The sequence below is a fragment of the Loxodonta africana genome, chromosome 5 (genome assembly GCF_030014295.1).
Source record: "Loxodonta africana isolate mLoxAfr1 chromosome 5, mLoxAfr1.hap2, whole genome shotgun sequence".
Classification (NCBI taxonomy): domain Eukaryota; kingdom Metazoa; phylum Chordata; class Mammalia; order Proboscidea; family Elephantidae; genus Loxodonta; species Loxodonta africana.
In genome coordinates, this window is record NC_087346.1 from 149,182,541 (window position 1) to 149,470,898 (window position 288,358).

Below are 288,358 nucleotides of genomic sequence, written 5' to 3' on the forward strand. Positions count from 1 at the left end.
TTTTTTTTTTTGTCGTCGTTGTAAATATTATCTCTCATGCAATTTTTGCCAATTCAAATTTTAACTTATTGACAGCTTATTGACAGCAATTACATTAATTGGCTGTGCAACCTTACCCTTAGTGCAATTTTTCCATCATTGTACACTGAAATTCAATACTCCATAAGCAATAATCATTCCGTTCCCCCTCCCTCCTGCCACTAGTAAGCACTAAGAAACTTCGGTCTCTATATGCTTGCCTGTTCTTGTCTTTTTACATAAGAAAGGTCATACAATGAATCTACTCCTCACTAATCGACATAGTTAGGTTCTAAAGACCAGGTCATTATGTGAAAATCGGCATTATGCAAAAATGGGAGATGACCACATCGGATTACAAAATGAAGGATGACTACATCGTTATATGACGGCCAAAATTACATCATTACATAACTGCCAAACCTCTGAGTATCATGGCCCAGCCAAGTTGACACATAACCTTAACCATTATAGCCAGTGTTACTCCAGCCTCACTCTTGGTGTTTGTTACTTCCATACATATGTTGTTAATGTGCAAAATATGCAGAGAGTAGATTTTTTACTAGTGTCATAAATGTGAAATGTCGGATAACAAGATAGTCAATAAGTGAGGAGTAGGTGTATTTGTCCTTTGTGATTGACTTATTTCATTCAGCATAATGTCTTCAAGTTCCAGCCATATTGTAGTATGTATCAAGACTTCATTTCTCTTACTGGCTGAGTAGTATTCCATTGTATGTATGTACCACGTTTTGTTTATCCATTTATCTCTTGGTGGGCATTTAGGTAGTTTCCACTTTTTGGCTATTGTGAATAGTGCTGCAATGAACATTGGTGTATAAGTCTCTGTTTGAGTGTCCGATTTCAACTCTTTTGCATATATACATAGAAGTAGAATTGCTGGATCATATGGTAGTTCTATTTCTAGTTTTTTTGAGGAACCACCACACAGTTTTTCACAATGGTTTCACACTTTGCATTCCCACCAGCAATGGATAAGTGTTCCAATCAATTTTCCCACATCCTGCCATCTGACCTGCTGATCTTGGGTTTGTCATCCCCTGCAGCTGTGTGAGTCAGGAGAAGCCTCCAGCCTGACGTCTGACCCATGGACTTGGGACTTGACAGCCTCTACAACCATGTAAGCCATTTCCTTGATATAAATCAATCTCTCCCTTTCTCTCCCTCCTTCTCTGTCTCTCTGTATACACACACACACACACACTCACACACAAACATATATATATATATGCTTCACTGATTTTGCTTCTGTAGAGAACCCAGCTTAAGACTCCAGAATTTTGTGTTTATGAGTCCTTAGTTTTGTTTGGGAGACCTTTATAGAGTTTCTAGTTTGCAGAGCTGTTAGAAGCAGAAATTTCCTCTTTTCGAGTCTATCTCTGCTATAATAAGTGACCTGTAGGAAAAAAGAAAATGTAATAGCTAGAAAGCTCAAATAAAAAACAACCACAACAAATACTTGCATATCCTTGAAGAGTTGAGGAGCAGAATTGCTGGATCATATAGTAACTCACAATGGATCAAGGACCTAAATGTAAGAACTGAAACTATAAAACTTTTAGAAGAAAACACGGGGATACTGTTTCAGGACCTAGTTTTTGACAATGGATTCTTAGATAGCAACCAAAAGCATGAGCAAAGAAGACAAAGTAGATAAATTGGATTTCATCAAAATTAAAAAACAAAAACTTTTGTTCATCAATCTACTGATTGGACGAAAAGTTTTGGGAAACGTATCTGATAAGGGTCTAATATTCACAGTATATAAAAAACTCCTATAACTTAATGACAAAAAGACACATAACTCATTAAAAAAAATGGGTAAATAACTTGAAAAGGCATTTCATCAAAGAAGTACAAATTGCCACAAGCATATAGAAAGATGCTCAATGTCATTAGTCATTAAGAGAAGTACAAATCAACCACAAAGAGATATCACTTCACTCCCACTAAGATGGTTGTGATAAAAAAATGGAAAACAACAGGTGTTGGTGAGGACATGGAGAAATTAGGACCCTCATTCATTGCTCATAGGATTGTAAAATGGTACAGCTGCTGTGGAAAATAATTTGGCGGTTCCTCAGAAAGTTAAACATAGAATTACCATATAATCTCTATTCTATAGATGAGGAAATTGAAGCTCCAAGAATTTGAATTATGTCTCCAGGATAATAAATGTGGCAAAGAATCCAGATCAAACCTATTTAAATCTAAGATCCTGCTTTAACCACTATACTTAAGCTCTCTACATTTCTTATGATGCAAATATATTTTGAGAAATAATGACTGAGGCACTGAGAAATCTTTGAAAGCATCATGAATCTAATATTTTTATATAAGATTTATTTCCCATGTGTGTAAGGAGAAATTGAGGCTTTTTATATATGAACCTTTTTATAATGAGGACGTAAGTACTAGAAAGAGTTTTTTTTTTAAACTACTTATGAGAATTCTTTCTATCCTAGTATTTTTTAGTTAAAAAGTTTAAAAAAACTAATATTTATAGAATATTAGCTCTATATGCTGTTAGTGAATATTATTTGGGAAAAGGGTTCTGTGGTCAAATAAGTTTGACAAACTTTGGGTTAAAAAAAAGTCCAAAGGATTGTTTATCGTAGTATTTCTCAGAGTATAATACGCTCAAGAGCACTATCACTTTCCAAAATGGAGTGAGTAGCTGTTTTCAAGTGTTATTGGAACAGTAACTTACAGAACTGATGTCCCAAAGAACTTACTTTTGGGAAATGCTACCCCAAGATTATTTAAGATAACACTTTATAATTGTATCTCACTCATCTGGAGGTCTTAAATCTAAATTTAACAATACAGATAAACTGGAAACCAAGATGACACAAGCAAAGGTCATCACAGGTAAAGTAGTTATGCTGTAGAAGAGAGCTGTTTAAAACAAGGTTTCAGAAGACAGTAAAGAGCCTTATGTCTTAGAGAATATTTGTGCCACTGCCATTCAATGGAATCTGGAAATTAAGAGTTTACTTAAAATCACTGAATTCTCTATGCTGGTTCTTAATAGTCAGGGAAGTTCTCATCCCAAATGCTTCCACAAGCAAGCCTCATATAATATTTTGCATTTGTACCACAACTCCTATTTTTCAAAGCACTTTCACACATATTACCTTATTTAACCATGTCAGACTTGCTGGAAAGCTGTGAGAGGTCTAGTTTTCACAGCTGTGGAGGTGATTTGGGAACTCTCCTGTTCTACAGATTTTTGGTTTTGTCTGGGGCTATGCTTTAGGAATCAACGAAGCACATCCCCAACCAATGAGGCAGAACTGTGGACAGCTGGGAAATTGCAGCTTACAAGCCAGCCTGGGTTCTGCTACAGGGAAGTGTTGCTTTTTCCTTTTCAAACAAAGGCTTTTAGATGATTACGAAACCAACAAACTTTCCATGTGATTAGTAGAATTTACTAATCACATGAGAAAGCTCTCATCTGTCCCCTGTGAAAAGGACTGTAGGTAACTATTAGCTGCTTTTGTTCACCTATTTTTTCATATTTCTTTCTGATTACAAAATAGATCATGCTCATTGTAAAAAATTTGTATAATACAGAAATGTCTAACATAGAAAATGATAGTTTTGCTGTCATCTAAATTACAATCAGCCCTCCATATCCGTGGGTTCCACATCTGCAGATTTCACCAAACGCTGTAGGAAATATTGGGGGATGGGGAGAAAAAGCTCAAGAGCCTGTGGGCAACTCCGAGGGCACCACTTGGCAAGAAAGGGTTTGGCCCCCAGGAACGGTATTGGCTGTGAAGGAAGAGGATCCCAGAAGGACGGTGGCAGCTGACCCTGACACAATCTGGACAAGTGAGGACACTAGGAATGGGGTTGCATACTCATAGGCTGGTGCTTCTTGGCCTGACCCAGGATCTGGCAGAGCACGTTTGCGGCCTGGTCCCGAAGGAGAGAACCAAGTTGGCAGTTCCAGGACCTGGCACTCTGCACTGTGTAGGTGCCGACATCCAAAGTCACCAAGGACCACCTGCCTGAAGAACCCTGGTTCAGAGTACAGCCTGCATCAGGAGGGCCCGGACGCGGCTATTCTTTAAAGTGCCTGCTTTGACCCTGTGCCTCAGTGTCCCCCCCTTACCCGGCCTACCATCACTATTCCACTTCAACGTGAAATACTATTCATTCCTGTGGTGTGTAAAACAAACAAAAACAAACAAACAAATAAATCTACGCCATTTCATACAAGGGACTGGAGCATCGGTGGATTTTGGTATCTATGGGGGTCCTACAACCAATCCCGCACAGATATCGAGGGATGACTAATATTAATGGCTATTAGAAATTTTGCTTATATTTTTCTAGATTTATTTTACTATGCATTTATTACCAAACATATTTGTATACATTTATAATTTTAATTTATGAATAACATACTGAAAACTTCACAAAACTTAAGCCTATACTCCAATGCATTATAAGAAAGTGGAGTCACCCGCACAACCCCCACCTGGATAAAGAACCAGAACATTACCAGTACCCCCAAGAGCTTCTCTTCTGAGCCATTCTCCAAATAACTTCACTCTTCCTTTTCTCTAAATGTGACTGTTATTTTGACTTCTAACACCAGAGGTTACTTTTTGAGCTTTATGTAAATGGAATCATGGACTATGTACTCCTTTCTGACTGGCTTCTTTCTTTCAATATTATGTTGGCCAGATTCTTTCTTATTGTAACAAGTAGCAATTCATTCATTCTCATTGCTGCATAATGTTTTGTTGTTAGGTGCCCTGGAGTTGGTTCTCACTCATAGTGACCCTATGTATAACAGAACAAAACACTAAACCTTTCTGCGCCATCCTCACAATCATTGCTATGTTTTTTGAGCCCATTGTTGCAGCCACTTTGTCAATCCTTCTCCTTGAGGGTCTTCCTCTTTTTCACTGACTCTCTACCAGGCATGATGTCATTCTCCAGGGACTGTCCCTCCTGAAAATATGCCCAAAGTATGTGAGATGAGGTCTTGCCATCCTCATCTCTAAGGAGCATTATGGCTGTATTTCTTCCAAAACAGATTTGTTCGTTCTTCTGGCAGTCCATGGTATATTCAATATTCTTCACCAACGCCATAATTCAAAGGCATCAATTCTTCTTTGGTCTTCTTTATTCATTGTCCAGCTTTTGCATGCATATGAGGCGGTTGAAAATATCCTGACATGGTTCAGGTGCACCTTAGTCCTCAGAGTGACATCTTTGCTTTTTAACACTTTAAAGAGGTCTTTTGCAGCAGATTTGCTCAAAGCAATATGTTTGATTTCTTGATTGCTGCTTCCATGGGCATTGACTGCGGATCCAAGTAAAGTGAACTCTTTGACAATATAAATATTTTCTTCTTTTAGCATTATGTTGCTTATTGGTACAGTTGTGAGGGTATTTTTCTTTATGTTGAGGTGTAATCCATACTGAAGGCTGTGGTCTTTGATCTTTATCAGTAAGTGCTTCAAGTCCTCTTGACTTTCAGGAAGCACGTTTGTATTACCTGCATATCACAGATTGTTAACGAGTCTTCCTCCAATCTTGATGCTGCATTCTTCTTCATATAGTCCAGCTTCTCGAATTTTTTGCTCAGCATACAGACTGAATAAACATGAAAGTACACAGCCCTGATGCACACCATTCTTGACTTTAAACCACGCAGTATCCCCTTGTTCTGTTCAAATGACTGCCTCTTTGTCTATATACAGGTTCCTCAAGAGCACAATTAAGTGTTCTGGAATTCCTATTCGTCACAATGTTATCCACAATTTGTTTGATTCACACAGTTCAACACCTTTGCGTAGTCCATAAAACACAGGTAAACATACTTCTGGTATTCTCTGTTTTCAGGATCCACCTGACATCAGCAATGATATCCTTGGTTTCACATCCTCTTCTGAATCTGGCTTCAGTTTTTGGCACTGCTACAACTGCTTTTGAATGATCTTCAGTAAAATTTTACTTGTGTGTGATATTAATGATATCGTTCGATAATTTTTCCATTCTGTTGGATCACCTTTCTTTGGAATGGGCTCGAATATGGAACTCTTCCAGCGTGTTGGCCAGGTAGCTGTCTTCCAAATTTCTTGGCATAGACAAGTGAGCACTTCCAGCATTGTATCGATTTTTGAAATATCTCAGCTGGTATTCTGTCAATTCCTGGAGTCTTGTTTTTCACCATTCCCTTCAGTGAAGCCTGAACTTCTTCCTTTAGTACCAACCCATCGGTTCTTGATCATATGCTACCTTCTGAAATGGTTGAGCATCGACCAATTGTTTTTGATACAGTGACTGTGTATTCTCTCCATTTTCTTTTGATGCTTCCTGCATCATTCAATATTTTGATACATTCAAAATCTATCCATTCTTTCTCTTGAAGGACCTTTGGTTATTTCTCTAATGAAAATGAGTCTATGAAAATTCTTGCATATGTCTCCTGGTGCATTTATGCATGAGATTTCCTAGAGTATGCATACCTAGGAGTTGAATTGCTGGGTTATAGGGTATGCAAACCTTGAACTTTACAAGATTAATGCCAAATTGTTTTCTAAAATGGTTCTATGTACCCTCTAAAAGCATGTAGAAGAGTTCCAGTTGATCCACAGCCTCTCCAACAACTGGTAGTGTGCTGGTTCTGCCAATGGGGGGACCCTAGCAGGAGTTTGGAAGGTAGGAGTAATCAGAGGGAGCTTGATCTTTCCTGTTTACTGGATATCTCTGTCCATGTTTGTTTAACAAGGGCACTTCACCTTAGAAGCAGTAGCTGGTTCTGGTAGTAGTTATTATGTGATCATATATCAAAGTTCTGTATGTATGAGAACCTATTTTTTTTGCTCTTCATTTTGTTCTAATACTCATGACTCTTCTAAGCATACCAAAACAGAAGCTTTGAATGTGAATGTGGAGTTTTTCTTTTTAATTTAAATATGGATCCAGGTTTTCAAATTCTTATTTGAAACCTGGAATCTTGCCATAAATATGTAAAATATGGTCATGAAAATACCGCAATGGGCTTTTTGTTTCATATTGGAATGACAGCCTAGGGATGCATTCATATCTAAATCAATGTTGTCTCTCCACCAGTTCAGCAGTCATCCTGGAAAGTGATGATTTGAAATTGGGAAATTTTCTTCTAGATTTCTCTTCAGATGAAATTGCACATGAAAATTAGTCCCATGACTTCAGCAAAATCCAGCTTTTGGCCAAAAGTAGTTGTGCCAGCTGGGATGTTTTTGTCTGCAAGTAATGGAATACCTCACTAGAATGTCTTTGTATTATTTCCCATAATAGCAAGCTGAAAAGATAGGCTGAAGAAGCATGTTCTCACTCAATGATAGCAACGGAAGGGGAGGTTGTGTGTGTGTTGCTCTCCTTTTTTTCTTTTTCTTATTATCGGGAAGGAAAGTCTTTCCCAGAAGTACCCTAAAGGATACCCTCTTCCGTCTCATTGGTCAAAAGTGGGTCTCACATCCATCTCCAGTGAAGAAGAGTGGAAAAGCAAATTTCTAGCATACTTAACTTCCCTCATATAAAAGGAGAAGATTAAATCTATCCTTACTAGAAGCATATTTCTCAAACTAACAAAAACAAAGAAATTTACAAAGCCCTTTCATGTACCCTTTTTCTCTGACATACCCTTTTCTTTCTAATTCTCATTAGCAAAACCAGGGATGTAGAAGGTTGTTGTTGCTCGGGGGAATGGGGAGAGAACTGGGAACTAATACTAATTTGGTACCTCTTATTGCAGGCCAGCCCTTTCTACAGATGACCAGACTGAGACACTACAGAAGCAACCTGCCTAAGGTAATATGGCTTGAAAATGGTAATGCTCCAAAATAGATCAGCTCCCGTCATTCTAATGATGATGATGATGATGAGGGTAATAATTATAATGGTTAATACTGAGTGCTTAGGATATGTTAGACATTGTGCTATCTATGGTACTCTATGTCAATTATTTCACTTAATTCTCAGCTCTGTGAAGCAGGTGGTGATGTTGTTAGGTGGTGTCGAGTCAGTGGTCCTATGAACAAGAGAACGAAAAGCTGCATGGTCTTGTGCCATCCCCATAGTCATTGCTATGCTTAAGCTCATTGTTGTAGCTACTGTGTCAATCCGTATCACAGAGGAGGTAATACCTCTATTTTACAGATGAGGAATCTGTAGCTGAAGGACACGTGCAACGGGTGCAGGGCTGTGATTACAACTCCTGTGCTGCCTCCAGGGCTGGGCACTTCTTTATACAGTATTCTTTTCCGTTTCTATTTCCCATATTCTTTCCAGGACTATTGCATCTGAGCTAAGCTTTTTGTGACTTAAACTTTCTCATCTGTAAAAAGGAGATAATTCTAGTATCCACCTTATTGGGTTGCTATGAGTAGTGAACATGATAATTCATGTAAAGTTACTGATTAATGAGACAAACACTGTTATATCAGCATTCTTTTTTTATTTATCTCACTATAATTTTCAGTTATGTTGAGCTGACATCATTCAGCACTTCAGTTCTCGAACTTTTTGTACTCAGAGCCTCTCTACACCCTTGAGAATTATTATGAATCTCAAAGAACTTTTGTTTATATGGGTTATAGCTATTGTTGCTGTTAGCTGCTGTCAGTTGGCCCCCACTCATGGTAACGCTGTGCACTCATGTCCAGCCATGCCACATCCCCATGGTGGATTGCAGATTGAATTGTGATGCACAGGGTTTTCACTGGCTGATTTTCAGAAGATCACCAGGCCTTTCTTCCTAGTCTATCTTGGTCTGGAAGCTCCGGTGAAACTTGTTTAGCATCATAGCAACACACAAGCCTCCACATACTGGCTGTATATGAGGGTCATTGGCAGGGAATAGAACCCATGGCTCCTGCGAGAAGGCAAGAATCTTACCCACTGAACTACCTTTGCCTCGCATAGCTATCATTAACCAAACCGAACCCGTTGCGGTAGATTCGATTCGGATTCATAGCGACCCTATAGGAGGCTATCATCACTACATTGAAATTAATATGAAAAATGTCTAAACGGAATTCGCAGGCACACATTCCCTTAGCTGCCCGAGTGATGACGTCATACAGTCATGCACCCTCTGGAAAATTTCTCTGTATGTATACTTGAGAATGAACGTAGAAAAAGGCAAACAACGTGTTTGTGTGATTATGAAAATCATTTTGACTTCCTTGGGACTCCCGTCAGACTTCACTTTGAGAACTGTTGCTCTCTGGTAAAGATCCTGTGCTAGAAGGCTGGCGTACAGTGCATGCCTGATGAATGAATCATCGGGCTCTGCCGTTGATCGGACAGGAAACCAAGGATTGGAAAGGACGAAATCAGAGGCAGCGCCAGGTTGAACGCTCATACAGCCCTCATTACACTCGCGGCCGCTGCTGCAGCTTCTTCGCTCCGCAGCGCAGCCCTTACCAATGGCCGGCTCCTCCAAGCCCCGCCGCCGCCGCCGCAGCTCTTGGATCGCCCTCTTCCCAGGCGCGACCTCGATGAGCCTACACCAGCCCGGTGACCCCGCTCCTCCGGGCAACAGGCGCCCTGAGTGCTCAGAGACAGGCCCCGCCCCGACACCGCCCCGCCTACTCCTGGCATCCATGGCAACCGCGGCGCGCTGTCCAGGCGTCATCCCCGCCCCTCCAACCTAGGGCTGAACCATTCGCCTCAGCGACAGTGGTTGGGGGGGGAGGGAAACATTGGACTTTCATATAACCGCTGAGAGATACTTTCGTCCCATATTTCTGCCTGGTTTTAACTATCTACTTTCAATTTTCTTCTTGTCAATTGTCACTGTCAGGGCAGCGGCGCGTCTAGCCTTTTCGCCTGCAGAGTCTGACCAAGGCCGGGCCCGCTAGTGGTCCGGCTACCCGGGGAGGCTCGCGGTCGGCGCGGGTTGGAGCAGAGGCGGGGGCGCGCGCACGACGCGGCGGGCAGGGGGCGGGGACTCGCGCAGGGGGAGGGGAGGCGGGCAAGATGGCGCCCAGCGAGTGATTGGACCCGGATTCCACCAGCGGCAGCCGAGACCCCGGGGCGGGGGGTCCTCCCTCCCGTGTCGCCCTACCTCCTCTCCCCCGCCCCCGGAGGCCCCTTCCCTCCACTCACTCCTCCACCTTGAGGGGCGGGCCTGGTTCCCGGGACAGCATGTCGGACTCTGAGGAGGAGAGCCAGGACCGGCAACTGAAAATCGTCGTATTGGGGGACGGCACCTCCGGGAAGGTCAGTCCTCGCACCGGCCCACCGTCCCAGGCCTGCAGGAACCCCGGCGCGGCCTGGAGCCCCCAGCCTCCTCCCCGCCGCCGGGCGTCGCCTCATTACCCCAAGCCCGGGACTTCTAGGCCCGGGCCCTCCCAGCGGTGCCCGGGAGCAGGACACGAAGGAGGCGCCCGGTGAAGGCGGACGAGAGCTGTCCAACTCCCCCTTAAAAAAAAAAAAAGGCAAAAAAATCACTTTCCAACCCCTTGCCTGGATCGCAAACTCCTACTTATCCTTCAAAAGACACGGGCCAGCATCGCCTCCCTGGGAAGGTTTCCAGCTTCTCGCCTCTCAGGACTGGCAAGGATCTGCCAAGGCAATTTCCTTTGACTTTAGTCCAGGTCACATTCCCAGCATTGAACCCCTTTACCGTTTCTGATGCCTCCACGGCACTGTGAGTTCCCAAGAGCTTGGCTCTGGAATTGGATTCCCTGGGTGAGAATTAGGGCTCCATCACTCGCTGGTCTGGTCATTGGAGGGCAGTTGGTAACCTAATTGTGTCCCGTCTGCAAAATGGATATGGAGAGGGCTTGCCTCAAAGCGTTGTTGTGAGGCTTAACTGTGCAAACACACATAAAGCTTTTAGAACGTGGCGTGCACTCAGTAAACGTTAGTGGTTCGTCTCCATTCCCAGCACAGCACCTGACAGTACAAGCATTTATTCAACAAATACTCACTGAGCTCTTAATGGGCTGAGTGCTAGCATGACAGAAGGAATCCCCGCCTTCAAGTCTAACCCTTGGTGACAGTTGGTTGAAGGAATGAATGGATGTTAGAATATCCATGCCAGACAGTCAGACTCTTTGCCTTCTAGGCAGGGATTCTTAACCCAAGGTTTGTGGAACTCCTGAAAGGGAATAACTTTGCCTGGTACTTGCTCGGGGAGAGGGCCCATAGTATCTCAAAGAAGTCTGTGAACCATCCCCCAAGTGAAGTGAAGATCCTGTGCAGGGTGCCTTCACACCTCTCCCTTGTCTCGAAGGGGCCTACAGCCCTGGAAATACTGCTAAAGTTTGTCTCCCTTCTGCTCTCCAACTAGGGTCTTAAGAAACGCAGGTTCTAATTGCTACCAGTTTCCTGTTCTGCGCTTTACGTTTTCATGTTACTGCTGTCCTTTGGACCCTGGTTTCCGTAGTGACGACATCTCTTTGCATCCTCCCTGCAGTTGGCAGTGCACTGCTGCTCAGGCCTGCAGTCCTGAGATTTGAGTTTTTAGGGCCCCTGGGAAAGGTGTCATTCCTATGTTAAGTTTAGAGAATTCTGTTAACTCTTTCTTGCCTTTCTCGTTACTTTGTTATTGATTTTTATTGCCAGGGAAAGCAACTTAATATGCTCTGATTACCTTTAAACATTTGGGGAAGAAAAGAATTTGGGATCACTTTTGTTTATGCAGTATTGTATGAATTTTTGTACACCGAAAAGCCTTTTTGAATGAGTGAATTGTTATAATTCAGCATTATTTCTAACACCTTTATTAATTTCAATAAAAATCTTGTTATACTTTCATAATTTTCCTCAGCATTTAGATTTTCTTTTGAAGGCCTTCTAATTTTTCATCAATTCACGAATGAGTTTATTTCCTATTTAAGATTTAGAATGACAATCTATAACACAAATGCACATGTAAAAAGATCCCCAAATTGACCATCATCCTACATTCAATCATAATTCTTTAAATTTTATTCATTTTTCTCCCAGTATTTATCTGTTATACATGTATTGTTCATAATTTTCTACCTAGTTTTTCATTTAGTCTACCATACATATTTTTCCCTGGTTGCTAATTTAGCCCGAACAAGTGTTTTTTAATCTCTGTCTAAAATTCTGTCCAGTGTAGGACAAATCATAATTTTTCATTTCTGTATTGTGGAATTAGGACTACCTGCATCAAACAATAATAGTAGTGATATTCTGGTGCTCTGACTTAATCTTCATCATTTTGACTAAATTGTCTATTTTCAAACCATGATAGCTTTTTCTGCGAGAAATTTCCTGACACAAGTGCTGAACCTTTCTTTCATTATTCATCTTACATCAAGCGTTTTTTCCCTCTATACCATTCAGTTCTCCAGTTATTGGCAGCCACCAGTATTCCATTTCTATCTCCTTACTGGCCATTCCTTTTATGACTCCAACCTTTCTTTCATCCATATTTGTATGCTGATGTAACTCCCAGCCGCTTACTTCTAGCATTAATTTTTCCTGCTAATTCTAACTCTGGGCATTTTTATATATACTGACAGAAGCACTAGAATGCTGAGATGACCACTAGTTTCTCCAAGGGAAATTTAGCTCCTCCCCCTACTAACAAGTGTTTCTGTTTCTCTCCTGTTCAGATTCATACTTTTGGTTTTATTACTTATTAATGCTTTTTTTGAGTAAAATACTCTGTCTTTATGGTGTCCTTTTAGTGTTAGTAAATATAGTATGATTAACAGTTGTTAGCACAGTTTCTCTGAACAAAAAATATAGAGAATCAGATAAAAATGTTTTAGATATGATGGATGGTTGTTCACTTTGTAATTGTTTAAGAAGGGGATTTATACAATGATTTGTAAGAAGTTATCGAATGCGAGGAGGACCTGGTGGCCCAGTGAGAGAGGGCGGAAAGTCCAGATATTTGAAGGGAAAGGTACACCCCAGCAATATGTCAGGAGATAAGAACCCATTTTAATATTCGGTGTTGCCAATAACCTGTACTTTTGATACTTTATTCCAACTGAGAGTGCTAGCTTTATGTTTACCTCAAAAGCGTGAGGGTGTGGTTTTTAAAAATCTAGAAAGGTTTCAGAAAAACAATTCACTTAGAATTTTTCTGAATACTCATTAGTATAAAAATATTGAATTGAGAATCTTAAATGAAAGTGAAAAATTACCTTAAATGACATGCTGATGTTACATGTGCCTTGAGATTGTTTTTGACTTTTGAAAGCATTTCAGCTATCCACGTAGTAAACATTTTGAAATATCTGTAATATGAATGGTGACAGTTATTTTTCTCTAGAATTCTGAGCCTCTTCACAGATGATTTTGTGGTCTCTTAAACAAGCTCCATGGCCTAATTACGGCTACATGAAAAACAAAAGGCTTTAAAAAGGAATGCTCGCCTTTTTTATTCTGGTCTTAGTTTTGGTATTATTGTTAACATGCTTCAAGAAAGCCAAATATATTTTCATTTTGATGTAGTGCATTTATTTGTTAATGTCTAGCAGAACACCTTTAAGGTGGTAGTGCTTAATGAATATTTGTCCAAATATTTTAGAAATTAATTACTAATGCCAAGTATTTAGATATTTAAAATTTTGGAGTTAGGGTGCACAGATTACCATTTGTGTGAAAAATATGGTCTTTACACCAAAAGGAATTTTAGGTCTTGTTTAAAGGAATTGAAATTTGGCCAAGGTTTCTTTTGCATTGTTGTAGTTATATCATAATTATAATAAGCTATCTTAGAAATTTTATTTTACTTTTCATTATTTAAAGACCTGACATCTAATTTTAGTTTTTAGAATTAAAAAAAAAAAAAAGGCTACTTTCCCCTAACTCTGAGAGTCTGTCTGGATGAACATAAAAACTTAGTAAAGCTGCTTTTTCTTTTTGGGGAAGTTTTCAAATAACATTTAAACATTTAGAATGTTTAAAGAGCCTTTGAGTTATTGAGTTATTTCAGTTGTTATTTGAATGATTATTTTGTTTTGATAAGAAGTACTCTCAAAGGAAGCACCAGAGGTTTTGAACAAAACTTTTCCAGTTTTTATTTTAAAAAGTAGATGTATATCTCTTCAGGTTATAATATTCATGTTACTTTTTAGCTTTATGGTTCTTGGGCTGGAAAATATTTATTTTATCTGCTTTACATTAATCTTAAAATTCTAACGTCTTTATTTAAAAAATGCATATTAGAGTATTTCTGTAGAATCATTTTTTATTTAATATTTTTAATATAGACAAAAATTAGATACTTTAAGGTACTTTTTGTGGGGGGAAAAAAAAAGAATAGAAGTTTTGTAAGTGGGTTTTCCTTAATTAGTATTTCTTATTATTAACCGAGAGCACAGAATACCCTTAGACTATTTAACCTCAGAAATGAAACTTAGAGTTCTTTGAGATTTTTATTAAACTGATATATATGGATATATAAGATTCTAGATCTTTAATCATGCTGTTTTGCTTTGTCCCGTTGATAAATCTCAAATTATGTTTTGCAGCAAGGAGAAGGAGTTGACAATCAGGATTTAAAGAGATCTAACGGATTAGTTTAGTCAGTTGTCCCCACTGATAACAGTTGGCAAGCGAAATTTACCTGGTGGAGTGTTAAGTTTCTCCTCCCTTTGTAACTGATTAGAACTGCTTAAAGTTGCTTCTTGGATTAATGGGTGTATAAATGTTAAAATTCTTAATGAGATTTAGTAGTGTTTTTATGTCCATATTTCTAAAACAGATAAATTAATTTTGATATTCTGTGCGTCAATTTTTTAGACTTCCTTAGCTACGTGTTTTGCTCAAGAAACTTTTGGGAAACAGTACAAACAAACTATAGGACTGGATTTCTTTTTGAGAAGGATAACATTGCCAGGTAAGAGACTAAAAAATTTTAATGTTGAAGATTGTACAAATCTTACAATAGGAGACATAAGGCAGAGTTATGTAAAATAAATTTTGTGGCTGCATGAAGATATGTGTAATCAGTATATATAGCTTAGGGAGATTAACTTTTCTCAGCATCTGCCCTGAAGTCATACTGGCCATGGGTGTGAGAAAAAGGTTCATGCACACCCTATCTCTACCTTTTTTTTTTTGGCCACTATACATTTTTCAATGATAAACAGTAATTGCTTATAAAATTCTAAAAAGTTTTTAAAAAATCCAATGCTATGCAGTTATCAACAGATATTGTATTAACTATATGTGAAAGGATTGGGAAGGATTATTTTTAAAATATTATTTTGATTAGCCTCTGCTTGAGTTTTTTGTTTGAGAGAAAGTTGGAACAGAAGTATAATGTAGCTATGGAACTTCTGTGCTCTAATATGTGAATGCTGTTTTATGCAAGGCAGCATGAAATTGCTGGCATTTAATAGACCACTAAAATTTAGGGTCCCTAGGCACTCATAAAAATACAGTTTGAGCATTCAAGATGTTTCAGTTCGCCATGCAAAGAAACTATTTAGATGCCAGTTGCAGCACATTTTGTGGGAAATACTGGGAAATAATAACAAAAAAAAGTGGTTTCTGTTTTAAGTTAGCTTCTGAACAATTGGGGCTTTAAAATGCTCTGTCCATTCACTTGCAATGGTTAGATTATATGCTTAAAGTATTTTATTAAAAGCAGTTTATCTTCATTGACTTTATAAATCAGTCCATCCTTCTCTCTCCTCTCTGAGGAAACACATTTGAATAAAACAGTTGCAAGTGTAATGTCAGATCCATGTACTAGAACATGAGTGATAGTGGGAAGGGGTGTCATGAATTTTAATATTATTGAAATATGTTAATCTCTCAAACACCCTATCTATCAGACAACTCCCATGAAAGTTTTCAAGCAGCTAATGAAAACTCTTGGTAATTGCAGGTATTCTAGATATATCTTTAGTAATACGATATACTTTGATATATTTTGTGATGGTCCATATTCTGCTACCAGTGAAAAATAGATTAGAAACTACAGGATTAGAAAAGAATCCTAATTTTTCCACTACTAAGTTATTGTTCAGCAAGAGGTTTAATGAGAAATGTAAGTGTATCTTGTTTCATTTGCATTTTCTTTTAATGTATTTGAAGCTGAATATCTCATTTTATTTTTATTATTCTCACCCTTATGGACAGGTAAATGCTATGTTCCGAATACCTATAGCTATCATTAGCAGAATGTGTGCACAAATTACATAATATACATGTTGAAAACTTAGTTTTCAAGTTTTCTTTTTAGGAATACCAGCTGTACATAATACACATATTCTAAATATAGTTTAATTTTAGCTATTTTGTTTAGATTCTGAATTAGCAAAAGCAACAACTTTCTGTCACAGAATATTGTTTAATTTTTCTGGTTTTTTAGTTGAAAGGTTTAAATAAGGAGCAAACACCTACTCTGTCAAACATTCAAACTAAAACTGATTTTGGACGTTTTATATATGTTATGTATTTAATTTTATACTGATTTCTGATCTGTGGCACATTACTATCAATTTTTAAATTTTGATTACCTTGTAAAAAATACTTGATATTTCTGGAATCCAAATTTATAGCATAATATTTTAAATTTTAGAATAAGAAAGTACTTAAAGAAGTGACGTTAGGAGATGTATACTGTTAATGAATGTGTATTTTCATTTTCCTCATTAAGTTTTTATTTTGATGGGCAAAGGTCCAGAAATAAATTTTAATTTTTTTAAAGGCAGTGGTTTTGTGCTACCTAATGGACTTAAAATTATAGTAGAAATTTCAGTAGGAAACATTGTTTTAATGTATCTTAATTTTGTGTAATTAATAGGTAGTGAAGAAATGAGTGAATAAATTACAAGACACTTAGTATATCTTGTCTGTAGTTTAACACTAATTTTAATTCATTGTAAGTGTCAAATGGAGGATGATGAATGCTTGTGTCATTTGCTGAAACATAACAGGCAGCCTTCTTGAATTTATAGTAAAGCAGTATAGTAAGGGAATCTAACATTTGTTAGTATTCTGGTAAGTCTTTCGACCAATCAGATCGTTAGGGTTGTAATACCTTCTGTCCATCTATTCACATTCTCTTCATGCAAGTTTTCAAGGTCATTACTTTGCAAATACTCATCCATTTCAGTATATTTCATGATCTGGTATGCTGTATAGTCTGGATGCAACCACTGTGCAGATTTTACTGCTTAAAATAGTGTATCTGTTAGTCAGAGATTCTGCTGATAGAGCTTCTTAAGAGCCTTAGTCAAAATACTTTCAGGAAGCTTGTGGGTACAGTCCAGTAAACAGCGTTCTACTGTGAAAAGGATTTCTAAGTCTTTAGTACAAGAAGTGGGCAGACTGGTGTTTTTAGTTCCATCTTGACTATGCAGCACTTTAAGTAAGGTTAACCAAGGCACCAAGTGTGCTTTTACAAGGTCACTATCGAGTCCTCTTGGTGGCTTTGATTCATACCAAAAGCAACTTACCTGTATTTTGTCACCTCATTTGTTTTATTTTTCACCCTAGTTACATGTTATTTTCTTACAGAAGAGCAGGAGTTCTGTAGCATTTTGCATCTGGGATTAGATTTCCGACAATTCCCCTTTAAGTTCTTTATTAGTTAGACATTTATATTAGATGGATTCTTGATTTTTTAAATTCTGTAGTATTGATTATTTGAATACTCTTATAAAGCTTTATAGATGTGTCATTTTGAAAACAGATTGGGAGACTACATATGTTTATGTCTGCAAAAACAAAAATAAGTACTGATTTGAATCAAAACTTCATGTGATTTTGTTGCTCAAATAAGGAATCCCCATTTTATTTTTTATGTGTTAATAAACCTAACATTTGGATGTGGAAATGAAAAGTATATTTCTGGATATGTGAAATAACCATGAAGTTAAAATCATTTGTTGAAGCTATAACTGTAAAAGTTCTTTTTTTTTTTTGCTAGCATGGTGTTTTAGTAGGCTATCAGTAATGCATAGCTGTTTTTATCTCTGAGCCACTAGAATCTGTATGTAAAGAAAACAAAACAATAACAATGAAAAACAAGGTTTATTTGGAAAGGTATGGATTTAAAAAAGAAACACAGGAATACAAACCTCTCAGATGGGAGACAATTGAATAGAAGATTTAGAATCTTAAAATGATTGTGGTCAGAATTTGGAAACGTGTAATGAAGACCATATTCCTAAAGTTGTAATCGAAGTGTTGACAGTGCTTAATTCAGTCAGATAGGATCTAAAATCAGAACTTGAAGAAAGAACAGAAAGGAAGAAAAAAGCTTCACATTTCTTGATGTGAGGTTAAGCAATAGGGATTATTGGCCGTGAAGAAAATGGGAATATTCAGTGTCTTTTATTGATTATTAAGTGTTGCCTAAAATACTACTGTATGAAAGTTAATGTTGTGAAACATTGGTTTTTGAAGTAAACGAATGACTATAAAGGGTTTTGCAAGTAAACCAAATAAAGCGATGTCTGCTTACCTAGTGCCATCTGAAACCGTATTATGTACTTCTAGTAATGCGTCAGAATCAACTCCACAACAACTAAGCTTAGCCCTTTCTCACCTGTTTAATTTGAGGCGGTGTTATGAGAGAATGAACCTCGAAAAATTTAGATCTTAAAGAAGTTGTGTTCATACACGCTGTTGACAAATCTTAGCTTTTGACATCTTAACTTTTGTATTTAAGCGGTTTAAGAACATCGTGGTCCTTACTTGTGAATGTTGAAAGTTTGTGTATTTGGGAATGACGATGGGAGGGGTAGTGGGGGGAACTCCAGCAGCTCTCATTAATGCTTCTGGAAGTTCCTCACATAAATCCTCTATAGGTTGGCAGGTAGAACAGACTACCTCCAGATAATGGAAAGATTGTAATGCAAACCCAATAAAATTCAGAGTTAAGGGTAAAACTCTGCTGGTCAACCCAGTGTCCTACCTTCTTTGCAGTTGCTAACTTTTTCCAATTTTAGTGTTTTACATTGGCACTTTTTTTTATTTTAACATTATGTCTTTCATGTTTTGATAATCTCTTTTGAAACAAAAATTTTGAAATGAGCCTACTTTAGATAAAATGGCATAAGTTTATGAGGAGAAATAGTTTGAAGTGTTAAAGAAGGATATGTGACATGGTCTTTGTCTTTTGCACTTCAGTCACTAGTTGCACTAATAAAAGAGAATAGCTTTCTCATAAACTTTTGTATCAACTAAATATATGCAAAATGCATACAAGAATTTTAAAGATTACCTTTTAGTATTTTAGAATGCTTTTGTAAGGCTTGTATGGGAAAGATTTGTAACACTATTTATGAAGGCTTTGGGGCATGGAATTATAATTTATTTCAGTAGAAATACTTTGAACAGGTATGGATGCAGCATGATAGTGATATTTCGTGTATGTATCCTATATCACTTCTGAAGAGGGCTGTCAAATGTGTTTATATTTTATAGGTTAAAATTGAGGCTATGTAATTTTTAAAAATTATGTTTACCATTACATAGAGCCCTGGTGGCACAGTGGTTAAGAGCTATGGCTGCTAACCAAGAGGTCCCTGGTTCGAATCCACCAGATGCTCCGTGGAAACCCTATGGGGCAGTTCTACTCTGCCCTATAGGATTGCTATGAGTTGTCATCTACTCGATGGCAACGGGTTTGGTTTGGTTTTACCGTTACATATAAAAACTGACATCCAAATTTAAAAAGATTCATTCAGGTTGAAACTGTGGGTACATTTCTGTAGTCTCTTATTTCTCATTGAGTTGTAGAACTTACAGAGATTAGAACTTACAGCAAAATTCTTTAGAACCTATACAAAAATTCATTTGTGCAGTTGAGTAGGTTAATATATAGAGAGTTTCATTTTTTATTTTTGAAGCATATTTCTTCCCTCACTACACATGAGCTTTGTTTTATTCCCTTTTTAAGAAAATTTTCTTTCTTTTTTTTTTAAGGTTTAAGAAGTTTATGAATTAAAGCTTAGTTTATTTTGTTTTGAAGATGATTGTGAATGTGTTTCCACGGAATTGGGGTAAGGGATATCTAGATCCCAACTATGAATTTTTTTGTAACATTATTTTACAGTTCCAAGTATCTGACCATATGGGCCTGCAGAATAAAAGGCAAATTGGGCTCAGAGCTTATCTTTGTGACTTAGTGTTCTGTGAAAATGTGTTCAGCTGTTATATGGTTATTTAATATTTAATGTATTGACATTCTTATTTTTTATATTCTAGGAAACTTGAATGTTACTCTTCAAGTTTGGGATATAGGGGGACAGACGATAGGAGGCAAGATGTTGGATAAATATATCTATGGAGCACAGGTATGTCATGATTTCTATGATTATTCTAAAAAAAAAACCCAGTGCCGTTGAGTCGATTCCAACTCATAGCGACCCTATAGGACAGAGTAGAACTGCCTGATAGGGCTCCCAAGGACTGCCTGGCAGATTTGAACTGCCGACCCGTTGGTTAGCAGCCATAGCACTTAACCACTACGCCACCAGGGTTTCCTTATGATTATTCTAATACTAAAAATGCACACCTCTACATACGTTCTTTCCACACTTGATTTTTATCTGATATGTAGAGAGACTGATTTTGCCTTGTGTTAATCCTTTCCTTCTGGCCTCTTGAAATTACAGTTGGAATGATTTGGGTGAGGGAACTGGCATGACTCTAATAACTTTCATATGCTACTTATATTACTAGATATTGTTCTCAGCAGTTGAATAAAAACAGTGATAAATGATATGTTGATATTTATTAGCTGATTTGATTATAGCAACTACTATCAGAACATGTAAACTCAATGAAAAATAGAGAGAGGGAAAATTTAAGTTCATTTTAAGTTGCGAGGACAAAAAACATATCTGTATGTCTGTATAGTTTGGTGCTATAAATTAGTCTACTAAACATAGTTCTTCTATTATAATAGATACATTGATATTTTGTACCAGATAACTAAGTACAGCTAATTATATGTATGAAGTACATACAGTAATTTAACATGATAATGATGTATTTTCAGAAGAAAATATATGTAGAGCAAGAAAAAGCAATTGAATAATTTCATAACAGAAAATCTTTGGCAACAGGAGTTTATATAGATGTAATTTATAAGTTTTATAATGAATTATACAAATAGAAAACATGCATGGTAGGAATATACTTTAAAAAGTTAATTACTCCTTTCATCTGGACATGTTCAGTGAAGAATCATTGCCTTTTGAATGCTTTGGCAGATTACTTTTGATTTAATGACAGAGACTTTAGCAAAATATGGTAATGCCCTTGAATACAGTAGTCTCTCTGGTGAAGTAGAGTGTATGGTATACAACAGAATAGGAAGTGCACGTTGCTTACTCAACTCTGTAGGTAATACCTGCTAACACGCTATCTCTTTATTCTTTTTCTTCTTCTAGTTTTAATTAGTGTATCTTCCACATCATCATGAGACATGAGAGGGATAATACTCATACTCTTTATTTTGTTCTTTATCGGAGTTTGGTTTTTTAAGTGGAGGAATCACAATTTGGTTATGTGAAAACTCAGTTTGATTAGGCAGCCCACAATAATTTAGAAACAGTTATTAGTATGTTGCTTATAAGAAATGAAACTATAAAAGTCTTTGAGACAGAGAATATTTAGTAGTCTGCTGTAATAGTTTGGTTCTTGACAAATGAAAAACAGATTCTGAATTGTTTTCTCTGATACTCAGAGAAGGATAAACCCAAAAAAAAAAACAAAACCCATTGCCGTCTGGCCAATTCCAACTCGTAGCGACTCTATAGGACAGAGTAGAACTGCCCCACAGAGTTTCCAAGGAGCATGTGGTGGATTCCAACTGCTGACCTTTTGGTCAGCAGCCGTAGCTCTTAACCAATATGCTGCCAGGGTTTCCAGAGAAGGATAAGTAAGGTCTAATATAATTCTGATTCATGTTATTATAAAGGCCCTAGAGTTTTGTTTTTTGCTTTACTGATACTTAAATTTGGCTCTTAGAACTTTCTTCTTTGGCATCTACATTGCTCCTTGTCTACTGGAAAATGTTTCTGCTATGTTTAACATTTTTACATGGGACCATATGACTCTGACTCATAGTGACCATATGTACAACAGAACGAGACACTGCCTGGTCCTGCACCATCCTCACAATCTTTTATTCTTGAGCCCGTTGTTGCAGCTACTGTGTCCATCCATCTCATTGAGAGTCTTCCTCTTTTTCACTGACCCTCTATTTTACCAAGCATCATGTCCTTCTCCAGGGACTGAACCCTCCTGATAACATGTCCAAAGTATGTAAGTCTTGCCGTCCTTGCTTCTAAGGAGCATTCTGTCTGTACTTCTTCCAAGACAGATTTGTTTGTTCTTCTGGCAGTCCATGGTATATTCAGTATTCTTTGCCAACACCATAATTCAAAGGCATCAATTTTTCTTCTGTCTTCTTTACTCATTGTCCAGCTTTCACATGCATATGAGGCAATTGAAAACACCATGGCTTGGATTAGGCTCATCTTAGTCCTCAAAGTGACATCTTTGCTTTTTAACACTTTAAAGAGGTCTTTTGCAACAGATTTGTCCAAAGCAATGCATCTTTTGATTTCATGACTGCTACTTCCTTGGATGTTGATTGTAGATCCAAGTAAAATGAAATCCTTGACAACTTCAGTATTTTCTCTGTTTATCACAATGTTGTTCATCCATCTAGTTATGAGGATTTTTGTTTTATGTTGAGGTGCAATCCATACTGAAGGCTGTAGTCTTTGATCTTTATAAGTAAGTGCTTCAAGTCCTCTTCACTTTGAGCAAGCAAAGTGGTATCATCTGCATATTGCAGGTTGTTAATGAGTCTTCCTCCAGTCCTTATGCCGTGTTCTTCTTTGTATAGTCTAGCTTCTCGGATTATTTGTTCAGCATACAGATTGAATAAGTATGGTGAAAGGATACAACCCTAATGCACACCCTTCCTAACATCAAACCATACAGTATCCCCTTGTTCTGTTCGAACAACTGCCTCTTAGTCTATGTACAGGTTCTACATGAGCACAATTAAGTGTTATGAATTTTCATTCTTCCCAGTGTTATCCATAATTTGTTCTGATCCACAGAGTGGAATACCTTTGCATAGTCAATAAAACACAGGTAAACATCTTTCTGGTATTCTCAGCTTTCAGCCAAGATCCATCTGACATCAGCAATGATATCCCTTGTTCCACATCCTCTTCTGAATCTGGCTTGACTTTCTGGCAGTTCTGTCAATGTACTGCTGTAACCACTTTTGAATGTTCTTTAGCAGATTTTACTTGCATGTGACATTAACGATATTGTCTGATAATTTCTGTGTTCTGTTGGATCACCTTTCTTTGGAATGGGCACAAATATGGATCTCTTCCAGTAGGTTGGCCAGGTAGCTGTCTTCCATATTTCTTGGCATAGATGAGTGAGCACTTCCAGCACTGCATTCCTTTGATGAAACATAACAGTTGGTATTCCGTCAATTCCTGGAGACTTGTTTTTGCCAATGCCTCCAGTGCAGCTTAGACATCTTCCTTCGGTACCATTGGTTCCTGATCATATGCTACCTCCTGAGATGGTTGAATGTTTACCAGTTCTTTTGGGTACAGTGGCTGTTTGTATTCCTTCCATCTTCTTTTGATGCTTCTTGTGTTGTTCATTATTTCCCCCGTAGAATCCTTCAGTACTGTAACATGAAGCTTGAAATTTTTTTCTTCCGTTCTTTCAGCTTGAGATATGTTGAGCGTGTTCTTCCCTTTTGGTTTTCTAACTGCAGGTCTTTGCAGATTTCATTATAATTCTTTACTTTGTCTTCTTGGGCCACCCTTTGAAATTTTCTGCTCAATTCTTTTATTTCATCATTTCTTCCTTTCTCTTTAGCTATTCTATGTTCAAGAACAGGTTTCAGAGTCTCTTCTGACATCCTTTTTGGTCTTTTCTTTCTCTCTTGTCTAATTAATGACCTTTTTCTTTCCTCATGTATGATGTCCTTGATGTCATCCTACAACTCGTTAGGTATTCAGTCATTAGTGTCAAATCTATTCTCGAGATGGTCTCTAAATTCAGATGGGATATGTTGTTGTTAGGTGCCGTCCAGTTGGCTCCGACTCATAGTGACCCTGTGCACAACAGAAGGAAACACTGCCTGGTCCTGCGCCATCCTTACAATCATTGTTATGCTTGAGCCCATTGTTGCAGCCACTGTGTCAGTCCACCTCGTTGAGGGTCTTCCTCTTTTCCACTGACCCTGTACTTTGCCAAGCGTGATGTCCTTCTCCAGAGACTGATCCCTCCTGACAACGTGTCCAAAGTATGTAAGACGCAGTCTCGCCATCCTTGCTTCTATGGAGCATTCTGGTTGTACTTCTTCCCAGACAGATTTGTTCGTTCTTCCGGCAGTCCATGGTATATTCAGTATTCTTCACCAACAAGATGAGATATAGTCAAGGGCATACTTTGGCTCTCGTGAACTTGCTCCAGTTTTCTTCAGCTTCAACTTGAAGTTGCACATGAGCAGTTATAGTCTGTTCTGTAGGTAACCCCTAGCCTTGTTGTGACTGATAATACTGAACTTCTTCATCCTCTCTTTCTATGTACGTAGTCAGTTTTATTCCTGCTTATTCCATCTGGCAAGAGCCATGTGTATAGTCTCCATTTATGTTGTTGAAAAAAGGTATTTGCATTGAAGAAGTCATTGGTCCTGCAAAATTCTATCATGTAGTCTCCGCTGTTGTTTCTATCACCAAGGCCACATTTTCCAACTACTGATTCTTCTTGTTTCCAACTTTCGAGTTCCAAGCAACAGTAATTATTAATTCATCTTGATTGCACCATTCCGCTTCAATTAGTCATTCTTGGCATAGTAGATCAGTGGTACCAACATTTGCATTTTGTTGATTTTTTTCTATGAAACATTTTTCATTCCCTTCTCCTGTCCTTTTCGTGTGCATTTTTTAGTTAATTTCTCTCTTTTTTTTTTTACTATGATGAGTACATTTTACATCTTACGTTTTACAACAACCTGGTTTACATTGATACCAACTTAATTTCAGTAACATTCAAAAAGTCTATTCCTATACTGCTTCTTCCCATCCCTGTTCATGTTGTTGTTATCATAATTACATCTTTATATATGATGTGTCCTGTAACATATTTTACTTATTTTTCATGTATTTGTCATTGTAAAGCATGGACATAACCACTGGAATACCAAGCAAAAATACCTTAAAATTTGCCCTTTTATTTGCCCCTGCAATTACCTTTAATGGAGATCTTTTTTTCCTTTCTTTTTCGGTGTACAGCTTTGAGTTATTGTCTAGAATCTTTTTTTTCTATCCGAATGATTTTCTTTAGCATTTTTTTGTAGGGCAGTTCTAGTGATAATGCACTCCCTCAGCTCTTGTTTATCCAGGAATGTTTTAATTTTGTTCTCATTCTTAAAGGACAGTTTGCCTGATAACATATTCTTGATTGACAGTTATTTCCTTTCTATGCTTTATGTCATTCCACTGCCTTCTGGCTTCCAAGGTTTTTGAGCTGAAATCAGCATTTAATCTTAGTGATGATCCTTTGATGTGACAATTCACTTCTCTCTTGTTGCTTTCATGATTACCTCTTTAGCTTTACTTTTTGAGAGCTTGATTATAATCTATCTTGGTGTGGTTCTGTTTAGGTTTTTCCTACTTAGGGTTCGTTGAGCCTCTTGGATTTGTGGATTCATTTCCTTTGTCAGATTTGGAAGTTTCTGCAATTAATTCTTTGAAAAATCTTTTTGTGCCTTTCTCTCTCTCTCTTTCTGGGATCCCATGATGCATATGCTAGTTTGCTTGATAGTGTCCCATGTTTTCATTTGATCCTTCTTTCTTCTTGTCTTCGTATTTCTTCTTGTTGCTCTTTGTATTTCATAATTTTGATTACTTTATCCTTGGATCACCAATTCTTTCTTCTGCCAGCTCAGATCTTCTATTAAAACCTTTCAGTGAGTTTTTATTTCAATTATTGTATATTTAATTCCCATATTTCTTTTTTAATTTCTTTTTATACTGTCTCTTTATATTCTTCTTTTGGTCATACATGATTTTTTTAACTACCTTTAGTTCTTTATTCATGTTTTTGTTTAGCTTTTTGAGCATGTTTAATATTGTTATATTCTATAATCTGTTCATTACCTGGGCTTTTATAGAGATGATTTCACTTTATCTCATTCTTTTGAATGGGCCATCATTTCTAGTTTCTTTGTATGATTTTTGTGTTGAAATCGGGAATTTAAAATATTACAATGTGTTTGATTTCTTAATTCCCCTGCATACCCAGTGCTTTACAAAGCACTAGCTTCTGCAAAAAACTTTTGTATAGGCACAGCCTTCAGTCTCTGCTTACTGTTCCCTCTTCCATCCTGTGAGAGCGTCAATTCAGTGCAGAATGGAGTTTCAGTCCTTTTGACAGCTTGGAGAAGACACCAGATCATTTCACCCTCAGGGTGCACAGCCTTCAGTCTTTGCTCATTCCTTCCTCCTCTGTTCTGTTAGAGCTCTGATTCGGACCAGATGGAGGTTTCAGTCTTTCAGGCCACTCCCATACTAGTTAGAAAATACACCCTGAACAATCTGCCAACAAGATCTGTTTTATTTACTTTGGAGCCAGAGATCAGGGCCCTTCCTAGTGCACAGGAGAGCTTTGGGTCCTCTGGGGTCCTCTGCAGCTATATGGCTGCGGCACCAGGAGGCAAGGGTCAGGGACAGTAGATAAAGTGATCTTACCATTTAATTTTCATTGTTATCTTGTTTTAGTTTGTGGTTCCATGTTGCTGTCCTTTGGCTGCTTTTTGAGAGTTCTTCAGGATTTAGCGGAGTCTCTGGGTGATGCAAACGGTTAATTTGCCTGGCTGCTAAGCAAAAGATTGGAGGCTCGCCTCCACCCAGAAGCACCTTAGTAGAAAGGCCTGGTGATCTCCTTCCAAAAAACCAGCCATTGAAAACCCTGTGGAGCACAGTTCTACTCTGGCACATGGGTTCACCATGAGTTGGAGTCACGTGATAGCAACTGGTACTGGCACAGGTTTTAGTACAGATTTCTAGTGGCTTTTCTTGGTGTTTGTATGGGGAAGATTGGCATTTTAGACCTGTTCAGGTCACCATCTTCCCAGAAGTTCTCTAGTAGTATTTTAATAACTTTATATTATATGATCCTTTTATATCATATTATTCTTTAAAATGAGTCTATACTGCTTGTAGAGTTGTTGTAGATACTTTATATTGCTCATCTCATGAATACTTTGGATTTTGACACACGTGCTACGGGTTAGTAATCTTTCACAAATAATGTCTTGACAAGCTGTTTTGAGGAAGTCAGTTTAATGTGTTATTTATGATTTTACTTTGTTTTTTTAACTTCTCTATTATGTACAGAAAGAATGATCTTATACAAAACTGTACTATTGAACAGTGAATTAAAAAAATTTTTTTTTTTTAAAAAGCATTTCTTACATCAGGAAGAAGCTTACTTGTAGGCTGGGAGTTAACTTGGATCCAAAATAAAAACTGATTACTTTATCCTTTTCACTCCCCTCTTCCCCCCGTAACATTAAGCTTCAGTCTATTGAGTAGTTTTGGTTGAAACCAAATTGAATTGACACCCAAGAAAAAATTAGTGAGGTACTTTGACAAGAACTAGTTCTAAGAATTGAAATATATCCCAGCTAAACTCCCAGATTTTAAATTAACTTAAAATTTTCTAGGAGTCTTTAGAAAGACATTATAGGCTTTTTTTCATAGTGGTTAGGAGCAAACACACAGTACATAGTGTTTAGTGCCCTGTAACCTGTGGCTAACAGAAGCTAATAACAAACCTCAGAGAAGGACTGCATGTTTCATTTTTGTAGCTCTTTCCGTCCTGGAATCTAAGTGGTTAGCAAACACTGCCCCACTGAGCATAAACTCAATGAAGTGTAGTCATTTGTGAGGGGGAACATAACTACTATTGTGTGCCAGCGCCCCACACAGGTGAACCTGCTTTTTAACTACCAACAGAATGATTTGGTGTCTGTATGGTAACTGGGGAGAGAACACATCTCAAAATATGGACTCCTTGAGACCTCTGCCCTCTTTCTACTATGAATTTTTTAGTTGGATATTTGCCGACTTATAACTGATTCTATTTACAGACTTCTCTTGTGTTAGTGTTTCTTCTTGTGGTTTGTACTTATATAGCAAAGTATATGTTTTATATGTTATTATAGCTATTGTATAATTTGTATACTTTTATTTCTGTATATAATTGAAAACTAAAGTAGATTACTTGTCCTGCAGATCTGGGAGAAAAAATTCCTGCATTTTGGGAAGGGGAAACCTTTCATTTTTAGGAAGGTTAAATTGTGTGTGTACCGTTTCCAAAAAACCAAACCCATTGCCGTGGAGTTGATCCGACTCTTAACGACCCTGTAAGACAGGGTAGAACTGCCCCATAAGGTTTCCAAGGCTGTAAATCTTTATGGAAGCAGACCGCCACATCTTTCCCCCGTGGAGCAGCTGGTAAATTTGAACCACCAACCTTTTGATTAGCAGCCGAGTGCTTAACCGTTGTACCACCAAGGCTCCTTGTGAACTGTTTAGCACCTGTTAAATTTTAGAATGAAATCTATGACATATCTTACAAGACTGTTAAGTGTTGCTCTTAGGTTTTGTTCTTCAAAACTGCTATCGATTATTTCTTTGAAAATGGTATCCATTTGATTTATTGCCTCATTATGCTTGTTAGATATGGTGACAAGTGAAATAGATGAAAACAAAATATTATATAAGGTAATCTTGTGTAATATTTACTAAAAGTCTTGGAACTTACAAAGAGAAACTTTTTGCTCTTTTAAGTAGGAGCAGATTATAATTAAAGCCATATGACTAATGGAAACGTCATTGAGCTGGGACTAAAAAAGCCTGGTTTTGTGCCCATGTACTAGAATGACAATAGCTCCTTGTCAAAACTTTGATTTCTGTGAGCATCACTGTTCTCATTAATATTTTTTGGTTCTAGTTTCTGAGATTCTTTGTGATATTGCAATTCTGTGTTACCTCAATTGGGAATGACTTAGCCAGTTTACCTAATTTGATCTCTTCATTAGAAAAGCCTCTCAATATTTTATGCTTATTTGCTATCTCTTGTAGAGAATTAAAAAGGTAGTTTTAAAATTTATTTTTAGTGTTTAATGAGGAAAAAGTTGCACAATCAAGAACTAAGCCAGTAGTAGACACAGATGTATAGGATGATTGATTCAATGATAACTGGCCTGGGAGTAATAAATATTAGAGAAAATAGAAGAAATAGGAATTTAAAAAACGTTATTGAAAAACTGTGCTGTGAGAGCTGTGTACCAGCCCTGGTGCTAGTGCCTGGGGATATAGCAGACCTTGACTTTTCTTGTTTATATTTGGGGGTATAGTAGTGAATGAAAACATACCATCTAGTAGATAGCCTAGTATAACTGCATGTAAATGTATTATCTCCTATACTAAAGTGGGAATGAAAGAGGTGTACATATTTGAGTAGTTTGGAAATTTTGCTGTTATAAGACACGATAAAGCTGTAAAAAGATAGTAATGTTGCATTTGGATACAACAGCTTTATATGATATAGACCAGTGCTTTGTAATTTTTTTTCGGTCACAGCACACATGGCAGATATGTACATAAAAAACACACTCCCACTTTTGTGCTCAAGCTTGAAAGAAATCCAAAAACATTTTTCTGGAGGGAAAGTGAAAGCATTTTGTAAGTATGTGAGTAATAAAGTTAACCACTCAAATGTCGTTAAAAATGATCTTTTTGTGACAAAATAATTATGGCTAATCTAATTTTAATAAAGAATTTGAGTTTACTTTTAATAAGTATTTTGATTTTTTTAGACCTCCATGCCACAGTTTATACTAATAAGCAAAACAATCATGTACATTTGAAGAATAAGTATGAACAATATTTACTTTATTAAAATTGTAATATTTAGTTTTCATAGATTAAAAAAAGTATTATTAAGATTTAGTTAATATTTTGAGTGCCTGCTATGTAATTGCCAAGAATATCAGGCACTGAGCTGGGTCATGGGGATATAGTAGTGAAGAAAAGCACACTGTCGTGAAGGAGCTGATAGTCTACTAGAAAAGGGAGACCTTGAACAAGTAAACATAATGTGATCATTGTTAAGAAAAGAGAACTGCATGGTGCTCTGGGAAAGGACATCCTAGCCTGGGAGGTCAGGGAGTATCTCTCTGAGGAAGCGACATTTAAGCTGAAACTTAAAGGATAAAAAGGTTGGAAAACCAAGGAGAACAACATGTATAGAGGGCCAAAGGTGAGCAAGAGTTTAGCATTTTCCAGAAACTGTGAAACAAGACAAATGTGATAAGACTGGAAGGAGGGATAAAAGAATGGTGTGAAATGGGACTGGAGGGGTAGGCAGTGGCCAGGTTATGGAAGGGTTGTTCCAAGGGTGGTGTTTGTACACTTTCGAGTCAACTCCAATTCATAGCAACCGTACGGGACAGAGTAGAACTGCCCCATAGGGTTTCCTAGGCTGAAGTCTTTATGGGAGTAGATTGCTGGGTCTCCCCCCCCGCCCCCCTCCCCCGCCCCGTGGGGCCATTGTGTGAGTTCAAACTGCCAACGTTTCAGTTAGCAGCCACATGCTTAACCATTACGCCACCAGGGCTCCTTTATTCCAAGAGTAATGAGAAGAAAGGGTTTTAAGCACAGGGAATGATAGGATTATATATGCATTTTAAAAGGATTGCTTGGTTGGTCTGTGGACAGTGGATTTTAGGAGTCTGGAGTAGATGTAAAGGGACCAGAAAGAGTTCACTTCATTAATCTAGGTGAGGAATGGTGCTGGCTTGTGCTAGTATAGCTTTATTGGACATTTAATTCATTTCATTATTTTGCCTTTCAGAAGTTCTAGTAATTATGGCAGTTGTGTTACTACTAACAAATATGCATGACATCATAGTTGCTCACTTGACCAATCACAGTTTCTTTATCCCTGCTGTTTTCTCTTTCAAAAAGATAGATATCTTTGTGTAAAACTAGAAAGAAAATTGAACTTACAATAAAATTACAAGTTGTAAAGCACTGATAATGGTAGGTCAGTAGTGATGGCTCACTAGGGGCACACCTGAATCTTTACCTTTTGAGGGAGGTTATAATGCTGAACTTGAGTTTGCCCGAATTCCATCCATTTATTCAAGTAGTGCAGTTCAGGTCCACCAGCTGCTCCTTGGAAACCTATGGGGCAGTTCTACTCTGTCCTGTAGGGTTGCTATAAGTCAGAATTGACTGGACAGCAACGGGTTTGTTTTGTTTTTTGGTTTGGTTAGATGTTAGTGTTAAAATGCTAATGAACAGATGAGACTTCCACTCCCAGGAACTTATTTTGTGTGATAAATTTGTGTGGAGGAAGCATATAATGCCATAGGAATACTTAGCAGTAATCTAGATGAGTCTATAAGATTCAAGGATGACATCTTAGAGGATATAACATTTATATTAACACTTGAAAGGTAGAAGGAGTTAGGTACCAAAGGCTGGGGAAGAGTGGCACAAAAAGTTTAGATTTATGTTTTAGAAAAGATTATTCTGGCTGCTATGTGGAGAATGATGTGGAGGAAGAGAAGGGGGAAGCCAGTTAGATGGCTGTTGCTCTAATCTAGGTGAGGTATTATGGTGGCTAATTCTAGGTTAGTGTACAGGGGATAGAGAGAAGCTGTTAATTTGAAAGACTATAAAAAAAAAAAAAAAAACCAAACCCACTGCCATCGAGCCGATTTCGACTCAGCGACCCTATAAGGAGGCGGAATTAACAGGATCTGTGATCAGTTAGAGAATGAGGGAGATGGAGCAATCAAAGAGGAGGTGCAGGCTTCTGCATAGGTAACTATATAGATTGAGGGTACTATTCACTGAATTAGAGTGTCAGGAGCAGGAGCTGGTTTCTGAAGAAAGGCAATGATTTAAGTTTTGAACATGTTGAGCTTATTGAACACACATGTGGAGATCACTGGAAGTCAAGACATTTAGAGATTGGGATATTTAGTAAGCTTCTATGTAGATACCGATTTCACTCAGAATCTTGGCAAGGCTTAAGGTAGAGAGAAATGCTGTGAGCCAGTTGCTGTAAAGATTGCCTCAGTGAACAATGGGAAGTGACAGGAGAGTGAGAGGTGGACGTACGTAGGAAGATGATTTGAGGGCTCTAGAATGGCATGAAGAATTGAGAAGCATGCATTTTTTTTTTTTTTTGGATTGAACTTTTTAATCCAGATATATCATGCACTCAGGAAAGTACACAAATTCTAAGTGTACAGCTTAATAAATTTTTACAAAGTGAAGGTACCTGGATAACCACTATGTAGATCAAGATACAGAATATATCTAATCTCCAGAAACATTCTTCCTTACTCTTTTTAATCATCCCCCCGCTCCCAACAAAAGTAACCACTGTTCTGATTTCTGTCACCACGGATCAGTTTTGCATATTTTTGAACTTTATGTTTAAGGAACCTGACAGTAGATACTCTTTTATGTCTGGCTTCATTAATTCACCATTATCTTTGTGAGATTCATCTGGATTGTTGCACATAGCAGTTGTTTGTTCATTTTTTTGTCTTATAGTATTCCATTATATGAGTAAACTTCAGTTTAGTGGTTCTTTCTGGTAGTCTTTGCACTGTTACGAGTAGGGCTGGTACAAATATTCACATACCTACCTTTTGGTATGTTGTTGTTAGGTGCTGTAGAGTCAGTTCTGTCTCATGATGACCATGTGTACAACAGTAGGAAACGCTGCCCAGTCCTGCACCATCCCCACACTTGTTGCTATGTCTGAGCCCATTGTTGCAGCCACTGTGTCAATTGATCTTGTTGAGGGTCTTCTTTTTTTGCTGACCCTCTACTTTACCAAGCATGATGTCTTTCTCCAGAGACTGTTCCTTTTGGTATGTATGTATACACACATACACACATGCTTATGTATCTATGAAAAAAAAAAGTATATATTTCTTTGTCCGTCCGTCCGTCCATCCATTTATCTATATTTCCTTTGGATATACCTTGGAATGAAATTACTAGGCCATAGGATAGATATAGCTAAGCATTGTCAATTCGCATTTCTACTAGCAGTGACTGAGAATTACACTTTCAAAAGCATAGGTTTCTACCTGAAGGATATGACTTGTGACAGAATGAGTAGCTTTCATTTGAGAGCATAGAGGAGTGGTAGTGTTTTCTTGGAATTGCAGGGTTTAGTTAAAGCATAGAAAATGAAAGAAATTGTTATGGAAGAATTTGAAGATATATTGTTGTTAGGCACCATTGAGTTGGTTCCGACTCATAGTGACCCTATGTAGAAAAATTTATTAAACTTGAAATCTGATTTCCAAAGGGCATGGTAAAAAGGTTTGTAAAGAGGAACAGTGGGCCAAAAAAATTAGTTCTAGCAGTGCCCGAGTAGGTTGTTCTCATACTTCAATTATTGTCAAGATAGATGTATTGCATTTCTGAGGGAGTTGTACTTTCTTGTAGATGGGAAGGTTCTGATAGTTTTCTGGAAGGAGTTAGAAGATTTCTGGGTTGACTGATGTGGTAAGAGACTCAAAGCTTTGAGGATGCTTCGGCTATAGGCTCCTGAATAGGTGAATAGTTAGAGGTTTAGCTTTTTTGTGTACTGAGGCTGGTGGGTAGAGGACCTGGGAGTTAATAACTAGTCTCTAGAAATTTGAGACAGGCTCTATATAATCTACATGATCCTTTATCCATATGTGTGTCTAAAGTGGCATGAGGCTTTTGTTAGTAATAAATCATTTACTGTACACTTCGTCATTGATCAGAAAACAAATGACACTCCAATTGAGAAATTCTGGGTGGATGTCTATTTCTCTTTCAATTATGTAAGTGTACTTTGAAAATATTTTAGAATTCTTTTTATAGATGTTCTGTATTTAGTTTATTTAGTTGAGGAAGTTCTCTATTACTAGTTTGCTGAGAGTTTTTATAATGAATATTAGATTTTGTTGAATTTTTTTCTGCATCAATTGATATGATCATATAAGTTTTCTTCTTTAGCGTATTGATACAGTAGGTTACATTGATTTTCATTTGTTGAACTAGCTTCGCATACATGGAATGAATCCCACTGGGTCATGGTGTATAATTTTTTATACATTGTGGGATCCTATTTGCTAATATTTTGTTGTAGATTTTTTACATCTATGTTCATGAGATTTATTGGGCTATAGATTTTCTTTCTTGTAAGGTCTTTATCTGGTTTTGGTATTAGGTAATGCTGGCCACATGGGATGAGATTGGAAGTGCTCCTTTTTTTTTTTTTTAAAATTGAAAGTGATTTTGGGGAATTGGTATCATTTCCCCCTTAAATGTTTGGTAGAATTCACCAATGAAACCATCTGGGCCTGGTGCTTCCTATTTTGGAAGGTTATTAATTACTGATTAAATTTCTTTGCTACGTATAGGCCTTCGGACATACATATGAGTGGAATTACTAGATCATAGGGTAAACCTTCAATGAGATGGGTTGAAACGCTGGCTGCAATGATGGACTCAAGCATAGCAATGTTTGGGAGGATGGCGCATGACCCGGCATTTTCGTTGTGGGAACTGACTCAGAGGCACCTAACAAGGACAATAGGGTCAAAACCTAACCTGTTGCCATTCAGTTGATTCTGACTCATAGCAACCCTATAGGACAGAGTAGAACTGCCACATAGGGTTTCCAAGGAGCAGCTGGTGTATTCGAACTGCCAACCTTGTGGTTAGCAGATGAGCTCTTAACCACTGTGCCACCAGGGCTCCAACAACACAGTAGATATAGCTAAACATTGTCAATTTGACTAACAAAAGCATTTGACTGTTTGAATCATAAGAAGTTATGGATAACATTGTGAAGAATGGGAATTCCAGAACACTTAATTGTGCTCATGTGCCAAGAGGCAGTTGTTTGAATAGAACAAAGGGATACCGCATGGTTTAAAATCAGGAAAGGTACGTGTCAGGGTCGGATCTTTTCACCATTCTAATTCAGTCTGTGTGCTGAGCAAATAATCTGAGAAGGTGGACTATATGAAGAATTTGGCACCACTGACAACTTGTAATATGCAGATGACACACCCTTGCTTGCCAAAAGCAAAGAGGACTTAAAGCACTTACTGATGAAGATCAAAGACTACAGCCCTTAGGTATGGATTACATCTCACCATAAAGAATACAAAAATCCTCACAACCAGACCAATAAACAACATCATGATAAATGGAGAAAAGATTGAAGTTGTCAAGGATTTCATTTTATTTGGACCCACAGTCAATGCCCACGGAAGCAGCGGCAGAGAAATAAGTGACGTATTGCATTGGGCAAATCTGCTGTAAAAGACCTCTTTAAAGTGCTGAAAAATCAAAGATGTCACTTTGAAGACTAAAGTCTGTCTCACCTAAGCTATGCTTTTCCAGCCTGGGTTCTGTAGAGGAGCAAAAACCAGTGAAACATATATAAATATATAGACAGATTTACTTAGGGAATGGCTCATGCAGTTGTAAGGAAGTGGCTTACACAGTTGTAGGGGCTGGCAAATCCCAAATCCGTGGGTCAGACGACAGGTTGAAGACCTCTGTGGGCTCACGTGGTTGCGGGGCTTGACGAATCCAAAATCTGCAGGTCAGGCAGCAGGCCAGAGACTTCTGCGGGCATATGTCCCAAGAGCTAGAGGTCAGGTGATGAGAAGAGTGCAGGATGAAGAAAGAGAGTGAGCTTTGGCAGAATATCCATTCATATGCTAGAGGCAGGCCATACCCCCAAGGAAACTCCCCTTTCAACTGATTGGCTGCTCACATCACATCACATCACAGAATAGAAGGTGATTGCATAGTGTCTGCCAAATCACTGGGAATCATAGCCTAGCCAAGTTGACAAGTAACATTAACCATCGCAGTATGCCTTGTCATTTTTTGTTGAAAGTTGGACATGATGTATTGAGTAATAAGAATTGACGTAAATAGGCCTTTAGTGTGATGTTTTATGTTAATTTGGCTAGGAGTTGCACTGTGTTTAATGTTTGCCATAGTTATAGGTGTCACATTATTCAAATTCCTCTAATGTCCTTGTGTTTAATCTCCCCTATCTGTGTCTTAACAGCTCTTTCAGCTGTAATCCAGTATTATTTTACTGGAATTCTATTGATGCGGTGGTAAGGTTTGGGAGATGAGCGATAATCTTTAATCTTATGATTAATTCTCAGTGTTTTAGTGGACCTGTGTCCCTTGGCTGTGACCTTGACAAGTGTTTCTTATCTCTCCTAATGTAGATAAGACAAGAAGCCCAGACAGGGCTGGAGCTGGCAACGGCTCTTCCTCCGTGTGGTATAAAGCTCCAGTTGAGCCTTTTCCCCTAGAGAGTAGACCTTTGTTATGAAGAACACTTTGGGCATATTTCACAAGGGATCCTTCTTGGCTCCTCACTAAGATAACTTGGTGGGGTTCCTGGAGGGAAAACCTAAGAAAGTGTAGGGGTACCCCTAAGACTGAGGCCTCTAGGAACTTCTCACTCTAAAGCTAGCCCACAGTCAGCCTCCAACAATTCATTAAAATTACTGTTTAATTGAACACTAATGACTGAAAACCAGAGGAGTGGTGGAATGACATCAAGGACATCACACATGAAGAAAGCAAAAAGTCATTAAAAAGGCAGGAAAGAAAGAAAAGACCAAAACAGATGTCAGATGAGACTCTGAAACTTTCTCTTGAATGTACAGTACCTAAAGCTAATGGAAGAAATGATGAAACAAAAGAGTTGAAGAGAAGATTTTAATGGGCAGCTCAAGAAGACAGAGTATTGTAATGAAATGTGCAAAGACCTGGAGTTAGAAAACCAAAAGAGAAGAACACACTCGACATTTCTTCAGCTGAAAGAACAGAATAAAGAATTCAAGCCTCTAGTTGCAACATTGAAGGATTCTGTGGGGGAAAATATTGAATGATGCAGGAAGCATTAAAAAAAGAAGGAAGAAATACACAATCACTGTACCAAAAAGAATTGGTTGATGTTCAACCATTTCGGGAGGGAGCACATAATCAAGAACCCATGTACTCAAGGAAGAAGTCCAGGCTACACTGTAGGCATTGGCAAAAAACAAGGCTCCAGGAATTGATGGAATGTCAGTTGAGATGTTTCAACAAATGGACGCAGCACTGGAGATGCTCACTTGTCTATGTCAAGAAATTTGGAAGACAGCTTCCTGGCCAACCGACTGGAAGAGATCCGTATATATGCCCATTCCAAAAAAAGGTGATCCAGCAGAATGCAGAATTATCAGATAATATCATTAATATCACACACAAGTAAGATTTTGCTGAAGATCATTCAAAAGTGATTACAGCATTACATCAACAGGAAACTTGCCAGAAGTTCAAGCTGGATTCAGAAGAGGACGTGGAACGAAGGATATCATTACTGATGTCAGATGGATCTTGGCTAAAAGCAGAGAATATCAGAAAGATGTTTGCCTGTGTTTTATTGACTATGCAAAGACATTTGACTGTGGAGTCATAACAAATTATGGATAGCATTGCAAAAAATGAGAATTCCAGAACACTTAATTGTGCTCATGAGGCACATGTACACAGACCAATAGGCAGTCATTCCAGCAGAACAAGGGGATACTGTGTGGTTTAAAGTCAGGAAAGGTATGTTAGGATTGTGTCCTTTCACCATACTTATTCAATCTGTATGCTGAACAAGTAATCTGAGAAGCTGGGCTATATGAAGAAGAATGGGACATCAGGATTGGAGGTAGTCTCATTAACAACCTTTGATATACAGATGACACAAACTTGCTTGCTGAAAGTGAAGAAGACTTGAAGCACTTACTGTTGAAGATCAAAGACTACAGCCTTCATATGGATTGCACCTCAACATAAAGAAAACAGAAATCCTCACAACTGGACCAATAAGCAACATCATGATAAATGGTGAAAAGATTGAAGTTGTCAAGGATTTCATTTTACTTGGATCCACAATCAACAGCCATGGAAGCAGCAGTCAAGGAATCAAAAGATGCACTGCATTGGGCAAATCTGCTGCAAAGGACCTCTTGAAAGTGTTGAAGAGCAAAGATATCACCTTGAAGACTAAGGTGCACCTGACCCAAGCCACGGTATTTTCAATCGCATCATTTGCATGTGAAAGCTGGACAATGAATAAGGAAGACTGAAGAAGAATTGATGCCTTTTAATTGCGGTGTTGGCGAAGAATATTGAATATACCATGGATTGCCAGAAGAACGAATAAACCTGTCTTGGAAGAAGTACAACCAGAATGCTCCTTAGAGGCAAGGATGGTGAGACTGTGCCTTACATACTTCGGACATGTTGTCAGGAGGGATCAGTCTCTGGAGAAGGACATCATGCTTTGCAAAGTACAGGGTCAGTGGAAAAGAGGAAGACCCTCAACGAGGTGGGTTGACACAGTGGCTGCAACAATGGGCTCAAGCATAACAACGATTGTAAGGATGGCGCAGGACCGGGCAGTGTTTCGTTGTGTTGTGCATAGGGTCGCTATGAGTCGGAACCGACTCGAATGTACCTAACAACAACAGTGTTAAAAAGCAAAGATGTCACTTTGAGGACTAAGGTGCGTGTGAACCAAACCATGACATTTTCAGTTGCCCCATAAGCATGCAAAAGCTGGACAATGAATAAGGAAGATAGAAGAATCGACACCTTTGAATTATGGTATTGGTGAGAAATATTGAATATTCTATGACTGCCACAAGAGCAAACAAATCTGTCCAGGTAAAAGTATAGCCAGAATGCTCTTTAGAAGCAAGGATGGCGAGACTTCGTCTCACATACTTTGGACATGTTATCAGGAGGGATCAGTCCCTGGAGAAGGACATCATGCTTGGTTAAAGTAGAGGGTCAGTGAAAAAGAGGAAGGCCCTCAGCAAGATGGATTGACACAATGGCTGCAACAATGGGCTCAAGCACAGTAACAATTGTGAGGATGGCGCAGGACCAGGTAGTGTTTTGTTCTGTTGTACATAGGGTCATTGTGAGTGGGATGTGACTCAACAGCACCTAACAACAACAACCACCACCACTACCACAACTGCAACCATTTAATTGATACTGGCTACAGCAGCCCTGCCCTAGGTAAGTAGATCTCAGCTCTAACTCTCTGAATTTGCTGTCTTTCCAGATTTTTGTGTAGCAGACTGCCCTGTGTCCTTAGTTCTCTGATGTATCTGAGAAAAGCTGAATATTTTTTCTTGTTTTAAGGACAAGAGTAATGACTTCTAAGCTGTTTAGATCTTGGAGCTGAAATTAAAAGTCCTAGAATTCCTTGTATATTTTAGTATCTTTCGTTTTCTCATTTTTCCTTCTCAGAATTTCACTACAGTGGTGAAGGTCAAGACTGGTACTAAATGTGATGCTAAGAGCAAGAACAAAGACATAGTTTTTACATTAAGAATGGGGTATCTGAACAAATAGGTGTTTGGCTTGGTAGGTGCCAGATTAATAAAAAGAAGCCTATCCTTTTATCTGTCTTATTAGTTCTAGAAGATTCACAGGTATCACTGATTGAAAAATATGGGAACACATTGGTTTAAATCAGTGATTGGCAAACTTGTGAAGAGTACAGAGTAAATATTTTAGGCTTGCAGGCCCTCTGTCTCTGTTGCAGCTATTCAGCTGTTGCATTGTGCAAAGTGACCATTGATGATATTTTAATGAATGATTTTGGCTATGTTTCAGTAAAAGTTTATTTACAAAAATTGGCTGTGTGCTGGATGTGACCTGTGTGCTGTAGTTTACTGACTCCTGGTTTTGACTCAGTGGTATTTTCCACATCTCTTGTCTATCACTGATTATCGATAGATGGTAGCCGTGTTTTGTGTATATTCTGTCATGCCCAGGTATTGTCCCAAGTTGGGATGAAGTTTTTCATATACTAATCAGAAAACTTCAAGGTTTAGTCATCAAAGGTCTAGGCTGTATTTATGAATGTAAAACCTATCTCAAAGTTTCCCTAAGAATGTGAGTCTACTTCACTCAGAATAATAACAAAAATTCCCTGCAATTATGTAATAAGTTAGTTTTGCTCAAAATAAAATCCTGTATTAATTCAAAAGAATAACACTATTTGGTTGCTTTATGATTTAATAAACTATTTGTAAATTGGGGCAATATTCTTATGCAAGAGAAATCTACTTCCGTATAATGGAGATTTCACAGCAACTTGCATAATTTTTGCTTAATAAATACAAGTTTCCATGGCAATGAAGTATTTAATGGTTACTGAATTAGCATTAGAAAATAACTCCTGAAAATTTGGCTCTTTACCCATTTGTAGTTGTGAGACTTCATGAAATTAAAATTAAATCAGTAGGTAATGGGTTTGTTATTGACTGCTCTTTTTGAGCTGAAAAAAAGTAACAATGCTGCAAAGTCAGTTAGCAACTGTGATCGTTAATGTTATGCATAAACTTGTCTAGGCAGTGATTCTCAGTATTATATAATTATCTTCTATTTGGTAACATGATGTGATTATCCTCAGTTTTGTGATCTAATGTAATTATCCTCCATCTTATGATCTCCCATAAGTAATATAATGTAATCACTTCCATGATATGATCTGATGTGATCAGCCCATCTGTTCTAAAGGGAGTTTCCTCGGAGGTGTGGCCTGCACCCAATGTATATATATACATATTTTTTTATATGGACATTCTGTCAAAGCTCACTTGCTTGCTGTGCATCCTGTTTCTGGCTCGTCATTATCTGACCTCTGGTTCTTGGAACTTGAGCCAGCCGCTTGTCATCCGACCTGCCGACTTTGGGACTTGCCAGCTCCGCAGCCTTGTGAGCCAGGAGCCTGCTGCCTGACCAGCTGATTCTGGGCTTGTCAGCCCCTGCAACCACTTGAGTCACAAAAAGCCTCAGGCTGACGCCTGACCCACAGACTTTGGGACTTGCCAGCCTCCACAACCTCATTAGCCATTTCCTTGAGATAAATTTTTATCTCTGTATACTGACTTCACTAGTTTTGCTTCTTTAGAGAACCCAGCCTAGGACAGCAATGTTGTGTGACTAAAACAGGTCAGTGAAGCTGCAGGCAAGATCAGTTTTGGGTCAGATATTTTTAGGTTTGTGAGTAAGAAAAGCCCCTTGAAATAAAAGTAAAATATTTGTTTTAAATAAAAATGTTTTCCATTGTAGTTAAATTAGTTTATCACTTAATCACTCAGGCATGGCAGATATTTTAAAGGTAGGATAACAGAAGTATTGCTTAAGGCCACTAGATGTGGGGCTAGGACAGGACCCCACAGGGATCTGATGTACAGGACAGTGCTCTTTCCAAACAATATGTAGTATCACCTATGTCAGCCTTCTGTAGAGATCATTTCTGGGGTGTTATTTCTAAAAGGGAAAATGAGATTATGCCCATTGTTTCAGGTAATTCTGTATTGGGCATTATTTGAAAGTATCTTGGTAAAGAGTCAGAAATAGATATCTGAATTTGCAAAATGAATTGAGCAAGTGATTTTATATAAAAATTATAGAATGTTTAAGATGAGAGGGATCTTAGAGACTGTCTGACTTAACCATCTAATTTTCGAGACAAGAAACCTGTGACCCAGAGAAGCTAGTGACTTGGGAACCAGCATGGTTTAATAAAATTACATACTACTGGAAGATCGTAATGGTAGTACGCTAAAGGCGGCTTGTTCTGGCTTATGAGAGTCAATTGTTAAATTTTTAGGAATTTTTGTGAACCAGTTGTTAAATGCAAACAGGATTTAAAATTAAATGACATAGATTAAAAACCATAGTGCATTAAAAACGAAGATTATGTGTTCAAAATGTATCACATACTAATTATTTTACTGTATATATTTCTGTTATTTATGTTCTTGAGGTTATTTCTGTCTCTTGTATGGTGGAAATGATGTGCTACTCAACTCTATATTCAGTGATACCACATTGGTAGCTTGAAAGCAGTAACAGGGAAGTGTTTACCCCATGGAAATTGACAAACACTACAAATAATACCCCTCCCCCACACACCCTGCCACCTCCTGAGCCAGCTAATGAATGTTTACCAGCATTACATTGGCCATGACTGCTGTTTTGTTTGTTTATGTGAGGGCTTTCCTGGAAGACTGTGAGTTCCTGGAGGGCTGGAACTTATATCCCTCGCACCCAGCACAATGCTTGGTACATAGTAGATAAATATTTGTAAAATGAATGAATGGACTTTATAATCCTTCAGTCCTTAATTCTGATTCTGGCTCCATCACCTACCTAGCTGTGTGACTTTGGTTATTTTAACCTCTGCTAGTAAAATGGGTATTGCCCATTTTGAATCGGACAATTATGTAGTCTTCTGTGCTGGGAATGACAAATTGAAGAGGAATGGTGTTGCATTCACTGTGAAAAAGAACATTTCAAGATCCATCCTGAAGTGCAACGCTGTCAATGATAGGATGATATCCATGTGCCTACAAGGAAGACCAGTTAATACGAGTATTATTCAAATTTACGCACCAACCACTAGGGCCAAAGATGAAGAAACAGAAGATTTTTATCAGCTGCTACAGTCTGAAATGGACCGAACAAACAGTCAAGAAGCATTGATAATTACTGGCGATTGGAATGTGAAAGTTGGAAACGAAGAAGGATCGGTAGTTGAAAAATATTGCCTTGGTGATGGAAACAATGCTGGAGATCGAATGATAGCATTTTGCAAGACCAACGACTTCTTCATTGCAAATACCTTCTTTTACCAACATAAATGGTGACCGTACACATGGACTTCACCAGGTGGAACACACAGAAATCAAATTGACTACATCTGTGGAAAGAGACAATGGAAAACCTCAGTATGATCAGTCAGAACAAGGCCAGGGGCCGAGTGTGGAACAGACCATCAATTGCTCATATGCAAGTTCAAGCTGAACCTGAAGAAAGTCAGAACAAGTCCACGGGAGCCAAAATATGACCTTGAGTACATCCCACCTGAATTTAGATACCATCTGAAGAATAGATTTGACGCACTGAACACTAGTGACCGAAGAGCAAACGAGTTGTGGAATGACATCAAGGACATCATACATGAAGAAAGCAAGAGGTTATTGAAAACACCGGAAAGAAAGAAAAGACCAAGATGAATGTCAGAGGAAACTCTGAAACTTGCTCTAGAATGTCAAGCAGCTAAAGCAAAAGGAAGAATTGATGAGGTAAAAGAACTGAACAGAAGATTTCAAAGGGTGTCTCTAGAAGACAGAGTATTTTAATGACATGTGCAAAGAGCTGGAGATGGAAATCCAAAAGGGAAGAACACACTCGGCGTTTCTCAAACTGAAAGAACTGAAGAAAAAATTCAAGCCTTGAGTTGCAACAGTGAAGGATTCCATGGGGAAAATATTAAACGACGCAGGAAGCATCAAAAGAAGATGGAAGGAATACACCGAGTCATTATACCAAAAAGAATTAGTTGGTATTCAACCATTTCAAGAGGTGGCGTTTGATCAGGAACCGATGGTACTGAAGGAAGAAGTCCAAGCTGCTCTGAAGGCATTGGTGAAAAACAAGGCTCCAGGAATTGATGGAATATCAATTGAGATATTTCAACAAACAGATGCAGCACTGGAGGTGCTCGCTCGTCTATGCCAAGAAATATGGAAGACAGCCTCCTGGCCAACTGACTGGAAGAGATCCATATTTATGCCTATTCCCAAGAAAGGTGATCCCACCAAATGTGGAAATTTTAGAACAATATCATTAGTATCACACCAAGCAAAATTCTGCTGAAGATTGTTCAGAAACAGCTGCAGCAGTGTATCGACAGGGAATTGCCAGAAATTCAGGCCAGTTACAGAAGAGGACCGGGAACCAGGGATATCATTGCTGATGTCAGATGGATCCTGGCTGAAAGCAGAGAATACCAGAAGGATGTTTACCTGTGCTTTATTAATTATGCAAAGGCATTCAGCTGTGTGGATCATAACAAATTACGGATAACATTGTGAAGAATGGGAATTCCAGAACACTTAATTGTGCTCATGAGGAACCTTTACAAAGATCATGAGGCAGCTGTTTGGACAGAACAAGGGGCTACTGATTGGTTTAAAGTCAGGAAAGGTGTGCGTCAGGGTTGTATTCTTTCACCATACTTGTTTAATCTGTACGCTGTGCAGATAATATGAGAAGCTGGACTATATGAAGAAGACCAGGACATCAGGATTGGAGGAAGACTCATTAATAACCTGTGTTATGGAGATGACACAACCTTACTTCCTGAAAGTGAAGAGGACTTGAAGCACTTGCTAAAGAAGATGAAAGACCACAGCCCTCAGTATGGGTTGCACCTCAACATAAAGAAGATAGAAATCCTCACAACTGGACCAATGAGCAACATCATGATAAATGGAGGAGAGATTGAAGTTGTCAAGGATTTCATTTTACTTGGATCCACAATCAACAGCCATGGAAGCAGCAGTCAAGAAATCAGGAGACGCATTGCATTGGGTAAATCTGCTGCAAAGGACTTTTTTAAAGTGTTGAAGAGCAAAGATGTCACCTTGAAGACTAAGGTGCGCCTGACCCAAGCCATAGTATTTTCAATCACATCATATGCATGTGAAAGCTGGACAGTGAATAAGGAAGACCGAAAAAGAATTGATGCCTTTGAATTGTGGTGTTGGTGAAGAATATTGAATATACCATGGACTGCCAAAAGAATGAACAAATCTGTCTTAGAAGTACAGCCAGAATGCTCCTTAGAGGCAAGGATAGCGAGACTGTGTCTTGCATACTTTGAACATGTCAGGAGGGATCAGTCCCTGGAGAAGGGCATCATGCTTGGCAGAGTACAGGGTCAGCGGAAAAGAGGAAGACCCTCAATGAGGTGGATTGACACGGTGGCTGCAACAGTGAGCCCAAGCGTAACAACGATTGTAAGGATGGCTCAGGACCGGGCAGCTTTTCATTGTGTTGTCCATAGGGTCGCTATGAGTTGGAACCGACTCGATGGCACCTAACAACAACAACAACAGTAAAATGGGGATGATAATACCAACCTTGCATGACCACTGTGAGGATTAGTGCAAAGACCTAGATACGTGTCTTATGCATAAGAAGAAGAAAAAAACAAAACAAAACAAAAGCATTGCTGTCAAGTTGATTCTGACCCACAGCAAGCTACAGGGCGGAGTAAAACTGTCCTGTAGGATTCCCAAGGAGTAGCTGATGGGTTCGAACTGCTGACCTTTTGGTTAGTAGCCAAGCTCTTAACCACTGCACCACCAGGGCTCCATCTGTTACATGCCCTCATTGCCGTCAAGTCAATTCTGACTCACAGTGACCCTATAGGACAGAGTAGAACTGCACCACAGGGTTTCTAAGGAGTGACTGGTAGATTCGAACTGCCAACCTTTTGGTTAGCAGCCAACCTCTTAACCACTGCTCTACCAGGGCTCTGTCTGGTACATAGTAGGTGCAAAAAAATCTAGTTGATCTTTATCATTATTACCTAAGAAATTGATTTAGATGTTGTTAGGGGCCAATGACTTTTAACTTATTTAGACTTGTATGCAGAATTTTGTATTAAGTGTTTGACCACAAACTGGATGAGAACCAAGAATGTGCTGTTGTTTTTTTGTGTGTATATACTTCTCCTCCTTCCCACACAAAATAATAGGATCTATTAAAAGGAATATGGTATATAAGAGGCAAGAAGCAATCCCTCTGTTATATTTGGCTTTGCTCAGGCTCTTATTACAGTATCATGTCCAGTGTTACATTGCTTGTTTTAAAGAGGATGTGAAAAAACTATATGTAGTATGTTCCGGGAAGAAGCAACAACTGTGATTAAAGGGGTAGAAAATAGGTCCTTTGAGGGAAGCTTAAGGAATTGAGTTTGTTTACTCTGGAAAGGAGACTGTAAAGGAGTTTCTTAACTATCTTCAAGTGTATGAAGGGTTATTATAAGAAGGATACTCTTAAGTTGTTCTCCAAATGCACAGAGGACCAAAAGAGGAAATTGGCTTATATCATTTGAGGAAAGTTGTGCTAAACACTGGAATTGGCTATCAAGGAATGTCATGAAGTCTTCATTTTTGAAAATATTTGAGAAGAGCCGCAGCAGATGGTTATTTATTGAAAAGTGTAAATGTTTGACTTTATGAAGGCAAGAGGGAGGAATATATATAGACCTTACAGTCTTTTCTTCTTCTAGGATATGATATTCTTATATTTGTTGTTGTTTATTAAGCATATCTCAGATATTTTATTACGTTGGGAAACCACTCACAGTTTTGATAAAATTAACCTTTAGCTTAATTTGCATCTTGATTGAATGAAATAATTCACTGTTATCTCTCTGCTGGTAATGAATTTAAATTGAAGTCAATTTATGTATAAAACAGTTCACATTTGTATTTTTACACTCTGCCTGACATAACTGAAGGATTATTCAGACCTAATCAGTATTAATGTATTTTTTCAAGTAGTGCATTACAAATGTTCTGTAACTCTTTTGTGACAGGGAATCCTCTTGGTATACGATATTACAAATTACCAAAGCTTTGAGAATTTAGAAGATTGGTATTCTGTGGTGAAGAAGGTGAGCGAGGAGTCAGAAACTCAGCCACTGGTTGCCTTGGTGGGCAATAAAAGTAAGTTATTAGTGCTTATTTATGTATAGTAAAGTTTATTTGGCTAGCTTGTAGTTTTTATTCCTGAAAAAAACATTTGATATTTAGAAGCATAAATAGATAACAGCTTTCCTTGAGTAAAAAATTCCTTGAGCAAATTGCTTGAGTAGAAAGTTCCTAGGGGTGCGTACAATCTTTTCAATGACGATTTTGATGCTTGGTCTGTCATAACTGCTCTGCTGCTTTGGCCAGTTCCTGTTAAGGTAAGTTCAGTTCTGACAGTGTGTGTTTTGGCTTCCTGTGCAGTCTAAGGAGGCCGCGTGGACTATGAAGAACAGCAGCACAGCTGCAGATTTTATGACCTTGTACTCAGCTTCAGCTCTGCCCCAGAGGTTTCGAGAGATACAGTTTATTAAATGATCCCCTATTAAGCAGTTTCAGTGTAGAGTTTTGTATGCGTTGGTCCTTGCTCCCATCTCTCATAAACTTCTTTTTCTGAATTTTTGGGATTTGTTCTGAAATACAGATCCTTTTTTTTTTTTTTTCTTTTGAGAATGTATTAGGAGGTGGAACAGTTCTTGGTCAAAAATGATGGATAAATAATTTTTGAGAACTGTCTCTTGGGCTGTGATACATAGCATATAAAAATCATAGGACTAAATTCAGTATAGGACTATTATTTAGTCCTGGAAAAGAAGACCTTAATAAGGGCTTTCAAACATATGAAATATTATGATATAACCTGATCTTCTCCACCTTGTTTGAGGTCAGGAAAAGAGAAAATGAATTCAAATTGTGCCATAGAGGATTTAGGTCAGGAAGCGTTTCCTGACGACAAGGATTGTTACATCAATACCCAGGCATACTATCCAGGGAATTATCTTTGCCAAAGGTCTTTAAAAGCATGATACTCTTTTTTTCCTCTGTAAATGTTTAGGAAATAGTCCTTCCTGAAGGACCAAACCAAGCTTTCTGCATTATGTGATTTTGCACACTTAGACGAACATTTGATAAATCCATGCCTTACTTTAAAATCATTGCAAAACAGGTGTGAATGCCATTTCCTAGAAGAGTTGAAAATACAAATATTATCATACTTTGTAGAAAACAGAATTACATATCACAAAATGGTTAAACTTGAGTAGAAGGCATAGTTTTTTTTAGGCTTTAGTTTAATTTTTTTCATGTTTTGAAAATTCTTTTTAATTGAGTATATCAGATGCTTTTCAGTTTATTAAAATTCCCCTATTCAAATCATAACTTTTGATGAGCTTAGGCTCTGCTTCTGAGCATAGCTTTTCATTTTAGGAGACCATCCCTCAGTCAGTTCTATGTTACATAATAAAGCATTGGCTTATATTATGGTAAAATTTGTGCTTCATTGGAGGCTTTTCCGTCACTTTTTGGAAATTATAGAGTAGGGGAGGGATGGGGGCTAGAATTTGTTTTCATTTCTTTCAGGATCTAATCTAACCACCATCTGGGGTAATGGTGCAGTGGCACATAATTATATACATTATGTTATGTGTTTATGCTATCCTGTGAGACATCCAACATTGGTCACTGTCAAAGACAGGATATCAGACTAGATGGGCTATTGGACTGCTCTGGTGGTGCCATTCCCAGGTTTTAAAGGCAAATATTTATATAAGTTATATGAATTTATGCAAAAAATTAATGCAGTGTTATGTTTGAGAATTTAATAGCATAAAAAAAATCAGGAGTTTTTTTTTCACTTTGGGCTTAGCTGTAACCCCTTTCTTGTATGTATTTATAATACTCTCTTTCAGAACAGGATCGTATAACAGAGTATGCAGTCACACGGAATGTTATATGTGTAAAATGAAGAGATTATAGACGTACATTTCCCTGGATATTATTTACTGCATAATCTGGCCCTGGCCCAATTTCATATGATCGTGTAATGAGAGACCCTGCCGCAGTTAAGGCTATTAGGGCTTTACCTCTGAGTCTCCTGAATATTTTACAACTTGTGTTTCCAAATTCATGTTCCCTTAGTATAGTATAGGAGTATGTACTCAATTTTTGTTTTAAGGATACAATCATATTAAAAAGCAATGGAATTAACAAAGACTTTACACATTTGTCAGAGGCAAAGCAGGAGAACCGTGATGGAAAAACGTCTGAAGCTGGATTATTTTGTCTAAACATAGCTATATTATGCCTAAGTGTGCTTTTTGTCATCATTGTGTTCTATTCTTGGCAACTTGAATAGAAAGCATATGTCTAAAAGAAATAGGCATAGGCTGTGAAAATATCGGTAGCCTTACTTAACTTTTGTCCAAAGCTTAGTTGAAGGAGAAGAGAGAAAGAGAATACACATTTCCATACAGTTCTGTGTATGTGAATCTGTTCCATACTCAGAGCTTATAATTAGCAGCTTATAAGGTCGTTAGCTTCTTAATAAAATATAGTAAATTCTTACAAATTTGGGCAGATGATAGAGGCTAGTCTCATGTAAGGAGCAATTAGGGGTTTATATTTGTAAAAAATAGAGTTTTATTATATTTCAGTATAAATAGTAACTAGATTAGGTTAATGACACGGCCAGCAGAGGAAGGGACTTGCTTTAATGAAATAGAATAATTCGTAATAGTAAATTATTTCAGTGCGTAATACTTGAAAGTATATGATACTTAAAATAAATTATTTTATTCCATATTTTTATTTTGAAAGGTTATAAGGCACTAATTAGTGTTCTTTCTTTGTACTATTTAGGATTTCTAAATGAAGTTTTGAATAGTGGTTAAGGTCCAGGGACTTTGGATTTAGACATACTTTGCTTTAAAGGAAACCCTGGTGGCGTAGTGGTTAAGTGCTACGGCTGATAACCAAAGGGTCGGCAGTTCAAATCCGCCAGGTGCTCCTTGGACACTCTATGGGGCAGTTCTACTCTGTCCTATAGGGTCGCTATGAGTCAGAATCGACTTGATGGCACTGGATTTGGTTTTAGGTTTTGGTTGCTTTAAAAGCCCTGTTTCTTCGCTTAACCACAGCATGATCTCAGGCAAGTTACTTTACATCTTTAAGCCTCTATTTCCTCATCCAGAAATGAGAACAATAATTTCTGTCTGATAATGTTAGTTTAAAGATTAAATGAGCTATTGCATGAAAAGCACTTAGCATGTGGTCAGAAGAGTTCAATAAGTATTAGCTATTACCATGAATCATCATAGTCTTTTCAAACTACTAAGTATAGATTCAACTTGAATTATCATATATTACCAATTACCAAAAACAAGAAAAGCACTTTCATTAAGTCATTCCAACTCATGGTGACCCACAAAGTTTTCAATGGCTGATTTTTTTCAGTAGGTTGCCAGGCCTTTCTTTTGAGGTGTCTCTGGATGAACTTTTCTGTTAGCAGCTGAGCACGTTAATGGTTTGTACCGCAAAGGGACTCCAAAGTACAAATTTGTTCTTGTTGTTGTTAGGTGCTGTTGAGTTGACTGTATCTCATAGCGACCCTACGTACTACGCAATGAAACACTGCCCAGTCCTGAGCCATCCTGACAATCGTTGCTATGTTTGAGCCCATTGCTGCAGCTACTGTGTCAGTCCATCTCCTTAAGAGTCTTCCTCTTTTTTGCTGACCACCTCCCTTACCGAGCATGATGTCCTTTTCCAGGGACTGGTCCCTCCTGATAGCATGTCCAAAGTACCTGAGACGAAGTCTCGCCATCCTTGCTTCTAAGGAGCATTCTGGCTGTACTTCTTGCAAGACAGATTAGTTTGTTCTTCTGGAAGTCCATGGTATATTCAGTATTCTTCACGAACACCATAATTTAAATGCATCAGTTTTTATTCTGTCTGTCTTATTCAATGTCTAGCTTTCACATGCAAATGAGGCTATTGAAAATACCACTGCTTGGGTCAGGTGACGTCTTTGCTTTTTAACACTCCGAAGAGGTCTTTTGCAGCAGATTTGCCCAATGCAATACGTTATTTGATTTCTTGACCGCCGCTTCCAAGGTGTTGATTGTGGATCCAAGTAAAATGAAATCCTTGACAACTTCAATTCCATTTGTGGTGGTGTTGCTTATTGGTCCAGTTGTGAGGATTTTTGTTTTCTTTATGTTGAGGTGTAATCCATACTTAAGGCTGTAGTCTTTGATCTTCATCAATAAGTGCTTCACGTTCTCTTCACATTCTGTAAGCAAGGTTGTGTTATCTGCATATTGCAGGTTGTTAATGAATCTTCCTCCAATCCTGATGCCCTGTTCTTCTTCATATAGTCCAGTTTCTTGGATTATTTGGTCAGCATACAGATTGAATAAGTATGGTAGAAGGACACAGTGCTGACAGACCTTTCCTGATTTTAAACCACACAGTAACGCCTTGTACTGTTGGAATGACTCCTCTTGGCCCATGTACAAGTTCCACATGAGCACAGTGAAGTGTTCTGGAATTCCCACCCTTTACACCGTTATCCATAATTTGTTATGATCCGCATAGTCAAATGCTTTTGCATAGTCAATATAATGCAGATAAACATCTTTCTGGTATTTTCTGCTTTCAGCCAAGATCCATCTGATATCAGCAGTGATTTCCCTTGTTCCACATCCTCTTCTGAATCCATCTTGAAATTCTGGCAGTTTCCTGTTGATGTACTGCTGCTGTAGCTATTTTTGAATGATCTTCAGTAAAATTTTACTTGCCTGTAATACTAATGATATTGTTTGATAATTTCCACATTCTTTTGGATCACCTTCCTTTGGAATGGGCACAAATGTGAATTTTTTCTAGTCAGTTGGTCAGGTAGCTGTCTTCCAGATTTCTTGGCATAGACAAGTGAGTGCTTACAGCATTGCATCCGTTTGTTGAAACATCTTAATTGGTATTCCATCAATTTCTGGAGCCTTGTTTTTTGCCAGTGCCTTCAGTGCAGCTTGGACTTCTTCCTTCAGTACCATTGGTTCCTGAACATATACTATATCCTGAAATGGTTGAACCAGTTCTTTTGGGAATAGTGACCCTGTGTATTTCTTCTATATTCCCTTGACGCTTCCTGCGTTGTTCAGTATCTTGCCCATAGAGTCTTTCGCTATTGCAAGTCAAGATTTGCATTTTTTCTTTAGTTTTTTCAGTTTGAGAAATGCCAAGTGTGTACTTCCCTTGGGGTTTTCTAACTCCAGACCTTTGCATATTTCATTGTAATACTTCACTTTGTCTCCCAGAGCTGCCCTTTGAAATCTTCTGTTCAGCTCTTTTACGTCAGCATTTTTTCTATTTACTTTAGCTACTCTTCATTCAAGAGCAAGTTTCAGAGTCTCTTCTGACATCCATTTTGGTCTTTTCTTTCTTTCCTGTCTTTTTAATGACCTTTTGCTTTTTTCATGTATAATGTTCTCCCTCAACTCATCTGACCTTCTGTCATTAGTGTTCAGTGCATCCAATCTATTCTTGAGATGGCCTCTAAAATTCAGGTTGGATATACTCAAGCTCCTACTTTGACTCTCGTGGACCTGTTTTAATTTTCTTTAGCTTCAACTTTTACTTATGAGCAATTGATGGTCTGTCCCGTAGTTGGCCCCTGGTCTTGTTCTGATGACATTGAGCTTCTCTGTCATCTCTTTCCACAGAGGTAGTTGATTTGAGTCCTGTGTATGCCATCCAGTGAAGAGGTATAGTTGTTGTTTTACGTAGTTGCTGTTCATGTTGTTGCAGAAGGTATTTGCAATGAATAATTCATTGGTCTTGCAAAATCCTGTCATGTGATCTCTGGCATTGTTTCAATCACCAAGACCATGTTTTCTAAGTACTGATCCTTCTTCTGTGTTTCCAGCTTTCACATTCCATTCACCAGTAATTATCAATGCATCTTGATTGCATATTTGATCAATTTCAGACTGCAGAAGTTGGTAAAAATCTTCAGTTTCTTCATCTTCGGCATTAGTGATTGGTGTGTAAATTTGAATAAGAGTTGAATTAACTCTTTTCATTGTAGGCGTATAGATATTATCCTATCACTGACAGGGTTGTACTTTAGGATAGATCTTGAAATGTTGTTTTCAATGATGAATGTGTTGCTATTCCTCTTCAATTTTTCATTCCTGGCTTTGTAGACCTTATGATTGTTTGATTCAAAATGGCCAATACCACTCCATTTCAGCTCACTAATGCCTAGGATATGAAACTTTATGCATTACATTTCATTTTTGATGACTTCCGATTTTCCTAGATTCATACGTCATACATTCCACATTCTGATTATTAATGGATGTTTACAGCTATTTCTTCTCATTTTGAGTTGTGCCACTTCAGCAAATGAAGGTCCTGGAAGCTTTATTTCATCCATGTCCTTGCATCCATGTCCCTACTCATATTGTGAGTCCCTTCTAACCTGAGGGACTACCTTGTGGCACTATATCAGAAAGAGTTCCACTGTTATTCATAAGGATTTCACTAGCTAATTTTTTAGAAGTAGATTGCCAAGCCCTTCTTCCTAATATGTATTAGTCTGGAAGCTCTGCTGAAACTGTCTACTGTGTGCGACCCTGCTGGTATTTGAGGTACCGTTGGCATCGCTTCCAGGATCACAGCAACACGTAGGCCACTGCAGTACAACAAAGTGATAGAAGAGTGGTAGAAAATTACCAATTCGTAGGACTGAAATAGATTTTTAACAAAAGTGGCCTGGACAAAATAGTTCTTGGAGAATTCCCTCTCACCATCTTATTCCTTGTTTTCTTCCAGATTGATTGTTTTCATACCATGTGTTGGGCAGTTCCATTCATTCAGTGCCATCTGTGTGTATTCAGCTCTCATTGTTGTTGAGTCGATTTAATTTGCTCAAAGGTTGAGCCAAAGGGGTGTGTAAGTAGGGATTGGGACCTGTCAACCTGTGGCTTAATTTTATTTTTTTCAGTTTGAACTTCAAATTTTCTGAAAAATTTGACTGCCTTTCTTTTGCTCTGCTTGGGTTTTGAAATTAATAAATAAAATTATGTTCAAATCTTCATGGAAAGTCTTAGCTCTTGAGGTAAAAATAAATTCCTGGTAGGTAACTTTCAAAGTGGGATAGAGGAGGAAGTTATTTACTTATTCCGTATGCATCACAGAGGTTCACCAGGAGTTTGATGATCTCTACAGCCCCATGTGGAGTCAGATGCCTGACAGGCTACAGATCCAGCTATGTAAGCATCCGGAAACAATTATTTTACCATATAAGGCAAATGCTGTAAGTAAGGGAGCCAAATCCACCAGGCCTAAAACGGTGAAACCTGTGAGAGCCAGAACTCGATGCGACTGCCTTGTTTTTCTGGGCCTCACAAGTTTTCTGTGACAGCATGCAGTCTTGCTATTTTTATTGCTTGTCTTAGTGGAAAATATTTCAGTTTTCCTTCTCTGATAGGTTTCTCTGCCTTATACACGTTCCAGCTTTCGCAGGTTTTACTGTATCTGGTTTCTTGGCCTTGAAAGGCCTGTTTTTCCAGAATTGGGGCATTCTCACTTATCAGAGCTTACGCTGTAGAGCCCAGGGCTTTTCAATTTATGTCTGTTTAAGGGCTTATTATGGATAGACCTGGTCATTGCCTAACACACGAACTATTATAATAGTTGTCTAACCTATATTCCTGTTCCTGGCTTTGCTCCCCTAGAATCCAGTACCCAAATAGCAAATCTTATTTTATGGCTCTTCCACTTAAAACCCTATAGTATTTCTCTTGACATGTAGAATGAAATCGAAACTGATAAGCCAGACTTACAAAGCTCAGTATGATATAGCTCTTATCTACCTCATAGACCTTATCTTCTGCTAGACTTCCTCTTGCCTACTATAAGTAAGGCACATTTGTCATTTTTTCTGTTCCTAAAACATTCCAAGTTCATTTCTGTCTCTGTGTTTCAAATGCTTTTCCCTCTCGTCTTTGCTTGGCTAGCTCCATTTCGTCATTCAGTTCTCATCTTAAATATTATCTTCTTAGGTTCTTTCTCGACCACTCAGTCTAAGCTAGCCATTCAGTCCCTTTCAGTCCTGTGATTCTGTTTCAGTTATCTGCCATTGCCACCTGATATTGTTTCTTGTCTTTTCTCACTAAAATGTAAGCTCCATGAAAGCTAAGGACCTCATCACTTAGAACAGTGCCAGAATGAATGAAAATGCTGAATGAATGAATAAAAGTCTTTTCATGAAGAGTCTGTTGAAATTAGAAGTGTTTATGGCCTGGGATGTGTTATTCAGGGGAAATGCCTTTCTTAATGAGGAAAAGAACATATGTAGGTATAGTGAATCCTATTAGGTGGACTTCAGGGCCAACTGGCCTCATGAATTCAACCCTGGTGATTAATGTCAGAGTGAGTTTCTTAGGAAATACATCAAAGTTATATGACGCTGTATCGTGTTTGTAATAAAATGTCATAGATTTTATGTCATGAGTTTTGGTTAGCTAAATATAAAAGATTTAGGAAGTTTGTTGCTTTTTTTCTTACTACTTTTACGTAATGTTAGAAACCTATACTTTTGACTTTTTATTTACGGTTTTTGTGTTTAATTTAAAAAATCAGAAATTTGCACTGAAGTACAGTTTTTTCTTTCAATGTTTTAGGCAAGGTTGAAGCTAAAATGAAAAGGATATTCAGGAATAATTTTTTTTAAAGATTAAAATTCAGTTCATGTTTTATATCCACATGGCATTTTAATTTGTCATTTTGTTTATTTTCTATCTTTAATCTGTTATGTTTTCCCACTATCTGCTCCATCAGCTAGTCTCTCCCCTGACAAGCTAACATTCTCAGTTGGATAGATGTAAACAGAAATTAACAGGGGTTGCATAGGAGCTGCCCTCTTCCTGATTTATAGTTTCTTAGTTAGTGGAGGGGTGGTGGTTATCACTAACTTGTATTGGGGGTAGGAATTACCATGCTCCAGTATAGAGTGGTTGGATGAATGATTTCTACTCTTAAAGATATTAACCAGATCCTTTCCCAAATAAAGACTAATAACTCAGATTTTTAAACAATCTTCATGACAGATGAGGGCATAGAGAAGAGTGCATCAACACTAATTAACAATGTTGACTGTATATTCTTCTTAACAGTGATTGATAGTTCTTGGAGTACTATCTTTGCCCAGGAAGTGATGTTTTACACTGGGAGGTTTAAAGGTTACGTTTTAATGTACCCCGTAAGTTGTGTTCCGTGAACTCAGTGGAAATGTATTAGTAAAACAAGTAAATTGCAAGTTGAATATTTTCCTGATACTTTCAATAAAATTAGCACAAGGCTTTTTAAAAGATTTCTTTATTCTTAGCAATAGAGGAATATAAGAGTGGTTATATGTCCAGCTTGAAAAACTTCATGAGAATTTACATGACTGTACTTGTCTATACTGTAACTCTGTTGAGTCTTCAGAAATTCCTATTTTGGCTGGAAAGTAGAAAGGTTGAAGTATGAAGTAGGCAACATTTATTTTGATTCTTATCCTGAAAGATTCTTACCAATTTCTATAAAATTCATCATCTATAACATTATACCAAAGTGAATATTATACCATTGTACTCAGATTGTTTAAAAGATCTTATAATTTATAAAGCATAAGGTAAAGATCTTTGAGAATTTGAAAAGTTCATTGTGTTTATACATTCTAAACTAAAGCATTTTTTAAAAATACTTGTGACTCTTTTTTGTTCCACATATAGTAATCTCAAAATATCTGATCCAAGTGTCTTTTTCAGATGTACCTAATATTTCTGTTTCTATTGCTTATTTTTTACCCTCTCTCTATACGTAATTTTAAAAATAGGGTTCTGGATATTCCTAGAAGATGCTTATAGTATTTCTGTGTATCTGAGTGAGAGAATGTCTTCGTTATCCAGTGGTGCTATAACAGAAATACCACTAGTGCATGGCTTTAACAAAGAGAAATTTATTCTCTCACGATCTAGTAGGCTACAAGTCCAAATTCAGGGTATCAGCTCCAGGGGAAGGCTTTCTCTATCTGTGGGCTCTGGAGGAAGGCCCTTGTCAGTCTTCCCCTGATCAAGGAGCTTCTCAGTGCAGAGACGCTGTGTCCAAAACAAAAAACCCAGCACCGTCGAGTTGATTCCGACTCATAACGACCCCATGGGACAGGGTAGATCTGCCCCGTAGAGATTCCAAGGAGTGCCTGGTGGATTCAAACTGCTGACCCTTTGGTTATCAGCCATAGCACTTAACCACTATGCCACCAGGGTTTCCAAAGGACACACTATTCTCCTGGCTCTTGTTTCTTGGTGGTATGACGTCCCCATGTCTCTATGTTCACTTCTCTCTTTTATATCTCAAAAGAGATTGGCTCCAGACACAATCCAGTCTTGTGTATTAAGTCCTGCCTCATTAACATAACTACTGCTAATCCTATCTCATCAATATATAGATAGGATGTACAACACATAGGAAAATCACATCAGATGATGAAAATGGTAGACAGTCACACAATGCTTGGAATCATGGCCCAGGCAAGTTGACAGAGATTTTTTGGGGGACGCAATTCAACCGATGAGAGAGTATTTTACAGCACTCAAAGTTGTTCTCTTATGTGATACTTTACATTCCTACTGTAGTTTCAGGATGTGTTGATGGTATTTCACATTTAATTGGTTGGGTTGTTGTTGCTAATTGCCGTCAAGTCAGCTTCAACTCATGGCAGCCCTATGTATCCAAAAACCAAACCAAAACCATGGCCTTGGAGTAGATTCCGATTTATAGCAACCCTATAGGACAGAGTAGAACTGCCCCATAGGGTTTCCAAGGCTGTAAATATATGTATTTTTAAACATTTTTTTGTGGTTTGAGTAAACTTTTACAGAGCAAATTAGTTTCCCATTCAACAATTTATACATATTTTGTTTCATGACATCAGTTGCAATCCCCTCAATCCATTCAGTACCCGCTTTCTTCCTGGGTTTCCCATTTCCATTAGCCCATCTTTCCTGCCTTCTGAATTTCGTTCTGGGGAAAATGCTGCCCTTTTGGACTTGTGTGCTTGATTGTTCTGAGGAGCATGTTCCTCAAGGGTGTTATGCACTTTACATACCTGTCTATTGTTTGGCTGAAAGGTGATCTCCTGGAGTGGGTTCAGTTCCAGGTTTGTAGAAGTCTAAATGCCATAGTTTCAGGGGTTCCACCAGTCACTATCAGACCAGTAAATCTGATTGTTTTTATGAATTCGAATTAAAATTTTACTGTGCTTTAAGTGAAAGTTTACACGTCAAGTCAGTCTCTCATACAAAACCTTATATATATATATATATATATATAAAACCTTATATGAACCTTGCTATATACTCCTAGTTGCTCTCGCCCTAATAACATAGTACATACCTTCTCTCCACCCTGTATTTCCATGTCCATCCAGCCAGCTTCTGTCCCCCTCGACCTTCACATCTCCCCTCCAGATAGGAGGTGCTTAGATAGTCTCATGTGTCTACTTGATCCAAGAAGCCCACTCCTCACTAGTATCATTTTCTGTCTTGTAGTCCAGTCCAATCCGTATCTGAAGAGTTGGCTTTGAGAATGGTTCCTGTCTTGGGTTTCTGTTAGCCCATGACCTCTGGGATCCCTGTGGTCTCTGTCAGATCATTAAGTCTGGTCTTTTTACTAGAATTTGGGGTCTGCATCCCACTGCTGGCCTGCTCCTTCAGGGATTCTCTGTTATGCTCCATCATGGCAGTCATCAGTTATAGTTGGGCACCGTCTAGTTCTTCTGGTCTCAGGCTGATGTAGTGTTTGATTTATGTGGCCCATTCTGACTCTTGGGCTCATACTTACCTTGTGTCTTTGGTATTCTTCATTCTCCTTTGCTCCAGGTGGGTTGAGACAAATTGTTGCATCTTAGATGGCTGCTTGCTAGCGTTTGAGACCCCAGAAGCCACTGTCCAAAATGGGATGCAGGATGTTTTCTCAATAGTTTTTATTATGCTGATTGACCTAGGTGTCCCCTGAAACCATGGTCCCCAAACCCCACCCCTGCTACTCTGGCCTTCGAAGCATTCAGTTTATTCAGGAGACTGCTTTTGGTATAGTCCAGTTGTGCTGACTTCTCCTGTATTGTGTGTTATCCATCCCTTCACCTAAAATAGTTCTTGTCTACTGTCTAATTAGTGAGTCCCCCTTTCCCTCCCTCTCTCCCTACCTCCTCTCGTAACCATCAAAGAATATTTTCTTCTCTGTTTAGACTGTTTCTTGAGTTCTTATAATAGTGGTCTCATACAATATTTGTCCTTTTGCATCTGACTAATTTCACTCAGCATAATGCCTTCCAGGTTCCTTCATGTTATGAAATGTTTCACGGATTCATTGTTGTTCTTTATCGATGCATAGTATTCCATTATGTGAATATACCATAATTTATTTATCCATTCATCCGTTGATAGGTACCTTGGTTGCTTCCATCTTTTTGCTATTGTAAACAGTGCTGCAGTGAACATGGGTGTGCATATATCTGTTTGTGTGCCAGCTTTTACTTTTCTAGGATATATTCTAAGGAGTGGGATTGCTGGATCGTATGTATGGTAGTTCTATTTCTAGCCTTTTGAGGAGGTGCCAAATCAATTTCCAAAGTGGCTGTACCATTTTACATTCCTACCAGCAGTGTATAAATGTCCCAGTCTCTCCACAACCTCTCCAACATTTATTATTCTGTGTTTTTTGGATTAATGCCAGCTTTGTTGGAGTGAGATGGAATCTCATTGTAGTTTTGACCTGCATTTCTCCAATGGCTAATGAACGTAAGCATTTCCTCATGTATCTGTTAGCTACCTGAATGTCATCTTTAGTGAAGTGCCTGTTCATATCCTTTGCCCATTTTTTAACTGGTTATTTGTCTTTTTGTTGTTGAGTTTTTGCAGTAACATGTAGATTTTAGAGATCAGCCGCTGATCAGAGATGTCAAAGCTAAAAACTTTTTCCCAATCTATAGGTAATCTTTTTACTCTTTTGTTGAAGTCTTTGGATGAGCATAGGTGTTTGACTTTTAGGAGCTCCCAGTCATCCAATTTATCTTTTGCTGTTTTTGCAGTTCTAGTAATGTTTTGTGTACTGTTTATGCCATGTATTGGGGCTTCTAGCGTTATTCCTGTTTTTTTTTCCACGAACTTTATCGTTTTAGATTTTGTATTTAGGTCTCTGATCCGTTTTGAGTTGGTTTTTGTGCATGGTATGAGGTATGGGTCTTGTTTCATTTTTTTACAGATGGATATCCAGTTATGCCAGCACCATTTGTGAAAGATACTGTCTTTTCCCCATTTAACAGACTTTGGGCCTTTGTCAAATATCAATTGCTCACATGTAAAGGCTGTAAATCTTAGGAAGTAGACTGCCACATCTTTCTCACCCAGAGCAACTGGGGGGTTCAAACTGCCAACCTTTGGGTTAGCAGCCAAGTGCTTAACCATTGCACCACCATGTATAAGAGAACAAAATGCTGCTCGGTACTGTGCCATCTTCATGATCATTGGTATCTTTGAGTCCACTGTTGTGGCTGTTGTGTCAGTCCATCTCATTGAGGGTTTCCCTCATTTTCGCTGACCCTCTACTTTACCAAACATGACGTCCTTTTCTAGCGATTAGACTTTCCTAATGACGTGTCCAAAGTAAATGAGCCAAAGTCTCACCATCCTTGCTCTGAGAAACATTCTGGTTGTATTTCCTCTAAGACTGATTTGTTGATTTTTTTTGGCAGTCCATGATATATTGGTCGTGTGAGCGTTGGTGGCACAGTAGTGAAAAGATTGGCTGCTAACCAAAAGGCTGACAGTTTGAATCTACCAGCAACTCCTTGGAAATCCTATGGGGCAGTTCTACTCTGTCCTATAGGGTTGTTATGAGTTGGAATCCACTGGACCATGATGGGTTTGGGTTTTTGGTAGTATCGTCAAGTTAAAATTTGCATTCAGATTGGTATTGTAACTGATTACTGTTGGGGAAGGAAATGTCAAATCAGTGCTTCTTTATAATACTAATCAAAAACCATTCATCACCTGAAAGTTATTGCATTGATAATTATTTTATTTCATGTTTACTTTTTTTAAGACAGCCTACCTCAAACCACTTAAAATACTTTACGATTTACTTAGCCCAAGAAGTATCTGGTTTATTTGTTTTGGGGGAGTTATATAAGGATTTTGGTCAGAGCAATGTTTATATGCTTCCTACCCATCTTCTCTGTTCTGATAGAGATTTATTAAATGCCACAAAAAGCATGTCGTTGTTGTGTGGCAAGTCAATTCTGACTCATAGCGACCCCTATAGAATAGAGTAGAACTGTCCCACAGGTTTTTCTAGGCTGTAACCTTTACGGAAACAGATGACCAGGTGTTTTTTCCTATGGAGCAGCTGGTGGGTTTGAATTGCCAAACTTTCAGTTAGCAGTAGAGTATTTAACCATTGTGCCACAAGAGCTCTTTAAAGGAAGTATAATCCCCCTTATATTTGTTTCTTTTATGATGAATCTGAATTTAAATTTTAGAAGAAATTAATTATTAAATATCAAATTAATATTAAAGAACACAGAGTAATAAAATATATTTCTTTGTGAAAAAGGAGTTTGAAATTTTCGTTAATGTAATTTATGGTGTACCTAAAAAAAAAAAAGGTACACCTGTGTGCCATACCTCCCCCACACATCTGCCAGTTTGTTGTACTGTGGGGGCTTGTGTGTTTCTGTGGTGCTGCTGAAAGCTATGCCACCAGTGTTCAAATACCAGCAGTGTCACCCATGGTGGACAGGTTTCAGCTGAGCTTTTAGACTGAGACAGACTAAGAAGAAGGATCCAGTTAAAACTGAAGAAAATTAGGACAAGTCCATAAGAGCCAAAGTATGACCTTGGGTATATCCCACCTGAATTTAGAGACCATCTCAAGAATAGATTCGATATGTTGAACACTAACGATCGAAGACCAGACGAGTTGTAGAATGACATCATACATGAATAAAGCAAGATGCCATTAAAAAGACAGGAAAGAAAGAAAAGACTAAAATGGATGTCAGAAAAAACTCTGAAACTTGTTCTTGAATGTCAGGTAGCTAAAGCAAAAGGAAGAAATGATTAAGTAAAAGAGCGGAGCAGAAGATTTCAAAGGGTGGCTTGAGATGACAAAGTAAAGTGTTATAATGACATGTGCAAAGACCTGGAGATAGAAAACCAAAAGGAAAGAACACACTCAGCATTTCTGAAGCTGAAAGAACTGAAGAAAAAATTCAAGCCTTGAATTGCAATATTGTAGGATTCTATGGGGAAAATACTGAATGATGTAGGAAGCATCAAAAGAAGATAGAAGGAATACAGAGTCATAGTACCAATAAGAACTGGTTGACGTTCATCCATTTCAGGAGGTAGCATATAATCAGGAACCAATGATACTGCAGGAAATGGTCCAACCTGCACTGAGGGCACTGGCAAAAAACAAGGCTCCAGGAATTGATGGAATACCGACTGAGATGTTTCAGCAAACAGATGTAGTGCTAGAAGTGCTCAGTTGTCTCTGCCAAGAAATTTGGAAGGCAGCTACCTGGCCAACGACTGGAAGAGATCCATATTTATGCCTATTCTAAAGAAAGGTGATCCAACTGAATGGAGATACTATCAAACAATTCCATTAGTGTCACACAAGTACAGTTTTGCTAGAGGTCATTCAAAAGCTGTTGTGGCAGTACATTGACAGGGAACCGCTGGAAATTCAAGCTGTATTCAGAAGAGAACGTGGGATGCGGGATATCATTGCTGATGTTAGATGGATCCTGTCTGAAAGCAGAGAATACCAGAAAGATGTTTACCTGTGTTTTATTGACTATGCAAAGGCATCCGACTGTGTGGTTCACACCAAATTATGGATAACATTGAGAAGAATGGGAATTCCAGAACAGTTAATCGTGCTCATGAGAAACCTGTACATAGACCAAGAGGCAGTTGTTCAAACAGAATAAGGGGGCACTGTGTGGTTTAAAGTCAGGAATTGTATGCATCAGGGTTGTATCCTTTCACCATACTTATTCAATCTTTATGCTGAGTAAATAATCCAAGAAGCCGGACTATATGAAGAAAAATCTGATACCCAGATTGGAAGAAGACTCATTAACAACCTGGGTTATGCAGATGACACAACCTTTCTTGCTGAAAGTGAACTTGAAGCACTTACTGATTAAGATTAAAGACCACAGCCTTCAGTATGGATTACACCTCAGCATAAAGAAAACAAAGATCTTCTCAAGTAGACCAATAAGGAATATCAAGATAAGTGGAGAAAATATTGAGGTTGTCCAGGATTTCATATTTTTGGATCAACAGTCCACATCCATGGAACAGCAATCAAGAAATCAAAGGACGTGTTGAATTGGGCAAATCTGCTGCAAAAGACCTCTTTAAAGTGTTAAAAAGCAAAGATATCACCTTGAAGACTGAGGTGTGTCTGATCCAAGCCATAATATTTTCAGTCACATCATATGCATGTGAAAGCTGGACAATGAATAAGAAAGACTGAAAAAGAATTGATGCATTTGAATTATGGTGTTGGTGAATAATATTGAGTATACCATGGACTGCCAAAAGAATGAACAAATCTGTCTTGGAAGAAGTACAGCCAGAATGCCCCTTATAAGGAAGGATGGTGATTCTTTATCTCAAATACTTTGGATTCTTATCAGGAAGGATCAGTCCTTGGAGAAGGACATCATGCTTGGTAAAGTAGCGGGTCAGCAAAAGAGAGGAAAACCCTCAATGAGATGGATTGACACAGTGGTTGCAACAGCGGGCTGAAGCATAAAAATGATTGTGTGAATGGTGCAGGGCCCAGCAATGTTTCATTCCATTGTACAAAGGTCACTATGAGTCAGAACCAACTCGATGGCACCTGGCAAAAATGGTCAAGGGAAACCTGAGAAGATGACATTTGAGCAAAGACATAAATGAGGAGAGAGGGTGAGCCACGTAGGTATCTGGGAGAAGAGTTATCCAAGCAGAGGACAAGAGAAGGTGCAAAGGCTTTCAGGTGATATTTTGGCTGTTTTTTTCTGGGAACTACAAGGAGGTGTGTGTGTGTGTGTGTGTGTGTGTGTAGCTATGTGTAGGGAATAGTGTAGGAGATATAGTCAAAGATAGAAAAAGGGACAGTTTTATAACTCAGCACAGAAAATTAAGTGGAACAAAGAAACTGTCAACAACAAACAAAAAAGGACGTCAGAATGACAGCACTAAACTCATACCTATCAATAATTATGTTGGACGTAGATGGACTAACTGCACCAATAAAGGGACAGATAGTGGCAGAATAGATAAGAAAAAAAAAAAAAAAAAAACACAATCCAGCTATATGCTGCCTACAAGAGAGTCACACCTTAGATTTAAAGACACAAACAAACTAAAACTCAGAGGATGGGAAAAAAAATACAAAGCAAACAATCAAAAAAGAGCAGGATGGCAATATTAATTTCTGACAAAATGGACTTTAAAGTAAAATCCACCACAAAGGATAAGTAAGGACACTATATAATGATTAAAGGGTCAGTACACCAGGAGGACATAACCATATTAAATATTCACACACCCAGTGACAGGGCTCCAGAATACATAAAACAATCTCTAACAGCATTGAAAAGAGAGATAACTCCACAATAATAGTAGGAGACTTCAACACAATATTTTCGGTGAAGGACAGGACATCCAGAAAGAAGCTCAGTAAAGACATGGAAGATCTAAATGCCACAATCAACCAACTTCGTAGACATATACAGAACGATCTAGCCGACAGCAACCAAGTATACTTTCTTTTCCAACGCACGTGGAACATTCTCCGAAATAGACCACATATCAGGCCATAATAAGGCAAGCCTTAACAGAATCCAAAGCATCAAAATGTTACTAAGTATCTTTTCTGACCATAAAGCCATAAAAGTAGAAATCAATAACAGAAAAAGCAAGGGAAAAAAAAAAAAATCAAACAGATGGAAACTGAACAACACCTTGCTCATAAACTACTGGGTTATAGAAGAAATTAAGGATGGAATAAAAAATGCACAGAATCAAATAAGAATGAAAACGCATCCTACCAGAACCTTTGGGACACAGCGAAAGCAGTGCTCAGAGGTCAATATACAGCAATAAATGCGAACATCCAAAAAGAAGGGGGAGAATCAAAGAATTATCCCTACAACTTGAACAGATAGAGAGTAGCAAAAGAAGCCTTCGGGTACCAGAAGAAAGCAAGCAAATAACAAAAAATTAGAGCAGAATTATTTGAAATAGAGAATAGAAAAACAATTGAAAGAGTTAACAAGACCAAAAGCTGGTTCCTTGAAAAGATCAACAAAATTAATAAAGCACTGACCAAACTGACCAAAGAAAAATAGCAGAGGAAGCAAATTAAACCAAATAAGAGATGAGATGGGTGATATCACAACAGACACAACTGAAATTAAAAGAATATGAAAAATTGTACTCTTAACAAATTTGAAAACCCAGAGGAAATAGATTTGTAGAAACACACTACCTACCTAAACTAACACAAACAGAGGTAGAACAACTAAATAAACCTATAACAAAAGAAGAGATTGAAAAGGTCATTAAAAAACTCCCAACCAAAAAAAAGCCCTGGCCGTGATGGCTTCACTGGAGAATTCTACCAAACGTTCAGAGAAGAGTTAACACCACTACTACTAAAGGTATTTCAGAGCATAGAAAAAGATGGAATACTCCCAAACTCATTCTGTGAAGCCAGCATAACCCTGATAGCAAAACCAGGTAAAAACACCAGAAAAAAGGAAATTTATAAACCAATATCCCCTATGAACTGAGACACAAAAATTCTCAACAAATTTCTAGCCAATAGAATTCAACAACATACCAAAAAAAAAAAAAAAAAAAATGCAGGGGTGGTTTATTAGAAAAAAAATAAGTGTAATCCATCACATAAATAAAACAAAAGACAGGAACCATATGATCTTATCAATTGATGCAGAAAAGGCATTTGACAAAGTCCAACACCCATTCATGATAAAAACTCTCAGCAAAATAGGAATATAAGGAAAATTCCTCAACATAATAAAGGGCATTTATACAAAGCCAAAAGCCAACATCATCCTAAATGGAGAGAGTCTGGAAGCATTACCCGTGAGAACAGGAACCAGACAAGGATGTCCTTTATCATCACTCTTACTGAATATTGTGCTGGAGATCCTAGCCAGAGTAATTAGGCTAGAAAAAGAAGTAAAGGGCATCCAGATTGGTAAGGAAGAAGTAAAAATATCTCTACGTGCAGATGATATGATCCTGTACACAGAAAACCCTAAAAAATCCACAAGAAAACTACTGGAACCAATAGAAGAAAAAAAAAAATAGAAGAGTTTAGCAAAATATCAGGATGCAAGATAAACATACAAAAATCAGTTGGATTCCTCTACACCAACAAAGGGAACGTCAAAGAAGAAATTACCAAAATCAATACCATTTACAATAGCCCCCAAGAAGATAAATACTTAGGAATAAATCTAACCAGAGACGTAAAAGACCTATACAAAGAAAACTACAAGACACCATCGCAAGAAATCGAAAGAGACCTACATAAGTGGAAAAACATACCTTGCTCATGGATAGGAAGACTCAACATTGGGAAAATGTCTGTTCTATCCAAAGCGATCTACAGATACAGTACAATTCCGATTCAATGGCGTTTTTTAATGAGATGGAGAAACAAACCACCAACTTCATATGGAAGAGGAAGAGGCCCTGGATAAGTAAAGCATTACTGAAGAAGAAGAACAACAAAGTGGAAGGCTTCACACTACCTGATTTTAGAACGTATTATACCACCGCGGTAGTCAAACAGCTTGGTACTGGTATAAAAACACATACATAGACCAGTGGAACAGAATTGAGAATCCAGATGTAAATTCATCCACCTATGAGTAGCTGATATTTGACAAAGGCCCAAAATCTGTTAAATGGGGAACAGACATTCTTTTTAACAAATGGTGCTGGCGTAACTGGATATCCATCTGCAAAAAAATGAAACAAGACCCATACACACCATGCACAAAGACTAACTCAAAATGGATCAAAGACCTAAATATAAAATCTAAAACGATAATGGAAGAAAAAGTAGGAACAATGCTAGAAGTCCTAATACATGTCATAAACAGAATACAAAACATTACTAGCAGTGCACAAACATCAGAAGTGAAACTAGATAACTGGGAGCTTCTAAAAATCAAACACTTATGCTCATCCAAAGGCTTCACCAAAAGAGTAAAAGAAAACCTACGGACTAGGAAAAAAATTTTGACTGCAACAGATCTTATCATTGTCTACTTTCTAATGTTTACAAGATACTGCAAAATCTCAATAACAAAAAGACAAATAACCTAATTAAAAAATGGGCAAAGGATATGAACAGGCACTTCACCAAAGAAGACATTCAGGTGGCTAACAGATACATGAGGAAATGCTCACGATCATTAGCCATTAGAGAAATGCGAATCAAAAGTCCAGTGAGATACCATCTCACCACAACAAGGCTAGCATTAATTCAAAAAACACAAAATAATAAATGTTAAAGAGGTTGTGGAGAGACTGGAACACTTATGCGTTACTGGTGGGAATGTAATATCGATTTGGTGCTTCCTTAAAAATCTAGAAATAGAAGTACCATAGGATCTAATAATCCCACTCCTTGCAATGTATCCTAGAGAAATAAGCCCTCACATGAATAGATACATGCACACCCATGTTCATTGCAGCACTATTCACGATAGCAACAAATCGAAAGCAACCTAGGTGCCATCAACGGATGAATGGATAAACAAATTATGGTATATTCACACAATGGAATACTACATAACGATAAAGAACAATGATGAATCTGTGAAACATCTCATAACATGGATGAATCTGGAAGGCATTATGCTGAGTGAAATTAGTCACAAATGAATAAATATTTTATGAGATTACTATTATAAGAACTCAAGTAAAAGTTTAAACACAGAAGAAAACATTCTTTGATGTTAGGAGGGTAAGGAAGGAGGGAGAGTGGTATTCACTAACTGGAGAGTAGACAAGAATTATTTTAGGTGAAAGAAAGACAGCACACAATACAGGGGAAGTCAGCACAACTAGGCTAAACCAAAAGCTAGGACATTTCCGGAATACATCCAAACACTTCGAGGGACAGAGTAGCAGGGGCAGAGGTCTGGGGACCATGGTTTCAGGGGACATCTATGTCAGTTGGCATAACAGAATTTATTAAGAAAATTTCTACATCCCACTTTGGTAAGTAGCTTCTGGGGTATTAAAAGGTAGCCAGTGTCCATCTAAAATTGCATCAAGTGTTTCCAACCCATCTGGAGCAAAGGAGAAATAACACCAAAGACATAAGGAAAACAGGAACCCAAGAGGCAAAAAGAGCCACATAAACCAGAGACTTCATCAGCCTGAGACTGGAAGTAGTAGATGGTGCCTGGCTACCCGCAATGACTGCCCTGATAGGGAACACAACAGAGAGTCCCTAATGGAGTGGGAGAAAAGTGGGGTGCAGAACTCAAATTCTAGTAAAAATACCAGACTTGATGGTCTGACTGAGACTGGAGGGACCCCAGAAGACATGGCTCCTGGGCTTTCTGTTAGCCTAGAACTAAAACCATTCCTGAAGCCAACTCTTCAGACAAAGGTTAGAATGGACTATAATACATAAAATGATACCGGTGAAGAGTGTGCCTCTTGGCTTAAGTAGATACATGAGACTAAATGGGAAGCTCATATCTAGAGGCGAGGTGAGAAGGCAGAAGGGGACAGGAGATGGTTGAATGGACATGGGAAATACAGGGTTGAGTGTACTGTCACACTGTAGGGAGAGCAACGAGGGTCACATAACAAGTGTGTATAAGTTTTTGAGTGAGAAACTGACTTGAATTGTAACCTTTTACTTAAAGCACAGTAAATGAATGAATGAGTGAATGAATGAATGAATGGCAAGGTTTTAGGAAAAGGATAGACCAAGATAGACTTTTTAGGCCATTGGCTTTTGCTCTGAGTGAGAAGGAAAGCAGAGAAGTGGTGATTTCCCTTGTTTTTGGAAGGAATCACTGTAGTGTTTGTTTTGAAAATACGCTGTAGTGGGTAAGAGTGAAAACAGAGAAACAAGTTATGGGCTTTTGATATAATTCAGTTGAAAAACAATGGTGATATGGACCAGGGTCACAGCAGTGGAAGTGGTTGGGTCCTGGATATATTTTGAAGTTAGGGCTAAAGGATTTGCTTATAGATTGAATGTGGACTGTTGGGATGGTACACCAAGATACTCCAAGATAACACCATGATTTTGGGCCTAAGTTCTTGGAAAACTGAAGTTCCATTTATTGAGATGAAGACGACTGCAAGAGGAGTAGGTTTTGGTTGAGGATCTAAGTTTGGTATTGAGCATATTAAGTTTGAAGCATACAAAGCATCTAATCAGTTTTAGAGGAGCTACAACCAAAATGCTCCCGAGAAGCAAGGATGGCGAGACTTTGACTTAGTCACTTTGGACATGTTATCAGGAAAGATCAGTCACTACTAAAGGACATCATATTGGTAAAGTAGAAGGTCAGTGAAAATGAGGGAAATCTTCAATGAGATACATTGACACAATAGCTACAATAAGCTAATAAGATTCAAACGTACCAATGATCATGAAGATGGTGCGGGACTGGGCAGCATTTTGTTCTGTTATACATAGTTGCTATAAGTTGGAGCTGACTCAATGGCAACTAAAAACAACAACAACGAAAGCATCTATGTAGATGTATTTAGTAGGGAGTTGGTTATCTGAGTTTGGAGTTGAAGGGCACGATGTGATCTAGAGATACAAATCTGGGAATCAACAATGTATTGATGATATTTAGAGCTATGAGACTGGATAAGCTTTATCAAGGGAGTGAATATAAAAAAAGAAGGGTTCTAAAGATTGAATCTTGTTGTTGTTATGTGCTGTTCAGTTGGTTCTGACTCCTAGGCACCCTATGTACAAGAGAACAAAACACTGTTGTGTCCGGCACCATCCTTTGGATGCAGCCACTGTTGCAGCCACTGTGTCAGTCCATCTCATTGAGGATCTTCCTCTTTTTCGATGGCCCTCTACTTTACCAATCATGATGTCCTTCTCCAGGGATTGGTCCCTCTTTATAACATGTCCAAAGTGCATGAGACGAAACCTTGCCATCCTTACTTTTAAGGAGCATTCTGGCTGTACTTCTTCCAAGACAGATTTATTCGTTCTTCTGGCAGTCTATGGCATATTGTTTTCTTCTCCAGCACTGTAATTCAAATGTATCAATTCTTCTTTGGTTTTCTGTGTTCATTGTCCAGCTTTTGCATGTATATAAGGTGATCAAAAATACCATGACTTGGTCAGGTGCACCTTAGTCTTCAAAGTGACCTCTTTGCTTTTCAACACTTTAAAGAGGTCTTTTGCAGCAGATTTGCCCAATGAAATACATCATTTGATTTCTCGACTGCTGTTTCCAGGGGCAAATGTTTTAGAATTTGGGGGAATGAAGAGGGACCAGTAAAAGAATTCAAATATAGCAAGAGGAGATAGAGGAAAATCAGGAGTATGAAGTGTCTTTGAAGCCAAATGTAAAAATGTTTCAAAGAGGAGGGAGTGATTTACAGATGAGGACTGAGAATGGTCATTGGTGGTGACCTTGGCAAGCAGGTTCATCGGAGTGGTGGGGTCAAAAGCTGATTAGAGTGGATTCAGTGGAGAAGAGAAGGAAATATATTGGAGACAGTAAGTAGAGACAACATGCATATGTAATGCTGCAGTAAAAGGGTATAGATAAACGGGGTAGCCACTGGAGGTAATGTCAGTCAGAACTCTTGTTTATTAAGGGAAGGGAGATATTACAGCACATTTTATACTGATGGTGTAATTGAGTGAGGGTTCTTGTTTTGTCTTATAAAAAACCCAACACAGTGCTGTCGTGTCGATTCCGACTCATAGCAACTCTAAGACGGATGCTACACCACCAGTTGCAAGGGAAACAGAAAGTGGAAATTTATTGTTTGCGCAAACAAGGAGCGACATGGGGCCTAGCAGCCAAAGACCATGTGCTCCCAGCCCCAGGGGAGCTTGGAGCTTTTATGCCCTCCAGTCCCTAAAGGGCAAGATTGGTGTCCAAAATCCGACACCCCGATCCCTCCCAAGTCCATATTTGGAGATCCAGGTGCTGAGTCATTTAGCAAAGGAAGGGACATGTCATTCTGCAAATGGCCTCGGGTGCAGTTATGTGCCAGAGAACATCTTCCTCTCCAGCAAAGTTCAGATCCGGGGTCAAGTTCGGGGCCATGGCTCTTCAGGTCCTAGCGCATGCACCGAGATCTTGGTTTGTGTACGCATGGGATTTCGCACCAAGTTCAAACCACAGTTAGCGCCCGTTGCGTGGTGGGCCAGGCTGCAATTAGAGACGGGCTTGGCGGGCTATGAGGGAGTGGGGAACTGCTGCGGAGGGGGGGAATCGCAGCGGAGTGGGGGAAGCCTCACTGGTGGCTTCAGTGGGAATAATCAGAAAGGTAGAATACCTGATGATATAAAATGCATGTCTTTTTAAATGTATTTGTTCCATTTTTAGATATAATTTTAAATGAGTCTTCTCCATTTCTTACTCTGCAGTTTACTACATTGATTCTGATTAAGTAATAAAGTAGACCATGAGGGGTCTGTGAAAACTTCCCAGTTCCTAAACTCTTTATAGAGGGTGTGAGGGAAATGAACAAATAGAAAAGGACTGAAACAGAGTACTAGCTTTGTTTTTGCTTTTGAGAAAGTATCCTTTTTCAGAAGTTTTTTTCTTCCTTTGGAATTATACAGATGTTTTGTAATTAAAACTCCATGAAGGCAGGGACTGTCTGCCTTTAGTGTTGTTTCTCTAGTTTTTAGCTCAGTCTCTGGCACACAGAAAGTGCTTAATAAATATTTGTTACACGATTGACAAACATTTTCATTCTCTAACTCAGTAAAAGATGGAACTACAGACCTTTTGAGGTGATACAATGAAGATAATACTGTTTTTTTCCTGACTTTTTATAATTGTTGAATCTGCTTTCACAGAATGTTACCTTTGTCTTTTCCTCATTTATAATATAATGTTTCAATGATGCCTCAGCATACTTTCATTTTGCAATGGTGTGCTCTTTTCTTTGTGCCTCTGTGGTACCTTTCTTCCTCTCTCATTTGGAGGATTTATCGCATTGTATTGTATTGGGTCTTTTTGCTTGTTTTTCTCCTAAAGGCTGTGAGCTCCTTCAGAATAGGGCATGTATCTTATTCATTTTTGCATTCCCAGCTCATTATCTGTGCTAGGGTGCTAGATACACATTCACTAAATGAATATTGAATCGATAAATGCCTATCACCAATTGCTGTTGAAGCACCAGCATTTTTAGTGTGATACTTGTAATGTTTCTTCTTTCCTACAGTTATCTTCCAACAGGGTGAATTTGGAAAAAAGCTTTCTTTGATTAATGTTCTGACTCTGTTTTCAGAGGTGATTTGAAATACTCTCATTTAGCTTGTGGATTCTTAACATTCCCTATTATGAGGATTTTACTACCTTTGGGCAGCAACTCTCTTTGATATTGTGAAAACCTTTCATCCCACATGGAACCTCTGTTTATTTGCAACATGTACAAATTTGAAAAAATTATAGTCACATTGAGTGACTTGTGTTTTTTTTCTGGAATTTTGTAGAAGGCCTTTCCGGCCAGTTTAAAATAATTATTTTTAAGCTTCATTAATGTTACATTCAGTGTTACTTTGTAACTAGTGAAATTAGAGGTAGTAAAGTACAGAGTAGAACTGCCCCATAGGGCTTCCAAGGAGTGCCTGGTGGATTTGAACCAGGGTTTCCTGTAAAGTATATGCCACAGTGATAAAATATTCCTTATGGAAAGGAAGAAGACAAATGAAATTAAATGAAGTTTGAATATCAATTAAATCCTCAAACTGAGATAGTAAAGCACTTCTATCCTCTCTCCTTAATCACTAGGACTTTGTTAGCAAACAGCAGATGGCAAAATTACTAGACTTTCAGATTTTACTTCCTTTTATTTTCTTTTTCACCTTGTATAGGATTATTAATGCGACAGTAAAATAATCAAAGGAAAAGTAACTGAAGGGTGAAGTGTAATTATTCTTTTTATAACCTAAAGTTGAGTATATCCTATGACTTTGGTGCCTCTAGAACATCAAGTAGTACATTAAGAGGCAGTTTAAGGCAAGAGTAAGTCTGCCTTGAATAACTATAATCGAGAGTCTGCATAAAGAGAAAAAAAGCAATCTAATTATTTCAGATCTTGGAAAAAAATAAGTCGACCATGACAGTTCTTTATTCTGAAATAGCACTGGGCCACCCAGATTAAAAATCACCAAAGCACCATTTTTGATGGCTTAGTTGGTATGGTTATTTTAAGATTCTTGTGTTCACTTACTTGCATTCTGTTTCACTCTTTGATGATTCTCATCAGTATATAAAAATTATACAGATGTCTGGTCACCAGCTCAGCCTCTAGGTTGATGAATAGGTGAGGACATTCATCTATTTGTTCAATTAAAATTAATTAAGGCTTCTTCGAACCATCACTGTGCTAGGCAATGGGCATACAAAGTTAAAAATAGTACAATTTTGCCTAAAGAAGAAAAGCAACACAAATGATAATGCAGCATTGTAAGTGCTGTAATAGGTATGAAAAATGTGCTGTGGGAAAAAAATGCTTTTCAGAATTTGGAAATGTGAGCACATTTTTAAGGAGCCAGGAGTTGATAGGCATAGTGGGTAGTTAGGCAACCTGCTTCCATTAAGATTGCTGTTGTTAGGTGCCATCAGGTTGGTTCTGACTCGTAGTGACCTTACGCATAACAGAATGAAGCACTACCCGGTCCTACACCATCCTCACAATTGTTGCTCTGTTTGAGCCCATCGTTGCAGCCACTGTGTCAATTCATCTCATTGAGGTCCTTCCTCTTTTTCGCTGACCCTCTACTTTACGAAGCACGATGTCCTTCTCCAGAGACTGGTCCCTCCTAATAACACGTTTGAAGTGTGTGAGACGAAGTCTTGACATCCTCCTTTCCAAGGAGCACTCTGACTGTACTTCTTCCAAAACAGACTTGTTCTGGTAGTCTGTCGTATATTCATTATTCATAAGCCAAAGACATCAAGTCTTCTTCAACCTTCCTTATTCATTGTCCACCTTTCGCATGCATATGAGATGATTGAAAACATCATCATGGCTTGGGTCAGGTGCACCTTAGTGTTCACAGTGTTGTCTTTGCTTTTCAACACTTTAGAGGTCTTTTGCAGCAGATTTGCCCAATGCAGTATGTCGTTTGATTTCTTGACTCCTGCTTCCATGGACATTGTGTATTCAAGTAAAATGAAATCCTTGACAACTTCAATCTTTTTTCTGTTTATCAAGATGTGGCTTATTGGTCCAGTTGTGAGAATTTCTGTTTTCTTTTTGTTGAGATGTAATACGTACTGAAGTCTTTGATCTTGATCTGTAAGAGCTTCAAGTCTTCTCTGCTTTCAGCAAGCAGAGTTGTATCAGCCATGTATCACATGTTGTTAATGGGTCTTCCACCAATCCTGATGCCATAATTCTTCTTCATATAGTCCAGCTTCTCAGATTATTAGCTCAGGATACGGATGGAATAAGTATGATGAATATGATGAACACCTTTCCTGATTTTAAACCACACAGTATCCCCTTGTTCTGTTTGAATGACTGCCTCTTGGTCTATGTACAGGTTTCGAATGAGCATAATTAAGTGTCCTGGAATTCCTGTTCTTCGCAATGTTGCCCATAATTTGTCATGATCCACACAGTTGAATGCCTTTATATAGTCAGGAAAACATTTTTCTGGTATTCTCTACTTTCAGCCAATATCCGTCTGACATCAACAATAATATCTTTAGTTCAACACCCTCTTCTGAATCTGCTTGAATTTCTGGCAGCTCTCTGTTGATGTACTACTGCAACCATTTTTGAGTTATTTTCAGCAAAATTTTCCTTGTGTGTGATATTAATGATATTATTTGATAATTTCCACATTCTGTTGGATTACGTTTGAAAAGGGCACAGATATGGATCTCTTCTAGTCGGTTGGCCAGGTAGCTGACTTCCAAATTTCTTGGCATAGATGACTGAGCACCTTCAGTGCTGAATCTGTGTTGAAACATCTCGATTGATATTCTGTCAGTTCCTGGAATCTTGTTTTTCACCAATGCCTTCAGTGCAGCTTGGACTTCTTCGTTCAATACCATAGGTTCTTGATTATTTACTATCTCCTGAAATGGTTGAACATCGACCAGTTCTTTTTGGTATGGTGACTCTGTGTGTTCCTTCTTTCTTCTTTTGGATGCATCAGGAATTGTTCAGTATTTTGCCCATGGAATCCTTCAGATTTACAGCTTGAGGCTTGAATTTTTTCTTCAGTTCTTGCTGAGCTTGTTCTTCCCTTTCGGTTTTCTAACTCCAGGTTACAGCCAAGAAAACTCTATGGAGCAGTTCTACTCGGTAACACGTGGAGTCGCCATGAGTCGGAATCAGCTCGACAGCAGTTAAGAATAAGAACAGTCCTGCTGTATGTAAAAGAGAGGAGAGTTTGGGTACATAACGTAGAGTGTGTGCTTGGTTCTTAGCCACATTGCTACATTGTTAGCTACCTTGTCAACGTATTGACAGTAAATTTTTGAATTCTAACGTGAAACACTAGACATTTTGTCTTTCATTATTATTCTTTTAGGTCAATGGCTTATGGGATCTACCTAGAAATCGGAGGTAACAAGGTCAACACATTAGAAAGTATTTGGAAACATTGAAGTAAAGCAAAAAGAACATGATTCTAGATTTTAATTCTTACTCTCTTGGACAAACTAGTCAAATTAACTAGTCAAAACTTGGTGAAATTAGTCACCCTTTTACTATTAGTTTGATTAAGTGACATATGTAAAACCATTTAAGAGTTTTAATATACAATATGCTTGAGCAGTTTTATACTGCTTATATTTGATTTATCTTAATTTGCAACTACAAATGCTGGGGCTGACATTTGTTAGGGCTGGTTAATGGGAATTTTCTTCCTAATTCAATTGGTATTAGTACATTTTGGGATTGAAAATTAAAATAGATTTTATTCACTTAATTCCTTATTTTGTTCTTTCATCAATTTAGCTAACATATTAAATACTGTATTTGCTATATTTCCCAAAGTATGTTTTGAGGAACACTACTTCCTGCAGATGTTAATGGTTTTGAAATTAAGAAAAAATTTATTCTAATAAATTTGGGAAATTCTGGGTTAAAGTTACACTGTTTCTTATTATGTATGTCAAAATGCACTTACTATGCATTCAGTTGGGTGGATCATAACAAATTATGGATAGCACTTTGAAGGATGGGAATTCCAGAACATTTAATTATGCTCATGTGGGACCTGTACATAGACCAAGAGGCAGTCGTTTGAACAAAATAAGGGGATACTGTATGGTTTAAAATTAGGAAAGGTGTGCATCAGGCTTGTATCCTTTCACCATACTTATTCAATCTGTATCCTGAGCAAATAGTCCAAGAAGCTGAACTATATGAAGAAGAATGTGGCATCTGGATTTGAGGAAGACTCATTAAACTCGTTATGCAGATGACACAACCTTGCTTGCTAAAAGTGAAGATCAAAGGCTACAACCTTCAGTGTGGATTACACCTCAACATAAAGAAAACAAACATCCTCACAACTGAACCAATAGGCAACATCATGATAAACGGAGAAAATATTGAAGTAGTGAAAGATTTCATTTTGCTTGGATCTACAGTCAAACCTATGGAAGCAGCAGTCAAGAAATCAAAGGGCACATTACACTGGATAAATCTGCTGCTCAAGGCCTCTTTAAAGTTTTAAAAAGTAAAGATGTCACTTTGCATCCTAATGTGTACCTTACCCAACCCGTGGTGTTTACAATTGCATCTTATGCTTGTGAATGGACAACGAATAAGGAAGACCAAAGAAAAATTGATGCCTTTGAATTACGGTGTTGGGAAGAATATTGAACATACCATGGGCTGCCAGAAGAATGAACAAGTCTGTCTTGGAGGAAGTACAGCCAGAGAGCTCCTTGGAAGCAAGGATGGTGAGATTTTGTCTCAATGACTTTGGACATGTTATCAGGAGGGACCAGTCCCTAGAGAAGAACATCGTGCTTGGTAAGGTACAGGGGAATTGGACATTGTTTCTTTCTGTTGTATATAGGGTTAATGTGAGTTGAAACTGACTGGACAGTGCCTAACGACAACAATAATGTCACAGAATATTTAGTATACTAATGTACATTGTAAATCTCCAAGAAGTTCTTGCCATTTCCCAATCTTTATCAGGAAACTCCTTTTTTGGGATCAATGGTTGGAATAGAGTTTTGTGGAATTGGTAGGTGCAGAGGGAATAAAATTTAGTTCATGCATCAAACAAGTAAAACTTGACTGACTAATTTCTATTCTAACTTATAGGAAGTATTTCCCTAAAATTTTACTGATTGCTCAATTCAAGACTAAAATACTAGCAGAAATATTAATCGTTGTAACTGGAGTATATTGAAGTAATATAACTTTAAGATATGGGTTTGTCATTTACTAGCAAGTAAGCTTTTTTTTTTTTTCCCTCTTTTTCATTGTACTCTAGGTGAAAGTTTACAGCTCATGGTAATCTCTGATACAAAATTTTATACACATATTGTCATGTGACACTAGATGTAATCCTAACAATGTGACAGCACACTCCCCCTTTCCAACCCAGGTTTTCTGTGTCCATACATTCGGCTCCTGTCCCTTCTGCCATCTCATCCTGCCTCGGAGAGGAGCCACCTATTTGGTGTCATGTATCTGCTTGAACTAAGCAGCACATTCTTCGTGAGTAGTATTTTATAGTCCAGTCTAATCTTTGTCTGAAGAGTGGTCTTTGGGAATGGTTTTAGTTCTGGGTTAACATAGTGTCCGGGGGCCATGGCTTCAGGGGTTCCTCCAGTCTCAGTCAGACCATTAAGTCTGGACTTTTTATGTGAGTTTGAGTTCTGTTCCACACTTTTTTCCTGCTCCGCCAGGGACACTCTGTTGTGTTCCCTGTCAGGGTGGTCATTGGTGATAGTCGGGCACCATCTGATTCTCCTGGTCTCAGGATAATGGAGTCTCTGGTTTATGTGGCCCTTTTGTCTCTTGGGCTAATATTTTCCTGTGTCTTTGGTGTTCTTCATTCTCCTTTGTTCCAAGTGGGTTGAGACCAATTGATGCATCTTAGATGGCTGCTTGCAAGCTTTTAAGACCCTGGACGCCACTCACCAAAGTAGAATGCAGAACATTTTCTTAATAAACTTTGTTATGCCAGTTGACCTAGATGTCTCCCAAAACCATGGACCCCAGACCCCAGCCCCAGCTACTCTGTCCCTTGAAGTGTTTGGTTATATTCAGGAAACTTCTTAGGTTTTGGTGTAGCCCAGTTGTGCTGACTTCCCCTGTATTGTGTGTTGTCCTTTCCTTCACCTAAGATGATTCCTGTGTACTTTCTGTTGAGTGAATTCTCCCTCCCTCCCCATCCTTGTAACCATCAAAGAATGCATTCTTCTGTGTTTAAACCTTTTCTTGAGTTCTTAAAATAGTGGGCTCATATAATATTTGTCCTTTTGTGACTGACTAATTTCACTCAGCACAGTGCCCTCCAGATTCATCCAGGTTGTGAGATGTTTCGTGGATTCCTTGTTGTTCTTTATTTTTGGGTAGTATTCCATTGTATGTATGTACCATAATTTGTTTATTCATTGGTCTGTTGATGGGTACCTAGGTTGTTTCCATCATTTTGCTATTGTGAGCACTGCTGCAATGAATATGGGTGTGCATATATCTGTTTGTGTGCCTGCTCATATTTCTCTAGGATATGTTCCAAGGAGTGGGCTTGCTGGATCATGTGGTACTTCTATTTCTAGCTTTTTAAGGAAGCGCCAAATCGATTTCCAAAGTGGTTGTACCATTTTATATTCCCACTGGCAGTGCGTAAGTGTTCCAGTCTTTCTACAACCTTTCCAACATTTATTATTTTGTGTTTTTTGGATTAGTGCCAGCTTTGTTGGGGTGAAATGGTGTCTCATTGTAGTTTTGATTTGCATTTTTCTAATGGCTAATGATCATGAGCATTTTCTCATGTATCTGTTAGCCACCTGAATGTCTTCTTTTGTGAAGTGTCTGTTCATATAGCCTTTGTCCATTTTTCAATTGGTTTGTCTTTTTGTTGTCGAGATTTTACAGTATCTTACAGATTGTAGTATCTTGTCAGATACGTTGTATCAAAATTTTTTTCTCAGTCTGTAGGAAATCTTTTTACTTTTTTGATGAACTCTTTTGATGAGCATAAGTGTTTAATTTTTAGGAGCTCCCAGATGTCAAGTTTCTCTTCTGGCATTTGTGCATTGTTAGTTATGGTTTGTATTCTGTTTATACCAGGTATTAGGGCTCCTAGTATTGTCTCTATTTTTTCTTCCATGATCTTTATCGTTTTAGATTCTATGTTTAGGTCTTTGATCCATTTTTGAGTTAGTTTTTGTACATGGTCTGAGGTATGGGTCTTGTTTCATTTTTTGCAGATGGATACCCAGTTGTGCCAGCACCATTTGTTTGTTAAAGAGACTGTCTTTTCCCTGTTTAACAAACCGTGGGCCTTTGTCAAGTATCAGCTGCTCTCAGGTAGATGAATTTACATCTGGATTCTCATTTCTGTTCCATTGGTCTATGTATGTGTTTTTGTACCAGTACCAGGCTGTTTTGACTACTGTAGTGGTATAATAGGTTCTAAACTCAGGTAGTGTAAGGACCCCCACTTTGTTCTTCTTCTTCAGTAATGTTTTACTTATCTGAGGCTGCTTCCCTTTCCATATGAAGTTGGTGATTTGTCTCTCTATCTTGTTAAAAAAAAATCATTGTAATTTGGATTGGGATTGCATTGTATCTGTAGATCGCTTTGGGTAGAATAGACATTTCCACAATGTTGAATCTTCCTATCCATGAGCATGGTATGTTTTTCCACCTGTGTAGTCTCTTTTGGTTTCTTGCAGTAGTGTCTTATAGTTTTCATTTTATAAGTCTTTTACATCTGTTTAGATTTATTCCTAAGTATTTTATTTTCTTGGGGGGCTATTGTAAATGGTATTGATTTGGTGATTTCTGTTTTGAAGTTCTCTTTGTTGGTGTAGAGGAATCCAACTGATTTTTGTGTATTTATCTTGTACCCTGATACTTTTACTAGCAGTTAATCTTTGGGAGGTAAGTCAGTTTCTCGGAGCCCAGGATTTTCATCTGTAAAGGGGTTTAATAATAACAGCCTTACAGGGTGCTTATGCATTTATACCACATAACCAAAACCAAACCAAACAAAAAAACCCAACAAACGCATTACTTTTGAGTCTATCCTAATTCATAGCAACCCTATAGGAAAGAGTAAAACTGCTACCTATGAGTGGCTGGTGGATTCAAACTGCCAGTTTTTTGGTTAGCAGCCGTAGTTCTTAACCACTGCACCACCAGGGCTCCATAGTACCACAGAAGTTAATGTAAAAGTATTTTACCTAACACGCAGTTTTTTTTTTTTTTTTTAATAATTGAACCCTTAATCCTAATGGATCTCTTAATTTTCACTTAAAACTTAAGTTTTTTAAAAGATTGGAAATTCCATTTTCCCTTGTGGATTTTTTTTTATAGCATTTTATTATCTATAACATAGACAGTATGAGTAGTGGATAAGGGCACAGACTTCCAAGTAAGACACTTAAGTTCAGATATGGGTTCACTTACTAACTGTACAATTGTGGGTAAGTTACCCATTGTCTTTCTACCTCAGTTTTCTCATGTTTAAAGTGGAATAATAATAGCACCTACCTCATACTGTGTTTGTGGGAAGATTTAAATATATGTAAAGCTCCTGGAATCATGCTTGATGTGTAATAGGTACTATCCCATAAAGAATACGACCTAGGCAACCCTATGGGCCAGTTCTGATCTGTCATATGGGTCGATGTGAGTCAGAATTGATTCAGCTGCACACAACAACAGCAGCGTATGAGTTAGTGGGGACAGTGGTGGTTCCATAGTAGAATTCTCACCTTTTTTTTTTTTTTTATGTGGGAGACCCAGGTTTGATTACTGGCCAGTGTACCTCAAGCACAGCCATCACTCTTCTGTCAGTGTAGTCTTTCATGTTCCTGTGATGCTGAGCCGGTTTCAGCAGCGCTTCCAGACTAACACGAACTAGGAAGAAAGGCCTGGTAATCGACTTCTGAAAAAAATTATCCAATGAAAACACTACGGATCAAAATGTACAAGGGGTGGTCATGAGTTAGGGCTGACTTGATGGCAGCTCATAGCAACAACAGTTTGAGTTAGTGGAGCCCCCAGATGGTGCAAATGGTTAATGTGCTTGGCTGCTAATTGAAAGGTTGAGAGTTGGAGTCTAACCAGGGCACCTCAGAAGAAAGACCTGGTGATCCACTTCCAAAAAATCAGCCATCGAAAACCCTATGGACACAGTTCTACTCTGACACATATTGTGTCACTGTGAGTTCGAATCAACTTGATGGTAACTGGTTTTATATGAGTTAGGTGTTATTAGCTTTTCCCTGTATTAGTCTGCTCCCATAAAGATTACAGCTTTGGAAACCCTGTGAGGCAGTTCTCCTGGGTCCTGCGGGGTCACTATGAGTTGGAATTGACTCGATAGCAACAGGTTTGGCCTTTCCCAATTTATATATTTTTTAATTTAAGAATTTGAAAATCAGAAATATGAAAAAAATACATTTAAGAAATACATAAATAATGATTAAAGTTTTTGTTATAATTAATGTTTGAAAGTCAAATCTTCATTTTACTTACAATTTAGAAGTATAATTTTATTTAAAATCGTTTAAATGTGTTTGATGGAGGTGATCTGATTTTGACATCCAGTTTGAATAGTGAAAGCTGTTGTACTGCTGCCATGAAATTTTTATCTCAAGTTTATTTTGCTGTGTAGACATGTGTCTAATAGAGAAAAAAGATGCTGCAGAAACCATCATTTGAGTTTGAATGTGCTTCTGTTTTTGGTTGAGGTATAAATGTTATTTCTGGCTGTGTCCTTCATACTTTGCTCTTCTTACAACAAATGGAAAGTCCTTAATTGTACCTAAGGGAATAGTTAACCCACAGTGGACATATGGTGGACAAAAGCTGAGTCTAGTAAATGAAATAAAATTATAACTGGTCAAAGTGTGAATACCTACAAAGCCTGGCAGCTATGAAAAATAGTGTAATGTTTGAGAATAGCAAATTTCGTGTTCAGCATAATTCTTTTCTCTTGGCATAGTGTGTTGTGTATGTATATATAAATTTGATTACAAGGCATACTCTATATAAAGCATATTTGTCCTTTTTACTGTCCATTAAGGTTTGTGACGTGACTTTGATGTCAGCAATAGATGCTGATGATCACACATCTTTTGGAAAGTTACTGCTCTTTTGATTGGGGGCAGTTAATTAGCATTAACCCAGAACAGCTCTTGAGCTTTATGGATTTGAGCGTTATATGTGGTTGCACTGCTCCAGCGAAAGGTTAAGTATTAATGGAAAATGGTCACAGCCCTTTTACTTAAAGAAAACATGTTACTTGTAAGTTTTCTTTTGATTTTACTTTTACAGTTGCATTGAATGTCTTCATTCATTTAGCCATCCATAAAGCAAATATTGTTGCACATGCCGTGGATAATGAGTCTTTTTAGGACTACTTGTGTGGTATGTTACAGATCATTAACTGCAAGTAACCACCTGACTTGAGAGAAGCCTGGAAGCATCATTATAGTGAAATAAGCTTTTATTTAGGTATCACTGCAGCACATTGATTTATAGAATGTCACCAATTGCTACTGTGAAAATATATTCTCATTATCATTTAGAGAATGATAGAGATTAACCACAGTAGACTGTAAATGGGAAGGAAGTGTAACAATGGGAAAAATAAAAATAAATGTTATTATGGCCTATATTTTATCTAATAATTACTTTTTAATTAATTAGGTAGTTAATTAGGTTAAATTAGCTGATCCTCTAGGATGCTTTCAGTTCTGTGATTATATGTATATATTAAAGACATGTTCTGAATTTTTCCAAATTTAAAATACTTTTAAATTAAATAGCATAGTAAGGCAGTAGCAAACTTAATGTAACTATTTAACACAGTCAATGCATAAAATAATAAATTCTTTCCGTGATCAAATGCCTGCTTACTAGACACATATGCTATGATTCCTGCCTTCAGGGAACTTAAAATCTTGTTGTCGAGGTAAGATTAACATAATGGAGAAAATGTGCAAATGAAATTTAGTAGTATTAAATCAAAGCAAGGGAAAAATTGTTAGCTAAGGCTTAAGAGGCATTAGGGGCTTAAGGTGGATCTTTGCAAAATTAGTAGAGTTGGGATATATGAATAGAAAAACCGAATTTCTGGCAAAATGTAACATTTTAAAATAAGACATAACTAGAGAGAAGTTGTCAGAAATCTTTAGTCCTACTTAAACATTTGATCCATTAAATAAAGCCCGTGCCAGAGTTTTACTATTTTCTTAAATGAGTATAAACTATTTTAATTTTGATTTTATTTGTACCTTAAGCTATATTTTGGTATAATTAGGTAATATCACTTGGGCACATTGGTGTTTTTTTTTTTTTAACTCCAATAGTGCCTAGGTTTATAGCTTCAACACTTTGAACATGTCATCCCACAGCCTTCTGACCTCCATGGTTTCTGATGAGAAATCAGCTGTTAATCTTATAGAGAATCCCTTGCACATGATGAGTTGCTTCTCTCTATTTTCAAGATTCTGTCTTTATATTTTCCCAATTTGATTATGATATGTTGGTGGGTTTAGGTGTAGTTCTGGAGCCCTGGTGTCACAGTAGTTAAGCGCTCAGCTGCTAACCAAAACGTTGGTGGTTTGAACCCACTAGCTGCTCTACAGGAGAAAGATGTGGAAGTCTGCTTCTATAAAGATTACAGCCTTGGAAACCCTATGGGGCAGTTCTACTGTGTCCTTGACAGGAATGGATTTTACCCTCTGGGTTAAATTTTATTTTATTTTTAACAAAACTATACATGTTATAAATGTATCTGTTTTTTCATTTTCTATTTTATTGATTTCTGTTTTGGTCTTTATTTCTTTCTTCTGCATACTTGCAGTTTAATTTGATCTTTATTGAAATCTAAGGTCACTGATATGAGAGCATTTTTCTTTCCTAGTATTTGTGTTTAGTGCTCCAGACTTCTACCTATGTAAATACTACATTTGTGATACACCAAAAATTCTAGTATCTTTTGTTTTTATTTTTCTTTACATTCAAAATGCTTTCTAATTTCCCTTTTTTTAATTTATTTTTGTGATCCATGGATTATTTAGAAATGTGTTGTTTTGTTTTCAAATATTTGAGAATTTTTCAGAGATCTTTCTATTATTGATTTCTAGTTCAATTAATTTCCAGTTTCTATTGTTAGCAAAAATCATTTGTATAAATTTATTCTGTGGCATTAGAACATATTCGGTTTTGTTTAATGTTACATTTTTTACTTGAAAATAATGTGTAGTATGCTGATGGGAAGAATGTTCTATAAATATTAATGAGGTCATGTTGGTTTTAAGTGTTGTTCATTGGTTTTATACGCTTACTGATTTTCCATATACTTGCTCTACCAGTTACTGAGAAAGAGGTGTTAAAGTCTCTGATTATAATTTTGGAATTATTTCCTTTAAGTTTTGTCAGATTTTGCTTAATATGTTTCGAAGGTCTCTTATTAGCTTCGTGTATATTTAGGATTGTTTTGTGCAGTTAATTATATACACCATTTTATTATGTTGAAATGGCTTTCTTTATTTCCAGTAATATTCCTTGTCCTGTCTTATATAGCACTCCATTTTTGCTTCAGTTAGTGGTTAACATTTTGTTGTTGTTACGTGCCATCGAGTTGGTTCTGACTCATAGGGACCCGTGTACAACAGAATGAAACACTGCATGGTCCTGTGCCGTCCTCACAATCATTGCTATGTTTGAGCCCGTTGTTCCAGCTGCTGTGTCATTTCATCTTGTTGAGGGTCTTCTTCTTTTATGCTGATCCTCTACTTTATCAAGGATGATGTCCTTCTCCAGGGACTGGTCCCTCCTGATAACATGTCCAAAGTATGTGAGATGAAGTCTCACCATCCTTGCTTCTAAGGAGCATTCTGGCTGCACTTCTTCCCAGACAGATACGTTCAGTCTTCTGGGAGTCCATGATATATTCACTACTGGTTGCTAGTACCATAATTCAAATGCATCAGTTCTTCAGTTTTCTTTATTCATTGTTCAGCTTTCACATGCATATGAGGTACTTGAAAATACTGTGGCTTGGGTCAGGCACACCCTAGTCCTCAAAGTGACATCTTTGCTTTTAAACACTTTAAAGAGGTATTTTGCAGCAGATTTGCCCAGTTCAGTAAGTTGTTTTATTTTTTGACTGCTGCTTCCGTGGCCATTGAATGTGGATCCAAGTAAAATACAATCCTTGACAACTTCAAGTGACTAATATAGTGTATCTTTTCTATACTTTTATTTTTAACCTATTTCTGTCTTTATAAAGTATTTCTTTTGTAGGCAGCATGTAGTTACTCTTGCTTTTATGTGTAATATTGTATAATTTAATGTTAATATTAAAATTTAAATTTACTTAATATTCAATTCAATATTAAATTCAGTATTTAATCTACTATCTCTCTGACACTGTAAACAGTATCTATTACCTTCTACTCAAATAACATAATGTAATACTTTTGCTTTCTCTGTTTTACTTCTTTACCTTTGTATGTATTGCTTAATATTAAATTTTAGTGTCAAATTATTATTAATTTTATATTGTTTTTACAGCTTTATTTCACAGCCATATTATCACTATGCTTTCCTGGCTTCATTTTTCATCATCTCTCTGTATACAATGTCTTCTTCCGTGGATTAACTTTTTGTTTTTCTTAAATAGATCAATTAGTCATTTATTCAGAAAAGTTTTATTGGGTAGTGTACCTTGCATCTTTGTAGCTGAAAATTTGTTACTTTATCTCAGACTTGAACAATAGTTTGGTTTGGTTTTTGTTCAAAATCCATGTCCCTCTTATAACCTTGTAGTCGTTGTTTCACTGTGCTTTGATATTTAATAGTGCAAATGAGAAATCTGTTGCTGATTACCGTTTCTTTCTATATTTATTCCCTCTTGTTACACGTACAGGATTTTCTGTGTTTGTTTGTAGTCTTGTAAATTTACTGTACTGTATAGGTTTTTTTAAAAAATTAATACTCCTTGGTACTTGGTGAGTTCTACTAGTCTTTAAAACTTATGTCTTTATTCAGTCCAGGAAAACCTAGATGTATTTGTTTTATTATTTCTTCCCTTTTCTCTTTTCCTAGGGCCTTTATTAGATAGATATTAGAGTTCCCTTATATATTCTTTATAGCTCTTAAGTTCTTTTTCATGACTTCTGTCTATTTAGGGTTTATTTTTCTTTATGTCTAAGAGAATGTCTCAGTTTTTTCTTCTGGATCACTTAATAAGATGTCTTCCATATCCATTCTGTTTTTCAGCCTTTCTTTTACCTATTCTAGGAATTATCCTGAAAGTTATATTCTGAACTTCTAAACCCATATTCTTTTCGTTAACTAGCCTGTTTTTGCTTTATTTTTTCAATATTGTCCTGACCCTGAGGTTACCTATCATGTAGAGTTGCATATTTTTTGCATTGTCCTTCATTTTTTTTATTGACTGTTTCCTTAAGGGTCAATAGCTTTGCAGCCTCTCATTCATGTTATTGATTCCTTAAAATCTGTAGACTCTTGCTTATTTCTATTTAAGTATGAAGACAGAATTGGATAATATCGTGTCAGAATTAACTTGACAGCAATAAACAACAATAACAAAAGTAGGTGATTTGGGTTTTGAAATTTATTATGAAGGTCATTGTTGAATTTTCTTACCAGTTCTTACCTTGAATATGAGGACACACTCCAGGGCTTGCAATATACTTCATCCTGACCACAGAATACTAGTGGCATACTGACAATCAGGCTTCTAATTTGGGTTTGTAGGCAGGCAATAGATTGGCAAACTGAGGCCCCTTTTCCGTGGTTGAAGGAAGGAAGGAAGTATCTTGGACTGATTTAGAGCATTTCACCACTGTGTCCATTTGTCCTTCCTTTCTCTCTTTGTACCTTTGTAACTTCTTGAGGCTACTTGGGGGCACTCACCTGTTTCTCCCTATGGTGGCATTGTGCGAGGTCAACTTAGCAAAACCAGAAATACATTTCCCAGGATTGCCTTCCCTGTGTTCTTCTGGTTAGCATTGGTCCCAAGGGACATTTTGCTTAAGATGTATAGTAGAAGTGAAGTGGCAGGCATACTTTTTGATTCTCTGAGGGTTAGTGTTAGGTTCCAGGCACTACGGTAGCTTTCACACCATGTCACTGATTTGCTAGCTTATAAGTTTGGCGTAGCACCTGAACCAGTAGTTACTCCAGTTCCTGTCAGATCACCCCCTAAAACTTCTATGAGTACTTGCCTGCATGTGTAGATCCCTAGTGAAAGATGCAGGCTTCTCCCATAGGTCACCCTTGGCATTAAGGTTGGCGTTGGTGAGAGACAGATGTGAGTTCCAGTTTGTTATCCTCCAGTTTGTTCTTGTGGATTTCAGCTGTATTTACTGGTTCCAGTTCATCCTCCCAGGTTCCAATATGATCTTACTCTTCTGTTTATCCATTTACCTTCCTTACTGCCGGCCTGGCTGACATCCAGTGTCTTTAGGCTCAAGACTACTCACAGAGGCAATAGCCTATGCCAACTGTTCCTCTAGCCCTCACAGTAATATAAGACCTAACCCCTATAATACTTCTTTATTCTTTATCACTCAGTTCTCCTTCTTTGATCAAACCCTGATTGATACACTCTACCTACTTCCAGACTTTATAAAAAACCAAAGCAAAACTGTTGCTGTGGAGCCAATTCCGATGCACAGCAACCCTATAGGACAGGGAGTTGCCCCGTAGGGTTTCCAAGGAGCAGCTGGTAGATTCAAACTACCGACCTTTTGGTTAGTAGCCGAGCTCTTAACCACTGTGCCACCAGGACTCCACCCAGGCTTTATACTAGATTTGTATTAAATCCCTGTATTTAGAACTATTTTTATTAGCTCCTTTTATCTTCCAGAAATTGTTCTGTGTTTCTCTTCTACTCTTGGTGACTTTTCCTTTTCTTAGTACTGCTATATATTTTCATTTTAAGTATTTCATCTGATGCATCAGTGATATTTTGAACCTTAACAGTTTGGATTAAAATATTTCTTACTGTGCTTGAATATTACTTAAAAAAAAAAAAATACTTCAGCAGATCTTCTAAACACGGTTGAAGTCTTTCTACCCTAAAAGCTCATTTAACAAAACCAAGAGCTGGATTGTATAAAAAGAAACTCAAAGAAAGTTTTACATATAAATGGCCTAGAGTAAGGACAGAGGAGCCATTTTAAATCAGCACTATGGTAAAGGTTAGGAGCCCTGGTAGTGCAATGGTTAAGTGCTTGGCTGCTAACCAAGAGGTGGGCGGTTTGAATTCACCAGCCTCTCTATAGGAGAAAGAAGTGGCAGTTTGCTTCCTTAAAGATTACATACTTGGAAACACTATGGGGCTGTTTTACTCTAACCTATAGGGTCCCTGTGAGTCAGAATCGACTGGATGGCAACTAAACAACAACAACATGGTAAAGGTATAGTAGGAAGCATTTGATAGCCAACATTCAGATATATTTTCACATTATACAATAGACACATAATGTAATGTGATCAATTAAAAAGTTAATATGTACAACTTTCCTTTTTGGCAACTTTTAAGTTTGAATTCCGGTTATAGTGACGTGTGATTCTTTGTTGCAGTTGCTTTCTGTATCTTGTTTTCGGTATGATTTTTAATATCCAAGGCAGTAGATTTTTGTGCTTTGATTTGTTGGAAATAACCAAAATTATAACATACAAGTTAATAAATGCCACTCTTATCCCCAAATGAGACTGTATTATAATGCTTTATTTGATTTTTGAAGCACTTTTTTTTTTTATATGTAAAAGACAATATAATAATAGTTGAATGAATTAATCCTAAATGGGGAGGTCCAGCACTATTTTAGCTATTAATGGAGTAACTTCATAACTTCTGGAAACCCTGGTGGCATAGAGGTTAAGAGCTATGGCTGCCTACCAAAAGGTCAGCAGTTCAAATCTACCAGATGCTCCTTGGAAACCTTATGGGGCAGTTCAACTCTGTCCTGTAGGGTCACTATAAGTTGAAATTGACTTGACAGCAGTGGGTTTTTTTTTTTTTTGTAACTTCTTAGAGTGCAAAATACCATTGATATACTTGTTTTTAAAATAACCAGCTTTATTTCTGTATATTTATATCTCGTATTAAAGTGTTAAACCCCCCCGCCAAAAAAAAGTTTTAAATGATATCACTAATGTAGTGTACTCACTATTCTTTAAATGGTGAATGGAATCAGGGTTCAGTAGTTCCTCTTTCATTGCTCTGCATGATTACAGTATTCATTATGAAATCTAAGAATTTTATCCATAAATACTGATTGTATTCTGACCTGTAATAGGAAGGAAGCTTTTCAGCTTTTCTGATTACAGGTGTGTGTGTGTGTTTTAGGAGTAGTTAGTGAAAGGAGTCTATTTTATGACAGTCTTGGTTAGAGCCAGAAGATTCCTTAAATGATGCATGAGAACAGCATCTACCCTAAGAATTGTGGTTTTCAAATGGATTTTCTGTAGTCTCTTTAACTTACAATATATTTCATATAGGCTGACAGCTCTCTTGTGCTTCTTTTGATGTAAACTCATGTTTATTGCTTTAGGTTTATGAACATATTGCACCCATGAGATATGCTTCTGGGGTTTAATTAGAAGCACTGTGTGCCGTTTGAATATATTTTGAAGTTAAAGCATATCATTTAGTAACACACTCCAGTTGAAAAAAAGAGTGTAAGTTTTAATTCAAATATTCTTAAATTGGGATTTTTGGTCATGTGTATTTGTCTCCTCCCAAGCCAGAAAATTTTCAGTTAATCAGTACAAGGCATTTACTTCTCGAATATGGGTTTAAGTTCTCAATGGAAGACAGAGATATTCTAAACAAAAATGCTGAATCTTTTCAAAATGAATACCTGAATGTGGAGTTTTAAAAAACTTCAGGAGTGATTTTAAGTCCTATTTTAGAATTTTCTATAATTTGGGATTAACCAGAAAGTACAGAGTGGCCAGCTTAATCTTCACGCAAACAAAACAGGCAAAGAACAGGCTAGTGTTGTTAAAACTTATCAGCTGAATTTGTCTATTTTAGTTTCTATAAAAAGTATTTTTCAGTTTAAAACTGGACACCAAAGTTGATTGCTATAATCTTGTTCCGTCCTTGCTCCAGCTTCTTGCCCACCGCTGCCATTTATATCTGTGCAGTTATAATCTGATGTGTTAATGTATTCAGACCATGCACTGAATTCTTTGTTACTGGAGATGGTGTTTTCTAGGCTTGAAACTAGGCTCTCTTTCTTTAAGATCTTTTCTTTTTTTGAGCACTAAAGCTTATTGACCAGTGTTTTGTATTTCGATAAGAATTGGTAAAAATTGATTCAGTTCTTATATTTAGTCTTAGGTTTAGAGATGGATTTTTCCCCTTTCAAAAGAAATTTTCTATTAGGAATTTTCTGTACTCATGTCTTTTTCTTAACTAGATCCATTATTTTTTTAGAGGAAAGATTTTTTGGCAGTTGTCTTATTAATTATTTATTTCTTGGCTTATTGACACATTGGGCTAGCACCATCTTCTGAAAGTTTGTTACATTACAGTTTAATATTAAAGTCTAAAGGACATTTTATAATTGAGAAAGTGGTTTTAACCTTTTATGAGAGTTTTTTTATTTTTCAAAAATCTGTGGGATTAAAATACATTTTGGTGATCATCAGTACATAACTACATGTAGAATTTGACTTTATTCTTATGTATTGTGAATATCTGCACAGTTTCCTCTTGTATTTTAAAATATTCATTCATTCATTCAGTGCCTTTTATGTACAATGGTAGGAGAGACAGTGGGATAGTGTCCCAGAGTCAATTACTTGGTACACGGGGTGGGGGGGAGGGGGGCGGGACTTTGCAGGAAGAAGTAGTCAGGGAAGACTTTACAGCAGAGACAACACTTAAACACAATCTAAACAGATACACAAGAGTTTGCCATATAGAGAAGGGTGAGAAAGGGCAAAGCAGGAAGGATTTACAACATTTTTGTCACAGCTGGAACATAGGGTGCAAGGTTGGAACAGGTGAGAGACAAAAACAAAATGTTTTAAACAAAATTTCAGGAGTTTGGTTTTTATCATAAGGTCTTTAGAAAGCCATTAAAGGTTTTTAAGCAGAGGAGTGATTTTAGCAATAATGTAGAGCAAGGGCAGTTCTACTGTGTACTATAGGGTCGCTATGAGTCGGAATCGACAACAGCAGGTTTGCTTTTTTTGTAGAGCAAATGTTGGCAAACTATGACCTACTGCCTATTTTTGTATGGCCCCTATCTAAGCATGGTTTTTATGTCTTTAAATGATTGGAAAAATCAAAGAAGGATAATATTTTATGACACCTGAAAATTATGTGAAATGCAAATTTTAGTGTATATAAATAGCTTTATTGGAACAGAGCCACACTGTTTATAGCTTGCCTATTTTTTTTTTTTTTATGGCTGCTTTGTCACTATGGTGGCAGAGTTGAGTATAGGCAGTCCTCAGGTTATGAACAAAATCCATTCCTAAGTCTGTGAGTCAGAATCGACTTGATGGCATGGGGTTTGGTTTTGGTTTTAAGTCTGTCTTTAAGCGAATTTGTAGGTCAGTTCGGACAGGTGCCTATGGTTCTTATTTAGCATTACTTTAGTGCTGTGAAAGTGATTGTGAGGCAGAATTTTTTGTGCAAGTAGGGATTGGTTCATTGGTTTCAAAGTGAGGGCAAATTTACATAACAGTAAAGGGCAAGTAGGAGTCATCCCTAAGTCAGACTTTTCTAACCCTGGGACTGCCTGTAGTTGCCACAGAGAAAGTGTGACCCGCAAAGCCTAAGATGTATGCTGTCTGGCCCCTTATAGAAAAAGATTACCAATACCTGGTTGAACACCAAATAGGTAGAAAAGCAAGCCCCAGCTATATAAAAAAAAAACTAAAAAAATATGCTGTCTCTAAAAAAACTGCTTTAAATATGAAGACATAGGTAGGTTAAAAGTAAAAAGATGGAATAAGGTATATTATGCAAACACTAATCAGAGGAAAGTTGGAGTAGCAGAAGCAAGGAATTTATCAGGGATAAAGAAAGACATCACATAATGATGCAAAGGCCAATTCACAAAAAAGGCATTAACAATTTTAAATATGTAGAAACCTACCAACGGAGCTTCAAAATACGTGAAGCAAAAACTAATAGAAAGGAGAAGTAGATAAATCCACCACTGCAGTTGAGACGTCAGCATTCCTCTCTCGGTAGCTGATAGAACATGTGGACAAATGATCAGTAAGGACATAAAAGACATGAGCAACATCAACCAGCTCGACCTAACCAGCAATTAGAATATTTCCTCTGGTAACTTTTAAGTGAGTATGGAACATTTACTAAGATAGACCATGTTCTGCTCCATAAAAAAAAAAAACCTTAACAAATTTAAAATGATTAAATACATTCTCTGATAATAATAGAGTTAATTAGAGCCCAATAATAGGATTAAATTAGAGTCCAAATATTCCCAAATATTTGGAAACTAAACAGCACACTCCTGCATAACCCATGGATGAAAAAGGAAGTCACAAAAAATTTTAAAGTACTTTGAACAATGAAAACACAGCGTTTCAAAATTTTTGGGATGTAGCTGAAGCGGTGTTTAGAGGGAAATGTGTAGTGTTATTAAATGCTTATATTTGAAAAGAAAAAAGGTCTCAAAATCAATGATCTAAGCTTCCACTGTAAGATGATAGGAAGAGAAGAGCAAGTTAAATCCAAAGCAAGCAGAAAAAAAGTAAAGGTCAAAGTAGAAATCAATGAAGTGTGAAACAGAAAAAGCAATAGAGAAAACCAGTGAAAGTGAAAGCAGGTTTTTTGAGAGGATCAGTAAAACTGATAAAAGCTAGCCAAACTGACCATGAAAAAAAAGGAGTGAAGATACAAATTACAGTATCAGGAATGAAAGAGAAAATCATTACAAATCCTGCAGGCATTAAAAGGAGTATAAGGAAACATTATGAAAAATTTTACATTAATAAATGTTCTAATTTAGAGGTAATAAACAAATTCTTTTAAAGGCACAAACTACCAAAATTTACTCAAGAAGAAATAGGAAACCTGAATACTCTTATATTTATGAAAAATAAGTTGAGTACATATTTTAAAATGTTTCCTTAAAGAAACCTACACACACAGGCAGTTTTATTGGTAAATTCTACCAAAAATGTATGGAAAAATAATACCAATTGTATACAAGTTCTTCCAGAATGCCAGAGGATGGAATATTTCCCAAGTCATTTTGTGGGACCTGCATTACTCTGATACCAAAGTCAGATCAAAACATTACAAGTCTAATACTAAAGTCAGATCATGACATTACAAGTAAAGAAAACTACAGGCCAGTATCTACCATGAAGATAGATTAAAAAAAAAAAATCCGTAACAAGATATTAGCATATTGAATCTAGCAGTATATAAAAAGAATGTTAATACGTGACCAAGTGGGGTTTATTCTGGAAATGCAAGGCTGATTCAATATTCAAAATTAATTAATGCAGTTTGTCATATCAGTAGGCTAAAGAAAAAAAGCATAATCGCAATAGATGCATAAAAAGCATTTGATAAAATTTATCATCTTTTCATGATAAAAAATTCACAGCTAATTAGGAATGAGAAGGAACTTCTTCAACCTGATAAATAGCATCTATGAAAAGCCTACAGTTAACATCACTTAATAGTTAAAGAGTGAATACTTTTCCTCCTAAGTAAGGTAGGAATGTCCACTCTTACCACTCCCATTCAGCATTCATTATTCGCTGTATTCTAGCTATTGCAATATGGCAAGAGAAAGGTGTATAAGACATACAGATTGAAAATAAGAAATAGGCACAGATGATACGATTAGCTACACAGAAAATACCTGTGTTGAGAAAATTATACAGGCACAAAATAAAAGCTTAAATAAAGACAAATACTATATTCAAGGATACAAAGGCTCATTTTATAATAAGATGTCCAAAACCAAAACCTGTTGTCATCGAGTCAATTCGGATTCATAGCGACCCTATCAGAGAGAATAGAACTGCCCCGTATGGTTTCTAAGGAACGTCTGGTGGATTTGAACTGCTTTACTTTAGGTTAGCAGCCAAACGCTTAAGTACTGTACAACCAGGGCTCCATAGAGATGCCAGTTCTTCTCAAACTGATATATTGATTCAGTGCAATTTCAGTCAGAAATCAAATGGTATTTGAGATGTATCTAAATCTATATGGAAGAGTAAAGGGCCAAGAATAGTCAGGATGCTCCTGAAGCACAAGGTGAGGAACATTTACCATCACAGTTATCAAGACTTAATAGCTTGTAATAAAGACAATGTGGAATTCACCCAAGGAAACAGAATACAGATAACAGAAACTAACCCTCACGTAAATGGAATTTTGACATTATAATAGAGGTGGCATTGAAGATCTTTGGGAAAGAAGAGAATACGTGATTAGTAGTCCTGGCACAATTTTTTATATTGATGGAAAAAGGAATTGGATCCCTATATTAAACCACGCACAACAAAATCAGTCCTAAATGTATTAAAGGTTAGAATGTTAAAGGCACAACTTTTTAGAAGAAAAAATAAAAGATGATCTTTCCTACTTTGGGATGCAGAAGGATTTCTTCAGCAAGATGTAATAATTGTTGTACATGAGGCAAAGCCTCTCTATCCTTGCTTCCAAAGAGTATTCTGGCTGTACTTCTTCCAAGACAGATTTGTTCGTTCTTCTGGCAGTCCATGATACATTCAGTGTTCTTTGCCACCACCGTAATGCATCAGTTCTTCTTCAGTCCTCTTTATTCATTGTACAACTTTCACATGCGTATGAGGTGACTGAAAATACCATGACTTGGGTCAGGTATACCTTAGTCCTCAAAGTGACATCTTTACTGTTTAACATTTTAAAGGGGTCTTTTGCAGCGAATTTACCCACAATGTAATATGTCACTTGATTTCTTGCCTGCTGTTTCCATGGGCGCTGATTGTGGATTCAAGTAAAATGAAATCCTAGACAACTTCAATGTGTGTGTGTATATATGTGTGTATATATATATGTATATATTGTTGTTGTTGTTATGTGTTTTGCTGTTTTTTTAGTCTACTTAATAACTGATAGCTTTACAACAGGATTTATTTTGTTTAAAAAACACTCATTAAATCACTACCCCGATGAATGATGTTTGGAAACAGAGGTAACCGTAGTAAGGAAAATGTGCACGTACTGCTTTTATTATAATTATAGTTATTTGCTGAATAAAAACAATATCTAAAAAAGTGTTAAATGATAGAAAAACATATTTGGGTAAGTTATGACACAATTTTTTGAGTCAGACAATAAAAATGGTATTCTATTTTTGCACCTATTACCAATGCAGTTAAATAATGAATGAAATAAGGCACCTTAAGGTCACAAAAGGCCTCAAACATATTCACTATCTTTAATTTTTAGACAAAGAAACTGAGAATAGAAAAAAAACCCAACTTATACACCGTGATAATAGCCTTTCTCTCTCTCTCTCTCTTTTTTAATGACTTTCAACTTTTTTCTAAAAGAAATAAGGGCATCGAGACCCTTATTGTAGTTTATGTATCATCTCCTCTTTGGCTATGAGATGTATAGTTTTGTTAACTAGAGACATCAATGAGTTCAGTTTCTGAGACCAGTCATTTGATAAATTATTTGGATCCAGAGGTATCTGGAAGTTGATAGATAATTCCTGCCCACCTGTCTACTTTAGTAAAGATGGTCTTGTTAACTACTAGATTTGAGAGAAATCCTCTGATTCGTCGATGGATAGATCTAGAAACTGTGCCATCCTCTTTGCCATTATCCTCATATAATATTTGGCCATTACTCTAATACTATGTCCAACAACTCTTGTTCGTCATGTCTTTCCACCTTTTTTCATCTTCCTCTGTATAGCCCAAAACATCAGTTTCTGGACTGTCCTGAGAACCTTTTCTTAATTCCATTCCGTAGTCCTCAACAAGTGTGGACCAACCCATCAACTCCCTTGTGGCAAAAAGCTTTAAAATATCCTCGCACTTGGGAATTTCTTCTAACTTCTTATCACCACTTACTCGGTGAACCAAATCTGACTGTTCATTGTCAAAAGGAGCCAGGATAGCATAAAGAACAACACTTTTTAGATCCTGTTTTCATGTTTCACTTTCTGCCCATATAGAGGAAGTGTCATATATTGTTCTGTAGTGCTTACAAATAGACAAATAATATCCCTCATGTTTATCCAGCTGAATCATTAAGTTATAATATTTCACCTTTAGTTTCTCTGTATTTTCTTCCTGGAAAAACTTAGTATTAATTTTCTTGCTGATTATTTGTGTACTAATGTAATCCTTCACAGCTAGGCAGAGCCTCATTTGTTCCAAAATAAACTCCACTGGCTTGCTCTTTCTTTTCCATTGATCTCTAGGTTTTCACCTGTAACTCTTGTGAAATGGAGGCTGCCTCTTTCACATTGCATTTTGTTCTTTCATAGTTGCTAATGTTTTAGTCAGTCGAGCTCAGTTTCAACATGAATCTTTCCTTCTGTAGCCATTTGTTGAGTATCAATTAATTGACGTTTGGTTGGGAGGTCTGTGATTTCCTCAGTGTAAGTATAGCACTGTTGAACCATTTTTGCAACAGCTTGTTTTAACTGACTCTGCCTTTTTGACAAAAGCATAATATTTTCCTTTAGTAAATCCCATTCTTTAGCCTCATAGAACATCTTCACTGCTGCAACTAAGATATGGGATGTAGATACCATATCAGAAGCAATACGGGTTTGTTTTTAAAGAGACAAGAGTTTCAGTGACTTCTTGAAGTCTTCTTCCATGGCCAACTTCTCGTACTCCAGCGGGTGCTGAATCATGGTAGTGCTGTAGTCCACCTCCATCTTGAGGATGTGCCCATGAGCCCACTCCGAGCCATCGTTTGCCATGGTTTCTGCCTAAGTGTCCCTCGATGTCCCCGTTTCAGCCACTGCTTGTCACCCACCGACAACTTCAGTATTCTTTCCACTTATCACGATGTCGCTTGTTTGTCCAGTTGTGAGGATTTTTGTTTTCTTTATGTTGAGATATAATCCATACTGAAGGCTGTGGTCTTTGATCTTCATAATAAGTGCTTCAAGTCCTCTTCATTTGTGAGCAAGCAAGGTTGTGTCATCTGCATAATACAAGTTGTTAATGAGTCTTCCTCTAACCCTGATGCCCATTTTTCTCCATATAGTCCAGCTTCTCAGATTATTTGTTCCACGTACGGATTGAATAAGTATGGTGAAAGAATGCAACCCTGATGGACACTTTTCCTGATTTTAAACCATGCAGTATACCCTTGTTCTGTTCGAACAGCTGCCTCTTGGTCTGTGTACAGGTTCCATATGAGTGTTGTGGAATTTCCATTCTTTGCAGTGTTATCCATAATTTGTTATGATCCACACAGTTGAATCCCTTTGCATAGGCAATAAAACACAGGTAAACATCTTTCTGGTATTCTCTGCTTTCAGCCAAGATCCCTCTGATGTCAGCAATGATATCCCTGGTTCTGCATCCTCTTCTGAATCTGGCTTGAATTTCTGGTAGTTTCCTGTATATGTACTGTTGCAACTGTTTTTGAATTATCTTAAGCAAACTTTACTTGCATGTGATATTAATGATACTGTTTGCTAATTGGCACATTCTGTTGGATCACTTTTCTTTGGAATGGACACATAAATGGATCTCTTCCAGTCGCTTGGCAAGGTAACTCTCTTCCAAATTTCTTGGCATAGACGAGTGAGCGCAAGCGCTTCCAGTGTTGCATCCATGTGTTGAAACATCTCAATTGGCATTGTGTCAATTTTTGGAGCCTTGTTTTTCACTAATGCCTTCAGTGCAGCTTGGACTTCTTCCTTCAGTACCATCGGTTCTTGATCATGTGCTACATCCTGAAATGGTGGAACGTTGACCAATTCTTTTTGGTACAGTGACTGTGTAATTCTTCCATCTTCTCTTGATGCTTCCTGCGTAGTTCAGTATCTTGCCTGTGAAATGTTTCAGTGTTGCAGCTTGAGGCTTGAGCATTTTCTTCAGTTCTTTTAACTTGAGAAATGCCAAGTGTGCCCTTCCTTTTTGGCTTTCTAACTCCAAGTATTTCCGTATTTCATTATAATATTTACTTTGTCTTATTGAGCTGCCCTTTGAAATCTTCTGTTCAGCTCTTTTACTTCATCGTTTCTTCCGTTTGCTTTAGCTACTTTATGTTCAAGAGCAAGTTTCAGAGACTCTTCTGACATCCATTTTGGCCTTTTCTTTCTTTCCCGTCTTCTTAATGACCTGCTTTTTTCACTTATGATGTCCTTGATGTTGTCCCACAACTCATCTGGTCTTTGGTAACTAGTGTTCAGTGTGTCAAATCTATTCTTGAGATGGTCTCTGAATTCAGGTGGGATATACTCAGGGTTATACTTTGACTCTCATGGACTTGTTTTAATTTTCTTCAGATTCAGCTTGAACTTGCATATGAGCAACTGATGGTCTGTTCCTCAGTTGGCCCCTGGCCTTGTTCTGACTGATGATATTGAGCTTCTCCATCATCTCTTTCCACAGATGTATTCTGTTTAATTCCTATGTATTCCATCTGGTGAGATCCATGTGCGTAGTAGCCGTTCAAGTTGTTGAAAAAAGGTATTTTCAATGAATAAATAAGTCATTGGTCGTACAGAATTCTTTTGTGCTATGTAGATATGCATTATTCATGAATAGTGTTGTTGTTGTTGTTGTTGTGTGCCGTCGAGTCTGTTCTGACTCACAGCGACCCCATGCACAACAGAATGAAACACTGCCCGGTCCTGAGCCATCCTTACAATCATTGTTATACTTGAGCTCATTGTTGCAGCCACTGTGTCAATTCACCTTGTTGAGGGTCTTCCTCTTTTCCGCCGACCCTGTACTCTGCCAAGCGTGATGTCCTTCTCCAGGGACTGATCCCTCCTGACAACATGTCCAAAGTATGTAAGACGCAGTCTCGCCATCCTTTCCTCTAAGGAGCATTCTGGCCGCACTTCTTCCAAGACAGATTTGTTCTTTTAGCAGTCCATGGTATATTCAATATTCTTCGCCAACACCACAATTCAAAGGCGTCAACTCCTTTTTGGTCTTCCTTATTCATTGTCCAGCTTTCACATGCTTATTATGATGCCATTGAAAATACCATGGCTTGGGTCAGGCACGCTTTAGTCTTCAGAGTGACATCTTTGCTCTTCAACACTTTGAAGAGGTCCTTTGCAGCAGATTTGCCCAATGCAGTGTGTCTTTTGATTTCTTGACTGCTGCTTCCATGGCTGTTGATTGTGGATCCAAGTAAAATGAAATCCTTGACAATTTCAATCTTTTCTCCCTTTATCATGATGTTGCTCATTGGTCCAGTTGTGAGGATTTTTGTTTTCTTTATGTTGAGGTGTAATCCATACTGAAGGCTGTGGTCTTTGATCTTCATTAGTAAGTGCTTCAGGTCTTCTTAACTTTCAGCAAGCAAGGTTGTGTTATCTGCATAACGCAGGTTGTTAACGAGCCTTCCTCCAATTCTGATGCCCTGTTCTTCTTCATACAGTCCAGCTTCTCGTATTATTTGTTCAGCATACCGATTAAATAGGTATGGTGAAAGAATACAACCCTGACGGACACCTTTCGTGACTTTAAACCAATCAGTATCCCCTTGTTCTGTCCGAACAACTGCCTCTCGATCTGTGTAAAGGTTCCTCATGAGCACAATTAAGTGTTCTGGAATTCCCATTCTTCACAGTGTTATCCATAGTTTGTTATGATCTTCACAGTCGAGTGCCTTTACATAGTCAATACAACACAGGTAAACATCCTTCTGGTATTCTCTGCTTTTAGCCAGGATCCATCTGACATCAGCACTGATATCCCTGTTTCCACATCCTCTTCTGAAACTAGCCTGAATTTCTGGCAGTTCCCTGTCGATACACTGCTCCAGCCGTTTTTGAATGATCTTCAGGAAAATTTTGCTTGCATGTGATATTAATGATATTGTCCTGTGATTTCCACATTCAGTTGGATCACCTTTCTTGGGAATAGGCATAAATATGCATCTCTTCCAGTCAGTTGGCCAGGAAGCTGTTTTCCATATTTTTTTGGCATAGACGAGTGAGCACCTCCAGCACTGCATCTGTTTGTTGAAACATCTTAGTTGATATTCCATTGATTCCTGGAGCCTTGTTTTTCACCAGTGCCTTCAGAGCAGCTTGGACTTCTTCCTTCAGTACCATTGGTTCCTGATCATATGATACCCCTTGAAATGGTTGAATATCGACTAACTCTTTTTGGTGTAATGACTCTGTGTATTCCTTCCATCTTCTTTTGATGCTTCCTGCGTCGTTTAATATTTTCCCCATGGAATCCTTCACTATTGCAAATCGAGGCTTGAATTTTTTCTTCAGTTCTTTCAGCTTGAGAAACGCCGAGTGTGTTCTTCCCTTTTGATTTTCCATCTCCAGCTCTTTGCACATGTCGTTATAATACTTTACTTTATCTTCTCAAGAAGCCCTTTGAAAACTTCTATGCAGTTCTTTTACTTCATCAATTCTTCCTTTTGCTTTAGCTGCTCGATGCTCAAGAGCAAGTTTCAGAGTTTCCTCTGACATCCACCTTGGTCTTTTCTTTCTCTCCTGTCTTTTCAGTGACCTCTTGTTTTCTTCATGGATGATGTCCTTGATGGCATTCCACAACTTGTCTGGTCTCTGATCACTAGTGTTCAATGCGTGAAATCTATTCTTCAGATGGTCTCTAAATTCAGGTGGGATATACTCAAGGTCATATTTTGGTTCTCGTGGACTTGCTCTGATTTTCTTCAGTTTCAACTTGAACTTGCATATGAGCAATTGATGGTCTGTTCCACAGTCGGCCCCTGGCCTTGTTCTGACTGATGATATTGAGCTTTTCCATCGTCTTTTTCCACAGATGTAGTCAATTTGATTTCCGTGTGTTCCGTTTTGCGAGGTCCATGTGTGTAGTCGCCATTTATATTGGTGAAAGAAGGTATTTACAATGAAGAAGTTGTTGGTCTTGCAAAATTCTATCATTCGATCTCCAGCATCGTTTCGGTCACAAAGGCCATATTTTCCAACTACTGATCCTCCTTCTTTGTTTACAGCTTTCGCATTCCAATCACCAGTGATTATCAGTGCATCTTGATTGCATGTTTGATCAGTTTCAGACTGCAGCAGCTGATAAAAATCTTCTATTTCTTTATCTTTGGCCCTAGGGGTTGGTGCGTAAATTTGAATAATGTTCGTATTAAGTGGTCATCCTTGTAGGCGTATGGATGTTATCCTATCACTGACAGTGTTGTACTTCAGGATAGATCTTGAAATGTTCTTTTTGGCGATGAATGCAACACCATTCCTCTTCAAGTTGTTATTCCCAGCATAGTAGACTATATGTCCGATTCAAAATGGCCAATTCCTGTCCATTTCAGTTCAGTAATGCCTAGGATATCGATGTTTATGCATTCCATTTCTTTTTTTGATGATTTCCGGTTATCCTAGATTCATACTTCGTACATTCCAGGTTTTGATTATTAATGGATGTTTGCAGCTGTTTCTTCTCATTTTGAGTTGTGCCACATCAGGAAATGAAGGTCCCGAAAGCTTTACTCCATCCACATCATTAAGGTCAACTCTACTTTGAGTAGGCAGTTCTTCCCCAGTCATCTCTTGAGTGCCTTCCAACCTGGGGGGCTCATCTTCCAGCACTGTATTAGACAGTGTTCTGCTGCTATTCATAAAGTTTTCACTGGCTAATGCTTTTCAGAGGTAGACTGCTGGGTCCTTCTTCCTAGTTTGTCTTAGTCTGGAAGCTCAGATGAAACGTTTTCTCCATGGGTGACCCTGCTGGTATCTGAATACCAGTGGCATAGCTTTCAGCAACACACAAGCCCCCACAGTACGACAGACTGTCAGACACGTGGGGGTCATGAATAGTAGTTACGCATTATTTATTACCAGAAGGAATTTAGGTAATCTAATTAATTATACTTTGGACATATTGTCAGGAGGGATCAGTCCCTGGAGAAGGACATCATGCTTGGCAGAGTACAGGGTCAGCGTAAAATAGGAATACCCTCAACAAGGTGAATTCACACAGTGGCCGCAACGATGAGCTCGAGCATAACAATGATTGTAAGGATGACTTGGGACTGGGCAGTGTTTCGTTCTGTTGTGCATAGGGTCGCTGTGAGTCAGAACCAAATGGATGGCACCTAACAACAACACAATGATAGGGACACCCTGGCGGTGTAGTGGTTAAGAGCTACGGCTGCTAACCAAAAGGTTGGCGGTTCAAATCCACCAGTCGTTCCTTGGAATTAATGGTACCATATAAGTTAAGGAAATGATATGAATTCTTATCTATTCCCTTCCCTGTCTCCTTGATACTGGCTGCCGTTGGTGTTGGTTTGGTGACTGTATAGGTAGGATCCACATTTTAAAGTATTTGTTATTGTCCCCTCAGAATCCTTGTGTTTGGTCTATGGATTTTTACGTGATTGTGCACTATAAGCACAGCGCAGATTCACTAGGGAAATCTCACAGTATATGTGGAATCTATGAAAATCTTGGGAAATGTGCTAGAAGCCAAGTAATTTACAAATGAGATGTTGGCAGAGTCAGGCAGTAAATAATTGAAAAGAAAATTCACAAGGTTCATGATGTATATAGGTAGGTCAGAAGAGTATGATTTGATGATTAAAGGTTAATAGAAGTTATTGGGAAAAATTATGAAAACCATGAATTTTTTTGCAGTAGTCACCCTTCTTTATGGTTATATGAAAAATTAGATTCGGTGATACAAATGGTATGTTATCACTGTGCTTTTGATAGAAATTTTTAATGTAGGAGATACGTGTACATAAAACATTTATAACTTAAAGGATAACTATTCCCAGACCAGGAAATAAAGCATTGACAGCACCCTTGCGACCTATCAAGTGCCTATATCAATCCCCTATCTGCCTTCAGAGGTAGCTGTTATCCTGATTTTGTTTTGATCTTTTTCTTGCTTTTCATTTTACTTTTGTCATCTGTGAATGTGTTGCTAAATAATATTTAATTTTGCCATTTTTGAACTTCAAATAAATGCAATCATTTATAACATATATCCCTTTGTGTCTTGCTTCTTTTGCTCAACACATGTTTGTGAGATATATTCTTATTGTGGAATAAGACTCTAGTTCATTAATTTTCAGTCCCGTATTATATTCCTGTAAAATAAAGGAGTAAATATTATTTCAGATACAGTTTTTATTTTGTGTTAATTTTAAGAGGCTGTCTTAGTTATCTAGTGCTATTATAACAGAAATACCACAAGTGGATGGCTTTAACAAAGAGAAGTTTATTCTGTCACAGTCTCGGAGGCTAGAAGTCCCAATTCAGGGTGCCAGCTCCAGGGTAGGGCTTTCTCTCTCTGTCAGCTCTGGGGAAAGATCCTTGTCACCAGCCTTCCCAGGCTGAGGAGCATTTCAGTGCAGGGATCCTGGGTCCAAATGATGCGCTGTTCTCCTGGCTCTTGTTTCTTGGTGGTAGGAGGTCCCCATGTCTCTAATCTTGTAGATTGAGTCTTGTCTCATTAACATAACTGCTGCTAATCCCATCTCACCAACATCATAGAGAGGATTTACAACAAATAGGAAAATCATGTCAGATGACAGAATGGTGGACACTCATGCAGTACTGGGAATCATGGCCTAGCTAAGTTGACACATATTTTGGGGGGACACAATTTAATCCATGATAGAACTGAATAATATTTTTTTGTCATTCATCAAAGATTTAGTGAGTGGCTTATTGCACTGTATGTTTTTTTGTTTTGTTTTTAACTACATGTAACAAAAGAAATAAATAAGCCTAGCTTAATTATGTACTGCTGTAACTGTTTCACTGTGCAGGGACATTCAACCGTGTGGATAATTATTGATAAAATTGTGAAGAATGAGAATTCCAGAACAATTAACTGGTGATCATGTGGAACCTGTACATAGACCAGGAGTCAGTTGTTGGAACAGAACAAGGGTTTAAAATCAGTAAAAGTATATGTCAGCATTGTATCCTTTCACTGTCCTTATTCAATGTGTATGCTGACCAAATAATCTGAGAAGCTGGACTATATGAAGAAGAATGGGGCATCAGGATTAGAGGAAGACTCATTAAGTCCTGTGATATGCAGATGACACAGTCTTGCTTGCTGAAAGTGAAGAGGGCTTGAAGCATTTACTGATGAAGATCAAAGACTATTATAGCCTTCAGTATGGGTTACATTTCAACATAAAGAAAATAATAATCCTCACAACTAGACCAATAAGCAACATCATGATAAAAGGAGAAACGACTGAAGTTGTCAAGAATTTCATTTTATTTGGATCAATGCCCATGGAAGCAGCAGTCAAGAATTCAAACGGCATATTGCATTGGGCACATCTGCTGCAAAAGACCTCTTTAAAGTGTTAAAAAGGGAAGATGTCACTTTGAGTACTAAAGTGCTCCTGACCCAAGCCATGGTATTTTCAGTTGCCTCATATGCATGTGAAAGCTGGACAGTGAATAAGGAAGACTGAAGAAGAGTTGATGCCTTTGAATTATGGTGGTGGTGAAGAATATTGAATGTACCTTGGACTCCCAGAAGAACAAACAAATCTGTCTTGGAAGAAGCACAACCAGAATGCTCCTTAGAAGCAAAGATGGGGAGACTTTGTCTGAAGTTCTTTGAACATATTATCAGGAGGGACCAGTCCCTGGAGAAGGACATCATGCTTAGTAAAATAGAGGGTCAGTTTAAAAGGGGAAGACCTTCAGTGAGGTGGATTGACACAGTGGCTGCAGCAGTGGGCTCAAGCATAGCCATGATTGTGAGGATGGCGCAGGACCAGGAAGTGTTTCGTTCTGTTTTACATCGTGTTGCTATGAGTCAGATCCGACACCTAACAAGTACAATAAAGCTTAAACAATAAGGATTTATTATCTTAGTGTATTTGATTTCATAAAAACTTAATATCTCTTTCTCAAAAGCATGAAATGTTTAAAAGGAAAGTCCTAACCTGGGGGAGGGGGGTTGTTTAGAACAAATATGGCAAATGTTCTTATTATAAAAAGCTGTTTTACAAATTCAATAGAAAACTTGAAAAGGAAGGAAGAGACATCTCACAAAGAAATATAAAAAGCAGTAAAACAGGAAGAATGTTAAACTGCATTGAGGTTTTAAAATTTATACTAGAAATTAAAATATTTCCTCAATGACACTTTTTTTTTTTTTAATCTGTTTTTAACCCAGTAATTTTGAGGCAGTTAATATTTTGTTAGAAGGTTGGTTTAAGACTCTAAAGGCAAAATCAAGTTCTGGTAATTTTTAATATTCTTGCATTAACAATTCTTTTAATACAGTATGATTTACTATGTCATCATAGAAAGACAGCATTAGAGAGTGTACATGGCAGGGTAAAATTAAACACATGCTCACAATCAAATTAATGTATTTCATCTGTCTTCAACTAATAACAATCTGTCATGTTATCTATCTGAGTAGGGGCATAAACAGTTTATTTTGTGTTTGGAGTAACTTCCTGGAGGTAGTTAATGTGACAAGTAGTTTGTTTGAATTGAGTATAACCAGATCAACACTCTAGATGTTTCCTTGATAACCTAAAAATTACTGTGAAAATCTGTACAAGTACTATATTTATATTTTGCTTTTGCTTCTTTAAGTTAGACAGTGACATTTTTTACAGCCATTTCACTGAGAATATTATGTTCCTGGCATCATATATGGACTGAGGAGCAAAAATAGTTTGTACTTTTAATGTTTGTTTCCATTGACAGGGTGTAGACATTAATAATATAATAATTAATTAGGATCATATACTACTTTCTCTCTTTTATTAAACATGAGGTAACATTCTGGTTTGAATGTAAAAAGTCATATTCATTATAGGATATTTTCTTACAGCATGTTGAAATATAAATATTTTGAAAATATGAATATCGTAATCTCAAATTGGGTAATGTAAAAAAATAAGACAATTGTACTGTGTTTAAGAATTTTAAACTTTTAGTTTAAAGTTCTACATCATCAGTCTGCTCAGTAACCCTGTTTATAACATATTAAATACGTCTAGTTTTTAACTTGTTTATTACATCTAATACTTTACGTTTGAAGATTATTCTATCCAGTGTTATCAATAATCTTATAGGCAGATGCAGTGGATATCCTGAGTAAGGTTACCTGAATGCCAGTAAAGAAACAGGGCTTCTAAAGAGAAATTGTTGTATACTTGGCTTATTAGCATTAGTGTGTGTGTGTGCTAGAAGTCAAAACACATATATAGTTTTAAGCAAATGCAAATAAAATTTAAGAAATTTTAAGGATATTTTACTTGTTATGTTTGGACTAATCATGATAGATCATTTTAAAACATTTAATTTCACAACTTGTATGTACAGCTGCAAGTACTTTGTGAGGACTTTACATAATCAAGTACTAAGGCAAAGAGTTATCTTCTTTTATAATGCTGATAAGCTCAGTTTTGTAATTCATTATTATTAATACTAGTAAAGTACTAACAAGTAATAGCCAGTTATATAAAAGTTCATTTTCTTAGAATAGTGTTTTAGTTACCTAGTGCCATCATAACAGAAATACCACAAATGGGTAGCTTTAAAGAACAAGAATTTATTTTTTCATAGTTCAAGAGGCTAGAAATCTGAAATCAGGGCATGCCTCTAGAGGAAGGTTCTTCCTTGTCTGTATCAGCTTCTAGTAGCTATCAGCAATCTTTTGTATTCCTGGACTCGTAGATACATCCCTTGCCTTCTGTCTTTCTCTCCCCCTTCGTAGCTCTGTATCTATTCTGCTTTTTTATCACTCAGAAGTAATTAGGCTTAGGACCCTCCTTCTGTGATATGACCTAATTAATATAACATTTACCCAAACTCTAAAATATTTGTTTATGGAAGCTTAGTCAAGAAGTCAAATGATGTATTGCATTGGACAAATCTTCTGCAAAAGACCTCTTTAACATTGTAAAAAGTGACAGCGTCACCTTGAGGACTAATATGCACCTGACCCAAGCTGTAATATTTTCAGTCACCTCATATGCATATGAAAGGTAGACAATGAGTAAGGAAGACCGAAGAATTGATGGATTTGAATTATGGTGTTGGCGAATAATAGTGACTATACCATGGACTGCCAGAAGAATGAGCAAATCTGTTTGGGAGGAAGCATAGCCAGAATGCTCCTTAGAAATGAGAATGATGAGACTTCTTCTCATGTGCTTTGGCCTTGCTGTCAGGAGGGGCCGGTTCCTGGAGAAGGGCTTCATGCTTGATAAAGTAGAGGCTCAGCGAAAAAGAGGAGGACCCTCAATGAGATGGATTGACCCAGTGAATGTGATGAATTGACACAGTGGCTGCAAAAATGGGCTCAAACATAGCGATGATTGTGAGGATGGTGCAGGACTGGGCAGTGTTTTATTTTGTTGTATATAGGGTCGGTATGAGTCGGAATCAACTCGGCGGCACCTAAGAACGGCAATATGTTGTCGAGTCGCTGTGCAGTACAAACAATTAATGTGATTGGCTGCTAATCGAAAGGTTGGTAGTTAGAGTCCACCCAGACCTGCCTTGTAAGATAGGCCTGGCCATTGCTCCCAAAAAAGTAGCCATTGAAAACCCAGTGGACAGTTCTACTCTGACACACATGGGGTTGCCATGAAAGAGAATTGACACTACGGCAATTGGTTTTTATGCTATCTACACAGGAAAACCCAGGACATTTCTGAATTCTTATTTTATATGGCTTTTAAGTCCCAGTTTCTATTCTTTGAACTTTTGAGATCCTTCCACTGAACCTTCAGGAGCTTACAAGGTAAAATCCCTAAATTTTTAATGTCTTCCTCTATCAAATTTTTTGAAATTCTTGCTTTCTCATCTGACTCTCCAATAAGGACAGTGCTGCCTTTTCTACAGCTCTTTTCACTAGAACTGAATGACCTTCTTGTTCCATATTGCTTTTTTCGGATTATTCTCCTTCATTTTCCCTAAAAACTTCTAACTTTGAATATTAAGCTATCAGATTTTACCTCCTGCTGCTTATATTTGTTGGAGTTATCAACCAGCCTCTGAATAACTGCTTTGAATTTCTTATAAATTTTGGCTCCAGGTTCACAGTTGCTCCACCACTGCTACTGGTGTCATGATTCTTTGTGATTCCAGTATCCAGATAGATCATCTTTCTAATACTCTAGCCTCTGAGTTCCTAATACTTTGGAACTCTTTCCCTCCAGACATCTTGTCCCCCTACTGCCACTAACATAGTTATTCCCACGACCTAGTCAATACCAGCTTTTGAACCCTCTCCATGACTTCAGGAAACCCTGGTGGCGTAGTGGTTAAGTGCTACGGCTGCTAACCAAGAGGTCGGCAGTTCAAATGCACCAGGCGTGCTCCTTGGAAACTCTATGGGGCAGTTGCACTCTCTCCTATAGGGTCACTATGAGTTGGAATCTACTCGATGGCAGTGGGTTTGGGTGGCCATGACTTCAGTTTCAAACATCCAGATCTCTATTTTAATCTCGTATTTCCAGCTCACTTCCTCTAGTACCTCAACTTTAGTAGTTTTTAAACCTACGTAAGACCTTAAAATCAGTTGATTGGCCATCTTCTTATTTTCCTCAGCACCCTCCTTATTAGCTTAGATTCCATGTTCTGTCATTGTAATGACTCCTTTGCATTTAACTGCCTTCACTTTACCTGCCCCTCTTTTTTATGTGGTTGGCAAACCCTGACTCTATTTACGTGCAGATCTTTACCTACTCAGCACCCCTACCTGTGCAGCTGAATACGGCTGGAACAAAACCTGCAACACACTAGCTCTCATTTTAAATCCTGGTTAGCTACCTTCAAGTGACTTCCCCATATCGTTCACATTCCATGTCAAATCTGTTAGCATGCCCTATTTGGTCTTTATTCTAAAACTATTAAGAATCTGTCCCACTTTTCACTATCTCCTCTGCTCACTTTTACCATCTCCACTGCATACCGCGTTGGTCCAAACTACCATCATCTCTTTTCTCAGTGGCTTCCGTTTCGTGTTTGGCCTTCTATCGTTTATTTTCGACAAAGCAACCAGAGTGACCCTTTTAAAATGTAAGTCAGATTACATCATTTTTTTTGCTTCAACCTCCCAGTGACTATCCCCTAGTGTGTCACTCTCTTCCTAACTCGTTTTAGCCAACCTGGTCTCCTGGCTTTTCTTCGAATCTTCCAAGCATACTCCAGCCTTCCAAACCAAACCCAGTGCCATCGAGTCGATTCCGACTCATGGCGACCCTATAGGATAGAGTAGAACTGCCCCATAGAGTTTCCAAGGAGCGCCTGGCGGATTAGAACTGCCGACCCTTTGCTTAGCAGCTGTAGCACTTAACCACTACGCCACCAGGGTGTCTGACCCCTGCCTTAGGACTGTTGTATTTGCATGTCCCTCTTTTTTTTTTTTCTGTCTGGAAGGCTTTTCCCAGATTTCCTTGTGTCCTAGCCTTTTTAATGTCTTCCACCTACCTATTTAAAATAGCACTTCCCCTCATGCACCCTCATCCCCCTTTTCCAGCTTTATTCTTCAAAACATCTATTTGCATTTGCCATACTTTGCATTTTACTTGTTGGTGTCCTTTCTTTCAATAACGTGTAAGCTCGTTGTTATATCTGCAGTACCCAGGACAGTGCCTGGTCATAGTAGACACTCAAATATTTGTTGAATGAAAGAGTAAATGAATAATCAGTAAAGCAGTTATCCATTGACACTGTTAAGCATATGTTTAAGCATCCCATAGTATTGTTGAGGTAGAAGAAATTGCATGTACATATTATTAATGCCCTTGTCCTTCAGTTGCTTAGACACTGAAAAGTAAATTTTAAGACCTAGAAAAATAATGTAGCTAACTGAAGGACATGAATGAAATTAAATTATTACAACAGTAAGGGTGTTATCACATGCATGATAGATGGGCACTGGATAGAAATTTTAAGGGTACTCATAGAAGAAAGATTTTACCGGTGTCTCCCTATAACTCCATCTTAAGAATATACATCTCTGGTTTTTCAAAATGAAGTGTTCTAGTTAACTGAGTCTGCTTAGATGTTGACTATTGAATTTCGATGCAACAGATGAAAACTTTGTAGTGAAGTGCTGTGAGGGCCTTTTCTTCCATACTTTTTTCATTTGTCAGAATGTCATCTACTTAATTTTTATGATCCTTTTTTAAAAATTTTATTTTGTTGAGAATATACACAGCAAAACATATACCAGTCCAGCAGTTTCTCCATGTACCATTTAGTGCCATTGATTACATTCTTTGCATTGTGCAACCATGCCACCTTCCTTTTCTGGGTTGTTCCTCTTCTATCAACATGAGTCCACTGTCCCTAAGGTTCCTAATCTTTCAAGTTGCTGTTGTCACTGTTATGTCATGTTATGATTAATAATGGTCTTCTATGTTCACAGTTCTGGTGGTGACATTTCGAGGGCCTGGATTATATCTTTTTCATCTTTGTGTCCTCACTGCTACCACACTGCCTGACATATAGTAGGTGCTCAGTTAATGTTGTTCGAATAAATGATTTTTTCTCACTGACCAGTGATAGAACTAGTCTCCTAGTGATTACCTTTATTAGGAAAATAACTTTTCCTTGAATATTAAATCCTTCAAGGCTATAGATAAATGTATGTGGTAGTTGGGGAGCTGAGGGGAAGGAAAAAGGAAAAAAAAAAGAAAAAACATAATGATGATAGACACTATCCCATTAGAAGAGGCAAGTGTACACACACATTAAATGACACAACTTCATGTTTGTTTAACTGGTAGTGATTTCATTGAGGATTTTTCCTAGTGACATGATTTGCTCTTCGTCTTGTTGAATTAGGAAAGTATTTTAGCTTCAATATTATGATAAAGTATCAGTGTAAATGTCAGTGCTAATAGGTTAGTATTTTAGTCTCTCACAATTTGATGCCTGTGGTATCTGGACGTATTTTGGACTGTTCTTGTAAATAAGGTCTCAGTGATGTTTAAGGAACAGCAACTTGTGGCCGGGGGTGGGGGGGTGGGGGGGAACCCAAAAACAACTCCATATTATCCAAGGAAAGCAATATAAATGGGGCTCAAGAATCCCCCACTAGATCAAAAATCTCCTAGAAAAAGATCTCTTGAGCCTACAAACTAAAGACATTCAATATAATTTTAAACAAAGCCTTTTATTTAAAGGCAGTGAGACGATTTTTTAGTTGATAATCAATTGCCACTATTATGTAGACTTACTAGATTTGCAAATTTACAAGTTTTTACAAGTCACTTGGGTCCCTTCCTCAGGAAATCAGCTTAAGTTTTTTTTGCCTATATTGACTCAAAGAGCCTTGTTGTCCTTAAATCCTGTGAATATATTTGCCTTATAATTTGACAGCATTGAGTCAACACACTTATAGGGTCTGTAGTGTTGTAAAAAGAGAAACTGTTCAATAAAGGATCACATGTGAAAAAATAGCCCGTGTCGGATAAAACTCGGATTGGATTTGAGTACCGTGTTTTGCTTTAAAGCACTTACAACTTTTCAAGAAAATATGCTCTTGTTCATTACTCTCAAAAAGGATACTGTAGAATTGGAAAGCAACTGAACTATATCTTTATGAAATTAAATCATGGCTGTAATTAAGGTAATGTAAGTATGCAGTGCAATGTTCAGGAACACTGTAATTATTAAATCACCATTGGTAATTATTAAATTCCTTATTCAATCCAAATGTGCTTGGGTAAGTACACCTTACCTTTAATTAAATCACAATACTTACACGCACTGTATTAAGTAGGTCTTTTTTGAGCATTATCAATGTATGCTGTGAATCTATGCAGGTAATGACAATGCCAGCTTCAGTTTTTGAGCACTTGCCACGTGCCAGTCATTGTTCAGAGTACTGTACATGGGTTAGTTCTCAAAGAATTCTGTATAAGGTAGATGTATTTGTTATTCTCATTTTTTAAATGTGAAAACTGAGGTGAATAGAGGTTACATGAATTGACCAATGTTACACAGCTAGTGTCTAAGCTTGGATACAATATTGGAAAGCAAATAAAATTTAAACATGTTAAACATAAAAAAAAAGTGTCGATTAGCTTTAATATTGAATTTTGCTCTCTCTTTACCACCTTCCTAGTTGATTTGGAGCACATGCGAACAGTAAAACCTGAAAAACACTTGCGGTTTTGCCAGGAAAATGGCTTTAGTAGCTACTTTGTCTCAGCCAAGACAGGAGACTCTGTAAGTAAAATAATGAATACTGCAAATTGTAAGTGATGTTTCACTTTTATTTACTAACATTCGTAGGGAGACCTCTTCCTTTAACTTTTGGAGCAAATTAAGTCCTATTGGAGACATAAACTGTCTTAGATTCAATATGACATATTCGTTTTGGTGATATTACTTTTATAACTCATTTAAGATAATTTTGTGATTACTTCAGGGAATTAAAAAATGCAGAGACTTAAGAAGAAGAAAATGTAAATTCCCTTAATCCCAACAACCAGAGATGACTATTCATAACTTCGCGATTCTTTCTAGTCTTTTTTTCTGGGGCTCACAAATACTAGTGATTTGTTAAGTATTTTTTCATTGAGTGCTTGCTTACTCTGTGACAGGCATTGTACCACTATGATTATCTCCACTTTATAGGTGAAGCTTAAAGAGGTTATATGATAGGACGGGGTATAGGTTACATAGCTATTATGTGGTGGGGACAGGATTTGTGAACTCAAGTGATAAGACTATAGGGCTCACCAAAAAAATCATATAGAAATAATTTTGTGTTTTACTTTTTTATTTAATATGTTTGTCTGAATTATGTTTTCCATATCGTTTAATATTATTAGATGAACTTAATGATCCATTTAGTACATTTTTAAGAATTTATTCAACCAAGTCCCTATTGTTGGATATGTAGGTTGTTTCCAAGTTTTAGAAATGATTCTCTAATGTACAGTTTTATACATAAGCTTTTAATATTTTTGTTATTTCCTTTGGATAGATTCCTAGAAAAGGAATTGAAACATATTGCCAAATCACTAGAAAGGCTAAGTTAATTGATACTACCACCAGCATTGTGTGAGTGTTTTAACACTGTACCTTTATAACATTCAGGACTTATTTATTATTTAAATATTTGCCTAATTGGTAGGCCCCCTCCAAAAAAGATATTTCACTATTCAAATTTGAATTTTTTTGATTACTTTTGAGGTTGAAATTTTAAAAGCTTCATTGACTATTACTTTTCTGTTTATGCTATGCTTATAATTTTTTATTGATTTTTTAATTGCATGACCATTTTTATGTATTAGTGATATCAGCTGTATTAGTTTCCTAGGGCTGCCGCAACAAAATACCACAAAGTGGGTGGCTTTAAACAACAGAAATTTATTGTCACACAGTTCTGGAGGCTGAGACTCTTATAGCCGTACTGATTCTTTCTGAGGCTTTAAGGCAGAATCTTTTCCATGCCCCTCTCCTGGCTTCTGGTAGCGGCAGTGTCACATGGCATCTTTCCTCTATGTATCTTCTCTTTTATAAAACTTAGTGTCCTTGAGTTGATTCCATCGAGTTGAGTTGATTCTTCTTTTATAAGGATACCAGTTATATAGGATTGTATGACCATGTGTTAACCTAACTCATAATATTTTCAAAGATCCTATAAACAGAGTCAAATTCAGAGGGACAGGGGTTAGAGCTTCACCTTATCCTTTTGGAAGACACAATCCATAACATCAGTTATTTTTTATAATTTTTGCAAATATTCCCTACTCCCCACTTTTTGTTTGACTATTAACTTTCTTGACATTTTCAACCAAAAGAAGTTTGAAAGGCTTCTGTGGTTTAATCTTTGTGATGTTTTTCCTTTGTAATTTCCTTCATAGTTTTTATGCTTGGCATAAATTTTAAATAATATAAGGAGTTCTTAATCTTTTTTAAAACGTGAACTCTTGCAAACCTTTTTTCCAGAATTATGTGACCATGTGCATATACCCACACATGGCATTTTTTAAAAATACAATATTAATACTTCTTCATGAGCCCATTCGTGGATTGGGCTTTTCTCCTCAGTTGTCTTCTGCCATCTTAGAATTAATTGTAACTTCCAGTATCTTAGTGTGTGTTTTAACCACTTAGAATTTTTTGTGTACTTATTTTGAACCACTGTTAAAAACCCTCATTGCTTTTCTTTTTTAAATGCTACTTTAAAATGGTTTGTTCTTGTGAAATCACTTCAAGGCTGGTAGTCATCAGGTTACTTCTCATTCCTTGTGGAGTTGAGCTCCTGGCTCTCTGTTCTTTCCCTACTTCTACCTAAATCATAATTCTTAGTGGTTTCAGGATCCACCCCGTTTCAGCCACTCCTATGCATAGCACAGATCTCGTCATTACAAATAACTGCTGCCCTTCTATTATCTCAATAACAAGCATCCTAATCACTGACCACCATCTCCTATCTTTCTAACTCGCACCATTGACAGCCTAACCCAATCATTCTTCAACTCCAGCAGAGTCTTGACCCTGACACGTTTTCAATGTCTTTATTTAGCTCTGTTCCTAACTTAAATCCCATGGCCAATCATAATCATTCCCATGCATATATTCTCAATTCCCTTTCCCTTCTTTTACTTTGTCAGACTCATTTGGCTAAATCTTGACTCTAGTTTAAATCAAGCCCCTACCTTTCTGTGGTCGTGTCCACATATCTGAGTGTAACCAGAGGAGAACACAGAGGAATGCTGTAAGTTTCACATTAAAATCATACTAACCTTAAGTGGACTTTAACTGTTGTTGCTAGGTGCCGTTGAGTTGGTTCTGACTCATAGGGACCCTGTGCACAGCAGAACAAAACACTGCTCAGTCCTGTACCATCCTCACAGTCATTGTTAGGCTTGAGCCCATTGTTGCAGACACTGTATCAATCCGTTTCATTGAGGGTCTTCCTCTTTTTCACATACCACCTACTTTACCAAGCATTGTGTCCTTCTCCAGGGTCTGGTCCTTCCTGAAAACATGTCCAAAGTATGTGAAATGAGGTCTTGGTATCCCTGCTCCTAAGGAGCATTCTGGTTGTTCTTTGTCCAAGACAGATTTGTTCCTTCTTCTGGCAGTCCACAGTATAGTCAATATTCTTCTCCAGTGCCATAATTGAAAGGCATCAGTTCTTCTTCCTTATTCATTGTCCAGCTTTTGCATGCATATGAGGCAATTGAAAACACCATGGCTTGGGTCAGGCACACGTTAGTCCTCAAAGTGACGTCTTTGCTTTTTAACATTTTAAAGAGGTCTTTTGCAGCAGATTGGCCCAATGCAATATGCTGTTTGAATTCTTGACTGCTGCTTTCATGGGCATTGATCCAAATAAGATGAAATTCTTGACAACTTCAGTCTTTTCCCTGTTTATCGTAATGTTGTTTGTTGGTCTAGTTGTAAGGATTTTTTTCTTTATGTTGAGGTGCAATCCATACCGAACGCTATAGTTTTTGATCTCCATCAGTAAGTGCTTCAAGTCCTCTTCACTTTCACCAAGCAAGGTGGTGTCATCTGCATGTTGCAGGTTGTTAATGAGTCTACCTCCAATCCTGATGCGGTGTTCTTCATATAGTCCAGCTTCTCAGACTATATGCCCAGCATACAGATTGAATCAGTATGATGTAAGGATACAACCCTGATCCACACCTTTCCTGACTTTAAACCACACAGTGTCCCCCTTGTTCTATTCAAACGACTGCCTCTTGATCTATGTACAAGTTCCACATGAACATAATTACGTTCCAAAGTTCCCATTCTTCACAGTGTTATCAATAATTTGTTACAATTCACACAGTCGAATGCCTTTACATAGTCAATAAAACAAAGGTAAACATTTTCTGGTATTCTCTGCTTTCAGCCAAGATCCATCTGACATCAGCAATGATGTCCCTCATTCCATGTCCTCTTCTGAGCCTGGCTTGAATTTCTGGTAGTTCTCTGTCCATGTACTGCTACAACTGCTTTTGAAAGATATCCAGCAAAATTTTACTTGTGTATGATAATTAATGATATTGTTCGATAATTTCTGCATCCTGTTGGGCCGTCTTTCATTGGAATGAGCATAAATATGGATCTTTTCCAGGCTATTGGTTAGGTAGCTGTCTTCCAGATTTCTTGGCATAGATGAGTGTACACTTCCAGTGCTGCATCCGTTTGTTGAAACATCTCAATCAATAATCCTTCAATTCCTGGAGCGTTGTTTTTCGCCAGTGTCTTTAGTATAGTTTGGACATCTTCCTTCAGTACCACTGGTTCTTGACATCATATGCTACCTCCTGAAATGGTTGAATGTCAACTGATTCTTTTTGGTACAGTGTGTGTATTCCTTCCATCTTATTTTGATACTACCTGAATCATTTAATATTTTCCCTCTAGACTCCTTCAGTATTACAGCTCAAGGCTTGAGATTTTTCTTTAGTTCTTTTCAGCTTGAGAAATGCTGTGTGTTGTTCCCTTTTGGTTTTCCAAATTCAGGTCTTTGTGCATTATAATACTTTACTTTGTCTTCTGAAGACAACCTTTGAAATCTTCTGTTCAGCTCTCTTAGTTCATGATTTCTTGCTTCCGCTTTAGCTGTTCTACATTCAAGAGCAAGTTTCAGAGTCTGTTCTGACATCATTTTGGTCTTTCCTTTCTTTTCAAGGACCTCTTGCTTTCTTCATGTATGATGTCGTTCCATAACTCGTCTGGTCTTTGGTCATTAGTGTTCAATGCATCAAATCTATTCTTGAAATGGTATCTAAATTCAGGTGGGATATATTCAAGGTCATACTTTGGCTCTCATGGACTTGTTCTAATTTTCTTCAGCTTTAGCTTGATCTTGCATATGAGCAGTTGATGGTTTGCTTCATAGTTGGCCCTTCACCTTGTTCTGACTGATGATATTGAGCTTCTCCGTCGTCTCTTTCCACAGATATAGTTGATTTGATTCCTATGTATTCCATCCGGTGAGGTCCACATGTATAGCCGCCATCTATATTGTTGAAAAAAGGTATTCGCTATGAAGTTGTTGGTCTCGCAAAATTCTGTCATGCAATCTCTAATGTCATTTCTATCACCAAGGTCATATTTTTCCAACCACTGTTCCTTCTTGTTTCCAGTTTTACATTCCAATCACCAGTAATTATCAGTGTATCTTGATTGCAAAGAGGTGTGCTGAAAGGTCCACTTTAAAATCATACTCACTAACCTTAAGTGGACCTTTCATGCTGCTAAGTAATTATAGCATATGTCCCAAATTGACTCTCTCTCCTTCTCGCTTAGGCTATTTCATAACTTCTCTTTTGTTCTTCAAATCTTTAAAACATTCTCCTCCATTCTAACTCTTAGCCGATGAGTTTCTTTCCTGTGTTATAAGAAATTTGAAATAAAGAAGACAGATTCCACAGACCCCTCCTACCTCATCTACTCACTGACCTTCATCTGTTTCTGTATCTTCTATCTTCTCACTGGTTACTATGGGATGAACTATCTGTGCTCCTAGCTAAAGCCAACTCCTCTGTTGTGCACTAGTCCCATTGTTCCTTGCCTAGTTAAGGACATGGCTTTAGGAATTCCTCTCTTTCTTACATTATCGATTTTTTTATTTATGTCTACTGTAGTCTATCAGCATACAATGTATTATGACTTATCCTACCTCAGAACAACAAGAAAACTCTCTTGATCCCACATCTTTCTCTAGATATTGCCTTATTTCTCTCCTTCACTTTTCAGCAAATGCTCCTACAGAGTTCTCTCTTCATTGTCTCCAGTTTCCCTCCTGCCCGTCTTCTTGAACAGTTCCAACCAGGCTCTTGTCCCTAATATTTCACCAAAAATGCTGTTATTAAGGTCACCAGTGATGTCCCTTTTGCTAAATCCAATGGTTAGTTCTTAGTCCTCATCTTACTTGACTTAGCAACAACATATAAAATAGTCGATCACTCTCTCCTCTGAAATATTTTCTTTACTTGCTTCCATGATACCACACCTCCTGGTTTTCCTCTTACCTCATTCACTACGCCCTCTCAGTCCCGTTTGCTGTTTCCCAGTTCCACAACCTTTAAAGGTTGGAGTGACCTAGGGCTCAGTCCTTGGCTATCTCTTTTTCTAAACTTATTTCCATAGTGACCATAGCAAAGTCAGAACATCATCTAGTACCGTGGCTTTGCCCAAACATCTCCCCTGAACTCCAGACTCAAATATCCAGCTGCCCTCTCAGAGCTCTACTCACGTCCTTTCTCTCACACCCCACATCTGATCTGTCACTGAGTCCTCTAGGTTCTACTTTCGAAGTACATCCAGAATCTGGTGACTGTTTCTTACCATCTCCACAGCTACTGCTTTGATTCAAACTCCATCATCACTTACAGTAGTCCCCTCACTGGTTTCTCTTCATAGTGAATGCTCAGTATGACAGCCAGGTTGATTCTGTTAAAATAGGAATCACATCAAGTCTCCGACCATGGCTTCCATTTCACTGAGAGTAAAAGCCAAAGGACTTCCGATAACCTACAAGATCCTACATGATTTGCACCCCCTTAATAGCCTTCCTCATATGCTTTTGCTCTTTCTCTTCACTCCACTGCACTAGTTTTTCTTAGTTCCTTCAACGTTGACCATCGGTGAACTAGAAAATGCATTATGCTTTTTGGGGGTACAGATGACATAAGCCTTTCAGGGATATGTATTTCTTTGAATAATAAAATTAGAAATCATAATTAAATTAGTAAAGTTGCAATAAATATTCAGTATTAATGAGAAGAACAGGTAGAAAAATATGGTAGGGTGCTAGGAAACAAAGGCCAGTTACACCCTACGGTGAATGTCTGTATGAGAGCTCTGAGAATCACAGTAGACCCAGCATAAGCTATGTATGAAAGGCTGTTTATAGAAAAGCACTTGAAGAGTTTTGTTTGGCTATAATGGAATATGCTGCTCCTATAGTCTGAACTGATAAAATACAGTAAAAGACTGAGTTGCTTTGGTCAAATGTTTTGGAGAATTTGTTGAAATTGATGAGAGCCACAAAAACTATTAAAAGGTTAGAAAGGGAGACCTTTTAGGATAGGCTAAAGCCAGATCAAAAGATGAACACAGAATTGGCAGTGAAAAACCAAAAAAGCATACACTACTTTCATTTTCTATAGGACTTAAGGTAGTTTTTTTTCATTTTATTTTGTTGATGTGGTTATCTGTAATTGTCTTCGGATAGATCTTTAAAAATTTATGTGTAAGCTTACACCAATTCAGTTAATTACATGGATTTTTAAATTACTGTTCTGTCACTTAAAAAAAATTGTTACATTTAAAATATTGCTGTATTTGCCAAATAAGGCTAATTTTGGAATCACCTGGTACATCATATTTTTGCAATTCTTGCTGTTTATCATTTTTTAGAAAGTTTAATTTGTTTGAAGGTAACTTAAATATGCCTGTTTTAAATCATTCAAACCTATTTTTGTTATGTAGGTCTTCCTGTGTTTTCAGAAAGTTGCCGCTGAAATCCTTGGAATCAAATTAAACAAAGCAGAAATAGAACAGTCACAGGTGATTATCCTGAACTTTGTATTTTTGAAAATAATAGATTTCTTACACCCTTGAATCCTTCTCCATTTATACATTCCACGTACATATCCCTAACAGCCTTGAAAACAGATTGCGTGATTCAGTGCTTATTGCAGAAGATGTTACCTTTTTTTTTTTTCCCCAAATTATGATACCCTGGAAATTTCATTTTGTTCTTTTTGTTGGAAAATAAAAAGATTAATATAGTAAAAATTTCATCAACAGTTAAACAGTGGGTAAGATGTTTGCCATATTGTTTTATATTCATTTAGGTTTTTCCAGGATTACTGCACACAAAATATTCTATTTGTATTTCATACAAAATCACAACTTATCAGAATTTAACCCGAATTTGAGAAGGTTTACTCTATTTGGCATCTTTTATGTTTGCTTTGGTGAAACATTATTTTTTCTACTTCTTTAAAAGTCTGTGCTATCTGTTCATCCATTGTAATGATGTTATTTTATTATTAGTTTAATAATGTTATTAATAACTAAGGATTTCTGAGTTCTTTCACTATTCTAGAAAATTCTGTGTATCTGAATTTGTTATGTGTCCCTATTTCTATGAACTTTGATATCAGAGTGTGGGAAGAATGTTAGGTTCAGGAAATAGTATGTGAACTTCAGGAAGGATGATGAGTTTTTAAAATTCCTCTGCTTAATTAATGTAGTAATAAGAAGTCCTTAAAAAAAAAAAAGAACACTTTGTAAAAGGGTGTTTTGTTCCCCTAAGTTGATAATCATATCACATCAGTGAAAAATAGTCCAGAAATATGGAACCCAAGAGTGAACCTTAAAACAAGAATCATAAAATACAGTAGAATTTTAAAGGAGTGGTCACTGGGCAAATTAAATGAATCATGTTTTTCTACTGGTTTGTGTAGTTTGCATAATTCTTTGTGCTTTTTTTCATCCCTCAAAATATAGTGTAGCAGTACTCTTAGACTAAGAAATAAACACGAATACCAGCAGTCAAGCACTTAAAAATACTGCTATAATAGCACACCAATTCACATGTTTGATAGAATGAAAAATCAGAGCAAGAGCCTACAGTTTAAAGTTAAGCTTCAGAAGTGGTTTGGTTAGAAGCAACAAATGAACTGCGTTTTCCCTCAGTTTCCTCCACCTCCCCTCCCATGCAACTAAAAAGGTATAATTATCTTCTCCCACCCTTAAATTTCTCTTTAATTCTTTCAGAGTTAGTTCTGTGTCGTATCCTCATAGTGACTCTTTGTGTATGTGTTTTTAAAGCAATTAGAGCAAATAACAATTGAAAATTGTTAATGCCGATGTGGTTGTCTCTAGGACTTGATTAAAATATTTGGAGCTCTTAGAAGTTTGCTACTTTTATTTCTCATCATTCAAAAGACATCTATTTCAACACTTGTTTTGGTCAGGCACAGTGCTGTGATATTTTGTGCCATGTAAATTGCTCCTAGACACATCAAAAGGGTTTCTTGGTTTTGGCCTAAGAGGATACAAGAAAGAGACAGATTTGCTTGAGGTGGCTGTTAAAGCACTGCCAAGACCGCACAGACCTTGGAGGAACACAGAAGTCAAGGAGTTCCTCTGCTTCTTGGCTTCTCTTCCTAATAGATGCTTGTCTCTGGTTAATTAGAGAGCCCATGAGTGATTATGAAACAACCATACACGATTTATTGCACATGTATTCTCAGTATAGTAGTGGGTCTAAAGAAGATTTAAAGACGTTTCAAACGTACTCCTGCTTCAGTGAAGAGAATTACTAATTATGGTCCAGGCACGATGTTATCCTATTTAATCTCCATAATAATTCTGTGGGCCAGGTGCCATTTCATCGGTTTACTGGCAGGAAATTGAGACTGAAGAGAGGTTAAATAGCTTGCCCACAGACCAGGGGTTAAGGGTCTTAGATCCAGGATTTGAACCCAGATTTTTTGTGATGCTCATGCCCCTGATGTTTCCAATCTACCATATTGAGGGCAGGTGTGTTAGGCAGTTTGGAGTGGCGAGAAGAGAATGCTGAAAAAGAAGCTGGCTTGAACAGTATACCTGGGTAGAAAAGCTTACATTGTATTTTGGAAACAGAAGAGCAGTTTGGTTAAGATAAATGAGCATTTGTGTCAAGGTGTAAAGAGAGTTTGAAGACAGATTATGGAGATCTGTGAATGCCAAGTTCATGAATTTTATCTGATTTATAGACAGTGGAAAATCATTTTTTAAGCAGGAATAAATGAAAGCAGTTTTTCAATCAGATTATCTAGTGGGAGGTTTTTTTTTTTTTTTCCCTCAATCTGTGTGGTTGATTGGGAAAGAGATTGAGGTAAGGAGGCTAGGTTACTGCTGTCATGTGATAAGGACCAGAATCAGGGCAGAAGGGAAGGATGGATATAAGAGGCATCTCAAAGAAGAATCAGTAGGGCTTGCGGGATGATTGGATAAGAGAAAGGAGGAGAAGTCCAGGATAACCCTGAGATTTCTTGCCTGGAGAAATAAAGGAGAAACACAGTGATTGGTAGACTCGGCCTAGAGGGAAGGCATGCTGGTACTTCACAGGCCAGCTACACTGAGAATGAACCTGGTTTGCTGCCTCAAAAAGATGGAGTAACCTGGGTGCTTTTGAAAGGGAAAATTTGGGAGAAGCTGTACTGGTATTCCTGGCTCCTTCTGAGCCCAGAACAGCAAAGGTACTCTTTTGCCTTTAGAGATGGACTTAACACCCACGTGTGTTTTAACTAAAAGGATATTAGATGTGTTACCTATCACAGCTCTGTATTCTGCACACTGCATCTTGCTTGGTGTTAGCACATCTGTCTTGTCTATTATGCTACGAGTTTTAATTCTATCTTTAGTTTGTTAGTGGAGTTTACTTTTAGTTCATTTATTTTAAGAGGAATTTAAACTACTAGGGTGCCGCTTCATTGTGTTTGTCAAAATCCTTTGTGTGTGGCTGGAAGTCTCATTATCTTTTCTGAGCTTGATGATTTAATGTAATTTGGTGCCCTTGCCAAATAAATTAATTTCACAATTGGTATTGCTCAGGAGAAACATTTTTGAAAGTCCATTTAAAAGGCAAGGAAGGAGGGGGGCCAAGATGGCGGACTAGGTGGACGCTCCCGCGGATCCCTCTTGCAACAAAGACTCGGAAAAACAAGGGAATCGATCACATACATAACAATCTATGAACTCTGAACAACAAGCACAGACTTAGAGACGGAGGACGAACAAATACGGGCAGACAGCGACTGTTTTCAGAACTAGGAGCCAACGCACCAGGCAGGTGACCTTCGGAGCTCGATCTGGGGCAGAGCCCAGGGGGGCAGACGGCACAGAAAGGGGGCCCACCCCTTCCCCCCCGAACCCATCCCGGGAGGAAGCCTAGCAGGTTGGCGCGGGCGGCGTAGGGGCGCAGCCGGAGGGAGAAACACCCGGGAGGCAGTGACTGATCTGAGAGGGGGGAGAACAGCGTCCCAGCTGGGGTGCCCTGCTGTCCGCCGGGAGTTAGGCGAGAAGCCGACGGGGCGCGCGCGGGGGGGGGGTCAGCTGTGTTTCCCTGGAGTCACCCCAGGGCGGGGCCCACGCGTTCGTGCGGGAGGACGCACACCCAGTCCGCGCGTGTGGCACGGCACACCAGAGGGAGAAATCCCCGGAGGTGTCTGGTCTCAAAACAGGGAAAGCAGCATCCCAGACGGGGAGCCATTCCGCTGCGATCTGGGCACGCGCGCGCGCGCGGGCGGGGCATGAGCGCGGGGTCCATTTTTATTATCCTGAATTGACCCAGAGGGCGGGAACACCTGGTCGTGCGAGTGACGCCCTCCCAGTTTGCGCGAGAGGTGCGGCACACTGGAAGGAGAAGTCCCCGGGAGGAACTGATTGGTCCCAAAGCGCAGAAAGTAGCATCCCAGACAAAGTGCCGCCCTGCTGGGGCTTGGGCGCGCGCACGAGCGGGCCGTGAGCGCGGAGTCCATTTTTATTGCCCTGAATTGACCCAGGGGGCGGGCCCACCTGGCCGTGCGGAGGAACTGATTGGTCCCAAAGCGCAGAAAGTAGCATCCCAGACAGAGTGCCACCCTGCTGGGGCTTGGGCGCGCGCGGGCGGGGCGTGAGCGCGGAGTCCATTTTTATCGCCCTGAATTGACCCAGGGGGCGGGCCCACCTGGCCGTGCGGAGGAACTGATTGGTCCCGAAGCGCAGAAAGTAGCGTCCCAGACGGGGTTCCGTCCTGCTGGGGCTTGGGCGCGCGCACGAGCGGGGTGTGAGCACGGAGTCCATTTTTATTGCCCTGAATTGACCCAGGGGGCGGGCCCACCTGGCCGTGCAGGTGACGCCAACCCAGTTCGCGCGAGAGGTGTGGCGCTCCGGAAGGAGAAGTCCCGGGGAGGAAATGACTGGTTCCCGAACAGGGAAAGCAGCGTCTCAACCCGGAAGTCATCCCGCTGGGATTTGGGCGCGCGCACAGGCGGGGCGTGACCGCGGGATCTAATTATAATCGCCTGAATAGACCCTGGGGGCGGGCCCACCCGTTCGTGCGGGAAACGCCCACCCAGTGCCCACGAGCGGTGCCGCGCACCGGAGGAAGTCCCCAGGAGGAAGGGACTGGTTTCCGAGCAAGGAAAGCAGTGTCCTAGCCAGGGACCCGTCCAGCCCGGATTTTGGCAAACGGGGGCGGAGCGTGAACGTGGTGTTCAGCTCTATATTCTGTGGTGCTACACTCCTAGCTCTCAGATCCCTCCCCCACCCTCCCCAGGCGACCCCATTAACATCCGAATACCCGGAGCCAGAGAGAGAATTTAGATAGGGATCTGACTGCATTTTTTTTTAGCTGACTACTTGGAAAATCTAGTTTCCCAGTGATGGCTCGGAGACAGCAGTCCATATCAAACCACATAAAGAAACAGACCATGACAGCTTCTCCAACCCCCCAAACAAAAGAATCAAAATCTTTCCCAAATGAAGATACAATCCTGGAATTATCAGATACAGAATATAAAAAACTAATTTACAAAATGCTTAAAGATATCACGAATGAAATTAGGATAAATGCAGAAAAAGCCAAGGAACACACTGATAAAACTGTTGAAGAACTCAAAAAGATTATTCAAGAACATAGTGGAAAAATTAACAAGTTGCAAGAATCCATAGAGAGACAGCATGTAGAAATCCAAAAGATTAACAATAAAATTACAGAATTTGACAACGCAATAGAAAGTCAGAGGAGCAGACTCGAGCAATTAGAATGTAGACTGGGACTTCTGGAGGACCAGGGAAACAACACCAACATAGCTGGAAAAAAATCAGATAAAAGAATTAAAAAAAATGAAGAAACCCTAAGAATCATGTGGGACTCTATCAAGAAGGATAACTTGCGAGTGATTGGAGTCCCAGAACAGGGAGGGGGGACAGAAAACACAGAGAAAATAGTTGAAGAACTCCTGACACAAAACTTCCCTGACATCATGAAAGAAGAAAGGATATCTATCCAAGATGCTCATCGAACCCCATTTAAGATTGATCCAAAAAGAAAAACACCAAGACATATCATCATCAAACTTGCCAAAACCAAAGACAAACAGAAAATTTTAAAAGCAGCCAGGGAGAAAAGAAAGGTTTCCTTCAAGGGAGAATCAATAAGAATAAGTTCAGACTACTCAGCAGAAACTATGCAGGCAAGAAGGGAATGGGACGACATATACAGAGCACTAAACGAGAAAAACTGCCAACCAAGGATCATATATCCAGCAAAACTCTCTCTGAAATATGAAGGAGAAATTAAGATATTTACAGATAAACACAAGTTTAGAGAATTTGCAAAAACTAAACCAAGACTGCAAGAAATGCTAAAGGAGATTGTTTGGCCTGATGACCAATAATATCAGGTACCAGCACAATACAAGGTCACAAAACAGAACGTCCTGATATCAACGCAACTCAAACAGGGAAAGCACAAAAACAAACAAATTAAGACTAATTCTAAAAAATAAATAAATAAACAAAATAATTCACACAACAGGAAATCATGGAAATCAATAGCTAAACGATCAAAATAATCAAAAAGAGGGACTAAATATAGGAGGCATTGAACTGCCAGATGGAGAGTGATACAAGGCGAAATAGAAGGATACAAGTTAGGGTTTTACTTAGAAAAATAGGGGTAAATAAAAAGGTAACCACAAAAAGGAATATCAATTCCATAACTCAAGAAAAAAGCCAAGAAAAACGTAACGACTCAATAAACACAAAGTTAAACATTATGAAAATGAGGATCTCACAAGCTACTAAGAAAAACGTCTCAGCACAAAAAAGCATGTGGAAAAATGAAATGGCCAACAACACACATAAAAAGGCATCAAAATGACAGCACTAAAAACTTACTTATCTATAATTACGCTGAATGTAAATGGACTAAATGCACCAATAAAGAGACAGAGAGTCACGGACTGGATAAAAAAACACGATCCATCTATATGCTGCCTACAAGAGACACACCTTAGACTTAGAGACACAAACAAACTAAAACTCAAAGGATGGAAAAAAGTATATCAAGCAAACAATAAGCAAAAAAGAAGAGGAGTAGCAATATTAATTTCTGACAAAATAGACTTTAGACTTAAATCCACCACAAAGGATAAAGAAGGACACTATATAATGATAAAAGGGACAATTGATCAGGAAGACATAACCATATTAAATATTTACGCACCTAATGACAGGGCTGCAAGATACATAAATCAAATTTTAACAGAATTGAAAAGTGAGATAGACACCTCCACATATATAGTAGGAGACTTCAACACACCACTTTCGGAGAAGGACAGGACATCCAGTAAGAAGCTCAATAGAGACACGGAAGACCTACTTACAACAATCAACCAACTTGACCTCATTGACTTATACAGAACTCTCCACCCAACTGCTGCAAAATATACTTTTTTTTCTAGCGCACATGGAACATTCTCTAGAATAGACCACATATTAGGGCATAAAACAAATCTTTGCAGAATCCAAAACATCGAAATATTACAGAGCATCTTCTCAGACCACAAGGCAATGAAGCTAGAAATCAATAACAGAAAAACTAGGGAAAAGAAATCAAATACTTGGAAAATGAACAATACCCTCCTGAAAAAAGACTGGGTTATAGAAGACATCAAGGAGGGAATAAGGAAATTCTTAGAAAGCAACGAGAATGAAAATACTTCCTATCAAAACCTCTGGGACACAGCAAAAGCAGTGCTCAGAGGCCAATTTATATCGATAAATGCACACATACAAAAAGAAGAAAGAGACAAAATCAGAGAACTGTCCCGACAACTTGAGCAAATAGAAAGTGAGCAACAAAAGAATCCATCAGGCACCCGAAGAAAACAAATAATAAAAATTAGAGCTGAACTAAATGAATTAGAGAACAGAAAAACAATTGAAAGAATTAACAAAGCCAAAAGCTGGTTCTTTGAAAAAATTAACAAAATTGATAAACCATTGGCTAGACTGACTAAAGAAAAACAGGAAAGGAAACAAATAACCCGAATAAGAAACGAGAAGGACCACATCACAACAGAACCAAATGAAATCAAAAGAATCATATCAGATTACTACATAAAATTGTACTCTAACAAATTTGAAAACCTAGAAGAAATGGATAAATTCTTGGAACAACACTACTTACCTAAACTAACACATACAGAAGTAGAACAACTAAATAGACCCATAACAAAAAAGAGATTGAAATGGTAATCAAAAAACTCCCAACAAAAAAAAGTCCTGGCCCAGATGGCTTCACTGCAGAGTTCTACCAAACCTTCAGAGAAGACTTAACACCATTACTATTGAAGGTATTTCAAAGTATAGAAAAAGACGGAATACTACCCAACTCATTCTATGAAGCCACCATCTCCCTGATACCAAAACCAGGTAAAGACATTACAAAAAAAGAAAATTTTAGACCTATATCCCTCATGAACATAGATGCAAAAATCCTTAATAAAATTCTAGCCAATAGAATCCAACAACACATCAAAAAAATAATTCACCCTGATCAAGTGGGATTTATACCAGGTATGCAAGGCTGGTTTAATATCAGAAAAACCATTAATGTAATCCATCACATAAATAAAACAAAAGACAAAAACCACATGATCTTATCAATTGATGCAGAAAAGGCATTTGACAAAGTCCAACACCCATTTATGATAAAAACTCTCACCAAAATAGGAATTGAAGGAAAATTCCTCAACATAATAAAGGGCATATATGCAAAGCCAACGGCCAATATCACTCTAAATGGAGAGAACCTGAAAGCATTTCCCTTGAGAACGGGAACCAGACAAGGATGCCCTTTATCACCGCTCTTATTCAACATCGTACTTGAAGTCCTAGCCAGGGCAATTAGGCTAGACAAAGAAATAAAGGGTATTCAGATTGGTAAGGAGGAAGTAAAGCTATCACTATTTGCAGATGACATGATCGTATACATGGAAAACCCTAAGAAATCCTCCAGAAAACTACTGAAACTAATAGAAGAGTTTGGAAGAGTCTCAGGATATAAAATAAACATACAAAAATCACTTGGATTCCTCTACATCAACAAAAAGAACACCGAAGAGGAAATAACCAAATCAATACCATTCACAGTAGCCCCCAAGAAGATAAAATACTTAGGAATAAATCTTACCAAGGAAGTAAAAGACCTATACAAAGAAAACTATAAAACTCTGCTACAAGAAATTCAAAAGGACACGCTCAAATGGAAAAACATACCCTGCTCATGGATAGGAAGACTCAACATAGTAAAAATGTCTGTTCTACCAAAAGCCATTTATACATACAACGCACTTCCAATCCAAATACCAATGTCATACTTTAAGGGAATAGAGAAACAAATCACTAATTTCATATGGAAAGGAAAGAATCCCCGGATAAGCAAAACATTACTGAAAAAGAAGAAGAAAGTGGGAGGCCTCACCCTACCTGATTTCAGAACCTATTATATAGCTACAGTAGTCAAAACAGCCTGGTACTGGTACAACAACAGGCACATAGACCAATGGAACAGAATTGAGAATCCAGATATAAATCCATCCACGTATGAGCAGCTGATATTTGACAAAGGACCAGTGTCAGTCAATTGGGGAAATAATAGTCTTTTTAACAAATGGTGCTGGCATACCTGGATATCCATTTGCAAAAGAATGAAACAGGACCCATACCTCACACCATGCACAAAAACTAACTCCAAGTGGATCAAAGACCTAAACATAAAGACTAAAACGATAAAAATCTTGGAAGAAAAAATAGGATCTACCCTAGGAGCCCTAATACAGGGCATAAACAGAATACAAAACATTACCAAAAATGATGAAGAGAAACCCGATAACTGGGAGCTCCTAAAAATCAAACACCTATGCTCATCTAAAGACTTCACCAAAAGAGTAAAAAGACCACCTACAGACTGGGAAAGAATATTCAGCTATGACATCTCAGACCAGCGCCTGATCTCTAAAATCTACATGATTCTGTCAAAACTCAACCACAAAAAGACAAACAACCCAATCAAGAAGTGGGCAAAGGATATGAACACACATTTCACTAAAGAAGATATTCAGGCAGCCAACAGATACATGAGAAAATGCTCTCGATCATTAGTCATTAGAGAAATGCAAATTAAAACTACGATGAGATTCCATCTGACACCAACTAGACTGGCATTAATTCAAAAATCACAAAATAATAAATGTTGGAGAGGCTGCGGAGAGACTGGAACTCTCATACACTGCTGGTGGGATTGTAAAATGGTACAACCACTGTGGAAATCCATCTGGCGTTATCTTAAACAGGTAGAAATAGAACTACCATACAAACCAGAAATCCCACTCCTCGGAATATACCCTAAAAATACAAGACCCTTCACACAAACAGATATATGCACACCCATGTTTATTGCAGCTCTGTTTACAATAGCAAAAAGCTGGAAGCAACCAAGATGTCCATCAACGGACGAATGGGTAAATAAATTGTGGTATATTCACACAATGGAATACTACGCATCCATAAAGAACAGTGACGAATCTCTGAAACATTTCATAACATGGAGGAATCTGGAAGGCATTATGCTGAGCGAAATGAGTCAGTTGCAAAAGGACAAATATTGTATAAGACCACTATTATAAGATCTTGAGGAATAGAAAAAACGGAAAAGAACACATACTTTTGTGGTTACAAAGGGGGGAGGGAGGGAGGGAGGGAGGGAGAGGGCTTTTTATTGATCAATCTGTAGATGGGAACTGCTTTGGGTGAAGGGAAAGACAACACTCAAAACAAGGAAGGTCAGCCTAATTGGACAGGATTAAAAGTAAAGAGGTTTCCGAGATAAAATGAAAGCTTCAAAGGATAGCGAAGCAGGGGCTGGGGTCTGGGGAACTTGGTTTGAGAGGACTTCTAAATCAATGGGCAAAACAATTCTATTATGAAAACACTCTGCATCCCACTTTGAATTGTGGCACCTGGGGTCCTAAATGCCAACAAGCAGCCATCTAAAATACATTAATTGGTCTCAACCCACCGGGAGCAAAGGCAAAGGAAGAACACCAAGGTCACACGACAACTAAGAACCCAAGAGACAGAAAGGGCCACTTGAACCAGAGACCTACAATATCCTGAGACCAGAAGAACAAGTTGGTGCCCGGCCACAATCGATGTCTGCCCTGTCAGGGAGCACAAGAGACAACTCCTGAGGGAGCAGGAGACCAATGGGATACAGACCCCAAATTCTCATTAAAAGACCACACCTAATGGTATGATTCCGACTAGAGGAATCCCAGAGACAATGCTCCCCAGAACTTCTGATGGCACAGGACAGGAACCAACCCCGAAGACAAATCATCAGGCATGAAAAGGACTGGTCAGTGGGGGGGAGAGAGATACTGATGAAGAGCGAGCTAATTAAATCAGGTGGACACGGGAGAGTGTGTTGGCAACTCTTGACTGGAGGGGGGATGGGAAGATAGAGAGAGAGGGAAGAAGGTAAAATTGGCACGAAATGAGAGACTGTAAGGGCTGACTCAATAGGGGGAGAGCAAGTGGGAGAAGGGAGTAAGATGTATGTAAACCTACATGTGACAGACTGATTGGAATGGTAAATGTTCACTTGAAGCTTAATAAAAATTTAAAAAAAAAAAAAAAAGGCAAGGAAGTTCAGGTAACCTGTATACTGCCTGCTTTCTGTGGCTTTTGTGTCATTTTGAAAGATTCCTGAAGTGATTTGAGGTAATGTTTAAAAGTACTTAATATTATTTTATAAAGGAGCTAAACTCACCAGTCACATGGAAATTGATGCTGTAATAATTTAGTTTGTGACATAAATATTGTACTTTTGCACAAACAATGCCCCCCGTGCATTGTTTTCCTCAGTGTTATATGTGTGAGCATATTATTTACATGGGCACGTTATTTATGAAAAAATATGGTATTTATAATGAGGGCTTAGTTTTAGTTCCGTTTACTGATTATTTAAAGAGATCCTGCCATTTTAGTTCTAACATAGATTGTTCCTGTTCAGCAGCACCTTTTGCAGGCTTTGCAAGGAAGAAAAGGAGAAAGAGGGAGAAAAGAAAGTGAGTGCAATTCATTAGTACAGGAAACATTTTTGAGGGTGTACTTTTTGCAGGGACCACACTGGAATCTGGAGATACAGAAATGAATTAGATAAAGTCCCTGTCCTCAAGAGCTTGCAGGATATCTGGGGTAGACAACTATTTAAACACTTCAGTTTACTAGAAATGCATTTTTCACAATTCCCAGTTTAATTAGTAGTTTCATTTGCATCATGTATCTAGCCTCCTCTCTTTCCCCGTAACTATTTCTAAGATAGTGTAAAAATTGGAAATAGTAGTAAGTATTCTAGTTTCCCAGATTGTTCTTTTTTTTTTTTTAAACAAAGTAGTCAGACTTTTAGGGGGAAAATAAATTTCAACTGCTATTCTCTAGGAAGGCCAGCATTCAGCTCTGTATTACTCATTAGATAATCTAAGGAGAAAATACATAGTCCTGAGTCTTATCTCTTTCAGTCTGAATCATAACAAGGATGTAGGTTTCATCATATTTACTTGGTATTAAGAGGTCTTAATATATTTTAATCCTTAAAATTTTCACTTGCAAATTAACAAGTTATGAAGTTCAGTTTGGTTTGAACTAGGTATGCATTAGGTTCTTTTTGTTTTCTTAGTATTTTCATACTGTATATGAAAGTGTCTACCATAGGGCCTGACATACCGTAGGCGTACTCACCATTTGAATTGAATCTTTATTAGCACATAACCGTACAACATAGGCACCCGTTTAACACCCTGTTCCTAGGGACTCTCTCTGTCTTTTGGCTTTATCTGAATATCGATCAATATTCAATACTGTAGCCCTTAAGAATTTAGATACCTGGATGTTAATCTCTTTATCATTTTCTCTAATATGTTTACAAAGACTGCACTGGTATTCCTTTCTGACACTAAATACCACTTGTCTTCCTTTGCAGAGTGTATGCTTTATGCATACCACTCTAACCCTCAAATATTGAACATTGCTTAATGGATGTCCATATCACATCCCATTTTGTTTTTTTTTTCCTACTCACCTTTTAAATTTATTTCTCGTATAATTTCAAAACCAGACGGGACCTTAAAGATCATGTAGATAAACCCTGCATTTCATAGATAAGGAGAGTGTGAAGACCGAAGAAATAAAATAACTTGCCCAATGTTATAAATCTTCTTTGCAGCATATAATGGCCTGTTATAAGGGAAAAGAAGACAAGCAGCTTTTTTTTTTTTTTAAAGCTCCTAGTCGGAATTGACTCGACAGCAGTAGGTTGGGTTTTTTTAGTATTTGCAAAGTACCATGCTTTATAACATGGATATAACATGCTATATCTATGCTTTAAATGGTAATCTGTAATCTGTAATCTTGCAGCACTTTGGATATTGATCATTTAAAAAAAAAAATGTTGATTCTGATTCATAGCAACCCAATATGACAGAGTAGAACTGTCCCATAGGGTTTCCAAGGAGCAGCTGGTGGATTCAAACTGCTGACCTTTTGGTTAGCAGGCGAGCTCTTAACCACTTTGCCACCAGGGCTCCATATATCAATCAGAGTATTCTTTAACGGTTTACACATCTATTTTCCTTTGTAGACTCTTATGCATCTTAGAAACAGAGTTCATGCATTATTTCTATAAATGTCTTCAATACGTAGAATAGTGCTTGGCTTTGAATGAGTAATAGTGACACGTGTTTTAGCCTTTAAAGTATATTTGCTGCATATATTGGGAATGACAAACTATGGCTTTTGCAGTGATAAATATGTTACTACAGTCTGAATTAAGGTACAGTTGCAGAATTGATCAAATTTATCTTTAATGTTTTCCAGAGAGTCTATGCTTCTTACGCCTCTTTACCCCAGTCCCTAGGTTGTTTTCTTGCTTTCCCTCTGGATAGCTACCACTTTCATTACCAGTACTCACTCGCAATTGCTCTTTGACGAAATAAACGTTAAGCCAGTGTTCAACCACACGACTCCTTTCCTCTTGGGGCCACCTCATTATTTTCACTTCATTGACTAATAGCAGTGCACTTTTTGGCTCCAAAAATAAAAGTTGGCATTTTGTCGGTAACATTTTCTATGAAAACATCAAAAGTGACTCATAAACAAGCTGACTACTGTGAAACCACCTACCATGAAGTTTATGGCACATGTTTTTCTGCTCATAGAAAGCAAAGTTTTGAATCTCCAGAGCCTTGGTTATGGCGTCCAGTTCAGGGACATTGGCCAAAGCCTTTGTCAAACAGTCAGGGCCCACAAGAAAGATGCTGCCTTGTTAGCTCTTCATTAATTTGATGAAAATAAATGATGACAATCCAAGTCATTTGTGTTAGTCAGTACTTTGACCAGAATGTCTTGACCACAGGTCAGTAACCTGGTTGTGTTTATAGGATAGGATTTAAACCAACATTTTGAGGGATTAATGAGTTGCTTACTGATTATAAAAAACCGCTTTTCTTTGTTGTAATCCAAGGTTTGGCATGAAACAATTAGGTTTGAGGAGGTCACATAATAGTGTTCAGCGTTGCACTGACGTACCCCCCTCATACCTCGTTTGGCAGCTGGTAATGCTTCTTTTGATAGCATCAGGCTGAGTGCCTCGTAAATCATGAGCCTTGTCCAGGAGTTAATGCTACTTGCTAGAGAACTTAAGCAGAGTCCACCCAAGGCTAATACGTTCACGTAAGTTAGCATCCTGCTCATTTACTATCAATTGTTTTTCTAATCTTTATTTAAAGGTGTTATCACAGACAGCACCCCATTTTAAAATGTCTTTCTGTATGTGTTAATAAATTAATAGATGCTCTCATAAAGGAGGGCTTTCTGAAATGATGAGATGTGTGAAACCTTATGGTAAGTGAGGATCATTTCAAGCCTAAAAAATCTGGGGAGGATGTTATCTCTATCATACATATGTGTCATAGGTGGTCTTTGTATCCTAAGAATTATAGCAATAAAGAAATAACAAAGTAATTTTGAGTCTTTCTTTAGCAAAACTCTTAGATATTTGAAAGAAACAGCTGTTATACTTAAGCTTTGTATTCAGTGAATTTTTTTAAAAAATGGACAGACAACTGCATCTTGACCTTGTTTATTTCTATATGGAATTTAGAAGTATGGAGGTTAGGGCAGAGAGGATGGGAGTTAACACCAAAAGGAAGTCTTTGACAAGTAATAAATATTATTAAACTTAAAAATTGTAAATGGCATATGGCTTTCTCTGATTTCTGCATTGCTCCCCCACCTTCAAAGAGAATTAATTATTCCTTCTTCTGTGTTCCTACAGCATAAGTCCCCTAGTAAAGCACTTATCTTGTGTGACATTTAGTTGTGTATATGTTTTTCTCCCCATTAAGTCCACAGCAACTTGTGAGCAGATCCTGTGGAATTCACCCATGCGTTCCCAGTATAATGTGACCGGCACATAGTGGACCCTCAGTAATGTTTGTCAAAGGAAGTGGAATTAATACACTTATTACATTTTAGCATAGAAAAGCCCCATAATCCTTCAGAGTCCTCTGAATTACTGTGCTCTATGTATGGTATGTGTAATTGTGGTATCAAAAATAGAACTCACAATTTGTCAGGAGGTCCAGTGGGCATATCTGTTTCAATAATTGAATAGAATTATAGAAAAGAATGTTTCTTGGTTCCTTTTCTTGCCTTTTGTATGCATACATTCTGCTGTTTCTTTTGTGGCATGCTTAAATTTATGTTAATTTTTTTCTTTTTCTGCTTTAGTGGTCCCTTCTATTTTCAACCATTGAACATACTTTCCATTTTGTCTCTTTCTTTCCTGTTTTTTTGTGTTCTTCCTTTTTCATCTTGCTTATGTTGCACGGAATTGACAGCGTATTGTCAGGGCAGAAATAGTGAAGTACCCGGAAGAAGATAATCAACATTCCAGTTCTGCTCAGAGTAAAGTCTGTTCAGTGCAGTAGTGCAGGTATTAATGGATAAATTACTACAATTTGGGGAGGAGGATGGGGAGAAATAGTGAATGGTATCTTGTTCTTTATTCCTTATGAACAGGGAAGTTGAAATGATTATTACACATTCCTGAGAATTAATATTCCATAAGTACTATTTTAGGACTTTAAAAAATTGGTTCTTTGCCAGGAGACTTATGAATTAAACAAGAAATTGGGAACAAATTAAATAACTGTTCAGTTACTTTTAAACATTTTTGTCTTTATGGTTGTGTTTATTATATGTGTAGTGAAGTGGAGAATTGAAGTAGCTATGTCATTTTTCATTTCTTGCCGTTTTTCCTGAAATATCCTGGTAACTGTAAGAATATTTTACAGATTTTTTTTTAATTGTTCTTTTTTGTCTGCTTGTGTATGCAGACTTAGTAAAGAGTTGAAAACAGAAAAAGGCGTATTTTAGTTTAAAATATTACTCAGAGATTAGGGCATATCGCTAAATTCATCTTTTAAGATACTCCTTGAAATGTGGTTAGAGGGAAGGAGGGAAGAGTTCAAAGTGTCTTTTGGTTTAAATAATTTTAAAAGTATGATGTGATTTTCTAAACTTGTCATTTTTGCCATATTTTGTTACAGTCATCATTCATAGCCCAATAACTAGCTATTTAGAAGCAAGCTAGGGGTTCGGGAGGAAAGTTTTAAAAATTGGGTTGTTCGAAACATTTCTGCTTTATATGTGAGTCTTCTTTGACAATTATACCTCTTCTTACTAACTCACAAACTGTTGTAAATGTTCTAAAAAATTAGGTAATGGCTTATGGTAATATTAATAACTAATGACTTTTACTTGGAAATGATGAGGCAATGCACTTATCTACAAATTAAAATATGTGTGATAATTCATTTTAATTCTTTTGCTTTAAATTATAACCAGAGTTTACTTTTTCATATTGACTTGTCACTTTTTATGAGATTTGTGATAACCTGAAGTTAATGTCATGCAGTCTGCGGAGACTTAACAAGTCAGTTACCACTGCTTCCTTAAACAAACAAACAAACAAACAAACCAAAAACAAGAAAGACCCAACTCTACATTAGTTTGTTCTGGCTGATTCTTTTACTATCAGCTCCTGCTTCATTTATGATGTCTGTCTTCAGGAGTTCACCAAAGTTCATAAAAAATAAAAATATACTTTAAGGAGCTGTTTCTAAATGTTCTGATAATCCTGATAATAACTCTGTTTTCTTTTATGACAGAGGGTGGTAAAGGCAGATATTGTAAACTACAACCAGGAACCGATGTCAAGAACCGTTAACCCTCCTAGAAGCTCTATGTGTGCAGTTCAGTAAGAGCAGTTGCCCTTCGTATTGATAGCTCTGGCTGCCCTTCACCTCGGTGCGGGACTTCTAGGAAGTTTTTTTTATCAGTGACCATCTCTGTAGTTCAGTTAACACTTTCCTCTCAGCTTGCTTCATCAGCAAGTGTTGCCTCCCAGCCCCAGGCAGCCCTTCGGACTGGAAAGAATTCAACTCGGGACCACACACTTTGAATTCCAAATGGAAAGCCTATTCTCTGGAGTTTGACTGCTTCAGTGAAAAAGAATGAAGTTGGTTCTCTTTATGTCCAAACTTTTTTTTGGCCTTGATGTAAATTGTTCAACCACATATGAAAACTATCCAAGTCTTGATTATCCAGCCAGGTATATTGCCACAGCAGTTTCCTTCTCTTATCTGAACTCATACATGGCAAAGTATACTTCAGAGTGCAAACATTTAAGCAAGTCATATATTTTATCTACAGATACTTAAGAAGACATTCTTTTGCTATCTATTGTGAGTGAAAACATATAAAGCTGTATCTAACTGAAAATGCTTGAAATAAAGCCGTAATAGAAATATTTTTTTCATTTTTTAAAAAAAGACCCTAAACTGTTTATACTTTAGTAGCTTGTAACTCACAAAGTAGTGAGTATTTGATATTGTATTTTTTATTACTGTATCATGGTCATTATGTATTCTGTGATACTCAGGTTAGACGGTTTTATGCATTTTGATAAATGTTCAGCTGATGCTCCAGGTGGGATTTCTCCTGCAGACTGCCTACAAATACTTCCAGGATGAGTTAGGACAGATTGCTGGATCATCGTGGATCAGACTGGACCTGACGTGCAGATGTTTCTCTCCCACAAATAAATTTATTGAAATTACTTTTTTTAGAACTTTCTTTCAGCCATCTACCTTTTAGTTACAGAAGGACAAAGCCTATTTGGATACAAAGTTAATGATTCTGTGAAGTTTAATATGCAGGCAGTCACTTAGAGTTGTTAGGCTATTTTTTTGAACAGATTAAAATCCAGATTTCATAGCCTGCCATTTTTAAGGGGCTCCATTTTAGCTGCATTCTGCCTATGTCTTTCCTCTTGTAACAATTTAGTAGCCTCTTAAACCTTCCAAGGTGATAAGCCCTTCAAAGTGGTTCAGTTTATCCTTCCTTTCAGCATATCACTAACATGCCTACAGTGTGCTTGGGCCTTTAGGAGAATATAAAGTTGAGTGAACGAGATCTCTGCCCTCAAGGACCTGACAGTCTCGTGGGAGAGGTATTTGTGTTGCTGCTATTTTAAAACCATGACTGATTGATGCCTACTATTAAGTTTTTGGAAACCCTGGTGGCGTAACGGTTAAGAGCTACAGCTGCTAACTAAAAGGTGGTCAGCAGTTCGAATCCACCAGGCCCTCCTTGGAAACTCTGTAGGGCAGTTCTACTCTGTCCTGTAGGATCGCTGTGAGTCAGCAATGGGTTTGATATTTTTGGTTTATTAAATTTTTGCCCAAGGTTTTACATCCTATAAGGGGTGAGGCCAGGCTCTTTTGGTCATTGTATATTGTTTTTCCATCTGTGTGAAAACTTGAGTATTTTCGAAGGTTTTATCCCCCCCCGCCCCCCCGCAATACAATTGCTGCAGGACTAGAAGGTATGATTTAACACATATATGTGATTGTATCAACTAAGCGCTATGGGCACTGAGGAGCAAAGAGAATTGTAAAAGATCTGTGGTCAGGCCAAAATACTTCAGCTGTGTGTTACCAAAGTTAGAGCACTGAATGGGACTGAGCTGGGGCTGGGGGCCAAGCTGGACACAAGGGCAAGGATGGCCTTCGTAGGCTGTCGCATGATGCTGTTTTATTTTTTCACCAGTCTATGAGTAGGGTATCATTGTCCCCATTTTACATATGAGGAAATGGAATCTGAGAGTAAGTGATTACACAGTTACTCCTCATGTAAGTTGTAGAGCCAGAATCCACACCAAATGTTTCTGAGATTAAATGGAGTAGGCTGGGTACAGATTCTGTACCACCTTCCATATGAGACAATCACACAACTGACCACCTTTCTGGAGGTTCAACAGACATGGGTTGAAGTTGTTCATTGGAGAAGCAGTGATGGACCAGTTCTGGTCCATCCACCAAGAGGGGGGTGGTGGTCAGGTTGCCCTCTGATTACTGAGTTGAGGACAGAAATTGCACTCCCTGCCTATGGTCTCATTGGTTTCCTGCCTCTCCCAGCTAAGCTTAACCAGCCATTCAGAGCCTTTGGGCCCCAGGGAAGCCGGCACAGCGAACATGCAAAACAGTATGGCCAATGCAGATTGCTGAATTCCATATTACAATTTGCCCCATACCTCAGGTTTTATTTTTGAAACAAAAAAGTATTCATGCTTATTTTACTTTGACTGTTACCTCTCCTGTCTACAGTTTTTAATTTTAAAAATTACAAGTCTTTCCATCTAGTTTACGCACTTTGTCTCCTGAAGACACATGCTATAAAGTTTCAAACACATTGTGGTCACTTTTGCTGCTTACTGAACTTTTGAAAAACACAAAAGTTCTCAACCAGAACTGGTCATTGGACTCTGCCTTCCAAGTGCACCCTCTATTATGTGTGGCAAACCGCTCTGGAGTGGTTTTTGGAGTGCTCCAAAGAACTCCTGTGACTGCTTTATTATTCCAGGAGGAGGTAAGCCAGGGCCCTTTAAAGTCGATCACTAAAACAATGTGATTTAGCATAATAATTTGTGTGGCATTTAAAAATAGAACTTTCTGGCTGTAACCCGTGTTACTGATTGCTGTAATGTTGGACATCTGAAAAACAGTTGCAAGAGTCAAGGGAAACCGAGATGCAGACATCGAGCATTATGGTGGATGCCTGTCAGTTGCCTCCCAGCATCCATTTCGCCACTTCTCCCAACAAGAACAACACATTCCCTGAGTTCCTGATGGAGCCTTCTCCATTTTCATCCACTTATGGCCCTTGGTGTTGATTCTCAGTGACTTAAACTGATCAATACCTTAATCCCTGCCCTGGCCTCAGTGACTGGCTCAGAAAGGAGTGGATAACTCCATCAGTGTGCTAAGGAGACATTTGTTGAGGTTTCCAAAAAAGAAAAGAAAAAAGCTTCCCTCCCTGAAACCAAAAAAAAAAAAAAAAAAGACCAAATCTGTTGCCATCAAGTTGATTCTGACTCATAGTGACCCTATAGGACAGAGTAGAACTGCCCCATAGGGTTCCCAAGGAGCGACTTGTGGATTTGAACTGCTGACCTTCTGGTTATCAGCCATATCACTTAACCACTGTACCACCAGGGCTCCGTCCCTGAAGTTTCCAGAAAATAGCCTTTCCCCACTGAATTTGAATGAGAAAGTGTATAACTCTGAGCCATCCTTAGGGCACGAAGAGAGAGCCTGCCCGAGTACGGAGCTGACATCAAGGAAGCGGAGGTGAAAAGTGAAAGTGCACAAGTCCCTGTCACTGTGTTTGAGCCCTGGATTAAGCCATGTCTTCTGTTTTGTTTATTTGTTCATGTTGTTACTTCTTACATTTATTTGCTCATATTGTTACTTCTTACATAAGCATCTATCACGTACCTGGGCCTCTGCTTGGTACCAAAGGTGGAGATGGACATGATCTGTGCTTTGTCCTCAGACTCTTAGCCTAGGCACATGCGCAACTAATCAAGTTATAATCAGACTGCTAAACGCTTCAGTACCATCACTGTACAGTATAGGAAGGTGTGGCTTAGCAGCAAGTGTGAAAACAGGAAACTCAAGGTCAAGAGTATAACACAATTGCCCTTAAAAGCTAATGTGATCTTCGGCTAAGTTAACAGAAAAAGAGTTTCTGCCCTGAGTTGGTTAGATCAGTGCTGACCAAACTTGAGTGTGACTCAGCAGAACCGGGGGGTGGTGGTGAGGCAAGCTCTCAAGTGACGCTAACCTGTAGATCATACTTTTGAACTGCAAGGGATTAAAGCAAGCTTGCAGCATTTTTCTCCTTATAGGGACCCACCCCTCTGTAAGAAGATAAGAGGACTCGTTCTGATTATGGTGAGGCAATTGAATGTCAAGTGAAACGGTTGAACAAGGGCCGTATGCTTGAAATGGAAAAGAGAAGGCCTTAGGATCCGATGGCAGTCTTCAAATAGGTGAAGGGTAATGCTCTAGACAAAGATCACACTTTCGTACTATAGCACCCTGAAGTAGGACGGGTAGGTAGTCGCATTAGGAAGATTTCGCTCCAGCCTATGACAGAACTTTGCAAACGTCTGCTGCCCGAAGATGGAAAGGATTGCTTTATAAGGCGTTGTGCCGTGCAGCAGGGTTGAAAACTCATACGCCCTCGGGGCTAGGTAGGTAAATAAATGAATAAAAAGCAGTTAAGAGTATAAGACCAGAGGGAGCGGTGGTGACTGGTAATGTGGAGAGCATACGCCCTGTTTAAAGCTGTTGCAATCCAGTTTTGAAAATGTTATATTGACCAGATAAAACTTCTCTATGGACAGAGCCACTGCTAGCACAGATGGAAACTTTGTGCCAATTGGAAAAAGGTGTTCCTTTCTCAAGTAACTTCCCTCTTTTAGAAGACATATTGGTTTGGTTAGAACAAGGCAGTTACTGTCCTCTTCTGGAAGATAGAGCTGGAAGATAAATCGCAACACCTGTGATGCGAAGGGCGGCCCTATTGCAGTGAATTTAGCTCTTTGGTGGCCAGATTGCAACCCTTGTGACTGTAAACCTTAGTTTCCAGATGTAAAACTGATGAAGTTGTACTTTGGAAATTCTTTGTCACCCTTTTTCAGAGAGGAAAGCCATGGTGTTTAGGCCAGGCCCTAGGGGTATGAGGTACATAGACACAGCATCTGTCTTCAGGGAGCTCCAGGCTAAAGGAGGCAGCAGGCAAGTTAGCAAGGATGTTCTAGGTAACAGGAGAGAATCCGTCGTGGTGAACGGTGTGCAGGGTGCTGGGCAGCGGTGAGGGATGGTGATCAGAACAGGCCTGATAGGAGAAGTAAGGTTTGCGCTGACAGCCCCGAGTAAGATACTTCCTCCTCCAGCGCCCTCCTGCCTGGGAAAAGAGCCCTTCAGTAGGGTTGGGTCTTTTGGGTTGAACTCAGAACTGGGCACATGCCATTCTGTCTGGCCCTTCATTGTATCTGTTTTCCACACTGGAGAACTAGAAAGGAGAGGAAAGGCAGACTATTTGTTTTTCAAGTCCTGCTTCCAAGTCGTACTGAGTGTTCCTAGGCCTCCCAGATTGCAGGTTGTGTAGGCTCAGGGCTGGAGGAGGGGATGGAGGGAGGCGAATATCATTGGCACTGCCGTCTTCTAGCCTATTTAGCACCTTCATCTAAGCCTTCTGACTCAGCTCTCTCAATCCTCAGTTAACCAGGAATCCACAGGTTGTACATGATGTGATTCCTAGACACTGTGTCTCTTAGTCCCCTTCTTTTCCACTACCGCTGCCCTCATCGCCTTGTGCCTGGATTGCTCCAGCAGCCTGCTTCCTTCAGAGACCTCCACAACCTGTGGCATGCATAGCTGTGAGCATGAACTTGACCCATGGGTTTGAATGAAGTCATATTCTTGTTCAAAACCCTTCAGTGGCTCCATACAGCCTTTTCCATCAAAGGAAAATGGATTCCTCAGTCTGACATTCAGAATCCCCTGACAAGTTCCCTACCCTTCCCTATAAGACATCTATTCATCTTCAACTCTGGTGACTACATTATTCCAGCAAGCGGTCCCTAACCTGTGCGTTTTATGGGGATTTCCTCTAGGGAAAGAGGATCCGGAAGAAGGAAGTTAGAAAATCTGCCTTCTTCTCCTGGCTCAAAAATCAGTTGGTGTAAGACTGGGCAAACTATTTAACCTTTCTGGGCTATTTCCTCATCTGCAAGAGCAGAGGATTGGACCAGAACAGGGAACTGGGCCCATTTATTGAGTGCAGTGAGTAACATGTGCTCTTTCGTTCTTACCATGGCATATTATTGGCTCAGTGCAGGTACCCTGAGCTCTTTGTGAACATTTTCTCATTGATGTATGTGGTAGCTAGCCTCCAAGATGACTCCCAACATGTCCTGGTATTCACACCCCTGTGGCATCCTTCTCACATTGAATCAAAGCTCACTGGCATGACCAGTGGAATACTAGACGTGATCGTATGTGATTTCAAGGCTAGGTCATAAAAGGCACTGCAACTTCCACCTTCGTCCCTCGAGACACTCCTTCTGTCAGAAATCAGACCCATGCTGTGAAGACACTCAGCAACATTATGGAGAAACCCATCTAGAGAAGACACCCCAGCAACAGTCAGCACCGACTTGCCAGCCCTTTGATTCAGCCAACCTGGAAGCAAATTGAAACCCCGGTCAAGCCTTTGGATGACTGCAGCTCCCACGTTTCATCCGACTGCAATCTCAAAAGACCCTGAACTAGAAGTGACCAATCTAAAAAAAATAAATAAGTAAATCTAGGTGCTCCCAAATTCCTGATCCACAGAAATTATGAAAGAGAAAAAATCGTTATAGTTGTTAAAACAACTAAGGCTCCTTATATGGAAGGTTGGTTGTTTTTGTTTTAATAAGCCTGTGACTTTACACAACTCAAGTTAGGATGACTTTGAATGAGAGGTTTCTAAAGATATTTATTGGGTGTATAAGAAACAATTGACATTACTAAAACATGTTAAGACCACAGCAAATGCATGAGGAAAGCCACTAAGTGTTGGGTAATCTGTTTCATAGCAGTAGATAACTAACACAATGGGTACTTGTATTACCTCTGTGTGACAGATAAGGAAACTGAGGGTCAGTGTAGTTAAACAACCTGTTCAAGGCTGTAGACCTGGTAAGTGACGGAACTGGGATTCTGACCCACATCTACATGGCTCAGAAGCCTGACTTCTTAACCTTCGTGCTATACTCCTCACTTCTTAGTAACCCTGTGCCTGATTCATAGCAGCTGCATAGTAAGCAGTCAAGTGAATGAGTAATTTGACGGCACAAATTAATTACATGAGCATATATTTACAAGAGAAGTCTGTAAAAATAATGAGCGGATGTTTGCAATCACTATTGAATCAGTTTTGGAGTTTTTTATTGCCTAGTATTAATTTCTTCAACAATTTTGGTCTCCAAATGAAAATAAAGAGAAAAATAGAGAAATTAAAATCACCCTGTTGCTGCTCATACCATCTGAAAATAATCAGTTAACATTTTGGTGAAAAGCTGTCCTTCCTGATATCTCTCTATGCATAAGTATACATATCCAGAAGCCACACTTTATATAAGTATCTATATACATATATATGTTGCATTACATTAAATCACCTGTTTTGAAATTTGTTTTTGTTTCACTGATACTATAGATACTTTCCTACATCCATAAGTATAAATGCACGTCATCATTTTAAATGACTGTGGTTTTCAAGTATATAGTTTATTTAATCATTCTATACATAGACATTTGAGTCGTCTGAAGTTTTTACTCTTGTAAACTATGCTTTGTTGAACATTCTCTGCATATCTTCCTATATTTATCTTTATATATTTATCCTCGGGATAGATACGTTTCCAGAAGTAGAATTGCCGGTTCAGTGGATATTTTGAAAATATTTTATATTCACAAATTTTGCCACACCGCCCTTCAGAAATATTTGTACCAAGTTCTCTTGTCAGCCACAAATGAAAATGTCCACTTCCCGGCCACCTTGTCAACACAAGGAACGGTTCCTTCCTTGTGTCATTTCATTGGAGATGGTGACCCGTCTAGTCTCAGCCACGATTCTGACGTGGGCTGACTTTCATCAACAGTTGTGAGCAAAGGCAGATAGGATATCCGTAAGGGAGTGAGGATCCGCGTCGACAGGGACGTGTTCCTGGTGCCTCTATTTTGGGCCTCACATATTTTAGTAATGTCAAATTGTTTCTGATATACCCAGTAAATATCCTTAGAAACCTTTCATTCAAAATCGTTTATTCTAACTTGAGTCATATAAAGTCACAGCACACAAATGGTTTATGAAAACAAAAGTAACCAACCTCCCATATAAACAGCCTTTGTTTTCCTCATTCTTCTATTCCTCTGAAGCCTTAGTCTCCTCACACCCCTACCCTGGGGCAGAAGTTACTAACCATCAGGCACCCCCTTGCTTGTATGTGGCACTTCCTTCTCTCCTAGCACCACCATGCTGTCCTACAGCCATGAGGTGATTTGTCCAACTTCCCTTCAGACCATGAACTCTCTACAGCCAAGAACGCTGTTGTATTCATCTCCTTTCCCAGTGCCTGGCACCAAAGAAGCACCCAACAAAGATTTATTGAATGAATGATGTTTATCTACATTGTAAGTTATCATGAATAACTAAACAGCCCCTGAGGTGAGCTGGGAAGACCTCTGTCCTGGAGACTGCAGAAGAAGGACTGACCTTGTCTTAGCCACTAACCAGCTGTATGACCTTGAGCAAATTCCTCCATAGTTGTTGGGCTCCATTATCTGCAGATGAGCTTATTGGTGCTATCAGTTGTTCCCAAACCTGGCTGACCATCAGAATCACCAGGGAAGCTTAAAAAGCACTGACTCTTGGGCTTCATCCCAGATACAGGGCCCTGGATTCTGTTTGGGAACCACTGGACAAAATTGTCTCTTCCTTATGAGACCCAGAACATAGCGTCAGCTTTGAGCCTCAGTTTGCAGATCTGTAAAATGGGAATGATAACCAGGTGGCTATCCTCAGAGCTTCGTGGGCTGAGATGAGGACCCAATCATGAGTGGAAGGCCTTCAGAATCTTATAACAATCCCAAACTATGTGAACTATTGGTCTGTCTGCTTTTTTCAGAGTAACTTGGAGTCCAGTTTGGCTAATCCTAATAGAGCACTAATGGATTCGTCCTTGATTTTTAGAGAGGCATTGTGCCTGCCAAAGTCCTGTCTTTTGCTTCTCCCACTAGCAGTCCAGATGCCCTTGAAATCCCCTTATTTGTTTCTAACTTATGGGTGGGAATTGCCTCTTTGCAACTTCCCGGAGGCCCTTGGTTCTTGAGCCAACTTAACCATTTCCTCCTACCCTGAAGTGTCTCTTGCCCCGACCCCCAGCCCCTCCTCAAATTAGTCTTCCAAATTGGCAGGTGGCCCACAAATGGATTGGCTAGCTGCCCTGTGTTTGGGGCAATGTGGAGGGACAATGCTATGAAACATTGACAGAAAGCTGAGCTAACCAAGATGTGTCTGCTGTCTCATTACTCCTTCCATAACCAAGTGTAAAGGAGACCTAGTCTACTTTGTCTTTGGTGCTTTCTTTGGAGCCCCATGCCTAAAGAAAGTTGAATTAAGGGTGACAAATGGAGAGAGGACATAGAAGGTTGTTAATTGTTAGGTGCCGTCTAGTCAGTTCTGACTCATAGTGACCCTGTGTACAACAGAGCAAAATACTGTCTAGTCCTGCACCATCCTTACAATTTTTGTTATACATGAGCCTAGTTGCAGCCACTGTGTCAATCCATCTCAGTAAGGGCCTTCCTTTTTTTCTCTGACCCTCTATTCAGCATGATGTCCCGATAACATGCCGAAAGTATGTGAGACAGAGTCTCGCCATCCTTGCTTCTAATGAGCAGGCTGGCTGTACTTCTAAGACAGAGAGAAGGGGTCAAAGATTTATTGAGCAGCTACCATGTGCCAGGTGCCATGCTAGCCAGTCCTTGTACTACACCTACTTTGCTATGCACTTCACCTAATGTAATCCTCAATGCAGGCCTGCAATGGGAGCTAGGATTCTCATCTACAGTTGAGGAAGCTCAGAGTCAGAGGAAGAAAATGTCTCTTCCAGGATCACACAGTTGTAAAAGGCAGAACCGGGATTTGATCCCTGCTCATACTGACTCTGGAGTCTGTCCTACTCTGAGAGAATGGTGCTTATACAGACTCCGTATTTTGCATTTATATTTCCAGGGAAGTACTTGATCCCAGAATCGGGTTTCTTTAGCATTTTTGAGCCAAAATTATTTTAATTTTATGGCTAGGAAAAATGTAAACTTACATTTTCAGCAGACCAGAGATGATAAAGTATGCATTTGTCAAGTAAAATTCTTTGCTGTGATAAAGTAAATCATTCTTTGGCCTCGTAAAAAATTAGGCCTCACTTGAACTGTTTTCACTTCGGCCTTTCCTAATATTTCTGTTATCTCCATTAGGGATTACAATGATGAATGCCTTTTATTCGCATCGTTAAGCACTTCAGTGGATGTGTGAACACACAGAGCATCATAAGTCATAGGAAAATGAAACACGATGGTCTCCTGGAAGAAAAATTTCGGAGTCTGACAGATTGGGCTTAGCATCCAGTGTCTGCTGTTCACTAGCTATGCAACCTTGGTCAAATTCCTTTGCTTTTCTGGGTCTGAGTTTCCTAATGTGCAAAGCATAGATAATACTTATCTCACTGGGTAATTTCAAGGATGGAATGAGACAATGTACTTACAGCACTTTGCACGGTTCCTGGCATGAAATAAGTGCATAATAAATATCTCTGTTATTGTTGGAATAGCTTTCAAGGTAACTAGTTATTTGATGGCATGAGCAGGGCTCACCTCAGTTATTAGTCCTTTGTTCACCCAGACTGAGTCTGGGCTTTACTGTCTGATGGCCCCCAGTGCTCATGTACTCCTGTTAGAAATAGCTCAAGCAGTAGGTAGGTGAAGCTCATTAGTGGGTGTATCTGTTTAAGGTCCATTTGGCTGCAAGTAATAGAATTATCCAACTTCAGGTATCTTAAGCAATTAAGAATGTTAATCCATTCTCATAGCAAGAATGCTAAGGATAAGGTGATTCCAGGGTTGTTTGTTTAAGTTGCCCAAAGATGTCACCAAGTTCTAAATTCTGTCCTCTTGTCTCTACCATCCTCTACCTGTTGGTTATTAAGCTGGCTCCCTCTTGGTCCCAAGATGGCTGCAATAACTCCAGGCATCACATCCTTACACCACAAAATCCAAAGCTCAGAAAGAGGAAAGAGGACTCATCCTGTCCTCTTGTATCCTGTAAAAAAAAAAAAAAAAAAAAAAACCCAGTGCCGTTGAGTCAATTCCAACTCATAGCGACCTTATAGGACAGAGTAGAACTGCCCCATAGAGTTTCCAAGGAGCTCCTGGTAGATTCGAACTGCCGGCCTTTTGGTTAGCAGCCGTAGCACTTAACTACTACTCCACCAGAGTTTCCTATCCTGTAAAGGGAGAGGAAAAATCTCCCCAACTCTCTCACCCCTTTCACTGGCCAGCATTTTATCAAATGCTCATTGCTGCCCTGAGTAAGGGAAATGGTTAGGGACAGTGACTCTCAACTAGGATGAGAACTACTTGGGGAAGTCTTAAAATGCATACAGACATCAAGGTTCTACCCTTAGAGATTTTGATTTAATTGGACTCAGTTGCGGCCCTGGTGCACATGCATGTGTGTATGTGTGTGTGCTTACGTATCTAGGAGGTTGTGATGAACAGCCGGGGTTGAGAACCATTGGTTTAGACTGTCCAAGTTTTACCTCCTGGGCTGGAGAAGGTCTTAGCTTTCAAGGAAGCACATGGCCACAGAATATCTGAGCTAAAATAAGGTTCTGGAAATGGGACCATGGTTGTTAGGTAGACATCCAAAAGAATTTGCCAATGCAGGTACCATTACAGGAAGCTAGGGAAGCACTCCACTACTCATCTGTTGGTTCGTCTAGCTGTGGTGCTTGTGTTTTGCTGTGATGCTAGAAGCTATGCCATCGGTATTTCAAATCCCAGGAGGGTCGCCCATGGTGGACAGGTTTCAACTGAGCTTCCAGACTAAGACAGACTAGGAAGAAAGACTTGGTAAACTACTTCTAAAAAAAATTGACCAGTGAAAACCTTATGAATAGCAGGGGAACATTGTCTAATATAGTGCCAGACAATAAGCCCCTCAGGTTGGAAGATACTCAAAATACAACTGGGGAAGAGTTACCTCCTCAAAGTAGGGTCAACCTTAATGATGTGGATGGAGTCAAGTTTCAAGACCTGCATTTGCTAAGGTAGCATGACTCCAAATGAAGAAATAGCTGCAAACATCTATTAATAATCAGAATGTGAAATGTACAGCGTATGAATCTGGGAAAATTGGGAGTTGTCAAAAATGAAATGGGATGCATAAGCATAGATATCCTAGGCATTAGTGAACTGAAATGAACGGGTATTGGCCATTTTGAATCAGACAATCACATGGTCTACTATGCTGGGAATGACAAATTGAAGAGGAAAGCATTGCATTCATTGTCAAAAAGAACATTCAAGATCTATCCTAAAGCATAACACTATCAGTGATAGGATAATATCCATAAGCCTACAAGGAAGACCAGTTAATACGGCTATTGGCTCAAATTTACTCACCAACCACTAAAGCTAAAGATGAAGAAATTGAAGATTTTTACCAGCCTCTACAGTCTGAAATTGATCAAACATGCAATCAAGGTGCATTGATAATTACTGGTGATGGAATGCAAAAGTTGGAAACAAAGAAGAACTGGTAGTTGGAAAATATGGAGATAGGAATGATGCCAGAGATCGCATGATTGAATTTTGCAAGACCAATGACTTATTCATTGCAAATACTTTTTTCAACAACATAAACAACTTTTTATGGAATACACAGGAATCAAATTGACTACATCTGTGAAAAGAGGTGATGGAGAAGCTCAATATCATCAGTCAGAATAAGGATAGTGTCCAACTGCAGAACAGACTATCAACTGCTCATATGCAAGTTCAAGTTGAAGCTGAAGAAAATGAAAACAAGTCCACGAGAACCAAAGTATGACCTTGAGTATATCCCACCTGAATATAGAGATCATCTCAAGGATAGATTTGACACATTAAACACTAATGACCAAAAACCAGAAGAGTTGTGGTGACATCAAAGAGCTTGTGATAACATCAAAGACATCATACCTGAAGAAAGCAATAGACCATTGAAAAGATAGGAAAGAAAGAAAAGAACATAATGGATGTCAGAAAAGACGTTGAAACTTGGTCTTGATCATAGAGTAGCTAAAGCGAATGGAAGAAATGATAACGTAAAAGAGCTGAACAGAAGATTTCAAAGGGCGGCTCAAGAAGACAAAGTATTTTAATGAAATATGCAAAAGACCTGGAGTTAGAAAACCAAAAGGGAAGAATACTCTCAGCATTTCTCAAGCTGAAAGAACTGAAGAAAAAATTCAAGCCTCCATTTGCCGTATTGAAGAATTCTGTGGACATGATATCACACTACGTGAGAAGCATCAAAGGAAGATGGAAGGAACACACAGAGTCACTATACCAAAAAGAATTGCTTGATGTCCAACCATTTCAGGAGGTAACATATGATCAAGGACCGATAGCACTGCAGGAAGAAGTCCAAGCAGTACTGAAGGCATTGTCGAAAAACATGCCTCCAGGAATTGACAGAATACCAAATGAGAAGTTACGACAAATGGATGTGGAGCTAGAAGGGCTTATTGCCCTATGCCAAGAAATTTGGAAGACAGCTGCCTGGCCAACCAACTGGAAGAGATCCATATTTGTGCCCCTTCTGAAGAAAGGTGATCCAACAACAGGAATTTATCAAGCAATTATCATTAGTATCACATTCAAAAATGTTTTTAGCAATACATTCATTGACAGGGAACTGACAGAAATTCAAGCTGGATTCAGAAGAGGACATGGAACAAGGGATATCAATGCTTATGTCAGATGGATCTTGGCTGAAAGCAGAAAATTCCAGAAAGATGTGTACCGTTGTTTTATTGACTATGCAAAGGCATTTGTGTAAATCATAACAAATTATGGATGGCATTGCAAAGAATGGGAATTCCAGAACACTTAATTGTGCTCATGAGTAACCTGTACATAGATCAAGAGGTAGTTGTTTGAACAGAACAAGGAGATAATGTGTGGTTTAAAGGCAGGAAAGGTGTGTGTCAGGGTTGTATCCTTTCACCATACCTATTCAATCTGTATGCTGAAAAAATAATCTGAGGAGCTAAACAATTTGAAGAAGAACTGGCATCAGGACTGGAGGAAGACTCATTAACAAGCTGCTATATGCAGATGACACCACCTTGCTTGCTGAAAGTGAAGAGGACTTGAAGCACTTACTGATGAAGATCAAAGACTACAGTACAGCCTTCAGTATGGGTTACACCTCAACATAAAGAAAACAAAAGTTGTCACAACCAGACCAATAAGCAACATCATGATAAACGGAGAAAAGATTGAAGTTGACAAGGATTTCATTTTACTTGGTTTTGCAACCAATGTCCGTGGAAGCAGCAGTCAAGATATCAAATGACACATTGCATTGAACAAATCTGCTGCAAAAGACCTCTTTAAAGTGTTAAAAAAGCAAAGATGTCACTTTGAGGACTAAGATGCACCTGATCCCAGCCAGGGTGTTTTCAATCACCTCGTATGCATGCAAAACCTTGGCAATGAATAAGGAAGACTGAGAAGAATTGATGCCTTTGAATTATGGTGTTGGTGAAGAATATTGAATACCATGGACTGCCAGAAGAACGAACAAATCGCTTGGAAGAAGTATAACCAGAATGCTCCTTAGAAGCGAGGATGACAAGGCTTTGTGTCATGTACTTTGGACGTGTTATCAGGAGGGACTAGTCACTGGAGAAGGACATCATGCTTGGTAAAAAAAAAAGTGTCAGCAAAAGAGAGGAAGACTGTCAACGAGACGGATTGACACAGTCGCTGCAGCAATGGGCTCAAACATAGCAACGATTATGAAGATGGGACAGGACTGGGCACTGTTTCATTCTGTTGTACATAGGGTCGCTAAGAGTCGGAAGCAACTTGACGGAACCTAACAACAGGGAAGCACTGGAAAGAGGGAATGGTATAGTTGCTGATAGCCCCTCACACCTAAGACACTGCACCCTGGAATGACTAGGGACTCTCCTCTTGCCATAGTGAAACACCCTCTGATCAACCAGCGCCTGAATCACCAGGCTGCTTATTGAAAATGGAGATACTTGGGCTGAAGTATAGACCCACAGTATCTCAATCTCTTGGATTCTGCACTTTTAACAAACTCTCTAGTTGATTCTTATGCTTACTGATGACTGACAATACACGTTTACTGTCAGACCCACCTACCACAGGGTTCTGAAAATGACAGCTATCTCCTACAACAGGGTATCTGGATTAGGCCACATGATACTGAGAAAAGAACATATGCTAAAAACCCAGCAGACCTGATTCTGAATTCCAGACTTGCCATGTGCAAATTCCATCACTTTGGTTAACATTATCTTCCCAAGCCTCAGTTTTCTTATCCACAAGATGAAGAGAATACCTACCTCTTAGAACAGGTTTGGAGGCCAGTTGTGTTTCAGTGGTAGAATTCTCACCTTTCGTGCAGCAGACACAGTATCGATTCCTGGCCAATGCACCCCACTGCCATGGCCAAAGCCACCGCTCATCTGTCAGTGGAGGCTTCTGTGTTGCTATGATGATCAACAGGTGTCAGTGGGGCTTCCAGAGTAAGATCAACTAGGAAGAAAGGCCTGGCAATCTACTTCTGAAAATCCGCCAATGAATACCCTATGCCTTATAAGATTCTGATTCGAAACCAGTCATGGAGATGGTGCATGATCAGGCAGCATTTCGTTCTGGGGTGAATGGGGTTGCCATGAGTCAGTGGCTGACTGGATGACAGCTAATAAGAACAACAAGGTAGTTTTGAGGTTTAATGAGATCAAGGATGTGAGAATATCTGCACTGACAACAAACAAAACAGAAAAACCCCCAAAACCCCCTAACCTGTTACCGTTGAGTCAATTCTGACTCAGAATAAAACCGTCCCATTGGTTTTCCAAGGAGTAGCTGGTAGACTCAAACTGCTGACCTTTTGAGTAGCAGCAGAACTCTTAACCACTGTGCCACCAGGGCTCCAGTAAATGTGAGTTACCTTCTCTAAGGGTCATATTTACATATGCGTAGTCCAGATCAGAAGATATCATTGGATCTGCCTCGGATCCTTTTGGCCCGCCCAACGTGTCTGTGACCTGAATAGCTGATTAAATAATGGCAGCAAAGTTCCCCTGTGTTGCTTGGACAGGAGCCTTGGCAGAGTCAGTTAGAAAGGGTCCATGGGCAGGGTTGGGTGGAAGATTTTCTATCTCCATTTAGGAAAGAGTGAACTGTGAGTTCTGGCTGGACTCTAAGCTGTGTCAGAGTTGGCGGAGCCCATGACTAACTGCTTAATGGAAGCTCTGGGTCTGGCCAGCCATCCTCCCTGTCAACCCAGTGGCCTCTTTATCTGCCTACTGTCTAGGAAGAGTCAAGTGTAAACGAACAGCTCATGTAAATGGGCTGTCAGGTCAACAAACCAATATGTTATAGTTAACCTTTTAAAAACAGCAAGGCCTCTCATGTGTAAACATTCCCTTGATAAGCTCTTCATAGCATATACAACCTAGGAAAGTGAATGATATCCCACCAGCCACCCTAGATTCACTGTCCCCTGGTGCTTGTTGAGATGAACACCCCATTCAGCTCAGCCCAACCCAACTTCTTGGACCCACCTGAGTAGAGTCAGAGTTCTGTGCTGGTTCGGGGGTAGGGAAAGGGATTTCCAAACAGGAGCAAGATAGGACCTCCAGGCTTAAAAGGTTTGGAGAATGGGGGGTAAAGAAACTCTGGAAACTGCCCTGTGTAGAGATGTAATTGTGGATTGAAAATTCAGGCCAACCTGGGCCTGAATCCTGGTTTTCAGGCTCAATGCGTGCAGCTGTGATAAGTTGATTAATCTCTCTGAAACTCAATTTCCTGCCTGCAAGTCACATCTTATATGCACTTAACTTATGTATGTTTAACTACCTGAGTGGTACCAACCCAGTCCCTGGGTGGCACAAATGGTTAAGCGCTTGGCTGCTAACCAAAAGATTGGCTGTTGAACCTACCCAGTGGCATTTCAGAAGGAAGGCCTGGTGGTCTACTTCTGAAAAATAATCCACTGAAAACCCTATGGAGCAATTCTACACTGATACTCATTTACTCATGGGGTTGCTACCAGTTGGAATCGACTCAATGGCAACTGGTTTTTGGTTTTATATTTAAATCCATACACTTGGTAAAGGATAGCAAGAGGGGAGACAGTAATGTAAATGGTGTGGGTGATTTTTACCTGCTGGTCTATTCAATGAGTGTATATGCTAATGGGAGAGGTGAGTTGGCTGTTGTCTTAGTTGGTCATGGTTCTGCTTTTCCCTCATGCCCTGAGCATTTTTGTTGAGTGTGATTCAGGTATATAGGGCATCCATATCTTGACTATGGGCCTTTTTTTGTCTTACTTGCTAACTTTAGAATCCAAGCACTGTGTAAGATAGGATTCCATTTTGTTTACCCAGCATGGTAGTGGCACCTCCTCAGCTGTGTTATGTCCCTTTCCCTTCCAAAATGGAAGGCTCCTTGAGGGAAAGAATCTGAGTTCTCCATCTCTTGGGTTTCCTTGCTGCCTTTCTACTATAGAATCTAGCAGAGAGCTTTATATTTAATAAATACTAAAATTCACACCTGGTACCTGTAGTGGACTTCTCTACCCCATCTCATCCTAAAGTGATAGAGTCAGGGACACTCTGACCTGACTTCCCTTTCTAGCAAGTTGGTCAGGCCACACCAATGAGTTCCTTCTCTAGGATTACTGAATTTAAGAATGAAACCCCCACTGCTGTCTAGTCGATTCCAACTAATAGCAACCCCATAGATTTTCCAAAGCTGTACATCTCTACGGAAGCCGGCTGCCGCATTTTTCTTCCATGGAGCCACTGGTGGTTTCAAACCACTGACCTTTTGGTTTGCAGTCAATTCCTTTAACTACTGCGTCACCAGGGCTCCTTCAAGAATGAAACAAGTGGTATGGAAATGAAAGATGGAGACAGATTTTTTTTTTCATGGCATTCAAATCTCTGTTCTAGTATGTCCCAGAATCCAAGTATATGTCTGTCCTTGAGCTCTACAAGACCTAGCATCCTCATAAAATCATCTCCTTAGTTCAAGCTAGTTTTTAGTCACTTGCAGCAAAAGTAGTTCTAAGCAACACAATAGTTTAGGTTAGAAAATACTCCATCTCGCTTGAATCAAGAGTTCAAAATGGGCTCATTGGCAGAAATTCTCACAGGCAGGACTCCCTTAAGAATAAACACTATTGAAAGATATTGGAGTGGTCCCAGACCTAAGGAAATTAGTTAATAGTCATGACCCAAGACCATCACTGCTCAGGTCAAACCTGATGTAGATATGTGCTCTATAGATGAAAATCCCTCAGTCGAACCAGGTGAGTTTCATGAGTTTTGTGTCCTCGGAGATAGCTAAGGAATCAAATGAAATGTACAGGCAGCTGGCTTTGCAAGACTTTCCCATGATGACTTTTCCCTCAAAGCTGAACAACCAAGCACTTGCACATTGGGGGGAATGTGTCAGCTTCCAAACTTTGTTTTATTCCAACCTAAGGCATTGTACTCCCATTTTGTTGCCCCTTGGCAAAACCACAACACACTATTTTGGAAGACAGTGTGGGATGAAGAGTTAGAAGACCTGAATTATAGTTTTCTGTGTGATGATGAACAATTTCTTCATCTCTGTGTGCTTTCATTGACTGAAATGTAGAATGAGGGCATTAGATCAGGAATGAAACATAAGCTTTGTCTTGCAATTTTTTCCCACAGTTGCCAGCTAACTACGCTTCTTCCTTCCCACTCAAATTACCATGTGACCTTCAGTGCACAACTCATGAGTGCAAGAAATATACCTTTATTATTTTTTTTGCAATAAGCTTGATTTTTATCTCAAGTCCCTTCACATCTAAGTGGTCTGTCCCACCTTTCCCCAGGGTCATGGACAAGTCCTGGGGGCTTTTAAAAGAGGCTGTTCCATCTGGTTTTTACTGTCACTTGGAAACTCTGGTGGCATAGTGGTTAGGTGCTACCGCTGCTAACTAAAAGGCTGGCGGTTCAAATTTACCAGGCACTCCTTGGAAGCTCTATGGGGCAGTTCCATTCTGTCCTTTAGGATTGCTATGAGTCAGACTTGATGGCAACGGGTTGTTTTTTTTTTTTTTTTTTTTTTATCCTGTCCAGCATTCACAGAGACCTCCTCCATTATCCTGTCTTGTCCTCAGTCATTGGTCTGAGTAGATCGCCATAGAGCTACCTCATTGCTGTTTGTAAGAGACTCTCAGGTCAACAGCTCTCACCTGAGCCATTCTTAGGCACATGGGTATCATTATGGTGTTAACAAGACACAGTACATCTTAAGGAAATCAGTGGTTTTTCTCAGCTGTTATTGTTAAGATGGAAACCCTGGTGGTGTAATGGTTAAGAGCTATGGCTGCTAACCATAAAGGTTGACAGTTTGAATCCACCAGGTGCTCCTTGGAAACCCTATGGGGCAGTTTTAGTCTGTCCTTTAGGGTCACTATGAGTCGGAATCAACTGGACGGCAATGGGTTTGGTTTTGGTGTTAAGACATCCACAACCATATCTACTTTTGGGGTCTTGCTGCCACCGAAGTCATATTTAGGCAAAGGGTTACAGGTCTCCCTTTCTCTCAGATCCAACCAAGTAGTCTCGGAATTTAACTGTCTTCTTAGACTCACCCCAGGAAGTACCTTGAGTCCATTTTTTGAGACACCCCACAGATCTTTGCACGTCTCACTTTCCCTCTGACTACTGTAATTTCTTCAATTGAAGGATCTTAACATACGTGCATGTGCCTGCATGAGCATGTGTATAATCTCTCTTGCCCATTTTGCCTTCTCCATAATGTATTGTTTAGTCTCTGAAGCTTCTCCATTCCCCATCACAACCTAGGATCTTAAAACTGAAAGCCAAAAATTGACATTCTCTCTTTTTTGTTCCATAAACATCCCTAAAGTAATGAGCATAGATTGGCCTAGGTAGAATATAAGGAAGGAAGGCACACTTCTGAAAGGCAATATCAGAGCAAAAACCCAGTTAATATTTCAAAATATTATCTCACCACACAACAAAGTAATATGTGATATGTACTGTGATGGAAGCACTCTACCATTTCCATTAGTCAGGGTTCTTTGTTGCCAAACAGCAGAATCCAATCTAAGTGGTTTATGCAGAAAAGGTATTAATTGGGTTGCCTTCAGAGCCTTTGGGAGGGCCAAAGAGCAAAGCCCAGGGGTGAGGCAACCAAGAACAACACTCAAATCACTCCCTTAGATGGCTTGCGGGTGCACTCCCATGATTGTGGGGCCCAGATCCCACAGTGGAACCATACATGACGAGTATGGGACACTATTGCTACTCTGCTTGAAGTGTCTCTGCCACACACCACTACCTTCACCCTCAAGTTGATTCTGAATGGTGCCTCCTTCCTCCTCGTATAGCTCCCTTCTGGAAAGAAGTCTGCTTAGGAACGTTTCTCATTAATGGAACTGAGGAAACATCTCACCTCCTCACTGCAAGGAATCCTGGAAAGCCAAGTTTCCTGACTTCACCCTTGGAGAGATGGGACTTACAATGTGAGAGATTACCAGAAAGTAGGACAGAGATGTGCAAAAGATGCTGAGGAGCATTGATAACAAATGTCACTATAGTCGTCTTTATGCCATGAGTCAATTCTGACTCATGGCAGCCCCATGTATGCAGAGCAGAACTGTGCTCCGTAGGCTTTTCAATAACTAATTTTTTGGAAGTGGATATCCAGACCTTTCTTCTGAGGTTCCTCTGGGGGGACTCGATCCTGCAACCTTTCAGTTAGCAGCCAAGCGTATTAACCATTTAGGCCCCCTAGGGACTCCCACATTCTTCATATTATTGTTAGCTGCCACCGAGTCACCCCTCACTCATGGGGTCCCATGTATAATGGGATCAGACCATGGTTGTCCATAGGGTTTTCACTGACTGTTTTTCAGAAGTAGATCACCATGCCTTTCTTCCTGGTCCATCTTAGCCTGGATATTCCGACAAAACCTATTCAGCATGATAGCAATGTGCAATTCTCCAGTGGCAGTGGGGTGGTGGCTTCACATGAGGTTCATTGGGCAGGAATCAAACCCAGGTCTCCTGCATGGAAGACGAAAATTCTACCACTGAACCACCAATGCCTCTTATTCGTCTTTATAGACAGGCTCAAATATTTGACCTGCTTGAAGGGGATATTCCTGCATCAGCCTGCAACCTGTGCTCCTTCTCACCAAAGTGTCACAGCATTTGCAGTCCGACACTACAGAATTCCTTCCTTCCTGTTCCCTCATTAGTTCTGTAATATTTTTGCAAGCTAGCACAGTCAGTACACTGACTGTAAAACAGAAAAGAACTGAGACAAACCCGGAATTCCTGCTAAATCTGCAGACCTGTGGAGCAGAAACAAAATATGTTCCTGCCCATGGCTACATTGCTTTTGAAAAGGGAGACAGGATAATTTCTTTGCACCTTACCCTGTGCTAGAAACTTCCACAATAACTGAAGTCATTTATTGATCATGGCCTACTTTCAGACACTTTTTTTCAGGCATTTAAACCAACCACAAAAGTGGTAATATTATCCCTATTGTACAAACGAGGGAACGGAGATCTAAGGTAGGTGAGTAGCTTGCTCGGGATCTCACACAGTTTGTGAATGATTGCATCCAAATGCAAACCCCAGGCTGCTACCATTTAAAGCCAATATAGACATAAAAATCAAACCTGTTACCATAGAGTCAGTTCTGACTCAGAGCCACCCTATAGGACAGCATAAAACTTCCCCATAGGGTTTCCAAGGAGCAGCTGATAGATTTGAACTGCTGACCTTTTGGTTAGGAACGAGTTCTTAACCACTGCACCACCAAGGCTCCTAATATAGATATAGACATACGTAAATGTAATGAGATATGTATGTGTACCCACACACAAACATATGTGGTGCTTTTTTGTTAACTCTCAAAAGTCAGGGAAGTAGGCTTTTACAAATGCGGAGACGGAAGCTCAGATTACTTAATGTTTGGCGCTAAGAAAAAGGAGTAGGGTGGCACAGTTAAGCACCTGGCCACTAACCGAAAGATTGGTGGTTTGAGTCCACCAGAGGCACCTTGGAAGGAAGCCCTGGCAATCTGCTTCTGCAAAATCAGCCATCGAAAACTGTATGGAGCACAGTTCTACTCTGACGCACATGACATCACCATGAGTCCAAGTAGACTCCACAGCACTTGGCTTTTGTTTTAATAAGGCTTGGAGATTCTAACCCAGTTCTGTCTCGTTCCAACCCCTGCCCTCTCCCCCTGAAATCACTCTGCCCTGTTACATTTTCAAGATTAGACCTTAAGCAAAGTGTCAAATGGAACATATGCTAACTTCAGGGCTGCCTGGCACTGGGGGCATCTGCCCTATGGGTGAGGAGAGACACTTTCCTGTGGATTGGATGCAGTTCTTTGGACATATCAACTGAAAGTCTGTATTCATGCCAGTGGCAGCCTTCATACTCTCCAGGGGAAGGTCTGTGAAGGAAAAAGTGAAGAGTAAATTATGAGGCAAATGGGATGGCCCCACCACGTGTAACCTGATGACGGGAGAAAGATTTCTAGCAAAGGGGAATGCTCTCTGGGTCTCCAGTTCTTGGATGAAATTAACACAGAAGAATAAGAATTATTGTCTATGGAAAAACTTGGCTATCTTCAACTAAGTCCTATTTTAAATTTAACTTTTTTTTTTTTTTTAAATTTTCAGAACAAATCTAATAACATTGTTGAGAATAAAGAAGTATCAGCATCGCCCCTCAAGTGTACATACCTTAACACCATCACGGTGGTATTAATATTTTTATTCTAGGAATTTTTTTTCAAGTGTATTTAAAAAAAAACAATTGTAACTCTTGTTTTTGAGATCTTTTATCCTTTTCACTCTCCCCACGTGTCTGTCAGTTTGTCCTACCATGGGGGCTTGCCTATTGCTGTGGTGCTGGAAGCTATGCCACCGGTATTCAATTACCAGCAGTTTTACCCATGCAGGACAGGTTTCAGCTGAGCTTCCAGACTAAGACTAGGAAGAAGGACCCAGCAGTCTATTTCTGAAAAGAATTAGCCAGTGAAAACCTTATGGATAGCAGCGGAACATTGTCTGATATAGTGCCAGAAAATGAGCCCCCCAGGTTGGAAGGCACTCAAAAGATGAGTGGGGAAGACCTGCCTCTTCAAAGCAGAGTCAACATTAATGACATGGATGGAGTAAAGCTTTCAGGACCTTCACTTGCTGATGTGACATAACTCAAAATGAGAAGAAACAGCTGCAAACGTCCATTAATAATTGGAGCTTGGAATGTATGAAGTATGAATCTAGGAAAGTTGGAAATTGTCAAAAATGAAATGGAACGCATAAACATTGATATCCTAGGCATTAGCGAGCTGAAAAGGACTAGTATTGGCCATTTTGAATTGGGCAATCATATAGTCTACCATGCCAGTAATGACAACTTGAAGAGGAGTGGTGTGGCATTCATCGTCAAAAAGAACATTTCAATATCTATCCTGAAGCTCAATGCTGTCAGTGATAGGAAAACATCCATATGCCTACAAGGAAGACCAGTTAATACAAATATTATTTGAATTTGCACACCAAAAACTAAGGCCAAAGATGAAGAAATAGAAGATTTTTATCAGCTGCTACAGTCTGAAATTGATCGAACATGCATCCAGGATGCATTGATAATTACTGGTGATTGGAATGCAAAAGTTGGAAATGAAGAAGGATCAGTAGTTGGAAAATATGGCCTTGGTGATAGAAACAGTGCTGGAGATTGAATGATAGAATTTTGCAAGACCAACGACTTTTTCATTGCAAATACCTTTTTTCAGCAACATAAACGGCGACTATACATACAGACCTCATCAGATGGAACACACAGGCATTAAATCAACTACATTTGTGGAAAAAGACGATGGCAAAGCTCAATATCATCAGTCAAAAGAAGGCCAGGGGCCGACGGTGGAACAGACCATCAATTGCTCATATGCAAGTTCTGATTTTCTGAAGAAAATCAGAGCAAGTCCACGAAAGCCAAAAAATGACCTTGAGTACATCCCACCTGAATTTAGAACTATCTCAAGAATAGATTTGATGCATTGAACGCTAGTGACCAAAGACCAGATGAGTTGTGGAATGACTTCAAAGACATCATACATGAAGAAAGCAAGAGGTCATTGAAAAGACAAGAAAGAAAAGATCAAGATGGAAGTCAGAAGAGACTCTGAAACTTGCTCTCGAACATTGAGCAGCTAAAGCAAAAGGAAGAAATGATGAAATAAAAGAACTGAAAATTTCAAAGGGCAGCTCAAGAAGACAAAATAAAATATAACAACATATGCAAAGAGATAGAGATAGAAAACCAAGGGGAAGAACATGATCAGTGTATCTTAAGGTGAAAGAACTGAAGAAAAAATTCAAGCCTTGAGTTACAATAGTGAAGGATTCTATGGGGAAAATGTTAAATGACACGGGAAGCATCAAAAGAAGATGGAAGGAATACACCGAGTCATTATACCAAAAAGAATTAGTCATTGTTCAACCATTTCAAAAGATAGCATATGATCAGGAACTGATGGTGCTGAAGGAAGAATTCCAAACTGCACTGAGGACTTTGGGGAAAAACAAGGCTCCAGGAGTTGACGGAATACCAACTGAGATGTTTCAACAAACGGATGCAGCCCTGGAAGCCCCCACTTGTCTATGCCAAGAAATATGGAAGATAGCTTCCTGGCCAACTGACTGGAAAAGATCCATATTTATGCCTATTCCCAACAAAGATGATTCAACCAAATGTGGAAATTATAGAACAATATCATTAATATCACATGTAAGCAAAATTTTGCTGAAGATCATTCAAAAGTGGCTGTAGCACTATATTGGCAGGGAACTGCCAGAAATTCAGGCTGGAGGGCATGGAACCAGGGATATCATTGCTGATGTTATATGGATCCTGGCTGAAAGCAAAGAATACCGGAAGGATGTTAACCTGTGTTTTATTGACTGTTCAAAGGCATTCGACTGTGTGGGTCATAACAAATTATGGACAACATTGCAAAGAATGGGAATTCCAGAATACTTAATTGTGCTCATGAGGAACCTGTACATAGATCAAGAGGCAGTTGTTTGGACAGAGGGGATACTGTGTTTTAAAGTCAGGACAGTTGTGCGTCAGGGTTATATCCTTTCACCATACTTATTCAATATGTATGCTGAGCAAATAATCTGAGAAGCTGGACTATATGAAGAAGAACAGGGCATCAAGATTGGAGGAAGACTCATTTACAACCTGTGTTATGCAGATGACACAAGCTTGCTTGCTGTAAGTGAAGAGAACTTAAAGCACTTACTAATGAAGATGAAAGACCACAGCCCTCAGTATGGATTACACATCAACATAAAAAAAAACAAAAATCCTCACAACTGGACCAATAAGCAACATCATGATAAGTGGAGAAAATATTGAAGTTATCAAGGATTTCATTTTACTTGTATCCACAATCAACACCCATGGAAACAGCATTCAGGAAATCAAAAGACACATTGCATTTGGCAAATCTGCTGCAAAGGACCTCTTTAAAATGTTGAAAAGCAAAGATGTCAGCTTGAAGACTAAGGGGCACCTGACCCAAGTCATAGTATTTTCAACTGCAACGTATGCATGTGAAAGCTGGACAATGAATCAAAAAGACCAAAGAAGAATTGATGCTTTTGAATTGTGGTGTTGGCAAAGAATGTACCATGGACTGCCAAAAGAACGAAGAAATCTGTCTTAGAAGAAGCACAACCAGAATGCTCCTTAGAAGCAAGGATGGTGAGACTGCGTCTTACATACTTTGGACATGTCGTCAGGAGGGTTCAGTCCCTGGAGAAGGACATCATGCTGGGTAAAGTACAGGGTCAGCGGAGAAGAGGAAGGCCCTTAACGAGGTGAATTGACACAGTGGCTGCAACAATGGACTCAAGCATAACAACGATTGTAAGGGTGGCTCAGGACCAGGCAGTGTTTTGTTTTGTTGTGCATAGGGTCACTATGAGTCTGAACCGACTCGGGGTACCTAACAACAACAACAACAAATCCTTTTCACTTAGCATCATTTTATAACATCTTGTTTTCACGTTGCCACATAGCTTTATAACTGTTGTTTTTCACGAGTGTAAAACATTTCATTGGTGGGTATGTCATAATTAAAGAATCACTCTCCTATTATTGAACATAGAGGATTTCCTCCACATTTCAGCTATGGTAAATGATGCAATGTTCATTCTCTACACGTACAAACTCATCTCCTTGACCAGCCTTTACTTTCTCATGATATCTGATGAAGCAGCATCATTCATCCTGTCTCAAGCAATCCTTCCTCTTATGGCACCAGTTTCCTGCCTGTCCACGTCCTGGGGGCTCTTATAGAGTAGATTATCCCATCTCTGTTGTATATTTTCAACTTCTTCATACTTCTGGTTGTATGTAAGGCTCTCCTGTCCTAAAACATCTCCCATTTTGACCTTGAGGCCCCCTATTATCCTACCCCTTGCCTCAGTGTTGCTTCTCATAGCATTATGGCTCCAGCCCACTCCGTTCCACTGGAAATGCTCTTACAACGGCCCCCTAGATGGCTCCAGTGGATCTTTCTCAGGATTTGGTTTCTCCATCTGCTGCCTTGATGCATTGGCTTTCTTAGCTTCCGAGATGTCACAGGGTCCCTGTCCAAGTTCTCTGGGCCCTTCCCCTTGATGTCCTTTCACTTGCCTGTCTTGTCCATTCCCTACTTATTGGTGCTTTCAAAGACCCTGTTCTTGACCTTCTATCTTCTGACTCTAAAGATTTTCTCTCTCTTTCTCTAGAATTTCATTCATTCTCAGTTTTAACTACTTTCAGTAAGTTACTAATTCCCCATACCTTTATTTAATGCTCTAACCTCTCTCATAGGAGTCCCTGAGTGGTGTAAACAGTTAAGTTAAGCTCTTGATTACTAGTTAGCAGTACTTTGGAAGACAGTCCTGGTGATCTGCTTCCGAAAGGCCACAGCCTTGACAATCCTATGGAGCAGTTCTACTCTGCACACATGGGGTCATCATGAGTCAGAATCGACTCATTGGAACTAACAACAACCCACCTTTTTCCTAAGCCTTATTCAGCCTTCTGTTGTTCAATTTTACAAATACTCATCAAGAGTCTTTTGTGTGCCAGGATTTCCTCTAGATTGGATTCAGGAAGAAATAAAGCATGGTCTTCTATGCAGACTCACATGTCCATCTGCTGTTAGACATCTCCACTTGGATGGCACATAAACAACTTGTATTGAACTCATTCTCTAACTCCTCTCCTACCCAGACCAGCTCCTCCACCTGCACTTAGTCAATGATACCACCATTCAGCTAGTTGCCCAAGCCAGAAACCCAAGGGATAACCTCCATCCCTAGGTTCTATGATTTTGTCAGTGAATATTTCCGAATCTGTATGTTGACCCTTTCCTCTCCTACCACGTCTCTATCCTTGGCGTCTATCTCTTGCCTATTGTTTTGCAATAACCTTTCAATGGGTCTTGTAGCCTCCAGCCTTACCTAGGATGATTCCTAAACACAAATATGACCAAGTAAACCCCTGAATAAAACTTCTGATGGCTTTCCACTGCATTCCAGATAAAGTCAATGGACACTGGTGTGATATCCAGGTCTACTAGATGTCCTGGTCCTTGCTTACTCCTCTGTTATTTTCTGCCATTTTGTTTTATACTTGGTGTTTTGTGACATTAAACTGCTTGTAGTCTGAACTACTTTTTGGTTGTTGTTGTTATTGTTAATGGCCGTTGATTTGGCACCTGACTCATGGCAACCCCATACACAATGGGATCAGATCATTGTGATCCATAGGGTTTTTGTTGGCTCATTTTTGGAAGTAGATCACCACGTCTTTCTTCCTAGTCTGTCTTAGTTTGGAAGCTCTGCTGAAACCTGTTCAGTATTCTAGCAACATGAAAGCCTCCACTGACAGACACGTGGTAGCTGGGCTTGAGGTTTGTTGGCAGGGAATGAAACCCAGGTCTTCTGCGTAGAAGGCAAGAATTCCACCACTGAACTATCACTGCCCTACTTAGTGCTTAGGAAGTTATTCCCTTTGCCTATAATCCCTTCTGTGCTTTCTCACTTATCCAGTTCCATTTTTTCTCTAAGCCTAATCTCAGGCATCATCTCCTGCAGAAAGCCTTGCCTGATCTTCCTACTTCGACCTGACTGGGCTTAGTCACCCCCAGGCTCTGTGCTATCCTAACAGCCTGTCTATGTGTTTTTTACTATACACATTACATTGCTCATCTGTTCACATGTGTGTCTTCCTCAGGAAGTCAAATAAATGTGGAATAAATTAATTAAAAAAAAATCCCATGTGCCTAGAAATTCTGTTACTGATCCTTGTCATTCGTAATAATCTGTGGGGTTTCTCATCATAGAACCGTGGAGAAATGTATCCACAGAATTGTCCAAAGTCACCCAGATGAACAAAGAATTGGGATTTCACCTTTGACCCCCTGACATGCCATCACAGGGACAGACTTAGAGACCACAGAAAGCTCCAGGAATTTCCAGGCACTGGACAAACTCTGTGCTCCACAGATTAATTTTAGAGTCATTGAAATTCTGCCAGCTCTGGGGGGAATGATTGGAAGCCAGGCTGACAACCAGCGAAGGAGGAAATTACTCTGTGTCTATTTCAAGATGAGAGAGTTGTAACCACGGTGCCTCCTCCGGTGATGCTGTTTGAAAAAACATAAATTTAATACTTTTATGAAACTCAATCTCCTAACCATAAGTGTTTTAGGGCTCTCTTTGATGTTCAGGAAAAGTAGCCTGGTGCCAACGTCTTTTGCACATATGGTGTGAAAGCTGCCTTACACATGAGTGAACATCTTGGGTCCCGGAACCCTCTGGGAGAAAGAGTTACATTTTGTTTCAATAACTCAACAAATATTTATTCAGGGCCTACCAGGTTCAAAACACATTGTGCTGCTGGAGAAAGTGCTCAGGATTCTGAGACAGATGAAAGTGTGTTTAAAGACTGTCTTGGCCTCTAACTGACCACAGATCATCACTATGTTACTCGAGCCCTCTGAATTTTGGTTTCCTCACCTGTGAAATGGGGATGTAATACCTACCCTTCAAGAATATAGTAAAGATTATGTAAGGTAGAGGATCCCTGGGTAGTGCAAATGGTTAACATCCTCACTGCATGTTAACTGAGAGGTTGGTGGTTCGAGCCCATCCAGAGGCACCTCAGAAGAAAGGCCTGACAATCTCCTTAAAAAAATTAGCCATTGAAAACCCTATGAAGCATAGTTCTACTCTTACACACATGGGGTTGCCATAAGTTGGAACTGACTAAATAGTGAGTGGTTTGTTTGTTTTTAACGTAAGATAGAATAAGGAAAAACCTGTCTAACACAATGCCTGGTACCTAAATGTCTATTTAAAGGAGAGACTATAACAATCCAGTTCCCTGTAAATATGATTTGAGTTGGCAAGAAGTTGTGGCTCTTATCTTACAAGTAGCATGCTCAGTAAGAAGGCTTTAAAAACCATGATAAATACATCTCTTAGGAATATATTTGGCTGCAGAAACACAAAACCAGTGGTGTGCTGGTAAAAGTTTAACAACTGACTCTCTGGGGAAAAATAAAGTCCGGCTTTTTGCGTGTCCTGATTTCCATGGTGTAAATAGTCACAACTGATTTCAACGTGATGTCACTGAATGTGGTGCTGGCAAGATACATAGTACGTATAGAGATATAGTATCTAGTATAGTATATACTTTGGAGTCTTGGTGGTGCAGTGGTTAAGAACTCAGCTGCTAATCAAAAGGTCTGCAGTTTGCATCCAAGCTTCAAGTTGAAATATTGATGAATTACATGACCAAAAAATTGAATGACTTGGGGAACATCAAAAAAAGATGGAAGGAATATACAGAGTCAGTGTACTAAAAAGAATTAGTCAACATTCAATCATTTCAGGAGGTAGCATATGATCAAGAACTGATGGTAGTGAAGGAAGAGGTCCAAGCTACATTGAAGGCACTGGCGAGAAACAAGGCTCCAGGAATTGCCGGAATATCAGTTGAGATATTTCAACAAATGGATAAGGTGCTGGAAATGCGCAGTTGTCTATGCCAAGAAATTTGGAAGACAGCTACCTGGTCAACCAATTGGAAGAACTCCATATTTGTGCCCATTCCAAAGGAAGGTAGTCCAGTAGGATATGGAAATTATTGAACAAGATCATTAACATCACTGTGCTGGTTAAGATTGTATGTCAACATGGCTGGGTCATGATTCTCAGTGTTTTGGCAGTCATATAATGTGATAGCTTCCCTGTTGAGATTTTTCAACAAATGGATACAGCACTGGAAATGCTCACTCATCTATGCCAAGAAATTTGGAAGACAGCTACCTGGCCAATCCACTGGAATAGATCCCTATTTATGCCTATTCCAAAGAAAGGTGACCCAACTGAATGCGGAAATTATCAATATCATTAATATCACATGTAAGTAAAATTTTGCTAATCAAAAGCATCTGCAGCTGTACATTGATAAGGAACTGCCAGAAATTCAAGCCAGATTCAAAAGACGGCATGGAACAAGGGCTATCATAGCTGATGTCAGATGGATCCTGGCAGAAAGCAGAGAATACCAAAAAGATGTTTACCTGTGTTTTATTGCCTATGCAAAGGCATTTGACTGTGTGGATCATAACAAGTTATGGATAACATTGCAAAGGATGGGAATTCCAGAGCACTTTTTAAGTGTGCTCATGAGGAAACTTTACATAGATCAAAAGGCAGTTGTTCAGACAGAACAAGGGGATACTGATTGGTTTAAAGTCAGGAAAGGTGTGCATCAGAGTTATATCATTTCACCATACTTATTCAATCTGTACGCTGCACAAATAATCTGGGAAGCTGGACTATATGAAGAAGAACGGGGCATCAGGATTGGAGGAACACTCGTTAATAACCTGTGATATGCAGATGACACAACCTTGCTTGCCGAAAGTGACTAGGACTTGAAGCACTTACTGATGAAAATCAAAGACTATAGCCTTCAGTATGGATTACAGCTCAACATCAAGAAAATGAGAATCATCACAACTGGACCAATAAGTAACATCATGGTAAATGGAGAAGAGATTGAAGGTGTCAAGGATTTCATTTTACTTGTATCCACAATCAACACCCATGGAAGCAGCAGTCAAGATATCAAATGGTGGATTGCATTGGGCAAACCTGCTGCAAAAGACCTCTTTAAAGAGTTAAAAAGCAAAGATGTCACCTTGAAGGCTAAGATGCTCCTGACCCAAGCCATGGTGTTTTCAATCACCTTATATGCATTGTGAAAGCTGGACAATGAATAAGGAAGACTGAAGAAGAACTGATGCCTTTTAGTTGTGGTGTTGGCAAGGAATATTGAATACACCATGGACTGCCAAAAGAATGAACAAAACTGTCTTGGAAGAAGTATGGCCAGAAATTGCCTCAGAAACAAGGATGAGGAGACTTCATCTCACATATTTGGGACATGTTATCAGGAGGGATCAGTCCCTGGAGAAGGACATAGTGCTTGGTAAAGTAGAGGGTCAGCAAAAAGGAGGAAGACCTTCTACGAGATGGATTGACACAGTGGCTGCAACAATGGGCTCAAGCATAACAATGATTGTGAGAATGGTGTAGGACCAGGTATTGTTTCATTCCGCTGTACGTAAGGTCTCTGTGAGGCGGAGCTGACTCGATAGCACCTAACAACAACAGCGAGAAACTAAGACAGGGGCCCAGGCTGTATCTGCTGTCTGTCCTGATCATGAAGCCTGCATCCTTATGAGTATTACTTAGAGATTGCAAGATGGCTGCTATGTCCCATACTCCTTGTCTGCATCCCCTGCAGCAAGAAAGGCTAAAGAAAAAAGTCGAAGTGTATTTATTACAGAAGATACCCTGTGTGAGTTTCCTATTGCTGCTGTAAGGAGTCACCACCAACGGTGGTTAAAAAGAACGCAAATTTATTATCTTATAGTTCTGGAGGTCAGAAGTATGAAATGTGACTCACAGGGCTAAAATCAAGGTGTTGGCCAGGCTGTATTCCCTCTGGAGGCTCTAGGGAAGCACCCATTTCCTTGTCTTTTCCAGCTTCTAGAGGCTGCCCACATTCCTTGGCCCATGGCCACTTTCCATCTTCAAAGCCATCCATGGCTTGCTGGGTATTTCTCAGGTCACATTACTCAGGTTGTACTTCTGTTGTCACATCTTCTGCAACTCTCCCATTTCTGCCTCCTTCTTTGTCATATAAGGCCCCTGTGATTACATGAAACCCAACCATATAATCTCCTCATCTTAAGGTCCTTACCTTAATGATGTCTGCAAAATCTCCTTTGCCAGGTAAGGCAAAATAGTCACAGGTTCTGAGGATTAGTGAGAACATATTACACAGGGGATTATTCTATCTTTCACAGACCCTCCCCGGGGACCACTTCTTACATCACTTGTTGGAGATGGATGGTCACAAGGTCAATTCTAAATTGCATGGCCAGTTGAGAGATCACATTTTACCTTTTCAAGATCTGTAGAAATAAAAATATGGGAATGGGGATACAAATGGCAGTTTGGCTATCAATAGTATCTGCCACACTAACCCAAACCAAACCCATTGCCGTTGAGTTGATTCTGACTCATAGCGATCCTATAAGACAGAGTAGAACTTTCCCATAAGAGTTTCCAAGGAGTGCCTGGTGGATTTGAACTGCTGACCTTTTGGTTAGCAGCCCTAGCTTTGAATTACTATGCCACCAGAGTTTCCAAGGAGGGGCTAGTGGATTCAAACTGCTGACCTTTTGGTTAGCAGCGGATCTCTTAACCACCGCGCCACCAGGGCTCCATCTGCCACACTGGGAAACAATAAATAGACAATGAAGGTTATGGTTTTTTTATACCTTGAAGTCTGCTAATTGACTCAGTGAAATTATTTTCAAAAATAGACTACAATCCTAAATTAGTAGTTGGTGAGATTACTATTTTAAGGGTATTGTTCATTCATGCTTTCTTGCTTGCCTTCCCTGCTCCTCTTTCTCTTTGGGCTTGTCTGAGATTTTCCAGCCTATCTTCAGTTGGCAGTAGACCAAGGAGATGAGCTTTCTGTGCTCACTTTCGTTCCCGACACCTAATGGGTAAGGGATTGGTCACTATTCCCTTCAAATGAAAGTAGAGAGAATTGTTGTCAGTTGTCAGCTTCGACTCCAGGTGGTCTTATGTATGTTGTTGTTGTTGTTAGGTGCCATTGAGTCAGTTCCGACTCATAACGATCCTGTGCACAACAGAACGAAACACTGCCCGGTCCTGTGCCATTCCCACAATCGTTGCTATGCTTGAGCCCATTGTTGCAGCCACTGTGTCAATTCACCTCGTTGAGGGCTTCCTCTTTTCCGCTGACCCTGTACTCTGCCAAGCATGATGTCCTTCTCCAGGGACTGATCCCTCCTGACAACATGTCCAAAGTATGTAAGACGCAGTCTCACCACCCTTGCTTCTAAGGAGCATTCTGGTTGTACTTCTTCTAAGACAGATTTGTCATTCTTTTGGCAGTCCATGGTATATTCAATATTCTTCACCAACACCATAATTCAAAGGTGTCAATCCTTCCTCAGTCTTCCTTATTCATTGTCCAGCTTTCACATGCATATAATGTGATTGCAAATACCATGGCTTGGGCCAGGCGTGCCCTGGTCTTCAAGGTGACATCTTTGCTCTTCAACACTTTACAGAGGTCTTTTGCAGCAGATTTACCCAATGCAATGCGTCTCTTGATTTCTTTTTTAATAATTTTTATTGTGCTTTAAGTGAAAGTTTACAAATCAAGTCAGTCTCTCACACAAAAACCTATATACACCTTGCTACACACTCCCAATTACTCTCGCTGTAATGAGACAGTCTGCTCTCTCCCTCCACTCTCTCTTTTCATGTCCTTTTCGCCAGCTCCTAATCCCCTCCACCCTCTCATCTCCCCTCCAGGCAGGAGATGCCAAAATAGTCTCAAGTGTCCACCTGATCCAAGAAGCTCACTCCTCACCAGCATCCCTCTCCAATCCATTGTCCAGTCCAATCCATGTCTGAAGAGTTGGCTTTGGGAATGGTTCCTGTCCTGGGGCAACAGAAGGTCTGGGGGCCATGACCACCAGGGTCCTCCCAGCCTCAGTCAGACCATTAAAAGTGTGGTCTTATGAGAATTTGGGGTCTACATCCCACTGCTCTCCTGCTCCCTCAGGGGTTCTCTGTTGTGTTCCCTGTCAGGGCAGTCATTGGTTGTAGCTGGGTACCATCTAGTTCTTCTGGTCTCAGGATGATGTAGTCGCTGGTTCATGTGGCCCTTTCTGTCTCTTGGGCTCATAATCACCTTGTGTCCTTGGTGTTCTTCATTCTCCTTTGATCCAGGTGGGTTGAGACCAATTGATGCATCTTAGATGGCCTCTTGCTAGCATTTAAGACCCCAGATGCCACTCTCCAAAGTGGGATGCAGAATATTTTCTTAATAGATTTTATTATGCCAATTGACTTAGATGTCCACTGAAACCATGGTCCCTAGACCCCTGTCCCTGCTATGCTGGCCTTCGAAGCACTCAGTTTATTCAGGAAACTTCTTTGCTTTTGGTTTAGTCCAATTGTGCTGACCTCCCCTGTATTGTGTGCTGTCTTTCCCTTCACCTAAAGTAGTTATCTATTATCTAATTAGTGAATACCCCTCTCCCATCTTCCCTCCCTCCCCCCTCTCGTAACCACAAAAGAATGTTTTCTTCTAAGTTTAAACTGTTTCTCAAGTTCTCATAATAGTGGTCTTATACAATATTTGTCCTTTTGCAACTAATTTCACTCAGCATAATGCCTTCCAGGTTCCTCCATGTTATGAAATGTTTCACAGATTCCTCACTGTTCTTTATCGATGCGTAGAATTCCATTGTGTGAATATACCATAATTTATTTATCCATTCATCCGTCGATGGGCCTCTTGGTTGCTTCCATCTTTTTGCTATTGTAAACAGTGCTGCAATAAACATGGGTGTGCATATATCTGTTCGTGTAAAGGCTCTTATTTCTCTAGGATATATTCTAAGGAGTGGGATTGCTGGATCATATGATAGTTCTGTTTCTAACTTTTTAAGGAAGTGCCAAATTGATTTCCAAAGTGGCTATACCATTTGACATTCCCACCAGCAGTGTAGAAGTGTTCCAATCTCTCCATAGCCTCTCCAACATTTATTATTTCGTGTTTTTTGGATTAATGCCAGCCTTGTTGGAGTGAGATGAAATCTCAATGTAGTTTTGATCTGCATTTCTCTAATGGCTAATGATCTTGAACATTTCCTCATATATCTGTTAGCTACCTGAATGTCTTTTTAGTGAAGTGTCTATTCATATCTTTTGCCCATTTTTTAATTGGGTTATTTGTCTTTTTGCAGTTGAGTTTTTGCAGTATCATGTAGATTTTAGAGATCAGGCACTGATCAGAAATGTCATAGCTAAAAACTTTTTCCCAGTCTGTAGGTAGTCTCCTTACTCTTTTGGTGAAGTCTTTGCATGAGCATAAGTGTTTGATTTTTAGGAGCTCCCAGTTATCTAGTTTTTCTTCTATGTTCTTGATAATGTTTTCTATACTCTTTATGCCATGTATTAGTGCTCCTAACGTTGTCCCTATTTTTTTTTCCATGATCTTTTTCGTTTTAGATTTTATATTTAGGTCTTTGATCCATTTTGAGTTAGTTTTTGTGCATGGAGTGAGGTATGGGCCTTGTTTCATTTTTTTTGCAGATGGATATCCAGTTATGCCAGCACCGTTTGTTAAAAAGACTGTCTTTTCCCCATTTAACTGTTTTGGGAACTTTGTCAAATATCATCTGCTCATATGTGGATGGATTTATGTCTGGATTCTCAATTCTGTTCCATTGGTCCATGTATCTGTTGTTGTACCAGTACTAGGCTGTTTTGACTACTGTGGCGGTATAATAGGTTCTAAAATCAGGTAAAGTAAGGCCTCCCACTTTGTTCTTCTTTTTCAGTAATGCCTTATTTATCCAGGGCCTCTTTCCCTTTCACATGATATTGGTGATTTGTTTCTCCATCTCATTAAAGAATGTCCTTGGGATTTGGATTGGAATTGCATTAAATGTATAGGTCGCTTTTGGCAGAATAGACATTTTTATAATGTTAAGTCTTCTATCCACGAGCAAGGTATGTTCTTCCACTTATGTTAAGTTTCTTTTGGTTTTTTGCAGAAGTGTATTGTAGTTTTCTTTGTATAAGTCTTTTACATCTCTGCTAAAATTTATTCTTATGTATTTTATCTTCTTGGGGGCTACTGTAAATGGCATTGAGTTGGTGATTTCCTCTTCAATGTTCTTTTCGTTGGTGTGGAGGGATCCGACTGATTTCTGTATGTTTATCTTGTATACCGATACTCTGCTGAACTCTTCTATTAGTTTCAGTCGTTTTCTGGAGGATTCCTTAGGGTTTTCTATGTATAAGATCATGGCATCTGCAAACAGAGATACTTTTACTTCCTTGTTGCCAGGATGGATGCCCTTTATTTCTTCATCTAGCCTAATTGCTCTGGCTAGGACTTCCAGCACAATGTTGAATAAAAGTGGTGATTTTGGGTTGTCTGGTTCCCGATCTCAGTGGGAATGTTTTCAGGCTCTCTCCATTTAGGGTGATGTTGGCTGTTGGCTTTGTATAAATGCCCTTTATTATGTTGAGGAATTTTCCTTCTATTCCTATTTTGCTGAGAGATTTTATCATGAATGAGTATTGAACTTTGTCAAATGCCTTTTCTGCATCAATTAATACAATCATGTGATCCTTGTCTTTTGTTTTATTTATGTGGTAGATTACATTAATTGTTTTTCTAATGTTGAACCATCCCTGCGTACCTGGTATGAATCCCACTTGGTAATGGTGAATTTTTTTTTGGTATGTTGTTGAATTCTATTGGCTAGAATTTTGTTGAGGATTTTTACATCTACATTCAGGAGGGATATAGATCTATAATTTTCTTTTCTTGTGGTGTCTTTATCTGGTTTTGGTATCAGGGATACGGTGGCTTCATAGAATGAGTTTGGTAGTATTCCATCCTTTTCTATGCTCTGAAATACCTTTAGTAGTAGTGGTGTTAACTCTGAAAGTTTGGTAGAACTCTGCAGTGAAGCCGTCTGGAATTTTTTGATTACCCTCTCAATCTCTTCTTTTGTTATGGGTCCATTTAGTTGTTCTGCCTCTGTTTGTGTTAGTTTAGGTAGGCAGTGTGTTTCTAGGAATTCATCCATTTCTTCCAGGTTTTGAAATGAGTTTGAGTATAGTTTTTCATAGTAATCTGATATGATTCTTTTCATTTCAATTGGGTCTGTTGTAATATCGCCCATCTCATTTCTTATTCGGGTTATTTGCTTCCTCTCCTGTTTTTCTTTTGTCAGTTTGGCAAATGGTTTATCAATTTTGTTGAGTTTTTCAAAAAAACAGCTTTTGGCCTTGCTAATTCTTTCAATTGTTTTTCTGTTTTCTATTTCATTTAGTTCAGCTCTAATTTTTATTATTTGCTTTCTTCTGGTGCCTGTGGGTTTCTTTTGTTGCTCTCTTTCTATTTGTTCAAGTTGTAGGGATAGTTCTTTGATTTTGGGCCTTTCTTCTTTTTGGATATGTGCATTTATTGATATAAATTGGCCTCTGAGCACTGCTTTTGCTGTGTCCCAAAGGTTCTGAGAGGAAGTGTTTTCATTCTCATTGGTTTCTCTGAATTTCTTTATTCCATCCTTAATGTCTTCTATAATCCAGTCTTTTTTGAGCAGGGTATTGTTCAGTTTCCAAGTGTTTGATTTCTTTTCCCTGCTTTTCCTGTTATTGATTTCCACTTTTATGGCCTTATGGTCAGAGAAGATGCTTTGTAATATTTCAATGTTTTGGATTCTGCTAAGGCTTGCTTTATGACCTAATATGTGGTCTATTCTAGAGAATGTTCCATGTGCACTAGAAAAGAAAGTATACTTGGTTGCTATTGGGTGGAGTGTTCCGTATATGTCCACAAGGTCAAGTTGGTTGATTGTGGCATTTAGGTCTTCAGTGTCTTTATTGAGCTTCTTTCTGGATGTCCTGTCCTTCACCAAAAGTGGTGAGTTGAAGTCTCCTAGTATAATTGTGGAGCTATCTGACTTTTCAATGCTGATAGAGTTTGTTTTATGTATCTTGCAGCCCTGTCATTGGGTGCATAAATATTTAATATGGTTATATCTTCTTGGTGTATTGTCCCTTTAATCATTATATAGTGTCCTTCCTTATCCTTTCTGATGGATTTAACTTTAAGGTCTATTTTGTCAGAAATTAATATTGCCACTCCTGCTCTTTTTTGATTGTTGTTTGCTTGATATATTTTTTTCCATTCTTTGAGTTTTAGTTTATTTGGGTCTTTAAGTCTAAGGTGTGTCTCTTGTAGGCAGCATATAGACGGACCTTGTTTTTTAACCCATTCTGCCACTCTCTGTCTCTTTATTGGTGCATTTAGTCCATTTACATTCAGGGTAATTATGGACAGGTATGAATTTAGTGCTATCATTTTGATGTCTTTTTTTGTGTGTTGACAGCTTCTTTTTCCCACTTGATTTTATGTGCTAAGTTGATTTTCTTTATATATTGCCCTTTCCTCATATTTGTTGTTGTTGATTTTGTTTCTGCTGAGTCTGTATTTTCTCCCTGTATTTTATTTTGATGAGTAGGATAGTTTGTCTCCTTTGTGGTTACCTTATTATTTACTCCTATTTTTCTGAATTTAAAACTAAGTTTTATTTCTTTGTATTGCGGTATCTTCCTCTCCATATGGAAGGTGTATGATTACATTTCTCTGTCCCTCTTTATTATTTTAATGTTGTCTTCTTTTATATAATAACATCGCCATTACCCTGTGTTGGGCTTTTTTTTTTTTTAAAATCTTGCTTTGTTTTTTTTGGATTTCCCTGTCTGGGTTGACTTCTGGTTGCTCTGCCCGGCATTCTAGTCTTGGTTTGATACCTGATATTATTGATTTTCTAACCAAAGAACTCCCTTTAGTATTTCTTGTAGTTTTGGTTTGGTTTTTACGAATTCCCTCAACTTGTGTTTATCTGGAAATGTCTTAATTTCACCTTCCTATTTAAGAGACAGTTTTGATGGATATATGATTCTTGGCAGGCAATTTTTTTCCTTCAATTTTTTAAATATGTCCTCCCATTGCTTTCTTGCCTGCATGGTTTCTGCTGAGTAGTCCGAGCTTATTCTTATTGGCTCTCCTTTGTAGGTGACTTTTCTTTTATCCCTTGCTGCTCTTATAATTGTCTCTTTATCTTTGGTTTTGGTAAGCTTGATTACAATATGTCTTGGTGACTTTCTTTTAGGATCTACCGTATGTGGAGTTTGACGAGCATCTTGGATAGATATCTTCTCATCTTTCACAATATCAAGGAAGTTTTCTGCCAACAAATCCTCAACAATTTTCACTGTATTTTCTGTTATCCCTCCCTGTTCTGGTACTCCAATCACTCATAGGTTATTTCTCTTGATATATATCGAGTCCCACATGATTCTTAAGGTTTCTTCATTTTTTAAAATTCTTTTATCTGATTTTTCTTCAAATATATTAGTGCCAAGTGATTTATCTTCGAGTTCAGAAATTCTAGCTTCTACTTGCTCAATTCTGCTCCTCTGACTTTCTATTGAGTTATCTAATTCTGTAATTTTATTGTTAATCCTCTGAATTTCTGATTGCTGTCTATGGATTTTTCTAGCTTATTAAACTTTTCCTTATGTTCCTGAATAATCTTTCTGATTTCTTCAGTTGCTTTATCTGTGTGTTCCTTGGCTTATTCTGTGTATTGCCTCATTTCCTTCCTGATGTCTTGAAGGGTTCTGTATATTAAACTTTTGTATTCTGCATCTGGTAATTCCAGGAATACACTTTCATCTAAAAGATCCCTGGATTCTGTTTTGAGAGCCTGTTGAGGTGATCATGGCCTGTTTCTTTATGTGACTTGATATTGACTGTTGTCTCTGAGCCATCTGTAAGTTATTGTATTAGTTTATGCTTGCTTACTGTGTCGTAGCTGCTTGCTTTGTTTTGTTTTGGTATACCCCTACGGGTTGTTTGAGTGAGCTAGCTTGATTATTTTTGCCTTTGGAGCTCTGGTTTCCTGTCCCCAGCTGGCTAGAGCCGTTATCAGGTATATCAATCTAGGAGTCCATTCAGTTTTCTTGTATGAGTTCAGCTCAGGTTTCCAGGTAGCTGATATTAAGTGTGTGGTACAGGCTCTGTCCTACAGTCTTAGAGGGGCAGGGGTGATTGGCATATGTACCTGTATCTGATTGCAGCAGGGGGTCATGCCCTGAACAAGGCAGGGGGCTGAGAACTGACCCCCAAGTGTCTCTGAGGAAAATGCATCTCTGTTCCCTAGAGCGTCCTGGTGGGTGGGCTCTGCAGAGGGACCATGGGCACCCAAAGTTTTTGGTTATAAGGACTGGAAGGTTCCAGTTATCTTTCGACCTCTGTCGCAGGTGGCTGGGTGACCTGAGCGGAGCTACCAGTTCTTTGGTCCCTGTTGTGGGTAGGTGAGGACCTTGTTTAATAGGCAAAGCAATGTCAAACGTCAAACATCCACCTTTCCACCACACAGCTGAAATGGTTGGAGTTTGCTAACAAGGGCCTATTCTCCTGAAATAGACCCACACAGGTCGATGCAGAAGGGAAAGGTGCTCAAGGTCCACGGACGGTTTATGCCTGTACAGGAGCCGCTTCTGTCCTGAGCTCACTGGGTTAGTGGAGCTAGCAAATTACCTTTTCCCCTGAGTTGCAAATTTTTTCCTTCCCCAAGGCCGGGATGAAGGCTCCAGGTGCTCACCAGGGTCTATCTCAGGCCTAGGGATTCAGCTGCTGAAGCTGGGTCGGAGGTTTGGGGAGGTGGTGGTAAAATATACGCAAGTGCTTAGCTTTTGCCGAGAGCGCCCTTCTCCTCAGGTTCCGGAGGTGTGAGTGGGCTGTGTGGCTGGCTGCCTGTCCCTGAGGAAACTGCGGCGGAACGCTAGGACCAGCCTGCCGCCACCACCGCTGCTCCAGGAATGATGCCTGAGTGCTCCCTATGATTCAGGTCCGGTAACTCCTCTCTGCTTCTGAACAGTCTCTTCCTTCCCCTCCCCCTCAGTTCACTGTCTAAGCTTGCCTTTGATGCTCAGGGCTCCCAGCTTGTCACAAATATACTCGTTTCACTTGTTTTTTCGGGTCTTTGTTGTAAAGACGGCTCCACGGAAGCGTCTGTCTATTCTGCCATCTTGGCTTCGCCTCTGGTTTTCTCTCCTGATTTCTTGACTGCTGCTTCCATGGCTGTTGATTGTGGATCCAAGTAAAATGAAATCCTTGACAACTTTAATCTTTTCTCTGTTTATCATGATGTTGCTCATTGGTCCAGTTGTGAGGATTTTTATGTTCTTTATGTTGAGGTGCAGTCCATACTGAAGGCTGTGGTCTTTGATCTTCATTAGTAAGAGCTTCAAGTCCTTTTCACTTTCAGGAAGCAAGGTTGTGTTATCTGCATAATGCAGGTTGTTAAAAAGTCTTCCTCCAATCCTGATACCCTGTTTTTCTTTATACAGTCCAGCTTCTCATATTATTTGCTCAGCATACAGATTTAATAGGTATGGTGAAAGAATACAACCCTGATGTACACTTTCCCGACTTTAAACCAATCAGTATCCCCTTGTTCTGTCCAAACAACTGCCTCTTGATCTATGTAAAGGTATGTATAACAGAATGAAATATGGCACAGTCCTGCACTATCCTCATAGTCATTGATATGTTCAAGCCTATTGTTGGAGCCACCAAGTCAATCCATCTCGTTGAGTGTTTCCCTCGTTTTCACAAACATTCTACTTTACTAAACATGATGTCCTTTTCTAATGATTGGTCTTCTCTGATCATGTGTCCAAAGTAGGCAACAGGAGGTCTCACTATCCTTGCTTCTAAGGGGCGCTCTGGCTGTACTTCCTCCAAGACAGTTTTGTGTTCGTTCTTCTGGAAGTCTATGGTATATTCAATATTCTTCTCCAACACTATAACCCAAGTGCATCAATTCACTGTCTTCCTTTTTCATTGTTCAGTTTTCACATGTGTAAGAGGTGATTGAAAAGACCATGGCTTGAGTCAGGTGTGCCTTAGTCATCAAATTGACGTTTTTACTTTTTAACACTTTAAAGAGATCTTTTGCAGCAGATTTGCCCAATAGAATACATTGATTTCTTGACTGCTGCTTCCGTGGATATTAATTGTTCATCCAAGTAGAATAAAATCCTTAACAACTTCAATTTCTTCGCCACTTATCATGATGTTGTTTATCAGTCCAGTTATGAGGATTTTTGTTTTTTTAATGTTCAGGAGTAATCCACATTCAAAGGCTGTATGTAGTCTTTGGTCTTCCTCAGTAAGTGCTTCAAGTCGTTCTTATTTTCAACAAGAAAATATGTGTCATCTGCATACTGAAAGTTGTTAATGTGTCTTCCTCCAATTCTGATGCCAAATTCTTCTATATATAATCTTGTTTCTTGGATCATTTGCTTAGCATACAAATTGAATAAGTATGGTGAAAGGATACAACCCTAACACACACCTTTCCCAAAGTTAAATCATGCCATATCCCCTTGTTCTGTTTGAACGACTGCTTCTTGATCCATGTATAGGTTCTGCATGAGCACAGCGAAGTGTCTGGCATTCTCTTTCTTCATAAGATTATCCATAATTTGTTATGATCCTCACAGTAGAATCCCTTTGTATAGCCAATAAAATACAGGTAAACATCTTCCTGATATTCTCTGCTTTCAGCCAAGATCCATCTGACATCAGCGGTGATGGATATCACTCCTTCTATGTCCTCTTCAGAATTTGCCTTGAACTTCTGGGAATTCCCTGTCAAAGTACTGCTGCAACCATTTTTGAATTATCTTCAGCAAAATTTTGCTAGCAAGTGATAATAATATTGTTCAATAGTTTTTGCATTGTTTTTGATAACTTTTGTTTGGAACATGGATCTCTTCCAGTCAGTTGGCCAGGTAGCTTTCTTCCAAATTTCTTGACATAGATGAGTAAGCTCTTCCAGCATTGCATCAGTTTGTTGAAGGATCTCAATTGGTATTTTGTCAATTTCTGGAGCCTTGTTTTCCCCCAAAGCCATCAGTGCAGCTTGTACTTCTTCCTTCAATACCATCAGTTCTTGATCATATGCTACCTCCTGAAATGGTTGCATGTTAACTAATTCTTTTTAGTACAGTGACTGTGTATTTCTTCCATCTTCTTTTGATGTTTCCTGAGTCATTCAATTGTTTGTTCATATAATCCTTAATTTTTCAGTGTTTCAACTTGAGGCTTGAATTTTTTCTTCAGTTCTTTCAGCATGAGAAATGCTGAGTGTGTTCTGTTTGCTTTTCTAACTCCAGGTTTTTACACATTTCATTATAAAACTTTTCTGAGGTTCTGGAGTCTACCTTTGAAATTTTCTGTTCAGCCTTTTTACTTCATCATTTCTTATGTTTGTTTTAGCTACTCTGTGCTTTAAGAGCAAGCTTCAGAGCCTGTTCTGACAGCCATTTTGGTCTTTTCCTTCTTCCTTGTCATTTTTAATGATCTCTTACTTTCTTCATGTATGATGAACAGGGTGGAACAGGATACAAAGGGAACAGGATGTAGCATTTTGACCAGTTGCCTTCATCAGTCCATCACTAATCATTTTGGAATATTTATCCCACCTGGCTCTTGCAGACGTAAGAGCCAGGTGGGATAAATATTTTCAATTGGTTGGACACTATAATGGCAGGAGTGGAGGGTAAGTGGGTTGGGCAACCACATGGTAGAGTTACGTATAGGGATGGAAGGACTTTGTGGTGGACACTGACAAAATAGCTCTTCCCACTGGCTTTGCCATGGTGGTTGAATTTCTTCACATGACAGGAATGTGGCATAGAAAATTTGTAATTGGAAGACCTTTTAACTCCCTACTTAGCCACTGAAAACAGAACAAAATAGAACAGAGAAAAAGTGGTCTTTTGGTGTCACTGAGGTAAGTCTCCAACAGGTAAACAGTGAAAATTTGTATAATTTTTCATATTTTGTAAAAGTTCTGACAATGTCCACTATGTTACTTGATGTCTCTTTTAGAAAGTGACACATTTATTTCAGAATTTACTACCCACAAAAGCTTTGCTTCCCTAAGGAACTGCGAGGTGACTTCTTTTTGGCAAGCATAGCTGGTATAACAAGGCCTTTCTGTTTCTGAAGCTCAGGTGTGGCAGCTGTGTTAATTTTTGCATTTTCTCTGATTTCATCTTGTCTTTCATCCTCAGACTTGATTGTTTCTATTTTGTGTGTGTGTGTGTTTCAAAACTTTTGGACAAATAAAAAACCAGTTGCTGTAACGTCAATGCCAACTCATGGCAACCCCATGTGTTGCCAAGTAGAACTTTGCTCCATAGGGTTTTCATGGCTGTGATTCTCTGAAAGCAGATTGGCAGACCTTTCTTCCGAGGTGCCTCTGGGTGGGTTTGAACTGCCAACCTTTTGGTTAGTAACAGAGTGCTTAACCATTGGTACCGCCCAGGAATTCCTTTGGGCAAAAATAATTCGTTTTTAAAATTTTTATTTTGCTTTAAGTGCAAGTTTGCAAATCAAGTCAATCTCTCATACAAAAATTCATATACACTTTGCTATATACTCCTAGTTGCTCTCCCTCTAATGAGACAGCACACTCCTTCCCTCTACTCTCTATTTTTATGTCCATTCTGTCAGCTTCTGACCTCCTCTGCCCTCTCATCTTCTCTCCAGACAGGAGCTGCCCACATAGTCTCATGTGCCTACTTGACCCAAGAAGCTCACTCTTCACCAGTATCATTTTCTATCCCATAGCCCAGTCCAATCCCTGTCTGAAGAGTTGGCTTTGGGAATGGTTCCTGTCTTCAGCTAACAGAAGGTCTGCGGGACTGGGGACCATGACCTCCAGAGTCTTTCTAGTCTCAATCAGACCATTAAGTCTGGTCTTTTTACGAGAATTTGAGGTCTACACCCACTGCTCTCCTGCTCCCTCAGGGGTTCTCTGTTTTGTTCCCTGTCATCTGTTGTAGCCAGGCATCATCTAGTTCTTCTGGTCTCAGGCTGGTGTAGTTTCTGATTTACACGGTCCCTTCTGTTGCTATGAGTCAGAATTGACTCCATGGCAATAGGTTTTTTTTTTTTTTTGGCTTTTCTGTCTCTTGGGCTCATAATTACCTTGTGTCCTTGGTGTTCTTCATTCGCCTTTGATCCAGGTGGGTTGAGACCAATTGATGCATCTTAGATGGCTACGTGCTAGCGTTTAAGACCCCAGTTGCCACTCTCCAAAGTGGGATGCAGAATATTTTCTTAATAGATTTTATTATGCCAATTGACTTAGATGTCCCCCGAAACCACGGCCCCCCAACCCCTGCCCCTGCTACGCTGGGCTTCGAAGCATTCAGTTTATTCAGGAAACTGCTTTTGGTTTACTCCAGTTGTGCTGACATCTCCTGTATTGTCTTTCCCCTCACCTAAAATAGTTCTTAACTACTATCTAATTAGTGAAAACTCCTCTCCTTCCCTCCCTCCCCACTGTCAAAATCATCAAAGCATATTTTCTTCTCTGTTTAAACTATTTTTCAGGTTCTTGTAATAGGGATCTCATAGAATATTTGTCCTTTTGCAACTGACTAATTTCACCCAGCATAATGCCTTCCAGATTCCTCTATGTTATGAAATGTTTCATGGATTCATCATTGTTCTTTACTGATGTGTAATATTCCATTGTGTGAATATACCATAATTTATTTATCCATTCATCTGTTGATGGACACCTTGGTTGCTTCCATGTTTTTGCTATTGTAAACAGTGCTGCAGTGAACATAGGTGTGCATATATCTGTCCTCGTAAAGGATCTTATTTCTCTAGGATATATTCCAAGGAGTGGGATTGCTGGATCATATGGTAGTTCTATTTCTAACTTTTTAAGGAAGCACCAAATCGATTTCCAAAGTGGTTGTACCATTTTACATTCCCATGAGCAGTGTATAAGTGTTGCAGTCTCTCTACAACCTTGCCAACATTTATTATTTTGTGTTTTTTGGATTAATGGCAGCCTTCTTGGTGTGAGATGGAATCTCATTGTATTTGCATTTCTCTAATGGCTAATGCAAAGGCATTCAACTGTGTGGATCATAACAAATTATGGATAACAATGCGAAGAATGGGAATTCCAGAACACTTAATTGTGCTCATGAGGAACCTTTACATAGATCAAGAGGCAGTTGTTTGGACAGAACAAGGGGATACTGATTGGTTTAAAGTCAGGAAAGGTGTGCATCAGGGTTGTATTCTTTCACCATACCTATTTAATCTGTATGCTGAGCAAATAATACGAGAAGCTGGACTATATGAAGAAGACTGGGGCGTCAGGATGGAGGAAGACTCATTAACAACCTGTGTTATGCAGATGACATAAGCTTGCTTGCTGAAAGTGCAGAGGACTTGAAGCACTTACTAATGAAGATCAAAGACCACAGCCTTCAGTAGGGATTGCACCTCAATGTAAAGAAAACAAAAATCCTCACAACTGGACCAATAAGCAACATCATAATAAATTGAGAAAAGACTGAAGTTGTCAAGGATTTCATTTTACTTGGATCCACAATCAACAGCCATGGAAGCAGCAGTCAAGAAATCAAAAGATGCATTGCATTGGGAAAATCTGCTGCAAAGGACCTCTTAAAAGTGTTGAAGAGCAAAGATGTCACCTTGAAGACTAAGGTGCGCCTGACCCAGGCCATGGTATTTTCAATCACATCATATGCATGTGAAAGCTGGACAGTGAAAACAGAAGACTGAAGAAGAACTGACACCTTTGAATTGTGGTGTTGGCGAAGAATATTGAATATACCATGGACTGCAAAAGAACGAACAAATCTGTCTTAGAAGAAGTACAACCAGAATGCTCCTTAGAAGCAAGGATGGTGAGACTGCATCTTACACATTTTGGACATGTTGTCAGGAAGGATCAGTCCCTGGAGAAGGACATCATGCTTGACAGAGTACAGGGTCAGTGGAAAAGAGGAAGACCCTCAACGAGGTGGATTGACACAGTGGCTGCAACAATGAGCTCAAGCATAACAACGATTGTAAGGATGGCTCAGGACCAGGCAGTGTTTTGTTCTGTTGTGCATAGGGTCACTATGAGTTGGAACCGACTTGACGGCACTTAACAGCAACAACAACAACGGCTAATGATTGTGCGCATTTCCTCATGTATCTGTTAGCTACATGAGTGTCTTCTTTAGTGAAGTGCGTGTTCATATCTTTGCCCAGCAAAAATAATTTTGATGACTGAAAGAATGGACAAGCAAGAAGAAAGATAGAAAATCAGGTATGGGAGTCAATGGGGAGAGGACTTTCAAAGGGTCAGGGAATGGAGAATCTACAATTCAGAAAAATAGGCTGAGTCACAGAAAACAGGAGGCAATTTAGATAAACACTTAATGTCTGTATATAGTGCTGAGGTTGGAGGAGGTCCAGAATGAATTTTCAGGGAAGAACTATTATAAACCAAGGACTTTCCTTTTGAGCCTCTCTAAACAAGGGCTTCAGAAGCTCATGGAGTAATGTGGTTTTTTTGCTGCTGCTTCTCCTTTTTGTCAACTGCGTATGTTGCATGTATGAGACCAGCATATCTGAGATGAAGCTGTGAAGGGCGAGAAGTTGGTTGATGAGACAGTTCCCTCCAGTCTAGTCTTCCTGCCTCTAATAGCTCTTTCCGTCCTTGAGACAGCAGGAGCTTAATGTTTGACACTGACATCCAAGTTTTCTTTGTTCCTTCCCATTCTTGACCACATTGTGGTAGCCTGGGTTGCCTAGGATCATGTGAAGCCACATAGTCATGTCTGCAAATTGAAGCCAACGGAGTGTAAACTTTATCTATCGGGGTGATTTAAATCACATCTTGGTGGCAGTGCATCCATCTTAACAAATGATGTCGGGCCAGTAAAAGTCAAATGCTCTCAGCCTATCCTCGTAATCATTGTTCAAAGAGATGTGAAAAGTACAGATTCTTGGATAACAGACCAGGTAATGGTGATAACCCTGACTTTTAGAATATTCAGTCACTAGCAAACAGGGCTCCCATGCTCCCTTATGTTATGGATTAGATTATGTCCCTCAAAAATATATGTTGGAATCCTAACCCCTATACCAATGGAAAGGTTCCTGGATGGTGCAAATGGTTTGTGGTCAACTACTAACCTAAAGTTTGGCAATTCCAATCCACCCAGTGGCACCGTGAAAGAAGGGTCTAGCGACCTGCTTCCATCAAGATTAAAAAAACCCAAACCAAACCCATTGCCGTCAAATAGATTCTGACTCATAGTGACCTTATAGATTACAGCCAAGAAAATCCTATGGACCAGTTCTACCCTGTAACACATGGGATTGCTGTGAGTATCTACTCCATGGCAATGTGTTTTTTTTTTTTTAAACCGGTGAATATAATTTTGTTTGGAAATAGGGTTTTCTTTGTTATGCTAATAGGGCCGTATCAGTGTAGGGTGTGTCCTAAACCTAATCACTTCTGAGTTATAAAAAGAGCAGATTAGACGCAGAGACATGGGCATACTTCGGAAGGTGAAGGCCACGTGAAGATTACTGAGAACCAGTGAATGCCTGGGGTTACGGACAAGGAAGGAGTCCACGTGGCTGTGAACCTAATTTGGACTTTTAGCCTCCAAAACTGTGAGAAAATAAGTTTCTGTTTCTTAAAGCACTCTCTTGTGGTATTTCTGTTAGAACAGTACTAGAAAACTCAGACACCTTATTTCAGACCTAAGGTTCTTAAGTATCATTTACATCAATATTTGTCTGGAACATTCCAATCTTATTTCATCACCTTGATAATAACCTAGGGTTGAGTTCAGAAATCTGGGCGAATGCAGTAGTGTCTGTTTAGAAATACCAAATCCAGAGAGCGTAGGTTTGGAGATTTGGCAACTGGTCTCAGTTTGAATCTGTAATGTCGATTTGGGAACAGGGCCTGAAATACTGGAACCCAACCCAAGATTTCCACGTTCTAATTATCCTCCCACCACTACTGAGCAAAGCTCCATTTGGCCTATCTTATTGGCACTTCTGTTCTCAAGGCCATGCCATCTTGAGGGAAAAATAGAAGGGCCGTCTACATAAAACTCCCTGTACTATAAAAAATAAAGAAGCTCTGATTATGCTAGGGAATCTCCAGCCTCCCCCAAGCACCCTTCATATTTTTCCAGATGGTTCTGAAAGTCCCAAATAGGGGTTCTTTGAGTGCCCCAGGGACTCATTGTCTTGTATTTATGTGATTTCCCCTGTGGACCTCTAAAACTCTTGATTTATGGAGAAGTGTATCTTCTGTGGAGCTCCTGTTGTTGTTGGGTGCCATCTAGTCAGTTCTGCCTTATAGTGACCCTGTGTACTACCAAACGAAACATTGCCCGGTCCTGTGCCATCCTCACAATGTTTGAGCCCATTGTTGCAGCCACTGTGTCAATCCATTTCACTGAGGTTCTTTCTCTTTTTTGCTGACCCTCTACTTTACCAAGCATGATGTCCTTCTCCAGAGCCTGGTCTCTCCTGATAACATGTCCAAAATACCTAGACAAAGTCTTGCCATCTTCACTTCCGAGGGGCACTCTGGTTGGGGAATCCCTGAGTGATGCAAATAGTTAAAATGCTCAGCTGAAGTCCAACCAGAGGCACCATGAAAGAAAGGATTGGTGATCTGCTTCTGAAATATCAGTCACTGAAAACCCTGTGGAGCCCAGTACTACTCTGTCTGACGTACATGAGGTTAACATAAGTCAACTCTATGGCAACTGGTTTTTATGTCCTCTGGGCCGGTCCCACCAAAGTTTTCACCACTGCTGCTGACAATCACCAGTGCACAGCCTTAAAGAAACCATTTCCAACTGTTGCCTCAGCTGTTGGCTTTAAGGTTGCACACAACTTGCACTTAACATATCCACTCTTCTAACTTGCCTTAGCATCTTTAGAGCAGCCTCCCACCCCACCACCACCCTGTCACAAATTCATTCTCAAGTCCATTGCACCAGGCTGTGTTAGTTTCTTTAGGCTACCTTAAAATGATCACTGGACACCTGAAAACAACAAAAATTTATTATCTCACAGTTCTGGAGGCTAGAAGTCTGAAATCAAGGGGTTGGGATGGCTACACTCCCTCTGAAAGCTCTAGAGAAGAATCTTTCCTTGCTTCTTCCAACCTTCTGGTAGTTGTCAGCAATCCTTGGCATTCCTTAGCTGCATTGTTCCAATCTCTGCCTCCACTGTTACATTGTCTTCTTCCTTCTGTGTGTGTCTTCTTTGTGTCTGTGTTCAAATCTCTCTCTCTCTCTTTTTTAAATGAGGACACCTATCACTGGATTTAGGGCCCACCTTATGCCAGTAGGACCTCACCGTAACTTGATTACATCTGCAAAGACCCTGTTTCCAAATAAAGTCACATTCACAGGTACCAGGGCCTACAACTTTAATATGTATTTTGAGGGGATACAGTTCAATCCTCTACATGAGTGTAAGGTCAGTCAGATTGACATCATGAGCTGTACCCAGAACCACCCTATAGATATGAACACCAAGAGCTCTGTGACCACCATGTATAGAGGAACTCACTCTCTTTAGGATGTTTTTCCCTACCAGGGTACTCTTATTTCTCTCTCTTATTAAAATATATCCTTATGGAGCCTCAAATGTGAATAAATCTCAGGGTGGGCACAGATTAGGCTCAAATTGGGACCCCAATGCATGATTTTGTAGAGAAAAACCCTGTATTTCAACTACAGTTATTCATCCACTCGCTCATTTTTCTCTTGAGATAATTCTAGTGCAAAGGTACCTCTATGTTTCCAATTGCAAGATCTAAATTTTATTCTTCCAATGAGGATATTCCTACATATTTTGACATTCTATCTCAAAACATTTTGCTCTGATTTTTAATAGGTTTATGTATACATATCAACATATGCTTATCTCAACCCTCCCAGGGAGATTGCTGACCCTAAAGAATTTAATCGAGTTTGGAGTCTTCCTGGAATAACTAAAAGAACAACTGTTAAGGGATAATGGGATGCATTTATTATTCTGCTAGGCTCCTCTGGGTATTATTCTGATAAACTCTTCAAGTAGAAAGAAAACCAAAGCTTATCTGTGTAACACTGGGACTCAGCGATAGGAGAAAGGCAAAATGCTATGTTCATTGAAGAAGTATTTCCTTTTTTTAAACTTGGCTTTATATTGTATTATAATAAAAACTGGGAGAAACGCTTGTGGTTAATTTAACAGATTCATTAATGAAAGGACCCTTAGAAATCTGTCTAAAATTTTCATCGTATAACTAGGGGAAATGATTACCTCAAACTCAAAACATAAGAGCCAGGTGTCACTTGTCTATCAACTTGTGGCCAAATTCTTCTTTGCAGGTAGTTCTGAATCAGGTATTATTCTTGGACCCTTTGCAAATGATTGTTAATGACTAATAATGGTGTGTGGTATTTACCTTCCCAGGATTTAACATTTTAACATGTAACGAAATCTTGATGCACTGGAACAAGGAGTAGGCTTTGAGGGTAAAATTAGCTCTACTTTAAGACCATTTAGGGAACTGATTGGGCAGTAGCTCTTAACCTAGGGCCCAGGGAAGGACTTCAGCTTCCCATAATATATACATCAAACCACTGAAAGTATATGTATTATTTTGTGCGTGGGTAGATATTTTTTAGTGGGAGGACCTAGTTTTAGCGTTGATGCTCTTGCTTGCATAAGATGGAGACCTTAAGCATAAAGGTAATTTATTGCCTCATTTTCCAGGGGTTCATACCAGGGAATTAACAACTTCCAGAATGCCTGAATCTGGTTGTTTTGTCTCCTTTTTCTCCACCTCTCCCTCAACTTGCCTCTGCCTTCATTTTGATTTGGGGTTCTTTCTACTTGGTGGATAAAAAGGCCACCTCCAACTCTGTATTCCCACTCCCCAGCTTAGCACCATCCAGTGGAAAGAGAATGGCTCTCCCTCAATCCCCTGCCTCGGTCACATAAAAATGCCTTCACCATTCACTGGAACTAGGGCATTGAGCCTTTGAGGTTGATCAGCTTGGGTCACATCTGCTCCCCACCCTCATACCCTGTGATTGACAGTCTTACAGAACCACATGCAGTGGGAGACAGGTTCCCCAAAGGCACCAGACTAAACTGGATGGGAGTGCACATGGAGCAGATAAAACTATAGCAAACGCAGGCCACAATGGGGTTTACACATCGGATTTTCAGGGTCCACCATTCATCAGGTTTTCAAGAGTCTGGGATCCCAAAGGCTAGGAATCTTAAGTGTTCTTAAGTGCAAGGATTTTATTATGGGCCTCCTACTAGATCACATTAAACACTCTAGAGGCCCAACTCAAGAAGGTAGAATACTTGGTTTATACACAGGAACACAATTGTACTTCATCCAGTGTGCTTTGAGCACTCACTCTGCAATACAAGCAGTCCCCAATTTACGACATATTTGAGTTACGACCAACCGAACTAACACTTGCTGTTTTTTGTGTGTGTACGTCTTATTGTTAGTAATACGTACTACATAAAATGTTGCAGCACATAATTTGCTGATGTTTTCATTTGCAGATGTTCACTTGCAGAGGTTTGTATGTATTGTTTTCAACCCCCAAAGACAAATAAAGATTAGATTTATAAAGATACTGATAATAAAAGACAATAATAATGAAAACTGAAAAAAAAAAAAAGCGTTTGACTTAACGTTAGAACCGTTTTATGACGGAGTTGTCTGAAAGGAACCCTGTTGTATAAGTATGTTTGTCATTTCAGTTTTTTATTGAGGGATATATTGTATTTGGGGTCATTTCATCTGTGCAACCTACTGATAGGAACATTGTTAGTTTATTTGGAACAAATAAAAACAATTCTGTTCTCTGTAAAATGTTATTTTCACAAGATGTGATTTTGGCACTGCTTCCTCTTTTGTGAATGTGAATCCCAGGATGACAACCATAATTTCTATCAATCAAAACTTAGAATAGCCCTGCTCCTGGAGGCCTCACATACGCAATCATTGTTGACCCCAGTCTCAGTGCCCGGAACTCTAATATAGGAGTACATACACCATGGATTTACCAAAAACCAAACCCACTGCCATTGAGTTGATTTTGACTCATATCGGCCCTATAGGACAGAGTAGAACAGCCCCATAAAGTTTTCAAGGAGCATCTGGTGGATTCTAACTGCTGGCCTTTTGATTAGCAGCCAAGCTCTTAACCAGTGCTCCACCAGGGCTCCTAGGATGGACTTAAAGGCTTCAAAAAATTATATGAAAACTCAACCTGTTTCATCTTCCTTTCTGGAATTTGAGGAAGTGATTTTGGGGTCATTCTAAAGGGGAAACTAATCTTTCCTGAGAGTGATTGAAAACACTTTCCCAGGAGATGGAAGTTAGACAAGGTTTTGTGCAGATAGAGCCCTCGAAGCAAGGGGACCACTTTCATTGCTAGTAATTGAGCCTCCATTGAGGCTCTTCAAGATGGCACATCTGGGTATATTGAGAGAAATATTAAGCTCTAAGCCTTTGTGTGGGAGGACAAGTGGGATGGGATTGGCTGAAGGATCTTTAAGGAGAAAAAGCAGGGAGAAAGCCAGAGTGTCAAGTGTCCTGATCCCAGGGCTGTTCAACTATCTTGTTTCCAACTGAGGTAAATGGTACTGGATCAAGAGCACATCAAATGATCACTCCTCCAAAGAACTCAGTTCTGCCACTGGAGAATTCTATCTATTTTCCCTCAGGAATCCCGCAGGGAACCTGTGGGCACCTAGGAGATATAAACTTTACTACTCTACCTAGAGTGCTAAATTGAATATACCAGAGAACCTACCCTGAGCTCCAGTACCCTGAGCTTCAGTAGTGGGGAAGGGTACCACTATTCACTATTAGAAAAATAACATTTACCAGTTGAAACTGATGGTACAAAAAGAAGAAGTCCAAGCTGCACTGAAGGCATTGGCAAAAAATAAGCCTCCAGGAATTGACGGAACACCAACTGAGATGTTTCAACAAATGGATGCAGCAGTGGAAAGTCTCACTCATCTATGCCAAAAATTTGGAAGACAGCTACTTGGCCAACCATCTGGAAGAGATACATGTTTATGCCTATTCCCAAGAAAAGTAATCCAACTGATCTGGGAAATTATAGAGCAATATCATTAATATCACACAGAAGCAAAATTTTGCTGAAGATCATTCAAAAGTGGCTGTAGCAGTATATCCACAGGAAATTGCCAGAAATTCAAGACAGATTTAGAAGAGGACGTGGAACCAGGGATATCATTGCTGATGTCACATGATCCTGGTTGAAAGCAGAGAATATCAGAAAGATGTTTTCCTGTGTTTTATTGACTATGCAAAGGAATTCCACTGTGTGGGTCACAGCAAATGATGGATAACATTGCAGAGAATGGGAATTCCAGAACACTTAATTGTGCTCATGAGTAATCTGTACATGCATCAAGAAGCAGTCATCCAAACAGAAGAAGGGGATACTGCATGGTTTAAAGTCAGAAAAGGCATATGTCAGTGTTGTATCCTTTCACCATACCTAGTCAATCTGTATGCTGAGCAAATAATATGAGAAGCTGGGTTATATGAAGAAGAATGGGGCATCAGGACTGGAGAAAAACTCACTAACAATCTGCTTTATGCAGATGACGCAATCTTGCTTGCTGAAAATGAAGAGGACTTGAAGCACTTACTGATGAAGATCAAAGACCACAGGCTTCCATACGGATTACACCTCAACGTAAAGAAAACAAAAATCCTCACAACTGGACCAATAAGAAACATCATGATAAACAGAAAAGATTGAGGTTGTCAAGGATTTCATTTTACCTGTATCCACAATCAGCGCCCATGGAAGCAGCAGTGAAGAAATCAAAAGACAAATTGCATTGGGCAAATGTGCTGCAAAAGACCTTTTTAAAAAGTGTTAAAAAGTAAAGATGTCACCTTGAGGACTAAGGTGCACCTGACCCAAACCGTGGTGTTTTCAGTTGCCTCCTATCCATGTGAAAGCCAGACAATGAATAAGATCAAAGAACTTACACTGTCGAATTGTGGTGTTGGTGAAGAATATTGAATATATCATGAACTGTGTCATGGATTGAATTATGTCCCCCCAAAAATGTGTGTATCAACTTGGTTAGGCCATGATTCCCAGTACTGTGTGGTTGTCCTCCATTTTGAGATTGTAATTTTATGTTGAAATGATAAAGGTGGGATTGTAACACCATCCTTACCCAGGCCACCTCACTGATCCAATATAAAGGGGGTTTCCCTGGGGTATGTCCTGCACCACCTTTTACCTCTAAGAGATAAAAGGAAAGAGGAGCAAGCAGAGAGTTGGGGACCTCATACCACCAAGAAAGCAGCACCAGGAGCAGAACAGATCCTTTGGACACGGGGTCCCTGTGCCTGAGCAGCTCCTCGACCAGGGGAAGATTGAGGACAAGGACCTTTTTCCAGAGCCAACAGAGAGAGAAAGCCTTCCCCTGGAGGCGATGCCCTGAATTTGGACTTGTAACTTACTAGACTGTGAGAAAGTAAATTTCTCTTTGTTAAAGCCATCCACTTGTGGTATTTCTGCTTTGCTAACACAGACTGCCAAAAGAATGAACAAATCTATCTTGGAGGAAGTACAACCAGAACACTCCTTAGAAGCAAGGGTGGTGAGACTGTGTCTCACATACTTTGGAGATGTTTTCAGGAGGGATCAGTCCCTGGTAAAATAGACGGTCAGCAAAAAAAGAGGAAGACCCTCAATGAGATGGATTGATGCAGTGGCTGTAACAATGGGCTCAAGCATAGCAAAAATTGTGAGGATGGCACAGAACTGGGTAGTGTTTTGTTCTGTTTTGCATGGGGCCACAATGAGTCAAAACCTACTTGACAGCACCTAACAACAACAGTTGAAAAAGAGAATTGCTCCTGGTGAGCTGACTCTGTGAAGAGTCTGTTGTCAACACCAACACATTTCCCACCCATATGGGGCTTAGACTTTATGTTGTTGATGTTAGTTGCCATCGAGTCACCTCTATCTTATGGTGAGCTTATGTATAACAGAATGAAACATTGACTGGTCCTGAGCCATGTCCACGATGTTTGATATGTTTGAGCTCTTTGTTGTGGCTATTGTGTCAATCCGGCTCATTGAGGGTTTCCCTTGTTTTCATGGACACTCTACTTTTCCTAACATGATATCTTTTTCTAGCTATTGGTCCTTACTGATGACATGTCCAAAGTAATTGAGATGAGGCCTTGCCATCCTTGCTTCTTGGGAGCATTCTGGTTGTATGTCTTCTAAGACTGATTTGTTTGTTCTTCCGAAAGTCCATGGTATATCCAGTATTTTTCATCAACACAATTCAAATGCATCAATTTCTTCTGTCTTCCTTTTTCATTGCCCAATTTTGCATGCATATGAGACAATTGAAAATACCATGGTTTGGGTCATATTCTATGCTCGTCCCTAAATCACAGGGACTGGATCCTGGGAATGACATTTCCCAGAATTCCTTGACAGCAAGGTCCTAGATTAGAGTTCATCAATGACAGGCACTGAGGAGCTATTCACAAGTTGAGCAGAGGCAGAATCAATATTATTGCTCATCTGGCAGTGACGGACAGATATGTGGATTTTGGCAATCGTAAGACTTTGCAGTGGCCTCAAGGTGCTATCCTTGAATTGCCCATCTTTTTGCTGTCAGAAGTTATTTTCATCAGTGGTCATAAACTCCTTCCACTTTCTGAGCCTCTGAAAGCTAAATGGACTCAGCCATACCAACATTCATGAAAATGGCACAGGATTGGGCAGCATTTCATTCTGTTGCATATAAGGTCACCATGAGTCTGAGCTGACTCGACAGCAACTAAGAACAACAAAACCTAGTAGTGAATGGGAGAGCTAATAGACTTTCCTTAGCTTGCTCTCCTTCAGCTCTTCTGATGGTTTTATAAGCACTAGTTCCCTTCCTGTTTGAACTACCTAGAGTTTATTTTCCTGGCTGATCTGTAACTACTACTACTAAGAATATGCAAATACCTGTGAGTGAGAGCGAATGTGAAAAATCAGATTTTTCAAAAGACAAAAGCCCAAAGTGGGGTTTGGTAAAATACAATCTGCTATAAGTGTTGCTTTCAATAAGGCCATTTTTTTTGTTGCAGGGAACCTATTGGAATTTCTGGGCAGTGAAAAAACATATCTAATATTATAACATAATTTTGTATTGGGAATGCTAAAATGACCAGTGTATTGTTTGGTCCATGCAGATTTCTGAAAGTGAAGCTCAAGAAAATCTTGACTTGTGGTGACACTTGGAAGACAGAAGTCATCCTTAAGGGTTTGAAGGAGAGAGGACTGAACCACCAGAGGGGGGAATTTCCAGATCTCCAGTGGGCCTGGGTTACTCGCTTACTTCTTCCAGGTCTACGTCAAACATCATCTTGTCTGTGGGCCCTCCCTGAACAGTCTTTCAAATAGCTCTCACCTCCCTCTTCCCAGCACACCCTGTCCCAGGTCTCCGCTTCATTGTTCTTCAATGCGTTAATCACCATCTGATTACTGCTTGTGTTTCCCCACTGAATTCCATGAAGGTAGAGATATTGGTGTGTTGCGTTCACTGAGATATCTTCAGTGCATGAACTATGCTTTGCACACAGAGTGCACTCAATGATATTTGCTGAAAAAGTGAATTCCATGACCCCGACATAACCATAGCTAGTAATTTCTTAGTAATTACTTGATAATTTGTTATTATTCTCATTTCTTTGTTCTTGCATACATATTTAACATAGTTGTATATAGAAGGTCTTAGATTCTTGATTTTTTTTTTCCCCACGTAGCCTGAAAGAGTTTACCTTAGTGGAAAGGAAGTGGAGATGCTCAATTTCTCAAAGACTTTGGTTCTGTATTGGAGGGGACAGGTGAATGTTGCCTAGTGTCTACGACTCAGCTTCTTCTCTGGGCCTGTCTCCTGCAGGGGACTCAAGTCTGTGCCTGAAAAAGAAGATGCAACAATAAATAATAAATACTACACATTGATGAAATGTTGGAAAGATAACACTTACTGAGACTGAGCCATGTGGAAAAAAAAAAAAAAATTTCTTCTACCTCAGGAGGCAGCAGCCTGGCTTCTCCAGGCTAGGAAGAGGCCACAGGGATAGCATCTGGGAAGGAAGGTGCAGAAGGTGCTGCTCGAACAGGCAGAGCAGAAACCAAATGGCAGACTCTCCCCAGAGCCAAGAAGACTGTGTTCCCAAACAACAGCCTGTATGTTCTCAGGCACACAGGAGACACCCTGTGGAGACTTTCTGAATGGGTTGGGAGGAATTTAGGAGGCAGGAGCTCCTGCAGGGCCTGAAAAAACTCTGTTTTGTCACTATTATTGGGGACCTTATTTTGATCTCAAGGAGCCATGGTGGTGCAAAAGTTAAGCTCTTGGCTGCTAACTGGAAGTTTGCCAATTCAAACTCCAGTGGCTCCATGGAAGAAAAGATCTGGTGGTCTGCTCTCATAAAGATTACAGCCTAGGACACCCTGTAGGGGCAGCTCTACTCTGTCACATGGGTTGCTTTGAGTCGGAATTGACGGAATGGCAGACAATAGCAATAACATATTGCTCTCAGGTTGGGGTAGCCTGAGAAGCCACAGATTACACATCTGCTGCTGCTCTTGCTTCAGCTTGGGTGGTTGCAGGTACCATTATCACTGTCCCTCCTGTTGTCATCTCCTGCTCTGCCACCATGAGTGCTGCAACTGTGAGAACTGTCAGTAGTGCCACTGCTACTGAGCATGTATCACACTGATTCGGTTCATGGGTCTTTGTACCATTGCCCTTTGTCAAAGTGGTATTGTTTTGCTTAATTCAGGGGTAAACTCAGATTATAACTGGTGGTCTCAAATCTTACGGCTATGCTGGATGATGAAACAGTCGTCTGGCTGACTTAGCTCTCTGCGCTGTCCAGTGTGGCAGCCGCTAGCCACATGTGGCTCTTCAGCACTGGAAATGTGACCAGTGTGACTGAAGAATTTTGAATTTTATTTAATTTGAAATTTAAGCAGACACGTGGCTAGTGGCCACCGTATTGGACAGTGCTGATCTGGATTATGGTTACATAGCAATTTTAGACAATTGTCTAAATGAAACACGATTTAAATTAAAAATAATCTTCGGAGAAGAGTGGCCACAGTGACATCTGGCTTGAGACCGTCCATACTTTTGCTCTCATTTCACTCGCCATGCGAAAATTTTGATGAGTAATCCTTGATATTTAGGAAAGAGATGACTTCACCTCATCCCAGGAAAAGGATAGATTTCTTTGCAAATTAACAAAGTGGCTACAGGGTGTATCCACCTGTATTAATCAGGATTCTCCCAGAGAAACAGAACTGGTAGGATGTATTTATATATAATCTATGAGGGGCAGTGGTGGTTCAGTGGAAGAATTCTCACCTTCTACGAGGGAGACCTGGTCCGATTCCTGGCCAATGCACCTCACGCACAGGCGCCACCGACCTGTCAGTGGAGGCTTACCTGTTGTTATGATGCGGAACAGGTTTCAGTGGAACTTCCAGACTAAGACAGACTAGGGTGGAAGGCCTGGTGATCTACTTTGGGAAATCAGCCACTGAAAACCCTATGGATCCCAATGGTTTGATCCACAACTGATCATGGGGATGGCACAGGACTGGGAAGCTTCTTCTTCCTTTGTCCATGGAGTCATCACTTATAGGGGGCTGGTTTAATGGCAGCTAACTTTTTTTTTTTTTTAACAACAATACACATGCACACACACACACACATACATTTTTTTGTTTTAAGGAATTGGCTGATGTGATTGTGGGCTGATAAGTTTGTAGGGCAGCTGACAGGCTGGAATCTCAGGCAGAGTTGATGCTGCAGTCTTGAGACAGAGTTCCATATTCTCTGGGAAACCTCAGTTTTTGCTTTAAGGACCTTAACTGATTGGATTTGGCCCCACCACGTTATCAAGGGTAATCTCTTCATTTAAGTCAACCAATTGTAAATGTTAGTCACATCTACAAAATGTCATCGTATCAACATCTAGACTAATGTTTGACCAAACCACTGGGCAGTTTAGCCTTGCCAAGCTGACACACAAAATTAACCATTGCACCATCAGCCTGCTTCATGAGAAAGAGACTGATCCTCTGGGTATGATGAACCAGTTCCTAATCCTAAAAGAATGAGAACCACACCCTGTACTGTGATGTATTCTTGAAGGTGATACACCTGTGAGGGCCACCAACTGTCTGGTCACTCTTTGATGTCACTACATCTTCATTGCCTATAACCTTCCTTTCAAAGGTCAATGGATCCAACTGTACCAAGAAGACAGGCACGGTATTTATTTATTTTATTGTGGTAAGTATATATATTACAAATTTTGCCATTTCAACCATTTTTACATGTACAATTCAGTGACATTAATTACATTCATCATGTGCAACCATCACCATCTTCTGTTTCCACTTTTTTTTTTTTTTAATCACCCTACCAGAAGCTCAGTCAAGCACAGTGTTTTGATTTACCACTTTGGACCAGGCACCTGCTAGGTTTTCATAATGTGTCTGTTTTTTATTTAATTCTCACAAGTCTGAGTGATCAGTCTTTTCATCCCTATTTTCCACATTAATAAACTGAATAACTCTCCTCTGGTCACACAGCTAGAATGACTTTGAACTCAGGACTTGGGTTCTCTAAGACAGTGTTCTTCCTCTGTGATACTCTGCTATCAAAGTTGGTATTATGGGTTGAATTGTGCCCCCCTGAAAGATATGCTGAAGTCCTCACCCTTGTACCTGTGAGTGTGACCTTTTTTGGAAATAGGTTTTTTCTTTGAAATTATGATCAGTTAAGTTAATGAGGTGATACAGGAGTAGGGTGGGTCCTAATCCCATCTGGGTAGTGTTTTATAAAAGGGGAGAACAGACAGGGAGATAGAGTCACACAGAGGGAAGACCAATCCATGTGAAGAAACATCTGCAAGCCAAGGAATGCCAAGAGATGCCTGCAGCCTCCAGAAGCTGGAAGAGATAAGAAGGAATCTCCTCTAGAGACAGCGCGGCACTGCTGGAGCCCTGAATTCAGACTGCTAGCCTCTAGAACTGCGAGACGATAAATTTCTGCTTTGTAAAGCCACCCATTTTGTGCTATTTTGTTATGGCAGCCCTGGGAAACTAAGAAAGCTGGGCTCAAAGGAGCTTGATGAAGGGCAGGAAAATGTTGCTTGACACATTGTGCCTAAGTGTGCTCTCCTTAACTAACGAAGTATCAACTAGAGACATTCCCCTAAAGCCTACATTCTCTTGGCCTTTTGATTTTCCTTGTTTTCTGTTGTTAGGTGCTGTTGAGTTGATTCTGACTCATAGCGAACCTATAGGACAGAGTAGAACTGCCTCATATATTTTCCAAGGCTGTAATCTTTCCAGGAACAGACCAACAGGTCTTTTCTCTCTTGAAGCTTCTGCTGGTGGGTTCGAACTGCTGACCTTTCAGTTAGCAGCTGAGAGCTTAACTGTTGTGCCACCAGAGAGGGATCCTTTCCCTTCTATGTATAGAGCATGTGTTTAAAATGAAATTCCCTTTGGAGTCTTTTTTTTTTTTTTTTTTAACACGTTTATTGTCTTTGAGAGAGTTGTCCAGAAAAATTTGTTCCTACCAAGATCTCATCTAAACAGGAGTCCTTCCCTGTCCTGTTGCAGGACTGGGAGCACCTGAAACTTGTTCTGGGTGATCTAAATGAGTGGAAGCCTGTCCTCTTGGCACACAGGTTACATTACGTCTCCAGCTTTGCTCAGCTGTCAGAATGCCAGAGCAATGATGGAGCTTTTCAAAGCTGTCCAATAATAGAGACACAAGCCAGATACATGATTTGAGTAGAGATAAGGGAGCAGAGCAATTGATGTTTTCTCAGCAGCCTAGCCTCCAGGATTGTGGGTGAGTTATTGACCATAAGCAGAGGATGCTGTGATGAAGGGAAGCCTTCCTGGATGATCCCACGTGATATTTTCTTTGAATACACACTCAAGTTATCTTGATTTTTGGTCTACAGAGCTCTTCTTTGATATACTCACTGTGCGATCATACTCCTTTGAGCTACCTCTTAACAGATACTAGGTGGGGCCATGGTATTTTCAATCACCTCATATGCAAGTGAAAGCTGGACAATGAATAGACAAATCAAAGAAGAATTGATGCATTTGAATTATGGTGTTGGTGTAAAATATTGAATACACCATGGGTTATGAGAAGAAAGAACACATCTGTCTTGGAAGAAGTACAGCCAGAATGCTCCCTAGAAGGGAGGATGGAGAGACTTTATCTCGAGTATTTTGGGCATGTTTTTAGGAGGGACCAGGCCCTGGAAAAGGACATTATGCCTGGTAAAATAGAAGGTAAGCAAAAAAGAGGAAGACCTTCGATGAGATGGATTGACACAGTGGTTGCAACAGTGGGCTCAAACATAGTGACGATTGTGAGGATGGCACAGGACCAGAGTGTTTTGTTCTATTGTTGATAGGGTTGCTATGAGTGGGCATTGACTCAATGACACCTAAAAACAACAATAACAGGTGGTGGTCTGTGAAGTGTCTTTGACTCAGATTTGACTCAGCCATCATTTAGGACCCAAAATGGTTTTCTTTACTTGGCAAAGAGCCCTTATTAGCAAAGTGAAGCGTGGTATGGAGTTGGGCAGACCTGGTGACCATCCTATCAGAGCCCTTCTTAGCTGTGTGACCTTGGAAAAGTCATTTCTGAATGAAGTCCTATGGTAGAGCCTTCCAGCACCACCCAATCTGGTTCTTGTAAGTGGGGCCATATGAGTGGTCCAGACCAGTCGGCTTGATGTACAGAAGAGGGGTGTCACCTCCAGGATAAAGCACTTAACCACATGTGTGAGACCCTCCTGGACTCATTTCCTCTGTTGTGGCCATGGTGGAAGCAGGTTTTAAGATGGAGATTCCACAAGATGGAGGCAAGATAAAGTTCTGAGCCACCACAGGAGGACATCAGCCTGGAGTCACCTAAATCCACAAAAGACTTTGTCAGAGGGGAAACAAAACAAAACAAACAACAAACAAACCAACAAAACAACCAATGAGATGTGGGAGTGTTGTTACTAAGATGTAATCTTGCCTATTTAGACTCATGTTGTTGTTGTTGTTGTTAGGTGCCGTCGAGTTGGTTCTGACTCGTAGCGACCCTATGCACAACAGAACAAAACACTGCCTGGTCCTGAGCCATCCTTACAATCGTTGTTATGCTGGAGCTCATTGCTGCAGCCACTGTGTCAATCCACCTCGTTGAGGGTCTTCCTCTTTTCTGCTGACCCTGTGCTCTGCCAAGCATGATGTCCTTCTCCAGGAACTGATCCCTCCTGACAACATGTCCAAAGTATGTAAGAGGCAGTCTCACCATCCTTGCCTCTAAGGAGCATTCTGGCTGTACTTCTTCCAAGACAGATTTGTTTGTTCTTCTGGCAGTCCATGGTATATTCAATATTCTTCCCCAATACCACAATTCAAAGGCGTCAATTCTTCTTTGGTCTTCCTTATTCATTGTCCAGCTTTCACATGCATATGATGCCATTGAAAATACCATAGCATGGGTCAGGCGCACCTTAGTCTTCAAGGTGACATCTTTGCTCTTCAACACTTTCCAGAGGTTCTTTGCAGCAGATTTACCCAATGCAATGCCTCTTTTGGTTTCTTGACTGCTGCTTCCATGGCTGTTGATTGTGGATCCAAGTAAAATGAAATCCTTGACAACTTCAATCTTTTCTCCTTTTATCATGATGTTGCTCATTGGTCCAATTGTGAGGATTTTTGTTTTCTTTATGTTGAGGTGCAATCCATACTGAAGGCTGTGGTCTTTGATCTTCATTAGTAAGTGCTTCAAGTTCTCTTCACTTTCAGCAAGCAAGGTTGTGTCATCTGCATAACACAGGTTGTTAATGAGTCTTCCGCCAATCCTGATGCCTTGTTCTTCTTCATATAGTCCAGGTTCTACTATTATTTGCTCAGCATACGTATGGTGAAAGAATACAACCTTGATGCCCACCTTTCCTTACTTTAAACCAATCAATATTCCCTCGTTCTGTCCAAACAACTGCCTCTTGATCTATGTAGAGGTTCCTCATGAGCACAATTAAGTATTCTGGAATTCCCATTCTTTGCAGTGTTATCCATAATTTATTATGATCCACACAGTCCAATGACTTTTCATAGTTAATAAAACACAGGTAAACATCCTTCTGGTATTCTCTGCTTTCAGCCAGGATCCATCTGACATCAGCAATGATATCCCTGGTCCCATGTCCTCTTCTGAAACCAGCCTGAATTTCTGGCAGTTCCCTGTCGATACACTGCTCCAGCCATTTTTGAATGATCTTCAGCAAAATTTTGCTTGCATGTGCTTTTAATGATATTGTTCTATAATTTCCCCATTCGGTTGCATCACCTTTCTTCAGAATAGGCATAAATATGGATCTCTTCCAATCAGTTGGCCAGGAGGCTGTCTTCCATATTTCTTGGCATAGATGAGTGAGCACCTCCAGTGCTGCAACTGTTTGTTGAAACATCTCAATTGATATTCCATCAATTCCTGGAGCCTTGTTTTTCGCCAATGCCTTCAGAGCAGCTTGGACTTCTTCCTTCAGTACCATCGGTTCCTGATCATGTGCTACGTCTTGAAATGGTTGAACATCAACTAATTCTTTTTGGTATAATGACTCTGTGTATTCCTTCCATCTTCTTTTGATGCTTCCTGCATCATTTAATATTTTCCCTATAGAATCCTTCACTATTGCAACTTGAGGCTGGACTTTTTTCTTCCGTTCTTTCAGCTTGAGAAACACGAAGCATGTTCTTCCCTTTTGGTTTTCCATCTCCAGCTCTTTGCACATGTCATTATAATACTTTGTCTTCTCAAGAAGCCCTTTGAAATCTTCTGTTCAGTTCTTTTACTTCACCAATTCTTCCTTTTGCTTTAGCTGCTGAATGTTCGAGAGCAAGTTTCAGAGTCTCCTCCGACATCCATCTTGGTCTTTTCTTTCTTTCCTGTCTTTTCAATGACCTCTCGTGTTCTTCATGTATGATGTCCTTGATGTCATTCCACAACTCGTCTGGTCTTCAGTCACTAGTGTTCAATGCATCAATCTATTCTTCAGATGGTCTCTAAATTCAGGTGGGATGTACTCAAGGTCATTTTTTGGCTCTTATGGACTTGCTCTGATTTTCTTCAGTTTCAGCCTGAACTTGCATATGAGCAATTGATGGTCTGTTCCACAGTTGGCCCCGGCCTTGTTCTGACTGAAGATATCGAGCTTTTCCATCATCTCTTTCCACAGAAGTAGTCAATTTGATTCCTGCGTGTTCCATCTGGCGAGGTCCATGTGTATAGTCACCAATTATGTTGGTGAAAGAAGGTATTTGCAATGAAGAAGTCATTAATCTTGCAAAATTCTATCATTTGATTTCTGGCAGTGTTTCTGTCACCAAGGCCATATTTTCCAACTACTGATACTCCTTCTTCGTTTCCAATTTTTGCATTCCATTTCCCAGTAATTATCAATGCATCTTGATTGCATGTTTGATCAATTTCAGACTGCAGCAGCTGATAAAAATCTTCTATTTCTTCATCTTTGGCCCTAGTGGTTGGTGAGTAAATTTGGATAATAGTCATATTAACTGATCTTCCTTGTAGGTATTTGGATATTATTGTATCACTGACAGCATTGTACTTCAGGATGGTTCTTGAAATGTTCTTTTTGACAATGAATGCAACACCATTCCTCCTCAAGTTTTCATTCCCAACATAGTAGGCTATCAAAAAAAAAAAGAAAAAAAAAAAAAAAAACAACCCACTGCCGTCGAGTAGATTCCGACTCATAGCGACCGTATAGGACAGAGTAGAACTGCCCCGTAGAGTTTCCAAGGAGCGCCTGGCAGATTTGATATGATAGTCCAATTCAAAATGGCCAATACCAGTCCATTTTGGCTCACTAATGCCTAGGATAATGATGTTTATGCGTTCCATTTCATTTTTGATGATTTCCAATTTTCCTAGATTCATACTTTGTACATTCCAGGTTCCGATTATTAATGGATGTTTACAGCTGTTTCTTCTCTTTTTGAGTGCACCACATCAGCAAATGAAGGTCCCAAAAGCTTTACTCCATCCATGTCATTAAGGTAGACTCTACTTTGAGGAGGCAGCTCTTCGTCAGTCATCTTTTGAGTGCCTTCCAACCTGAGGGGCTCATCTTCCAGCACTATATCAGACAATGTTCCGCTGCTATTCATAAGGCTAATGCTTTTCAGAAGTAGACTGCACACATTTATTAGCTTTCCAAGTGATGATGTTATCACACCTCTGGAAAACTCCACTGTACTCTCGTGAGGAAGAATGAAAAGGAAAGGGAAAATAAGATTTCAGTATGATTATTTAAGTGTTTTGATCTTACAAGCCCTTATGAGACCCAGATCGCACTTCAGAAACCATTGTTTCAATATTTCAAATGTTTATCCTCCTAAAGGCATTTGCACAGGGTATTCATTCTCTGTGCAATGCATTTACTCCAGATATTTGTATGCCTTGCCCCCTCACCACATTCAAGTCTTTGTTCAAATGCAGTCTACCTTTTTTAGTGAAGCCTATCAGGATCACTCCATGTTGTTGCTGTTGTTAGGTGCTGTCACATCGATTTCGACTCATAGTGTCCCTATGTACAAGAGAATGAAAAACTGCCTGGTCCTGCACCACCCTCACAGTCATTGCTATGTTTGAGCCCATTGTTGCAGGCACCGTGTCAATCTATCTCATTGAGATTCTTCCTCTTTTCTGACCCTATACTTTACCAAGCATGATTTCCTTCTCCAGGGACTGATCCCTGCTGAACACATGTCCAAAATATGAAAGATGCTGCCTCGCCATCCTTGGTTCTAAGGAGCATTCTGGTTGTACTTCCTCCAACACAGATTTAGTCTGTATGCTGAGCAAATAATCTGAGAAGCTGGACTATATGAAGAAGGACGCAGCAAGAGGATTGGAACAAGACTCATTAATAAACTGCAATTTGCAGATGACACAATGTTCCTTGCTAAAAGGGAAGAGACCTTGAAGCACTTACTGATAAAGATCAAAGACTACATCCTTCAATATGGATTACATCTCAACGTAAAGAAAATAAGAATCTTCACAACTGGACCAATAAGCAACATCATAATAAACAGAGAAAGATTGTTGTCAAGAATTTTATTTTACTTGGATCCACAATCAATACCCATGGAAGCAGCAGTCAAGAAATCAAAAGCCCTAATGCATTTGGCAAATCTGCTGTAAAAGACCTCCTTAAATTGTTGAAAAGTAAAGATGTCCTTTGAGGACTAAGGTGCACCTGACCCAAGACATTGTATTTTGAGTCGCCTCATATGCATATGAAAGCTGGGCAATGAATAAGGAAGGCTGAACAGAACTGATGTGTTTGAATTATGACATTTGTGAAGAATATTGAATATACCACGAACTGCCAGAAGGAAGAACAAATCTGTCTTGGGGGAAGTACATCTGGAATGCTCTTCAGAAGCGAGGATAGTGAGGCTTCATCTTGCTTACTTTGGACATGTTCTCAGTAGGGGCCATTCTGTGGAGAAGAACATCATACTCGGTAAAGTAGAGGGTCAGCAAAAAAGAGAAAGACCATCAATGAGATGGATTGACACAGTGGCTGCAACAATGGTCTCAAACATAACAAAGATTGTGAGGATGGCGCGGGACCACGTTGTGTGTTGTTCTGTTGTGCATGGGATTGCTATGAGTTGGAATGGACTCCACGGCACCTAACAGCAACAGAAACAACAGCCATAACGAAGACTTGTACATATTTGTGAGTAAGTGAATGAACGAAATTCATGCCTTTTATGTTACCTTAACCCACACTCATATCCTCTAGGTTTTAGAGATTATTCAGGGAGTCCTTATTTGTTTGTGTTTTTAAAGGTATTATTTTATTTACTTTTACTTTTATTTACTTACTCATTTATTACCAAAGGAGGCATTGTTAAAAGAGGATGAAAAGCTTAAACAGATGCAACGAGCCTCTCTTATGTAGCCAGGAGCCCAGCCTGTGTGTTCAGTCCCTTTCTTCTCCTCCTTCCCGCTCCTCTCCTTTTTTCTCAATGATTCTGGTGATGAAAAAAAAAAGAGGTCCTAAAATCCAAAGGTGTTCAGAACTCTTTGGAAATGTATGCCTTTGAAGGCTGAGCAGAGTGACAAGCTGAGTCTTGGGCAGGAAGATCAGCTTCTAAATGCTCATCAAATTGAGGAAGCTGGCCTGAGTGCTGCAATGCTGAACAGTGTGGAGGAGCTGAGGGCATGCCACTGCCTATTGGAGCCACTCTCCTCCATGACCTTCCTCACAGTCACCTCCTTCCTTCTACCTCTAAAGGCAACTTTGAGCCAGAAACCAGTGTCTGCCATGGGGTGTCAGGAGTGCAGTCTTTTCAGTTGTTAGTAATTGCTATGCACTCATGTGACATTGACAAAGCCATTTCCACTCACACTGGATGTTAGAAACAAGGACTCTTTTACAAAAGAGCTTGTTAAAATGCCAGTGTGTATGGCTATGAGTCAGAATTGACTCAACAGCAATTGGTTTATATTAGATGTTGGAAGGGGCCCTGATGGCACAGTGGTTAAGCACTAGGCTGCTAACTGAAAGGTCGGCGGTTCAAACCCACCAACTGCTCCCTGGGAGAGAGATGTGGCGGCAGTCTTCTTCCATAAAGATTACATCCTTGGAAACAATTAGAACACTTCTGTTCTGTCCTAAAAGGTCACTATGAGTTGAAATTGACTCAAAGGCAATGAGTTTGTTTTTTTGATTTATATCAGATATTAAGGAGCCCTGTTGGCACAACGGTTAAGCCCTGGGTTGCTAACCAAAAGGTTGGTGGTTCCAACCTACTAGCCACTCTGCAAGACAAAGACTTGGCATCTGCCTGTAAAGACTATAGCCAGTTTTACTCTGTCACATAGGGTCACTACTATGAGTTGGAATCAACTCAATGGTACCTAACAATGACAACATATTAGATGTTAGTTTTGACGATCTTTAGATTTTTGAAGTTTATCTTGATTATTTTTGTACGTTCTTCTTCTAAAGCTGTACTTTTATTCCATTGTAAGTTCTCATCTGTGTTCATTAATTCATTTCCTTATCCATTTATTTAAAAAACTTGACTTTCAGCAGTTTGAGAGTGATGTACCTAGGTATAGTCTTATTTATTTTGATCCTATTTGAGGTTTGCTGACACTCTTGTATTATGTGGTTTGGTGAATTTCATCACTTTTGGAAAAATTTTGGCCATAGCTCTTCAAATATTTCTTCTGCTCTATTTTCTCTTCTTCTTCTGAGACTCCAATTACATGTATTCCACAGGTCTCAAAGGTTTTGCTTGTTTAATTTTTTTTGCTTCAAATTAGGTGTTTTCTACTGACCTATCTTTGAGTTCTCTGATTCTCTCTCTTACCGTTTCCTGTCTTCTATAAAGCCTATTGATTAAAAAAAAAAAAAAAATTCAGATACAGTATTTCTAAAAATTCTAGAATTTCTATTTGATGTTTTTTAGAGTTTCCATTTCTATGCTGAGATTCTCTATTTATTCAAACTGCCTGAATTTTCCTTTAAATTCTTCAATGTATAACAGCTTGTTAAAGTCCTTGTCCAGTAATTCCACTGTATAGGTCACCTGTAAGTCTGTTTTAATTTTAACTATTATTTTTGTTTATTATAGATCATACTTTATTGTTTCTTCTCATTTCTTGTAATTTAATGATTATATACTCATAATTGTGAATTTACATTATAAAGCCTCTTCTGATTATGTTATTTTCCTCTAAAGAAATTGAGTTTTGTTATAGTATGCAGCTAAATTATCAATAGATCACCTTGATCCTGTCGAGGTTAAGTTTTAAGGCAGGAGGATTCATTTTGCCTATCACGTGCAGGTATACACCTTAATCTTAGGATATGTTCTTTACTCGGGCTTTAATGAAAAATATAGTGTATTTATCAAAGCCCTCCAGTTTCATGAGACTTTGTATCCAAACACCATCTCTTCAGGACCAGGCAGCTGTTACAATCTCTGATCAGCTCTTTCTCCTCTCAGCTACTACTTTCTGCTTGGTTCCTTGAAGAGGAAGGGGAAGTCTGAGGGAGAAGGTTTGGGGTGGGAGAAAGTTGAGAAGTTCGGTGTTAGACATATTGAATCTGAGATATCTACTTGATATCCTAGTGGTGATTTTTCAAATTGGAAATTTGTTAAGTAAGTATGTAGTTCAGGAGATAGGTCAGAGGTGGCAATATGAATTTGGGAGTTGGTATAAAGATGGCTCCACTGTTATTCATAAGGTTTTTACTGGCTAATGCTTTTCAGAAGTAGACTGCCAAGTCCTTCTTCCTAGTCTGTCTTAGTCTGGCAGCTCAGCTGAAACCTGTCCTCTGTGTGATCCTGCAGGTATCTGAATACTGGTGGCATAGCTTCCAGCATCACAGCAACACACAAGCCCCCACAGTATGACAAACTGACAGACAGGGAATAGGAGTAGCACATTGTCTGATATGGTGCTGGAAGATAAGCCACTCCCCCCCCACCCCCCCCAGGTTGGAAGGCACTCAGAAGATGACTGGGGAAGAGCTGCCTCCTCAAAGTAGAGTTGACCTTAATGATGCGGATGGAGTAAAGTTTACAGGGTCTTCATTTGCTGATGTGGGAAGACTCAAAATGAGAAGAAACAGTTGCAAACATCCATTAATAATCAGAACCTGGAATGTACAAAGTATGAATCTAGGAAAATTGGAACTCATCAAAAATGAAATGGAATGCATAAAAATCGATATCCTAGGCATCAGTGAGTTGAAATGGACTGGTATTGGCCATTTTGAATCAGACACTCATATAGTCTACTATGCTGGGAATGACAACTTGAAGAAGAATGGTGTTGCATTCATTGTCGAAAAGAACATTTCAAGATCTATCCTGAAGTACAATGCTGTTGGTGATAGGATAATATGCATAAGCCTACGATGAACACCAGTTAATAGAACTATTAATCAAATTTACGCACCAACCACTAAGGCCAAAGATGAAGAAGTAGAAGATTTTTATCAGCTGTTGCAGTCTGAAATTGATGGAACATGCAATCAGGATGCATTGATAATTACTGGTGGTTGGAATGCGAAAGTTGGAAACAAAGAAGAAGGATCAGTACCTGGAAAATGTGGCCTTGGTGATAGAAACACAGCCAGAAATCGAATGATAGAATTTTGCAAGACCAACAACTTCTTCATTGCAAATGCCTTCTTTCACCAACATAAATTTTATACACATAGCCTCATCAGATGGAACACACAGGAATAAAATTGACTACTTCTGTGGAAAGAGACAATGGAAAAGCTCAATATCATCAGTCAGAGCAAGTCCACGAGAGCCAAAAGATGACCTTGAGTACATCCCACCTGAATACAGAGACTATCTCAAGAGTAGACTTGACACATTGAACGCTACTGACCAAAGACCAGGCGAGTTGTGGAATGACATCAAGGACATCATACATGAAGAAAGCAACAGGTCATTCAAAAGACAGGAAAGAAAGAAAAGTCCAAGGTGGATGTCAGGGGAGACTCTGAAACTTGCTCACGAATGTCGAGCAGCTAAAGCAAAAGGAAGAAATGATGAAGTAAAAGAACTGAAGATTTCAGAGGGTGCCTCGAGAAGACAAAGTAAAGTATTATAACGACGTGTGCAAAGAGCTGTAGGTAGAGAACCAAAAGGGAAGAACACGCTTGGCGTTTCTGAAGCTGAAAGAACTGAAGAAATACTTCAAGCCTCGAGTTGCAATAGTGAAGGATTGTGTGGGGAAAATATTAAATGATGCAGGAGGCATCAAAAGAGGATGGAAGGAATACACAGAGTCATTATACCAAAAAGAATTAGTCGATGTTCAACCATTTCAAGAGGTAGCCTATGATCAAGAAGCGATGGTACTGAAGGAAGAAGTCCAAGCTGCTCTAAAGTCATTGGCGAAAAGGCTGCAGGAATTGACAGAGTATCAATTGAGAGGTTTCAACAAACAGATGCAGGGCTGGAGGTGCTCACTTGTGTATGTCAAGAAATATGGAAGACAGCTTCCTGGCCAACTGACTGGAAGAGATCCATATTTATGCCTATTCTGAAGAAAGGTGACCCAACCAATTGCGGAAATTATAGAATAATATCATTAAAAGCACATGCAAGCAAAATTTTGCCGAAGATCATTCAAAAATGGCTGCAGCAGTATATTGAAAGGGAACTGCCAGAAATTCAGGCTGGTTTCAGAAGAGGACATGGAACCAGGGATATCATTGCTGATGTCAGATGGATCCTGGCTGAAAGCAGAGAATACCAGAAGGATGTTTACCTGTGTTTATTGACGATGAAAAGGTGTCCGACTGTGTGGATCATAACAAATTATGGATAACATTGTGAAGAATGGGAATTCCAGAACACTTAATTGTGCTCATGAGGAACCTGTACATAGGTTAAGAGGCAGTTGTTTGGCAGAACAAGGGGACTTTGAGTGTTACAAAGTCAGGAAAGGTGTACTTCAGGGTTGTATCCTTTCACCATAACTATTCAACCTGTATGCTGTGCAAATAATCCGAGAAGCTGGACTATACAAAGAAGAACAGGGCATGAGGATTGGTGGAAGACTCATTAACAACCTGCGTTATGCAGATGATACAACCTTGCTTGCTGAAAGTGAAAAGGACTTGAAGCACTTACTAATAAAGATCAAAGACCACAACCTTCAGTATGGATTGCACCTCAACATAAAGAAAACAAAAATCCTCACAACTGGACCAATGAGCAACATCAAGATAAAAGGAGAAAAGATTGAAGTTGACAAGGATTTCATTTTACTTGGATCCACAAACAGCCATGGAAGCAGCAGTCGAGAAATCAAACAATGCATTGCATTGGGTAAATCTGCTGCAAAGGATCTCTTTAAAGTGTTGAAAAGCAAAGATGTTACCTTGAAGACTAAGGTGCGCCTGACCCAAGCCGTGGTATTTTCAATCACATCATATGCATGTGAAAGCTGGACAGTGAATAAGGAAGACTGAACAAGAATTGACACCTTTTAATTGTGGTATTGGCGAAGAATATTGAATATACCATGGACTGCCAAAAGAACTAACGAATCTGTCTTGGAGGAAGTATAACCAGAATGCTCCTTAGAAGCAAAGATGGTGAGACTGTGTCTTACATACGTTGGACATGTCGTCAGGAGGGATCAGTCCCTGGCGAAAGCCATCATGCTTGGCAAAATACAGGGTCAGCAGAAAAAAGGAAGACCCTCCATAAGATGGATTGACACAGTGGCTGCAACAATAAGCTCAAGCATAACAATGATTGTAAGGATAATGCAGGACTGGGCAGTGTTTTGTTTTATTGTGCATAGGGTTGCTATGAGTCAGAATTGACTAGATGGCACCTAACAACAACTTAACAACAATAAAGACGGTATTTAAAAATACGAGACTTGATGAGACCACCAAAGTAGTGATGTAGAAAGAAAAAAAGAACAGGACCCAGGTCTGAATCCTGAAGCACTTAAACATTAATATATAAAGGAGAGAATGAAAAATCAACAGGGAAGACAGAAGTAGTTGCCAGTGAGGTAGGAAAAACAGGCACGTGTGGTATCCTTGAGGTCAAATAAAGAGACTGACTTAAAGAGGAAAGAAGTGTGGAATGCTGCTGATAGTTTCAGTAAATGAAGGACCAAGAATTAACAACTGGATTGAGTAATGGGGAGATCATTAATCTTCACAGAGTAGTTTTGATGGGTGATTTGAACAAAAGCCTGGCTAGTACAGGTTTACGAGAGGTGAGGACGCTGCATAAGAGTGTCTGCTCAGCACTGAATTTCTAGTATTCTTTGTGTTTTCTCAGGAGGTGTTTTAAGGACAATTCTAAGAAAACGAATGCACAAAATGACGGCCATTTGCTAAAATTCAGTTCACCAAAAGTCTGTTTGCCAAATAATCAATGAATGACCAATGTATCAAGTATTGAAATTTTACCGATTTTGTTTTTAGCATATTTTTAAGGATGTTTCAAGAGCTTAATGGGAACATTATATTTTCATTCTTCAGGATAAAAACATTTTTGTGTTTATTAACATAAGAAGTTGACAAAAGAGTTAAAAAATTCTTAAAATTTAGAAAAAGGACTATTAATATAAACTATAAAACTCTCATGTAAAATTCTAATTATGTTTCTTAAATGGCATATCAGGCTTAAATTTATAGTTCTAGTAACTAAAACTATAAAACTAAAATAAAAAGAAGAGATGGAATTCAAATTTGTTTTAATTTAAAATAAATCAATTTAAACAATAATGTTAAATTCAAAAGTATCTGAATTAAATCCTAATTTAAAAGAAATTGAACATCCAAATTTAAATTCAAAAGCAAATGATGAAATACTGATTTCTACCCAGTAGAATAGGAATCCATTGACTTTGCAGAAGTTCACCAGTGCTTGATTTCTTAATGCATCACCCCTCAGTTACCAGAAAGCTCTCTCTAAGAGTGTCTCATTGCTTAACACTCTTCAGTGGCTCCTCTTTGTCTGGTCTACAGTTGAAGTCCAATTTCCTTAGCTTGATTTACATGCTTTCTACGTGATCATCTCATCTGGATATCTTCAGCCTTCTTACTCCCCTGCTCAAAGACCACTATCCTGCTCTTTTAAATTACTCATAGATCTCTACTCTACTCCCATGATTCTCTCCTCCAAGTCTTTGAGTTTTGTTATAGGAAGCCCTGGTGGGGCAGTGGTTAAGAACTCGGCTGCCAACCAAAAGTTCTGCAATTTGAAACCTTAGTTTTAGGATATGCTCTGAGGATTTCCTCTGCCAAGAGGGACTTCCTCACTGAGATTGCCTCATCTTTCAAAAATCTATTCAGCAGAGCCTTCCATGATGCTCCCTACGCAGAATAATCTTCGTCTTCACTATTCCCTTGGGAAAAACCAAGAACCAAACTGGTTCCCTTCAAGTTGATTCTGACTCGTGGCAATCTCATGTGTGTCAGAGTAGAACTGTGCTTCGTGAGGTTTTCAGTGGCTGATTTTTCAGAAGAAGATCACTAAATTTTCCTTCTGAGTTGCCTTTGGGTGTACTTGAATAGCCAACTTTTCAGTTAGCAGCTGAGTGCATTAATTGAACCACCCATGGATTCCCTTGGAGTACCTTGTAAATAAAATATCCCAAATATAGGACTTCGACAGATAAGCCAATGCAGTTTCCACCGTGTGCTGGGCACTGTGCCAGGTGTTGGGACTCACAGATAAATCAGAGGCCCCTGGCCTCAGCCGATCGCAGCCTGATCTTATCACACAGTAATGGAATTATTAGTTTACATGGCTGTCTCCTGCCAAATTGTAAACCTAATTAGGACAGGATGTGTGACTTCTAATATTTCCATTCTGGGTATTTAGTATCTGACATGACAGATAACCTGTTGCTGTCCAGTGGATCCTGACTCCTGATGACTCTGTGTGAGTCTTGAACCTCCAGCCTTTCAGTTAGCAGCTGAGCCTGTTAACAATTTTCAGCACCCAAGGACTTCAACATGACACATGCTCATTGCCATCTAGTCCATTCCTTCTCATAAAGACCCCTCAGGACAGAGTAGAACCTCCCACTGGGTTTCCAAGGCTGTGATCTTTATAGAAGCCGATTGCCACATCTTTCTCCTGCAGAGCAGGTGGTGGGTTTGAACCACTGGCCTTTCAGTTAGCAGCCCAGCACTTAACCCCTGTGCCACTAGGGCTCCTTCACATGACTCGTTGTTGTACAAGAGAATGAAGCACTGCCTGGTCCTGAGCTATCCCCACAACAGTTACTATGTTTGAGTCCATCGTTGCAGCCATTGTGTCAATCCATCCCTTTGAGGGTCTTTCTCTCTTTTCCTGGCCCTTTATCAAGCATGATGTCCTTCTCCAGGCACTGAAGACGTGTCCCAGTGACGAAGTACATGAGACAAAGTCTCAACATCGTTGCTTCTAAGGAGCATTTTGGCTGTACTTCTTCGAAGACAGATTTGTTCGTTCTTCTGAGAGTCCATGACATAGTAGGGCTCAGATGCTTGGCAAATCAAGTTATGTTAACAATAGGGCCTTCACTCTGTAGACTTGTTACTATCAGTGGTAGAATCCAGAAACTTGTATGTGATGAAAACCCAGCCACATTGTTTATACCCTAAGGATTTAAAAGTAGCTGTTCTATGTTCTGGAATTATAATCATGTAAGATAGGATCTTAGAGATCAGTTAATTAGCCCAATATTTCAAAAAATAAGCATATGCTAGACAGATGGAATATAAGATGATTTTTGGTGGTAGATGGACAATTGTTTTTACTAGTTATGCACTCTGAATGTACATTGGAAAAAAACACATAGCATGGTCATGATTTCACAGAGTATCATTTAACAAGTGAGTAAATTCAAAGGCTAACATTAGATAATCATGTTTTAAATAATAGAATATGTAATGTGAAAAAAAATGGTAAAAATCATGAATGGGGTACATGAATGAAAACAATTTGCTTATTTTACAGACTATTAAACCAAGGCAATTCTTGAAATTTATGGAATACCAATTGAGATATTTCAACAAGTGGATGCAGCGCTGGAAGCAACCACTTACCTATGCCAAGAAATATGGAAGACACCTACCTAGCCAGCTGACTGGAAAAGATCCAATACATGCCTTTTCCAAAGAAAGGTGATCCAACAGAATACAGAAATTATTGAACAATATCATTAATATCACATGCAAGTAAAATTTTGCTGAACATAATTCAGAAACAGTTGCAGTAGTACATCCAAAGGGAACTGCCAGAAATTCAAACTGGATTCAGAAGAGGACATGGAATGAGGGGTGTCATTGCTGATGTCAGATGTATCTTGGCTGAAAGCAGAGAATACCAGAAAGATGTTTACCTGTGATTTATTGACTATGCAAAGCATTCAACTGTGCGGATCATAACAAGTTATGGATAACATTGTGAAGAATGGGAATTCCAGAACACTTAATTGTGCTTATCTTAGTCATCTAGTGCTGCTATAACAGAAATACCACAAATGGATGGCTTTAACAAAGAGAAATTTATTCTTTCACAGTCTAGTAAATTACAAGTCCAAATTCAGGAAGTCAGCTCAAGGGAAGGCTTTCTTTCTCTGTCAGCTCTGGAGGAAAGTCCTTGTCCTCACTCTTCCCTGGTCGAGGATCTTCTCAGGCTCAGGAACCCCATGTCCGAAGGACACGCTTTGCTCCTGGTGCTGCTTTCTTGGTGCCATGAGGTCCCCAACTCTCTGCTTGCTTCCCTTTCCTTTTATCTCTTGAGAGATAAAAGGTGGTGCAGACCACTCCCCAGGGTAACTCCCTTTATGTTGGATCAGGGAGGTAACCTGAGTAAGGATGGTGTTTCAATCTCACCTTAATCCTCTCAACATAAAATTATGACCACAAAATGGAGGACAACCATACAATACTGGGAATCATGGCCTAACCAAGTTGACACATACTTTTAGGGGGACACAATTCAATCCATGACAGTGCTCATGTGAAACGTGTACATAGACCAAGAGGCAGTTGTTTGAACAGAACAAGAAGATATTGCATGGTTTAAAATCAGGAAAGGTGTGTGTCAGGGTTGTATCCTTTTGCTGTGCTTAATCTGTGTGCTGAGCAAATAATTCGACAAGCTGGACTATATGAAGAAGAAGGAAGCATCAGGATTGGTGGAAGACTCATTAAGAACCTGTGTTATGCAGATGAAATAACCTTACTTGCTGAAAGTGAAGAGAACTAAAGCACTTACTAATAAAGGTCAAAGACCACAGCCTTCAGTATGGATTACACCTCAGCATAAAGAAAATACAAATCCTCACAACTGGACCAATAAGCAACATCATGATAAAAGGAGAAAAAAATTGAAGTTTGTCAAGGATTTCATTTTACTTTCTATCCACAATCAACACCCATGGAAGTAAATAAAAAAAAAATTTAAGAAATCAAATGATATTTTGCATTGGGCAAATCTACTGCAAAAGACCTCTTTAAAGCGTTAAAAAGCAAAGTTGTCACTTTGAGGACTGTCATGGAATGAATTGTGTCATAAAAAAATATCTGTCAACTTGGCAAGGTCATGATTCCCAGTATTGTATGATTGTCTGCCATTTTGCCATCTGATGTGATTTCTCTGTGTGTTATAAAACCTATCACTATGATGTAATGAGATGGATTAGTCACAGTTATATTGATGATATCTACAAGATTAAACAGTGTTTTAAGCCAATCTCTTTTGAGACATAAAAGAGAGAAGCAAGCAGAGAGACATAAAGACCTCATACCACTAAGAAAGCAGCACCAGGAGCAGAGTGCATCCCAGACCAAGGGAAGACTGATGACAAGGACCTTCCTTCAGAGCTGACAGACAGAGACAGCCTTCCCCTGGAGCCAGTGCCCTGAACTGGGACTTCTAGCCTACTGGACTGTGAAAGAATGAACTTCTCTTTGTTAAAGCCATCCAGTTGTGGTATTTCTGTTACAGCAGCACTAGATGACTAAGCCATGGCATTTTCAATTGCCTCATATGCATGCAGAAGCTGGGCAATAAATAAGGAAGAGTGAAGAAGAATTGATGCATTTGAATTATGGTGTTGGTGAAGAATACCGAATATACTATGGACTGCTGGAAGAACAAATAAATCTGTCTTGAAAGAAGTATAGCCAGAATGCTCCTTAGAAGTGAAGATGGCAAGATTTCATCTTACTTACTTTGGACATGTTATTAGGAGGGACCAGTCACTGTAGAAGCACATCAGGCTTGGTAAAGTAGAGGATCAGAGGAAAAGGGGAAGACCCTCAATAAGATGGATTGACACAGTGACTGCAAAAATGGACTCAAGCATAGCAATGATTGTGAGGATGGCGGTGTTTCATTCTGTTGTACCTAGGGTGTCTATGAGTCGGAACTGACTCAAGGGCAACTAACAACAACAAACCAAGGAAAAGAGTTTCGTTCAATGTCCCACAGGTTGAGAGTGACTGAGCGGGAATTAATCTTCTACCACACCACCCTGGTGTCTAGTTGGAGAACTTTCTGGGTCATGTTCCCAGTTCTGGGTGGTGTAGAGAAGGACAGGCTGGAGAGTAGGAATTCAGGTGTGGCTGCCAGGTGGCTCTTTTGGAGTCGTAGAAGAGTGTGGGAAAGAAAGAGGAAACCAAAGGGAACAGAGAGGGCTGGTGTGTGATAATAAACCTTCAGTTCAGCTTGGGCTGCCGACAGCGGTGGGTGGCCTGTCTCCTGGTTAAAGCTCCTTTCTGCAGGGGCAGGGTGGAAGTTTCCCTCCAAGAGTGGCTGCTGCCCTTAGCTGCATGTTAATGATAGTTGACCCTGTACCAGTTTGGTCTTCCAGAAAAAGGTCAAGCAAGGAATTCTTTTTTCATTCACTTTCAGACAGCTCTCTTTTATTTTGTAGCACCACATAGTACACTTTGGGGGCTTTGGGTTACCTACCCATTGCTGTTGAGTTGATTCTGACTCACAGTGACCCTATAGGACAGAATAGAACTGTGCCATGGGGTTTCCAAGGCTGTAATCTTTATAGAAGCAGACTGCCACATCTTTCTACTGAGGAGCGGCTGTGGGTCCAAATGCCGACCTTTGGGTTAGCAGCCCAGGGCTTAACCACTGTGCAACCAGGGCTTCTCGGCTTTGGCTTAGAGGTATGTTTTCATCCTGCTTGGGCAGCTGTTCTTCTCGACTGGATTGGAAGAGTTAAAAGAATTCTGCTATGCTTTTATGTGCTGGCTTCCTTTCCCCAAGATTTGAGGGGAGAAGAAACTTGGCTCTACCCAGAACTACTTCTTGAGAGACATCTGACTCATCTGTAGGGGGGTCTGTGAGCTCTCTTTGTGCTGAGGTCATCTGGCTTTACTTGGAGTGAATGTTGTTTTGGCTTCCTTGGAAGGATAAAAAAAACTGAGGGTGGTGGTGATTCAGCTGTAGAATTCTCACCTTCCATGCGGGAAACCCAGGTTCGATTCCCGCCCAATGTACTTCAAGTACAGCCACCACCTGTCTGTCAGTGAAGAAGTGTGTTGCTATAACGCTTAACAGGTTTCAGCAGAGCTTCTAGACTAAGACAGTCTAGGAAGAAAGGCCTGGTGATCTATTTCTGAAAATCAGCCAATGAAAACTCTGTAGATCATTATGGTCTGATCGCTGCACATCATGGGGATGGCACGGGACTGAGCAGCATTTTGTTCAGTTGTGTATGGGGTTGCCATGAGTTGGGGGCTGACTCTATGGCAGCCGACAACAAAAACAACAAACAGAAAAATCTGCCTTTCAGGCCCTCATCAGGGACCGTTAATTTTTTTACTGTTCAGCAAATGTGTATCGATCACCTTCTATGTCAGGCACTGTGCTGGGCCTTAGTGATACAGTGGAGGAAAAACCAGACAAAATCCCTGCCCTCATGCTTTCCGGTGGGAGACACCTCAATACACAAGTAAATGCATGCACAAATAAGTACAGTTTGTGATTGGTGCCATGAAGGAAAGACATTTGAGACGAGGTAGAGGGTAACAGGAGAAGCCTACTTTAGAGGGGTGATCATGCCAGATTCCTGGAAGCAGGCGACTGGAAGTTGAGACCTGGAAAATAAATAAGAGGAAGCCACGTGAAAAAGCTGGCTGTACAGTCCTCCAGACAGAGGGAGCAAACGCAAGGAGGGTGGGAGATTGGCATTTTTGTAGAAGACCAGTGTGGCTGGAGCGTGGTGGTGCTAAGTGGATCGGGAAGAGGAACCTGGGGATGTAGGGAAGAGCCGGATCATGCTGGTACCCATATGCCATGATAAGAAATTTGGACTTTCTTGGAAGAATAGTGAGAAGCTGCTGAAGGTTACTATACCCAGTGGCTTATGTCAGTGCTCATGAAGGAGGAGACAGTCCTGATAGTTAAGGTTGTGTATCAGCTTGGCTGGGCCATGATTCTCAGTGTTTTGGCAGTAGTATGCTGTGATCACTTCCGGGATGAGATTTTATATAATGTGATCATGATAGGGTCTACAGTGAGTAGCCAATCAGTTGAAAGGGAGTTTTCTTGAGCATGTGGCCTGTATCAAATATATATAAGTGGTCATTCTGGCAATGTTTGTGGGCTTTTGCTCGGACCCTGCAGCTGGCTCCTGTTTGTCTGACCTCCAGTTCTTGGGACTTGAGCTAGCGACTTATCTGCAGTCTTGCCTGCCAATCTTGGGATTTGACGATCTTCACAACCTGTGAGCAAGAGCCCTGCTCTCTGACTTGCTGATATGGGTTTGCCAGCCCCTGAGGCTATGTAAATGAGGAGAAGCGTCTATCCTGACACACGGAGGTGGGACATTCCAGCCTCTACAACCACATGAGCCATTTCCTTGATATAAATCTCTCTATATTTACATGCTTTACTGATTTTGCTTCTCTAGAGAACCCAGCCTAAGACAGTTGTGTATTGGAATGTTGCGTTCCATAGGGTTTTTACTGGCTGATTTTCAGAAGTAGATCACCAGGCCTTTCTTCCTAGTTCATCTTAGTCTGAAAGCTTTCCAGAAAGCTGCTCAACATCATAGCAACATGCAAGCCTTCAGTGACAGATAGGTAGTGGCTGTGCATGAGGTACACTGGCCTGGCAGTGAACCCAGGTCTTCTGCATCGAGGGTGAGAATTCTACCACTGCCCCACCACTGCCCCAAATAGCCTTTTAGACTTCTTTATGTATGTAAAGAATCTGATTGAAGACATAAAGCTTTGTTTGAAATAACTCTAATGGGAAATTCCCTTTACAGTTCAGTGCTAGGAAAAATATCCCACCTTCTGAAGAACAACATGTGTTTTTCTCTTCTATCAGTAAGAATTATAGAACTGCCTCTGCTTTCCTCTCCCCTTTGGTTATCAGGTAGCTTGGGTTAAAATCAATGGCTCCAAAGTAGGTATGGTGTAACCTTCATGGTCTTCATATTCTGATCATATGAAAATGGACATAATAGTACCCTTAGTGGGACAGAGAATCAGAGAGGATGTAAAGGACAAAAGGATGTAAAAATGCTTGACAAAGGCAGTGCATTGTACAGATGCAAAAGTTGTCATTATTCCCCCACTGGCTACTTTTCAGCAAAGGCATGTGAGGGCAGTTAGAGCTTTTCAAAGTGCATCCCAAGTTCCTCCTACATCAGACTCACCCATACTAAGAAATGCACTTTCCTGGCCCCTTGGTAGACTTATAGAATCAGAATTTCCAAGGATAAGGCTCAGGAATTCATTTTCTACCAGTATCTCAGCTAATTTTCATGCACCTCCAAGTCTGAGAATCACAGGCATAGCAAAAACAGCAACAACAAAACACGTCCATCAAGGTGGGCACATCTTAGGTTATTAAATGTTTAAATTATCTTGGAATCTGAAAGAAGGAAATTTCTTCAAGAAGTGAACATGCTTAGAGAATGATCAGTGTCCTCTACCTTGCTGAGGGGACAGGCTAGGGTAGGAACAGTGGGGATACATAGGAGGGACTGACCCCGCTGGTGGGAGCAAGGAGCAGATGGTAGTGAAACAGGTCTGCCAGGGGGCCAATCTGTGCACACCAGGCGTGGGTAGGACCAGTGGGTGGTATATTCCATGATCTTGGCCTAGTCAAGACTCCAAGTTAAATTTAAAAAGTGAACATGAGGCTGAAGACTGGATAGGAAGTTGTTAGGATGGAGCAAGAATGCAAAGGTAGGAGCAAAGCAAGATGGTCCAATATGAGCCAAGAGTGGACATGGAGGGAGGACAGCTGACGACTGCTTGCGTTGGCCTCTATTGACGAGGCTTACGCAGTGGGCTCCACTGGTTTAATTTTTGAAACAGAAACTGTCTGCAGGCTAGAGAGGTACCGTGCTAGAGGTACAAGTTTGATCCCATTTCATTCCTGTCTAGCTGTGAGTCCTGGGAAGGATGGTCTATGGCTGGTACTTCCCTCTGCAAAATCAGCCTTCTTTGTTCTCACCAGTCTCTCTGCCCATTCGCTACTGAGCCCACCTCACCACCATGTAGGTGGCAATGATTCATAATGGACATGTTTTTATTATAATAATGGTACCACTTTCTGCAGAAAAGAGCAACTCAATTTTGTTAATGAAAGTCATGTGTTGAGACAGGGGTGGATGGGAACTTCTGGGTCTGGTTTGGCTCAGGTTCAAAACCTTCTGGGAAAACACAGACTTTCAGGGCCACACCCAGAAAGTCCCATTTACCTCTGTCAGGCCCATCTGCTTTGCATTAGAGAAATAATAACAGCCTTTTCCTGATGCCCTTTCATAAATATAAAACGTGTAATAAAATGGTTATTAGAAGGTAATCAATGGTGCTTATGCATTCTTTTAAGAAGATATTGGTGGTGAATTCACACATAATCCCATGACCGCTGAGTCTGTGGGGATCCTTTCTGCACAATTTACCAAAACATATTCCTCTTTGGCCTTTGGTAGGTCAGAGGGCCCCTCATATTCCAGCATATACCAGGAAAACATCTCTGTGTATACTCAAGCTGGTTGAGAATGAGGAGACTGACTCCAGGATTCACCCAGGGAAAAACAACACCTATTTCTCAACTTTGGAGTCCATGCATGGTGCAAAGGGTTAATGCACTTGGCTGCTAACTGAAAGGTCAGCGGTTCGAGTCCACCCAAAGTTCCCTTAGAAGAAAGGCCTGGTGATCTATTTCTGAAAAAAAAAAAAAAAAAGAATGATCGATCATCGAAAACTCTGTGGAGCACAGTTCTACTCTGACACACAGGGGGGTACCATGAGCCAGAATTGACTCAGTGGCAACTGGTTTATTTAACAGCTTTAACGTTGGGATTAGATGAACCAACATTAAGAAAGAGTTTAAGCCCAGTGTGCATTACATTGCTAAGGCTTACTTTCCCTTTTCTCACATCCCCATCTTGACTTGCTAAATTTTGTACACTTGCATTGTTTATATTTCAGGGAATCTTGTAAATTAAGAAAATTAAGGGCACCGTTCAAGAAGGTCAATTCCTTCCCCATCGAGGAAGTCCACAATAGATTTTCTTTTCGCTCTCAAAGCATTTATTGGAGGTACTTCACAATTTAGAGCTTGAGCACACAAGATATCCTATGAAAGCATCCAGGGAGGCCTGGCCTGTGGTATATGTGTTAATAAAGCTGTTAGATTGTGTTTTTTAAAACTCTTTTTCCCTTTTTTATTGTTCTTTAGGTGAAAGTTTACAATTTAAGTCCGTTTCTCATGCAAAAACTTACACACGCATTGTTATGTCTCCCTAGTTGCTCTTCCTATAATGTAACAGCACATTCCTCCTCTTCACCCTGTATTCCCCCTGTCCATTCAACCAGCTCCTGTCCCCCTCTGCCTTCTCATCTCACCTCCAGACAGGAGCTGCCCACATAGTCTCATGTGTCTACTTGAGCTAAGGAGCACACTCCTCACTAGTATCATTTTATGTCTTATAGTCCAGTCTAATCTTTATCTGAGGAGCTGGCTTCAGGAATGGTTTTAGTTTTCAGCTAACAGGGTCTGGGGGCCTTTCCCTCTGAGGTCCTTCCAGTCTCAGTCAGACCATTAGGTCTGGTCTTTTTATGAGAATTTGAGATCTGCATCCCACTATTCTCCTGCTCCATCAGGGATTCTCTGTTGTGTTCTCTGTCAGGGCAGTCATTGGTGGTAGCCGGGCACCATTTAGTTCTTCTGCTCTCAGGCTGATGGAAGTCTTGGGTTCATGTGGCTCTTTCTATCCCTTGGGCTCATATTTTCCTTGTGTCTTTGGTGTTCTTTATTCTCTTTGCTCCAGGTGGGTTGAGACCAATTGATGCATCTTAGATGGCCACTTTTAAGCTTTTAAGACTCCAGATGCCACTGACCAAAGTGGGATGCAGAATGTTTTCTTAATACACTTTCTTATGCCAAATGACTTAGATGTCCCCTGAAACCATGGTTCCCAGACCCCCATCCTAGCTACTCTGTCCCTTGAAGTGTTTGGTGTATTCACGAAACTTCTTAGCTTTCGGTTTAATCCAGTTGTGCTGACTTCCCCTGTATTGTGTGTTGTCCTTTCCTTCACCTAAAATAAGTCTTGTCTACTACCTAGTTAGTGAATACTCTTTTTCTTCCCTCCCCACCTTTGTAACCATCAAAGATTGCATTCTTCTGGGTTTAAACCTTTTCTTGTGTTCTTATAAAAGTGGTTTCATATAATATTTGTCCTTTTGAGACCGACTAATTTCACTCAGCATAATGCCTTCCGAAGTCGTCCATGTTATGGGATGTTTCACGGATTCATCATTGTCCTTTATCGTTGCGTAATATTCCATTCTCTGAATATACCGTAATTTGTTTATTCATTCATCTGTTGATGGGCACCTTGGTCGCTTCCATCTTTATGCTGTTGTAAACAGTGCAGCAATGAACATGGATGTGCATATATTTATTTGTATGAGAGTTCTTATTTCTCTAGGATATATTCCAAAGAGTGCGATTGCTGGATCGTATGGTAGTTCTGTTTCTAGCTTTTTAAGGAAGCACCAAATTGGATTCCAAATTGGTTGTACCATTTCACATTCCCACCAGCAGTGTATAAGTGTTCCGGTCTCTCCCCAGCCTCTCCAGCATCTATTATTTTGCACTTTTGGATTAATGCTAACCTTGTTGGGGTGAGATGGTATCTCATTGTAGTTTTGATTTGCATTTCTGCAATGGCTAATGAGGGTGAGCATTTCCTCACGTATCTGTTAGCCACCTGAATGTCTTCTTTGGTGAAGTGCCTGCTCATATCTTTTGACCATTTTTTTTTTAAGTTCCTGTTTTAATTTTTTTCTTTTAATAGTTTTTATTGTGCTTTAAGTGAAACTTTTCAAATCGAGTCAGTCTGTCACATATAAGCTTATATACACCTTACTCCATACTCCTACTTACTCTCCCCCTAATGAGTCAGCCTCCTGTATTGCCTTGTATTCCCTAATGAGTCAGCCTCCTTCCAGTCTCTCCTTTTGTGACGATTTTGCCAGTTTCTAACCCTCTCTACCCTCCTATCTCCCCTCCAGACAGGAGATGCCAACACAGTCTCAAGTGTCCACCTGATGCAAGTAGCTCACTCTTCGTCAGCATCTCTCTCCAACCCATTGTCCAGTCCCTTCCATGTCTAAAGAGTTGTCTTCGGGAATGGTTCCTGTCCTGGGCCAACAGAAGGTTTGGGGACCATGACCGCCGGGATTCCTCTAGTCTCAGTCAGACCATTAAGTCTGGTCTTTTTGTGAGAATTTGGGGTCTGCATCCCACTGATCTCCTGCTCCCTCAGGGGTTCTCTGTTGTGCTCCCTATCAGGGCAGTCATCGGTTGTAGCCAGGCACCATCTAGTTCTTCTGGTCTCAGGATGATGTAAGTCTCTGGTTCATGTGGCCCTTTCTGTCTCTTGGGCTCATAGTTGTCGTGTGACCTTGGTGTTCTTCATTCTCCTTGGATCCAGGTGGGTTGAGACCAATTGATGCATCTTAGATGGCCGCTTGTTAGCATTTAAGACCCCAGATGCCACATTTCAAAGTGGGATGCAGAATGTTTTCATAATAGAATTATTTTGCCAATTGACTTAGAAGTCCCCTTAAGCCATAGTCCCCAAACCCCTGCCCTTGCTCTGATGACCTTTGAAGCATTCAGTTTATTCCGGAAACTTCTTTGCTTTTGGTCCAGTCCACTTGAGCTGACCTTCTGTGTATTGAGTATTGTCCTTCCCTTCACCTAAAGTAGTTCTTATCTACTAACTAATCAGTAAATAAACCTCTCCCACCCTCCCTCCCTCCCCACCTCGTAACCACAAATGTATGTGTTCTTCTCAGTTTATACTATTTCTCAAGATCTTATAATAGTGGTCTTTTGACCATTTTTTAATTGGGTTATTTGTCTTTTTGTTGTTGAGAGTTTGCAGTATCTTGCCGATTTAGAGATTAAATGCTGATTGGATTTGTTTTAGCCAAAATTTTTTTCCTAGTCTGTATGTCGTCTTTGTACTTTATTGGTGAAGTCTTTGGATGAGCATAGGTGTTTGATTTTTAGGAGCTCCCAGTTATCTAGTTTCTGCTTTGGTGTTTGTACATTGTTAGTAATGTTTTGTATACTGTTCATGTCATATATTAGGGGTCCTACTGTTGTCCTTATTTTTTTTCCATGATCTTTATCATTTAAAATTTTATATTTAGGTCTTTGACACATTTTGAGTTAGTTTTTGTGCATGGTGTGAGGTATAGGTCTTGTTTCATTTTTTTGCAGATGGATATCCAGTTATGCCAGCACCATTTGTTAAAGAGACTGTCTTTTCCTCATTTAACTGACTTTGGGCCTTTGTCAAATATCAGCTGCTCATAAGTGAAGAGTTTATGTCTGGATTCTCAATTCTGTTCCACTGGTCTATGTACCTGTTGTACCAGTACCAGGCTATTTTGACTACCATGGCTGTATAATGGGTTTTAAAATCAGGTAGTGTGAGGCCTCCCACTTTGTTCTTCTTTTTCAGTAATGCTTTACTTATCTGAGGCCTCTTCCCTTTCCACATAAAGTTGGTTATTTGTTTTTCCATCTCATTAACAGTGGCCATTGGGATTTGGATGGGGATTGCATTGTATCTGTAGATCGCCTTGTGTAGAATAGACACTTTCATAATGTTGAGTCTTCCTATCCTTGAGGAAGGCATTTTTATCCACTTATGTAGGTCTCTTTTGTTTTCTTTCAGTAGTGCCTTGTAGTTTGCTTTGTATAGGTCTTTTACATCTCTGGTTAAATTTATTCCTAAGTATTTTATCTTCTTGCGGGCTGTTGTAAACGGTATTGGTTTGGTGATTTCCTCTAAGACATTCTCTTTGTTGGTATAGAGGAATCCAACTGATTTTTTTTATGTTTATCTTGTATCCTGGTACTTTGCTGAACCATTCTACTAGTTCCAATATTTTTGTTATGGGTTCTTTAGGGTTTTCTGTGTATAATTTGGATGCCCTTTATTTCTTTTTCTAGCCTAATTGCTCTGGCTAGGGGCTCCAGTGCAACGTTGAATAAAAGTTGTGAAAAAGGGCATTCTTGTCTGTTCCTGTTCTCAAGGGGAATGCTTTCAGACACTCTCCATTTAGAATCATGTTGGCTGTTGTCTTTGTATAAATGCCCTTTATTATATTTAGGAATTCCTATTCTATTCCTATTTTACTGGGAGTTTTTATCGTGAAGGGGTGTTGGACTTTGTCAAATGCCTTTTCTGTATCGATTTATTAGATCATGGGTTCTTGTCTTTTGTTTTATTTATGTGATGGATTACATTGATTGTTTTTCTAATGTTGAACCATCCCTGCATACTTTATATGAACCCTACTTGGTCATGGTGAATTATTTTTTTGATACATTGTTGAATTCTATTAGCTAGAATTTTGTTGAGGATTTTTGAGTCTAAGCTCATGAGGGATATTGGTCTGTAATTTTCTTTTTTTGTGGTGTCTTTACCTGGTTTTGGTGCCTGGGTTATGCTGGCTTCATAGAATGAGTTTGGGAGTATTCCATACTTTCCTATTCTCAGAGATATCTTCAGTAGTAGTGGTGTTATCTCTTCTCTGAAAGTTTGGTAGAATTCTCCCATGAAGCCATCAGGGCCAGGGCTTTTTTTTGGGGGGGGGTGGGAGTTTTTTAATGACCTTTTCAATCTCTTCTTTTGTGATAGGTTTATGTAGTTATTCTACCTCTGTTTATGTTAGTTTAGGTAGGTAGTGTGTTTCTAGAAATTAGTCCATTTTCTCTAGATTTTCAAATTTGTTAAAGTACAATTTTTCATAGTATTCTGTTATGATTCTTTTAATTTCTGTTGTGTGTGTTGTGATATCACCCATGTCATTTCTTATTCCAGTTATTTGCTTCCTCTGTTGTTTTTCTTTTGTCAGTTTGGCCTATAGTTTATCAATTTTGTTGATCTTTTCAAAAAACCCGCTTTTGGTCTTGTTAACTCTTTCAGTTGTTTTCTATTCTCTATTTCGTTTAATTCTGCCCTAGTTTTTATTAGTTGCTTTCTTCTGGTGCCCGAAGACTTCTTTTGCTGCTCTCACTCTATTTGTTCGAGTTGTAGGGATATTTCTTTGATTTTTGCCTTTTCCTCTTTTTGAATGTGTGCATTTACTGGTATAAATTGACCTCTGAACACTGCTTTTGCTGGGTTCCAAACGTTCTGGTAGGATGTGTTTTCATTCTCATTTGATTCTATGAATTTCTTTATTCCACCCTTAATTTTTCCTATAACCCAGTAGTTTTTGAGCAAGGTATTGTTCAGTTTCCATGTGTTTGATTTTTGTTGTTGTTGTCACTTTTCCTGTTATTGATATGTACTTTTATGGTTATATGGTCAGAGAAGATGCTTTGTAATATTTCGATGTTTTTGATTCTGTTAAGGCTTGCTTTATGGCCTAATATGTGGTCTATTCTGGAGAATGTTCCATTCGTGGTGGAAAGGAAAGTATATTTGGCTTCTGTTGGGTGGAGCGTTCTGTATATGTCTAAGAGGTCAAGTTGGTTGTTTGGGGCATTTAGATCTTCCGTTTCTTTACTGAGCTTTTTTCTGGATGCTCTGTCCTTCACTGAATGTGGTTGTGTTGAAGTTTCCTACTATCATTGTGGAGCTGTCTATCTCATTTTTCAATGCTGTTAGAGTTTGTTTTACGTATTTTAGAGCCCTGTTGTTGGGTGCTTAAATATTTATTATGGTTATATCCTCCTGGTGTATTGACCCTTTAATCATTATATAGTGTCCTTCCTTATCCTTTGCGGTGGATTTAACTTTAAATTCTATTTTGTCAGAAATTAATATTGCCACTCCTGCTCTTTTTTGATTGTTGTTTGCTTGATATATATTTTTTCCATCCTTTGAGTTTTAGTTTGTGTCTTCAAGTCTAAGGAGTGTCTCTTGTAGGCAGCATATGGATGGATCATGCTTTTTAAATCCATTCTGCCTCTCTTGTCTCTTTGTCAGTGCATTTAGTTCATTTACATTCAGTGTAATTATTGATGGGTCTGAGTTTAGTTCTGTCATTTTGATGTCTTTTTTTGTGTGTTGTTGACAGTTTCTTTTTTCCACTGAATTTTCTGTGCTGAGTCATTTTCCTTTATATATTGTCTTTTCCTCTTTCTCATTGTTGTTACTTTTGTATTTGCTGAGTCTATGTTTTTCTTGTTTTTTGTTTTGATGTGGAGGATTGTTAGCTTCCTTTGTGGTTACTTTAACATTTACCCCTACTTTTCTAGGTTTAAACCAATCTTTTGTTTCTTTCTATTGCCTTGACTTCCTCTCCATATGAAAGATCTATGACTACATTTTTTAGTCCCTGTTTTTATTTTTAATGTTGTCATCTTTTATGTAATGACATCCCTGTTTCCCTGTTTTGAGTGTATTAGCTTTGATTTATTTTTGTGATTTCCCTATCTGGGTTGATATCTGGTTGCTCTGTCTTATATTCTAGTTTTGGGTTGTTACCTGATATTTATTTTCTAACTGGAGGACTCCCTTTAGTATTTCTTGTAATTTTGGTTTGGTTTTTGCAAATTCCCTAACCTTCTGTTTATCTGGAAATGTCCTAATTTTGCCTTCATATTTGAGAGACAGTTTTGCTGGATATATAATTCTTGGTTGGTAATTTTCTTCCTTCAAGGCTTTATATATGTCATCCCATGGCCTTCCTACCTGTGGAGTAGTCCGAGCTTAGTCTTACTGACTGTCCCTTGTAGGTGACTTTTCATTTATCCCTAGCCATTCTTAAAATTCTTTATCTTTGGTTTTGGCAAGTTTGGTTATGTCTTTGTGACTTTCTTTTGGGATCTATCTTGTGTGGGGTTAGAAGAATATCTTGGATAGATATCTTCTCATCTTTCATTGAATCAGGGGCATTTTCTGCCAACAAATCTTCAATGATTCTCTGTATTTTCTGTTATCCCTCCTTGTTCTGATATTCCAATCACTCTTAGGTTATTTCTATTGATAGATACCCACCCACTTCTTAGGATTTCTTCATTTGTAAAAAATTCCTTTATCCGATTTTTCCTCAAATATGTTGGTGTCAAGTGCTTTATCTTCAATCTCACTAATCCTGACTTCTATTTCCTCATTTCTGCTACCTTAACTGTCTATTTTGTTGTCTAATTCTGAAATTTTATTGTTAATCTTCTGGATTTCTGTTTGCTGTCTCTTTATGGATTGGTCCAGCCTACTAAATTGTCATTATGCTTTTCTCTAATCTTAAGTTCCTCTAATGCTATGTCTCTGTGTGCCTTGGCTTATTCTGTGCTTTGCCTGATTTCCTTCCTGATCTCTTGAAGAGTTCTGTATATTAATCAATTGTATTCTACCTCTGGTAATTCCAGGGTTTTCTCTTCATGTGGATGATTTCTTCAGTCTTTGTTTTGGGAGCTTGTTGAAGCCATCATGGTCTGACTGTGGGATTTGATAATGACTGTTGTCTCTGAGCCATCAATAAGTTATTGTGTTTATTTATTTTATGTTTTCATACTGTGTCCTAGCTTCTTGTTTTGGTTTGATATCCCCAGCATTTATGGATTCTTCAGTTCTCACACGTTTCTAGACTTTGTTCATTTATTCATTCAACAAACAGATACTGGGCTAGGTGCTGGCAGTGCAAAAACGGTTTAAATTTTGCCCAGGGTCTCCAAGATTGTACAATATTGAGGGAGTTGTTGTTGGTGGTCCTTGTCATGAAATCATGGTGATCCTATGTGTGTCAGAGTAGAACTTTGCTCCATAGGGTTTTCAGTGGATGAATTTTTAGAAGTAGATCACCAGGCCTTTTTTTAAGGTGTCTCTGGGTGGACTCAAATTACCAGTCTTTTGGTTAGAAGCCAAGTGCATTAGCTGTTGCACTACCCAGGGACTCCACTGAGGGAGTGAGAGACATAAAAACAAAAATTTGCTAGGTGGTTTGATGGGAGCTATAATGGCTGCCTGAGCAGGGTCCTGTAGGAGCACAGAGGAGAAAATCCACTTCCCGAAGATGCTAGCTTCTGGGCCTCTCTAATGACAGTGTGCTCTGTGGTTCCTTTCTTACCCCTCCTCCATTCTTCTCTTCTACATCGTCTCTATGGTTGTCATCACACAAACCAATGGCTTCCAAACATGCACATAGGAAAATTAACTTCAAATTTTCTCCCTTTAGTTCAAACCCCAAACTCCAGAACTAGTTGTCCATATGCCTCCACTGGCTATCTCAAAGTCAGTTACAACTTACCAATGTCACCAACCAAATTCATGTTCTTTCTCCTAAGATGTTCTCAGAAATGTTGAGGCAGCTTGCTTATGATCACAAAGCTGGCAAGTAACAGTGATGAGATGCAAGCCCAGGATGATCAAAGTCCATTCTCATTCTGCCACCTACCACAGTCTTTGGGACAGGAAGAGGATCAGGGAACTTCGGAAGGATGGACATAATTTTTCCCTCTTGCTTTTTGCCTTTTCTGTGATGCACGCTTCCACTGAGTTCCATTTGGTATTTTGATACCTGTCTTAGTTTCCTAGTGCTGCCATAACACAATTACCACAAGTGGGTGGCTTTAAAGAACAGAAATTTATTTTTCACAGTTCAAGAGTGAAAAGTCTGAATTCAGGGTGTGGCTATAACTTGAGGTCCATTTCAACTTCTAGTAGCTTCCAGCAATCTTTGTAGATGCATCTGTCTCCATCGTCTGTCTTCCTCCTTCCCATGTGTGTCTCTGTGTCCCTTCCAGTTTTTTATAATTCAGAAGTGATTAGATTTAGAACTACTCTTGTATGACCTTAACAATCACAAAGAAAACACTATTTTCAAACAGGATCATATTTACAGGTATTATTGTTATTTGCTGTCAAGTCACTCCAACTCAAGGTGACCTCATGTACAATGGAACAAAATGCTGCCTGGTATTGCACCATCCCCATGATTGGCTGCTGATCAGGGTGCAGAAGACAGAGCAACTAGCCCTGTGGTTTAGACGGGGTGGGGGTGAGGTGGGAAATTTCAGCTTTATATACCCTGAGATCCTTAGCCAACTTTCCGAAGACTTTCTTGATCTTTTTTGGGTGGAGGCAGAACTTCTTTCAACATTTTAAAGAGAGGTAAAATCTAGAATTAGAATATCACAGGGCTGCAAGAGACATTAGATATATCTGTGGTCTAATATGTGTGGTTATGTTCCTGTCGAGTCAGGGCCAACTCTTGGTAACCTTATGTATAACAGAACCAAATGCTGCCTGGTCCTGCACCATCTTCATGATCACTGGTATGCTTGAGTCCATTGTTGTGGCTATTATGTCAACCCATCTCAATAAGGGATTCTCATTTTTGCTGACCTCCTTCTTTACCAAACATAATGTTCTTTTCTAGGAACTGGTCTTTCCTGATGACATGTCTAAAGTAAGTAAGTAGAAGTCTTCGTATCTTCATTTCTAAGGAACATTCTGGTTGTATGGACACATCTAGTCAAGTGAATTTCAAACTTCCTTTTATTAGCAGAAACTTTCTTCAACCTAATCTTACCAGGGCACCCACTTCGTAAAAGAGACCTAGAATTTCTTTGACAGCTTGAAAACCGTGATATCAGTGAAGCCTCTCTGTTTTCAGATGAGGAAACCAAGGCCCAAAGCCACAGTGGCCCAGGTCTTTGCTTTGTGCAGAGGGTGTGGGTGGCTCAAGTTGAGCGGCTGTGTGACAGCCTGGGTCAGTCTGAGATTAACCATCAGGTCGGGGAAGCAATTACATTTTGCACAGGCGAGATCCGCTAGTCCCATACTCCCTCCCTACAGGCTATGTCAAAACATGAGGGCAGGATCCTGCTTCTTCTCACGTTTTAAAAACATACAGTGGACTTGTGTTTACAATATCGCAAAGGAATATGACGTGTAACAGCAGAGCATGCCGCCCCCTGGAAGAGCCACGTTGTCCTCACCACGGCTTTCTTCATTGGAGACCACAACACCCTTGAAACACTCTCTCTGGGCTCCGATTCACAGAGTTCTGCCAGAGGATGTCTCAGAGCTTCAGTACTTAAACAATGTTATACGTTGTGCAAACAAACATCACCCACCATGATCTGACCCTTGGATCATAGCCATGTCTGTCTGGGTCACTCAGACTAGGGTGTTTGCCATGGGGTGTGTGTGTATGTGGGAAACAGATTAGGCATTAGAATTCCAGTTCCAGACCCTGTTTTTTCTGCTTCTGTGGGACTATAAGCAGGCTTTTTACCTTTCTTGGCCTCAGCTTCCCCATGTGAAAAATCACAGAATCTAGATAGTCTTGAGCTCATTTACTGGTTTGGATCTCTCTCTCTCTCTCTGTGGTTTGCAGTGAACTTTCTTTTTAAAATGGAATCTTACAGGCAAATCCACAGTATAAAATAGATGTAAATCAAACCATTCTAGTTAAGGTGGGAGGAAAGGGCCTGGTTACCACCACCTCATCTGCTCTGGCACATTTGAGATCTCTCTCTGGGTTCCTAAGGTCCACAAGAATGGATGGACACCACCTGGCTATATATGGCCTCTCAGGTACTTTCTGGCTCAAAAATTCGATGACCTCATAAATACAACTGTAATTGCTAAGTCACAGTTTTGATTGAGCATTTGCACTCAGCAAATATATATATATGTGTGTATGTGCATGAGAGAGTGAGAGAGCAAGAGCAGGAGACTGAAAGAGATTACATACAACTGGACATTTTATTTTATTCTGATCAAGACATTGCATTTTTAAACTTATTTCTTCTTTATTGTAAAAAGTAAGATATATCCACTGTAATAAATTAAGTTACTATAAAATAAGAATCACCTGAAATCCTGCTGCTGTAAATAGACATTAAATTGAAAGATGGCTTTGCCACTTCCAGAACTTTCCAGGTTGATTAAGCACAATGAATAGGCAGGCCGCTTGGCTTTCGTGGTTGTGAGATGATCATGGTTTCTCTCATCTGTGTGTCCCTTAAAAGGGAAAAAATCACATCCATGTATAGTGACCCACTTGATCCTCAAAGCCATCAAAGTTGACCACAAAGTTGATGGAAAAGAGAGAAAAGAAAAACAATTAAGAAAAGGATGTCTCAGAGAACATTGCGAAGAAGGGATTGGGAATTCCAGAACACTTAATTGTGCTCATGAGGAACCTTTACATAGATCATGAGGCAGTTGTTCAGACAGAACAAGGGGATACTGATTGGTTTAAAGTCAGGAAAGGTGTGCATCAGGGTTGTGTTCTTTCACCATACCTATTCTATCTGTATGCTGAGCAAATAATACGAGGAGCTGGACTATATGAACAAGAATGGGGCATCAGGGTTGAAGGAAGACTTATTAACAACCTGCATTATGCGGATGACACAACCTTGCTTGCTGAAAGTGAAGAGGACTTGAAGCACTTACTAATGAAGATGAAAGACCACAGTCTTCAGTATGGATTGCACCTCAACATAAAGAAAACAAAAATCCTCACAACTGGACCAGTGAGCAACATCATGATAAATGGAAAAAAGATCGATGTTGTCAAGGATTTCATTTTACTTGGATCCACCATCAACAGCCATGGAAGCAGCAGTCAAGAAATCAAAAGATGCATTGCATTGGGCAAATCTGTTGTAAAAGATCTTTTTAAAGTGTCAAAAAGCCAAGATGTCACCTTGAAAACTAAGGAGCACCTGACCTAAGCCATGGTTTTTCCAGTCATCTCATATGCATGTGAAAGCTGGACAACGAATAAGGAAGACAGAAGAAGAATTGACGCCTTTGAATTGTGGTGTTGGTGAAGAATATTGACTATACCATGGACTGCCAAAAGAACGAACAAATTGGTCTCAGAAGAAGTACAACCAGGATGCTCCTTAGAAGCAAAGATGGCAAAACTGTGTCTTACATACTTTGGACATGTTGTCAGCAGGGATCAGTCCTTGGAGAAGGACATCATGCTTGGCAGAGTGCAGGGTCAGCGGAAAAGAGGAAGACGCTCAACGAGGGTGGATTGACACAGTGGCTGCAACAATGAGCTCAAGCATAACAAAAATTGTAAGGATGGCTCAGGACTGGGGAGTGTTTTGTTCTGTTGTGGATAGGTCACTATGAGTCAGAACTGACTCGACGGCACCTAACAACAACAACAACAACAACAACAACAACGTCTCAGAGAAGAAGAGCAGATGCTGAAGATCACAGTGAATCTGGGAAAAGCCAGGACTGGAGTCATCAAGTTAGCTTCCTCCTGAGAGAAAGAATACTTCACTCATTGCCACTCTGATGCCTTTTTATTCCCCTTCATTGCTCTTTTGCTTTTGCTGAAATACTGGGCAGGAGCTTTGCATCCTCAAACTGGCCCCTGATTGCCACCCTCTACGCCATACTTATACTCGTATTGCAGAGAATATACAGCTAAGAACTGCAATTTCCAGACTCTCTTGCAGCTACACTTTTAGATGCTATTTGGAAGGTAGAAGTTAGGCAGGGGCTCCCTGTAGGAACTGTGATGAACAAATGCTCACTCGATAGTTGATAAAACCAAAATCAAACCAAACCACAACAAAACAAAAAAACCCAAACCTGTTACTGTTGAGTTGATTCTGACTCACAGTGACCCTATAGGACAGAGTAGAACTGCCCCAAAGGACAGAGTAGAACTGCCCCGTGGGGTTTCCAAGGAGCAGCTGGTGGATTTGAACTACTGACCTCTTGGTTAGCACCTGAGAGCCTAACCTCTGTGCCACTGGTGTAAATAAAATAAATAACAACAACTAAGCCTTCCACAGCCCAGCCTTTTAAGGCTTAGGAATAACCCCTTTGAGGTCATTACTTTGAGCAACCATCCTCTGCCATACACATAATCTCACTGAGTTTCTTCAGTTTCACTTAGTTTCCAAGCTGTAAAATCAAAGTAATAAGAATGCATACATCATAGCATTTTTTGGAGGTTCAATGAATTGACTCATAGGAAGTACTCAGCTTGTGCTTGACACAGAGAAGGGGACTCATAGGCTTAATTGCTTTTCCATCCTTACTCTGCCACACCTTGAAAAAAGGCACAGTCCCTGCTTTAAAGTAAATGTAAAGCCAACTCTAGAACAGTGTTTCTCAAACTGTGCCATAGAACGACTGTTACCGTCTCCTCAGACTCCGTGGTTCCTAACACAGAGTTTGGGAACCCCAAGATTATTATTCTTGGGAAGAAGTTTAGAGATCTTTGAATTTACAAATAAGGACACCAAGGCCCAGAGAGTGAAAAATGATCTCTGAAGGTTACACAGCAAGTGCCTTGCAGAAGAGCCCTGGTCTCCTAATTTTAGAACCAGGAGGAGAAACCACTTAATTTCTCTGAGGCTCAATTTCCTTATCTGTAAAATGATTTATAGTAATGCTTATTCTGCCTACCTCACATGGGACGAGTAACAGTAAGATACTACTTGTGAAAGTGCTTTGGAAAGCCTAAATTTTTATATGAAGGTAAGACATTATTAATAGTGTTCATTCTTTCATTCATTCACTCATTCATTCATTCATTCTTTCACTCCCTGTACATTTACTGAGGCCTGTAAAGTACCAGTTACTGTTCTCGTGCCAGGGATACAGTGAAGAACAAGACAGGCAGGTGGCCGTTTTCATGGAGCTTGCAATCTGGGTGAGTGGGGCTGAGTGGGAAACAGGGAGACACATGGTGAACAAAAAACAAGTGAATAAACAAGAAAACATCTATGAACAAGTAAAGCAGGCTGTTGAAATAAAGAGCAACAGGGACAATTTTACCCTGGGTAGTCATGGTGACATGTCTGAGAAGGAGGGACTTGAATGACCAGAAGGAAGTGATCAGAGGGATCTGGGAGCAGAGCACTCCAGGAAGATGGGCAGGTTGGAGTGGTGGCCTTAGGTGAGAAAGGATGGTGCTAATAAAGATCCTCCCAGGGTCCAGGCCCACATCTTGAAGGACCACATAGCCTAGGGCCAACCAGTGGAGGAAGGGAAAGGGCTAGCAGTTTGAAGACACGAATTCATATCCTAGCTCTGCCTCAAAGTAGCTGGGACACCTTGGCATCTCATATCATAGCCCTGGCCTCAATTTGCTCAAATCTTGTTAAACAGAAGCAGAATTCCTGCCCTTAACCGACCTCTGCCACCACCTGTCTGTCAGTTTCAGTGGCGTCACTAGGGGGGTGCAGGGGGTGTGAACCACACTGGGTGACACTGTCAGAGGGGGTGACACCAAAATGACTGTCTATAAAAATTTGGTGCAGTGTTTCAGCAGAAATGTATTATTTTTTATAAAAATATCCCTTGTAGTTAGTTCTAACAACGAAAACATTTTTCATAAGCCCAGCTTACATGTATCAATATATCTACAAGGCTAAAACTCTATGCTAATTTACTTTTTGAACCTTCTGATGCCCTCCAGCCCTAGCTGTCATTATTACCCAATTACAGCGCTGCGCCAAACCATGTGGTTTCATCTGCACGTGTTAGAAGCACATGCTGTTGTTTTTATTGCTTCTCGTGTTTTTATCATGGCAGATTTTGTCAAGTTTTCTGGTGTTTTCGCTACAATATTGTGGTAGTTAGTATTTGTGAGCTTGTATCAATAACTTTTTTTTGAGAATGAAGTATTAATTAAAGGAAGAGGGGAAAAATAAAAAAAAGACTTCCACTCAGTTACTAATAAAGTTGTAGGTAATAATGTAATTCAATGTAGAGAGATTTTATAAAACAATTTTGTTGTTAGTAGTCATACAATCTAAGAAATATTACATTTAAGCAATTAACAACTAATTTATCACATATTATTCTACGATTAAAATTGATAATAAACATTACTAAAGATGTATGGTTTAGTATGGGAGGAGGTCCATGGGGGGATGGTGACACCATGCGTTACTGCACTCGGGGACAACAATGCTAGTAATGCCACTAGTCAGTTTGTTGTACTTTGGTGACTTGTGTGTTGTTATGATGTTGGAAGATACACCACTGGTATTTCAAATACCAATAGAGTCACCCAAGGTGGACAGGTTTCAATGGAGCTTCCAGACTAAGACAGACTAGGAAGAAAGTCCTTCTGAAAATTAGTTAATGAAAACCCTGTGAATCACATCAAAATATTGTCCCATATAGTGCCGGAAGATGAGCCCCCTAGATTGGAAGGTAGTCAAAACACACGGTGGCTGCAGACTTGAGCGTACCAACGATCATGAAGATGGAGCAGGACTAGGCAACATTTTGTTCTGTTGTGTATGGAGTGACCATGAGTCGGAGTTGACTCGATGGCAACAAACAACCTGTCTCAGAGGTGTGTTATGAGGGAGCACAGCCTAGGTTGTGATCTGCCTCCAACACTTCTGCTTCTAAAGGCAGTGATAAAGCCCAGTTTACCTCTGGCCCTTCTTGGAACCTGGCTGCAGGGATGAGGGGCCGCAGACCATCCGCCAGCACGCACAATGCACGCCCTGTGCTGGCCCCATGGACAACAGGCGCGGGAGAGGGGGTCTGCTTTTTCTTTTCGTGGACTCGAGCCTTCAAGCCTTTGGACTGAGTGCCAACAATAATTCATCAGGAACGCTTTACAACTCAGCAATATAAAACCTGTTAGGAGACAGCTCGCCTGCAGGACAGGCTTGAGAAGGAAACGTGTGTAGGGCTGGTGACCTCAGGATGATTAATGATTTTTAACAGGGTGAACTCTGTCCTCCACCTCCCATGTGCCATACACACTCCCCCTTCACCCAGCTTGTTTGAAGGGGGAGGGGGAAGAAAGAGTGGGGGAGGGTGGAGCATTAGGAATGAGGGGGGTTGGAGCAGATGGAGGATGGAGGAGTGAGGGGGAAAGCGTGAAGGTGAAACCTACCAATTGTAAGGGAAATGCGGAAACAAGAGCCATGTGTTGCAAAGGCAGGAATGCCTTGTTAGCACTTTATTTTTACTTATTTATTTTTTGCAAAAACAGCAATGCAGGTTCTATGTGCAATGTGTCTCTTAACCCTAAGTGAGCTCATGCTGTTATGCACTTCGCTGGGCTGTCACCCACTGTTCTTATTATAATCACCACCTCCTCCATCTCCATGGACCCAAACTCTGGCTTCATCGAATATGGGCTGAAGCAGAACTGGAAATCACGCCTTTTTTTCCTTTTCTTTTCATTTCCAAAGTTGTGGTAACTTGATTTTACTTTATTAGATTATAACATTCACAGTAGTGGTATATGCTGTTTTAACAAGTCAAAAATACAGAGATATTGAAAGAAAAATTTCTGATCTCTACCTATACCCTTTTCCAGTATCACACTCCTGAGGTCATCAACATCAAATTGGTGAAATCTTTGGTAGTACGCTATTTATAGGAATCCCTAGGTAGTATAAATGGTTAAGCACTGGGCTACTAACTGAAAGATTGGAGGTTCAAATCCACCCGAGGTGCCTGGGAAGTAAGACCTGGTGATCTGCTTCTGAAAAGTCAAAGCCTTGAAAAACCTATGAAGTGAAGTTCTATTCTGCACATTTGAGGTTGCTATGAATTGGAATTGACTTGGTGGCAAGTAACAACATGGACAACCTTATTCATGTTAAACTGGAGCAATGTTCTCAAACATGCTTCTGCACAGCACAGATGTTCAGCTGCATTTTGAGAATAATGGAAGGCCAGTTTTGTGGGAAAAGCAAATTTATGGTAATGGGGATGATAAGAGCTAATATTTCTTGACTGCTTAGGTTTTTTTTAGGTTAGTTACTCTTGTGTTCTACTGCATTACATATGTTATTTAATCTTTACAACAATCACCAGAAATAAAATAAAATAAAAAACCAAACCCGTTGCCATTGAGTCGATTCCAACTCATAGCAATCCTGTAGGACGCGGTAGAACTGCCCCCTAGGGTTTCCAAGGAGTGGCTGGTGGATTCAAACTGCTGATCTTTTGGTTAGCAGCTGTAGCTCACTGTAGCTCTTAACCACTGTGCCATCAGGACTCCACAACAATCACATGAAGTACTTATTAATATTATTCCCATTTTACAGATGAGGAAACTGAACTATGGTATAAGCTTAGAAGTGATAGAACCAGGATTGGAGTCTGGCAGGTCTCTCTCTAAACTCCTAGGCTTTGCTGAATGAACTTATATAATCCCTCCTAAAACTCTGCTGGCCTTAAGTAAAGCAGACCACATTCCATAATGTGGGTGTGCCTCATCTAGGTAGTTAAAGGCCTTAAGAGCAAAAAGGGAGTTCTCTTCAGGATATATTCCACCTTCAGACAATAAACAGAATCTTGCCAGAATTCCTCCACTCTTCTCTTTCTATTACCTGACATACAGATTTTGGCACACAAGACTGCAGAAATCTATGAATTATTGCCTGTCCTACAATTTTTGACTTGCCAGCCCCCACGATCATGTGGGCCAATTCCTTAAAATAAATCTCTCTCTCTCTTTCTTTTTCTGTCTCTATATCTATTCCTGGGTGACACAAAAGGTTAAACACTTGACTGCTGAGAGGTTGGTGGTCTGAACCCACCTAGAAGTATCTAGGAAGAAAGGTCTGGGGATCTGCTTTCAAAAGCTTACAGCCATTGAAAATCCTATAGACCACAATTCTACTCTGAAATACATGGGTCACCACGAGTTGGAATCAATTAGACGCCAACTTACTGGTTCTGTTTCTCTAGAGAACTCTGGCTACGACAGCGGAGGAGAAAGAACGGGTGGGGAATAAGAAGACTCAGCAAACACCAGGACCAGCAGGATGAGTGTGGCCAGTTAAAGATGGTCACAAGTGAAGTTTGAGAGCACTGGCTCCCCCTCCCCAGCCCCACTGATGGTCCGACCTGGTTGTCAGGCATACGTTTGGCTAAAGGTAGAACACTTGCAAGGCTCCAGGCAAGTCTTGTAGCCTTCAAGCTGCAGACCAGAGGCAGAATTACAGTGCCCTTTGGAACCACTGAGGCCTGCAGATGGCCACAAAATGTCATTCCATCTCATCCTGGGGCTGCTGTGCTCTGCAGTGCAGGTGCTGTCTGAGTTATGGACACAAGGCTCAAACCTCCTTGAGTTTCCCTTAGAATTTCTGGTTCATGCTGCTTTAATGGTTGCTACAGTGCAAAGTTGAAGTACTGTAGTTTGAGGGATAAAGAGCTGGCTAAAGCACTGTCTGCCTAAATTGAAGAGCATGGCAAAATTGGGAAATCAAAGATATCGCAGAAGATTTAAAATCTCTCAAGTTATCTATGGTGGAGACCAGTCCTCTGAACCTGTAGACCCTGCATTTGGATGCACTGAATAAGGATGCCAACAGGTCCACTTCTTCTCCTTGGGAGACAAGAGACCTTCTCCACTGAAAGCAGAAAAGTGAGTCCTTTCAATATTCATTCTACAGAGTAATGGTGATTCATCTGGAAGGACAGACAGACCATCAAAGAAGCATCCAAATCTTTCAATCTCAAGTAACACAGGCAAAAAAACCCTTGAAGACCTCTCATAAGAACATAGAATAACATTGGTGGGAAATAGCTTATGGTTTGCATGAACACTCTTAGTTCAGGGAAACCTAAAGTGGCTTTTCCAAGAAGATGCTGGATGGGAGGGAAGAGTGAAGGAGTGAAGGAACTGAAAACAGTGCTTGAAGACTTCCCCATGACTGAAGAGCTCTCATTCAAATCCACACCCTCCTAGGAGAGCAAACATCTTTACACTGTGACAACACACAGTTTGCAGGCAAGATTCAGAAAGCTTCAGCTGCGACTCCAGAGACTGCTTGAACTACATGAAGGATATCAAATGCATCTTTGCCAACAATCAATGGAGGAAGGAAGTTACTACAGGTAGTCTCTGACTTACGATGTATTCAAGTTGCAAGGAACAGCACTTACGACTTTTTGATTTACATAATGTGCTTATAACTGCAGAAGCAGGAAGCACCAATGTTGAAACTATAAGTTTATATGTAATGTTTCCAAAAGATTAGATTAGATTTATAAAGATACTGATAATAAAAGGCAATAATAATGAAAACTAAAAACAAAAAAAGAAAAAAAAAAGATATTCCACTTACTTCAGAACTGACTTACGATTGAGTCGTAGACACGGAACCCTGTCCTAAGTCAGGACTACCTGTTCTTAGGAACAGAGAAGAAACTTTCCAAAGTGTACAGAAATATCAGCGGCACACATCAGCACCTGAACTGCTATAGGAAGATGGCTGAAGAGTTGGAGAAGTGATTGGAAAGCACTACTTCCTTCCATCAAAGTTGAATTAGCTCCCTGGGAGAAAGCTCAAGGATCTAAGAGAAGAAAGTGGTCACAACAGGCAGAAGGTGGCAGAATTAGAGTTTGAAATCTAGAAGTTCCCAAGTGGGGCCCCTTTGCTCCTGCTATTCCACAGGCAGCCCAGGGGGTCTGAGCAACCCTTGTCTCATCAGGTGACAAAGGGAGCAGGAAGGGTGAGCTGCGAGGGTGCAGGGAGGCAGGAAGATGTGCAGGTTTGAGTCGGGTTAGAGCAGCCAGCTCCTAAATATCCAGGAGCATAGCAGGGCATCTGATGTGTTGTTGATCTTTAAATTAATTCTGATTGATGTCTTTCAGTATAATTTCTGTAACTTAATTGATGCTGTATTTCCTCTTACTGAAGTTTTTGTAAGTACAGACCCTAAGATAATGTTTCCAGAATATACATTGTGTTAATGTAATTCTTAAGAAGTGTATTTCCATTTCATTGGACCCTCTAGAACTAATTAAAAAAAAATTAGACTGTATTAATTGATTCTCTCCCCTCTACTGTTTTGGGACCCTGAACTCCTTTGCCTACACCTCCGGCATTCAGAAGTCTTTTCAACCTTCAAGTCAAATAGTGGATTGATTTTATTTAATTAATCAATCCACTATTACTTAAAACATATTTGCAGTTTTATAGGACCAAGAAGAGACATTTGAAATGTTGAAGACCATTTCTATATGCTATGAGGCATGATGGAAACCTGTGCAAGTAACTTCATACTTATCTTAATAAACGTAGATAGGTTTTGGAAACAACAACAAGAAAAGCAAGAACCAAATTCACGAAAACCATACCCCCAGATGAACTTATTAGTATTTTTATTAGTTTATTCCTACATTTATAGATAGGGGAGTTGGTATTTGCCAAGCATTTGTTTCTTCCTTTTTTTTTTTCTCTTTGAAATGTTATGTGGTTTATAGTATTCTTTGTGGTTTAAATGTCTAAATTTTATGCAGTCAAAATAAAGTATTTTTTTATGGAGAATAAATGGCCACAAATTCTTTACCCCTCCTCTTGCTGAGAGGTGGGGTCTGTGGTCCCTCCTCTTGATTCGGACCAGGCTCCTTGGCTGCTGGACCAGCAGAGAATCGCAGAAGTGCCGCTGTGCCGGTTTCTAAGTGCAGGTCTTACGAGTGTGGCATTTTCCACTTCCTGTCTCTGGGAATACTCAGTTTTGGGACACTCACTTGGGGTGAAAGAGCCTCTGGGTAAGAAGTCCATTTTGTCTGATAGAACCTCATAGAGGGGCCACACATAGGCACCTTATTCAACAGCCTCAGCTGAACCCAGCATTCTAGCTGTCCCTGCCAAGTCTCCTGACATGTGGGTGAAGGAGTTTTCACCCTCTCCCTGGGCCAGCCCATCCATGGAGTGATATCCATTGACCCCACCCAAAAAGAACTATCACCGGCTGTGTACTGTCCAAATTTCTGACCTGCAAAATCATGAGATATCATAAAATGGTTGTGGTTTTACACCATTACTTTTGGTGTAATTTGTAACACAGCAGTACTTAATCGTTGCATTGAGAGTGTAGGAAGGTCAGGGAAGAGTTCTGTAGAGGACCTGAGGAGGCATCAGGGTCAGCCCCTCTTCCATCCTATGCAGACAGGATTGGTTTGGGGGTTAGATTTTCACTAACATATCTGCACTGGTCACTATTGCTGCAGCTATAAACCCCAGTTGCTTGTTATCCTCTCTTCTCTACTTTCTTGGGACCCTGGACTCCTTTGCCCACGCCTCAGACATTCAGGAATCTTCTCAGCCTTCAAGTCAAATTCTGGTCAAGAGTCTTTTCTCCTTTGATGGTAAAGGATATTGGTCTGTAGTTCTATTTTCTTGTGGTATCTTTGGTATCACAATAATACTAATCTCACGGAATTACTTAGGAAGTGTCCCTTCCTCTCTCTTCTATTTTTTGGAAGAGTTTAAGGAGGACTGGTGTCACTTCTATAAATCAGGTCCAGGGCTTCTCTTTCGTTGCTCTTCAGACTCAATCATTTTGATTACCTTATAATGTAGTTCACTGATTCTTTGTTCTGCTAGCTCAAATCTGTTGTTTTGTGCATCTGATGAGTTTATAATTTCAGTTATTGTATCATTTAGCTCCAGTATATATGTTTTCTGTTTATAATTTATAATATTATCTCTTTATTTATATTCTTGCTTTATTGATGCATCATCTTCCTGATTTCCTTTAGTTCTTTGCCCATGTCTTTCTGTACTTCTTTGAGCATGTATAATGCTGCTGTTTTAAAGTCTTATAGTCCATCCATTGTTCAGGCTTCCATTGAGATGATTTCTCTCCCTCCTTTTTATTCTTCTGAATGGGCCATCATTTCTAGTTTCTTTGTATGTTTTATGATTTTTTGTTGAAACTAGGACCCTAGAATATTATAATGTCTTAGCACTGAGCATGCACATGAACTTCTTAACTCTCCTGTGTACATGGTGCTTTCAAAAATGCTAATTTATGTTTATGCAAGAGTTTTGAAGCATTCACAACCTTCAGTCTTTACTGACCAAACTCTGTGCCACCCTGTGTGAGCTCTGATTCAGATCAGACCAAGATTTGCATCCTTCAGGCAGCTTCCAGACATATCATAACAGACACACTGAACAGTCCACCTGGAAAGTCTATCTGACTCACTCCAGAGCCAGACATTGGGGTCCCTGCTTTGAGGATGCAAGCTGTGGTCTGTTTCCATTGCAGGTGCCCCAGTTGCCAAGCCAGGAGGAAGAGGGATAATACATAAGAAGCTTCCTACCATTTAAAAATAACCTTTTTCTTGTTTCAGTGTGTGGTTAGTTGCTGCAATCCACCACCTAGTATTCAAGGTTCTTATAGAGTTGAGATTATAGAATTCTACTTGCTTTTCTTGGTGCTTGTGTGGGAGGGTTTAGACCTGATCATGCTACCATCTTCCAAGAAGTCAGAAGTCTACATAAGTTATTTGATATTTCACACAATCAGGGAATGTTCAGCCTATGCAAATAAGTGGAAAAATAGACAACTGAATGCTATTTATCACTTGGAAAAACTGAAAGCAACCTGAAAGTTCAACATTAAGGGGGCGGTCTGGTAAATTTTAGCATATATGAATTAATTAATACCAATATTCCTTGAGGATTTAATCCATGCCAGGCATGTCCTAAGTGTCATTTGGTACAGACGTGCTTAAGTGTCTTGCATTTCAGTGAGGACAACATCAATGAATAGACATCTATAATAAGGACAAATACTCCAGGAGGGAAAGTAAGTATAGAATGTTATAGGGCATTGTTTCTAGATTTCAGAATGGGGATCAGTGAAGATTTCCAGAGGAAGTTGATATCTAAGCTGATTCCTGAGAGAAAGCAGGCACTTGTGGTCTATTTTGATGTATAGGATTGTTAGTTTCCTTAGTGGTTACCTTAATATTTACCCCTATTTTTCTAAGTTTAAGCCAATCTTTTACCTCTTTATATTGTCTTGGCTTCCTCTGCATATGAAAGATCTGTGACTAAATGTTTTTTAGTCCCTCTTTTTTGTTTTAATGTTGTCATATTTTAGATATTGACATCTCTGTTTCCCTATTTTCAGTGTTTTAGCTTTATTTTTGTGAATCCCCTATCTGGGTTAATATCTGGTTGCTGTGTCCTGTGTTCTAGTCTTGGGTTGTTATCTGATGTTACTGATTTTCAAACTAGAGGACTGCCTTTAGTATTTCTTGTAATTTTGCAGATTTCTAAAGTTCCATTTACTGGGAAATGCCCTAATTTCACCATCGTATTAGAGAGACAGTTTTACTGGATTTATAATTCTTGGCTGAAAATTTTTTTCCTTCAAGGCTTTATATATATGTCACCCCATTGCTTTCTTGCCTGCATGGTTTCTGCAGAGTAGTCCAAGCTTAGTCTTATTGACTCTCCTTTGTAGGTGGCTTTTTGTTTATCCCTAGCCGCTCTTAAAATTCTCTCTTTATCTTTGGTTTTGGCAAGTTTGATTTTAATACGTCTTGGTGACTTTCTTTTGGGGTCTACCTTGTGTAGGGTTCGATGAGCATCTTGGATAGATATCTTCTCATCTTTCATGATATCAGGGAAGTTTTCTGCCAAAAAATCTTCAACAATTCTCTCTGTATTTTCTGATATCTCTGCTTGTTCCGGTACTCCAATCATATGTAGGTTGTTTCTCTTGATAGAGTCCCATATAATTCTTAGGGTTTCTTCATTTTTTTTAATTCTTTTTATCTGATTTTTCCTCAAATAAGTTGGTGTTGAGTGCTTTATCCTCAATCTCACTAATTCTAACTTCTATTTCCTCAATTCTGCTCCTGTGACTTTCTATTCAGCTGACTAACTCTGAAATTTTATTGTTAATCTTCTGGATTTTTCTTTACTGCTTCTCTATGGATTTTTGCAGCCTGTTAAATTGTCATTATTCTCTTCTATAATCTTCTTCAGTTCCTCTATTGCTTTATCTGTGTGTTCCTTAACTTGTTCTGTGTTTTGCCTGATCTCAATTCTGTATATTGATGTTTTGTATTCTACCTCTGGTAATTAAAAGATGTTCTCTTTTTCTGGAAGATTTCTTGCATCTGTGTTTTGGGAGCTTGCTAAAACCATCATGGTCTGCCGCTTTATGTGATTTGATATTGGCTGTTGTCTCCAAGCCATTAATAAGTTATTATATTTATTTATTTTATGCTTGCTTACTGCGTCCTAGCTTCTTGTTTAGTTTTGTTTTTGTATGCCCAAATAGACTGTTTGTGTGAGCTGGTTTGATTATTGGTGTCTTTGAAGCTCTAATGTCCTGTCACCAGGTGGTTAGATCTGTTATTAGGTATGTAAGCCCAGGAACCCATTTACTTTTCTTGTATGGATTCAGCTCAGGTGTCCGGGTAGTCAGTCACCAAGTGTGCAGTGCAGGTTCTCACCTACAGTCCTAGATGGGCAGGGCTGATTAGTGTAGGCACAGGTATCTGGCTGCACCGGGGGTCATGTACTGAGCAAGGCAGGGGGCTGATAGCTGCCCCTGAGTGTTTGGGAGGAAAGCATGCCCCTGTTCTCTAGAGCATGTAGGAGGGTGGATTTTGCAGTCAGAATGGGCACCCAATGCTGATGGTTGTAAGGAATGGGAGGTACCACTTATTCTTGGACCTCTGTCATGGGTTGCTAGGCAGCATGGGTGGAGCCACCAGTCCTCAGGACCCTGAAGTGGGCAGGTGAAGATGCTGCTTAATAGGCAGAGTGGTGTCAAATGTCACAAACCTGCCACTCCACCATATAGCTGATACATTTGAAGTTAGGTTTCAAGTATATACCCTGTTGTACTGTGCTAATGGAAACCCTGGCGGCATAGTGGTTAAGTGCTACAGCTGCTAACCAAGAGGTTGACAGTTCAAATCCGCCAGGTGCTCCTTGGAAACTCTATGGGGCAGTTCTACTGTCCTATAGGGTTGCTATAAGTTGGAATCGACTCAACAGCAGTGGGTTTGGTTTTTGGTTTTACTGTGCTAATGAGGGCCTATGCTGTTGAAATGGGCCTACAGAGGTCTATGCAGGAGTGAAAGGCATTCAAAGACCATGGACCCCTTATGCCTGTGCCTAGGCAAAGGAGCTATGCCTTCCCTGAGTTCCCAGATTAGGTGAGCTGGCAGATTATTTTTTCCTGTTTGTTAATTTGTTCCCTCTCCAAAGCTGGGAGAATGGTTCAGGGCCCTTGACCTGTCCCATTTCTACCCCAGGGGACATGGAAATCACTGAAACAAGCCCAGAGCAGTGCCGAGCTGGGAGGGATCAGGTAAATGAGAGAGACGTTTTTCCCCAAAGGGATCTTTTTTAATCCAAGTGGTAGGTTAGATGCATGTACTTATCTTTTGCTGATTAAGTGCCGCTTTTCGCTGTTCTGGAGGCTCAAGTAGGCTCACCACTGCTCGGTCTCTCTAGATGTGGAAAACACATCCTGAGCACCACTGTTTGCCTCACTGCTGGTGTTCTGGCCTGGCAACTGCTTGCTGCTTCCGAACTGTCTCTCCCACCCCCTGGTTCTCAGTCTGGTTCCTCAACTTTGCCTTTGATGCTCAGGGCTCCTAGATTGTCATACATAATTGATTTACTTTTTTTTTTTTGGGTCTTTGTTGTAAGAGGGACCACAGGAAGTGTCTGACTACTCCACCATCTTGGCCCTGCCTCCAGCACTTGTTTTTTAAACAAGAGTCCCTGGGTGGTGCAAGTGGTTAACAAGCTTGGCTGTTTACTGAAAGTTTGGAGTTTGAATCCACTTAGAGGTGGCTTGGAGGAAAGGCCTGGTGATCTACTTCTGAAAAATTTGCCATAGAAAACTATGGAGCACAGTTCTACTCTGACATACATGGGATCTCTGTGAGTTGGTGTTGACTTGATGGCAACTAGTAATTGGTGTGTTATGGCCAGAGAGAAGAGCATGTGCAAAGGCCCTGAGGCTCTAGGGAACTTATGCATTTGGGGAAACTGAAAGGGCCCAATTTGGTATATTGCAGAGTGTGGTGTTTTGGAATCAGAGGAGATGGTGCTACAATGATAAGCCAGGTTAAGAATTCCAAACTTATGTGAGAAATAGAGAGCTACTGAAGTTTTTTTTTCCCTCCCATAAGAAGACAAAACTATGCTTATGAAAATCTTTTCAGGAGAAAGGAATATAAATATAGAGAATATTAAAACAATAAAAGCATTTGCAAAATTCTGTATTCACTGCGATTTCAGTGATATAAACACACACAGACTCAAACAAACAAACAAAAATGCATGGGAAAAAGCCTGGAAAAAAGTGTAGCAAAATCACAGCAGTGGCTGTCTCTCGGTGGTGGGATAATAAATAATTTTTTTTCTCTGTCTTTACTGTTTCTCATACTGCCCAAATTTTCTACTGTGAGCACAATGATTTTGATAATTGGAAAAATACCAAAGAAAATCTTGAGGTGGACAAAAGATAAATGCTATCCACATGTTTTGTGGGGTCTCAGACAGGCCTGGTTTTGAATCTACACTGAACTTGTTCTCCATGGGTAGAGGGAGCCGAGGATCCTCCCTCAGGGCAGAGCCGAGGCCAGGCACGTGCCTTCACTCCCTCCTGGTCTTGGCTAGGGCTGTACTGCATGGCTGAACACAAGCCCTCACTCCTGCCTAAAGAAAATATGAGAGATTTATACTGACCTGGGGAATCTGGTGAGAAATGACCGTGGTGAGTGTGGGGAGTTGAGGGAGGGGCTGACATGAAAGGTCACACTGTGGGTGGGATCTCAGTCTCCATGATCACCACTGAACAGCGCATGGAAAGAGAAGAGAGGAACACAGACAGTGAGACAGGCAGAGAAAAGCTGAGATAGAGACAGAGTCATGGACAGGGAAGATATAGAAACACACCAAGGATACAGACAGAGACAGAATGAAGGAGAGAAACAAGCAGAGAGAGAAAGATAGAAAGCGATGAGGAGACAAGAGAGAGAGAGAGAGAGAAATGGTGTGATGGATTGAATTGTGTCCCCAAAAAGAAACATTGAAGCCTGACTCCTGTACCTGTGAATGTGACCCTCTTTGGAAAGAGGGTTTTCCTTTTGTTATGTTAATGAACCCATACCAGAGTAGGTTGAATGCTAAATCTAATGTCTTCTGAGTGGAGTCTTATAAAGAGGAGTATATACTCAGAGAGACACACTCAGGGGGGAAATAGATGACATGTAATGACAGTGGTAGATGCTTCTACAAGTTCAGGAACTCCAAGGATTGCAGGGAGCTACTTGAAGCTGAAAGAAACAAAGAAGGATTTTCCCCCAGAGCAGACACCATGAATTCAAACTTCTAGCCGCTAGAACTATGAGAAAATAAATTTTTGTTCTTCAAAGCTACTCACTTGTCGTATTTTTGTTATGGCAGAATAGGAAACTATGATGGATGGTGAGAGATAGAAAGAGACAGGCTGACAGAGTGAGAAGTTGCAAGGTCTTACAGAGAGAATGTCAAAGACAGCAGGACTGAAAGAAGCAGTGAGAGAGCTGTCAATGGGCAGAGACTGCGGCAAAAAGATGGAGGGACAGATATATACAGTGAGACTTTGCAACTGAGGGTACAGGAAGAAAGGGCTAGAGAGAAAGACAGACAGATACAGAGGCATAGAGATAATACAAAGGCATAGAGACACAGAGAGAAGGCTTGAGAAGGTGGCTGGTGACAGAGACAGGGGATGAAATGATGGTGAGCAGAGAGCAGTGTTCACAGAAGGCACATCAGAGAACCTGTGTTTACAGTCCAAGCTGACGTTCTTGCAAGTGTGCAGAGGGCTTGTACAAAATCTCATTCCTTTTTAGTTAATCTCAAAATGTCTTTGTTATTAGGTGCCATTGAGTCGGTTCTGGCTCCTACTGAACCCATGGGCAACAAAACAAAACACAGCCCAGTCCTGCACCATCCTCACTATCTTTTTTATGCTAGAGCCCATTGTTGCAGTTACTGTGCCAGTCCATCTCACTGAGGGTCTTCCTCTTTTTCTCTGACCCTCCAGTTTATCAAACCTGATGTCCTTCTCTAGGAACTAGTTCCTCCTGATAACATGGCTAAAGCGCGTGTGATTAAGTCTCACTGTACTTGCTTCTAAGGAGCAATCTGGCTGTACTTATTCCACGACATATTTGTTCATTCTTCTGGCAGTCCATGGTATATTAAATATTTTTCACCAGTACTGTAATTAAAAGATGTCAATTCTTCTTTGGTGTTCCATATTCATTGTCCAGCTTTCACATGCATATGGGGTGACTGAAAATACCATGGATTCGGTCAGGTGCACCTTAATCACCAAAGTCACACCTTTGCTTTTTAAGACTTTAAAGAGGTCTTTTGCAGCAGATTTGCTCAAAGCAATGTTTCTTTTGATTTCCTGACTGCTGTTTCCATGGGTGTTGATTGTGGATCCAAGTAAAATGAAATCCTTGACAACTTCAATCTTTTCTCTGTTTATCATGATGTTTCTTATTGGACCAGTTGTGAGGATTTTTCTTTTCTTTATGTTGAGGTGCAATCCATGCTGAAGGCTATGGTTGTTGATCTTCATCAGTAAGTGCCTCATGTCCACTTCATTTTCAGCAAGCAAGGTTCTGTCATCTGCATAATGTAGGTTGTTAATGAGTCTTCCTACAATCCTGATGCCCCATTGTTCTGTGGGTAGAAGAAATGTGAAAGGAGCAACTCAGGTGTCTCTTGGGTCTTTAGGTAAATTTAGTTTGAACATCTGATGTTTGGAAACCCTGGTGGCGTAGTGGTTAAGTGCTATGGCTGCTAACCGAAAGGTTGACAGTTTGAATCCACCAGGCTCTCCTTGGAAATTCTATGGGGTGGTTTTACTCGGTCCTATCGGGTCACTACGAGTCAGAATCGACCTGACGGCAATGGGTTTGGTTTTTTTGGTTTTATCTGATGTTTTGGTTTTGAGAATCTACAAGCCTCTTTGAAAATTTGGCAAACTTGGGTCACTACGAGTCAGAATCGACCTGACGGCAATGGGTTTGGTTTTTTTGGTTTTATCTGATGTTTTGGTTTTGAGAATCCACAAGCCTCTTTGAAAATTTGGCAAACTCTTGCTTTTCTTCCTGTGGCCTCCTTTGTTTCTGCTACTGCAATTCTCTGTACCAAAATCCTGGATTTTGCTCTGAGTCAGCCAGGAAACAGACCCTGGCCTGTTTTCCATTTTTCCAAAAAAAAAAAAAAATCTACTCATGTGGATAAATTTTCGGAGATTAGTAACATCAGTGAATATTTAAGAGTAAAGGACAAGAATTGTAATCTCTCTTCATCCAGCTTTTCCCCACCTTGAAGGCTTCTCACCTTGGGCTTTTTTGTCTTCCAAAACCCCACCGCAGACATATCTATACCCTTCTGTGTATGGTCCCCTGGGAGACACGGTACAGGGACCACTTCCTTTGAGGCTCAGACTCACTCAACTCTTCAGCCTTCCTCAGACACGAAATTGAGGGGAATGAATTTTTTGTATTCCATTACACATGAAACACCAAAGACCCACCACGGTATACTGGTGAGAGCCTATTATTAGGCAGAAGGAAAAGATGAGTTTGGGCAGAGGCATCACAGCAGGAGTGTTGGAGGAGATGGAGCTAGAGATGGGTGGCTGGAAAGTTCCAAAGGATTAGGAACCACCAGATGCCATTCAGTCAAATCTGACCCATTGTGGCCCTATGTGTGTCAGAGTACAATGGTGCCCCATAGGGCTTTCAACGACTAATCACCAGGCCTTTCTTCCAAGGTGCTTCTGGGTAGACTCCAGCTTCCAACCTTTCCATTTGCACTCGAGTGCATTAATTATTTGCACTGCCCAGGTATTCCATGACTGATATTCCAACAAGCCACATCAGGATAAATGGAGATAAGATTGAAGTTGTCAAGGATTTCATTTTTCTGAATCCACAGTCAATACCCATGGAAGCAGCAGTCAAGAAATCAAAAGATGCATTGCCTAGGGCAAATTTGCTGCAAAGGAACTCTTTAAAGTGTTGAAAGGCAAAGATGTCATCTTGAAAACTAAGGTGTGCCTGATCCAAGCCATGGTATTTTCAATCACATCATATACATGTGAAAGCTGGACAATGAATAAGGTAGACTAAAGAAGAATTGACATCTTTGAATTGTGGTGTTGGCGAAGAATATTGAATATACCATGAACTGCCAAAAGAACGAACAAATCTGTCTTGGAAGAAGTGCAGCCAGAATGCTCCTTAGAAGCAAGGATGGAGAGACTGCATCTCACATACTTTGGACATACTATCAGGAGAGATCAGTCTCTGGAGAAGGACATCATGTTTGGTAAAGTATAAGGTCACCTGAGAAGAGAAAGACCCTCAATGAGATGGATTGACACATGGCTGCAACAATGGGCTCAAGCATAACAATGATTGTGAGGATGGCACAGGACCAGGCAGTGTTTCATTCTGTTGTACATAGTGTCACTGTGATTTGGAGCTGACTTGATGGCACCTAACAACAACCAACAACAGGGATTCCAAAGGCCTAGGAAAAAAAAAAAAAGGGAGGTGCAATTTTTCCTTCAGGATGCGCAGGTGGCTGGGACAATGCCCAACCTTTCTTCTCCTTCCAAATACTCTGGAACCTGGAGGGTAAGAGCTGCAGTTCTTATTCCACCCTTGGCCTGAGACCTCTCTCTCCCTGAGCAGTTGACTGAGGATGACAGGAGTTGGCAAGAAAGCTTGTTTTTGTCATACTCATTTTTAGAGAGTCCAATTCTTTCTTCAAGTGTTCATTTGGTTAGAAGAAGGAACTTGTTCTAACTTTCACTTTCAGACATTATCCTCTCCCCAGACTAAGACAGAGGGGCAAAGGTATTTCAGTTGCATCTGTTTCCAGCTGCCTTTAGATACGGGTCATCCTTGTTAACACATCTGATGGTTTAAGATTTACCAAATGCAACAATGCATGCAGCTTTGAATGGAAGCACCAAAGCACGATTCCCTAAGTCCTGTGCCTCCTTCCTTGGAGGGCATGATCTCACCAGGGGCCCCTGAAGTCCTTGGGAATGTCTGTCTGCTGTGTGCAGCCCAAGTGAGTTTTTCGTTAACACGTGTAAAAAAATGTCCCAGAAATATGACCAGGGGCTTTCCATTGACTTCTGCTAACACAGATGTTATATCTTCTGGCTTAAGCCAAATCCATAAGTTTACAGTCTTATTTTTCAGTCACTCACTTTGATATATGCCTAAATATTCACCCATCACTTTTAATAAGACCCCAGGGAACAGAGGTAAAGGAGAGGACATGCAGATAAAAGCACTGGGTGTGAGTCTGAGACTGGGTCCTAGGCTCCTCCCTGGCTTCCTCCCTAACACATCAGGCAGCTCATTTTCCTGAAACCTTCATTTCTACACCTATCAAGTGTGGATAATAATAATCCTTCTTTATTGACATTACAGGCTCATTATGTGGATCAGATGTGTTGATGGGCTTGAAAAATCTTTAAAAACTATAAAACAGAAGACAAATAATAGCTATTTCATGAGTACTTGACACGTTTGAACTGTGGTGTTGGTAGAGAATACTGAATATACCATCACTGCCAGAAAACCAAGCAAATCAGTCTTAGCAGAAATGCAAGCAGAATGCTCCTCAGAAGTGAGGATGGTGAGGCTTTGCCTTGGTAAAGTATGTGTGCTGGTTTGTTTAAACCTCTGAGATTTTGGAGTTGGGGCATAACTGAGCATATCCTGACCAATGTTGGAAGAATTAACAGAAGAAAGAGCAGATTGTAGCAAGGATACCACTGACTGGAGTGGGGGTCCCCAAACTTGGTACTGCTGTCGATTTACATGGTAACCTTGGGCATTGTGGCTTCTTATATTGGCAAACACGGGGGATGGAGTCATATTTCTCAGTCATGTTCAGGAGAGACAGCTTTTGGAAGTAACAGTATTCTTAGTAAAAAAAAAAAAAAAAAAAGTAGGACCCAAGAAATGCTGAAGTGTTAGATGAAAAATAAGTGTTTGTTATGCTCTGCTAAGTCTCATACCACCAAAAATAAGACATAGACAAGAGGTGAAGGTTTGAGAAAATGTTGAGAAAATTTAAAAAACTTAAATTTAATAATTTCCCATTTATTTACTCAGTTTATGCTCATATTCCACCTACACTGTACCTACAAACTAGAAAGAATTTATGATTTTTGTACTGGAACATGTTGCCCAGTCCCCAAGACACCAGCATTCTGTGGGTGCATGGTTCAAGAATCCATAGACCAAATAAATGACTTCCTATGTCTCTTCTGCTATGTTGTTGTTGTTAGGTGCCATCAAATTGATTTTGACTCATAGAGGCCCCATGAGACAGAGTTGAAGTGCTCCAAAGGGTTTTCTAGGCTGTAATCTTCATGAAAACACACTGCCAGGTCTTTCTCCTTCAGAGCTGCTAGCAACCTTTTTGCTTAGCTGCTGAGCGCTTAGCTGTTTGTGCCACCAGGGCTCCTTTTCTGCTATAATAACCTAGAATTCTATGAGGCTGTGGACATTCTGAACTTTTCCTAACATCCGTTTGGAGCTCCCAGTTCATCAACTGAAGGTTGCTAAGGTGATGGGTGGCTGAGATAATTAACGCTGGAGGCTCACAAGGATTATAAATAAGCAGGTTAAGAAAATGGGAATGAAGCCAAAGTGCTTTTAGGCAGATTGAATCAGAAGATCTGTACAAGGCAAAGAACTGGAAAGTAGGCACTTTGGTTCTGAGTCTTCTCCACATCTCTCAGATTGGCCCACTTCTATTACCATGGCAGCTGTTAACTCTTTCTGAACTATTTCAATAATCTCCTAAACAGTCACCATACTGGTCAGGGCTGGGACTAGGGTGAGGGATTCAGAGCACAAAATTTAAGGAGGCACTCACTCTTCAGGTGCTGACTCTGCACTCACACGAACAGAGAGTGGGTGCCTCCTTAAATTTTGTGCCCAAGACTCCTGCTTGCCTCATGCTAGTCTCTGGCCCTGCCACTGCCATGTTTGTCCACCTCCCATTCATTCTCCAAACCCCTGGCAGAGTGATGATTCAGAAAATGTAATCTGATTATGTTACTTCTTTGCTTAAAATTGGCATCCCTGGGTTGTGCAAATGGTTAAGCACTGGGCTACTAACCAAAAGGCTGACAGTTTGAATCCACTCAAAGGTGCCATGGAAGAAAGTCCTAGAAATCTGCTTTCAGAAGGTCATAGCCCTGAAAACCCTATGGAGCAGTTTTACTCTGCACACATGGGGTCGCCAGGAATCGAAATGAACTTGACGGCGACTGTTTTTGTTGTTGTTGATTAAAATCCTTAAATAGCTGCTCACTATCCACAGGATGAAGGAAAAATCTCTCATTCATTCATCAATTTGTTGATTTTTCTGATTGATGCATTCATTTATTAAACAAATATAGAATCAGACACTGTTAGGTACTTGGGATGGAATAATGAGCAAGAGGGCAATGACCATGTAATACTGGGGAAGACAAAACACTGAGAACAGATAGGAGTACAAAGAAATGAGACATGAAAGAAAATAAACAAGGGCTGAGATGTAGAATGGTGGGGCAGGGCCTACGTCAGATGGACTGATCAACTGCACTGAGACGAGGAGGCTGAAGAGCCAGCTCTCTGCTGAGTGGGGGAAATGCAGTCCAGGTAGATGGAACAGAAAGTATGAAGGTTCTGAGGCAGGAGTAGACTTGGTATGTTCAAGATGCAGGAAAAAAGCCTGGGCAGTTGGCAAGTAGTGGGCAAGACGGAGAACTAAAGACAGGGCCAGATTATGCAGTGCCTTGGAGGCCATAGAAAGAGCTCAGATTTTACTCAAAGTATAATAAAAAGACACTGAAGTAGCTTGTCTACTTGTCTATTACAAGGGGGAGTGATATGGTTAGATTAATAATTTGAAAATAGTATTTCATCTGCCTTGTAGAGTATAGTGTGGAAGAGACACTCCCAGTGAGGAGGTCACAGTGATACTGGAAGCAAGAGATGCTTGTAAGGTGGACCTGGGTGAAGCCAGTGGAGATAGAAAGAAGAGGACAATGATGATAGATATCTTGGTGAAAGAATGGGCAGAAGTTGTTGATTAATTGAATGTGTGTGTGTGTGTGTGTGCATGCACACCTGGGGAAGAATAGTGAGGGGAAGGGAAGGATCACGAACTCTCTGCATAAGTGAGAAGATGAGGAAGCGATGGATGGAGGGAAAGAGTACTGGGGGAAGGCAAGGAAGGGATGGGTTCATGTCTGGGGGCAATAACTCCACAAGACTCTTCTGGGGATTTTAAGTTTGAGTTAACTACTAGACATCCAAATAAAGATGTCAAATAGGCAGCTGGCCTATGGGAAGAGACAAGGACTGGAAGTATAACCTTTGGACTCAACAGCTTATAGACAGATGGTACTTAAAGTCTAGTCTGCCTTAGTCTGGATGCCCCGCTGAAACCTGTTCAGCATCATAGCAGCACTCAAGCCTCCACTGAGAGATGGGCGGTAGTTGTGCACGAGGTGATCGGTCAGAAATCAGACCAGGCTTGCCCACACGGAAGGCAAGGATTCTACCAGTGAACCACCGCTGCTCGTTTACTATGTGTTGTTGGTTTTGTTGTTGTCGTCCGGTTGATTCTGACTGTGGCGACCCCAGTGTGCAGAGTAGAACTGCTCCAGAGGATTTTTAAGGCTTAGAAGCAGATCACCAGGCCTGTCTTCCAAGGCACCTCTGAGTAGATTCAAACCTCCAACCTTTAGTTCAATAGTCCAGTGCTTAACCGTCTGCACCACTCAGGGACTCCCTATTTGTAATACACTCTAATTTTCACTCTACTCCTTTCTGTTGTATTTTCAAATGCAAGTGATGGCCCACTAAATTGATTTCTCAAGCCACAACGAGTCACAACTCTTCCTTAGAAGAACCCTGATGTGGTTTCACTTTCATTTTCTAAAGATGAAGAAACTGAAGCCCGTTCATTTCTTTAAACAAACATTTACTGACAATCTGCCCCTGCCCCCCGCCCCCCCCCCCCCCACTGTGCTGAACTTGAGAATGAAAAGATGATGCTGTCCTTGAGGGTGCCACAGTCTGTAGGGGGTAGTGAGGAGGGGAGTCAGGGCAAGGACTTGCCCGAGTTCACACAGTTCTGGGGCAAGGACTAGAATAATACTACCTATGCCTTTTCTGGGTTTATTTTTTTTATGCCTTTTTGATTGCTAACCAAAAGGTCAGCAGTTCGACTCCACCAGCAGCTCCTTGGAAACCCTAAAGGGCAGCTCTACTCTGTCTTATAGGGTCACTATGAGTTGGAAACAACTCGATGGCAACCGGTTTGGTTTTCAGTTTTTTGACAGTGTTTTAAAAATAGCAAAATGTTTTACTTTAATTGTATTTCTTAAACACTTCCATTTGTAACCATAGCTGATGAAAAGTAAAACTTTTTCATAAAAGTTCATAACTTTTGCTCTGTGTTTATAAATCTTTTAGGGACTGAGGTCAAAGCAAAGACAAAATGCCTAGTATTCAGGAGCCAAAGAATACAAATTTTTAATTTGTGCATGGTATTTTATAGCTTAAAACACTCTTCCATATGACATTGTTTTATTTTTTTAATTTCAATCTCCATGACAACCCCATTGTACTGTTTATACCGTTTTATGGGTAGGAAACTGAGACTCAGGCAGTGACGTGCCCAGTGTCACTCAGTTAATAAGCAGCAGAAATGACAAGTCCTTGATAGGCTGTAATGTGAAATAAGGATGCAGTATCAGTTTGTCGTCGCTGTTGTTACTGTCGAGGTGGCTCTGACTAATGGCGACCTTACTTATAACAGAATGAAACATCGCCTGGTCCTCCACGTCTTCATGATGCCTGTTGCATTCGAGTTGATTCTGACTCATAGCAACCTTCTAGGACAGAGTAGAACTGCCCCATAGGGTTTCCAAGGAGCGGCCGGTGGATTCAAACTGCTGACTTTTTGGTTAGCAGCCAAATGCTTAACCCCTGCACCACCAGGGCTCCATCTTCATGATAGTTGGTATGTTTGAGGCCATTGTTAAGTGCTTTCCAACCTAGGGGGCTCATCTTCCAGCACTATATCTGACAATATTCTGTTGTGATCCATGTGGTTTTCACTGGCTAGTTTTAAGAAGTAGATCACCAGGCTTTTCTTCCGAATCTATCTTAGTCTGGAAGTTCCTCTGAAACCAGTTTACCATGGGTGATCCTGCTGGTATTTGAAATGCCAGTGGTGCAGCTCCCAGCATCATAGCAACATGCAAGCCACCACCATAGGACAAACTGGCAGTCGGCTGGTAGCAGCATAGGTTAGGCTCAGATGAATACATTGCCTGGGTTTCTCTTTAGGCTTTTACAGATATGAGATACTACAATCTTTAGTAAGTTCAATAAATTTCAAAAATCATTATAAAAGATCATCTGTATATTTCTGTATGTTGCTAATAGCCCCCATAAATTCTGCTTCCTCGTTCTCTGTCCTGGCATGGACTTCTATTCCGAGGGCAGATACCAGGAAGCAGTGCTCCAAGGCCACCCCCAGCTTCAAGTCTCAGTGCAAGAGACCCAAGTTATAAGCTAAAAGTTCATTGTCTCCCCTCCCCCCTCATCCACAGTACTGACTCATATTCTCCATTCCCACAGTGGGTTTCCTTCTCCAAGCTATTTATTTCCAGAAATTCTCAGGAGACTAATGACACACACACAAAAAAAAACCTGACATCTGGCTAAAAAAGCTCAGACTGGAGAAAATGGAAAGCCCCTGAAGGGACAGTTGTATGAACTTGGAAAAGGGGATTTTAAACCCCAGCTGCAAATCAGAGCAAGAGATCATTGTTGGAATCAGACAGGAGACAAGTTCTACTTCAAGTATGCAAGTAGATGCTTGCAGAAAAAAATAAAATTATTTAATTAGTTAATAGAGCATATACTTCTATTTGCTTGAACTTACAGAAGAATTCTCTCTTTTTAAATTTCCTTTGCTTATCATTAACATGGAGCCCTGGTGGTGCAGTGGTTAAGAGCTCAGGTTGCTAACCAAAAGGTCAGCTGTTCGAATCCACCAGCCACTCCTTGGAAACCCTGTGGGGCAGTTCTACTCTGTCCTATAGGTTCACTATGAGTCAGAATCAACTCGACAGAGCACAACAACAATCATTAACAAACACACACATGCACACACACACACATTCACACACAAACAATGCAAAGTAGAATTTGAATGAACTTTATCAAAAATAGTTTATAAGGGAGGGAGTCGTTGTTTAGGAAGCAGCGAGCTTCTGTTTATGGTGATTGGAAATTTGGAAACTGCTATGGGAGACAGTTGTGCAGCAAGATTAATATAATCTATACCACTAAATTGTACACCTGAAAAATGTTCACTTGGCAAATGTTGTCTTCTATGTATTTTACAACCATAAAAAATGAATCGTTTGTAAGTTGATAAAAAAGAGTAGTTTTAATATGTCTTCTTGTGTCCATGAACCTAAAAATGATGTTTTCCAAGAAAAAATATTGTCACATGATTAAAGGCAAGATTTAAAATGTCAGTTTTAAAATGTCAGTTTTAAAATGTCAAGTATTTTCAGCATAGAAGAGAAAGCTGAAAAGGTAAGTAAGAAATCAAGAAATGTTTTATAGGACACGCTAAGAAAATTACCCTGGAGGGAACAGGCAGTCGTTGCAGCATATAGGTAGTAAAATGGCATATTTGCATTTTGCAAGAGTCTCCTTGCAACAGATGCAGAGACGGTAGGAAGGCAGCATGTCTAAGAGCAGACTGGCCAGCTGGGCAGCTCTTGAAATATTCCAACAATAAATAATGACTATCCAAAGTAGGTGTTGTTGTTGTTAGGTGCTGTCACACTGGCTTTAATTCATAGCAACCCCAAAACAAAACATTACCTGGTCCTGTGCCATCCTCACAATAATAGGTATGATTGGGCCCACTTTTGCAGCCACTGTGTAAGTTCATCTCACTGAGGGTCTTCCTCTTTTTCACCGACCCTCTAATTTACCAAGCATGATGTCCTTCTCCAGGGATTGGTCCCTCCTGAAAACATGTTCAAAGTAAGTGAAGCTAAGTCTTGCTATCCTTGCTTCTAAGGAACATTCTGGCTGTGCTTCCTCCAAGATAGATCTGTTTGTTCTGGAAGTCCATGGTATATTCTTCACCAATGCCACAATTCATAGGTGTCAATTCTTCTTCAGTCTTCTTTTTTCACTATCCAGCTTTTGCTTCCATATGAGGTGATTGAAGAGACCATGGCTTGAGGCAGGTATACCGTAGTCACCAAAATGACATCTTTGCATTTTAACACTTTAAAGAGGTCTTTTGTAGCAGGTTTGCCCAATGCAGTACAACATTTTCATTGTATTTATTAAACATTTCCATCTGCAACCAAAGCTGATGAAAAAAACAAAGAAACAAACAAATAAAAACTTTTCAAAAACGTTCGTTAAGTGAGGGGAGACAATCCTTCATGGATCTCTTGTATCTACTCATGTCTTGCAAGTTAGGCACTGACTGTCCTTTGTTCAAGGCTACCTTTCCAAGGTTCTTTGTATAGCAAACAGCCTTAGAAGATGTAGTGCCTCATTCCAGAGCAAAGGGCAGGCATGCTTACTGCCCATTATAAAAGGTTAGGTTGCCTAAGGTGAGGGTTCCTCTCCTATAATGCTACTTACTGCAAGTGCAAGTGTCGCCTGGCCCTTTGGTATTTTTCTGTGGGGTGTGGGCTCTGGGAACCAGCTGACATTCTGACATTAGTCAAAAGTTTGTCTTAATATACAGTATATATTTTACCTTTCTATGCATATAAAGGAGCCCTGGTGGCATAGTTGTTTAAGAGCTTGGCTGCTAACCAAAAGGCCAGCAGTTCAAATCTCATCAGCCGCTCCTTGGAAACCCTATGGGGCAGTTTTACTCTGTCGTATAGGGTCATTATGAGTCAGAACCGACTCAACAGCATACAACAACATGTATATAAAACACAAACAGCACAATATTTTCATGAGTGTCACAAAGTAGTGCGTTCATTCATTATTATGAACCACTTCAAGTATTTAACTCAAATTTTTAATATAATGGGCTTTATGGCAGTCCATCCTTCAGTATGAGTTGTCTGTAAATCAGACCTTTCTAACCCGGGGACTGCCTGTATATATATTGTTGTTGTTGTTGTTAGGTGCTGTTGAGTCTGTTCCAACTCATAGTGACCCCATGTACAACAGAACAAAACACTGCCCAGTCCTATGCCATCCTCACAATCGTTGCTATGCTTGAGCCATTGTTGCAGCCACTGTGTCAATCCATCTCATTGAGGGTCTTCCTCTTTGCTGACACTGTGCTTTACCAAGCATGATGTCCTTCTTCAGGGACTGATTCCTCACGATAACATTTCTAAAGTATGTGAGACATAGTCTTAGTATCCTTGCTTCTAATGAGCATTCTGACTGTACTTCTTCCAAGACAGATTTGTTTGTTCTTTTGGCAGTCCATGATCTATTCAATATTCTTCACCAACGCCATGATTCAAAGGCATCAATTTTTCCTCAGTCTTCTGTATTCATTGTCCAGTGTTCGCATGCATCTGAGGCAATTGAAAACATCATGGCGTGGTTCAGGCACACCTTAGTCTTCAAGGTGACATCTTTGCTTGTTAACACTTTAAAGAGATCTTTTGCAGTAGATTTGCCCAATGCAGTGTGTCTCTTGACTGCTGCTTACATGAGTGTTGATTATGGATCCAAGTAAAATGAAATCCTTAACAACTTCAGTCTTTTCTCTGTTTGTCATGATGTTGCTTATTGAACCAGTAGTGAGGATTGTTGTTTTATGTTGAGATGTAATCCATACTGAAGGCTATGGTCTTTGATCTTCATCAGTAAGTGCTTCAAGTCCTCTTCACTTTCAGCAAGCAAGGTTGTGTCATCTGCATAATGCAGGTTGTTAATGGGTCTTCTTCCAATCCTGATGCCTCATTTTTCTTCATATAGTCCAGCTTCTCCGATTATGTGTTCAGCGTATAGATTGAATAAGTATGGCGAAAGGATACAACCCTGACGAAAGCCTTTCCTGCCTTTAAACTGCGTAGTATCCCCTTATTCTGTTCAAATGACTGCCTCTTGATCTAGGTACAGGTTCTTCATGAGCACACTAAGTGTTCTGGAATTCCCATTCTTCACAATGTTATCCATAATTTGTTATGATCCACATAGTCGAATACCTTTGCACAGTCAAAAAGATACAGGTGAACATCTTTCTGGCATTCTTGCTTTTAGCCAGGATCCATCTGACATAAGCAATAACTTCCCTTGTTCCATATCCTCTTCTGAATCCATCTTGAGTTTGTCCTAGTTTCCTGTTGATGTACTGCTGTAACCACTTTTGAATGATCTTCAGCAAAACTTTACTTGTGTGTGATATTAATGATATCATTCAATGATTTCTGTATTTGTTTGGATCACCTTTCTTGGGAATAGGCATAAATTTGGATCTCTTCCAGTCAGTTGGCCAGGTAGTTGTCTTCCAAATTTCTTGGCTTAGAAGTTCAGAGAGAGAGAGAGAGAGAAAGGACAGAAATGAGAAAACAAAAACTCAAAAACTTTTGTTGTACAGTATGAATGGGATCTCTCTTTGGTTCTTCAGAGGATATGGGACGTTTAAATTGTTTTTTATTTTATTTTTAGTTACCAGACTCTTTCTCTTTCTATGAATCCAAGCCAAGGCAAACTTTGAGGCAAGAGCAACAGGTCAAGATTTACATAAGTGACAGGTGCAAAACCAAAGGGACTTGATGATTTATTGGATGGGCCAGAAGAAATGAAGCAAGAATCTATGACATCACTCAGGCTTCTGGCTTAACTATCTGGTTTTATGGGGTGCCATTTGCCACACTAGGTGATACAGGTGGAGGAGCAGGTTTGAGGGAAAAGTTACAGGGTTTGATCTTGGGCATGTTGAGTTGAATGTACCTCATGGATATGCAGCGGTCCCTGGGTGGTGCAAACAGGTGCTTGGCTGCTCACTGAAAGGTTAAAAGTTCAAGTGCACCAGAGATGCCTGGGGAGAAAGCCCTGATGATCCACTTCTGAAAAAATCAGCCACCGAAAACCCTGTGGAGTACAGTTCTATTCTGACACATGTGGCGTCACCATGAGTTGGAGTTGACTTGACAGCAACTGGTTAAGGTACCTGCAAGAGGAGCAGTCTGGGATGGAGACAGTAGTGATGATATGGGACATGCAGCAGTGGAATTGGATAAGAGGACATTTCCAAGGGTGGATCCCCGGAGCACTCAACAAAGAGACTGAGAAAGAAGGGCCAGAGAGGTAGGAGAGAGCCAGTTGAAGTACTGTCACAAAAACCAAAGAAAGACATATCAAGAAAGAGGCTCAAATGCTGCTGTCATGTACAGGAAGAAAAAAAACTAACATTTTTCTATTACTTTCCAGTCAAAATGACAATGTATTCATATTCATATTCAAAATGACAATTGAATACAAAAGCTAAAATAGCGGTAAGAGGTATAATATAAAAGACATTCGAAAACATAACTGTATTTCAAAACATATACCCCTACAGTCCACAAAAGGTAGAAAAACACACAGCAATTAGCAGGAACTGAAGTGAGGCCTGAGGCCTGCAGGGCTCTGGGTCAAAGCCGGCAGGGGCAGCCACCAGCCAGGAGTTTATACCGAGAGAGAGAGGTTCACGAAGTGGGCTGTGGGCCAGCAGCAGGTTCATCGTGTGAAACCTGGAGCTCGCTGAGAATTGTCCACATGTGAAAGGAGGCTGAGAAAACTGTCACTGCTGCCCAGAGCTGCTGCTCTTGTTGTTAGCTGCCATCGAGTCAGCCCCTGGCAGTAGGCAGTGGAGTATCTAGGGTACTGCACCAGCCCTGGGTACTTGGTGTCACTGAGCAGTTTCTATTAATGGTGTATGATCCAACGTCCTTCCTCAAGCACTTAATGAGTTAATTAAAAGATTAATGAGATCGATTTGTATTTTTGAGCTGATATTATGTAAGCTTATCTAAAAGAGGGATGTCAGATGTTCAGACAGGGGTTCATTACTTGCCGTAGGTGACATTTTCTGTAGATACACTGCTGTCTGTACCAAGTTACTAGAAACTGCTTGGTGGTGCCATATGCCCAGGGCTAGTGCAATGCCTGCCATATCCTAGTTACAGCTCTCACACTTCCAACTCATGGGGACCCTATGCAGAACAGAAAAAGATGCTGCCTGATTCTGTGTCGTCCCCATGATCAGCTGAGCATCGGATTGTTGTAATCCATTGGGTTTTCACTGGCTGATTTCCAGAAGTAGATGGCCAGGCCTTTCTTCCTAGTCTGGAAGCTCTGCTGAAACCTGTTCAACATCATAGCAACATGTAAGCCTCCACTGACCAATAGGTGCTGGCTGCACATGAGGTGCGTTGGCCCAGAAATGAACCTGGATTTCCCACATGGAAGGCTTTAGCTGATAAGGAACTGCTGCCTGGGTCAGCCAGGAGCTGAGGCAGCCGGAGGTCAGGTCCTCTGCAGACCACTGGTGGAGTCTTTCTGTGTAGCTCTTTCCTCTCCAATACAAACTCTAGCCCTCTTGTCCTCCTCTGACTCCCTGTTCCGCCTCCCAACTCAGGGAGACCACTGGACTCTGCTGGGGTTTCCAACATGTACCCCATCCTGGAAACTCTCCAGGCGGCAAACTGAGGAAATCATAGCTCATCTCATGTGCCTCTCATCTCTCAGAGATCACTACCTAATGTTTAATGTATGAAAACTGTTGTTTCTTATATTCTGCCCAGGTTTTTCATTTTCTGAAGTGTGAGGGTAAATCTGGTCCCATTTGCTCCATCTTGGTCAGAAACAGAAGTCAATTCTAGGAGGAAAGTTCTGCCAATCTACTTCTGAAAATCTGCCAGTGAAGACCCTATGGATCACAACAGTCTGAGCCACACCAGTCATGGGGATGGTGCGGGACTGGGCAGTTTCATTTTATCATGCACGGGTTGCCATGAGTTGGGGGCTGACTCGATGGCAGCTAGTAACAGCAACACACATAGTAAAGTAGGTATTACTTTATGAAACATTTATTTTAGTTTTGTGTGTGTGTGTGTACTAAACGTAGGTCTGGATATCAAGCATATATCTCACTGTGAGTTGTGGCCACAAATGTGTGTAGAACGCTGGACTAGTCCTCCCATTTCTAATGCCAGCATCCAAGCAGAAACAGCACGCATGGCTGAAGAGACAGCTAGCATCTGGCTTACATACAGACGAAGAAACTGAGCGTCAAAGAGGCTTTATAACAGACTATCAATAAGAGATTAAGTGATTAACTGCAGGCTTTCAGTACTCTTGGAACAAGATGAGATGGAAGGCTGAGATGACCCAATTCTGTTTCTTTCTTTCTTTTTTTTTTTTTTTAACTCATAAGCCTCTACATGTTCTGCTTACTATACAGTAGTAGTAGGTATTGGCTCTGGAGGGGTAGTTCACACGTCAGTGAGCTGGAAATGGCCAACAAGAAAGCCACAGGCTGCTTCAGATGGAAGAAATGTTTCTTTGAGTTGAACAGAAATAACATGAGTCATTGACTTAAGCGCCAACCAGTTGCTGTAGAGTTAATTCTAACTCATGGTGATCCCACGTGTGTCAGAGTGGAGGTTTTCAAGGCTGTGATTTTTTGGAAGCAGATCACATGGTCTTTCCTCTGAGGCACCTCTGGGTGAGTTTGAACTGCCAACTTCTTGGTTAGCAGCCTGGAGCTTAACCTTTTGCGCCACTGACAGGCCCCAACTTAGGCACAGTGCTGCAGAATTTTCTGAGTGGTGATTACTGAGGTGGTCCATATTATATCCCCCATCCCTGCACCACAGGACAAAACAGAGAAGTCGCTCTTAGTGTTATGGATTGAACTGTGTCCTCCGAAAAGATAGGCTGAAGTCCTAACCCCTGGTACATGTGAATGTGACCTTATTTGGAAATAGGGTCTTTGCAGATGGAATAAGTTAACATGAGGTCACACTGGAGAGGTGTAGCACCTAATCCAATATGGCGTCCTTATAAATGAGAAGACCAGACACAGCACAGAGGAAAATGGCCCTGTGAAGATGGAGGCAGAGATTGGAGTGATGGGTGACAAGCCAAGGAACGCCTGGGGCTACCAGAAGCTGAGGGACAAGGCTGTTCCCCTAGAGCCTTCAGAGAGATCACAGCCCTGCTGACACGGCGATTTTGGACTACTACTTTCCAGAACTGTGAGGCAAGAAGTTTCTGTTGTTTTAAGTCACCCAGTTTGTGCTATTAGCCCTAGGAAGCTAGTACACTCAGAGGGTTTGCCTGAGGATAACGGATATTCCTGAGGTCTGGTGTTACAGGGAGCTGTGCTATAAAAATAGCCAGTAGGAAAGCAGCATCGGGACCTTCAAAATACAATCGAAGAGAGTGATGTAATTGCATTGGAGACTGAGAATTCCTGTCTATTCAGCATTTCAGTCCCAGAGTGAGGCAGTACCTGTTCCTAAAGAGATGAGGTTAAACACAATGATCACAGGAAAAGAAGAAGACCAGTGACTGATGAGGCATGAGCAGGGCTTCCAACCAGTTCGTTCTGGTTTGAACCCCCGCTGAGAATTTGCATTTCTACCCCAGATACACTGAATCAGAATCTACTTTTTCACAACATCTCCAGGTGATTTTTATGTATGACAAATTTTGAGAGCCTCTGCTGTACTAGTGGAGCCCTGGTGGCACAGTGGTTAAGAACTCAGCTGCCAACCAAAAGGCCGATGGTTCAAATCTACCAGCTGTTCCTTGGAAACCCCATGGGGCAGTTCTACTCTCTCCCATAGGGTCGCTATGAGTTGGAATCAACTTGGAGACAAAGGGTTTGTTTTTTTGTTTGTTTGTTTGTTTGGTCTACTAGTGGTTCTCAGAATTGGTCCCTAACCAGCAGCATTAGCATCACCCGGGAACATGTTAGAAATGCAAATTCTCAGCAGAGATTTGAACCAGAACAACCAGTTTGAAGCTCTGGGGGTGAAGAAGGCAAAAGAGGACTGGGCACTGAACAGGATCCAATCGGAGATACTGGAGTTAATGTCAACCAGCTCTGCTCTGCAGTGATTCTTCATTTAGGTGGGGGGATAAAACGTAAGAACTTCTACGAAGACTTAGTTAAATGACTTCTGCCCCCCTTGGAGACTTTAATGGACTTTTCCTCTGTGACATCCTCTCCTCCCTCTTCTGCCTCGTCCCAAGTAGCTGAAAATTGTTGTTGATGTTGCCCTTAAGCTGGGTCCAACTCATGGGGACCTTATGTGTAACAAAACAAAACATTGCCTGGTCCTGTGCCGTCTTCATGACCCTGAAAATTACTACATGCAAAAGTGATATTAAGGAGAGGACTGTATTTTGTCTGTAACAGCATTACAACAGGAGAAAGTCTGAGAACTCACGGACAGGGTTTGCAGTGTATGTGTCTGTTTATATAACTCGTGTGGAGATCTGCATATAGTTCTTATTCCATAGTGGATTCTGTCATTCTCAATGAAGCCTATGAGGTGTAAAGATCTTAACAGGCTACTGGAGTTCAGTTTCTTGGCTCCAGAATGTGGGGAATCCAGGTAAGCAACTTCATCTTTCTTACAGAATCGCACCTAGGCAAGACTAACCCTTGCCGAGGTGCTCTCTGTATTACAAAAACACCTTTGTAAACCATAAAATGCTATTCAAATATAATTGGAAATTATTTCTGCCCAGCCCCAACAGTCTTCTACACTCAATAAGTCACTGCATTCACAGTGGTCTCTTTATGAAATCCCTCTTCTCCCACTTATGAGTAAGTAACTTGATACAGCCTCTTGGTGCCTTATTTGTCGATAGGTAAATAGCTCAGGGGGATTTACATGCGCCTCCCCCCGCCCCAGAATAATGGTCTGTAACATTTGAGTCTACCACTTGTCTCTCAGTTTGTTGTGCTGTGGTGGCTTGTGTGTTGCTACAATGTTGGAAGCTACACCAACGGTATTTCAAATGCTAACAGGGTCACTCACAGTGGACAGGTTTCATCGGCGCTCTCAGACTAAGACTAGGAAGAAAGGCATGGTACTCTACTTGTGAAAATTAACCAATGAACACCTGATGGACCACAACAGAATATTGTCCAATATAGTTCTGGAAGATGAGCCCCCTAGGTTGGAAGACGCTACACAATAGCTGCAACAATAGATTCTAACATACGAACAATCATGAAGATGGAACAGGACTGGGCAAAGTTTTATTCTGTTGTACAGTAGGTTGCGATGAGTCGAAGCCCGTGGGATGGCACTGAACAACAGCAAACATCTGACTGTCAGATTGGAGCTTACCCAGTGTTTTCACATTCTGTACCCCTGAACCTCACGGCCACCGTTTGGGAGAGGTAGGTTTCTTCCCATTTTATAGGTGAAGAAAATGAAACTCAGAGAAGCCAAGCTACTTGTCCAACGGCCTTAAACTGAGGCACAGAGATGCCAGAATGCCCTTCGGCCCTTAGGTTTGCAGCCCCATGAGGTCAGGGACCAGGTCTGTCTGGCTCACTGCTGCCACTCCTGAACATAGTGCCTGGAGCAGCCTCAGTACCCTTTGCTGAATGAATGAATGAATGAATTACTGATTGAGTGGGGATCAGCTGTGCTGTTTGCATCTCCCAGTGTCTGGTGAAAGGTCCTGAGGTGGCTCAAATGGTTTGTGCTTGACTGCTAACCTAAAGGTTGGTGGTTTGAACCCATCCAATGGTGCTGTGGAAGAAAGTCCTGGTGATCTCCTTCTATAACGATTATAGCCAAAAAAAATCCTGTGTGACAGTTCTACTCTGTAGCATATGGGGTCACCATGAGTTGGAATCTACTTGAAGGCAATGGGTTTTTATTATTATTATTTTGTATCTGGCATGAGTGTTTGCTCAGTGAGTGTTTGCTGTGAGGATGAGTGAGTGAATGAATGAATGAATGGATACTTCTAGGAGAGTCAGACCTGGGGGCTGGAGATGACGTGCTCACTCCAGGTTCTGGGGACGAGGATGTTTCTTTGGGGATTCTTCCCCCCCCAGGGCTGCTCACCTGTCAGAAACACCCTTCCTCTACAGAAAGCAGACCTGGAATGAGAATGGGGCGTCTCAGGAGGACATCGGCCTCACCCCACCCTTGCTTTCCTCAGGGCCATATATGGGAATCTCCTACTCCAGGGGCCCACCATAAAAAGCTTGCTCTGCCTGCCCCGATGCAGCAACATCTCCGCTCCAGACCCTCGGCCTCGGTCTTATTTATTGCCAGCCTGCTCAGAGCATCACAAACCCCAGGGCTCTGCTCCGGCCTTCCTTCGGAAGACTGTTGATACTTGATCTCCTGTCCCAATTAATCAGCTGCTTTGTGCATTCGAAGTGTCATACCTATCTGCGTCTGCATGGCTGGAATCTTCTCCTCGGTGGGAATGAGAGAGGACACACTGCTGAATGGTCTGTTCTTCCTATTTCTGGAACCAGCACACGTCCTTCAGGCGAGAAAGCCTCTGCTGTCCATCCACGCCCGCTGCCACCAGCTTGGCCTCCACTCTCCCGCTTTCTGGCTAGTCCACGACTCCATTTCCTCGATTATGAAATGAGAATCGAAAGACCTGTCCTGACCAACAGGCTAGATATTGGTTTCAGCTTGTATTAGTCCTGCTAACAGGATCCATTCTAAAAGTGGCTTGTTTGTTTAAATAAGCTTTTCTGGTCATTTCCCATTTTCTCCTTAAAGTAAAAATCCAAAGTTGCCATTGAGTTGATTCTGACTCATGGCAACCCCACCCATGTATTTCAGCGTAGAACTGTGCTCCGTAAGGTTTTCAGGGGCTGATTTTTCTGAAGTAGATTGCCAGGCCTTTCTTCTGAGGTGCCTCTGGGTAAACTTGAACCTCCAACATTTGGGTTAGCAGCTGAGCATGTTAACCCTTCGCACCACTCAGGGATGAGACTCCCCTAAAGTATAATCCATGTTAATTAAAATGAACAAAACCCAGAAAAAAACAATTGAGGCTAACTGAATATCAATGTGTACAATAATCACTCGCTGCCTAAATCCAAGCTTTTTACTAAGCCCCCTGAAAAGGTCTTTTGTTCCTTCTTTGTGTTTCCATGGCAAGACAGGAGACAATGTGTTTGCACCTACTATGTGCTGGGTTTGGAGCCCTCGTGGTGCAGTGGTTAAGAGCTTGGCTTCTAGCCAAAAGGTTGGCAGTTCGAATCCACCAGCTGCTCCTTGGAAACCCTATGGGGCAGTTCTACTCTGTCCTATAGTGCCACTATGAGTTGGAATCGACTTGACAGCAATTTTTTTTTCTTTTGATGTGCTGGACTCAAGCACCCCTTTGTGCATACCAAAAAACCCACTGCTGTCGAGTCAATTCTGGCTCATAGAAACTCTATAGGACAGAGAAGAACTGCCCTATAGTGTTCCCAAGGAGTGGCTGGTAGATTTGAAGTGCTGATCTTTTGGGTAGCAGCCAAGCTCTTAACCACTGTGCCACCAGGGCTCCGTAACCATCAGAGATAAGTCTTGGGTAGTGCAATGATCCTGTTTTACAGCTAGGGAAGCTAAGGCTGAGTGAGGACAGCCCACTGCCTTGGTTCCTGCTCTCACCCCAGGTGGAAGAGAGGGATACACCCACATCTGTCTAACTTTGCAGGCACAGCTTTGCCTCTGCCTTATCCATCTTCCCAGACAGCAATGGTCAATAGGCCATACTTGAACACACTTGAATGGCATTGCAGATGCAGTCATTCGTTCCTTGTGCCTAAGGGAAACATGCACGCAAAAGAAGTTTTGACTTATTTCATTCAGCATAATGCTTTCAAGGTTCACCCATGTTCATCTGGACTTCTTTTCTCTTTATGGCGGAGTAATATCTCATTGTACGTAGAAGCCACGTTTTGTTTATCCATTCATCTATTCACGGGCACTTCTGTTGTTTCCACCTTTTGGTTATTGTAAATACTGCTGTAATGAACACGGGTATACAAGTATCTATGTCACTGTTTTCAAGTCTTTTGGATATTCTCTTACTTCTCCCTTATCCCACCACACATTGGTCAGTTTGTCATACTGTGGTGGCTTGCATGTTGCTGTGATACTGGAAGCTTTGCCACTGGTATTTCAAATACCAGCAGAGTCACCCTTGAAGGACAGGTTTCAGAGGAGCTTTCAGACTAAGACAGATGAGGAAGAAGTCTACTTCTGAAAAAATTAGCCAGTGAAAACCTTATGAATAGCAGCAGAACAGTGTCTGATATAGTGGCGGAAGATGAGCCCCCCAGGTTGGAAGGCACTCAAAAGAAGATTGGGGAAGAGCTGCCTTCTCAAAGTAGAGTTGACCTTAATGACAAGGATGGAGTCAAGCTTTCCAGACCTTCCTGTGCTGGTGTGGCATGACTTGAAATGAGAAGAAACAGCTGCAAACACTCATTAATAATCAGAACATGGGATGTACAAGAGCAGCTGCAGCAGTACATCTAGGGAGAACTGCCAGAAATTCAAGCTGAAGTCAGAAGAGGACGTGGAACCGGGGATATCACTGCTGATGTCAGATGGATCCTGGCTGAAAGCAGAGAATACCAGAAAGATGTTTACCTGTGTTTTATTGGCTACGCAAAGGCATTCAACTGTGTGGATTACAACAAATTACAGATAACATTGCAAAGAATGGGAATTCCAGAACACTTAATTGTGCTCATGAAGAACCTGTACATAGATCAAGAGGCTGTTGGTCAAACAGAGCAAGGGCATACTTCATGGTTTAAAATCAAGAAAGGTGTGTGTCGGGGCTGCATCCTTTCACCATATTTATTCAAGCACTTACTGATGAAGATCAAAGACTACGGCCTTTAGTATGGATTGCATCTCAACACAAAGAAAACAAAAATCCTCACAACTGGACCAATAAGCCACAACATGATAAACAGAGAAAAGATTGAAGTTGTCGAGGATTTCATTTTACTTGGATCCACAATCAATACCCATGGAAGTCAGGAAATCAAATGTTGTATATTGCGTTTGGCAAATCTGTAGCAAAAGACCTCTTTAAAGTGTTAAAAAGCAAAGATGTCACTTTGAGGACCAAGGTGTACCTGATTCAAGCCATAATATTTTCAGTTGCCTCATATACATGCAAAAGCTGGACAATGAATAAAGAAGACTGAAGAAGAATTGATGCGGTTGAATTGTGTTGGTGGAGAATATTGAATACACCATGGACTGTCTTGGAAGAAGTACAGCCAGAATACTCACTGGAAGCTCCTTGGAGAATGGCAAGACTTCGTCTTCTGTACTTTGGACATGTTATCAGGAGGGACCAGTTCCTGGAAAAGGACATCAGCTTGGTAAAGCTGACTGTCAGGAAAAAAGAGGAAGACCCTCGACAAGATGGATCAACACCACGGCTGCAACAGTGGGCTGGAGCATAACAACAACCGGGAGGATGGTGCAGGACCCTGCAGTGTTTCATTCAGTCGTGTATAGAATCAATATGAATCAGAACTGACGGGAGGGCACCTAACAACAACAACCTCACTTATGGAGTATCTTATTAGCCAACATTTCAATTTATGGCAATAGCAAAAAATCTACTATCCAACTCTTTTTCAAATTAACACGTACGTCTGGCAGTAATGAACGCTGAAGTGTCAGGCAGGACTAACTCTGGCTGTAGTGGCATCACTACAACTGGTGCCACTCAGCTCATTAAGTCATGGTGAATCCCCCCTCCCCCACCTTGGACGTCCTCCCATACTAGCACCAGTCTGCACTGGGGGAAGTGCCCTGGGCTCCCAGGACTCACCTCCGCATGTCGAGTGCAGGTGCCCAGGTCCCAGTGGCTCAAGGTGGCGCCCAACTCTGGGCAGCAAGGAGTGGTTGGGGTGACCCAGGAGGGCTGGTGACCTATCTGGGAATGGGGCAGCTGCGCAGGAACAACCCCTGGCCTCTGGCTCTGCATTTCCGTGCAGTCCCACCCACGGCCCCCTGCTGCACTCAGGTCCCTCCAGCATGGTGGACCCATCTGGCTCCACGGAGTGTGCTCTGACACCAGCCCTTGCGACTCCAACTACTCCCAACCCAGAGTGAAGAAGAGAGAAGGAAGGAGGAGATTAAGGGTGTAGAAAGAAGGAGGGAGAGGTGAGGGGGAAGAACTGGGGGCTGAGGGCAAAGAAGGAGGGGATTAGAAGAGAAAAGGAGGAGAGGGGTGAAGCGTACCTGCCGCAGTGGGTGCATCCACCTGCCAGCACCAAAGAGTGTGGTAGAGTGTAAGGGGCATCCTGCATCCCCACGTCCCCTGGCTGGGCCACACTCCTGCCCCTTGCCTAAAAGTGTGAGCTATGGGAACAGTGAACAGAAGCTAAAAAAAAAAAAAAAAAAGGCAATTATGTAATCATTAGTCATCCTCTTTTGTGATGTGATGTGGCCATCCTCCATTTTCACGTAAGGCTAATTTTCACCCAATGACATGGTCTTTGGAACCTAACCATGTCAATAAGTGAGGTGTGGGTATACATCTAAGAGTGGTATTGCTAGGTCATAGGGTAGCTCTGTGTTTAGGTTTTTAAAGAACTGCCAAACTGTTTTCCACTGAGGAAAAATGTACTGGCGAACCTGGTGCTATCTCTATTTTCACAACAACTAAAAAAGAAAAAAAAAAAAGTTTTGAAACGGGATTTAAACTATATGATTTTGCGTGTCGACTAAAAGTAAGCCTTTCCGTAACATTCTCAAAGGAGAAAGTGCTGAGTGTGTGCCCATGTGTGAGCTGGTGATTTCGTAGAATTAAAACTTATGGAACACCTGCTGGGCACTTGTGATATGTATCTCATTTACTGTCCACAATAATCTTCCCAGGCAGGTATTCCTTCTTATAATGCTTTGATTTTTAAAAAATTTTATCAAGAAAATTTTCAAATATTTCTAGAAATTCTTTATCTAGTAAATTTTAAACTATTTCTAGAAACTAGAAATAGTGTAATAAACCTACATTCCCCTCATCAAGATTTAGCAGTAATTGCCAGTTTTCCACACTTAAATCTTTTTTCCCTGCTTAATTACTTTTAAAGTATAGATGTCGTAACATTTTGTCCTTAAAAATTGCAGTATATATCTCCAAGAGGTAAGAACTGTCCTAATATATGACATCGTTATCACACTGAAGAGAAAGTTTCCCATATTAAGATGAGAAAAACAAGGTCAGAGGTTAATCAAGTTCTGGACAAGTAGAGTATGCTTGGAGCCCTGGAGAAAACACTGTTTTTTTTTCTAGTCATGTTATGTGCTGGATGACAGAGCTTAAGCTGCGGAGAGCGAATTTCCTAATTATCAAGTAGGAGGGGCTGATGATGCTGTTCAGAGATTCTGTTGCCTCACTGAAACCCCCAGGTAGAACCTGTGCTCGGTGCTTTGTATTTTTCCTCCCCCTCACCCACATGATGCCATTCAAAGTGCAGAGAATGTTCGTAACCATTTGCCGTCAAGTGGATTCCGACTCATGGAGACCCCATGTTACGTCAGAGTAGAACTACGCTCGATAGGCTTTTCAATGGCTGATTTTTTAGAAGTAGCAAGGTCTTTCTTCTGAGGTGCCTCTGGGTGGACTTGAACCTCCAATCTTTTGATTAGCAGTCTCACATTAACCATTTGTACCTCCCAGGGACTGCAGAGGATGTTTTGGTCCCCTTATTACCATGGACATTTAGATAGCATAACTGGATATGGTCTAATAAAAACTTAAAATTCCTCTTCAGAATTTTGTTTTATCTTTTGAAAAAAAAATGCATTCTGCTTCATAATTTTTCTATGTGTGCTTCAATCTACATTCATAAACTTATTTATTCATTCACATAACAAATACTTATTGAGGGGAAAAAAAAAAAAAAAAAACTATGCCCAAACACTGAATATCTACTACTGAACAAGTCAGGCCTAAAGGGTGGTATTTTTTTTATCCCCACTTCCTCACTCCACATTTCTAGTGAAGTTGGCATTTTGTAAGATGCACCATATTGACCCAGGGGTTTCCTGTGGTACCATTTCTCTTTGGTGCACTCTGCTTCACATGAGCATTCAGGTTTGAGAGGTGAAACTACAAGGTTGCAGAGCCTAGGAAGCAGCAGATGTCCAAAGGCATTGATCAATGTGGTCGTCTGGTGAGGCACAGGGCTTGTGAGTCAGTTGTTGGCAGTTCATGGTCATGTCTATTTTATAGATAGTTTGCAGAGTATTCAATTCTATAGGCATTTATTGTAAACCTACTGTGTGCACTTTAGTGGGCCTGCAAAGATGAGTAAAGGAGCCCTGGTGGTATAATGGCTGCTAACTGAAAGGTCGAGGTGCTAACCTACCCAGCAAAAATGGGGGAGAAAGACTTGGAGAGATTAAACCAAGACCAAGCCCATTGCCGTCGAATCGATTCTGACTCATAGCGACCTTATAGGACAGAATAGAACTGCCCCATAGGGTTTCCAAGGAGTGGCTAGTGGATTCGAACTGCCGACCTTTTGGTTAGCAGTTGAGCTCTTAACCAATGCACCACCAGGGCTCCCTGTAAAGATTACAGCCTAGGAAACCCTATGGGGCAGTTCTATTCTCTCCTATAGGGTGGCTACGAGTTGTAATCGATTTGATGGTATACAACAACAACACAAAAATGACTAAGATAGAGTTCCTGGATTTTAGAGAAGGCAAGTGTGTAGAAAAGTAATTACATCATAATGCAATGAAGATTCTTAGTGTTCATGACCTCTAGTCCTCTTTTTCATAATGATTCATTATTATTTAATAAAATTTATTGAGAACCTACTATGTGCTGTATAACATTTTATGTGCTAGAAATATAATGATGAAAAAGGTAGACTGGGTCCCTACCCTCATGAAGTTCATCTTCCAACATAGAATCATAATAATGCCTTGTCATAGAAATTATGTTTGCCCAATGGGTTATAGTTTAAAAATGCTTTTACACTTGAATTGACGCGTTTGAATTGTGGTGTTGGTGAAGAGTATTGAATATATCATGGACTGCCAAAAGAACGAACAAATCAGTCTTGGAGGAAGTACAACCAGAATGCTCCTTTGAAGCAAGGATGGCGAGACTATGTTGCACATGCTTTGGACATATTATTACGAGAGACAAGTCGCCGGAGAAGGACATCATGCCTGGTAAACTGGAGGGTCAGTGAAAAAGTGGAAGACCCTCGGCTAGATGAATTGACACAGTGGCTGCAATAATGGGCTCAAGCATAACCATGATTGTGAGTTATGTTTCATTCTGTTGTACATTGTGAGTTATTATTGTTTCATTCTGTTGTACATAGGGTTGCTATGAGTCGGAATTGACTCAATGGCACCTAACAACAATACCTAACATTATACTCAGAACATTCCCCACAGAATAGGCAAGTCTTCTTATTTCAGTTTTACAGGAGAGGAAATTGAAGTTCAGAAAAATTAAGAGGCTTGTGAAAAAAGCAATAGACTTGGAATTTCTTTTTTTCTTTTTTTTTATTGCAATAAATATATATATCTATAACAAAACATTTAACATTTCAAAAATCTTCACATGTTCATTTCAGTAACATTAATTATCCTCGCCATATTGTTCCAGACTTGGAATTTCAGTGTGTTGCTCTTTTCTCTCCATCACATGAGCGCAAGTTATGGAGGCACCTGGGCTGTGATGGCAGTGGGCTCTGCCCTGAGGACACAAAGATGAAGTCTCCTGTGTATATAGCTCTAGTCCTGACTTCTGTCCTGAGATCCTACCTTTTAATAAGGTCTTTTAATGAAAGAGAACATTTGAATGTCTTCCTCTCTTCTTCCTTACATTTATTTCTTCCCTGTCTTCCTCTTCTCAATGAATAGCACCACAATCCGCCGACTTAACCAAACCCACGTTCTAGGGTAAACAAAACAAAACAAGAAAAACCAAACCTGTTGCCACAGAGCTGATTCTAATAATGACCCTATTGAACAGAGTAAAACTGCCCCATAAGGTTGCCAAAGCTGTCATCTTTACAGAAGGAAGGTGCCGCATCTTCTGTGGGGCATCTGGTGGGTTTTAGCCATCGACATTTTGGTTAGCAGCCCAAAGCTTAAATATTTCACCACCAGGGCTCCTCATTCTAGGGTAAGCCTTGATTCCTCTCTTTAACATCCTCTCCATTCTTGTCAGTTCAACTTCTGAAATATATTCTGGAAGTGCCCACTTCTCTCCTTCTCCACCATGACTATCGTAGTCTAAGGCACCGTTTTCTCCCATCTGGACCTCTTCAATACACTTCAAAGAGACATTCTGCTGCTGCCCTTCCCTCTAAAGAGTAGACTGAGTGTCATGGATTGAATTATGTCCCTCAAAAAATGTGTGTGTCAACTTGGTTAGGTCATGATTCCCAGTATTCTGTAGTTGTCCTCCATTTTGTGATTGTAATTTTATGCTAAAGAGGATTAGGGTGGGATTGTAACATCCTTACCAGGTCACGTCCTTGATCCAATGTAAAGAGTTTCCCTGGGGTGTGGCCTGCACCATCTTCTATCTCTCAAGAGATAAAAGGAAAGGGAAGCAAGCATATTGTTGGGGACCTCATATTACCAAGAAAACAGTGCCGGTAGCAGAGAGTGTCCTTTGGACCTGAGGTTCCTGCACTGAGATGCTCCCCGACCAAGGGAAGACTGATGGCAAGGATCTTTCTTCAGAGCCAACAGAGAGAGAAACACTACTCCTGAAACTGGCGCCCTGAATTCAGACTTCTAGCCTACTGGACTGTGAGAGAATAAATTTCTCTTTGTTAAAGCCATTCACTCGTGGTATTTCTGTTAAAGCAGCACTAGATGACTAAAGCGCTGAGTGACATTTGAAAAAAAGTCAAATCATGTAACTTCCCTGTTTAAATTTCTGTGATTTTCTCCATCCCTTTTAGAACAAAATCCAACCAATGCATAATCTGTTTCTGCCTTCCTCAAGCTCATCTCCTATCACCCCTCCTCAAGCCGAGAGCCCAGCCACATGCTCATGCCAGTCCTTTGTCTGGACTATTCTTTCTCCTGGTTTTCACATGGGCAGGCCTTTGGATTCTCAGATTAAATGTCACTTCCTTAGAAAGGCCTTCTTTCAGCCAGCCTAAAGTAGCTCCTGACACTCTATCTTACCACGCTATTTTAATGTTCTATGTTACACTTATTACTACCTGATATTGTTTCCTGTTTGTTTACTTATTTTCTATATTCCCCAGTACAAGGTAAGCTCTAGTAGTACAAGAATCTTGACCACTTTTTTTATTTCAATGCTCAGAACAGTAATTGGCACATAGTGAGTACCCAATAAGGAGCTCTGATGGCACAATGGTTAAGCACTCAGCTGCTAACCTAAAGCTTGGTGGTTCGAATATACCAGTCACTCTGCAGGAGAAAGATGTGGCAGTCTGCTTCCATAAAGATTACAGCCTTGGAAACTCTATGGGGGCAGTTCTGCTCTGTTCTATAGGGTCACTATGAGTTGGAACCAACTCAAAAGCAATGGGTTTTAAGTACCCAATAACTTCTTTATGACTGAAGAAGTCAGAGCACTTGATCTCTAACTTTGAACAGATTTCAGCAGCTCATTGCTCAAATCCAGTTGGTTGTAGAGTATGACTGGGTAAGGGCCCATAAGTGTAAATCTCTGGACCTGGTAAAAGGAGAATGGTTGTGAGGTTGAAGTGCTAATCCTCCAAGTGAGTGAGCTATGAACCCAGAGATTGATCTCTTGACAAACCTTGTCTTTCAGAGGCTCTTAGGTAATAGTCAGTGAGGACCCATTTCAGGTTCAGTGGTTTCAAGTTTGCTATCTTGCAATAACTCTGTGATGGTATAAGTAAGGAAATGATGCTCAGAAAGGCAAGGTAACTTGTTCAAGGTTACATGTCTAATAAGAGCCAGAGCTGCAATTTGAACCCAGAGCTCTTTGACTTCTGAGTCATCATCTTCCTGCTCTACTACCCTGAAAGCTAAAGGCACACTCGAATGCAGGCCGTTTTCAAGATTAAAGAAACAAATATACAGGTGAGCAGAAAAACCATGACACATCTAAGTGGTTGATGTTCAGAACCTTGGTGTGAGCGTGGGAGTGATCTGAGACAACCTCCATTCAAATTTTGCTTTCATTTAATACGAGTTATTTCACTATTGGGTTTGGAAGGGCCTTCCTCAGAGAGAGCCCAATTACAGGGGTGTCACATTTAACATGCAAGAATGCCTGATTTGTGCTTTTTTAAACAGTAAAAAAAGAGCTCTGAAACATATTAAATTTTTATGAGGTGTGTTGCTGACTAAAAAATTTTTTTGAGTAAATAATCATACAAAAAGAGTAGACCACATACTTAAAATTAAAACCTCCAAATAAGAAAAATATTTATTAAATAAACTTGCATGAAGCCACAGTGACCTTTCGAATGGGCTTCCTCCCTGAAATATTGAGCCGATTCAATTCTTGGAATAATTTTAATCAACGATGGGTCATTACTAAAGAGTGACCATATTTGAGGTGTGGCTTGTAGTATATAGAGAAAATCCTGGCCTAAAAGTAAGACGATCTGGGGAGTCTATCCCATTACTAACTGTGTGACCTTGGGGAGCCAGATAACCTCTTTGGGTAGTGTTTTTCCTTTTTAATATAAGGGAGTCTTCCCTGAGTTTTAAAGAATTTCTCCTAAGCTACCTGTACTCAGAGGATGATTCTCATACTAAAACCTTCTTTTGACCCTTTCTACCTATGGCTAGAGCCTCATAACTTCCCTTCCTGTTCATGGACAAGTCTCAAATTTTTTTTCTTCTTTTGTTTTCTTCATTTTTTATCTCCCTTTAAGTTTTCAACTCATTTATCCCTGAAACCATTCAAGCAAAAGTCACCAATGTTGTCCTGGTTTTGAAATCCAATGGCTCTTTCAAACACTTATATTATTTAATCAGCCCTGCCATTAAGTACAACGAATCACTTCTTCTTTCTCACCTTTTGGAGCCCTGGTGACATAGTAGATAAGCATTGGGCTGCTAACCAAAAGGCTGGCAGTTTGAACCCATCAGTGCTCCTTGGAAACCCTGTGGGGTGGTTATACTCTGTCCCATAAGGCCACTATGAGTTGTGATCGACTTGACCACAACAGGTTTTTTTCTCATTTCTAATTTTTGCGGCACCATGCCCACCTGGTTTTTCTTTTACCTTTTTGACCACTTTTCTCAGATTTCTTCGTGGGTTCTTTCTTTCTGGCTTCATATTAAACGTTAGTGACTTTCAGCATTCTGTCCTGGGCCTGATTTTTTCTTTCCATTTTATGCATTCTCCCTCGGCAATTACCTGTATTCCTGTAAATCTGTAGGCTGATGACTATTAACTCTACAGCTCTGACTGAAATCTCAATAAATCCTCATGGAAAGAATTGAATGAATGAAATAGTCTCTCTTCTGAAACTGGATTCTAACATCTAATTGCCTGGACTTTTCATTTTGAAGTCTCACAAAAAACCAAAAGCCAAACAAATGACTAAGACCAGATGATTTGTGGAATGACATCAGGGACATCATACATGAAGAAAGCAAAAGGTCATTAAAAAGACAGGGAAGAAAGAAAAGACCAAAATAGATGTTAGAAGAGACTCTGAAGCCTGTTCTTGAACGTAGAGTAGGTAAAGCAAAAGGAAGAAATGATGAAGTAAAAGAGTTGGCCAGAAGATTTCAAAGCGCGGCTTGAAAAGATATTCTAATGAAATGGGCAAAGATTTGGAGATAGAAAATCAAAAGGGAAGATCGTGCTCGGCATTTCTCAAGCTGAAAGAACTGAAGGAAAAAATCAAGCCTCTAGTTGCACTATTGAAAGTTTCTATGGGCAAGAATTGATGACTATGTTGGCAAAGAATGTTGAATATATCATGGACTGCCAGAAGAATAAACAAATATGTCTTGGAAGAAGTTCAGTCAGCATGTTCCTTACAAGCCAGGATGGTGAAACTTTGTCTCAAGTACTTTGGACATGTTATCAAGAGGAATCAGTCCATGGAGAAGTGTATCATGCTTGGTAAAGTAGAATGTGAATGAAAAAGAGGAAGACCCTCAGTGAGATGGATTGACACAGTGCCTGCAACAAAGGACTCAAATATAACAATGATCATGAGGATGGCAAGGGATAAGGCCTGGTTTTGTTCTGTTGTTCTCGCTATGAGTGGGAACCAACTGGATGCCACCTAACAACATCATGGGGAAAATATTGAATGATGCAAGAACCATCCAAAGAAGATGGAAAGGATACTCAGAGTCACTGTACCAAAAAGAATTGGTCAACCTTCAATTCAGGTGGTAGCATATGATTAAGAACTGATGGCACTGAAGTACGAAGTCTAAGCTGCACTGGAGGCATTGGTGAAAACAAGAGTTCAGGAATTGATGGAATATAAGTGAGGTATTTTTTATTTCAGCAAATGGATGCAATGCTGGGAGCACTCACTCATTTATGCCAAGAAATTTGGAAAACAGCTACCTCACCAATGGACTGGAAGTGATCCATATTTGTGCCCATTCCAAAGAAAGGTGATCCCACAGAATGTGGAATTATCGAACGATATCATTAATAATATCACTCGCAAGTAAAATTTTGCTGAAGATAATTCAATTGCAGCAGTACATCGGCAGGGGACTGCTAGAAATTCAAGCCAGATTCAGGAGAGAACTTGGAATGGGGGATATCGTTGCTGATATCATATGGATTCTGTCTGAAAGCAGAGAATACTAGAAAGATCTTTACCTGTGTTTTATTTTCTATGCAAAGACGCTTGGCTGTGTGGATAATAACAAATTATGGATAACAGTGCAAAATGGGAATGCTGAAGTAGAGGGTAGGCAAAAAAAGAGAAGGAACTTCAATAGTATGGATTTATACAGTGGTTGCAACAATGGGCTCAAACATAGCAACCATAGCAATGCTTGTGAGGATGCCATAGGACTGGGCAGTTTTTTGTTCTGTTGTACATAGGGTCGCTATGTGTTGGAACAAACTCGATAGTACCTAACAATAACAACGATTGTACTTACCTTGTTTTTTACTTTAATAGGAACTCATCCCAGGTATCACAGTTAGGTGTGATTATGTCAATTAATTTTAAGACCAATGTCCTTTGTCATGTTAAAGAAATATTTGTCTACTCAACTTCTATTAAGATAAAAAATACAATGAAATTAAATTTCATCATACATTGTTTAATAATTTGTTAAAATGAATACATGCTTTTTTGGTTAATTCATTGATGTGTGAATTACATTAATAGCATCCTATTACAAATAATGTGTGTGTCTGGTGTAGCATTAGACAACATTGGCCAAAGGAATCAGGATTATTTGAATCTTATACTGGGTTCCTACCACCCTCCCACCCCCAGTGAGGTTCTGAAAGGGAAATATGCATAAGGAATAATGACAAGGAAGATCACATTCCAATTTATAGAATTCTGGAAGGCAAGGCTGGGCCACACAGAACACTACTTGTTTCTAAGCTCTTTCGGCTTCAGATTAAAGTAGGCAATGAGAACTGTGCGTTTTCATCTGTACACAGCACCTAACCTGAACCTCTGACCTTTACACACTCTGGCCCAGTGAAAAGAAGATAGAGAAGTGAGATGATGGTTAGTCCTGCTTGGAGAAAGGTCTGGGTTAGTGTGTCACTCCTGTTGCATAGATAGGAGAGAGTAGATAGAGGCCAAGTCTATTTGGGAGTTTTCCTAAAATTAAGACAGACTACCATTTCTGGATAAACCCATCAACAAAGTCCTGTTGGTCCTTTCAAAATGCACCCAGAATCAGATATATTCTCACTCCTTCTGCTGTTGCATCATGGTCCTGGAAGCATCAGCTCCTGCCTAGGTTATAATAATAGGCTTCAAAGTATTCCATTGCTTTTAAGCTTGTTCCCTACAATCTATTCTTTACTTAGTATGCAGAGTAACTTTTAAAATTAAAACATAAGTCAGATTGTGCAACTCTTGTGCTCAAATCCCTCCCACGGCCAGCATCTCTGCTCAAAACACTCCCATGGCCAACATCTTACTTGGAGCCAAGCCAAATCCTTTCAATGGTTTACAGGTCCCTCCAAGAGAGCTGCCCCTCAGCCTGTTATTTCTCTCTCTGACTTCATCTCATGCTATTCACTCCTGATCATTACAGCCACATTAGGGCCTTTATCTTGAATACACTAGGCATATTTTCACCTCAACGTTGCTCTTTCTTTGGCTCAGGTAGTTTTCTTATATACATGTACTGACCATTACTCTGCCAAATACTCAAGGTGAACCCTCTGCAGATCTCCAGAGTTCTGGTACTCCCTCCTGAAAACTTTAGCTTCAGTGGACTTCTAAGACTTTCAGCTCCATCTCCTGAAATCAGGGAGCCTATCGGGCTCTGCTTGTGTTCGTCTTTTCTGTGCTGTGCCTGGAAATTCTCCAGGTGGTAAGCTCACCTGGATTGTTTCTTGTCTCTCAGGAATCACTGTCGTTCATCGCCTGATATCCAGTGACTTGAAAACCATTGTTCCATATATCTTGTCCAGATTTTTAGTTAAGTGGAGGGATAAATCAGGTCCCCGTTAATCCCCCTTGTCTGGAAACAGAATCTCTCAGCATTTCTTACTCCCCTTTCCTGCTGTAGTTTTTCTGCATAGCAGGTATCAACATCTGAAACACTCTCTATGTTACCTATTTATTTATTTATTTATTGTCTGGGTCCCTTTCTACCCCCATCAGGATATAATTCTACAAAGAACCTTTATTTGTGCTCTGATGTATCTCTGGATCTAGAGCGGGGGCCGGCATTTTGTAGGTACTCAATAGTTACTTGTCCAATGAATGAATGCAGAGAGTGCTGACATCAGGAATAATTTTCCTAGCACCATCAGGCTGTGGTTCTACTTCTACGAGAAATCCCCAACGTCAGCAGGGTTTGTGCCTGTGGGCTGGATACTCAGTCAGTGGCAAGAGTCTATCACCTTCTCAGTCAACACCCCTCTTTGTACAACACTTTCTCATTCCTCTTGCCATTACACAAGGACTTTGCTTACCTAACACTCCTTAGTTGGATCACGACTCTGGAAACCATGGATGGAAGGTTTTAAGTTTCTTTTCAAAATATAATCATTTTACAACCAAGCATATATGTGTATGTATTTCTTCTCTACACCCAGCCCTAAGCAGCTGCTACTTAATCCTCATCTCTTTCTTTGTATAAAACATGCATGTAAAAGCCCTTTTTAGCTTATAAGGGTGGAAGTTCAGATGGGAATGAATCCAAGGGAAACTTTGGCCTCACTCAGCAGGGGTGGGCAAGCTAAATAACAGCACCTTTTCCCACAGACTTCCCCTTGTCACAGCTCTGTGCAAGGATTTCCCATCTGTCAGCTGGTCCATCCAGCAGTTACTCACTTGAGGACCCTGAGTTAAGTGTGTGCGTGTGTGAGCATATGCCTGTGTGCGTATGTCTGTGTGCTCATTGGAACGTGTGGAAGTTCCGGGACCATTTTCATCTACTTTAATTTCTATCTGGGTTTCTTTTTGGCCTCACGGCTTTTGCATTAAGAGTCTCTTTCCTCTCATGCCTTATTAGCTCCTTGTCATCCTTTAGGTCTCAGCTCAATATGTTGCCTTTTCAGAGAGAATTTTTCTTTCCAAACTGATTAACAAAGGTTTCTCCTGTCACTATCATTCTGTTTATTTGCCTCCTCAATCCAGTGGCAGCGTACTGTTAATTATCAAGTTTACTTATTTGTTTACTTGTTTATTGTCAGTTTCCCCCTCTGGACGTAACACCCACAAGGAGAGAGACCTTGCCTGTACCTTACATAAGGCCTCATGCGTATTAGGCACTTAGAAAATATTTATTGGATAAATGAATGAATACATTTACTAGAAGAACAAGGGACAACAATACTAATGAGAGGGTGAAGAACTCTATGGAAATGCATATTTATGTAGCTGGGTTAAGTAAGAGCTGCAAGGGGCAGGATGGGGATCCAGGGCTAAATCAAGAAGTCCTTGTACGCCCAGCCATGGTAATAGTTAGACTTTATCATGGGGTGATGGAGATCCATGCAAGGGCTTAAGTAGAGGAATAGACAGTTAGATCTATGCTTTCAGAAGATCAGTCTGGCTGTAGGTTAGTGAATGGGCTAGAAGAGAACAAGGGTGACTGCAGAGGGACCATTTTGGAAGCTCTTTTAGTAACCTGGGTGAGAAGTTATAAAACCCCTAAGTAAGGCAATTACAGTGGAAGTGAAAGAATATTTGAAAGGCCTGAGGCAGGAAACAAAATGCTTTATTGAAAGTATGATGTGAGGGAATTGGAATGGAAAGGAGAAGCAGCAGCAGTCAGAAATGTAAATGGGTCAAACAGAGCAAAGAAACAGTGATATAAAATGAGTCTTGGTTGGAACTCAGTGAAAATCATGGAGTAAAGACTTTCAAAAATCTCCTCCGTAAAAGCAAAGAGAACACTGGCAAAAATTGTCAGAATCAATTTCTTTTTTTTTTCTTCTTCAGAAATCTGGTAGTTACCCAAACTCTTGTAGCAATCTGGGAAGGATTTATTCAAGAAAAATGGATGAATCTTGGTAATAACACTAAGCTTTGTGGAGTTTCAACTTGTCTTATTCCTGATACCCTATTCCCAGCTCTATGGTAACCTTGAAAACCAACAGCCTGAATTCTTGAGAAAAACTGGCAGCCTTCAAAACCCCACTCCCAAATAATTGTCACTACACCTTCACCTCGCTTGTTGACTATCTCTTTATCCAAAATTTTGCACTTTTGACAATAGTAAAACATCTACAATCTGACTAATTTGCACATTAATGACCTACATCTGACAGTAATGAATGCCAGAGTACAAAGTGAGAGTAATGCTGGCTGCGATGATTAAAGTTATGTGTCAGCTTGGTTAGGCCATGAGTTTTGGTGGTTTGGCAGTTATGCAATGACTTTGGCAGTTATGTAATGTAATTATGTATGTAATTTGGCAGTTAGGTACTGAATTTTTACCAAAATAACACGTGCCTTCTACTTTTGTTTGCCAACGGTACTCTGCCCTGCGAGGTATTTTCATAAGCTCCCTGGGCTAATTTTTTTCACAGTAAAATGCTAAGAAAATTGGCATAGTGACTCTTATGAAAATACCTTGTGGGGGGAGGGCACAGTTGGCAACTAAACATAGAAGCTGCACCTTATTTGCATAAAAATATGGTGATGATGTAGCCATCCTCCATTTTGTGATCTGATGTGCTCATACTCCCTTTTCACATAACACTGATTTGTCATAATGACCTGGTCTTTGGAACCTAACCATGTCAATAAGGGAGGATAGACTGTATTTGACCAGTCTGATGAATCCCTGGGAAACCCCTTTCTCAAGGTTGTCTTTTTTTTTTTAACCGATTCTAAGCCCATCCGCTATGAACAGGCTTTTCCCTGGAAGCATTTGTTGAAAGTCAGAGGCAGTTTTTTAACATCGAGGTTGTCTAAGGTGCTAAATAGCAGTTGAGGTAAACAGTTGACTAAACAAAAGCTTGGAAGGGAAAACTGGAGAATGAATTATTCATAAGGGTTTTAAAAAGCTTTGACATATTCTTGGGATTCTAGAATCCCATGAGCATGTCTTTGACTGTGTGTATGCTCAAGAAAGGCCTGAGAAAGCCCAAAGTTTTCTGATCTAATTGGCATTGCGGCTTTGCTAAACAGGAATTAAAGGCTAAAGCAGAGTTGTCAACTTCCTAGATGAGCATTGAAGGCATATTCAGCAAGCTCATAGAGTCTTTTGGCAAGGACTTGGGGACTTACTGATTCCAAACATTTAAGAAAATCTCTGTCACATCATTAGCTGACCGCTAAGCTGACCAATTAAGAGTTCAGCTGCTAACCAAAAGGTTGGCAGTTTGAATCCACCAGGAGTTCCTTGGAAACTCTATGGGGCAGTTCTACTCTGTCCTATAGGGTTGCTATGAGTTGGAATCAACTCGACTGCAATGGATTTGGTTTTGAGGTAACCAAGCAGAACCGTCAGTAGTGACACAAGACAAAGAATACGCTGGCAGAAATTTTAGAATTAGTTAGGAAAAGTCACTAAAGAAACAAAGAATAGCAATCACAACAACAATAAATGACAGCAACAACAAATGCTAGGGAGGGATAAATATAAAAGACAGTGTATGTGTATTTTTTGTTTTTAAGTCTTTTTTCTCCTATCTAATTTAAAATACAACTGCATAAAACAATAATTATAAATCTGTGTTGGTGGGCATGCAATGTATAAAGCTGCATTTTGTATGACATTACAACATAAACAACAGGTAAGGGAATGGTAGGAGAAAAAGTTTTTGTATATTATTGAAATTAAGTTGGTATTAATCTTAACTAGATTTCTGTAAATTAAAATGTTAATTGTGATCCATAGTGTAACCACTAAGAAAACTGCATTAAGCAATTTCTTTAAGCATAAATGTATTAAAAGTATTACATACTCCAACTAAAAGTCAGAGATTGCCAGAATGGATTAAAAAAATAATTCAACTATATGCTGTCTAAAAAAAAACCAGTGCCATCTACAAGAGACATATTTTATATTCGAAGACACATATAGGCGGAAAGCAAAAGATAGAAAAAGTTACACCATGCAAATAGTAACCAAAAGCGTTGAGTGGCTACACTGATATCAGACAAAAAAACTTTAAGACAACTGTTGCTACTAGATAAAAACGGCATTTTAGAATGATAAAAGAGTCAATCTATCATGAATACATAACAATTTTAAGCATTAAAAAAAAAACAAAAAACATTGCCGTCAAGTCAATTTGGACTCATAGCGACCCTATAAGAAAGACAGAGTAGAAATTGTCCTATAGTTTTTAAGCATAAACGCACCTAATAACAGAGCCTCAAATACATGAAGCGAAAACTGACAGAATTGAAGGGAGAAATAGACAATTTAACAATAGTAGTTACAGGTTCCAATATCCCACTTTAGTAAAGGGAAGAGCAACTAGGCAGAAGATTAACAAGTATACAGAAGACTTTAATGACATTATAAACCAACCAGACCTAACAGACATCTGTTAAAAACAGCAGAATAAAAGGAGTCTGAAGTATGGAAGCAGGCAGAAAATGTGTAAGGAGCTAGGCTTGGGAATGATTAAGGAGTAAGAACAAGAATGCTCCTTGGAAGCAAGGATGGCTAGACTGAGCCTCACATACTTTGGACATGTTGTCAGGAGGGATCAGCCCCTGGAGAAGGACATCATGCTTGGTAAAGCAGAGGGTCAGGAAAAAAAGAGGAAGACCCTCAAGGAGATGGATTGACACAGTGGCTGTAACAATGGGCTCAAGTATAGCAACAATTGTGAGGATGGCACAGGACTGGGCAGTGTTTCGTTCTGTTGTACATAGGAACTGACTGGATGGCACCAAACAAGAACAACAACAACAACAGGAACCAGGTAGCAAGGGATGAACTGAAACTTGCTATGTCCTCAGACCTTAAAGATGCCAAATGTGCTCATCTGAACCAACCCCCTACTCAGTCACCTGAGTCATGATTCCTCTTTCCTCTCACAGGTGAACTCTTTTGTTTAGCACATCCTACTTTCATTTCAAGTCTCCCCAAGAGGTGAGCTTGGTGAAATGTTAAGACTTAGTGGATTGAAGACAAATGGTTTAGAGACAGCAAAACTGAGATTATGCATGTGGATACTGGCCAGTTCTGAAGTGGATGGTGCCTGGAACTGACAGTCAATGCCTTCTAAGAGACCCAGCTTATATTTAGAGTACACTTTCTATCATCATAGCAATATAGAAACTGTAGCATTGCCCATTCCTGAGAGGGCATGAGCATTTTGGTGCAGTGGTAAGGTATCCAGCTCTGGCTGTAGAATTTTAATTCTGTAGGACCTTAATTCTGCCATTTAACATGTGTGTAATATTTCACAGCTTAACCTCTCTAAGACATCACATCTTCATTTGTAAGACAGTAATGACGACAGCCCACTATCCTCAGTCAGTTAGTTGTACTGTGGTGGCTTGAGTGTTGCTGTGATGCTGGAAGCTGTTCTAACAGTATTTCAAATGCTAGCAGCGTCACCCATGGTAGACAGGTCTCAGCAGAGTTTCAGACTAAGAAAAACCAGGAAGAAAAGCCTGATGATCTACTTCTGAAAATTAGCTAATGAAAACCGTATGGATCACCATAGAACATTGTCTAACTTGATTGTGTTGGGTACATTGTCAGGGGTGGTCAATTGTTGGAGGAGGACATCATATTTGGCGTGTAGATGGCCAGGGAGGGTGAGGGCTGCAATGAT

The 288,358-nt window shown here is 39.8% G+C and overlaps 1 protein-coding gene and 1 pseudogene across 3 annotated transcripts; one reads left to right on the top strand and one right to left on the bottom strand.

Moving 5' to 3' along the window:
- The first annotated feature begins 10,002 nt into the window (after nt 1-10,002).
- Nucleotides 10,003-137,535, top strand: RAB28 (RAB28, member RAS oncogene family). 3 transcript variants are annotated; one of them, XM_003411275.4, is made up of 8 exons: nt 10,003-10,272; nt 14,788-14,884; nt 20,215-20,303; nt 46,588-46,717; nt 112,387-112,490; nt 119,736-119,813; nt 135,254-135,348; nt 136,586-136,687. In XM_003411275.4, exons 1-7 carry the CDS (start codon nt 10,198-10,200, stop codon nt 135,341-135,343), a joined length of 663 nt encoding a protein of 220 aa, XP_003411323.1. In that variant the 5' UTR covers nt 10,003-10,197; the 3' UTR covers nt 135,344-135,348; nt 136,586-136,687. The 3 variants fall into 3 exon arrangements, with proteins under 3 accessions (XP_003411323.1, XP_003411322.1, XP_023405499.1); XM_003411274.4 differs by lacking the exon at nt 135,254-135,348 and having other exon boundaries at nt 136,586-137,535; XM_023549731.2 differs by lacking the exons at nt 10,003-10,272; nt 135,254-135,348 and adding an exon at nt 10,338-10,743 and having other exon boundaries at nt 136,586-137,535.
- LOC100674520 (26S proteasome non-ATPase regulatory subunit 12-like) lies at nt 95,568-97,236 on the bottom strand (annotated as a pseudogene).
- Nucleotides 137,536-288,358: the final 150,823 nt, after the last annotated feature.

What these genes read in the sequence shown, in the direction of transcription:
- RAB28 (XM_003411274.4), top strand. Translation starts at nt 10,198, where the DNA reads ATGTCGGACTCTGAGGAGGAGAGCCAGGACCGGCAACTGAAAATCGTC. An exon ending in GGGACGGCACCTCCGGGAAG is followed by an intron (nt 10,273 to 14,787) that starts GTCAGTCCTCGC and finishes TCAATTTTTTAG; the next exon opens with ACTTCCTTAGCTACGTGTTT. An exon ending in CAGCCAAGACAGGAGACTCT is followed by an intron (nt 112,491 to 119,735) that starts GTAAGTAAAATA and finishes TTTGTTATGTAG; the next exon opens with GTCTTCCTGTGTTTTCAGAA.